Genomic DNA, 233,270 nt, shown 5'->3' on the forward strand with positions numbered 1-233,270 from the left:
TTAGAGTTGAGCAGATGCAGGGGGACACCTGATTTGAAAGAACCAGACCCTTCTGCTCCTCTAAGAGAGTGGCCCTGAAGCCATTGCCTAGAGCTAGAGGGGAAGGGGTGCCTACCCCAGCCTAAAGTGATCAAGAGATGCTGGGCTGATCCCATCCACTAGCCTTGTGAATAGGGCAGGAATGAGCGAGCCGTTAAAGGGAAAGTTGCAGAAAAGATTATACAGAAGGAAGAAAATGTGAGAGAGAAAAACTTCAAAATAATCCCTCCTTGATTTTGTTTCATATAAGATGGGACAGAGAGAAACTTGGAGGGGCTTTCAAGATGCTTCTGTTCTGGCCTGGAATCCCTGCTCTGCTTGTTTCTTGGCCTGACTTACTTGGAAGGGCTGATGCTAGGAGTCATGCAAATGTTGCCAGAATAATTGGTGAAGCTCATCAGGTTATATCCATAGCAAAATCTATGCTGGAATAAGGGGGAAAGTACTATTTGAACCAGTGTTTCTCAACCTTGGCCACTTGAAGATGTGTGGCTGGCTGGAAAATTCTAGGAGTTGAAGTCCACACATCTTCAAGCGGCCAAGGTTGAGAAACACTGACTTGAACGTTGCTACATCTCAGACCGCTTGTAGTACAGGGTGGAAACGGTGAAGGCAATCTCATGAAGTCATGGCAGAAGAAAGGTTGCCAGGGCACTTTTATGCCTTCTGTTGCTGTTGTTATTGTGCCTTTGAGTGAGTGTTGACTCCTGGCGACTGCCTGGACTAGTCCCTGAAGTTTTCTTGGCAAGGTTTTTCAGAAGTGGTTTGCCCTTGCCTCCTTCCTAGGGCTGAGAAAAGTGACTGGCCCAGGGTCACCCAGCTGGCTTCATGCCTACGGCGGGACTAGAACTCACAGTCTCCTGGTTTTTAGCCGGGTGCCTTAACCACTACACCAGACTGGCTGTCTTCTATGCCATAGTTAGATGCAAATGAGGAGAGACTCATAGGCTACTTTTCAAAGCAAATAAAGTCAGACTGGGGGGGGTGTGTTTCTATCCCATTATGAAACTGATAGAAGGGAAGACAAAATCAGTTAGTTTTAATCTCCAACCAGATGGCTTGTTAAATTAACTACAAAATGTGCATCCTTACAGCTCAGTTTGAATCTAGTTGCGTAGAGTGGTGGAGTTTCTTTGCCTGCAAATGAAATGGGGCAGGTTGAGAACTAACCCACAATTTTTAAATGTTTATTCTTTGTGGATTTGCACCACTTCTGGCCACAGCCTCCACCTGTGGCCTTGAATCCAGGAGATTTCCAGATCCCAGGCTAGCTGCTTCCTGATGAATGCAACCACATCAAGAGCTAAAAATGGAATTCACTGGATCCAGATGATTTCTGGACATAAAGCCACTCTGTCTTGCTGGGATTAATCTGAGTGTGGATTGTCCCATCCAAATCCTTGCAGTTTTTCAGATGCTAGTTTAGAACGTCCACTGTTTTTTCCCTTGGAGATAACTTTATTTCATCTACATATAGGTAACTTGCCCCAAACAAAAGGATGATCTCTTCCAGCAGTTTCATGTGGATGTTGGACAGAATTTTGTGCTGTCACAAGAACACACATAGGTCCTTTCCATCCAAATCTCTCCAAGCATTGCCCTGTCCATTCTGATAGCAAAAGCGGGTTGCAAAAGTAGGTTAAAAAGTGAGTTGAATGCAGTTTCAAGTTGGAGATCCAATTTGAGCACGATTCACCTGCATCTCCAGATCAAATCAACTTTCTGAATCAGATTGAGTCATATAAATGTGACCATTCTAAACCGTTTCACCTCGGATCAGATCAATGATTCATTTGGGTTGGAGCCAACCAGCATACTCCTGTCAGAAAAGCATATGCTTTGGGGGACGCTCTGCCTAGCTCAGATACTTTATTCTACCTTGACCAGCGAATGGAGGCTGGGATGGGTGGAAATATAATCAGGGTTCTGCTTTATGGCCTTACGGACATGGCAAAGTGAACTCTTGGGGGGAGAAACAGATCTGAAGATTTTCAAAGCTATAGATCAAGTTGGAAATTTAGGGAAAGCACAAACCCACTCAACCTCGCCCAATCGAAAGATCACAAGCGTATCACTTTACTGGAGCAAAACTGGAATGTTCCCAGTGTGGTGGGGAAAATGCCCACTTAAGTAAAAGAACCAAAAGGTTTGCTGATAAATGCAACCAAATATCTTTTATTAGCATGCACAACTACCGAGATCACTTGGCTCCTCGCAAGAAGAGCCCCCAAGCCCCCAAGGTTACAGGTTATATACCCTCTGAAATGATGCGTATAAGTCAAAAGCAGTCTAAATTTTATTTATTTATTTATTTAATAAAATTACATGGCCACCCATCTCAGACGCATTACTCTGGGTGTCTAAGGGTTAAAAACAGAATAAAAATGTATTTAAAAAAAATACAAGACATCATTAACATAAAATAACATAGCAGCTGAGAACACTCGGCTTATGAAACGTAATTTACTGTGGGAATGTAGGATCTGTTAACAACATGGGGTGATCTTGCTGTGGGCTGACCCAGCACCTCTACCCTCTGCTCTTCGAAAGAGATTCCAAGGCTGCCCTTTCTACTCATGTTAGCACGTCCTGATGTAAACAGTGTCCTTTACTGTACCCATATATTGATTCCCTTCACACTACAGAAAAGACAATAACCTGGTTTGTGTGTCGGTCCCTCTGGAGTCGCCAGGCAGTTTCAGTTTGCCTGCTCTAATAGGCACTTCAGAATCATATATGTCAGGATAGAATATGATTTGTCCCCCCGCAAACCGGGTAGTAAGGAAAGCTACAGAAATGGCTTAAAGGTAAGTTATAGACTAAATCGTGGCAAGGCTTGCAGTTAAAGCTGTGTCCCTAAAACCCGGTGGTTCAGGATGGCTCACAGACTGTGACATCCGATCTGGTCTTGCCCTTGAAGCCAATATCCAACGGGCTTCTTCGGATGCTGCGAGAAGAAAAACTCTTTTAAGCCACCCTTATCTGCAGGACCGTGAAAATCCCCAGGCAACACGAGATGCCTGGACGAAGCGGGCTCGTTTCCAGAAAATGAGAGAGGAGAGAAACTCCACTAGTTTCTTTCGGTTGGTCTGTTTTGAAGATGACACCTTGAGGTGCCTTAGAAATGCTCTGCTAGCAGTTGTGAGTAGTAGGGGCTGTCCCCAGTAAGATGAGTAAGAAGAATAGAAATGCTCTAACCAAGATAGGGGAATTCACAAGCTTTTGGCAGACCTACTAATACCCTGGGTCTGTCCTGACATTCTGGTCACAAGAGTCAGAGCAGGATGACAACGGCCAGGACGGGATCAGCACAAGCCTTCGGGCTGCTCCTCTGCGTCCCCTTCTCGTGGCACATACAGGGATGGTCTGCAGTTCCTCTGGTTGAAACTGGCAGGAAGCCACCGAACAGGCTGCGCAAGAGGAGCGCCTCCTCCAGTGAGGGCTTCACCATCTGAAAGTCTCTCTTCCTGGCTTTTTCTGCACTCAAGGTTTGTGGTCTCCGTGAGGTTAGTTGTCCCCCACCCCCACCCTGCCGAACTGGCCAGAAGCTCTCCGCGGATGCCTAAAAATGCACATTCTCCAAGCATGCTTCACAAGCACGGGCTTGTCCCTGGGAGTGCTGCAGTTAAGAGCGCGCCTGGGAAATGTGGCAGCGGGCGTAGTTTAAGAACCAGCCCTTGGTTTCTATCATTGCTCCCCACAGCAGAGGAAGTGCTGTGCAGGCCAGCCTTGGCCCAGTGATCTTGCACCCCTTCTTGCAGCCGGAAGGAAGACGCACCCTCATCATCTGCGGCTGCCAGCCCTTAGGTGCCTTAATGCTTCCTCTCTTGAACTATGTGCATGAGGCACTGTTGTACCAAATGGGTCCCAGGCGAGAAGGATGATGTACAATGCTCCCTATACTGGTAGTTTTTCATTGGGCATGTACATCCAGCAACCAGAATAGGCTGGCTCTCAGCACCTTCTGTGGGTAGCCCTAAGTCTAGGAATGGAAACCTGGTCTCGGGTGGTTTATGGCTAGAGCTGATGCGTTGCTATGTAGTCATAAGAGAGCCAGATTATCTGAGAAATGGTCCATGCTGGACCACTGCAGGCAAGCTTTGATTGTTAGCACAGTTAAATCTAGCTGCTCAATGTGCTGGAACATCTAGATCAGGGACAACAAAAGATAACTCTGGATGCAGTTGTAGACATCCAAATGACCTGCCAATTGACCCTCCCATCCCATCTCCTCAAATTTGTTGGGTGAATGAATAAAGTTTGGGTAAAGAGCAGTGGGGGTATGCATAGAAAGGTGATCTCTGTTTAGTTTTAATTTATCTTGATATTATCTTATTTTAAATTAATTTAATTTAAATCTCTAGATTTAATGGCTAAAGATTGTTGAATTCTAAGCATAAGTGTTTGCTACAGGGTCCAGTTGTTGGGATTTGGGGGGGGGGGGAGGGTCTACTTCTTCCTTTTTTTAAGCCAAAGTAGACCTTGCTGAAGTTCCTTCCATTCAACTGCTAGATAATAGCTAAGGGAAGTAGGCACAAACGTTTTGATTTTAATCACACTCATACGTATCTATATTTTTGAGGTATTTTCAATCCAGCAAGTCTGGATGAGCTCTCAACACTTGTTCATTGGCAATCGCGGGTTGTTTGTTTTCTCCTTCCAAGACGAATTACCTGATGAGCACACCCAGGAAGAGGCTATCACTTAATGGTGATGCCCTGACTTTGCCAGAAGAAAGTCGATGGTTCCTACCCTGGCATTTCCGAAAAGTTTGTACATGATGTTGACTCCCTAAGTCCTGGAAGAGATGGTACAGTTCTGAAAAATGTAGGAATGGATTTCAAAAATATTCATGACGACTTGCTGGCAGCAAAAGGAATATTCTGTATCCCTTTGCTTCCATCTACTGTTCATCTGAGGTTTTGCGGTGTAGATCTGGTAGCTCTAGAGCAGTATTTTTCAATCTTGGGAACTTTAAGATGTGTGGACTTCATGGCTGGCTGGGCAATTCTGGGAGTTGAAGTCCACACATCTTAAAGTTCCCAAGGTTGAAAAATGTAGTAGTAGTAGAACTTAATATTATTTTTGCACAAGGGGCTAATTCTGGGAGTTGAAGTCCACCCATCTTAAAGTTCCCAAGGTTGGGAAACACTGCTCTAGAGAGTAATGGACAGGTAACCTTTGGGCTGGATGTGATCTGCAGGTGTCCCCACCCAACCTGCAGGACCTCCGGCGGGTCCCTTCTTCTCAGAGCCACCACTCCATAGAGCAGTGTTGTCCAAACTTGGCCGCTTTAAGATGAGTGGACTTCAACTCCCAGAATTCCCCAGCCAGCTTGAGCGAAAAGCCCAAGAGGAAGACGTGAATGCAGTGATGTTTTGAGAGATTTCCTCTGTAGAGAAGTCCAAAGGGATAGCTCTCAGCCTCCTTCTGCAATGCCTTCCTTCATGGAGAAGGTGAGGTGACATCCTTACTATCTCCCTCCAACCTGGTAGAAGAATATCCTTCTCTGCCAAGGGAGGACTGGAGTTAGTATGGGTGGGGTTTCAGGTTTGAGAGGTTATTTTGTGGTATGGAGGATTTTCTCTCCCCATCCCCTTTCCCCCACGACATCATTCAAACCGTTGAGGGTATGGGGAGCAGAATCTGACCCTTTGGTTGGATTTAGTTTTTAAACCACACTGAGCTAGACAGGCAGAAGATTCCTACATTCTCCAAAGCTTCTTCATGGCCAGAAACTTTAATCACAAGGCTGGTGAAACTTTGTTGAGTCTATCAGGTGAAGCCTGTTTTTCTCAGGAGACATCTGAGATGTCCTTTTACTTGCTATTGTGAAATTTGGGGATCCCTGTTTACCTTCTGCTGCACTCTGCACTAACCCTAATTATTTTCAAAAGGTTGAATGTCTTCCTCTCTGGCCCAATTCTCCTAAGCCATTTCCAAGGAGAACAAGTTCTTCGACCAAGGGATCTCTCTTTTAACCGTGAATTTCTTGTTTCTGAAAGCGGTTGAGAAAAGAACTCCAGATCCTGATGTGAACAGGCTGCTCAGTAGTTGGTGTAGGATCTGTCCGATAAAACCAACAGCTACATCTGATTACTGGGTCTCCTGTGGCATCACAGCCTACTGCAATCTTCAGCCCTGGAGAGGTGAAGCAACCGGATCTGTCGTTTTCCTGAGTGGATATTCAGTTCTGGCCCATTGTTTTTCAACCTCAAAGCAAGGAAAGAGGGGAGAATTTAAGAAATGTATGCTGGCTGCTGTCCCTTTGGAGATCCTCAAGATAAAGTGGATTCCACTGGAAAGGTCTTTCAGGAAGAAAGGTGCGGTGGTCAGTTATGATGTGACCCATCCGTGGCCTTGATCAATAGGTAGGACCACATCATCATCTGAGTCAATGTCTCTCAACCTCAGCCACTTTAAGATGTGTGGACTCCAACTCCCAGAATTCCCCAGCAAGCATGCTTTAATCTGTGTGGACCTCGACGCCCAGAATTCTGTTTATTTGCGGTTAGTTTCCTGGAGACTCTGGTTCATCCGTTGCACCAAATCGTGGCTTGTTTTACAGCCTGTTGAATAAGCCAACCTCAAGTGCACTGCCTCCCTTGAACTAACCAGTCCCTATGCTATAAACCTGTTTAACAATTCCCATACTCAGCTGGGTGTCCCTGTAGATATGCAGAGCAGGAAGGTCTAAATCAAAAGCAACTCTTCCTTTCTAGCAGTGTACAATATTAAAACCTTTTGTGTTGCACAGGCCAGGACTTGCAGATGTCATCATGTCGCAATAAATTGCTTTTTCAGAGAATGTTGCTTCGTCTTATTTACTCTTGTGAGAAGGAAATCAAATTCTCCGCCCCAGGTCAGCAGGAAGCCAAAGTTTCCCATTGGTCTCACCCTCCCATTCTTTATCTTAACAGCAATCAAGGCCTCGGGCTAAATTATAGTAAGAATGGGCTCACCTCAAAAGATTCAGCGGTCGCAGAAAGAATCAAGGGCCCTCCACCCTAGCCCAAAATTAAATAAGGAAAGACCTGGCAGGAAGGGCCAGCATTCCTTACACCCAGAAGTCGAGTCAGGAAAGATTTCTTCCGAAGAGACCTGCACTCCAGTCAGGCAATAGCCGAGAAGCAGGCGCAGGAGACCGCAGCTCAGCGGCGTGCCTGACCCGGTCGGCCCATCGCTCCCCGGCCAGTCCAGCGGCCAGCGCCCCTCCTGGAATCCCGGCTGATTGCCTTCCCTAAGGAATCCTATGGGGCGGCTTCCCTGCGTTTTTAAGATTTTTAATTAATTTTTTTTAATTTTTAAAAAGGTTTTAAGTTTTAAAAGGTTTTAAGGGTCTTCCCTATAAAAGCCCCGAGGCGGCCGCCCCGACAGCTGCTGGTCTGGTGCATCGGGCGCTCGGAAATAAAGCTTCCCCTCTCCTTCAGGCAGCCGCCCGCGCATTTATTCCCGGCTCGGAGACGAACCTTGAGTTTTTGCATTCCGACGATCTCGAAGAGCGCTGGCAGATGTTATTTGGGGATGTTATTTCGATCCGGCTGGGGCCCTTGATAAAGCTGGCTTGCCTAGATCGTTCTACGCGTGGCATAAATAATTCTACACGTGCCGTACTTAAAAAAAACTCTGCACGTGCCCGGAGCCACGTTATCTCAGAGAGGCTGCCCTGTGGTTCCCGCAGCGTTGTAGGGCCTCAACAGCACCATAACAAGAATGACGTTCAGCGGCACGGTAGGGTGAATAGGAAAAACTCTGCACGTGCTCAGAGGCGTTAACACGCCAAGATCCGGCAACTGTACGCCGCCTCCCTGCCGCGCCCTCCGAGTTCGGTCCTTCTTTCGTAGCATCGGGGGCGGAGCCTAGCCCGATGACGCCACCAGCACCTCCCACAGACAGAGCCGCCTTCAGCCCCGCCCACGAGGCCGTCGCCTAGGTGATCAACAAAGCGCGAGGCCGCGGGCCCTCGGGAGGCGCGGCTCCCCAGGGCCCTCCCCGCGCGGCAAGAGCGCGCATGCGCCTTCCGGAGCGCGATGGAGGGCTCCGCCTACCCCGGGGAGGAGGAGGAGGAGGAGCCGCCCTACGCCAGCGGCGCGCACTCGTGCTCCTCCCTCATCCGCCTCGAGCAGGAGGCCAAGCGCAGGAAGCGGGCGCGGCAGCAGCAGCGCCGGCTCTACACCATCATGCCAGGTGAGGGCCCCTGGCCGCCCCCTCCCCCGCCGCTTGGAAGGGGCCGCGGGAGTGACGTCACCGCGGGCGGGGGAGGAGGGTCGGTCAGCTGGCTCCGCCCCCTCGGGCCTGTCTCCCCCCGCCTTAGGAAGCGCTCTTTGAAGGTGTGTGGGCGTGGCTGGTGCCTTCCACGCTTCTTGGACTGTAGCACCCATCATCCCTGTCCTCTGGGGGATGACGCACACCTCTACCCCCGTGGGCTGGTCCTACCTTACAGGGTTGTTAGGAGAATGGCGGGGGGGAGGGAAGTTCTCGTGAAAGCTGGAGGAGTAAATCCATTTCCATGTATGGTCCTAGAGGTATCGAAATGATGATGATGATGATCATCTCACCTTTATGTATGTATGTATGTATGTATGTACACATACCAGTGTTTCTCAGACCTGGCAACTTTAAGACAGGTGGACTTCAACTCCCAGAATTCCTGGCTGGGGAATTCTGGGAGTTGAAACCCGCATGTCTTAAAGTTGCCAAGTTTGAGAAAGACTGATACATACAGTTGTGCTCCTAGGCTTACATTTACACACCCCTTCCTTGTGCTCTTCTGTGATGCCTAGGAGTTCTGGGCTTCCTTTATACAGGTCCTGCATTTTTAATATCAGTGGCGTCGACCCAGAGCTGTGATGCCCTGCCTGTGGATTTGCCATGTCCAAAATGGAGTTTTGGAAGAAGGAGAAATTGCCCCCCCCTTAATCAGTCCCACCCATGGGGATCCCAGCCCTAAAGTCCTGTTCTTTCTCAGTCGGTTTCAACTCAGCTACCAGATCTGTAGCTGGAAATAACAAAATCCCTCACTTCGCTTTTATTTCACTCCATGCCCCTCCTTGGAGCATGCACAGCAAAAATAAAACTCTGTATATTTTCATTTGTGGTACAGAAGCCGTTTCTGACGAGATGTTTCTGTCCTTCCCCCCTAATGTTCTTTTCAGAAACTCATGTCACTTATTTATACTTACATTTTGCTTTGGGAGAGGGGTTCAAGAGGGTTGCTCACACAGTCCTGCCAAGTATGTTGAGCTGAGAGAGTGTGTCCAATTATCAGAAGTTACTCATTTGCATGTATAAATTGGGCGTCTGACGTAGCTGCATCTTGGGTATCAGTTACGCAGCACTTGGGTGCACTAAAGGGTCCTGTCCTTGAAGAATTGTCTTATAATTCAGTCCTGTTAGCCATCAGCTCACTTGCCGGATGAAAGCAGAGGACCTCAATACGCCTCCTCCTGGTTCTGCAGCTTGAAAATGGACTGTGGGAAGCAGTCCAAAATCCATACCTTTTATTGTATTAGGACTGACCAAAATAGAACAAAAGAATCTGCAACCTGCCAAATTCTTCAAAATGGCTCATTTATCTTACGAAAAGTTCTGGAGAACACAAACGTTTGTGCACTCTTGAACTATTTGGTTGGTCCTGATCAGTGATTTTGGATTTTTCCGTCATCGATCACCGTGGCTTATCATTGATTTTGTTACGAGCTAACGCCTCCTAGAAGGAAGTTGGGATGAAAAGTTCTTTTCTGTACCTGTCTATAACATAGCTGGGCTTTGCACCCAATACAGTTGTAGGCATTGTTGTTATTAGATAATAATTGTGCATGTTTAACAGAAATGGATGCACAATGTTAGAAATGAAAAGTGCCTTTTAGAGGAGTCTGCACAGTTCTACAAGCTCCTCTGTCCACATACATCTCTATTAATCTCACGTATTTACAGACAGCCTCACATAATAAGGTTGTAGAGAGTTCTAAGAATGGTTAGTCTGCTCTACCCAAGCAATGAACTATAGCAATGAACATGTCTTTATAAACTACCATAAACATTTGAAACCTGGTTTTCAAAACGTTGTTGTTGTTGTTCAGTCGTTAAGTCGTGTCCGACTCTTTGTGACCCCATGAACCATATTGCGCCAGGCCTTCCTGTCCTTCACTGCCTCCCTGAGTTTGCTCAGTTTCATGCTCATTGCTTCAGTGATGCTATCTAACCATCTCATCCTCTGCCGTCCTCTTCTCCTTTTGCCTTCAATCTTTCCCAGCATCAGGGTCTTCTCCAAAGAGATCTCTCTTCGCATTAGGTGACCAAAATATCTGAGCTTGAGCTTCATTATCGATCCTTCCAATGAGCAATCAGGGTTGATTTCCTTTAAGATTGACTGGTTTGACCTCCTAGCAGTCCAGGGGACTCTCAAGAGTCTTCTCCAGCACCACAGTTCAAAGGCATCAATTCTTCGGCACTCGGCCTTTTTTATGGTCCAGCTCTAATCTGATATTCTCCATGCACATTAATCTGCAGTTTCCACCGTGGTCCTCAGCTAGTGTAGCTATTTCGGTAATAACCGGAGATTATAGGAGTTGTTCAAGGCATCTGGGTGGTGAATAACAATAACTAGGGCTGGGATCTTCAGGCAGACTTCACTGGACAAGCTCATACTTCAGCAGAACAGCTGAATCTGGCAGGTTCAGCTCCATGTTCAGTTTCTAGCATGTCCACAATGGAAATTCTGGCTCGGGTGGAGCAGTGCTCTGACCCAGGAGAGAACCGTTTCCAATGACATTTTTGTCAAATCCTGGATAAAACGTCATGCTGAAGAATTGAAAGATCTTTAAAGAGATGGGAACATCTAGCATTTGAAGGATGCTTAGATTTTTATTTTTAGGGACAAGTTTCTATATTTATTATAAAGACTCACATAAAAAGGGGACCACAGAAACCCAAGTGGAGGCTGGGTTCACGCATTCTGTTCAGTCATAGTTTGATTGGTTTACTGTGTTTATACAACAGCATAGATTTGTTTTTTGTTTTTTTTAATGAACCACATTTTCTGGTTCTCGTGAAACACTGAAATGTTCACACAGGCTGAGTTCATACAAATGCTAGGCTAAAATATGCTTGGCTTGTTTGTGATTCGGTTATTATTTATTCAGTGTGTGTGCTGCCTGAGTCCCAACCATTTTTTTGTAAAGGATGTCATTTTTCATTTACTCTGTAAATTACAGGTAACAGACTCATGGACGAGACCAAGGTGGGAATTCCATCTGTGAAAGTACATTTCTGCCGTTTCACTTTCTTTTGCATTACTGCTGCTCTTTAAATTTCAGAGTAGGCTTCCACCGGTGAGGTCACTGTCCTGTAAATCACGGACATTATTTTCTTTCTTCCCTTATGATTTTACACTGATTTGTAGGGAGGCAGAGTAGTGACGAAGATGTGCTGGACCTGGCTGAATACACAAAGAACCTACCGTGGTGGCGCAAACTATTCGCGCCAAGTTCAACTTCCAGCGAGGAGAAGTACAACGTGGTCACCCAGCTGGCAATTGGAGGCGTCACGGGATGGTGAGGCTGTTCTGTGTGCTGGTTGTGCTTGGATTGGATGGTGGGTGAGGGGAGGGTGTGATGGGTCAAGCAGCGCCATAGTCCTTGGGTTTCAAACATTCACTTTTTTACAGACAGACCCCTTGGTAATGCTTTAAGCCATGAGTTGGTTGTTCTTCTTTTGTTTTGTTTTTGACTCCTGCCCACTGCCTGGACTAGTCCCTGCAGCTTTCTTGGCGAGGTTTTTCAGATGCGGTTTGCCCTGGCCTCCTCCTTCCTAGGGCTGAGAGAGGAGGACTGGCCCAAGCTGGCTTCGTGCCTAAGGTGGGATTAGAACTCATGGTTTCCTGGTTTCTAGCCGGGTGCCTTAACCATTACACCAGATTGTCTCTCATGTAGCCTTGTTTTACTTGACACCCCCTCTTTTGATTGGCAGGTGCACTGGCTTCATCTTCCAGAAGGTTGGCAAACTGGCAGCGACTGCAGTGGGAGGTGGCTTCTTTCTGCTTCAGGTTGGTTCATGTTCGCCATGGGCTTGGGAGTGGTCAGCAGCCCAAGGGGGAATCTCATCTGTCTTCAGCAAGAGCTCCACACTCATGTTTTATCTCACAGATTTTAGTTTAATGGGGCCCTTAGGTCTCTTGCTTTTTGACTTGGCCGTGTAGCACATTCCGATCTGACACACTCAGACACACACATGCCCTTGTAACACAGAACCTTTTTAGACTATGGGCATATTCCGGTCAGGGGCAGCATCAAACTGCTGGGTCTCATCAGATGCCTTGCTGCTACCAGTGGGACATCTTTGCTTGTAGAGATCAGGAACGGGGAACCTTGACCATTCCCTGTAGTCCAATAACATTAGAAGAGTTTGGGTCTTTCATACCCCTACCAATTTTGTAGTTTGATTGGGTATGGATGATGGCATCCTTTGGGGCTGCCAGAGGAGCAAAACAAAACCCCCACCCTTACCAGCACTGGCAAGGCAGGCCACAGCACATAAATAGAGAGCAAACCCCAGCCCATTTTAGCCCTGAAGATGTTACCTAGCTGGGTAATGAAACGTTTGCAAGAAAAGAACCAAGCTCAGAGAACCCCAAGGACTCCACATTTGAGATCCTGTTCTGCAGTAGTTCTGCTCCTTCCTGAGCAGGAAGTTCCAGTTGGTATTGGGGGAAAAGAGGTCGAGCCCTTCAGCACACCAGCGGGCGGTGCCCCAGGGCTAAGTCCTCTCCTTCGTCCTGTTTAATTAATATCTTCCCCACTCGAGTAGATCACCTGTCAGTTTGGGGTTAGATCATCAATATACTGAAGATATTTCTCTTCCATAGAAAGATTTTAATTAGGACAGCAAGAGGTAGTATTTTTACGCTGGGCTGTTTTTAGGTCTGTATATCATAAGCCATCTAGAGTCGTAGGAGTAGACAAGACTCTGCTTGTAAATAAATGAAAATAGGAACGGAGCTGAAATTCCATGAGCTATGAATCCCACAGGGTGACCTAACCAGTCATTGTCTCTCTGCCGAAGATGTTCTTTACAGGATTGATAGCAGGGTAGAATGGGAAGAGGGAGACTTCTACAGGCTGCCATAAATTTCAAGGAAAAGTTGACTGAAATAAAAGTAATATATGAAGGAGCTGAAATTACATGGGTACTGTTTTCTTCCATATGGAGGTGCAGGGAGCTGCATTATTATAACTCTGATTTAGATCCTGCCTGGATACTACTTGTCATAGATGCTAAGATGCAGGATTTCAATAAAAATAAAACCCAAACAAGCCTATTTATCTCTCAGCTGGGAGTTCCTTTTTTTTTTTTAATTTATTTTTAACATTCTTGTGTATAACGTGGGCTCTGTGGTTTCCAGTGTAGAAAATAGTCACAGCATCAACAGCCACTTAAGATTAACAGTTAAAACAAAACTAGCTTCTGTTTTGAAGATCAACCTCATAGGAACAGCTCTTCTATTTTAAATTTGGCATGCATCCATGCATATAGGCACAGGGATCTTCTTTGCAACCCCAGTGGCTTCTATAATCTTGGTTCAACCTTCTCTGCAGATCTTTCCAACTGCTAAGAGCAAATTAGTGATTCACTGGCTCAGTGGGCCCTTCATCTTTGGAAACTAGGCAGTTGCTAAACCTTGCTGGCTGGGTGCAAGCCCTGGCTGCATTTGTTTCACTTGTGCTGGCTTTTTCCAAAAATAGCTTTTAGGACTTCTAAAAGTTCGTTGTGTTGGATTGCCATTTTTCCTGTTAGTGAGTAGCATAAGGAAATGGGCCTTGAACTAGTCCTATGCCTTCTGTACAGGAGCCCAGTTGAACAGTAGTTACCCTGGACCTCGTATGCTTTTCTTTGTCAGTCAGGGGGGAAATGAGCAGATTGTCCAGGAAGACCTGGTTTTATATGCAGGCTCTTGCTTCATGAAACCTTTCCCTGCTCCAGCTTGCAAACCACACAGGATACATCAAAATTGACTGGAAGATGGTTGAGCGAGATGTAAGCAAAGCCAAGAAGCACCTGAAGTTTTCTGGTAGCACCTCCAGCAAGCTGGCCCCAGAAATGAAGAACCAAATGGATGAGGTGAGACTGCTGGCCAAGCATGTTAAAAGATGTGTCTGGGGGGCTGATTGCTAGGGTGCGAGTAGGAAAAATAGAATAATTATGCAATAGAGCAGGAGAGACAAAGAATTTGGGTTGGCAATCCACAGTTCTCCCAGGACTGTCTTTTACTTCCTAGCTAAGCATCTCAGCTGCACAATTGTTAAAAATCCCTGGCACAATTTTCTCTAGCCTAAAGGCAAGACACCCAGATATGTCAGTGAAAGTCCTCAAATAAGTTTAACAGAGTTTCAAAAACTCTCCTTCCCGGATCTGTGTGCATATGGCTGCACCACTGTACTATTAAAGCAACTTTGACAGATCTCTGGACAGCCACAATGCATGTCTGCTAGATTGCACTTGGTCTGATAGATCACAATCTGAGGAATCCATTAGATTAGGTAACTGCCATTAATCTTGCTCAATAAAGTTACCCTTTGTGTGCTTTTGGGATCTTTACTCCACCTGTTCCATAAGTCTTCCATGGGCTGATCCATCAGTTATTAGACATTGCTCACACACATTAAAGTTCGACTTACTTAGCCACAGATTTTGGAGTAAACCACAAATGGTTGGTTGTGCAGAAACTGCTCAATTGTAAATCACAATTTGTGAACCAGAATAGCCAGGTTCACCCAACATGCTAAATGCGAGCCAAAGAAATCTCATTGCAGCTTACCTAAAGGCTCCCAGCTGCAAAGGAGCTAGGCATTTTCTAAGTTGGACGTTTCTGAACAGCAGGAGAGCTTTCCTGAGCGCTGCCTCTGGGCCCTTCTGGGCCAATGGCTCGCTTTGCTCAGTGTGTCATTTTGTCTCACTGCTGTTCCAAAGGAATACTGATTTGGGGGGACTTTTAATAGCTCTGGCAGCAGAAGTAAGGAGAGCCCAAGCCCAGCCACCATAAGCTTTTCCTTTCTCAATCCAGGCAATCTCTTTTCTGAAGAAGAACGTTCTCCTGTCCGGAGGCTTTGTCGGTGGGTTCCTGCTCGGCATGGCTTCCTAGGAACGCTGCCCGTTCTGCCTTCCCATATGCTGGTGTTCCGGCCATCTCCTGCTTGGTCTCCTCCACTGCCTGATTCGTCTGCTAAAGCCTTCTGCCTCCTGACTTGCCATTCTCTTTACACCTGCCAAATGGCCTCCAGAAATACCACAGCTAGCCTTTTTTCCCTCCACTGATTCCGCCTCTTTCACTTAATACAGCAGGAAAGTTGGATTCATCTGAAGGATGTATTCTATCCCTGCCTGAAGTGGCAGGCTTTGTAGAACTTCCCTCCCCTCCCATACATTTTTTTTCTCTGTTATTGGCATAACCTCCACAGAATACTATGGAAGGACCCAGAGTATCTGCCTTTCGTGTGCATCTTCTCGTTGTGCATCCAGAGTACCGCCTGCACTTCCAAGCAGAACAAGAAAACAGCTCAACAGGGCGGGACAAGAGCATGTCCTGAAATGCAGGAACTGGCATCCAAAATTGCCCTCCGTCCTAAAAACACCAGTGCCTGAGAGAAACAGCCTCTTGGTCTTGTCGAAGCTGCTATTTATACCACAGGATTACTGGAATAATCTGTGGAAACTCTGACTGCTGCGTGGGATTCTCTGTAGTCCACTTGGTCTGACCAGAGGCCTGGAAAAGCTGGCAGTGCTGGCTCTCAAGGAAAACGTCTTTCGTTGCAGCCCTACAGGGACAGTCGAAGTAAAGCTTGGTTCTCCGCGGAGGAACGGCTGCAGGATCAGAGTCTGGAGTCGGTGCCAGTTTTAGATAAATTCAAGCCTTGGTAGCAACTGCCAGTGAATCATGGGAATGGAATTATAGGGACGGCCTCATCTGAACTCCTCGGCGGTGGGGTGGAGGGCGAAGGGGGAGCTGGGTAGGTCTGCTTATCCCCGGGCTCTGAGTAGGAGGATTAACTTGGGCCCAGAATAAAGGGAGCAAAATTCTGGGCTGCATTGCCTGAAGTTTGTTTCCCTTGATAGGAATTAGATATTGAGCAGAAAGCTGCAACGCTTTGTGTGCATTTTCTCCTGAAGTTCTTGCCATCTTATCTCTGGGATAACAGCATTAGCTTGTAGAGCTGTGTTTTGTTTTGTTTTTAAAGTACCTATAAACGCATACGTTCTTGGATAGCAGAAACTTTCTTGATCTGGAACCTCTTTCATTGGTCGTAGGTAGAACGCTGTGCCATGAAAGCTTACACAGTCCTAAGAGTGTTTCTAGGAATGTATGGGACTTGTGTGTTTCGCCTTGCAAAACTCCACCCTCATGGGACTATCGGAGGAAAGCAGCTAGTTTGATACTCTGACAAAATGGAGGCTCCAGACTTTGAAAGCCGACTTGCTTTCACAACAAATCGCCGATCCCCTGACCTGTAAAGAAACAAGGCAACAGGAAAACTGCATTCTTAGTGCAGACCAATAGCATTCCCCAGATTGGTGGGCTTCAGCCTTACTGATGGGGTAATGGGAAATCTGGACAGTCACGTCTGAAGGATCTTGGGTTAGGGAAAGCTGACGGCACGAGCAGTCGCTGTTGCTGTTCAGCAGCCTTCTCTTTGTGTGGATGGGAAACTGCTGGGTCTGTTGCCAAGAGTTGTGAAAGAAAGGGAAGCTCTAACTGATCTCTGTCAGAGTTGGGTTCATTAATTGTAAAGCTGAGAAAACCTCTACTTTTGGTGGACTACCAAGAAGTCATTGGGAGGCACCTGCTCGGCATCAACTGACAGATATTTTTTCCCTTTCTCATGCAAGTTGAGCAATCGGGAACTTAGTTGCCTTGGAATTCCAGCTCAGTTTGTTCATTGTTGTTGCTGAGAGTAAAACTTTCCCTTGCTGAGTAGAAACAGCCTCTGTCGTTCGGTTTTGAAATCAGTTGGTGAAAGAACTTATCTTAAGTATTTAGTTGCTGCTTGTGCTGCCCTTCGGTTTCTAAAAGCCACAAAACCAGAAGGCGAGGCCATGAATACTTTTAGTCGGTTTTGGGTGATGATTCTATTAGCTTCCAAATCTAGGGGGGAAAATGCTTCTGCTGCAGTATATTTAGCTGAGCTACTGATTCATCTTAACCAAGTATCGTCATCTCTGACTGGCAGTGGCTCGTCATGGTCTTGATTACGGTGTTTCTCAAACCTGGCAACTTTTCAGACAGGTGGACTTCAACTCCCAGAATTCCCCAGCCAGCATTTTATTCCCAGTATAAAAACAAAAGCATGCTATGAAACATATTGATTTTTAAAAGAATTGACTGCTAGTGGAAGGCTTAAGTCTCTGAAGAAGCAGAGTTGATAGAGAAAAGCACTATACCGCTTTTGTCTCCTATGTTTCTGTGAAGGTTCACTGTATCTGTGAACAACAGGCTGTGGCCCTTTGAGCAGTGCTACAGTGCAATTCTAGCAGCCCCACCACACATGGATAATGGGGAAAGATGTTCAGAGCCTTAGAACTGCATCATCTATGACAGCGTTTCTCAAACTTGGCAATTTTTAAGACATGTGGCCTTCAACTTCCAGAATTCCTCACCCAGCATGCTGGGTGGGGAATTCTGGGAGTCGAAGTCCACATGTCTTAAAGTTACCAAGTTTGAGAAACACTGGTCTTGAACAGTGGCCTTTTCTAGTAGCTGAGCAGTTTAGGGGTCTAATGTGGGGCTGTATGTATTCATATCATGTGCTCTTGTCATTTCTGCTCCCCAAAGGAAATTGATGGTCACTGTAATCCTTGGGCAGTAGGATTCTGAGCTCTTGCAAGACAGGTTTTAACAATCTCAGAAGGGTCCTTGGAACTTCAGTTAATCTCATTGAGCCAAAGGCCTGTTTCAAGGGGTTTATTATCTACTAGGAGATGCCTAAAATACTTTCCATGCTAAGAAGTATTTAAACACAAGAGGGAGCTTGAATAAGCCAACTGACCTATTTGGAAACAAAAGAGAATAATATCATCCTTTGGGGAAAAAGCAGAATGAGTGCAGGAAAAAAATAATCTTTGAAAAGCATTTAAATAGAAGACATTCAACTGACAAATCTTTTATGCAGCACTTTGGGTTCAGTCTTCAGAATATGCAGGAGTATGAACATCCCACTTGTCTGCAACATCTTAAAACAGATGCATCTTTTTCCCAGAGTCACGCAGCTACTACTGTATGATGAACAGGCACAGTCGCTTTATGGCGTTGCAATCGGGTGCCGTATATATATACCCTGAGGCACCTTTGGAAATTGAATTTGAAACGTGATAGAAATTAGGTCACTTTTAATTTAACTGGATGGGTCACAGTTGCAAAACTGAATTCAAATCCTATCAGCTCTTGGAATACTATGGTTCTAGGTTTTTATACAGTATTCAAATGTTTTGAAGTGAGAATTAAAAGTAAATGGTTTTTTGGAGTCTCTCTTTTATTTATTAAATCTATATGCCATCAAATCTTTTCCTCATAATGGAAAATCTCTTGCAAGTGTGAGGTTAATGTACTCTTCCAGTTAAGCCTAGAAGAATTGAAACATGGAAAAGGGCTATGATTGTAATTATTCAAAATGATTAGTCTGATGAGGCCATTGATGTTTAGTGAATAGTGGGCAACCTGATGCTTTCCACATGTTTTGCTGACTAGTTTATATGATCAAAGATTTTTGGAATTACTGCCAAGAGTTTTGGAATTACTGCCTCCCAAGCAATTGGAAGGCATCAGATTGACTACTCTGATTTGTTCTACTAAATAATGGGTCTCTCGTATTTCATATACAGATTTCTTTCCTATAATTTGCAACACACACACACACACACACACTTTTATTAAGACTAGACTATATCTGTAACAGTGTTCTACCACGGATAACTCTTTTCCCGAACCTGGAAAATACCAGTCAACTCAGACCGTTGGTCTCTCCATCTCAGTATTATCTATCTGTGGCCTTTTAGCAAACGTTGAACTGTAACTCCCATGATTCTGGCCGTGCTAGTTAGGACATATGCCTATATCTGGTTTATACTGGGCTGACAACAGGATTACAGGATGTCATACTAGAGCATTTTCAGTTTTATTTGGAAAGGCTAGAGGATAAGCTCAGAGCCTCACATCTCAAAAACAGGCACTCTCCTGCTGAGCTATAGACCCTCCCTGCCATCTTATAACCATTCTGAAAACCTTGAGCATCTTATTGCAAGAAAGTTGCAGACGTAAAATACATATTTGCTTTGTGGTTTGACCTAGGCTACTGAATGTGCTCATGACGGTCATCGGATTTGAATAAGGGATTCTCGCGGCAAGAATTCAGACTTTGCCAACTATGCTAATAGCCCTTCTCTGTGGCCTTCTAGACTTTGCTATGAAATGAGAAAGTTGCTTTGTCCTACCTTCAGCATAATCCTATCCGTGGCCAAGAAAAGAAGTTTGTTCTCTCGGACCCTAGATACTAAGATAACATGATCGTATCCTTATATGGATCACATATCTATTGAATAGCAGCAGGGCCTTTTAAGAGAATCTTAACACAGATTGTTCCACTAGCTTTGCTAATGGCTGCTTATGATGTGAACACTAGTTGTCTTGACATGATTTCAATACTGAGGAGGTACTAGATATAGAATAGCAAGAGTAGTAAAGAGTGCTCAAAATCCCTTGGGAAACATTTAACTAAGTCTAAATTGGGGGTGGGGGTGAAGAGGAAAGGGGCGCTACACTCACATCCCCATTCCATTCAGAAATGGAGTTTCATCCACATGAATAGCAAAACATCGGATTTTAAAAACACCACTTGCAACTCTGGCTTTCCACAAAGTGTCTATTGCTTTACAAAGAGGGAAAGGAGGTCACAGCACATGATGTAGCTATCCCTGAAATCAGCTGCTTCTACCACAGCATTACATAAATCAGTATTGTGCAATTGGATTTGACTGCTACTGAATCAAAGTCCAAAGAACCAGTGGTTGATCTTACTTCGCCAATGAGGAAACTGAGGCACATCAGGTAACCTGCTGCTGAGCTAAAAAGCTGCCTCTGTGGGCTTTAGTTGCCAACCTTCTATGCCTACGTAGCGGAAAAGGACAACTTCTGAACAGAGTGAGAAACAATGACTTTGCAAGAGTAGTTTTTGCAGTTTAACAAAGGACTAGCTTACGTACCACACAACGAGATTGTCTGAAACCTGATGTCCAGCAAAAAGGCTGGATTTCACCTTCCAGTAGAATATTGCTATTCTGGACAATAGAACAGATGACACGGAACATTCACAAACCAAGTTATTCTACTCCGATCTACTTTACAATAAGGCTACAGCAGTAACATAGTTTGACAGCAAAAGTGCTAGGAGCTCTACTCTTTGACAGACTGGCTGTTGTCTTCTGGTTTCCGTGAGTGTCTGGAAGAGGAGCTGGCTTGCATCTTGGGAGTACCTCTCCAATGCAAGGAGAACAAATGAGGTATAGCGCGGTAGCTACGTAGACGGCAGGTAAGGCTGCTCTCCCCTCCCAGAGAACGGGCTTCCTCAGGGCTGTAGGGTGTGAGATCAATTGGAATCTGATACCTGCTTCTCTTTCTCCTCCACCTTAAAGCCTGAACAAGAGAGGGATATGCCCTTGGGATACTGGGCACAACACCGTCTCATCTCCTGGAAGACAGCTTCACACTTAGATTCCAAGTAGTTGTTTGCTGAAATTAAAGAAGAGAGCAAATGGTGAACAGGCTGCAGAATGGAAGGTGGGCAGGCCGAGCCCCCTTTAAAATAAGCATATAACCAGAAACCAAAGCACTCCACATAATCTCCATAAAAGTTGTAAGATCTCCAGAAGTTGTAATCAAATTGTGATTTTTCAACAGGGCAAGAAGAAAAAAAAATTAAGTACATGACTACAGTATAATATTAATATATTTTTAATTTTAATTCAATGCAAATGTAATGTCAATGAAATCAAATTGTCTTGTCCCTGCTATGTATTTGATCTATACCTGCTGCAGCTAAGACTCTTTCCATTTAAGAATGTGGCCCCTAGAATACTACTCCTGCTTTAAAAGGAGGACCCCTTGCTTTCGTTTGCACAAACAGAGCTCTTTGCTCTTCCTCTTCTGAGCTTAGAGAAACAAAATCTTTAATCTACAGAAATTAAGGAAACAAGACTTCAAATTTCCCCTAGTTTTTTTTTTCCAATCTTGGATGTCTTAGAAAAGCACCTGATCACTTTCAAGTACAATAAAACCAGGGCTTCCCGTGTAAGTCATGGCCGACTGAAGATGTCTCTGTGAACAAGCAGAGATAACGACTGTGGTGAAGAACACAAGACTGGCGATTAGATCGGTCCTTCGAATATCTCCAGAGAAGAAGAGATTGGGAGATCACCCACGAGTGCTCTGAATGGCAGCTCCTCGCGAGGAGACCATAAAAGGGCGGTCTCCCACAGGTTAGAGCACCAGAAGCCAAGGGAGACAACACCTTTGATCTCCGCAGCAGCAGAGCCTTTCATAAGGACACTAAGCCAGCGGAACTCACTTTCTAATCACATTTGGAGATGTTCAATTTAACTGCTTAAATTGATGGATATTAGAGACCTTCTAAAGGGCGAGCTTAATTTAACACCTGGTGAGTTTTACCTTCTTCAGATTTAAGAAATTTTAAACAGAGGCTTAAGAATTTAAAATAATATACAATTGGCAAAAAGCTAAAAAAAAATGGGGGGGGTTGATTTAAGAAAATTTTAAGCAGATTGGAAGACCAGAGAGATTTGGAATATTGGTTATTTTTGCTGTAAGGTTTGAAAAACAAACCTATAATTAAATAATAGACTCGTGGGAAATTACTGAAATGGAGTTGAACCCATATTAAGAACTGAGGCTTGATGAAGGTTGCAAATGGACACTAGAGGGAACTAAAGGACCAGGCAGAAAAGAGTTAAAATGGCTAAACTGGCTATACCCTTTCTTAAAGAGTTTTTTGAAACAAGGACTGAAATATTCATAACTAATATCTCAGAAAGGATGGATAAACTTTTAGAAGACGATGAGAAAAACTTTAAAAAACTTTTACCTGACGTAGACATTACAGAGTTTGAAGGCATGGAAGAAAACAAAACTCAGATTATCAAAATGGGAATGCAAAAGACAAATCAAGGAAGGGATCTGGACATGGAACAGCCGCGACAAGAAATCCTGGACGATGCCTAAAGGTCAAGATTGTGCAGAGCGAAAAGAAGGAATATAGTGCTCGACTATCTTACCAGGGATAAACTATTTGTCTGATACTTCTGGTAACTCCCAGTGGGCTTTTTTCTGAACTAGGATTGAAAAGATGATGATTTCTGGATTGCGTATAGATAAAAGTTAGGCTATGGGAGGAGTTTATTTGTAGCTTTAAAGGGGGGTGAAAAGTTAGTATATTAGCTTATGCTCATTGTGATGAAGGTTGGAAACCGCTTTTTCATGACTTTGCTGCCTTTTTTTCTTTTCTCTTCTGCTTTTTTTTTCCTCTTTTTTCTGCACCCTCTGAACTTTTGTTTTTTTCCTTCTAGTTTAGTTTATATTAGTTTTTACTATGTTTATTAAAAACTTCAATAAAATTATTAACAAAATTTCAAGTACAATAAAACCTGAGTGTAACTGGCCTCCTTTTAAAGGAAGGCAGCTGATGGGACCTGCAGCCTTGCTTTGCCCTCATTTAATGGATCGATATCCTTTTCACTGAGAATTTTTTCATCCAGTCGAGGGTTTACTTTAAAAGACTCCCATGTGCGTCAATTATACATATACAAATGCTGCAAACTGATGTAAATTCAGATGAAACATACACTCCGTCCCTACAAAATACTTGATTCGTTCAAATTTTAGCGATGATATACAATACTTGATGTTAGGATGGAGACTTTCATTACAGGCTATCATTTAAGTTGGCATTTACTAAAAATTAATGAAGAGCCAGGATAGCAGCAAAACAAAATATTTCAGGACATCGTGGCAATGTCCTTTGGCACAGTGAGACTTTTTTCTCTCCATTTTTTTTAATTAAACAGTTCAGTTTGTCTTACTGCAAGGAAGTAGTTTTAAGGTGTTTTAAGGTGTGTGTTTGTTGTTTTAATTACACTAAGATCTCTTGTTTCAGGCAAAGTACGAATAAGCCTCCTCTCAGACTTTTCCAGTGAGCTATTTCTTCATCTAATAACAAGCCCAATTCAAACAGAATGCTAAGAGGAAAATTCCCCTTGCAGCTGAATCAGGATGCAGCTCTACCAGTTGCCTTTTGGCAACTCAAAGCAAAGAAGAGGCGGTTGCTCACAGAGCATCAGAAACTCACCCAAATATAGATCAGATCAGAGGCCTGTAGCATTTTGTTCTCCTGAAGAGCTTCAGCATTATTAAAATACAGTAGGTCATCAAGGAAAGAGTGCAAGGTGGAAAGACACAGCAAAAACAACTTCCTCCACTAGTTTAGGATGAACACAGATAGCTAAACTTGGAAGGAAATCTTATTTATCCCAGAAGCAATTACGTCCAGCCCTACCAGCTCAGCAAGCTCTAAGGGCTGCAAATGGATTGCTGGGAGCTCATGTACAGTCCATGGATAGCCCGTCTTGATCTAAATCATTTCTACTAAGTATGAGTTTTATCATTAGACTTCTCTGTCCTCCACCTTTTTTTTAAATTAGTATTATTATTAGTATTAGTATTTTGGTTATGTTTAACCTGTATTTTCTAAAAAAAAAATGCTTTGAAGAGCAGGGAAAAGGTATCTATTTACTTAACAGTAATTCAAATACTGTACAACAAAACCAAGAGAAGCCGCTTACCTTGCAAACATTTCTGGATTTCACAGGCATATTTCTTACAGGGATCTTTTGCAGCCATAACCAGAGAACTAAAACAAAAATCAGAAAGGAAAATATTATCCTGGTAAAACAGAGGGCCAAAGTTCCTAAGGCCCTATCCAAAAGAAGCTTCATCCTCCCCATTCCAGAATTTGGTAGGATAGGATCCAGCCAGTCAAGGATTTTCTTCATCCTGTTTAAGTCCATTTTCTTGGCCAATGAAAAGGGTGCCCTGTCAAACTCCCACTTTCCACCTGAGAGAACTGGCGCGGCCCAGATGAGTTCTGCCTTCCCCAGAGCTTGCCAAGCAAGAGATAACATTGGATGGAGAAAGTTCTAGAAGGATTACAATGTGCTAAGCCTGGTTTACTTAAACCCAGTTTGCCAAAAAGGTCTCTGATGGAGTCATGCCACAGAGCCATAAACCACCATTACAATAATTAACTTCATATCATAGACTAAGTCAGAACCAAACAAACTGCTATGGCTTAGCATGATGAGTAAACCCAACCAGAGAGAGCTGATCTCTCCTTGAGTGGGTCCTGGGATTTGCCGACTGATAAGCTACAGGCTCCATCCTAAATTTTGGAATGACACTTAGAAAGACACTTTGGTACCTCAGACAGCCTTCCCTTATTACAAACACCGTAAAACAAAGTTGTTGCATAACTAATGCACTTAAAGGATGAAAACTAATGCGCTTAAAGGACTGCATGTGTTAAAGAAACAATGTTCCCTGGGAACTCGAATAAGAATGATAGTTCCTTGTACATGAACAGTGAAACCTAAGGAAGGAAGGAAGGAAGGAAGGAAGGAAGGAAGGAAGGAAGGAAGGAAGGAAGGAAGGAAGGAAGGAAGGAAGGAAGGAAGGAAGGAAGGAAGGAAGGAAGGAAGGAAGGGAGGGAGGGAGGGAGGGAGGGAGGGAGGGAGGGAGGGAGGGAGGGAGGGAGGGAGGGAGGGAGGGAGGGAGGGAGGGAGGGAGGGAGGGAGGGAGGGAGGACCCCTAACATACTGTTTTCTGAAGACTAGATTCTCCCCTCTGAGTCACTGGCCTTGTAAAAACATGTAGGAAACAACGTAACCCCTGGTGATGCTGCCAGAAATTAGTAAGATGGAAAACCAAACACACAACATCCTTGGTTGTTAAAAGAGCACAGTATTTTTCAAGGCAGTTTGTTCAGGAAGAAGGTATGACCTGCCTGACTGGCTCAGGCCCAGGCCTTCTGTCTTGGCCTCCCCCACGCCCCCATGCTTCCGGAAGCTCCACGAGCAGGAGGGCTAGGGCCATTGCTTGTTACTCGACTCTTACTCATGGTATTCTGACCAGCTTTCCAGCGGGGTAGGGGCAGGTCCAGTCTGCCTACCTAAAACTGCCCCTCTGATTTCAACTGGCCATGGTACTCTTCTTGACTGCCTGTCCTAAGCTCTTGGGTGATGCTGTTGTGGGCTGTTAAGAGAGTTGCTCGCCATGCTCTGCCTCAGGGGCAGCGGCATTTTTAGTGCTAGGAGTTAACACATAAAAAACAAACAGGACACCATCCTAGAGTTGCAGCTCCTGAAAGACAAAAACCAGCATGAAAGAACCACCATGAGTAAAATAAAGCGAAAAATAAAAATATGAACGCAAGGAAGGTGGGGGGGGGAGGAACGAGAGGAGAAAGAATCTCACCAGATCTAATTGCTTATCAGGAGTTTCAACAGCAGCTCTTCCACTCCCATGATCTGCAAGGACCCAAAGAAGCGTTTATTGCATCCCAGCACATGGTGGATCATCAGGGCCAGATTTCCACAAATGCTCTACCGAGCAAGGTTTCGTTCGGTGGATGCAACCTACCATTAGGTGGTGTTCAATGCCCCAGATGCGGGAGTTACTGTCCCGGTATTGCTGCCCCTCTGAAAGCTGCCACATGTGGGGCAGCTGAGAAGCAGGAAGGCGGCTGGGGCGCACTGCTTCACCCAGGGGGACAGGGATTCTTCTGATCCGGGCTTTCAGCGTCCCTCCTTCCTAGAGGAGGGAGAAGCACAAAACAGGGGGATGACAGGCTCAGGCCAAAATCAGTCTCATCAGCCTGGGCGGAGGGGGGAAGTCCCGGGAGCGTTCTCGCTTACCTCTTCTGGTGCCACCAGCCATGTTGCCTGGTTCTCATCGCAATAGACGCCCATCCGTCGTACCCAGAGGCGGACGGGTGGGACTTGGGCGTCGCTACCTTCCTCGCCTTCTGCCATGCCCTGCTATCTTGCTAGGAAGGCCCGCCCTTGGTTCCCATTTCTACACGTCCACCTTTACCTCTGAGCAAAGATACGGAATTAACTGTTAGTCCTGCAAAGAACCGGCGCTGGGGAGGGAGGCCAGGTGGCATGCAGCATCCCAGCACTGTGAAAGGCATGTTAAAAAAAAAAAAAAGGCAAGGAAAAAGGGGCAAATTTAAGAAATATATGCCAGCCACTGTTCCTTAAGACACCCTCAAGGTAGAGTGGATTCCACTAGAAAGGTCTTTCAGGAAGAAAGGTGCTGTGGTCATTTATGATGTGACCCATCAGTGGCCTTGATCAATAGATAGGACCGCATCATCATCCAAGTCAATGTTTCTCAACCACAGCAACCTTACGATATGTGGACTTCAACTCCCAGAATTCCCCAGCCAGCTGGGAGCTGAAGTCCACACATCTCAAAGTTGCTGAGGTTGAGAAACAGCAATCCAAGTGAACTAGTGGTCTGTAGTCTGAATGGGGCCTCCAGATCACTTCATAGTTAACTTCCTCATCCAACATTGCTCCAACTTGCCTTCCCATCCATTACTTCTTTCTCCTTCTCTTCTTTCAGTTGATCTCCCCACAACCATTTTCTAGACCTTTCTAGGAGGATAAAACAAAAGAGTTCTACAAAATCTGAAATCAAGAGTAGGTACAACTGATGATTTTGGGCAATATACTCTCTGCTGCTATTACTTTAAGTGCTGAGTAAAGTAGATATATGGAACTAGGGACAGCAGGGGGGACAAAATCTCTTTCTCTCAAAAGGAGCATTATTTTGCCACTTTGGGGCAAAACTGAGCTGCTGAAGAGTTGGCAAAGCTCAGCAAAATGAAGTTTATTTAGGATCCTAATTGCATTAGTCACATGGATGTCCCATAGCTCTTTCAGTATAAGGACAAACTTTTGAACTTAGCCCCTCTTTTTGGCAAATTTAAAAAAACCAAGATGCAGAAAAGCAAATTGTACTTTAAATGAAATTCTTTTTAGCATTCTGGTTTCATATACAGGACAGATCAGGAAAAAAATTTCAGTAGTGTAAGCATAGGGGTAAGAAAAGTTATTAAAGGAATATATATTTATTTCTAAAGTACTTTTTAATCTAACACACTATTGTTGGACTGAACAGCTAAAAACAGGGGTGTTCTAACCTGCTAGAGGGAAGAAACACACATCAAAAGATTTTGTGCAGCAACAGAAAAGAAGGCCATGTGGTTAACCACTTTGGTGGCAAACTTCTGAAAAAATACTTTGCATTTGATCACTGCCAAGGAATACAGAGCAGGCCAAGGTACAAGGTGCTCTTCTGGGCCTCAGCATTCCTCCAGAACCTCTTGGGATCAAATGACTAAACATGCCAAATGGATCAAGAGCCGTTCAAATTACACAGCCTAAGAGCAAATCCACACTACACAAGAAATTTCCCCAAAGAAAGGTGTACTCCATATAAGATGCCCCCATTTCTCACATACTCACACACACACACACACACACACACACACACCTCTTCAGCAAGGCTGGCCTGCACTCAGATACCAGCAGAGTCAACGTATTTCTGCAAATTCAAAAAGCCAGCAGTTACTTAGAAGAAAAAGGACCCATGCATGTATTTTGGCAGCACTCGGTGCCCTAATGACAAAGGGCACCTCTCACCATGGAGCTACATTTGAGGGTGACTCAGAGGGGAGAAGTTTGCCTATGCTTTTTTTTTTAAACCTATCCCAAGCTGCACCTGGGTTCTTTCAAGAAGTCTCCTATCCACACAGTAAGAATCAAGAGCACTATCCCTGTATCGCTGCAACATCCCCCTCGTGTTCTATTAATACCATTAATTCTGACGCAAGCAATTTGCTTAGAAAACAAAGAACATTCGCTGAAGCCTAATAGGTTTCCTATTTGTGCACAGCAAAGGAGCAGTAGGAAAATATGACCAGCGGAGTAGCTGTGCTATTCCAACCTGATGAATTGTTCTGTAATACTGCCTACCACCTCCAGATCTGGAGACAGCAGTTCATTTTCCCCCAGCTTTTTTCTTCTTAACTGCTGAATCTGGCTTGACATGGAACACAAGAAGGCTGAGCACAGAGATGGTAGCAGAACTGAATCAAAAGGCGGATCTGTCATAAGCAGCATGATTAAGTCATACATCATGGCTGCAACATGCGTAACCCAGAGCCACCACTCTACAGGCTTAGCAAGCCTCCTGTGAGCATGATGTCTGTTTCCAAGTAGCTGTTCTAAAGTTCAGCTTTAGAATGCCAAGATTCTTGCAGCCTCCTAACCGTTTCTCTGGTCCTGAGAGTATTTACTACTTTTTCTTGCCATCAGTGAGAATTGGAAAAAAAAAAATGAAAATTACAAATAGAAGATATCTTTACAAGAAAAAGAACAAGGCAGAGATCTGAGGTAGTGGAAGAAGTCAACAACTCCAAACTGCACCAAAAGGTGGAGTCTGTAGCTCCTGTGCTATTACATTTTATAAGTCAAATCAGAACCATGGGTTTTCTTTTTGCAGCCCTCTCTCTTTTTTGCAATTCTGCAAAGTTGGTATCAGGCCAGAAAAAAGTGCAACATTCCAGAGCTGCTATTCCTTGTCCTGAGTTCCTTGAGTTTTGGACAAGAAAAAAGATCACTTTGTGCCTCTGAGCTATGGATGCAACCAGCAATTGCAATTCCCTTCGGATTTTGGAAGCCAGAGGGAACGAGGTTCCACACATTCCCACATTTCAACAGAAACCCAAGAGACAAAACCTTTCCCGTCACCGTATCTTCATCTTAAGATGAAACTACACCTGCTGGGCTTGGTTTCCTGTTTATCATACACAGATAAAGAGGAAAGGGGATGGCAGACCTAGCTGGTCCAGCAGCAGTCTAGAGACAGTGGTGTTCACATAACACACGTACATCCAGCTAGTTAAAGGCCCAGCGATTCTATCCCCCAACGTTGGTTAGTATTAACACTGGTTGGGTTTCTTTTGTGTGTGACTTAACCTACTGACCAAACCCAGGCACTTTGGTTAGGTTCAAGTTGAACGTACAGAATGCTGCCAACCTAGAGAGCAGGTTCCTCTACTAATCAGATTCCGTGTGCCATGTGAACACAACCATGGGGGTCCTCCCTTAGTCCCCCTCGCCTCTTTCTCCAGATCCTGGCTCCCAGCCCCTGACTAAATTCATCGGAGCTCTTCCCCTCTAAAAAAAAAAAAGGGCCTGGACTTGATTAGCCCGTCAGGCAGAAACTCAACAGGTTCGACCTCCCCTATCAGAGAAGGGGCTCTGCCTGTTGAACTGCCGCCTGCCACTGTAGCCTTGGAGAGCTTCTCTCAGCCCAGGGCCTTCGTCCTTTCCGCTGCCCCCCAAGTACATCCCGGGGGCGTCGCCATGGCGACGCACAGACCAGCCCTCTTTCCCACGTAGGGGCTGAACCAACTGCCTTCCTTTCCAGGCAGACCGGCCCGCTTTCCCCTTCGTCAGCCACACACACACACCCTCCCCAGGCTGAAGGGTAACCAAAGCACGTCGGGCGGCCCAGCGGACGCCCCTCTGCCCCCTCGGCCACGGACACGTCTCCCTCGCCCCACGGCCGGACGTACACAGGTCGCGCTGCCCAACTCCCCCGCCCCCGGCCGGAACCGACCTGGTACAGTGGCGCCGGCGGAACCCAGGAACGCTTCAGTCGAGGCCCGGCCGGGCACTTCCGTGGAGTCGGACCGGAAGTCGGCGTTGTCCGGGAAACGCAGGCCTAGGCAGGAGGACTGCTGGTCCCGGGCGGGGCGCCGCGCCGGGGAAGGCCGATGCGCGGACTTGTCGTCCGTTCGCTTCTCGTGCCGGGCGGTCGGTGGGAGGACCGAAGCCACCCGGGATGGCGGTGCAGGCGGCGCACTTGGAGGCGGACGCCTTCCTGGTGTGCTTGAACCACGCGCTGAGCACCGAGAAGGAGGAAGTCATGGGGCTCTGCATCGGAGAGGTACGGCCGTCGGGGCCGGGGCGGGGAGCTAAAGCGGAGGGGGCAGTGACCCTCCCCACGCCGGCTGCCAGCACCCACTTTCGTACGCCGAGCCGTAAGCCGAGCCAGCTCAGCCGCAGAAAAGGGCCGAGCGCCGCGAGTTATGCCCGGGCGACGTCGTTGCCTGACTGGGGCCTAGCGGGGGGCGAGCCCGGCCTTGATCCGGGATCTGTTAGCTGCGCTGTCCTGGCGCTGAAAGGAACGAGCAGGCCGACGTTTATTTATGTGCTTGTTTTAGTACTATTATTATTACATATTAATCCTGCCTTTAATAATATTTAATTATTAAATATTTAATTAATTGATAGCTAATAATATTTATGTTTACCGTTATATAATTATATACACACATATACACATTATTTTTAACATTTTAAATGTTTAATAAAATACTTAATAAGTATTATTCAATATTATTTAATATTTAAATACTGTGTCAGAGAGTGGGAATGGATAGGAAAAAAGCAAGCACGTGTACACAGCGAATGAGTGAATATAGTGCTGTTTTTACTATACGAGTGTATTGCAACATGTATTTGCAAGATTCATCCTTCCATAAACTGGAATGTGAACATCAAGCAAGATTGGTTTCATATTCTGGTATCCTGAACACAGTAGCTGCGTCCATACATTTACAGGGAAATGTCGGCATTTTTTAAAAGGATCACAGAGAGATAAGATGGTGACAGGTAAGTTGATAGCTTGTAGGGATCTCATTAACCTGATGCAGAGGCTTAGCATATCATACAAGTACAGCCAGTGAGATGTATCTTGTGTTGTATTGGGCCATCAGTGATTTTTTTTTTTGTTACCTGCAGGTTGACACAAGCCGAATTGTTCACATTCACTCAGTGATCATTCTACGCAGGTCAGATAAAAGAAAAGACCGTGTGGAAATTTCTCCTGAGCAGCTCTCAGCTGCTTCAACAGAAGCAGAGATATCTTTTTACCAAGTTTATGGATTAATAACTTTCAGGTAGTTGCAAAGCAGACATATATTTGTGATCTAGAAAAGAGACTTCTAGACTTGATTTCCTTTTCTATACTGGAAGAGGAGTTTACACTGAAGTGTGTTTACTTTGGTTAATTTCAGCATTTGTTCATTATGAACTTCCTTGCTTGTTTAAATGTGAGGAAAGATTTATTCCAGGGATTTATTAAATTACTGTTTTGATGAAGCTGCAAGAAATTTAAATGTGTTATTTTAGTGCTGTTGCACCACAGCATCAAAAGTATACTTACTGTCTTATATATGTTTCTGGTAGTTTTTTTGAAAACCCTTAACTAACACACAGATTGGCTGAATTAACAGGACGGCCCATGAGAGTTGTAGGCTGGTACCATTCTCATCCTCACATAACAGTTTGGCCGTCACATGTAGGTAAGACAGTATGTTCTGTAATTAAGAGTAAAGTTCCCAAACTGTGGGTAGATAACCATCTTTTGGAAGGGTATGTTCAGATGGTTGAAGCTACTTTCTTTCCACATCTTCCCAAGATTTAGGATTTGAACAAGTTAAATGCTCTAATGAGGACCTTTGCTGACTTGGGTAAGATTTGGAAGGAGTCAGTTACATAGGCTGTGCTTTATACTGAACCTGATAATTAGCTCTAATTAAATAAGCTATACTTGACTGGCAGAAAATTTCCAGTAGTGAGAATTGAATCTTTGGCGTTCTGCTAAGCTATGGTTCTGTCCAATCTGATCTGGGAAGATTGAAGTACAGAAATACCTCATTTAAGCTAAACTGTGCGTAACTCTTCTAATATGCATGCATTGATCCAGCACTGATTCTCACATATAGCAAAATAGTTTTGTATTTTCAGCTATTTGGAAAGTCTCATTTATTGAAGTCTTGTCTAGAATTGATTACATTGTCTTTTGGGAGGTGATGCACATACTGCTTTAAGAGACATACATATACCGAAAAGGAATCAGTGTTTTTCAAGGTTTTGAAGATAGGAGTACAACTGGACAAGCAACTGGTTTCTAGGATTCTACGGCTGACTGTCATCTTGTTTTCACTAGCTTTTATGCTCACCTTGATTTTAGTTTTCAGATGTCCTTCATTGGATAGTTTCTTTCCTGAAGCTTTCTGCTGTTTCTGGAGAAAAGGAACACTTCTTTGTCTTGATCATCTGATGTTGATAGTCCTGTGACCGCCATTACAGGAGAGATGTTTGAAATCTTAACTTTGCCCCTGCTTTGTTGTTGATTATCTACAGATGTTCGCACACAAGCAATGTATCAGATGATGGACCAAGGTTTTGTGGGGCTCATCTTCTCTTGTTTCATTGAAGATAAAAACACAAAGGTAAATAGAACACAAATAAATGATACTCACTCCTGTAGTAGGACAGGTGTCTTGCTATCTGACCTCATTCTGGAATGAGCATTTGGCTGTGCTTATAGTCAGCATGGCTAGAAGCTGTTTGTTTAAATATAGTGCCACTCCTGTGCTTTTAATTTCAGCATTATCTGTAAGGGCATTGGTTTAAAAATTGTGCTAAAAAGTAGATCCCCTGCATATTTTTTCTTTCCTTGCTTGTTATTGCAATCCTGATATGTAAATTGGATGTGTCAGTGACCCAGTACAGAATCATGAAGTTAGAAAAATGCACAAGCTCGACTAAACAGGAATGGTAATTTTACAATGATCTGTTCAACTGTTTGGCTTTCTTCCCTTCTAAGCATATGTCCAGAGATCCAGAGTTCCTAGAAAGAACAAAATGGATTGTGTAAATTACCAGTGGATTTCAGTGAAGATTGATGAAAAGTGAAAGATACTTTAAAGATGTGTTGAGAGAAGGCAATGATTCATAAGGCGTGTCTCTTGAGTATTTAATTGAAGGTCAAAGTTAATGTCTCTGAGCTTCTGGGTTAACTGTAGCTGTAGATGAAATCAGTCAATGCTGACGAGAGAGTTTGCCTGTGAGTGTGATGTGTTTCTAATACAGTATAACTGTGAGCATTAGGAAAGAAATAAATGACAGGGACCTTTGGTCCAAACTAAACAGAGTGTGAAATATGTGGTCACATCTCAAGTATCTGGTTTCATTCTTGCTAGAAAGCCATGAGGGGAGTATCTGATCAGGATGCAGACTGAATGATATGAGACTAAACCCTATCCAACCATAATATACCCCTAAACAGTCCCCCCCCCCCCCCAGAAAAAGAGCTTTTCTTTGTCAGTAGTGGAAAACTGGATTGGGTGGATTTGAAGTAAGAAGCTACATCGTGCATATATGGGGGAGGGTGTGTGTGGAGGGAGTCACTAACATGCTTCATACTGTCAACTTTTATCTTTTATTTGACACAGACAGGCCGGGTCTTGTATACCTGTTTCCAGTCCATTCAAGCCCAGAAGAGCTCAGAGTAAGGATTTTGTTGAACATCAGTTCAGCAAACTTAAACCTCTATCTCCATTTTCTACTAATTTCAGTTTTAGTAATTATTCAGTGCATGTAATTGTGTTACCTCTATAGTCAACTATGTGGTGAGAAAAGAAACTCATAGTCATCACTTAAAAGACTTTCTTTACAATACCCTACTTTTCCAGTTACTGATTGCCTTATCCAAGTCTGCTAATACTCTGTGGCAGCTGTTTTGCTTTGTATTTTATATTATGAAGCCAGGCTTCCTGCTGCATTACATAACATAGTAATAAAATGGTCTACTGCATACTCACATGCTACATGGAATAGGTATACTTTATTGACTTTAAGAGCTGTTTAAATTGCCTGCCTTTGGCTGAAAAGGACTTCTGTAGGACCATGTATTGCCTTGAAGCAGGGGCAGAAACAGGAGGGCACATTGGTGTACCTTTTCTGTTTTTATTTGAATTGTTTAGAGAAGATGGGATGGAGTGGGAGGATCTGGGAGAGGGTTGAGGGAGAAAGTAAGGCAGATAGAGAGATAAAAACAGCAAAATAAATGTGGACAACAGATGAGACATGTAGCCATAAGTGGGCAGCAAGAGAGCCGAAAGCTGGGATGAAAAGAGGGCATAGTGGGTCAGAGGCTTTACGCTTTGCACTTTTGCTCTAAGAGATCAAATACGAAAAGAATCAAGAAAGTGGGGGAAGAGAACAGGGGGAAAATGCAAAGTCAGAAACAGGCCATATTTATAAAAATCTTGTAAGAACATGTTAGTTCAGTAAAAGAAGGGGCAGCATGTTATTCTCTTAGCTGAGCAGATTGAGGGCCCAGCTTTTTGCTTGCTTATTTCAATAAGTGGTGTAACTATCAGTGGGATAATCATGAACATGCTGTGCACTCACGTTCCTGCTAACCATGATTAATAAACATGGTGTGGGAAATGTTCAGCACTGAAAAAAAATCTGCACACAAGCACACAAGCCTGTACATTCACATAGGCAATGTGTGCGCCGAAGTAGCACACCACTTCCATCTGGGTCTCTATCCCGCTCTATGAATTGTCAGTCCTTTCGGTACCATCAAATATGAAAAGACAGGTACACAAATGGTTAAGTGATGCTTTGGGAGAGTATATCAAATCTATACATATAAAATACTTTTTTTCTAAATTGTGTTTTAAGAGTACAACTTTAAGCAGTGCAGCAGTACTCAAACTGCAAGATAAAAGAATTATTTTTGTTTTATATACAAGTGCTTAGAAAACCTTAAATTTAATTAAATTCAGTTGAGGTATGTGGTTTAGTGGTTAAGGTGTTGGACTAGGACCAGGGAAACCCAAGTCCATCCTCAGCCACAGAAGCTCATTGGGCTGTGTCGGTTAGTTAATCTCTTTTAGGCCAACGTATCTCAGAGAGTTCTTTTTATGGGGGGAAAAATGAACAAAAGGTGGGACAAACTGACAAATAAATAAATATCATACAGGACATCTAACCGTAGCACCCTAGATACAGTGACACTAAATTAAGTCTTATCGAACATGATAAAATTTGTTTTCTAGCCACCATGGATAGAATTGCAAGAATTAGGTTGATGATATGTACATGTTTCCTTTTATAGGTACGAAAGGATTGAAATTCCTATCCATGTTGTTCCTCACAATACCATTGGGAAAGTGTGCCTCGAGTCAGCTGTGGAACTGCCAAAAATCTTGTGTCAAGAAGAGCAGGATGCATACAGAAAAATCCACAGGTAACAGCTTCCTTTTCCTCTTTCCTTTTTAAATCATATGGGTGGGGTGGATGGTCTGCATGCAGCCTTCTAATATCCCCTGCACACCTCCCAAAGCATCAGAGATTCCATTGCCAACTTTAGATAGCAGATGTGGGCACAGACACATCAAAATAAAGGTGGAAATGGATGTGCAAGGGCCCTGAGAGGTGAAAAGCCACCATACCCAGCCTCAGCTTTCGCCCATCAGGTAAACAACAACATTGGAAAGCTCCCTCTGGACTGCCAGGCAGTTAGGACCCTGAGTTGCTACCCCCACCCAGGAAACATTGCTTGCCCCTGTAGTAGGGTGATCAGTTTGCCATTGGTAGTCTTTCAGGTTATCTCTGAGCCCATTTCAGGCATTGCAAAGAAAACATGAGGGCTAAAATGCATAGGGTGATGGGACCATGAGCACTATTCTTTTCTCTCTTGCATGCACATCCCACCCTTCATTTGGCTGGCTCCCTTGCAATGGAGTACGTGTATTCCAGACACCACACTTACATTCACTGGAACGTGAGTACAGCTCTCCTGCCTGACTGCTAGGAAGGAGTGGGATGCACAAGAAGGACATACACCCACAGGGTATCCTTGTCACCCTGTTTCCTTTAGTCCTCATGCTTGCTTTGGAATGCCTGAAGGGGGCTTTGCAGTCCACTGTATTTAATACGGATTGCCTACAGCAGTGTTTCTCAACCTTAGCAACTTTAAAATGTGTGGACTTCAGCTCTCAGAATTCCCTAGCCAGCACTTCTGGGAGGTGAAATCCACACATCCTAAAGTTGCTGAGAAATACTGGCCTACAGAGGGACTTCCAGGAGAGGTATGGCAAACTGAAGATGGCTCTGCGAATGTGGAGCCAACAACCACGGCAAAGACCAAGGAACTAGTGAGTAGGCTGGTTCCTTGGAACCTTTCTGGCTAAAGAGAGATGAGGATTGCCCACGTGTGCTCTGGACAGCTGCTTCTCACGAGGAGACCACAGGACAACAGTTTTCTGTGGGTTGAACGGCCAGGAGATGGTGGGATTAGTCATCTTGCTCGCAACCACTGCAGAGACTTTTAAAGGGCACTAAGTTTGCAAACCTCACCTTCAGTTACTTTTGGAAATTGCTCATTAATTACTTCTAAGCTATTAGGGACCTTCAGACCAACAAGGTGGAAGACACCAGGTGAGTCTGCCTTCAATCCTGAATGAAAGAAAATTTTAATCGTAAGCTTAAGAATTTAAAGAATCTGAAATAAAAAGCAAAAAGCTAAATAAGGATTTGGACTTATAAAGTTATAAACAGACTAAGGATCCAGATAAAATTGGAATATGGAAACTTTTACATTTTGGAAGATTTTAAGATTTTGGAATTAATTATAAAGAACAAACAGCTTTCGTGGGAAACAGATTCTGTTTTGGTTTTTACAAGACAAAACAAACCTAAGCAATTTCATGATTTCAAAAACCAGACACTAGAGGGGACTAAGGTTTTTAGGTAAAGATTTACAAGCCTGCAAAGTGCTGCAAAATGTTTTAACAGTGAAAATACTGAAGGAGACCTTTGAAGGACGGAATCAGAAAATACTAGCCACAATATCAACAATGTCAGTAATGATGTCTGCATCTATGGATAGGCTATGTTCAAAAGATGTTATTGAATAAATGATAGATGTAGAACAAATTTTAGCTGACAAGATAGAGATGGTATCGAAAGTGAATTTACAACTGACAGGCCAAGAGAATGACTTAGAAAAGGATGTTTCACTGGATCTACAAAAGAAACTGGCTGAGGCTTTAAAATTTGAAAGGGAAATACAAATGACAAATCAAGAGAGTCATCTGGATAATTTTTTTCCTACTGGATTTACAAAAGAGGCTTGTTAAAGTCTTGAAGAACTGTGTGATGGGACCAAGAAGAAATGAAGAGAAATCAAACCCTACAACAATATTTGAATGAACTGAAGATTAAGACTGTTAGAAGTAAAATGAAGGAATATAAAGCTGGTTTATTTGATGAAGGTTAAAACAAGTTTATTTTTTTGATGAACATTGAAAGTCGCTTTATATATTTCTTTTTCTTTATTATATTCCTATTTTTCTCTTTCTATTCTCTCTTTAAGTTTAGTTTGTATTAGATTTTACTATTATAATCAAAATTCATAGTAGATAGATAGACAGACAGACAGACATAGATAGATAGAAACACTGACCTACAGAATAGGGGCTTTTGATATTTAAATCAAACTTCTAGGTAGAGAGCCGTTACCTTAGTGACCAAGTACCAGTTGCTAAGGAGCAGGTGTGAAAGGATGGGCTTCTCTGTACGTTTGGTTGCTCAGCGGGGAAGAAGATGCTTGGTTAGATGCATCTTGCTTTGGTTAATCTAGCAGGGCTCCTATGGTGACTTGGTGAGTGAAGCCTTTGAAAACCAGTCTGGATTATATTATGATCCTGGTTGGAAGCCAGATTGCTTACTGTAGTCACTGTGATAACAGCGTAACAGTGAGTTGGGGAGCAATGTCAAGCAATTCAGTAACTAGGCAAGAAGGTAGGGAAGACCATGAGAAAGACTTTGGGCTCCTTTTATCTGTTTCATTTCCTCTCTCTCTGTCACACCCACACACACATGTACACACCAATAGGAGTCCCTTCTAATTAGGCCAAAAACATAGCTGTGATTTTTGAGGATTGGTATGAGTGTTTCAGTGATACAGGTGTATCTTCTTTTGCCTTGTTTAGCCTCACTCATCTGGATTCTATAACCAAGATTCACAATGGCTCAGGTACGTCTTTCCAGAATCCAGAATCTGGGGTGCTGCTTATGGCTCAGGGATCAAAAAGATGGTATTGGGCTTCAGGGTCTTTAAACATCCATCAACATGATGTTTTAACTGTACTAGTGGGAAGGAGCGTATTTAATATTTCTGGGGTTGAGAGGTGGCGTTACCCAGATTGTATGGGGCTGAAACGTCATCAGCCCTTTCCGTACAATTTTCTCGAGGTATCTTTGGACTCCTCCTGCACACTCATAGTGGCCTCCTCCTTTTCTTGCCAGTCTTCACGAAGAACCTCTGCAGCCAGATGTCTGCCATCAGCGGGCCCCTGCTGCAGTGGCTGGAGGACCGTTTGGAGCAAAACAAACAGCGGATGCACGAACTACAGCGGGAGAAAGAAGAGCTCTTAGAGGAACTGGCTGCCCTGGAATGAGGCAGGCGAAGCCTTCCGAGATAAGAAGCAAAGTGCCTGCTCTACGTTCCTAGGTCTGGCCCCATCTTGTCTTGCTGCTTCTCCTGCCCCTTCTTCCATCTTGCAGCCATCCCTGTGCTGCATGGCATTTTGGGGGGGGTGGGGTGAGGATTTAATTGAGCAGGACAGCAGATACTGTGGAGGAAAGAAAATTAACTTTTTTACATGGTGGACTTCATTTTTTTTTTTTTTTTTAATGAAACAGGCCTTGAAGTCATCAAGGTGAGATAATACAAGCACAGCAGCTTATTGTCCTCACTGTATTTAGTAGCAGCTAATTCTTAGTTATCTGTGGATGAACCATACTGGTGGTCTACAGAGGCACGTGCTATCTCTTTTGCCTCATTCTTGCTCCTATTAAGTTTCTGACTGCAGAACCAGGATTTGGCATGTCTCTCTCTTTTCAAATGGAATAAAGTCAAAGAAATGACTTGATGCCTTCTGAATGTTGTTGTTTTGCCTCCCATGTTGTCTGCCTAACAGAAAGCTCCATTCCATATAAAGAAAAAAGTATTACAACAATGCAGAAGACTCAGTGATTCTAACTGGTATTTTATAACCAAATTTAATTAATTAATCTTCGAAAATCTCAGCTGAATGAGATCATGCTAGAAGATTTTCCTTCCAGGGCATTCTGTACCTGGAGATCTCGATGGTCATAGCTGAGTTAATTTTGATTTTCAGAAAGAGCTTCAGTTTTCAAACTGAAAAGGAAAAGTGAGGAATCTGCATAGGATAAAACTGCTTGTTCTATTTGTTGCCAGCATCCAACAGTGGTGCACAAATAATAGCTTTTCCTGTCCTCTGCTTCTTCCCACCTCCAACATCTGTAGATGGTGTTACTATCTCATATCACATGGTTGGGTTCCTTCTGTGCATGGTCTCTCTCTGGGGTCTCCACCAATCAAACCGTTTTGATACATTTTCATAACATTTTATACTGTACCTTGTAAAAATCAGGACTACAAAAATATGTTTCTTTGGGGTAATTGTCATGGGTCTCTAAACCTTACCAAAATTGACTATTTGCACCCATATAGCTCCTCCTTTTAATAGAAGTGATTAAACAAACCAGAAGGACCCCTGTTCTTGGCTTGTCTAAGCTTTAAACTGGGATCCCTTGCTGTTTCTGTAAGCAAGCCAAAATTGGGAGTACAAACAAGCTGTGCATTGAGATTCTGCCTTAGGAGAGTAAACTAATGAACCTGGTTCAACCATAATTCTAAACAGACTAAGGACAGAGATAAACCCCCATATTATGTTTATGGGCCCTGACAAGGGAAGAAACAAAACAGGAGTTTATAACATCTGGGTGCGTTGGTTGTTACTTGCTGTAGGATGAGGAAGAACATATCCAGCATGGGATTAGCGGTGGCCATTGCTCAAAGTGCTGCTGTTCTGAAAAATGCAAGGACTTTGACCATGTTTCAGAGAAAGCCGAACAAGGAGACACAGGAATTGGGCAGGAGCTGGTTCTTTGCTGGCTGTGTCTCGCTCCCTCTACCTACTTTTTGTCCGTTGCCTTCAGACTGAAAGTCTTGGATGTCTCACTGACATCTGACTCGCTCGTTTGGCAGCAGTATTTTCTTCTCCCATTTCATCCTCAACCTGCTTGTGCTGCAGAATACTTAGTCTTGAAGTCACTCTGCAGTGGTTTAAGCAGCTGGTTTAACCTTCCCCCATGACTCCCCTCTTCATGAGGATCAGAGCCAGGCCTTGACGGGCCTTGAAGCATCTCAAAAGAGCTGCCGCCGCTGCAATTTCTCACAGCACTTTTCTCTAACAAAGCAGCTGCATTTGCGAGTCCCTATCGGTGATTATCCCACACAAAGGGAATCCAGCCCTGGCTGGATTTCCATCTTACCTTTATCTCCGTCCTAACTCACAAGATCAATGCAGCAACTTTAGGCCTGCCTACCAGATGAGATTCCTGAAGGTTACTCATCTCCAGGGGATAGATGTAGTCGCTCTTTTTCTTTCCCTGATGCAGTTGTCAAGAAAATAGCTTCAGTGAGGGATGGAGGAAGGGAAGTGGCAGCTGATGGTATTTTTCACAGATTGTGAACTCAAAGATGTGCTGAGTGGGGGTTGATCTGCCTGCAGAACTGAGTAAAAGCTTCAGCTGATACTTGCTTAATCAAACAGCATAAATGTGACCCAGCATCGAAGAACAGTAGCTGCAATTTGTTCCCAACCATGTTCTAACACCCTCAGATCTAGTTCAGCCCAGAAATCAACTTGCCCAATTTAGACTGGCACATGAACAATGAGCAAAAGTGCTCTAGAACATATGTTTGGAGGTCAAATCAATTGCAATGCTGCCATGATGAGTTACAAGCCAGGCTGCAGAATGCAATAGAATGGGGGACAGGGGGAAAAAAAATCCATGAATTGAACATGCCCCATTTCACCAGATTTCTTTGCAGTTCTGCAAAACTTCTCTCTCCAACTTGCTGATGCCCCTTCTTGTACGGGTCGACAAAAATGCAAACTGTTGAATTTTTGCTGTTCCTGCTTTTACTGGAACAATCGGTCCAGGCACCTTTTTGGCCAACAAGTTGTTCGGTTAGGATAACTAGGGGAAGAACTGTTTTCCCACGCATGCCATTGGCATCAGCTGGCAGGGTCAGAGAGGATTTTGAATTCCATTTGTTTCCTCTGCCTTCCTGGATAATGTTTACAGCAGGCTCGCTGAGTTCATGGCTCCCTGGCAGCTGGCCGGCCTATTTATAAACTCCTGGGGAGGTTGGGGGAAATGTGATTCACGAGCATAAAGCACCATGCTGGACAAAGGGGCGCATTCCTCGTGATATAAAGCTTAGCTTACACCTGCCATTTCTGAACATGAATAGGGGGTGGGGAGCGCGAGAGCCACAGGATCAGTGGGCTTTTTGTGAAGCACATCTTATTGCTTTGCCCTTTGAAAAAATGCTTGTAAAACTTTGGAAGTTTTAATCATGTTATCATCCACAGAGAAAATGAGCTATCAAGAGTCATAACTATAAGAATAAACGTTTTATAAAAAGGTCCACCCGTGGTCTTCATTCTAATTAGTGCTTCTCTTTTCTCTGGAACGAATTAAGTTTGAAAGACTACTATGTCCATTTTTACTACGCTACAATAAGTTACCTAAAAGCCATTAAATCTTTTTAGCTTGGATGTAACGGTTTTACAAGAAAGGCCTTTTAAAGGTGACAATAAGAAGTATTGTGCACTCTGCCCCAAAGTCCTGTTCTAAGGGCCTCATTGCTCAGAAAGATTATTCAACATTCTGTCCTGCTGTTCTGCATTCGCATCATGTCTTCTACTGGTAAACTCTGGATCATCAGTAGAGAACATAAGAATGTAACAACAGTGGTGCTGGGATTAAACAACAGACCAAAATGTCCCACAGTGGCCAACCAGATGGTGGTTTCAAGTGTCCCTGTGTTTATTTTGTACACAGATTTTAATTGCATCATTACAGCCTGCACTGTACATTTCGTTGTCCTTTGACTTCTACTGATTTATCATTTTTACTAGCTTCTATTCCCACAAAACTTTAATGTCAAAATAAATGCACTAAGGCTGACTGATTCGTTTATGTAAAGCATTTATACTCTACCCTTACATTCATTCTTTTAAAGCATTTATATTCCACCTTTCCCTGGGGAACTCCAGAAAGTGCACCTGAGTCCCTCTCCTCAACAACAGCCCTGTGAGGTAGGTTGTGCAGAGAGAGGAAGGGGAGAGAGCGAGGAAAGGCAGCTGGCCCAAAGTCACCGAGGGAGTTCCATGATCAACTGCAGCTTTAAACCCTGGATCTTCCAGGTCCAATCGCTCCACCGCCCGACTTCTATGACTGCCAAATCAGTACAACATTGTTCCTAGGACAGGCTTCCCCTACTTCGCCCGCACAGGAGAATAAATCCTTAAATAACGCCGCCCCCCCCCGGGGATCACGCCGAGCGCGACTCTCCCCCCTGGTTAAAATGAACGGAGCTCAGAAGGCCAGGCAGAGATGCGCGGAGTCGTCTGCCGTCGATTTTTGCCGCCCGGCTTTAAAGCCAGCCTCTCCCGGCGGGTCTCCCGAGAGCGGCTCGGGGGTCTCTAGGATCCGGCGGCCGCCCGCCGCGGGGGCTGGAGGGGGCGGACCTCGGGGCGGGCGGGACCCGCGCCTCGGCAGCCGCCGCGCACCCCTTCGGCCAACTTCGCCGCTGGAGCCGGGCAGGGCGAGGCGCCGGTCTCCTTGCTCGCGCGCTTCCCACCGCCGGCTCCTCTCCGCCTTTCCGCGCCGCGGCGGTCGGGCTGCGCCGGGGGCTGCCGCCGAGGGCGCCTTCCGGGCAGGCGGGTCGTGAGAATGTCGGCGGCCGAGGAAGGCGGTTTGCTGGTGCGCCCTTTCAAGCTCATCGCGCTGCTCTGCGCCTTCCTGGCGCTGGCCCTGGACGTGGCGGCACTCCTGAGCCCCGCCTGGGTCACGTCGGAACGCTACTCGCTCTCCCTCTGGAAAGAGTGTAGGCAACTCCCGGGCGGTTGGCAATGCTTCTCCACCCTCCGAACCGGTAAGCGGTGCCCGGGGACGGAAGGCTGCGGCTGGGAGGATGCGCGCGCCAAAGTCCGGGTCGTTGGAGGCGCTCGGCTGCTCGGGGGGTTGTTAAAGTTTGGCGCAGCATCGTGTGTGAAACTTCAGCCCATGAAAGCCGATGTCCTTCTTCGGGTCTGTCTTCTTTTTCGAAAAGTTAAGGACAGGACTCCCCTTAAAAAGTGTGATAGACTAGGATATTACAAGCTGGATCCTAAGCAATAGTTTGCTTAACCGCAGCTTTGTGATTTAGCCACAGTTGGCCAGGTTCACACATTGCCCCGGCCATAAACCTCAGCTTGCAAACCACAGGGGCCAGATCCACTTGGCATGCTAAGCCATAATCAAGGAAAGTACACAGTGGTTTAATTTGATCAGTGAACCCTGCTAAGTTCAGATGGACAACTGTTGCTCAATCAATCAATCAATCAATCAATCAATCAATCATTCATACTTTTGTCTGCATAGACAACATTTTAATGGCAGATATGGGCACCAGAAACATCCTAATAGAAAACGAACTAACCACCCCAATTTCTCCTGTGGTTTTTCTAGCTGGACCAATTCTGGCGGTGGGATTTTGACTGGTTTATAACTTTGCCCCAACTCCAAGATTTCATTTTTTTCAAATGACGTCCAGTTACATGCCTTTAGGATCAATGATGCTGCTTCGTATGTTTAGACTCTGTATTTAATAGTACTTCTACCTCCCCCCCCTTTTTTTTTATATGGTAATTTGCATTCTTTGGTTGGGGTTTTTCCTTTGCAGCATCTCCTCCTTCTCATTTTCCTGGCTGAGCCCTGAGACCTCGATGGCAGACAGAAACTTACTGGTACTGGGATCCTTCACATAGATATGGGGGGAAGATTTTGTCTGGCAAGATTTCTATCTTTAACAGCTGCTGTTAAAAGTGCAGAGTCTCCATCAGAAAGTGGGAGAAAGCGAACCCTCACCTGATCTTGGGTTCCAGGCCTGAATATTATGAGACCCCTGTATCGTTTCCATAGTTGGAAAGCCACGTACACTGATTTTCTCTAAGAACACATGTAGTTCCCACCTTCCTCCAAAGATTTGGAGTAGCACGTGTGACTCTCCCCATTTCCCCTTCCTGACTGATCCTGGCAACAATCCAGTAAGATAGGCAAGAACATTCCTTCTCCATGACTTTTTCCTCCAGCAAACAGGAGTTCTTAAAGCTAAAAGGATATTTTATTCTCTGTGTGGAGTCAGTTCACCATTGTTGATTCACTGGATGTGTCACCCAACACATCTGGATGACAATGGAATTGCCTTCATGTCTAGTTTGTGGGCTTCCTGAATCTGGGCAAGAAACAAGATGCTGGTTAGGCTGTAGATCTGACCTCCAGACTTGTTCTTGGAGTCTTCTGGTTGTGGCTAAAAGGAAACTCCGTGTATAGAAATAATCTACCTCTGTATGTCAGGATGTGAAGTGAATACATAAGGGAAAACATCCTTTACCACTTGAGAGCTTCCTAGAAGCAAAATTGGTGGAGAAGAAACAAGATTGGTAGAGGTGGACCTTTGGTTTCATCCAGCAGGGCTTTTGGGATAGGGACCTGTTTCCTTGCACTGGTCAACCCTAACCACACATCCTGAGAGCTGCAGTCCAACCATCTTTGAGGCGCTATGGTTCCCCACCCCATGGAAGTCCTGTGTAGAAGAGGGAAGGGAAGGAACCCCACTCTTTCAAACATAGTATTAATTTGGAACATTTTTTTTTAAGCATCTGGTTCTTTGGCCATGAAAATTCTATGTGCAGTCGATTAAAAGAAGACACTCCAAAAATAACCTCCAAGGAGTTGGGGAAATTCAAGTTGTGCTCTCAGTCCTTATTTGCTGGGAGCTTGTTCCCTAGTTGGTCATTGGACAAATCAGGTCAAAGGGACCTCAAGTGGAAGAGAAGGCTCTGCCAGGAATGGAAATAAATCTTGGTTTACAAGCTGTTAAACAAACTTCTGTTGCAACCATATCCAAGGATGGTAACTCTTGATTCTTGGAACACTGAATGTTTCTTCTTCTCTGTCCCAGATGAGCTGCTCCTACATTAAAAAAAAATATTCCAAGAAACTGGAGAGGACTGAAAGGCAGGGAAAACACAGCAGAGATGTTTTGCCTCCCTCTTCTTCTAAGGACCTTCAAAACAGCATCTGTTCTTCCCTCCTTATATCCTCTGTATAATCCCAGACCAGGGAGAAATTGGTTGGAGACATCCCACTCATGCAAACTGGGGTTTGGCTTTGATTTCAGAGATAGTTTGAACTCAGCCACTGTGGTTTATAAGACGTGCCTTATAGCTTAGCAAGTTGTGCAAACTCAGGCGATTGTGACTAATTCAGGAAACATGCTTAAACTGTCACTTAGCGTGTATCAGGCAAAGAGTGGACTAAAGTTACTGAATAAAACATCTAAAGAGGGTTTTGAACCTGTCTCCATTTATAATTCAGAGTTGTAGCCTCTCCCCTAACCAGCTCTTGAAGGTTCATCCAACTTCCCTAGGAAGTAGGCAACCAAGTGACCAATTTGTAGAATTGTCCAAACAGCCTGCAAGGGTACCCCCTTCTTCAGCACACTGCAGTTATCTAGCCTTAGAAAAGATGAGTGATGATTGCTGGAGGTAGATCTCCTGGAAAAATGTGCATCTTTAACACAAACCCTTGCTACAACATAGCCTTTAAAGGCAGAGTCAGGAATTCAGTCCTTGAAAGCTGAGTGTAAACATGTGATACATTACCTCCATTGTGGCACACTTGTTCGGCATCATCTTGTAGCATCTAAGTGACTATGGCTGATCTTTTAAAAGCTAAGCAGGGTTCAGCTGGTGGGTTTGTAGATGGGAGACATGAGGAAATGCCACAGCTGTAAGTTAGAATGGTAAGTTGGAAATGTTTCTCAGAAGAAGGCAATGGCAAAGCATTTGCATATTATTTTCAGAAAAACTACATTAATGTATATAGGAGTCAAGCTTGATTCAGGGAGCATTTGCTTTAACTAGCAGGTTCTCACTTACTATAATCCTTCAGTACAAGTTTTTGGTCTACATAACAACTCCAGTGCAAGTTTCTAGAGTAAAAGTTTGAGCCAAAACACACAGGCAAACATCTCGAACAAGAGAACAAGGGTTGGCACTCCCGTCTGTAAATTCTGTTTTCTTGGAAGAAAACCAGGAGACACAGTACAAGCAGGAGGGCAAGCACTAGGGGCCTGCTGCAAACTTTTATTTTTCTTTCTTTGCCGCAGTTCAAGCGTGCAAATTTGAAAGTGGGGCGGGGGAAGTGTGCCAATTTGTCTTGCATGGAGGCGGCTGTTGTTTAGGCTTGAGATGGGAGCAACAGATGTTTGAGATTGGCTACCCCCCCACCTCCACCCCATGCTTAAACTGGTGATTTATCTCTAGCCCATTGGCCGGCCACCTGCTTTGCTTCCCAAATCTTCTGCTACGTCCTCACATGCTTGGAGTAAGGCACAGAAGACCTTTTATTCAAAGAATGCAACTGGCGTTAGGTAATGTATCTCTCACAATAACCAGAAATGCTCGGATTTAATCCAGTGACTTCACTGTAGCTGGCAATTATTGAACAAATCTGGCCGATAGGAGATTGCAGATGGAGCAAGATGGATGTTCTGGTTGGAAAGGATAGAATGATTGTAGAACTTAAAAAGAAACATGGGAAATTAAGAAAGGACCCTTTCTAATCAATAAATCCCCAATTCATTTTTATCCATTTTCAGCAAAAAGCCCATAAAAGGTTTCCAGTGTTTTATAAAAGTAATTGTTATTCCCAGGTCTCATCCAAAGTTAATGCTTGGAAGTCCTTCTGTTTGAGGAGCATGAGAGAGGAGGCAGAATTTTTTGCAAAGAGGAGAGTAGCCAAGGATTGAAACAGGAAAGGCCATTGATAGTGAGGAATCCGAATATACAGACTGTTCCTTCTTCCTTTGCTTTATCACCTTGAATTTAAAATCAACAGGAGGTGGAGCCAAATTGTGATTTGATTTTCTTCAGTTCTGTGCCCTTACAGGAAGCATCTGTTTAGATGAAGTCTTTTCCAGCCTAGCTACCGCTCCTTTGAGACAAAGGAGTCCCTGTTCTTTCAATCACTTGCAAACCAGTGAGAAACTTCCTTCGCTTATTCCACAGTTAGCAACAGTGACCCTTCCTATGGATCTTGGATCGGCTTGTGAGTGACGTGTTCAGTGAGGCATACAGTTGGCTGGTAGAGCACCGAGACAACCGCTCCCCAGTTGAGAAGGACCAGAAGAGTTAGCTTTGGTGACCCAGTGATTCCCTGGAACTTTTAACACTTCTTTTAAATAGGAAGGTCCGAGGCAAAGGGTCCTGGGAACCGTCTCTTATTTTATTTTATTTTATTTTATTTTATTTTATTTTATTTTATTTTATTTTATTTTATTTATTTATTTAATAGACTTGTCCCCGCCCATCTCCCCACAACGGGGGACTCTGGGCGGCTTACTCTTACTTGAAAGGCGGATGGGAGCAAGATCTCCCCGTCTGATTCCAAGGGCAGCCCATTTGGGACCAGTGTGGGACAGAGAGATTTTCACATGAGCATCCAACAGATGACAGCTATTTCCAAATTCTAGAACCAGGGGAAGTTCAGGCCAGCCAGGTCCTGTTTTTACTGATTTCAAAAGTGGGCTTTAGCAGAATGCTGGAAGGAAGAGTTTGGCAGCAGTGCTGGACAGAAAGATTGTAAACATGGTCTTCTCTTCCTTCATGGCGTGCGAGTGCCCTTAAACCTTCTGTTTCTTGCATAATCTGGGTTCAGTTAAAGGCTGATGATCACAGCTGGGGAATAAGTCCTTTTGTTATGAAATGTGACTATGAAAGGGATAGTAATTCCAGACGGTTCAGTTGGTGCATCGCGCATGCTGAAACAGATCTAGAATAATTTCCAGTTGGTGATGCACTCATTCTTTCTCCCTGGCTCAGTTTGGAACGTTGTTTATATTCATTTGCCCCAGATTCTGCCTCTCTTTTGCCTGGATTCTTATTCCAAGGAAATTCTGGCAAACTGTGGAAAGAAGAGGCTTTAAAGCTGGGTGGACAACCTTACTCCTCTGTGTCTATTTATTGATTCATTTAGGCTCCTGAGGATCGTTTCAGCCACACAACAGAAGCCTCCCCGAGAGTCAATGCTGCCATTCTAATCTGCAAAAAACACTGCTGAAAATAATTGTTTTGCTGCTGAATTTCAGCAGCCCAGTTCTGGAGGGTTCTGGGAGCTTCATAAATAGGGCTAGAAGGTTCGTGTGACTTGCACATCTACACACACACACACACACGCACACCGTCACCCTCTGCCTTATTGCTGGCCAAATCTTAATAGATTCCAGGATTGGTAGGTGACCAGTGCCAAGCACTGGGTTAATCTGTTTTCTCCCATTCTGTGGTCTCTGTAAATCACTCCGCCCCACCAGCTACCCCATGCAAAGGACATGGCTGGTTGGAATCCTCAACAGGATCATTTTACATTACAATATTTTGTGGAAAGTTCTTTTCCTTTCTCCTTTATTAACACTTCTTCAATTCTAGTCCCCGAGAGGTTTTCAGACTGGTTGGGTCCCTTGTTCGAGGTCTGAATGAAATGAGGTGTAAACAGCAAACTTGAGTGAGATCAGACTCAGATTTCTTCATATCGGATTCTGTCATCGAGGAAAGAATATTCCATATATTCAACAGGGTAGGTAGAAGCAGAGGGAGTCCCCAAGTCTTTGGAATTATCCTATTCTGACCCTTGATAGTGCCTTCAAGGCTTGGTTCTGGGAGGAAAACATCTAAAGATGAGCTTTTAATCTCAGGAAACAAAACTTGTAAGAAGAGATCTGAGATACTGGTCTTCTCATTCTCCTGGCAGTTTGTTGCCCTTATGGGAAGTGCTTCAGGACTATGTTCGGGACAATCTAGGGATGTTTGAAAGATCTTCTCCAGAGGAAACAAAGAGATGCATTGGCACCCAGTTGCTTTATGGCAGTGTTGTCCAAACTTGGCCACTTTAAGATGAGCGGACTTCAACTCCCAGAATTCCCCAGCCAGCCATGCTGGCTAGGGAATTCTGGGAGTTGAAGTCCACTCATCTTAAAGTGGCCAAGTTTGGACAACACTGCTTTATGGTATTAGAGCCTCACCATTTGGCAGCATCATCAGCACCTGAAACAACAATTTTGAAAAAGGCCCTCCAAATAGCATCCGTCTTCAAACCCTTTCCATAAGCAGTTCTTAAAGAAGAAAAAGTTTATTTTTAAAAAATAGGGGATTCAAAACTTCAAAGCTTGTTGGGGTGGGGGTGGGGAATATTGCATCTCTGTTAATCATTTGAATTTCAATGTATTGGTCTCCTGTTTATCGGAGCCTTTGTTTTCAATAATATTTAGCATTGAAAGAGTTTTGCCAATCAAGAATGGCTACTGACTCCAAAGCTGGCAGTTTTCAAGGTTACTTTCATTTACAAACTTCTGGCCTATAATTATTTCCAATATTGCAATGCGTTCCCTGAACTTTTGGCCTTGTTCCTGGGCTCCAAATAGGATGTCTTAATAAGACTAAGGTAAATAGCTGTAGTCCTGTTTACGTGCCCTTACAAAATTAAATCCAGGGTTCCACAACTTGTGGGCAGACCCAAAATGTACAATGCGGTGTTAAAGATCCCCCCCATAAGTAAGCACATTACGTTCAATAGGATGCAGTGCAAGGTTCCAGCCTTTGCTGAGAAATTTAGGTGGCCTGGTGTCGTTTGAGATGCGTCCAGATTCCTTGAAGGCATGTAGATGTGGCGTTCGTTATTTAATTGATTTCTGTAAGTTCTGCGTAGCTCAGTTCCAAGAAAGCATGGAACAACTTGCGGGAATATCAAAGTAAAACGAGAAAATTCAAGGAAGGAAACAAAAATAACTCAGTCCCCAAAACAACATTTGCTGACTGCAGTTACTGACTGTGACTCAGGTTTTTTCTTCAGATGGTATTTTTCTGCCTTCTCTTTTCCAGACTGGCAAGTCACTACCCTGGTGCTAATTCTGACAGCTGCCACTATCGCTTTGCTGTCATTCCTCATGTCTCTGATTTCCGTCTGCCTGGGGACCTATAAGTACTATTATCGGGTTGTGGCGGTTCTTTTCTTTGCTGCAGGTAGGTCTTCTCTTTCCCTAGGCCCCAGCTTGGGTAAATAGGGATGAACTGGCCAGTGGTTTTAATAACATTTGTTTCTCCTGTTGTTCTGTTGATCCAGTGGTTCTCCAAATCTGCGCCTTGATTCTCTACCCCATCAAGTTCATTGATAGTAGCCTGCTCAGAAGCTACCATGAGTTCAACTGGGGATACGGCCTGGGTTGGGGTTCTGCCATCTTTATGCTGGGAGCAGCCATCCTTTACTGCCTACGCATTGATGCCTATGAAGACGCTTATTATTAAGACAACATGAAAAAATGCTGCTGGATTATCAGATTGGGAAGGCCAGATCGGTAAACAGAGAGCTACAGAATGGGAAGGACGATTGGCATTCTTGGCACACCCAAGCATTATGGATGGACACTTTGGCCAGCATCTTGCCAAGAGGAGAAGAAAGTGAAGACCTTCAGCGGGACGCTCTTCCATCATCACGAGGACCTATCACTGCGAGCCAGCCCTACCACAACTTGCTTAAGATCTTTCATGTATTTTTTTAAAAAATATGTTTCATTACTTTAATCTTCTGTGTAAGAAAGGTTGTCTTTATTTTATCTTTGAGGAGGCCACTCCTACAGGGAAGAGCAGCCTGGTTTAGCTTTTATTTAGTGGTGTCCTATGCACACTTTGAATTCAAATATGGGGAGTTGTATGGATTCAAAGCGTTCTATAAATGCACGGATGCTAAATCTCCTTGATGCTGAGAAGCCCGAAACATAGAAAACGTAAGAGTTTATGGGCTGCCAATGAATAAAACCATGGAAGAAACAAGATGGGTATCTTATATATTTCTTTATTACACACACTACACACACACACACACACACACACACACACACACAAAGCTTTGAACAGCTGTACCACAGTGAAGAGTACTTCTGGAAGAAGATCAGACTTGGGGATTATCCTAGGAAGCTGGACAGATCAGGAGGATTGAACTGAAATCAGAGTCTCTACAGCAATGTTTCTCAACCTTGGCCACTTGAAGGCGTGTGGACTTCAACTCCCAGAATTCCCCAGCCAGCATGGCTGGCTGGGGAATTCTGGGAGTTGAAGTCCACACGCCTTCAAGTGGCCAGGGTTGAGAAATACTGCTCTACTGCAATGGTTTTTAAACTGGGGGTAATTCGGGCATATGCTGGGGGTAATGAAGCAATTTATAATTGCTTGTTGGTGAGCCCAGGATAAAGTTGGGGACTGTCCCTTCTGAGACGCTTGTTTTAAAAAGTCTGTTTTTTGTGGGGGGGGGGGTCATTTTTGAAGTCCAGGAAAAGGGGTAATTGGGCCAAACCATTTAAGAACCACTAGTTTACTATGCTAAGAAAGGTGGGCGAATCTCTGTCTCTCCCGGCAGCGCTGCCAGACTGAACATCCAGTTCGTTTTCTTCCCTCTCTGCCCTCCTGGGTGCAAACATGCAACACAGATCCCCCCCGCCCCCTGTTCAGGCAGTCAGAAGAATGAGCAATAAATGCAGAAGGACAGGGCCTTTTTCCAACAGCTCCCGTGTGTGCGTGTGCGTGCGCATGACCAGCTCTGGTCAAACCCAGAGCTCTTTTCTAGTCACGTTTGCAGAGGCTTCACAGCCTGCTGACGATGTGGGATGGTGTTGACATCCTGCCCACTCTGCCTTTGTTGCCCGAGAGCGAGCTGCTGACCCGAGAACTTTATAGATTCCCTTACAACGGTTTCTGCTTGAGGAGTTGTGTACGGCGGTGCTATCCAAGAGACACTTTGGGACTCACAACTGGGGTTACACTAAGCAGCCTGAGTCACCTTGGCAGGGTTGGCTTGATCTATTTTGTAGTGAGAGAAGGAAGACGATTTGTGTCTAAAGCTGGGTAGGGAATTCTGGGAGTTGAAGTCCACCCATCTTAAAGTTGCCAAGGTTGAGAAACACTGATCTAAAAGACCTTAATTCTATCACTGCTAACAAGATGGCTTGTTACCATTGTCCTAGGATTCCATAATAGTCCACATGATTCTCCAAAGGAATGACCGATGGGTGGAATTCTTTGCCTAAAAAAGTCCCGCTAAGAAAAACATACTTGGGTCTCTATATTCATGACTATAGATGATGAAGCTCTGAGGAATGCCACGTTTGAACAGAGCTGGGCTCTGTGTTCTGGCGGGAGGAATGCCATGGTAATGACTGTGGTGACTGGGCTGGCAGCTTCTGAAGAACAGCTTGTTCAGATGAACAAATATTTACTTTTATCGGATCCGTTGGGGAAAGGAGAAAAGAAGGTGGGCTCAAACAGCAGAGCAGTCTTCAGCTGTCCTCTCCTGGCCGAACTTAGCGGACAACCTCGTGTGGGGAAAAAAGGACCGGGATGTTGCATCACGAGCTACCTAAACTCTTATAAATCTAACAAATTACTTGATTGAAGGGCGAATACGTTTTCCCCTGTTTTGTTTTGTTTTTTTTAATCTGCGCTCAGTCGTTACCGACTCTGCAGTGACTGCTTGGACGAGTCCTTGCAGTTTTCAAGGCAATTGTTTCAGAAGTGGTTTGCCAGAGCCTCCTTCCTAGGGCAGAGCCCAGCTGGCGAGCGCAGGAAGCGGGGTTTCCGTTGCTTCACGCCCTTTTTGGGCGCGCGTGGTTTTTCACGCTTACCAGCAACTGCTCCCGACTCCTTTTTTGCAAGGCGCCGCCAGCATTTTTCCTCCCACCAGAGTGAGAGTCCCCATTTATCTACTCACATGAGTTTTCGAACTGTTGGGTTTACAGGAACTGGGGAGGAAACAGGAGCTCACCCTGCTAATGCAAAGGCTGGACTCGAACCGCTGAAGCGTCGACCATTTCTGGCCGGCAACTTTCAGCATCATTAAGCCGCTGCGCCACCGCGTCTGTTTTATTTACTTTTCCTTATTGGAATCTTCTGATGTTCTTTTAATCCAATGCTAGGCTTGGAAGTTTTATAGCTTGCCAAATCAAAAGTGTCCGGCAAGCTAACCCCAAAGCGGTTCCAGAAACTGCCTTTATTTTCTTTTGAGAGGAATTACTAAGGATCGCTTTAATTCTTAGAAACTGGAGTACCAAGGAATAGCAGGGGGAGCAGCATTTTTAAAAAATAAAAATGATCCAGACAAATACTACCACAAAAATAGTCTAGACCAGGGTTTCCCAACCTTGGTAACTTTAAGACGTGTGGACTTCAACTCCCAGAATCCATGGCTGGCTAGGGAATTTTGGGAGTTGAAGTCCACACATCTGAAACTTACCAGTGTTGGGAAACACTGATCTAGATAATTAAACACAGTATACATAAATCAATAGTATTGTTGATAAACGTGGCTGTCTTGGCAGATCTATTGTTTACATGAGTCAAAGTAAATAGTTTCATTTTTAGCAACAGTTTGCAAAGCCCTCTAGAGGTTTTTAAGCAAAACTCCATTTTTTTCCTGTTTTTACTAGAAGCCCTTTAGATTCTTTTTTTCTTTTTCTTTTATGACTACAGAGCAACACAGTAGAATGAAGGGCTCCGTTTTTCTAGGTATCGTGTTAAGTAAAAACATGCAGAACACCAGAGTCCCTGTTTGCAGATTTACAGCAAACTCTCCGGGAAATGGAAGAGAGGAAAGGAAAACAAGAACATTGAGCCCTTAAGTTGTTTCAATGGAAGAGAATATGTAGCTCAGGGTTCAACTGTGGAATCCTTGGGGTTCTCTGAGCTTGGTTGTTTTCTTGCAAACGTTTCATGACCCGGCTAGGTCACGTCTTCAGTGCTAGAAGGGAGTGGGGTTTGCTCTCTGATGGGTTGGGTGGGGGGGTTGTTTTGTTTTATTTTTTATTTTTCCTTTCTGGTAGTTCCTTGATTAGGGTATTGTTTGTTTATATATTTATTATTTATTTATCATATTTATTTAGCCACGCATCTCACACAGGGTGACTCTGGACGGCGTACAACCATTAAAAAAAATAAATACATAAAAACAACGACATATAAGAAACTGTAAAAACACACAAAACAGGAGGGGATAAAATTAAGAAGGGAGCCATCGTAACATCTCCCCGGTCCCCTGGGAGCCCCAGGCCTGACCCCATAGCCAGGTCTGGAGGGACTTGCAGAAAGTTAAGAGGGATGGGGCTAATCTCACTTCCAGGAAGAGGAGATTCCACGAAGTGGGTGCCACGGCAGAGAAGGCCACCTCCCGGGACCCACCAAATGGATTTCTGTAGCAGACGGGATCCGCAGCGTGCCTTCTCTGCCAGGTCTGATGGGACGGGCAGATGTAACTGGGGAGGGGCAGGTACCCAAATACAGTGGTACCTCGGGTCATGAACGCTTCTGTTCACGACCAATTCGGGTCACGAACAGCACCGTTTGCAAAATTTTGCTTCCGTTCGCAAACGCCGGATCGGGTGACGAGCAGGATCCGCGGCCATTTTCCTTCCCGTGACACGTGGTCGTGGCTTCCTGTAGAGAGGGGGACTCTCCCTCCAAGTAATAACCGCCTCCCCACCCGCCTTCCTGTCCTCCACGCCAGAAGTCGCGTCGAGCAAGGTTAGTGTTCTCTCTCTTCGTACTGTACTTTGTGTCATATTTTTGTGGTTTAAAAAAAAAAATACATATGGTTCAGAACAGATTGACCATAATTACATTGAACCTTATGGGAAAATTTGATTCGGGTCACAACCAAAATTGGTTGGCGACCAAATTCGGAGGGGTCAGAACGGATTAACCGTATTTACATTGAACCTTATGGGAAAATTTGATTCGGGTCGCGACCAGAGTCACAGAACGAATTAAGTTCGTGAACCAAGGTACCACTGTAGCTCCCATCCTGTTGTTTTTTTAGGAAGATCATTGAAGTTTGTCTACTCTAGCAGGCCGTGGCGTTTGGGATGATACCATATTACTCCTTCCCCATGCCATGTTTACTGCTTGATTGTATGTCTGGTGATAATCTTGGTATCAATCTCTGCATACCTGGGTGATGATTGCTGGTGAGGAGCTGTCCTGGCCTTTGTTTCCTTTTTATTGTCCTTTTGAATAGGGTGTAGGTGCTGTTTATCTCTATGGGCCTGTACATCTGTACCTGTACGCAAGGACTCCTAAGTCGTTTGCTCACAAAATAACAGCGTGGTTAAGATGCCTCAGCAATGAACAGATCTGAAGCAAGCCATGATCGCTGCCTCCCACAGAGGTGGGTATGGCTAACCTACTTCCCGAACAGGACTGTTTGCAAAACTGAAAATTCACCAGTGAATTTCAAGTGGCGGACAAACATCTATTAATCTGGGTGGCTGCTTATTATTTCCTGCTTTTCAGGCAGCATACATTGCACATCAATTGTGGGGGAGCAAGAGCGAAAGAGGGCGACCCCTCCCTTCTACATGTTTGTGAGATTTTCCCATGCCCCTGGCTGGATGCTGTATCATGCACGATGCTCCCCGTATGGGGTACAAAACCCGAACTAAGCTCTTCCATCCATTTTCTTTCTTAAACGTTAAGATTTCTTTTTGAGATCGTTCTGACGGGTTGAAGCATAAGATGGTGGGAAGCAGCAATGTTGGAACAGATATCCATGCTCCGGGCCTTAAGGTGTTCCTGTTGGAGATGTTCTAAATCCTGATTGGGGAGCACCCTGGTTTGGATTATGAAACACAGGGCAACACCTCACCCGGGCTATCGGACAGTCTGTAGGTTGTGGTTGTGAACCTTTCTGCTCCTTCGGATTGGGGTGGGGTGGCAAAGTTGTAAATGCAATGGATGAGGCTTACCTGGAGGCTCACGGCAAAGCTCTACCTCTTGATGACATTACTCTGCAAGACCCCTTTTACATGCCTGCACTGGATACCACGACAAGGTGGAGCGTGCCCAGTGACATTATTGTGCATGCTCAGATCCTTGCTTGGAGGCAAAAAACAGGTCAGATAGCCTGGCTGTTTTCTGCTGGTAATTGCCAATTACCGGATAAGAACAGACCAGTTGCAGCTGCTGGCCTGTTATTTGCCGACGAATAAAGCACCATTTTAAAAATGTTGTTTGCTTTTCCTTCTTTTCTTTCCATTTTCTGGGAATTATGTCAATTGACTTCACTGGCTACAGTGCAGGCACCCGTGCTTGTTCCATGCCCAAGCTTCATTGTGGCCTTCTCCCATCCTGAGGTTCTTCCAGATGTGTTGGGCCGTGTGTTTGAGCCATACTCAAAATTCAACCAGCATAGCCCTCAGTCCTGATGGCTGGGAATTCTAGGTCCTGTAGTCCCAAATCCTTTGAAAGTCTCCAGGTTGGAGAAAGGTGCTCTCTGGATGGTGGTTGGAAGATTAAAGAAAAAAAGAGCGCCATGAATGATAGAACAAGGCTACCTGGGGCTTTGACCCAAAGCGTTCCAGATGGAACACTTGCTTGCTACCATGCTTTTTTCTCTTCAAGGAAAAGGTGAATGCTGAACTTCTGGACAAAGGTGGATTTTTATTTCAGCAATGGGGAAAGACAGAGTTCAAAATAAGCTATTGCCTATTAACAGATAAGGGTATTTTAATTTGAATATCCATGACCTCATGAGATTAGACTTGTTGGCCAGGTTCAAAACAACTATTGCAGTATGCTAGGTTGACTAGGGGTCATCAGCATTTACAGAGCACTACTGCAAAACTGATTATCTATTTGCTAAGCTCAGATCCCAGATTTCATGCTGGGAAGATCTGATGCTCTTCAGAAGCTTCTCTTCCCAGACCATCAGATGATGCCCTACAAAATCTTAAACTGCTCATTCTGATCTTCATTTTCAAAGCAATCACCCTCCAACTGGAAACTACCGTAGAACCTACTAAGAGAATATGAAGTGTAGGAAGAAGTCCACACAATGCTGCCATCATGTGGCACAGCGTCATCAGTCAAACAAGACCTTCATGGACTGTGTGTGAGTGGCACGAGCCCCAAGCTCACCAGCCACAGTTGAGCTAAAGTATCTTGCAAACACAGCCCAAGGGTTAGTTTGTGGCTCAGAGGTCAGTGCAGCTTAGAAAAATAAAATAGATTGAGTAAGCCAAGTCGAAGGTAATCATGCAGCAAGCATGACGCATGAACACAATTTGTGTAAGAATCTAGAGATACCTGCAGAACCTGCTGCAAAATTTCATCACATTGTAAATGTACATGGCCAATGATAATAATGATGATGATATTTATATCCTGCCTTCTCCCATCCTGTGCCATACGTGTGTTTTTCTAAGAAGCTCCTCTCAATAGCAGTTCTTCCCCTCCCTCCCTTCCATTGGAATGTTATACACCTTTAATCCAATTGCCTTCCATAGCAACAGAGCCTCCATTTCTCATTGCTGGAACACAAGGTACTTCTCATGTTGTAGGAGAGCTCTGTTGGCCTATGGTGGCAAAAAAATCAGAAGGAGTCCTTCTCAACAACCAAATTTTATTAAAAGGCTAAGATTTTACAAGCTGCAACTCATTTCATCAGAAACAGAGAGTGGCTAGCCCAGCGTTTCTCAACCTTGTCAACTTTAAGATGCGTGGACTTCAACTCCCAGAATTCCCCAGCCAGCTGGCTGGGGAATTCTGGAAGTTGAAGTCCACACATCTTATAGTTGACAAGGTTGAGAAATGCTGAGTTACACTGATGCGCTTCTGAGTGCTCCCTCTTTGGGGCACATTCCATCTAAGATGAAATTTTAGGTGGTTGGAGACATGACTTGAAGAGAAATCAACCCGTGTCTGAATTTCTCTGGATTCTGGAAGGAAGGGCTGTACAACAGGGATTGCATTAAGGTTCCATAGCAGTTCAAAGTAAGAGCACAGATGATGATTATGTTGATGATGATGATAATTTTATCCTGCCTAGATATATGATATATAGAATAGGTAGGTAGGTAGGTAGGTAGATAGATAGATAGATAGATAGATAGATAGATAGATAGATAGATAGATAGATAGATAGATAGATATAGATAACTCAACCCTTTAGGCTGAAAATGGAAAAAAATGAACTGGTGATTTATGGATTTGCTAATTTAAAGGGGTTGGCTAGGGGAAGAAGAGAATAATGATGTGATTTTAATGAGGGAGGATAAGTTTGTTGTAACTACTGTAAAGAAGATTGGAAGTCACTTCTTTATAGAGCTTTTATTTTATTTTATTTTCTATTTCTATTATTTCTTTTCACACTGCCTTACTTTTTCAATTCACATGACTCTTTTTCTTTTCTTTAATCTTATTTTATACCATGTCATGTTTATCTTTTCTCTCTGAAATTTTTTTAAAATAAAAATAATTTTAAAAAATGCATGTACAGTATCTCTTCCTCTTCCGCTGGAAAAGCTGTCACTGCAGTTTATCTGCCATCCAACAGAAAGTCCAGGCGAATCATTTGTCGTTTGCACTTTGCAACTTCCTCTCACTCGGTGCCGATGCAATCACCTGGAAAACAATCAAATGCTCTATTTGCACAGTATTTCTCACCTTACTTGGGCGGATATGTACGATAGAGCAGGAGGAGAGCCATGTTAGTCTATGGCAATGTTTCTCAACCTTGGCAACTTTAAGACGTGTGGACTTCAACTCCCAGAATTCCCCAGCCAGCCATGCTGGCTGGGGAATTCTGGGAGTTGGAGTCCACACGTCTTAAAGTTGCCAAGGTTGAGAAACCCTGGCCTTTGGTAGCAAAAAGTCAGGAGTCTAGTAGCAATTTTTCCCCCTGTTTCTGTGCCTATGAGTTAGGGCTCAACAGCTTGGACTAGTCCCCCAAGTTTCCTTGGCAAGATTTCGGAAATGGTTTGCCATTGCCTCCTTCTTCCTAGGGCTGAGAGAGGGACTGGCTCAAAGCCACCCAGCTGGCTTTTTCCCTAAGGAAAAACACACCTTCTCCTGGTTTCTAGCCTGGCGCCCTAACCACTCCACCAAACCCGCTTTCCGGCTAACCCATTTGATGAAAAGCCCTAAATTTTCACGAGCTGCAGCCAGCCTCCTTCCCCAGATGCCCAGAGCTGCCAGGACGCGGATGTCTCAACCGCGGTAACTTTTAAGAATCGAGGACTTCAACTCCCAGCATCCCCCAGCCAGCCAGCATGCTGGGGGTTGAGTCCTGGGAGTTGAAGTCCGCCCCTCTTAAAGCCGCCGCAGCTGAGAAACCCGGCTCGGCTGATGGCCGACGCTGGAGCCCATCTCCGGGTTTCTCAGTCACGGAGCCCCAAACGGTGGTCCATCCGCTCCGTGCGCCTGAGCGACGGCGCTGCAGCTGACGCCTCGGAATAAAAGGCGCGGGGGGGGGGAATAAAAATTGCTACAGAGCCTGGATGCAAAATAAGCCTAGAGCCGGGGAGCGCTGGAGGGGGGCTCTCGGACGCCGTTTGGGCTGGGGGCATTTCTTGGAGAGCTCCACCCAGCTCGGGAGCGGCGCGCCGCGGCCGTTCTCCGAGGCGGGGCTGGCCGCAGCCAAAGCCGCGGGGGTTCCCCGGTGCACGCCTCCCCTGCAAGTGTTAACCGGGCCGCGGCGCTTCCCCCGCCCCCTTCCCGCGGCGCTTCCCCGCCCTGCCTTCCTCCCGTCCTCGCGTCTTCCGCCCCGACTCGCCGCTCGCCCGGCCGGCCGCCCGCTCGCTCGCTCGCTCGCCGGGCCATGGCGCTGACGCGCGCCGAGCGCTGCCTGGCGCAGCTGCTGCGCTGCCTGTCGCGCGCCTTCCTGCTGCTGCTGAGCCTGGCGATGCGCGTCTCCTACTGGCTGCGCTGGGAGGCCGAGGGCGCCCGCGGCTCGCGCCCTCGGCGCGCCGTCCCGCCGCCCGATCGGGCGCTGCTGCTGCTCTCCGGCGCGGAGCTGGCGCGGCTCGTCCGCCGCAGGGAGGTAAGGAAGCGGGGGCAGCCGGGGCCCGGCCAGGCGCGCGCGCCTCGTCGGTGTATTCCCTTGCACGCCCGCCCGTATGAAGAGCGTGCCCTCCAGGGAAAGTCAAAGGGAAAGTTTTTCCATACAGCGAAAGAAAAAGAAGAGAAAAGATGCAAGGGAAGGAAAAGATAAAAAAGAGGCGCGTCTTTAGTCGTCCGTTTCTACCCCTTGGGAAGGTGTTCCAAGAGCCCCGCTCCGCCCCCCCGTTCCCCGCTCCTGTTTGATCCCAACAGCAATCCCGGGAGGTGGGTTTGGGCTGGGGGAGAATAACCTGCCCAGGGTGATCCCATCCTGTCCTTGGATTTGACCCGTGCAGGCGGGATCCTCTCCTGCTTCCTATTTACTGTGTTCCCCGTAGGTGGAAAGAGCTTATCTGAGCAGCTCTTTGCAGTCTGGTGTACAGAGGCCCTGTAGTTGGACTACAGCTCCCATCGGTTGGCAAGCACATTTAGTGGCGATGGGAGAGGCGATCCAGCAGGGTTTCGAGTAATGTGTGTTTGTCCAGCCCGGATATCTCACCAAGCAGTGATCCCACTTGAAATGTCTGCCACTTCTGAACCACCCTGTAAAGTTTTGGGATGCCTGGAAAATGGTGGAAGTTGGGAATGGTACAGAGAGCTTGTCTGATCACACTGAATGATATTCTCTGCCTCCCGGTCTGCATCTGGAATCAGTGGGTGGGGGCCTACATTAAGGCCAAATCCATGAGGATAAATATAACCAGGGCTTATATCTTTCATTCTAAAAAATCTCCCTTCCCCTCCGCCTACATACAAATCCCTAATCTGGGATTAAGGAGCAAACATCCCAGTTTCTGTAAATTAGAGATTTGCCAGTCCTGAAGAGATGACTAAGCAGGTCTCAAAAATGTCTTTAGGAAATCCTGCCATAAAATTCACTCTTCTAGATGCATGCAGTTTTTTTCCTGGTAAGGGAAGTCAGGCTATTTGGACCCTGGCGATCTCTTTTTTCTAAAACTAGAATTTTTGCCCTTAGGGGGATTGCATTACCTGTTTATTGAAGCCCTGTCTTCCATGTATTGATCCTCCTCTCTACAGCAGCCTTCTGTCACCTGAAATACTCTCTTTTTAAAATTATATTTATTGAAAATTGTCATATAATACTTAATAACAAACCAAAAGAAAACAGAAACAAAACAGAAAAGAAAAGAAAAGAAAAAGTAAACCAAAGTTAAGAAACATTCAGATGACTTCCAACCTTCTTTTCAACAGATAATTACATTCTTATTGTCCCTCCTCCCTCTTCAGTATTTTACAAGTCCCTTCACCCCTTCATTTAGTCCCCATCTTTCTTAGTCTTCAAATCCATAAATCATCCATGCATTTCTTTTCTTCTTTCAGCAAAAAGTCCATAGGAGGCTTCCGATCTTTCAAAAAAGTTTTTGTTTTTGTTCTCTGACCAAACAGGTCAGTTTTGCCATTTCTGCAAATGACCTGAAATACTCTCTAGACTTTGGTGCACTAAGAAATGAAGGCCATACATCGGAAGAGTGACCTAAAGCAAAGGAGTCGATTCCCTTGCCTTGGGCTCCTAAACCTTTTCCTCTAAAACTTCAGTGCTCCTCTTGCCTCACCACTGGGCTGAAAAATCTGATTTTGCGTAACTGTCAGAAGGGAAAGGGAGCAGTGAAATTGCAATAACAAACAACACTCTCCTAGGCTAAACTGATTTCCTCACTCTGCATGGGAAAAACAGGGAATTTCAGGTCCCTGAAATTAGTAGAAAGTACTCCTAAGTCCCTTCTGATAAGAACGCCAAGCTTGAAAAGCTTAGCTTTCTTACAGAAAATATCTGAGCTCGGGGCAGGGGGAAAAACCCTGTGTTCTAAAAATAAGATAGCCCTATTCTAATCCTGCTGAAGTCTGGTTTCTGAAAATTAAATCTCAGGGCCAAAGAATTTAAAATGTTCTCTTTTTCTAGCTCTGGAAAGCATTAGAAGGAGGGTAATAAGGCATGGGAATTCAATCTTCTGTTCCTCTTCGCCCGTCACACACACTTTAAAATAAATACTCTGCCCCTTATAGGTTTTATTTTACCATTGATAGGGGCAGAAGGGGAACCCTGTTGGGTTTAACGTCCCTTATTCCACCACGATCCAAGAGCAAAAGTTTTGAGCTACCTGATTTGTGTGCACAGGTTTGTAAACATCATACTGAGGTCTTCTGAAATTGCTCAGTCAGAATTCCAAAGAGGTTTCATGGGCACATTCCTTGCCACCTCCCACCCCTGTGTATCCAGTTCCTTGTTTCTTTTGTAACTGAACACTTTATTTATCGTTTGTTTATCTATCGAACACTTCAAAACTATAAACAACCACAAAAGAGAACCTGAAAAAGAATTAAAAAATGGTCCCTTGCTAAGATGGGCCTGATCTCCCTAGAGATTTGTGTGTAGCCACGCTACCTAAATATTGACTCCTGCTAATTTAATTTGAGAGCCTTCTGGTGTCCCTCTCAAGATCATTTTACATCATCTGGGTTAAAGGGAATAAACTGGGGTTTAAATCCTCTTTAAACATGCTGAAAGGTCTCACCTCTTACCCCTAACAGTATTGCACTGATTTATTTAGCAGAGTTTTTCCAGCAGTTTCTTATCTCACGCCCAAAGAGCAGGAGAGCTTTTACTCAAGCTAGGTTTGATGTGTGGCCCTAAGAAGGAAAATTGAATGGTGCCCCTAAGGAGGAGCATCTTTGTCCCAATCTGTAATGGTATGCCTGTGCAATTGCAGGTGTCATTTGGCAGGGCCTATCGCTGTTGTATTGTGTATCATTATATACAAAGAATGTCCAATATTGGAGTTTAGATTTATTTTTCCATGATCGTTTTTATGGTAGGGTAGGTTGTTGGTCTTTGGCCATAAATAAACTAAACTTTCAACTTACAGGAAGCCCACTAGCAGGGAGCAGTGGAACAATAATCCATTCTCATGGTTCTTTTCCCCCAGTAGCTGGGTTTTTACAGATATGTTGCTTGTAATCCTGGGAGATCCATACAGCCATGATTTCTCCCACACATTGATAGATATGGGCCAGTACCAGTTTGAGGCCTATGAGCAACATATGGGCAATGCCAACTGTGCTTTGCAATATCTGAGTCAGGCTGTTAATTGTTTAGTGCTAAAGTTCAACTCTTTAATCATGTTTCAGCTGAACTGCCTTTATTTAGTTATGCGCAGCCGGTGGCTTCAAAGGATCGTGTAACTTAGCTATCTGTAAAAATAGCACAGGCTATGTAGGACGGTTTATAGATTAATTGATTAACTGACTTGAGTTTCGGTCCACTAATTTATATTTATTTATATTTATTTAAAATTTCACATTTGTCATCAGCCATCTCCCTGGAAGTGACTCTGGGCGATTTACAGGCAAAGAATAAATATTAATTAAAATACAATATACCAATAGTCCTATGAATCATAAATATCTTCCAAGGTTGATGGTTCCTGTAGGCTCTGAGCTGGCTTACAGAGTGCCAAACATAGGGTTGAGAACATCACATCACTTCAGTCAGCATACAACCCCAATGCCATTCCAGGGGTAAACTAAACTCTCACATCCCCCAAAGCCTTCCCAAAGAGCCAGCCTTTATTTTTATTATTTATTTTATCAACAGTATTTCATTGGTTTCCAAGCCGCCTCTCCTGCCAGGGCAGGTCACAGACAACAATGTAATAAACCCATTTAAAAAACAGGAAAGAAAAAGAAAAATCTGGAATAGGGGTATCAGGATAACAGCTCACCCTGGAGAAGCTTCAACCACAGATCCAAATATCAATCAAACTTGAAACAGGGTCCCAACTCCCCTGCTTGACAGTCTGCTGAAGAATCAAAAATTCTGAAAGCAAGGATGAGGCCATATGGATTTTGGGGGGAGGCTCTTCCAGAGGCCAGGGGTGGCCTTAGAGAAGGCCCTTCTCTGAGGCCCCATAAGATGACCTTGTTTTATCATTGAGACCTTTACAGCCCTTTGGAAGCCCCAAAGATGGGGAGGACCAGAAATCTGGGGTAAGTTCTTCCACAAAAAGGGGGCAATCACTGAGAAGGCTTCTCCCCGAGTCCCTCTGGGTGGCATTCACTCAAGGAAAGGACCCTCAGCAAACCCTTTCTTCCTTATCTCACTGGATGGGCAGATTCAGCTTAGAGTAGGCAATCATAGATATCCAGGCCTTGAGCTATGAAGAACTTGTAAGGGAGTAGGTGTACCTTGAATTGTACCAAGACGCCAACTAGTAGCCAGCACAGCTCCCAAAGTAGAATTGTCACATGGGCAAATATTGATATCCCAATAGCTGTATGAGTAGCTGCAGGCTGAGCAACTGAAGCTTCCTCATGGTCTTCAAAGGCAGCCCCTTGTAGAGCAAATTGGGTCAGTCCAAACTGGATGTGGACTAGGCTACTGTTGAATGTTGATTGGCAGAGCATTATCATATGCCTGGCCTCCCTTTTTGGGCTAAATATAAAGTATGAGGTTTCCTTAGAGATCTCCTTTGACCAGGAATATATCTTTCCTAACTTTGTATTCCATCTTCTTCCAGGGAGCTGAGGTGCTATATGTAGGATGGGAGAACCAGAAGGGGTCTTCTTTAGAGACTGAAGACTAGCTTTCTGGTGCCTATGATAGACAGTAAGGATGCTTGCTGTAAAACCCAGCCTGGAAAGAATTTATTTCATCAAAATGCATTTCTGTCCCTCCCAGGTGAAGTGTGTCGATCTTCTTGAAACATACATTGAGAGGATCAAGCAAGTGAACCCACTCATCAATGCTGTTGTTAAGGACAGGTAAGCCAGCAAAACTTCAACTTTCTGTCCAACAGGTTCTTGGCTTCTGTCTGGGAGAACAGAGCAGCCAGGTGTGACCTCCTGGCTGAAGCCCTTCCCCTGTTCTAAATTCTTGCTGTGCCTTGAGAATTCTTCCTCCCCAACTTTCTATTCCCATGCTGGGATTGGCTACACAGGCCTAGCAAAAGTAATTCTTCTGTAGCTGTTCTCATTCCAAGCAGAGTCATTCTTAAACGACTTTCTTACCATTTTACCGATCTTGTACACCCTGTACTCAAGCTAAAAAGATAGGAGCTGCGGATGGGAAAGATGAGGGTGGGAAAAGACACAATGTTCAGTTGAGCAGCTGGCCCAAGATAGGATCATCCTGTTCACCATCTTTTACCTGAAACATCTCACAGTCAAAACAGACTTGCTTTTGAATAAAGCTATATTTCCCACAAATGTCCTCACTGGCTTAATCTATTTTCAGAAGCCCTGTTTGTACATAAAGTAGGGCTACGATATCTGGGTTGCAAAATTCCACAGTCCATTAGGGAGCAGCAAAAAAAAAAGAGCGAGAGAACAGTGTGCAGCCCTCCGACGGTCATTCAGATTTTTTCAGCCCAGATTTGGTAGGCAAACAATGACTAAAAAGCTGATTTCATTGTGACATAGGCTAAAAAGGAACAAAGGTTCAGTTCGGTGCTCCCTGCTTCAGATTGCAAAGTTCTCTTCTCCTGTATCTTCTGAATTCTGTTAAAATGGGAAGTGCTTAAGATGAAATAGGCGCCTGGTATCTCCCATATAACAGAGGCAGTTTGGTGTAATGGTTAAGGCATCAGGCTAGAAACCAGGACGCCGTAAGCACAAAGCCCTCTTTCTCAGCCCTAGGAAGGAGGGAGCGGCAAACCACTTCTGAAATGTATTCACGTTATTTATCTGTATTTCAAATTTGGACACTGCCCATCTCACGAGAAAGTGACTCTGGTCAAGAAAACCGCAGGGGCTTCTCCAGGCAGTTACCAGGAGCCAACACTGACTTGAAGGCCTGCATGCATGCATAAATGAATAAATAAATAAATAAAAATCTCATATACATTCATGATAACTCATAATTGTTTGGTTGAGTAAGTTCTAAAGCTACGCACCATCTAATTACCTTTTTCAGCAGAGGGCAAGCACTGTGTGTGGATCGGTCAATCCATGGGAGAGCAAGTGGAAAGGGGCTTGGGTTTGCCTGTCTGATCTGGGAAGCCTGCTAGGGGTTTTGACCCCCTAGCACAAGGGCTTGGCATTCTTGCCAATGGTGAAGCAGGGCAGTATTTGTTCTTTCCTGTTTTTCTTTTCTTTTTCTCATGCCTCCTCCAACACTGTAGCCCCAAAGTAGAACTTCAGCTAGTGAGAACTTCAGCAGGCATCATCAGGGGACTGCATCGGGGTTAGCCAGAGCAGTGATGGGCACTGCTTATTTAGCACCCCCAGTAGCCCCTGGAAAGAGTGAGTCTGGTATTGTGTGGATTTTTAAAATTTTGTAGGGTTTGGGGGGGTTCAGGAGCCAAAAAGGCCCCCCTGCTATAGCCAGTAAAATCAGTCAACGTAACCGGATTCCCAGATTTTTTTTTTTAAATCCATGCAGAGGTCAGCATTTTGTCTTTTTAAGTGGGGCTTTCATTATTTCTTGCCAGCAAAAAACAGTCCAACAGCAGCTGGCTGTAGCTGGTCGGCTTTTAGAAGATAACTGGTCATTAAACACCCCCCCCCGGGCCTGTTTTTTGCTGGCAAGCAAGATCAAGCACATTCATGGTGCCTGAACATGTCCCATGATGTTGCTATGCAAACCCCACCCCACAGCAGCGTCATGACCCAGATATCTAAAGGAGGGGCTTGCCTAGTGATGTCACTGTGGGGGTGGGACTTGCCATTCCTTGCCCCACGTTGCTGCAGAACGCCTCTCTAAGGAGCTTGTCTTGCTGCTTTAGGTCCCCAGATGCCAGACAGGCAACATTCTGGCCCCGCCAACTCCAGGGATATCAGAGTAACCATACTTGCAAGCTGCTTATGAAATCCCTGGGTTGAAAAATATAGCCTGCTCCTCAACTAGAGACATCTGTTTTTTCCTCCCTGCTCTTTCCCTACCTATCTGATCAGGTTTGAGGCTGCCCTGCAGGAGGCCCAAGCCATTGATCAGCTGTTGTCCGAGGGACAGGAAGATGAAGAGTCACTTCAGAAAAAATTCCCCTTGCTGGGCGTTCCTGTCACCATCAAAGAAGCCTTTTCATTACACGGTGAGTAGCTGGATTTTGGTGGTTTCCTTCCACTGTTTTTCGACTTCAGTCTTTAGCCTAGAGCAGTGTTGTCCAAAGTTGGCCACTTTAAGACGAGCGGACTTCAACTCCCAGAATTCCCCAGCCAGCATGGCTGGCTGGGGAATTCTGGGAGTTGAAGTCCGCTCGTCTTAAAGTGGCCAACTTTGGACAACACTGGCCTAGAGGAACCATGGGGAGAGCATCAAAACAATCAAAATGGTGGCTGCCGCATGCATTGCGCGCATGAAACACGTAGAAAAGATGCAGGGCTTTGATTCGATGTTCATGTCCACCATCTGGACTCTGGACCATCTCCCACAGTTGTTCCTGCCTAACCTGTCCTTCTTCATTGTTTTTTTTTCCTTTGACCATTAACATGCCTCTCTCCCTTTCAAAGACGCGTAGGAGGCATCCAGCACGATATAAATAGTGTCTGCCTGCCTTGCTAACATTTCTGTACTGTTCCACGGCTCAGAGCAACGTACACAGCAAAAGAAAAAACCCAGAGGATTAGAAACCACACGACAATAAGAAACAATATTCATAATTGCAGTAGCATTGGCCAACAGGTGTACGTACCAATTTTTGTGGGTGTTATTTGAGTATCTTTATGTTTCGTAAAACAAAAATTTAATTAAAAAAAGGAAAATTTAAAACATTAAAAGTACAAACTAAAAATACAAACCGAAAAGGAAAAGGGAAAAAAATCTATCTTATATTTTATACTTATCAATAGTCACTGATTTCCCAGTGAATTCACTACTATAATATGAACCACACAAGATGTTATTGTAGGATATCACAGAATCTCTGCCATGCTAACACACATTGTTGCATCCTTTGATTAATAGAAAATACTGCCTTTTCCAAAACAGATAGATCATAATGTAAAAATGAAAAAACATTCCTTAAAAAGGGAAAACTTTTTACGTCGGCTGTGATACACGGGTCGTAAGTGGAGGGTGTCAAGAGCTCTGTGCTGATAACATGACTGACAGCTCCCCAGGAGCGCTTGAGAATCCTGAGTCTAACGTTCTGCAGGCAGATCTTTCTAAATCAGTGTTTTTCAAACTTGGCAACTTTCAAATGTGTGAACTTCAACTCCCAGAATTCCATGCTGGCTGGGGAATTCTGGGAGTTGAAGTCCATACATTTAAAAGTTGCCAAGTTTGAAAAACACTGTTCTAAATCAACCATGTTTCCATTCTTATTGCTGGCTTGTGTGTGTGTGTGAGAGTGAGTGATTGTGCCTGTTCCTCTTAGATCATGCACAAACAGTGTCTTCCTTTGTAGCCTCCTTCTGAGCAAGCCAGCTATGCCAAAAGAATGCGTTGGGAAGATCAAGAAAAATTCCACCAAATCTCCAACATGTCTTCCTCTTTACATTCTCTCTCTTTTACACAAAGACAGACAGGGAGATTCTCTTTGTGGAACGGAAGGAAAATTTCCAGTTCTAGAATTTAGAAGGTCAAGAAAGGGGGGAAGGAAGGCAACAACTTAGAAAGTACTTGTATTTTAGAATTTCTCTTTCTGGGTTGACAATTTCGCTGGTTTGGATTAGCAGCAGAAGAGGTGGTCGATTGCTTCAAATAGTAATACGAAGAGGAGGTCAGAAATGGTTTCCTAACATGAGAAGGTCCACAAAAGAGAGGAAAGGATTTTGCTTGTTATTGGGTAATTGTGCCGCACTGAAGTGTGAAGCCATGTTGCTGTTTGAACAACGGTCTCCCTGTTTTTAGCTTTTCAGGTTTCCTTGTTTGTCGGTTTTTGGGCCGTGGGAAACTCTGACCTCTTTCAAGCCTTTGTTTCTGCACCTTCATAGGAATGCCCAATACCTCTGGACTGGTCAGCCGGCGCAATGTGATCTCCGTGTCGGATGCTGTCGTGGTATCTCGGTTAAAGCAAGCAGGCGCTATTCCTCTGGGGGTGACCAACTGCAGCGAGCTGTGTATGTGGTTTGAGTCAAGCAACTGTGTGTATGGCCGATCGAACAACCCCTATAACCTTGACTGCATTGTAGGAGGCAGCTCAGGTGAGTGGGTTATGGATAACCACATTCTTGATGAACTGGATGAAACTGGACATCTTAACCCCCCAAGTCAATAAAAGAACTTTGAGCAGAAAGTCACCGCTGAATATGAAGTTGCTGGAAAGCATGGGGCTTCTTCAGCTGGTTTTGAGAGAGGTCTGGTTCGCACAACATGCCACACCAGTCATTTAAGTCAATGTTTCTCAACCTTGGCAACTTAAGACGTTTGGACCAACTCCCAGAATCCATGGCTGGCTGAGGAATGCTAGGAGTTGAAGTCCACACATCTTCAAGTTGCCACGGTTGAGAAATAAGTTGCCAAGGTTGAGAAAATGCTGGGAGTTGAAGTCCACACATCTTCAAGTTGCCAAGGTTGAAAAACTTATAGTGCTAAACTATAATCAGATTTGTTTGGTTTTCTCTGAGTGGGCTGTGCAAACCCAACACTGGAGTTGATCCAGTAAGTTCCACCACTAAAACAAATCGTGGCTGAATGTAATGCAGGAACCCACTCAATAAAGTGGGTTGCGTTAGGGAGTTGGCAGCCACCTAAATCAGTATCTCTCAAACTTGGCAACTTGAAGACGTGTGGACTTCAACTCCCACAATTCTGCAGCCAGCCATGGATTCTAGGAGTTGAAGTCCACACGTCTTAAGTTGCCAAGGTTGAGAAACATTGACTTAAATGACTTTGTTTGATTAGGGAAAGGACAACAACTATTTGACTGGAAAGCACAATTTGACTGGAAATCCCTTATGGACTTTTTGCTGAAGCAAGAAAAAAATGAACTTGTGATTTTTCTTTTTAGATTTTTTATCCCACCTTTATTATTTTTATAAATAACTCAAGGCAGCGAACATACCTGATACTCCTCCCTCCTCCTATTTTCCCCACAAGAACAACCCTGTGAGGTGAGTTGGGCTGTGAGAAAGGGACTGGCCCAAAGTCACCCAGCTGGCTTTCAAGGCCAGACTGGAACTCACCATCTCCTGCTTTCTAGCCTGGTGTCTTCACCACTAGACCAAACTTGCTCTAAAAACATGCAGATCCAGCTGAGTTATGCAGGTTTTACACACACCCGGCTTGTGAATTTATTCAGGTCAGGGTTTCTTTCCTGCGCGTGTATATGCGCAAAACACTGACCTAAGTGAATTTATTATATTCATACACACGAATTTATATACACACATACACATTTATTATTAATATTTTTCATTTATTATTGACTGATTGATTGATTTATGGATTTGATAATTAGAAATGGTAGGGAATGGAAAGAAAGCAATTATGTGGTAACCTTAGGGTAAAATATAAATGTACTTGTAACTGCTTTTAAGAAGATCAGAAGCTGCTTCTTTATAACTTACTTTTCCTTTTCCTTTTCCCTTTTCCTTGTCCTTGTCCTTGTCCTTGTCCTTGTCCTTGTCCTTGTCCTTGTCCTTGTCCTTGTCCTTGTCCTTGTCCTGTCCTGTCCTTTCCCTATTTCTTTCTTTGCAATTTTTTCCAAATACTAATACTTTTCTTTACTTTCCTTACTTTTTTATTTCAAAATGTATATTGTTTTAATTCTTTAAAAAAATTCTTTAATAAAAATTGTGTGTGTGTGTGTGTATCTGTGTGTGTATCTGTGTGTGTGTGTGTGTGTCTGTCTGTCTGTCTACCTACCTACCTACCTATGAGAGAGGAACCCTGACCTAAATGAATTCACAAGCCAGGTGTGCATCTGTATAACCTGTATAACTCAGCTGGGCACTGGATCTGCTTGTGTTGGCAGGTAAATCATAGACCGGGGGAGGAACACAGGCTTTGAAGGAAGCTGTTGCCACCGCAGAGTGGTTTATCTGCTCTTTTCAGAACAGATTCTGCAGGCCGGTCCATTAGCCTGATCTGCCCTTACTGCAGTGCCAATCTGGCCTTTGTCTTCCGCAGGAGGTGAAGGTTCCATCTTAGCAGCCGCTGGTTCTGTGATTGGGATCGGCTCAGACATCGGGGGCAGCATCCGCATGCCCGCTTTCTTCAATGGCATCTTTGGGCACAAGCCCAGCACAGGTACTGCCTGGTCTTTCCCCCCAGAAGCAGTTCTAACTTGTCACTACAAGAGCCAGTGACAAGCTTTTACCGTGTTTGAAAATGGGATGATAACACCCCACGCACATGAAAAGCATCCGTGATGGTGTAATAAAGAAACTACATATACATTACAGGGATTAAAATAAACTAAAGAAAGGGAGGCAAAAAGAAACGAAGCAAAAATATGATACTAATATAAAATTAATTCAATCCTTGACCTTAGGAAGCAATCTAGGCCCCGTGGAAGCAAATTGCTCCATTTGTAGAGTGTGAAAGACGTGTCAAAAATTGATGAAGAGTCAGTTACGGGCAATGGATATCTGGACACGATTATCTTTTAAGGAGCACCTTAACTTAATTTAAACACACTTCTCCTTAACGGTCAAAATTATTCCTGTCGTGGGCAGAAGATTGATTGAATTTTGCTTGATCATTGGCCATTGAGGGGAGAACATTTTGCTTTCCTTTCTTTAAACAATCAAAACAAGAACAACTAGTTTATTTATTTTGTAGATGTTGGAATTGTAATGATTTGTTAAAAGAATGTTTGGGTGTTTTAATACACGTAAACCGCTATGAGTCCAATGGTAGTTGGCCGTATAAAAAGGTAATGAAGGAAAAAATAATGGAAACCTCATGTGAGTGTAGGGTTGGGTGGGGCTTTGTGTTTGCAGGTGAAAAAAAGCTTTGGTGTATGGAGGGGCATATGACCGCTGTCTGTGACTCCTGAAAATAGAAGAGAATGGTGTCTTTTCCAAGGATTGCACAATTGCATTTGATCTAAGGAGTTGCAATGAAGGAGAAAAGCAGGCACTGAAGGAAGTAAAAGATATGGAGGAATCACAAATGCCGATGAAAAAGTTTTTCTTTGGCGTTTTGGAAAATGTGTTGCTTTTTCAAGGGCACCGTGAAAACAGAAACAGCATGAAAAAGGGCACTAAAACGACTTGCAACATGCTTATAACAATCCTTGCGGGCATTCAAAATAATTCAGTAAAAGTCTAGAGGAAAATAGCCTCAAGTTATAGAAACCGGCAAAGAAATTATGTATTAAAAATTTTCTTTTTTCCGTTCATTGAATCCAAGTCTTACAGACCAGAATGTTGCTAGAACGAGCATGAGAATTATTGGTAAGGAAGATTCACGTGCTTAAAGTACGTGACATACGCTTATCTGTATTGCAAGCAAAAAAGAGACAGAGAGGCTCCCAACGAAGATTAAAAAAGTAAATAACAAAACCACAGAGTTGCACCTTTGATTAAATAGCTGCACCCAGGATTAAACAGCTGCATTTCATTTAAGGAGTTGCAGACAGATGCTGGGAGCAGGTGCCCGCAGGTCTGAAGGCATTTGAATCGAACTATTGCACAGCCTTAAGAAACTTCTTCTACTTCTTAAATTAGTCTGTTGCAATCCTTGATCTATAACAATAGCTCAGTATGGTGCATGGCTTTTAATAGGCAAGAGCAATTGATTTTTGCCCCCCAAACTTTTAGTATTTATTTACCTCTGTTTGCAATTACATCTTTCCTTGTCTTCAATATTTTTTTTTAAGAGGGAGGGGTAGAATAACAATTTCCATAAATCTGATGTCTTCTTAGTGTAGGCCAGCGTTTCTCAACCTTGGCCACCTGAAGATGTGCGGACTTCAACTCCCAGAATTCTATGCTGGCTGGGGAATTCTGGGAGTTGAAGTCCGCACATCTTCAAGTTGCCAAGGTTGAAAAACACTGGTGTAGGCAGTAGTTCTGAATCTTGTAACTGTTTCCTGTTAAGGATTATTGACTCATAATGTGCCTTGTGCTTTGCAGAAAGGTCGTATTAAAAGTGCAACCCATCCCTACATGGGTATTCACAATCTAATAGGCACGATACAAGAGGAAAAAGGAATGTGGAGGGAAGAGAAAAGCACATTTCAGTGCAGGTGTACCTTCCCATTCTGTGGTTTGTTTTATTCTCATCATGATATTTATTCCTGAGAGGCAATAAATGGTGCCCTGCAGTTTCACAATAATCAAAATTGTAGCATTTCTGGCAAGAATTGAGTTGGACCAAGAGACAAACTTTTGGAAAAGCTATTTATATTGTGTACGTGATAGTATTAAGTATCCTCCTTTATTAAATGCCCCTTCATGGCTCTTTTTGAGTTTCAGGTCAATACATATGTTAGTATGACTCTAGGGAAAAACACATCAATTAAAAATGTAACCGTAATGCTGAATTGTACTCCAGAAACACGGGATTTGACATTTTATGAATATCTTTGGTTTTTTTAAGCCTGCAGTTCAGCAAAAGGCTATATAAATTGAGTACATGAGTAAATATATAAAAGGAATTATCTTACATCAGTGAAAAGAAAATAGATGAAAAGGAATTTCCACTCCTGATGTTACGGAGGGTTTTAAAAATGTATTCTTTATCCTTTTTTTGAAATGTCCCTATATTATATAAATGTTCAGATGGAGCAATCCATTTCTGTATTGGTCTAGAATTACTGAAAGCTTTGAAAAGATTGTGCTAATTCTGTATTAAAATAATATGGACGTTTTTTATTTCTTTACTTTTTGCTCGTTTTAATCACTATGACATAGAGTTTTAATTGCATTATCACTGTTGGATGACGATGATGATGATGATGATGATGATGATGATTTGCATATTCTGTTTTGCTTGCTGTATCTCACCAAATGTAAAAAAAAAAAGCAACAGCTAATGTCAGCCCAGGAGAATATGGTTTGCCATACAGAACTAAACTCAGTGCTTCTGTGGGTTTCTGTAGGTGTGGTGCCCAACAATGGCCAATTCCCTGATGCTGTGGGTCCCCGGACCGACTTCCTGTGCACGGGACCCATGTGTCGTTATGCTGAAGACCTAGAACTCATGTTGAGAGTCATGGCTGGAACAAACATTTCCAAGTAGGTGACTTCTGTTGATTTGTACTGCCTCAAAGAGACCCAGCCTTGTGTCGAAAAACATATTGTAGTTGGCATTTCGCATCAGTGTCGCAGCTATTTTGTCACCTTGCTTGAAATCTTCAGGACAAGGATGATGTTCCTACTAGTTTTAGAGCCTTAGCTGTCATTGATTATATTATCAAGGAGCTGGACTAACCTAAAGCCAAGGGTACAGATTTCAGTTGGGCTCTTCTAAGGTAGGATAGGTCCCCTTGTTCTTCACTGCTGCCTTTTTATCTTATTCCTTCATCTTCAGACTGAAGCTGGATGACGAGGTATCCTTGCAGAATATAAAGTTTTATTCTATGGAACACGATGGAGGATCCGTTTTCATCTTCCCAGTTGAGAAAGAGATTCTTCAAGCTCATCGGAAAGTAAGAAGATGCTGCTCTTGGTTGCTCCCAAACTTAAGTGCTGTTGTGGAAATTGGGTAGCAGTTTAGGTCAATGGCAATGTAGTGAGCCGAGGTGAATTTCATCTGTGAGTTCTCTCTGGTAGCCCAGTAGACCTGGACTGTGTCTTGTGGAGAATCGTAAGAGGGCCTGTAGCTCAACATGCTGAATCACCAGTTTTGTATGCAGAAGGTCCCAGTTCAGGTCCAGGCATCTCTGAAAGGAGAGGAGAGACAGTTGGGCTGACACCTGGAAAGTCACTGTAACTCAAGAAAGAATATACTATGCTAGAAGATTAAGACTTGGTGACCTGGTTTAAGATAGTTCCTAATGAAAGGTTCGTTTGAGATAAAATGCAGTGCTACTGGGGCATAATGTCTGCGGGTCTGACTTGGATCTTGTGACTGTGGCCTTGCCAGAACAAAGTTGGATGCAATATTTGAACTAAAGGGATGTTTGCTTAATATTCTCCTGAGTTCTGGGACTCGGATGTCCTGGAGCACACTGGTTTAACTGGAGTTGCACTGGAAACATCAGGTGCATTTTCTTCTCTCCGTCACCATTAGGGCTAGTTCACAGATGCGTACCTTTTGTTCAGTGGAGAAAAATGCTTGGGGAGAAAAAAAGAGTAAGAGACTTGTAGACAGAGTATGTACATATTTGTATATACATATTCTGTCTTGTCAAGTTAGAATCTCCAAATAGAAGAGGTTGTGAAGTTCAAGACTGCCCCATACAGACAGAACCACAAATACATGATTCACATATGTGCATATATGAATCTGTGGGAGGTGACAAACACTACTAGTCTCTTCTGTCTCTAATATAGGGATGGGCAACCTGAGTGCAATTGCTGAAAGCAATTTTCTGCCATTTTGAGTTGGGAAACACATGGAAACTGAAGCATGAGACGTAATATAGGCCTCTTAGGGTTCAAAGGAAAGAGAGTTGGATGGCGATAGGAGGTGGGAAAATCAGAGTTCAGAACTAGCCTCAACCATGAAAGCTCGTTGGGTGATTTTGGCCCAATCCCTCATTCTCCACCAAAGTTACTTTACAGAATTGTTATTGTGGGTATGTATGGGTACGATTGGAAGGGTTTGCTGCCCTGAACTCCTGGAAGAAAGGTGGGATATATATCTAAGAATTAAATAAAGTAAGAAAAATATCAAACTCACCCCAGCAACTGCAAGGGGTGGGGGTGGGGAGCAGGAAGAAAAGAGGAGAATGAAAATCCTGATCCTGCCCCCCATATATTATATTGTATTGCATTATATTATATTCTTATACACACACATAGGTAGTCCTCGACTTATGGCCATTCATTGAGCAACCATTCAGAGTTACAACAGTGCTGAAAAAATGGACTTATGACTGGTCCTCATGCTTATGGCTGTCACAGCATCCCTGCAATCACGTGATTGATTTGGGCCCTTGGCAACTGTTGTGCATTTATGACAGTTGCAGCGTCCCGTGGTCACATGATTGCCATTTGCGACTTCCCAGCCGGCTTCTGACAAGCAAAGTCAATGGGGAAACCAGCAGGGAAGGTTGCAAATCGTGGTCATGTGATGTTTTGCTTAACGACCATGGTGATTCGCTTAATGCCACAGCAAAAAGGTTGTAAAATTGGGTGCAGTCATGTGATGCCTCACTTAACAACCGCACCACTTAACAATGAATTTTCCAATCCCTGTTGTCGTTGTTAGTCAAGGACTACCTGTTTAGCACACTGTGGCCTGTAATCACCGCAATAATGCTGGTTCTACCTTGGCCACTTCTGTCCTGATGGAATTTTCGTAATTCTGGGTTGCTCTCCCATGGCTGTAAAATCTTTGGAATTTTTCTTCTTTCAGGTTGCTGGGTCATCCTTTAGTCAGCAGACCTTCCACTCCTTCAGTAAATAGTGTAAAAAGTTGAGACAGAAGCTGATGGCTCTTTTTTGTTCCTTATTCTCTTTGCTGTGCTGAAGGTGGTAACGCACTTAAAGACTGACCTGGGGGTTGAGGTTGAGAGTGTGGCCATCCGGAAAATGAAGTATTCCTTCCAAATTTGGTCAGTCATGATGTCTTCCAAGAGTAGTGATGGTCAGGTATGTAAAATGCAAATCTTCCCTTTTTCCCAAGAGCAGAAATCTAGTGGGGACAGCAGAAAATTCTTATCTGTTTCCGGTCCTCATGGTTTAGAAGGAGGCCCCGAAGTCAGAGTTGATTTTTTAGGCTTTTTAAAGATATTTTTGGCCTTCTGGAACCATGTCCCACTCAGACTGTTGCAGAACCGCAGCTCTCCAAAAATAACAAACTAAAATATGGGGCAAAATATTGGAAATTAGTCATCTTATACAAAATGTGGGTTTCTAGGCACTGTGCATGAGTCAAAAGGCGAGCACAGCATTCTCCTGCAAATGACATCAGGAAGGTATTCACGGGGGAGGACAAAAGAGCGATCCGTTGTATTTTCACGCCATCATGCTCTGCAAGAACTCATGGCAGTGTACAATTAAAATCAGGAATCAATAGAACAATAAATCAATAAATCGACACAATATAAGGAAGAAAACAACTCTGAAGACTAATTTTGTTAGGCATCCAGTCGCCAGATCTCAGCCCCCAAACATCTTTCTGAATAGCTCCACTTTCAGTGTCTTCCTGAACTTCAGGAGGGAGAGTGCTACCTGGGTCTCCATGGGAGGCTCTTTCAAAGGGTGGGTGCTGCTCCTAAGAAACACGTATTTTTCTTCCTTCTCCAAATGGCTCATGGGAGAAGAATCCTCAGTACCCCACAGGGGATGTGTGCACATGATAGGTTCCATTCGAAGCAAATGCTTCTGCAGCTACTCAAGTCTCAAGTCATGTAGGGTTCTACAGATAAAAACCAGCACTTAGACTTCTACCTAGACGCCTACTGGCAGCCAATGTGGAGGCTCCAAGAAAAGTGTTATTTGTACATAGCAGCTCTCACCTGCTAACATGCAAGCTGTAGTATATTGTCATAATTGCAGCTTCCAGGTAGTCTTCTGAGTAGATTTCCTAATCTTTCTGAGGTTTACTGGAATGTGCTCCACAAAGAACTCAGCCTAGCGTTCTATGGTCCTTTTTAGGCAATTGGTAGTTAATTGTCCTCTGAAAAGTGAGACCAGAGGTCGGATACAGCTGCAACTTTCCATAAAATGCTATTAAGAATGGGGAGATCAGCCAGAAGGAGGAGCTGTCCCAGAGATCTCTCCATCTCAGTTTCTTTGTCCATGTTGTCTATAGGAAAATCAAACCTTCACTGATTTGCTTGGAGACCACGGGAAGCCAGTGTGGCCATCATGGGAGCTGGTGAAATGGATGATAAGAAAATCTTCTCATACGCTACCAGCCATTGGTAAGAACTCAAGACCTGAGAGAGTTCTTAATATTTGTACCTTGCTGTTTCTACTTTTTAAATCTGAAGATTTGCCCTGGGCAAGGTGGACCAGGAGGCTTCCAAGATCCTTTCCATCTCTTAAGATTCTATGATCCTAAGTCAAGTTCTTCTACTCAGTTGTACAATGGTGGGAATTGCACACCCAAGATGTGTAGCACCGTTGGTTTAAAAATGTGCAAACAACCTAACCCTCAACATGTTTTTCTCCCCAGCACTAGGAATGACAGAGAAGTTCACAAACTACAACTCCAAGGTAACTGCTAAGCTAGCAAGCATGGCACAGAGCCTGCGAGCAGAGATGGTGGAATTATTAGGAGAGGATGGTGTCTTCTTATACCCTTCACACCCTGTCCTAGCTCCCAAGCATCATATGCCCCTGGGGATGCCCTTCAATTTTGCCTACACAGGTAAGAAGCTCCCATTCTTGCTTGAATTATTACTGTGGATGTAACACTGTTTGGGAACGCCGCCACTGATAGATAGAAGAGGACAATTTGAAGACATACAAGTCTTATGTTATCATGGGGAAACAGAGGAAGGGGTGGAAATGGATGCCCAGAAGCAAGTACCATTGCAACAGTAGGCATTCTGATGTAATTAAACCTGAATGAACAAAGGGTGTGGGAACTCTGGTTGCTCCAGACACTTGGAAACTGATGTGGAAGAAGAGCTTTCTAATTAAAGCAGCTATGTCCTGTTTCAAGGTTCTGTGTGAGCCTAAAACTAAAGAGGCTGCTTTAAGAAGTAGGCTCATTCAAGCAAGTCCTTTTTTTTTAGGCTGCGCAGAATCCTGGAAAAGGAAGTGGCTGTTTTAATGACAACCTATCCTCCTGGGAGGTCCGAAGCTCTGCTTAGTGAACTGTGTCCAAAGTGGCTGTAGATGTAGCAGCTGTTAGGGCTCCAGGGAGGACCTGAGTGTTTCAACAGTGCCTCCTCTACAGACTGTCTCCAATCCAAGAGGGTTTCTGATAGCAAAGTGGGTAGACACACTGGTTCCCTTCAGCCTTTGGGCTGTTGCAGATGGGAGCTGGGCCAAAATATTTGGGGTTGCCTAAGAGTTACTGCACATGCGGCATGAAACTTGATTTCTTTGCAAGTATACACTTCTCCTGGGCTTCCACGTACATCCAGAGGAAATGCAGTCTAATGTATAATGCAGTCCCACAGCTCTGCTGCTGTATTCATTGGGGTCCCGTGGAGAAAAGAACTAGCCTGGCTAGAAATTATATCTTCAGTACTAATCGTGTAAGAGTATTGGCAGTTTCTGAGCGAGCAGGAAGGATGGTTCAGAAGGTATCTTAGAATTTATCAGAAACTTCACCCAGGTGAGCGCGATTGAAGCCCTCTTTTCTTCTTTTTCTTTGTTCCCATCTGGGTTTGTTATTTCTGCCATCTTATTTTTTGTTTTCTGTTGTTTCAATGTTTTTAACCATTTGTAAACCACCCAGAGTCACTGGGAGTTGGGCAGCATACACATTTAATCTGTCGTCGCCGTTATTATTATTATTGTTTGTACCAGGGCAGAACTCAACCCTCTTGCAACACTGCCCTCTTAGAAGAGACTTAGATTTCCTCTGATCTCTAGCAGTCCTCAGGTCTTTCATGCTGGATGCTGGTTTATACAGTATTCCTTGCATTCCTGCTTTAGATAAGTCCAACAAGGAAGGCTGGAATCTTCCAGCTGTCTGTATCATGACATCATGTCTAAACAGCGATAGCGAGCTTTTTTGCTCTAAAACCACATTGATCTCATAATCCTGGAAAATCCCTTTGGAAGTTTCAGTTGTTCTGACTGATTTCTCTTCAAATGCTTTGTTCTGGTTTTACGGAGAAGTGCTTCTAACCTCTGACCTCTCTGCTGTCTGTTTTCTTTTAGCCATCTTCAATATTCTGGGCTTACCAGTGACCCAGTGTCCTCTCGGCCTGAGCAAGGATGGACTCCCTTTAGGCATCCAGGTGGTGTCAGGACCCCAGAATGACCACTTGACCTTGGCCGTGGCACGATACTTGGAGAAGGCATTTGGAGGCTGGGTTCCCCCTGGCCCATCCTAACACGTGTTTCCTGGGACCTGGAGGCAAAAGAAGCAGAACGCTCCCCCATCTGTGAAATCTAGGGCTAGGTGTGTGTGCCTGAAGTTTCGAAGGGCCGTGTCACCTTTCCTCACCCATGCAACCCAAGGGAATACATATGGGGTAATGAACTTGTCCACCAAGTTAGGTAATTTCTCCCATGCAAGCGAAGCTAAAAGAATGAAGGAGTCAGCTGGCTCTCTTCTCTTTGACTTCCTTGCTAGATTTAGGGGAGGATGGTGTCTCAGGGAAGGCAAGGCTGAGAGCAACCCTGATGGGAGTTGTGAAATGGTCCTTTTTCCCCTTTCGTATGCTGTTTTTGACAACAGCATTGGTAGAGTAGGATTGGTGTCCCCTGCTTCTACTATTTTCTGCTGCTTAGAAATCAGTTTAGACCAAGAGGGATTTTATGGAATTGCATTCTTCTGCTAGAAAGAATAGGAGAAACCAAGGTTCCCAAGTCCCTCTCGGTTTGCACAGAGAATGAGAAACAGCCCTGGGACCAGACAGCTTGGCTTTGCTTCATCTTTTCATGGACTTCTGCTCAAGCGAGGGTTGAGATTGATGGGAGCTGCCCCGGCAGGTACCAAGCCCACTGAAAGACACATATTGATAGGCTCAAGAAAACTTCTGGTGGAGTCTGATGTGTCTCAGTGCTTCTGCCAATGCACTTCCTGTTCTGTCGCTATGGGATGGGGGTCTTTAGAATGGTGAGTCCGAGCCATGCTTTGTGTTGGCGAAATGACTTTTTCCTGTTGATGCTTGATCCTTACTGCATTGCACCCACCACCCTCTGGATTGGGCTGCCTGCAGTGGAAAACTACGGCCTGTCAGTCAGTTCTCACGGGCCCAATAAAATGAAATATGTGTTGCTGTCCTGATACGTCAATAGAATGTAATGTATTGTCTGGCACTGGAGATCTGTAGTCTTGCTGATTTTTATTCGTTTCTAACCCCTGGCACCTTTGAACAGAATCTCATGCTATTACCTGTCATGCACGAAGTGGCCAAAATGTGCTCATGGATGAAGATGTATGTGCCCGTTCTCAGCTCTAGACCTGCATGAGAGTGTCCAGATGCATTTCCAAGACCATGTCACCCAGATGAAATGCCATCCAAACACTGACCTTTGAGCATTTCACACCAGGGGAGGCAACCTTCACAGGCGGGTTGGCCCATTTGGGATTTTGAGAGCGCTGTCACAAAATGACGGCCAGGGTGGGCACGGCCAGCCGTCGACCGCCTGCTTTCCAGAAGCCAAGCTGCTGATGTTGGTCACTTTGCCAGCAATTGTAACTGACCCCCTGCACTACGTCTTCTGCCATCGCTGCTGATTTTTATGGCTTTTTTTTTCTAGGCAGGTGAGCACAGTCCAGATAAAACCATAGGGTAGAGCCAGCCATTTTTAGTTTTTAAGAATTCCTAAGAGGGCCATGATTATAAATACGTAGTGTGATGCTTCATAGCATGTCAGTTTGCTCTTTTTAAAATATTTTTAAATTAGAGTCAAGTGGAGTATCCCCTGACCAAAGGATGCATTGCCAAATTTTCCAACTGTGAGAACAATTCTGCTAGGCGTGGTGCTATGACCTCCATATTATGGATGGAAAATGGAAAATAATGGCTTGCTTGCATTTACAGGGGGGCTGTAGCAAAATGAATTTGCTTGGGACTTGTAGATGAGTTTCCACCTTGTTTTATTTTGGCTGTGTTTTGTTTCCATGGAGAAGCAAGCATGGAAGGATGCAGAATCTGGCTGGCTTTTAAGGTGCTATGGAGCATCATTAATCCTCTCGTGCTTTTAAATATTAATAGACTCTAATGAAGCTGAATTGCCAACCATATGAAATACACTCAGCTCTTGCAGTCCTGTTACACACATTCCATGTTTACGGTGATTCATAGAAGATACATTCCTTTGCTAAAGCCTCAGGTCACTTCATACAAAAGGTTGAACACAACAAGTCTCCCTGAGGGAGACCAAAAGGAATATCCGCAAAGTTCTTTCAAATGATTGATTGATTGGTTTAACCATGTTTAAAGCCTGCCTTCATCCTAGCACGCTCTGGGAAAAAAGAAGCACAGACAAGAATTAAGTTAGCAGTAAAAAGCAATAACAAAGAACAGTAGCTGAAACTTCTGTGATAGCCACCCCATCTAGGGCCTGTGGTGGGCAGAGGGAATGGCCTGGAGGGAGAGAAGGAAGAGCCGCTACCAAGCCAACAGTCAGATAAAAGAATCCCATGTTTGGTGCAGAACTGTAACCTGAGAAAACGTCTCAGACCAGACCCTCCCTAGCTCTCATGAAGATAAAGGGGGGGGGGAGTGCATTCAGACTTGCAAGATTCTGTTACTATATCTTTATAATAAACATAATATTGGCCTGCATGACTTTGGTTTCCTAATCTGGTCTGCCTTGAAGGGCTGACAGGCCAAAGGTGTGTTGGAATACTACTGACTTCACCTGCTTGCAAAGTGCAAGAAGGCTGGGGCCAAACACACCTCCAGAGGGTCCACGTTGGTAGGAATGATGAGAGGGTCAGTCCATTATCCTCTCCCAATACTGCAAAGCCAGACACAGCATCCTGCCATCTTTAAGCTCATTCCCTGAACACCCTACACAGTCCAAAAAGTGACTTACAGATCAGCAGAAGACACTAGTCACGAGAAGTAAGTCAAGCACTAGAACAGCAATACCTCTGACCAAAAGAATGGGATGGGCTGATCTCAAGTTTAATGGATGCTCTTTCAGGAAGGGAAGGGCAGAGCACGTTCTGCAGCTGTGCTTCCTTGGCCCGTAGAGGAAACCAGTGGATTTCCTTGCTGTGACATTCTTCGTGTGATGCAGAACCCTCATGCCACGTTCTAGATGCTGGCAGAGAGTCTCCCTTCAACTCTCAAAGTTTCACAGTAACTCCAGTTGGAGCCAAGTGTTTTTTTTTCCCTAGTGGAATGTGTTTCTTGATGTATGTGTCATTCCCAGGGAGAACCAGGTCCTTTCTGACCTGTTGGACTCCAAGGGTTTTATCCCATGAATCTGCCTTCCCCAGTCAAGAAGCTTCCATTAGTGTGGGATCAAAATTCCCATAATTCCCCCTGATGGTCCTGCGACAATAAGGGTAGTAGTCCAATCCATCCAGAGTGTACGAGTACATTACCCAGGGTGGGCTTGTATAGTTCATGAGAAGGTGATGAGAAAGTGACTGAAACTTTTGAGTGCTGGAAACAGGCCAAGCCCCCCCCAAAAGATGAAAATAGTTTCACCGAAATGAAAGACACCCCCCCCCACAAAAAAAGGACACATAATTACATTTGCTTAAAATGAAATAGGTGAAGTCTTCTTTGGCTCCTGGTGACTTCATGAACGCATCCGTGCAGTTCCTATATGTATTTATATTACCAGTGTATCTAAACAGCTTACAACAGTAGGAGAGTAGAGTGCCATTGCCTCCTTCCAAAATGTTTTTGGACTCCCAGGTTAGCCAGTCACCTTGGGATTTCCTCTAGGTCTCTCATCCAAGACCTAAACAAGCTAATCATGCTGAGCTCCTGAGCCCAGACAAGTTCAACCAACTCCTGCCATCTGCTGAGACAACACGTATGCCTATAGGCACCAGTTCAGAACGCATGCAATAATCTAAAGAGAAACAGTACAATCTCACACAAAGAGACATGGGTATTTATTCAGCCTGTTAACCAGATGATTGGCAGCTTCAAAGGGCCTGCTCTCTTTTGAACTGGACTTCAACCAGACCGTCTTGAATCAGAAGAGCCTTTAAACGGGACAGTTGACTGTAAAGTAGGGTTCGTGGTCACTCTGTCAGGGCTTCTGAGGCTGGTGGGCATATTCAGAATCTTGCGAGCTTGAGAGACATTTCGTGCACTTGCATGGAACGGCTATTGTGGTGGAACATTGCTTAAGCATGACATATGCTCAGGAATGAAGCTGTGGCTTTGCTTGCAATATCTGGAGAAAACCTCTCTGTTCTAGAAGCTCAACACTCTAAGGCTTCCTTTGGACTTGGAACCAGCAGACTTATGGTGAAGTTTGGAGCGAGTTTTCTTAGATATTCCCCAGGAATTGGCTTTCCAACCCCAGCACTGGGCACACTCCCAAAAAACCCTGCCCTGTTGCATGTTGAGTCCTAAAGAGTTCAACTAGTATTTCACATAAATTACTGGCACGCAGAGTAACTCCTCTGGTGGAATTGATTGGTGCATTCTTGTGCCTTCATTTTTTTTCCTGCTGGTGACTTAGAAGTGATTCCCGGAAATAAATGAAAATAGAACCAAGACAATGGCTGTTGTGCTATGGACTGTATTTTTGCTTCTTCTGGATCACTCTTTCCAGGAAGGTAAGTCTGATTGCTTCATTCAGCCAGAAAACCTGGCCAGGTTGCTTGGAAAAGGACTCCATTCTGTCTTCATAGCACCTAATCCAAACTGGTGGTTTAGCTAGTTCCCCAATCTGCTGATTTCCAGGTGTTTTGGACTACACTTCCCACCAAGTTCAGCCAGCTTTTTCCCGAAACTTTTGTGAGTGGAGAAAGAGGATTTACTTCTATATCCAATGCATTCATTCCAGTTCCAGAAACAAGGAGAGGATAATATCCTGCAAAGCGGCGGGCAGTGCAGTGGGTGGAGTAGACGGAGTAAGGAGACCGTTTGCTCTAACGCAGTGTTTTTCAAACTTTAAGATGTGTGGACTTGGACTTGTTTTCTGGCTGAATGAACTTGGCAACTTTAAGATGTGTGGACTTCAACTCCCAGAATGCTGGCTGAGGAATTCTGGGAGTTCAAGTCCACACTTCTTAAAGTTGCCTAGTTTGAAAAACATTGTCCTAACATCTTTCAAGATTTGAAAGATCTACTTGATGACATTTAAGTATTTTATTTGTAAGGAAAAAGAGAGGAATAGCTTGTGCTTGTGAATAGAATGCTGAACAACTTCAGGTCTGAGATGTGCTTGTAACTCAGCATGGAAGGATTTGAAAACTCTAATTTCTCAGGAGGGTCTTTCTGAAATAACAAGGATTCAGCCTAAACTCTTCACCCTCCTCTACAATATGAAGGTGTTCTTGTTTTAGTGCTAAGTATCATGCGCCATTCAGAGGGATGGAACTGCTATTGCCTCAATTTTTCCTATTTAGAGAGGGGGTGGTTGGGGTAATGTTAAGCATTGTTTTTTTTAAAAAAAAAATCATACCACACACTTTCCTTGGTTGTTGAATTAGTCTGTTTTCTGGGGTTGTGTAACATGCTGAGTCATAAACTAATTGAAGCGATTGAGATTTCCCAGCACAGGAAGCTGAAAACAACTAATTAAAGTTAAAACTAAGCAAGGTTTGCACGTTCTATGAATGCAGATGCAAGATCTTTACCTGGCCTGGCTAAGTGTGTTGTGAAAACCTTAAAGAATGTTGGCAGTGTTGTTGAGAGGGGATTCCTAGGCAGGCTACCAAAAGAACCTCAGAACCATGTATGATCTCCAGATTGACGGTTACTCAGTGTTTCTACACTAACTTTCCTCAAATTAATGTTCTTCAGAAAGGTTGACTTACAGTTAGTGTCATTCCTAGCAATGTGACCAGAGGTTGTGCTTGGTAGGGTTGATGGAATTTGTAGTCCAACATTCTGGAGAGCACCAGGAGAGACTATTAATAGCATCTCTTCAAAGTTTCCAGCAGGATCTTCTTGCCCTAATCCTTCTTGTAGATGTCAAAGGTTGATCCCAGGATCTTCTGCATAGAAAGAGGGTGTTTTTTCTCTACCCTGAATGGACAAGTAATGAAAACTGGAAAAAATAATTCTGAAAGGATCATGCAGAGCCATTTTATTCTTTTTAAATAACACTTTTGTACTGAAGTCCCATCTTCCATTGGCATCATATTCACATGCAACAAATTCAGGACAGCAGAAGTTTAAAACGGTGAAGATTCCGCTCCAATCCTGTGACATGAATTCCTTGTGTTTTTGTACATGAAAACAGCAAATGGGCTGGGGATCCCTTCTTCTTCCAAAGTTCTTAATTATTTCTTTCATTCTAAGGGAATCTGCTTCTTCCACCATGGAATGTGATGCTAATTTCGGAGAATTTTTATCCCCGCCTAATATGGCAGCCAACCCCAAATATTACTGACAGTATTCGGTATGAAGTGGAGAGAAGTAACAGGTACAGAATTATCTCTCTTTTTTTTTCAGCCTTGGAGGACTGTGCCGGTCCAGATGTACTTGGTCTATCAACTCATCCTCCATGACTTTGTCTGTTGGCCATGCTGGATGGATTTGATAGGAGTTGAAGTCCAGCAATATCTCGTGGATAGCAGATTCTTCACTCCTACTTTATCTGAATACATAAAGCTTCCTTCTATAGACCAGTGATCCCATCAGCCCAATTTGGTCAACTGGGAAAGCTTAAAAATTGAATGAATGAAATTAGCATGTCTCTTTGTTATGTCAATAGCAGATGAATATAATCAAGATCCATCTTTTTTGTTCTCTGTACAGCAGATAAATGCTTGTGTTTTTGTTCAGCAGCTCTAGGCTGTATGTACATAATATTTAACCCTTTCTCTGCCTCCCCCCCCCCCAAAAAAAACAAAAAACATCTTCATGGAAGTTACTAAATTTCAGTGCCTGGTTTGATATGCTGCACTGAGATATAACCAATGACTTTCTCATTTGTTGCTGTCAAGATAAAATGAGGAGGCACCTTTGTATAGGTTGGGTTGAGTTCCCTGAGGAAAGTCAAGATATAAATATAGTATAATAAAAATAATGACTGAATCCTGACCTCCAGGCTTCTCTGGAGTGGAAAAAAAATGGTAATCCCATTGTACTTTATGTCTTCTGCTTCTAGTAACCGATCTTCTCCTATGTGGATCAAAGAGGTATCATGCAAAGGAAATAATCAGAAAGAGACTCAGAGTTGCCAGCTTCACCTGCCCCAGCTTTTCAGCACCTACCATGCCAGGGTGAGAGCCCGGGATGGATCCATACTTTCTGAATGGGCCAAGTCAAATGGGTTGCAACTCTACAAAGACAGTAAGAAACTGTTTTCATTGAGGATTCAAGCAAAGACATAGAGGGGGGAAGAGAATGTGTATGATGGTTCATGGGCCACATCCGTACAACATGCTTAACCTGGGTGTGGGAAGGCTGGAATAGGCAAGGAAAGAAGCAGGGGGCCTGGGACCAGACAGGTCCATTTCTATAAAAATACTCAGATGTCAATCATTCCTGACACAGAGTAATGAGTAGCATGCACAGGTAGCTGAAAGACATCAGAGCTGAACTTTGAGACCGCGATCTGCATGGGTTGGGTCTACAGCTTCTGGAATCTGTAATAAAACTAGCTGATCAAGAGCTTCGTCCTTGAATTTCTGCCTGCTAGTAATCTGGGTGAAGCCTGACGGATTACTTAGGTAACCAATTTCTGGGTTTGTGCTACACACCAAATCCTAAACTTATTGGATGGGCTGGGTTTGCACAACTTGCTAAGCCACAAAACCTTACCCCAAGTTAACACTAACCAAGTTTTGCGAGCATGTGGGTTCATCTGCCAGATCCGTCACTAACCTCATCAAGCCTGTTGTGGAAACAGAATGGGGAAAGTGGATTGGGAAACTTCTTTTAGCCTGTTCAACTCTTTCTCTTATAAAACTGTTTCTGTGAAGAGGAATGATAAAGGATTAAAGACAAAACAAAGGAAGCATTTATTCATTCTTTGTATAAATCACATGGTCTAAAGACCACCATTACCTCTGGCCTAAAGGGAGTTTCCATATTAGTTTGAGATGGACAGATGTGACTTCCATCACAAGTTAACAAGGGGGATCAGGAAGGCTTGGACTTCCTAACTACCCCTTGCAATCTCAGTCCTAATTGAGCCTCCCCTCCCACTCTGGGTTTAAAACAGACCCAGACACATTTAATGCAACTTGACTCCCCCAACCACATTGAACAGAGCAAGCAGCTTAGCATTGATGTTCAAAAGATGGATGGTGATGGATGAAGATAAATCCTGCTAACTGCATCTTTCTATATCTTCTTCCTGCTTCATAGCTATTATCGGTCCCCTCGTTCTTTCTCTGACTATCACAGAACATACTCTTAGTGTGTCGATTTCTTTGCCCCCGACTCCATTGAAGGAAAAGGACTCTTCTGTGATCTTGTCTCTTCTGAAAGTTCTGCTCACCCTCCAGGGAGAAGATGGAAGCACCCAAAAAGCAATGGTGTGTAAAGATACATTACATCAAATCAACCCACCTGGAGTTGTTGCTGGACATTGTTCCCATTGCCTTGAGTCAGCAGCTCTTCTGCTCCCAAGCAATGAAGATGCTGAGTTATTTCATTTATTTATTCCTTAGAGGTATATACTGCCTTTTGTCCAAGAGCCCAAGATGATGTACATAGGACTCCCTCCTCCAGTTTTTCCCTGGAGTGACAGCTCAGTAGCGTAGGTTGGGCCAAGAGATAGCAATTGGCCCAAAATCATCCTCTGAACTTTGTGGATCCAGGTGAAGTTGAACCTGGTTCTCTGCAGTCCTAGTCCAACACCTTAACCATCATCCTATTCTGGGTCTCCAGTCTTAGGGGCTTTTAGCTTTTGAAATCAGCACTCTGAGCCATCCTTCTTTAGTCTGGTGCCTTCTTGGTATGTTTTATTGCAAACTCCATCACCTTTTACCAGTATGATGGCTGAAGCCAATGGCAATTGCAGTTCAGCATATCTAAAGCACTCCTTAATGAAAATCTCATTTGCCCGAGAAGAGAAAAATCACTAATGCAGTACTTGCTGATAGTTAAACCGTGCATAAAACTGCATGTTTATGTCTTTCTAATGAAGCAGAAATATTTAATTGTGTACAGACCATCCTACCTCAGGATTTCTAGTAAGAAATTGAAACGAGAAGTAGTGCTGATCTCTTGTTGAGTGTTATTTCTAAATTTGGATGGCCATGTTGACATCTATTTCTCCCCAAGATGGCTAATGAACTTGGAAGAGACTTTTGGAATGCGAATTTGGAATACGCGATGAGTTTGGAGCACATCTTTCACAACATGAAGCCAAATACCAATTACTGTGTTGAAGCAGAAGTGATCAACCACCCAGCCAAGAAGGCTGTAGAATGTATGCTAATGCCAGGAAGCCCAACAAGTAAGAATGGTTGAGTCTCTCCTATTTGATGTCTTTTCCTGAATTCTCTTCCTGAAGTGTAAATCAGTTGGGTCAATAAATTATGGACTCTTGTTTGATGGAGAAAAGTGCAAGTCATGTTCTCCTGAGATAGATTCCCATAATGCAAATGCATCACATTATTCTAATAGGACAGGGCATTGTTTCTGAACTTGTTTGCAATATTTGAAATCAGTGGTTTGCCAGTTGCACCCCTGAAGTTTCTGCTATTTGAAAGATTGGGGCATGAGTTAGTAACAATAATAAAATCATACAAATGTAACTACCCCAAAAGTGTTCTCCAAATGAAGACTAGATGGTTCATGCTGAACTGAAATTCCCAGAATTATTGGTGCAAGGGCCAGATGTAGCTGGCCTACAGGTTTTTTGGGGGAAAAGTCTCTTGTCCTCAATTCTGGGATAAGATGCTACAGAAATATGTTTCTTCTTCTCAATGTTCTTCATCCCTTTATGCTCTTTTGTTTTCTCCATTTTTCAGGTAACTATTGGACAGTTTTTGTTATTAGCTTTGTTACTCTGTTTGGGGTCATCCTATTGTCTGTGGTTGGGAGAACCTTCCTTAAGCCCTACCTTCACCTAAGTTCTAAGGGAATGGACTTCCCCAAGTCACTGGTGAGTGAAGGGTGATTGTTTTGTTCAATCCAAGCATTAGCCGATGAGCACTGTATATGAAGTGCCTGTATGACAGTTCTTGTATTTAATACCTCAAGACAGGCCTTGGCATCTAAAGCTCTTTTGAAGACACTAGTGGCAAACAATGGTATTATAACAGGAGGACCTTGGGAAAGAAGTCCAGGGTTCCAATTTTCTCAGGAGAGAAAAACCTCTCCCATACCCATTCTCCATGGTGTACTGGTATGTGAGATGGGGTGAAGAGATGCTGCCTAGGGAACTGTCAGATAAGAAAGGGCTTAGCCCACAGCTGCATAATGGGAAGAGAAAGAGGCTCAGAAGGGACTCTTCCTAGCTTCTCAGGCTGTAAAAGAGATGGCAGGAGATTTGTATTTTCAGATTTGTAAGATTCTGTTAATGTAGCCTTACAATAAAGTAAAATTAGCTCAACTGGTTGTGTTTCCTGTCTAGTCTACCTGGGAAGGCTGACATCAATCTTGCAAGTCTGAAAGTACAAATCTGCCATCTCCTTTACAGCCTGAGAAGCTGGGGAGGCTCCCTTCTGAGCTTCTTTCTCCACCCATTATGCAGCTGTGGGCTATGTCCTCTCTTATCTGACCGTTCCCTTTGCAGCACCTTTTTGCTGTCTCTCAAGGTTTTTCTCACATACCATTACAACAGGCAGTACCTCGAAGAACAGTATACCTAAAGAAGGACTTTAGATGAAATAATTAATGTCCAGCCAGGTCTATTTGGTAGCAAGTTGCTTTGTATTCCCCCTAACTGATTGCTCATCTCTTTTTCTACCACAGATATTTCTACATGAGACTTGTGTTTCAAGATGTGTCTTTCATTTAGAAGCTGGTCCCAGCATTTCTCTGTTAGTGGTGGCATGGCCCAATAATCATAGCTTTCCAACAGAACAAGAAAAATGCCAGATAGAATTCATTCCAGGCGGTTCCTATGCCCAGAGTTTGAGTCCTTACTGCACCAATGGCTTTTTTCAAGGCAACCCAAGCAACAAGGATGCCTCCCTTTCATCACTCTCTCTTGTGGAGACCTCCTCAGTAATAGGGCTGGTGAAAGATAAAGACCCAACAGATAAGTGCTGCAGAATTGTTCCTCAGCACCTGGAATCTTCTCATCTCCCATCTCCTTTGTCAGCAAGATTTCATTTCCACAGTTTAGGAACAGGCCACTGGAAACTCAAATGCAAAGTTGACCTCAAAGATGGGCTGGCAGAATGGCCATCTGCATCAAGTTCTGACATTCTCCTCAGTTCTTTGATGTTGCAGTCTACTCCAGACATACAAAGCCTCCCATACAACCCAAAGGCTTGCGTCACAGTGGAAAATTACCACACCTATCTAGAAATTGCAACTGAAGATGACAAAAAGTTGTTTGTCTGTGAAGAACACAGTAGGTTCTCTAACATCAGGGAACATCCAACGGGCCCCAATCTGGAAGTGAAGAGATCAGAGATGATAACTTTCCCTGGTTATGACTTCCGCCCACCCATTCCTTCTTGTGATTTATAGTTCTAAGTTTTATTTAAATAAATATTTCAATGTTTTTATAAACTGCTTCTCTCAGCCAATGCCTTTGCATAATGGTGTATCTCAAAATATATAGTTGTTTATGGTGATACATGAAAAGGGCTCGAGAAATCTGCTATAGCTAAGTCATAGGCAGCCTTGGTTGAAAGGCAACAGTGAAGAAAGAAGGTGTCAAGACTCACTGAGATACCTGCTCTACAGCAGAAGGGAATACATCTACTGGAGCTTTGTAGCAATATGGCCACTACCAAGAAGGCTTGGTTTCCTCTGCTCATCAGACTGATGACCATGGGTACCAGATTGGGGAAGTCTGCTGAAGGCTCCTGTCTGAAGATGAGTGGGGTCAATGTTCAGGTGGTAGCATGGGGATTTTGCATACAGCTTGGCATGCAGAAAGATAATGTGTAATGTGTAATGATCTGTGGGAATGACCTTGGGAGATGGGAGGAAGAGCTGCAGCCTAGGCAACAGTCAGATGATGTGATGGACTGGAATGGAGGAAGGGGGGTGAAAACGGTGCTCTCATCTCCAGAGCAACGCTCTGGAGATAAGCAGAGAAAGCTGGCGCATCCCTAAACATTCCAGAAGATAGTAGAGAGTTGTGCCTGGGAACTACTGGTCAGTCTGAAAAGATTCTGTAAATAAGCGCTAGCTAATAAACCTTGCTGATTGAACCTACATGGACTCCAGGAGTTCCTTGGGCTAGGCCTGACAGATAAGAGGCAGCTTAGCCCGCAGAAGGAATAGGGGTGTGGCAAACATCTCAGAAGGGACCCTCCCTAGTTTCTTGGGCTGGAAAGGTGAAGGGGAAGAGATGTACTTTCAGACTTGCAAGATTCTGTTAATATAACCTTACAATCAAGTTTGAGGTAGTACTTCTGCGTGTTCTTGTTTGGACTACCTTGCAAGGCTTGCAAGTCTGAAAGTACATCTCTCCCCCCTCACCTTTACAGTCCAGTGAACTAGGAAGGGTCTTTTCTGAGATGTTTGCCACACCCCATTCCTTCTGTGGGCTCAGCTGACTCTTATCCAGTCATTGCCTAGTCTGCAGCTCTTCCCCCTGTCTCCCAATGTCATTCCCACAGACCATTACAAATGAAGCACTGATTTGTCCTTGCTGATAAACACACAACAACTATGGAATTATTCCCCTTGCAGAGTCAATCAAATCTACCTCTTCCTATTTTAGAGGAGACTGAAAAAGTATTATACATTCAGAAATCTTTGTGCAATAGAGCACTCTGTTGTTTTTTGTATAGACTCTGAGGTGTGGGTGCTTGGCTCCTCCCCCCCCCCCCGCCCCTTATAGATTCATTGTGCTTGTATCCTCAAAGCTCCATTAGGAGTTTTTTGATAAAGTGAGATCTAAACAAATGTATCAAGTGCTCAAGTGGTTGCTGGTTGAGGAAGAACATTGGACAACCACACTTCCACCTCTCTGCCCTTCCGTACCTTTTTGGTGCCCCTTTTGCCTTGAACTAGCCAAAGTGGTAGGACTCGATTAAATACCTTTAATCTGAAGATGGCTGACATCCAGTAAACAGGAACAAATTGAACACAGGGCAGAGATCGATGTGATTATGGGCAAGGGAGCTCAAGCAACGATGGGGCACTCCAGCACACTAGGTGAAGATGGATGAGGGTTTGAGATCATCTGTCTTTCTGCATTTCTCACTGATGAGCCAGAGATGAATGGCTGGAAAGAAATGAGACTTTCAACACCTGAGGATGACAAATGAGTTTCAGAAGAACTGCCACAACTTCTTTGAACAAATTCAAGCACCCCTTTGTCTAGTTTCCTGCCATTAGAAAAAGTATAGAAGAGAACTGCTACCACAGTAGAACTTTGAGGTAGATGTTTGGGGTTCACTACTGAATGAAGCAGAGTTGGAATCTTATACAGGGAAATAGAGATGTGTTGTCTTCTAAAGAGGCCCCAGCCCATTTAACCATGAGATCCAAGGTCTCAGTGATCTAATTCCACTGTAGCTGGAAGTGTGTGGGGAGCTGAGCAAGAGATGGCAGATGTTACTTTTGGATAAGCCAGCCACAGTATGGCTCTTCCAATATTGTTTGTTCATTATGTAATCAAACATTTTGGAATATGTCTAAATATGTACTTTCCGGCCCTAATTAGAAACGGGGCTTCACTCCACCAGTAATAAAAGGAATATGGCATGTAAACAATGGCCTTTATTGATCATTGGTGACCTTTTCCTCTTGGTATTATTCCAGTCAGTTGTTTTTCCTGCTCCTAATGGTAATAGCTTTATGCCTTTTCTTAATGCATTAGTTTGGTTGGAATAAAAGAAAAGGATTTTTTCCCCCCAGATAAATGATGACAAACAGCCGGATAAATAGTTGAATTGTTAAAGATTAAAGATTCATTGAATAGCTGAGTGATAACCTCACACTGCTGCATAAGCTTTGCTTTTCTGATAGTAGGAAGAATGTGATTCTTGAGTAGGTGGGGCCCACCCAACCCGTCAACATCTGTATATCCAGCCAATCAGCATGGGTCTAAGCCACTGCAGAATATCCGTTAGAATTTTCGGTAGGAAAGAAAATTCAAGATCTAATTTGTAAACCCGGGATCCCAATTTAAGGATTTCATACAACTTGGTGGAGGTTTTGTTTTCTTAAAATGATGCTATAGAGCAGTGTTTCTCCACCTTGACCACTTGAAGATGTGTGGACTTCAACTCCCAGAATTCCCCAGCCAGCATGGCTGGCTGGGGAATTCTGGGAGTTGAAGTCCACACATGTTCAAGTGGCCAAGGTTGAGAAACACTGCTGCATAGCAAAATGAAGGTTTAATGTTTGGAGAAAGTGGCCTGTAAATGTCACAGTAGGAAGTGGGAGAAGGTTGGTGGTGTTATGCTGTAGTGGTGGACTTCCTAGTGCATGGATTTGACCATCTACTTTGCCCCCCACCCCCACCCCCAGAATCCTGAAACCAGGAAAAAAATATGGGCTTGGATGCAAAGGTCAGAGTTAGATTATCCAGGGCAGAGTCATGCCCTACCGAAAGGGTTATGGATTAGGAATTCTACAACCCTAACCCTAGTACCCTAGCTTCTTTTAGAGCTGTAGAATGTGAAGAAGGTTAAACTAATACAACATTTTTGAATCAACCGTCAACAGCAAAGATCCAGCAGTCAAAAAATATACTGCAGACCAGCGTTTGGTAATGCAATGAAGGTCTTAGGAATAATATTTAAATGCTGTGATGCGTCTATACCAATGAAGTTCAAAATCGTTCAGGCAATGTTTTTTCCTGTCACATTCTATGGATATGAAAGCTGAACTTTGAAGAAACAAGATAGAATGAGCGTTTGAACTTTGGTGCTAGAGAAGACTTTTAAGGATACCGTGAGCAGCCAGGAAAACAAACACATGAATCATAGGACTGATCTTCTGTAATTCTCACTGGAAGCACTAATGACCAGGCTCTGTCATATTTTCGACATATAATGTGGAGGAAGAGACAGAGAGCAGCAAAGTGGATGGGTTAAGTTATGAGAGCTATGCGTGCACCGTTAAGAGGCTTAAAAGGCCATGCTAAAGACAGACCATTTTGAACAGAACCTATCCAAGTGGTCATTAACACCAACTTGATGGTTCTTCATCAATCAATCAACAGGAGGCAGCAAGGGCAATTAATTTACATCTTCTGGAAGAGAATAAGGGTGAGAAACTGAGTCCTGCTCACAGTCCAACTATAACAGTGGACATTTTTGTGATATCTGGAGTATAAACTATTGCAACAAACCCTTCTTACACCTTATGTGTTGTTTCACAACTCTACCTGTTGTGGAATCGAAGGACTCTTGATTCCAACAAAGCTTTATTAAGAAGTGGGAGTGAAGTAGATCACTAAGGGGGAGATATTTGCCACCAGAAGCATGCTTCTCCTGTTTTATGGAAGGGGCAGATGGTGTTTGTAGAGAAATAGTATGTAAAAAGGAAATGCTGATTAACAACTCATACCTAAAGAAAGCTTGCATCCATTTTACTTTCAATCCCATTCAGTCCAGGCCAAAATCAATGTCAATTTCAACAAGCGTTTGACGTCAATTTACTGTTTCTGTTCCAGGTTTGTCTGGATTGAAATAAACAATGGTGAACTCTCCAGTCCAGACCAAATATTTATTAAGGGCTACCTGTTCAAGCGATGATACAAAAGAAGCATAAAAGGGGAGGGCAAAAATGATGCACCAGGATGACAAAATGTGTAATAACGCTTGTTGGTTTGACATTGAAGTGGATGGATGGCTTGGACAATGAGAATCATTTGCAAGTTGATGATAACGTATTGATCTTGCAGAGATAGATGGATGGAGAAGGTATAAAAGAAGTTCCCTTCTGCTTGTGATTCTCATGATTGGTCCAAGCTGCAAAGGGATAAAAGAGAAACAGAGATGCATCCCCAGATGGTGTTTGTCCTCTTAATGCTTTCAGCAGGCTGCTGTATGAATGCTTATCCAGTTTATCCAGATATTGATGGCATGCAAGGTAAGGACTGTTGCTAATCATGAATCAGAATTATGATTATTTCATATTAGCTTTCAGGTGCATAAGATGTAAGAAGAGCCCTGCTGGATCAGGTCTTCTCCAACATGGGAATGGTGGGGTTTGTTCTTCCAACACATCTGGAGGATGATAGGCAGGGGAAGGCTGGCCTTGTACACTCTTTGGATTGCTACAGTGGCCATGAATTTGGGAAGCCTGTAAGCTAGGCTATATATTCAACAATTTTCATTGTTTCCAAGCAACTGGCCTTCAGTACATCACATTGGTTTTGTACAACAAAGTCCCATGTAAGAGGAATAAAACCAGCCTCTAGGCTTTGTCTACTTCAGCTATAAAGTTACCTAATGTAATGATCTATCATTAAAATCCATGGATGAATAGCAGCCATAGGGAAGCATACTTCTGGCCTTCAAGTGACTCCAGGCAGTCCCACTGGAGGACCCGAAGTTCTTGCATTCTAAAAGAAAGGAAGACATTACTTGGCCCAAAGAGAACTGATGGCCTTTATAATGGTTCTGGCACTCAGCATGAAATTTACTTTGGATTCTTCCAAATGGAGAAAATTGGCTTAAATTTATACCAGGGTTCTTGGTCTTCCATGGAACTGAAGTCAGACTTGGGTTGATATTATCAGAAAGACATCATTTCTTGACGATATCATAAGCCCAAAGTAGAGAATTCAGAATTTGGGTCCTTAGCTTCTGTTTTTCATTAGAATGTTGTCCATTTTGTATACTGGTCTGTCTACTTCCTCTTAAGATATTTTTAGAGTTGGAAACCATCCCCCCCCCCTTCTGCTCAGATTTTGTGCCTACAGATTTTAACTTGGTGGACAACACAATGGGCTTTGTACCTGATGATGTACCTGCTATTGGGCTTCGTCAGCCTCGGAATATGAATTCAGCTCGCTCTGTTCTGGAAGAAGAAATTAATCAGATCCAGAAAGGTGGATGGTGGAATGGTTAGTGAAGCTGAATGGTTTACCATCCTTTCCTCTCCTGTCCTCTCCACCTTCATTGGGACAATGCAAGTAAAGCGTCAGACAAGATTGCTTCTTAATCTCAGTCCTCATTGCATTTCCGCCTTTAGTATCTAGTTTAGAATGTTTTTCTAAATTAACTAAGCACATCCTTACTGCATAATTCATTTTCTCTCTTCTGGGGAAAAATCAGGAGGTATTTCCATACTGGATATAAGTAGTTCTTCATTTGCCAATGTCCTACTGCACCATAATGAACAATTATGTCGTACTTCCACTGCTGCTCAAAATTGTTCACATTCTTATAGTAAATCTTACAACAACTGAAAAAGATGAGCCAACCTATGAAAGAAATGGGGTTTGCTTGGTTTTGCTTTGATTTACTCAATGGGATCTGAACTGATGCCTAGGATTGTTCTCCTCTTCCCTCCTTCTTCCCTTTTCTTCTCAATTTTTTTGAAATCAGTTATAAATCTGACAACCTCCCTCCCCCAATTTACTCTGCTACATTCTTACATATAATGTTGAGGCTAAATATGACAACTGCATGATTATTAATGAAGTACCCAATTCAGTCCGCTTCTGTTAACAGAAGTCAGTCCATCCGTTTAAAATATAGATCATTAATAGTGTTTTGCTGGGCCATTCCTAATGGCACAGGGCAGGATTGCTCGTCTGTTCATCTTAGTTTTCCGAGACTTTAGTTGCTAATAAGAATGGCATTTCATGAACCCTTCTTGACAAATAGTACTTGTTCAGATGCAGGCTTAACCAAGATTAACTGATCCACAGATTTCCAAAACCTGTATTAGCGCAACAGTAGAGGGCCAACTCAAAAGGTCACCCAAATGTGCTTAGTTCCAGAAACTCCCAATCACTGTATCAGGCAACTTAAAAAATGAGATGAAGTCAGGAATCCAGAGGCTTAAGATAGAAAGTGGAAAGAGACCGCAGGCATTCATATTCACATTTATTTGGTGATTTGACCAAGTCAAGTGACAGGTGCATAGATCATAAAATGTTCCAGGAATATTGTCTCCTTGTCTTTCTCCTCCTTTGTCTTGCAAAATAACCATGCAACATTTCAATGGCGCAAACCTTCATTTTCCCTCTTTCTGCTTTGCTGTTTGTGGAGGAAATTATTTCTAGATCTCTTTGTGTCTTTGTAGGAGGAAAGGAATCATCTCAGGATGACACCCCTGCAAATCTGGTGAGTGTTCTAGGCAATCTGTTCAATTTGTTGTGGGTAAAAAGGACTAATTTACATACTGCACGCCTACGCTCAGACCAGGCCATGGTCTGAGGCTACTGAAGATGACTGAACTTGTCCAATTCATTTTTCTTCATTTCCTCACTCATACATTCATTTCCCCGGTCTTGTTTTCATTTGGGTTTTTTTTTTAATTTAAAAATGCATTTTCATCTGTATAGATTTTGGTGCACATTTCTCCAAGCATGTGTTTTTTCACCTGCAAGATTGCCCAGTGTTCATGAGTTTTACAGATAATTCCCCCCTCCCCGTGCCTTGTACCCATATTTTCACAAAGATGTACCTTTCGTTGATGGAATACATTGCAAAATTCAGAGTAGTGCACATTCTGAAGGATGTTTGTTCCAGGTTTAGCAGGGTCATTCTTCCCCAATAAGCCCTTGGTCATTGTTGTAATGTTATTTTTTAGATTGAAGACGTCAAGGCAATTCTATGGAAATTGGCAGCTGCAGATAAACTCCGGACCCAAGCTTTTGTCAAAGCAGATCAGTCTCCTCAGAAACCCAACAAGAGAGGTGAGCTCTCTTTGGACCTCAATCTCAATCTCCTTTGAGTTGAGTTCAACCACTGGTGACTTCATAGACACCTCATTGCTCTTTTGCAGGATGTTTTTTCCAACTTCCCAGGTTAGTCTCCAGCTCTTGGACTCCCTGGTAGTCTCCCATCCAAGTATTAACCAGTCCTGACCCTGCTTAACTTTCTGAGATCAGCAAAAATTAGCTTGGTTCTTATTCCTCTTGGAGGAACTCTGTTGCCCATATAGAACAGGGATGGGCAATCCACAGCTATTGGCCCCCAGGTCACCCCCCTGCTGCTTATTTGCAGCCCCTAAAGGATCCTGATATTGCAGTACAAACCAAACATTTGCTTTGGGGAGGTTCTATTTCAATTTAAACCTTAAGGGTGAAAAGGATGTGCCACACCCTTGTGAGGTGAAACATACATATTTCCTTTCTTAAAACATGCCCCAAACAATCACATACAGCTGCCAACTATTTATTGCTCCTGAAGTAGGACTAGATACATGGGTGTGGGGGGGGGGGCATATGATGACACGTACATCATGCCATCAACATGCAAAAGATGGGACTGATATACGTGGATCAGATGTCATGGCTGCATTACATAATTGCACCATTTGCCCAATGACATCATGATGCATGTATTATCATCCTGATGTCATTGTAGCTTGACATGGACCCTGCTGAATGGACAACTTTTTGCCCACAGTTAGCAATTTTGGTGGAAGGAGGTGACTGCATGGGAAACACATTTCACACATGGATGAGGGTGAGATCGGGGGAAATTTAGGGATGTTGATTGCTTTGAGTTACATCTCCCCATAGGAGAGCTTCCTCTAATCTAATACCATCCAGATGTGTGGACTCCAGTCCCCCTAATTCCCAACCTGCCAGAGTGGAAGCTAGCTAGCATCAAGGAGAGCTCATAGTGGTGCAATTCTAATAGCATCAGACCGGAAGAAGCCTTCCAAAGGACGAAAAACACAGACTGTTCCTTGCCATTAATTGTTTTTTTCTTCTTTTTCTTTTTCAGCTTGTTTCTGGAAGTATTGCGTCACCAACTGAAGCTGGGAAACGGTTATTCCACATCTGCGCAAGCTGCATCCCCACCCCGAATTCTCTCCAAGAGAACATCTCCAGATCAAGCCTGCTCAGGATGTGGGTTTTCACTTTTACAGCCACTCATCACTTCACTTAGACAAACATGTTATGTTGGTCATGATTAAACACTTTGCACTGCGTTGTAAATAAAATACTTCTGATCTCTGTGATGGCCTTCTGCTGGAGAGCAATTTGTAAAACAGGTACTGCTGTAGTCCATCTTGTAAAAAAGAGGTGGCAGATATCTTAAGCATGTTCCCACTGAAATCAAGAACCCAATCTTGCCCAGAAATCAGAAGGTAGCACCTTTTCAGAACAGATTTTATTAAAAGGCATACATTTTTGTGACCTACAGCTCACTTCATCAGATGCAGAAGCTCCATGCATCTGATGAAGCTTATAGATCCTCTGCATCTGATGAAGGGAGCTGTCACTCATGAAAGCTTATCTTTCAACAAAATTTATTCATCTGAAAAGCTGCTACTGGACTCCTTCTGATTTGTGGCTACCGTAGCTTAACATGGCTCTCCTCTTGGAAGCATACCCATTCGATTTTAATGAACATGCTTGGAACCACAGGCTAAAGCTTTGTTCTCATGAACAGCATGAGACAGGATTTAATTTTGGATTGTGAGAAAAACAAAGTTCAGCAGCCCTCCTGACAGATTTATGAAGCTCAACAAACTGGGAGGAGAATGCTAGTCTTTTCTCCTTCCTGCTCTTCCAGTTTTGTAAATATTGGGGTGAGGTCATTTTAAATATGTTAGCCTGAGTTTTTTTTTTTAGATGAGACCTATTCAGAATGAAGTGGGGACAAGGCTGAGTTTTAGCCTTATTTTGGTTTGGGATTTATCAAACCCCATTTGCATCAAATAACCAAGCAATCTTTATGACACCGAGCCTCAAAAGAGTTCCATTATTTCTGGAAGGTGTTTTATGTTGGATCCCTGCATCGTTTGCATACAAGGTATGCGCTTAAGACCTAGAGAACCAGCTAGACCATTTTAGCTGAGTTTTTCTTTGATGGAAGAAACACTTGGAGCCTGTGTGTTTCTTTTACATATTAGTACCTGCCATATACAACATCCAAGTGAGCAGTGCAGGTTGTATATAAAATAAAGTTTATTATCATTACAGTAATACAAAGTAAACAGACACATCTATTTTCTTTTTTTTTAAAGCCCAGGATTTTCCTTTCTTTGCTGCAGAGGAAGTTGAAAAGCTCTTATAGATATTGTGACGTAGTGTTTTGTGACTCCTAATGCATCTCTCACATAAGAAACTCAGAAAAATGATTAGGTCTTTCCAAGGCATTTGCTCTTCAGTCATACTCAATTTCCCAATTTCCCTCAATTTATGAATACTTCTATCTCTGCTTTTATTATTCATGTACAGTATCTTGTTATGTTACCTATTTGTATGCTGGACAACTTCAACTTGCAAGACGCTTGTCCCCCGAGAGAGGCCGCAAGGTACAGCCTTGACACCAAGGAGCCGGGACATCGTTGTTGCAAAATGGTAAACAGGGTTGTAACAGTCTCTAAAGTCCCAACCAGGCAAGCAAAAACTAGCTTGTTAAATAAACCACAGGATTTGCATATTATGCTAAGATAAAAACAAACATACCCTATGATGGTTTAGGACAGTGTTTCTCAACCTTGGCCACTTGAAAATGTGTGGACTTCAACTCCCAGAATTTGGAGTTGAGAGTTGAAATTCGCACATCTTCAAGCGGTCACGGTTGAGAAACACTCGTTTAGGATAATGTACAGACCAGATTAATGGGAGTATTGCTGTCAGTCACCCCAGGGATACATAGATCTGCTTCCACCTCCAGCTCAGGGTATCCTTCTTACACATGTCACTGTCCCCTATTACAGACAGTCCTCATTTAGTGACTGCCTCTTTTAGTGACTGTTCTCAGTTACGACAATGATGAAAAAGTAACTTTATGACCAGCCCTCACATTTATGACCTTTGCCGGTCTATGAAGCAAAAGAAAGCTGAAGTCAGATCATATGCACAGTCATGGTTTCGGGTAACAACCTCTTCACTTAACAACCAAATTGCTGGTCCCAATTGTGGTCACTAAATAAGGACTACTGGTATTTAAAATGAGGGTGGGCTATTTGCTAATCCCAAGTTCCAATGACCCTGGATCCTTTTTCTTTTACAGTGTTCCCCCAGCATCGCCTCCATCCACATCTCTGGATTTCACGGGCACGACTGCGGAAAATCAGGGGCAAAATGGGCCCACTTTCTCATACAAGCCCTAGAATAGATTTAATGCAGTTGAAAGGAGAAAGAAGAAATGAACACCCAATTTTTTTTTATAAAAAGAGTCACTCCTCAGCCCCCTCTGCACCACCATCTCACCTATTGGGGCCCTTGTTCCTTCTCCCCCCAAATCCTTCAGGATAGTCTCCCCAGACTAAAGGCTCCCTGCTCTGGTCTTGAAAAAGAGCATTTCGCCCAACTGCAGTAGCTTCTCTGAGCCCTTTGGCTTCACTCTGCATTGCTGAGCAAAGCCAGTGAGCCTCGAGTTTGCATTTGTGAAGCGAGGATGCCTCGGGCCAGGTGGGCTTGATCTCGGGCGGTTTCAACCTGCCGTGACTTTCAGCAGCGCCGAGTCTGAGATCTCCCGCTTGGCAGTTTCCTTCCTTCCTGCCTTCCTTCTCAGCTCTTGATTTCCTTTTCGGAAGCCTACAAACCTGCCCTACCAATACATTCTCACAAGTTAAAGCAGGCAAACCACACCCACCTAAGAGCTAAGGAGGGCTGGTTCCACCACAGCTGCTTTCTATTTACTTTTACCAGCTCTTCCTCCTAAGAGCAGAGAAGGGCTGGGAGATTAACACAAGCCAACCCTTGAAAAGGGTTCAGGCAGAGGTGGGGAACTTACAGCCCTAGGGTGCGAGGCAGCCCTTGCCCTGATTTTAAGAGCTTTCTGCAAGCAATTCATTCAGATCTGCAAAAAGAACTTTCTGAGTCTTCTCTACAGTAGCTGCATGCTGCTGATCAGAAAGAGAACAAGAAAGGGCAGGAAGACCAAGGGAGGAGAGACTAGCTTGCCCAACCCTTTTGGACTATAGCCTCACCCACTGCTTGCTTCAGCCCTGGCCAGGAGAAGGACAAGGGTCCTCAACAGGGCAGGGTCTGCTCAACCCTCAGTGTTCCAAGTGCATCACGTGCAGACGTTTTTCAGAGCTTCTTCTCGTCAACCAGAGAGGGCACCTTTGGTGTTCAAGAGCGGCAAAAACAAGGATGGTGCTCAGGCTATTCACAGCCCCCAACCTAGAAGTCTGGGTGGGAAAAATACCGTTCCCAGGCACAGAGGCACCTAATGTTCCTCAATAGGGCAGTGTTTTATCAGCCAATATTTCTTAGTATCGGAAGTGTTGAAGAACTGCCTTGTTGCCCTGGCATCTCTTGTGTGTTGCTGGCTGGACAGAGCCTAGGACTCACCATGTTGGGGGATCAAATTTAGCTACTTTTGCTCCATGAAAAGGGGTGCAGGCGGAAGAAGAAACACCAAAGAAGAATCCAATATATACAGTCAACTCATGGGCGAAAGATTTGGCAGAAGAAGCTGAGTAGAATGATTCTCCCCCTAAAAAATACAAAGGATTTTTTTTTAAGGACTAGTATGTTAAGAGTGTCCAGTTTGGGGTCAGTATTGCACACCCAACTCCCTGGCAGACATTTGCAGGCACCAACTTCCAGAACCTGGTCTTTAGCTCATCTTCTTAGCCACGCTGGCATAGGTGCGCTCGATCTCCTCATCAGCTGGACAAGTGTGGCTGAATTCATTCCGGGCATAAGCATTGTGCAGATAGCGCCACAGTGCCGTCATCTCCAAGGGGATCTCAAAGTTGCGATACTTCTTTGCAGCAATCTAGAAAGTGGGGAAGAACCCATGAAGAGAAAGATGCCAGTGAGAAAATGAGCAGATCACTTCCAACATATTTTTGAAGTTTAACACATAAAGTTGATAATAAAGCTTAAAGTTATACCATTCTGGATATATGTTTTTCATTTGTCCATTTCTTTCAAAAAGGCAACTGCCAAACATTAAAATAAAGATGGGGGAGACTGCATTCACCACAATTGTGGATGAGAAAGGAAGATGGAACTTGGGCTGTAACTCATCTGAGAAAGTGGAATGAGGGCCATCAAAGACCAAGAAACATTCACCTTGATGATGTTGAGTTTTGGAAGCAGGTTGCAGTCTGCTAAGGTCATCCAGTTTCCATCCAAGAACCTCCGCTCAGAAACCAGAATGTCTTCTGCACAATTTTGGTCAATTTCTTCTGGCAGAGGGGTTCTTAAGTAATCATCCAAGCGTTGGAACTCTTTCAGCAAAGCTTTTTCCAAATCTGAAGCCCAAGAAGATGACATGGAAACCAATGAACCATTTGTTCACCTCTAGTGGATTAGCAAAACAGGCAAAGACATTTGGAAGATATCTTTTTTTTAAAAAATGCCTGCATGAGAAAAACATGTATATGTTCCCCCCTACTTACTTTTATTTGCTTCTTTATGAGGGTTCTTGATGTATGCAGAGAACTTGGCAAAAATGTCTCTGCCCACATCCATGGACTCCTTGTTTTTGGGAGTGAGCTGTGGGTACCTTAACAAGAAATGCAAGGTTAATTTAGATAGGTTTTCTACCACTCCAATGCAGAACACAACATGTTTGCTTTAAAATCACTCATTTGGAAAGAATTGTCTCAGTGAGCAGTGAGACAGGGTTTTAAAACAGAGAGCGTTATGATGATGCAACTGGGATCAAAAACCTGAATATCCAGAGCCCCAGAGAGGTAAGAAATAAGAATGTCCTTCTCTACCATAACAAAATAAGAGAACTCCTAACTCTTGTCAGAAGCAATTTATTCTAAGACAGCATTTCCCAACCATGAGTCCATGGATGTGATTGGACTACAATTATCATAAGGCCAAATCACCATGACCAGGGAGCAGGGAGATGGGAACTGTGGGATCCCACAAAACTGTAGGGTCAAAGAGAGGAATTCTGTAGCTGTTCACGCACCTAGGACCATAGAAATATTCAATTTAAGGGGATAGAGCCTAGCAAATTAAAAAAAAAACAGCTCCTGGAAGGGGTCAGGGCGACATCCAGAGATACTTAGCAGGGAAAAAACTGAATGCTTAATACAGTGTTGTCCAAACTTGGCCACTTTAAGATGAGTGGACTTCAACTCCCAGAATGGCTGGCTGGGGAATTCTGGGAGTTGAAGTCCACTCATCTTAAAGTGGCCAAGTTTGGACAACACTGGCTTAATACAAAAAGAGCAGGACTGTCTAGTTTTAAGCTGTGCCAAAAAAAGGCATTTCAGCCACTGTAGCTTGGATGGCGAATGGCATCAGAAATCTCCTTATCAGCTCTGGGGATTATTAAAGGTGCAGGTCTCCCTCTGCACCTGGGCAGAAAATTGGCACCTGGAGGCCAACAGTAACAGTAGAAGAACGAAGGAGATGGGAACAAGGTTCAAGTGTTCAGTGTTCCAGCTAAGCAAAAAAGAGACAAATAGGTAAATACACGCAATTAACATTTTTGACCGCTAGAGAGCAATGTTACCATGCCATCTACTTTCCTTATGGACCTTTTAGTGCCTTTCTGGTGAGTTTCTGCAATGGAACTGAGATTTGGAGCATTAAAAAAGAACGTGATTCTCCTGGTATAATCTATGGCAGTTTTATCATAGGGGATATGAAGGAGAGATGATAGTGCCTGCCCAAAAGGTAGATGCTTAGCTAGGATAATGATGGCAATGGTGTTTTCTGAAGAAATCCACATATCTTAAAGCTGCTAAGGTTGAGAAACACTGCTTTGATGGCTGTGCGATGTGTGAATACAGCTAGCCGAAGTATGACCCTGAGACGATCAGACGTGAAGGTTGCATTCATACAATATGATTTGACTGATGGTTTAAGAGCTTGTGGCTGCATTCATACAATGTTGTAAGCTTACTCCTTCCCCTCCACAAATTGTGTGAACCACCAAGTTGCATTCAGTGAATAGCAGGAAGCCAGAAAACAGCTTACAATTCAGAAACTGTCTATGTCTGATGACATGAATCACCTTAAGATGGTTCAGTGCAACCCAAAAAGGTAAGATGCCTTACACCTTCCTGCCATCTAAGTCTTTCCAGGTCCTGACACCTGTTGCTTTTCTCTGAGCATGCTAAGATTTCATGCCTGAATTTGTCCTATGAAACAAATCTTCTCCCTGCACCCTTTCTATAAGCCTGCACCCTTGACCCCATGGAATGTGCCAAATATCAGAGGATTATATAGTTTAGTGAGTTTTCTGCCACCTTTACTGTCTTGCTATCTCTCTCTCACACACACAAACACCCCCCCCCCCATGTGATAGATTGCAAGGAAGGCTCTCCTTTGGCGCTCTTGTCCTTTAAAGAGCCTCCTGTTTACTGCAGCTGCAGTCAGACAATTCAGACCGTGCTTGCCAACAATGAGCGCATCTTGGCCTCCCTCCGAACCTTTGGAGCTGTTTCTTTTGGCTCAGTGACTAGTTTTCAATCCTTAAAAAAAAGGGGGGGGGAGGGGAGGGGACTTTTCTGGACATCTCTGCCTCTGCGGCCCTACAAAGAAACACAGAGCTATCCATGTAGCCACCATTGTGACCTTTCCTGTGGCATCTTTGCTTCCCTGCAAGAAAGCTCACCCATCTTTCTCTTCTTCCTAGCCCTTCCATTCATCCTCTGTCTGATATTCAACTTCCTCTTATTGTTTTTAATCTCTCTGGCCACCACATTTCCTCCCTGATCCTGGTGGGAAACAGATGGCTCTTACAAGCTGTCCCTCTCTCATCGAGGGCTATCAGATCGCAGCCTCTCTGCCAGAGGTCATCTCTGCAATATGCATCTTCATCTTTTTGGTCCTTCCATGTAAGCAGAGTTCAGATGGCCGAGTTTTCAGGCAGAGCTTAAACGTCATCTCCTCTGAGCAAAGCAGACCTCTCTCCAGGGCTTTGAATGTGCCTGGCTTTATTTAGATTTAGCCTTGCTTGGAACCTAACTTTGAACATGAAAAACCCAAAAGGGCCTTTTCTTCACAACAGTGTCTGCTTCCCAGTAATGCACATCTGAAGTAGGGTGATAGAGACAGGGAAGGGGTGACCTTTTCAAAGAAATCTGTAGCAGGGAGTAAGAAATTGAATGCACACTGGAGATTGGGAATGAAAATACTTAGGTGGCAAGAGTGTCTGCTCCAGAAAGTCCTCAATCTTCAGAAAATCCGTTTTCAGCTCCTTGTTGAACACTAAGAATGGAGGATTGATGCCTGGGGCCAAATCCTTCAGCTCATCAGGTTTCCTAAACAGTAATTACAACAGAGAGGAAGAAAAAAAAATCACGATGCTCCTGGCCTTGATTTTATCCCCCCACCTCACATGCCTTCTTTTTTTCGCTAGATCATCCTTCCTCTTTTGTGGTTTAACTCCTAAGAATATGTAGAGATCCACCTGCAAAGGGTGGATAAAGATCTCAATCGTCAATCTTGAAAAATAGCCAGTTTGTACTAGGTTTGCCTATGTTTTGGTGCACACTTGTACAAATACATCTACAACTGTGTCTGTATTTCCCAGACATACTGCATTTTTTATCCATCTTTTTACAAACATGGGCATCTTTGTGCAGACTTTTTCTTAGCATATCTTGCAGGGTTTCGTAAAAGGGCACATCGCAAATAATAAGCCATTTTCAGATTGTAGATCGGTTTGAGTATGAGACATTAGTTCCGTTCACAATTGAAGGCAAATGCATGAAATGTCTTCTCCGTTCCTCTTACCTTGTCATATCCACAGTTGTGACATTAAATCTGACACCTTTCAGCCATAACACCATAAAGAGGCTTTGACAGAAGGGGCAGTTTCCAATATTCTCCCCATCCAAGCCAGCCTGCCATAGAAACAATGCAAAGTAAGAAAGCAATATATTTGTTTGGGGTGACACTTTCACCCCTGATAAGCAAGTACAATGGGTGAGGATTGTCTAGCTTTCCAGATGCTGGGTCTCCCCTCTCCACGCAGAGGTTAAGCCCCTGCAATTTCAGGCTAGCATTTCTTTTCTGTTTTAATGAACTCAGCAGAGGAATGACACCTGGAGGACACTGCAGCTCCCTCTTCTGTTGAGAATGCTTGGATGTTTGAAACACCGAAAAACCCCAAACCTTCCTGCAGACGTTTCTTCACTAGGCTAGGTAACATCATCAATGCATGGGGGAGTAGAGTTTGCTGTCGTTTATACATGACCACTTGTCCAACCAGCCTTAATTAACTTGATGGAGAGGTGGCGTTTTCTTTAAAAAGGGCAAAAAAACCAAGCAAACTCATCTTCATTCCCTGCTGTGCCTTGAGAGCATCCTACAGATGATGTTACCTAACCTAGCAATGGAGGAAGAGGAACAAGCTCAAAGAACATCAAGAACCCAACAATTCAATCCTGAGTTCCATATTTTCTCCACAATGACAAAACAAAACCCAGATGGGAATTAAAGTACCAGTGGGACCCCATATTGCACACTTCCTTGGTCATTCTGTCAGCCCCTCTAGGTAGACCAGATCAAGAAACAGACATCACGTAGGTCTAAAACTACTTTTATTAGAATGGCTAAAGTAACAGAATCTGGCCAGTCTGAATGTGCTTCCCCTCCTCCCTCTTTTATCTTCATTAAGGAGGCACCTGTCTTGGGCATTTTTCTAAATCTCTTTCTTCATATGGGTTTAAGCCATGTTTAGCTGTTTGTTGCCTTGATAATGGATCTTCTCTCTCTCCTTTAAGGCCATTTTCTTTATCAGTGTTTCTCAACCTTGGCAGCTTTAAGCTGCGTGGACTTCAACTCCCAGAATTCCCCAGCCAGTCGTGCTGGCTGGGGAATTCTGGGAGTTGAAGTCCACGCAGCTTAAAGTCACCAAGTTTGAGAAACACTGCTCTATATTTTCTACATATTTGTTGCTGCGTTTCAGGGATGGTAGCAGTAAGAACATCCATGGGCTGACTTGAACCTACTTCTGAGGTTTGGGAGCAAAAATTATGGCAATGTGGAAGGGACTGAAGCTTCATGCTGGCAACTATTTTCTAGCACACAGGGTAGGCTGAAGGATTTCGGAGCTAATGGAGTCACACTGGTAGATGGGAGTTGGCTCACTGCAGAACAGAGCATCGTTCTCCAGCATCATTTCTGTTCCCAGAAATACCTTGGGCCCTGTAAAAAAACAAACAAACCCTGGTCCTGAGAATCCACCCACCTTCCCAGAAACAGAAATCAGATCAACTGTGGGAGCAGGGACCATCTTAGGTATTAGAAAAAAATAGCAAGAGGCAACCCCACCAGTTTCCTGATCCATAAGTAGTTGCTTTGTGATAGTCACACCCATGATGGCAGCCGTTTTATGAATCAGGAAGCCCTCCCCACTCCAAACAGGGCAGCTACTGTGTGACGGTCCCTCCACCCAACAATTCCCAGCCCTCCAAATAACCCCACAGCACCAGAAGATTGTGAAGCTTGGAATGGTGAAGATCAATGGAAGAGGAGAAATGATGGTTGTGTCCTTCACAATGGAAGCACTCCACACAGCCATAAAAAGACTCACTCAGGAGTACATGAAATCTGGGTCTGAAATGACCCAGTTGTACCCTTGAAGGTGAGATCTGGATTAGGGACTTCTCACTCCTCTCTTGCTCCTGCATTGCCTCTCCTTCAGAGGGTTGGGCCAGTCCTGTTTCAGGCCAACCCCTAGTGCCCGAAAAGATCTTTCCTAGCTGGAAGCAAACATGATTGTTTTGTGTTGTTTTCAAAGCAAATAGCACACTGTTTCCGTTTCCTTAGGTGCGGGCTGGATCAGGGGTGAAAGCAATACCGAAAACTCCCAATGTGGCTTGCCAGCCTATTGTAGCCATCTTCATCTTCACAAAGATGTGAAGAAAGGTCTGTGATTGTGAGTTGTTCAGGAAATGAGATAAAGGATTGCTGAGCACAGGCAGTCCTCCCAGTTGGACGTAACACAGCGTGTTGGTGGTGTTGGCTTACAGCAAAGGAGGGCGGGTGGGGGGGGGAACCCCAGAAGGAAAGGTGGGGAAGGAAATACACGAATGTTTTCCCTAAGAGTCATTGGAGACTTTCTTCATTCTTTTTCCTTTCTATTCCTTTTGATTAAATCTTTATAAGGAAGCGGTAGCTTAGCTAATCAGAATTTTCCATGAATATCCTCTTAAACTCTGAAAATACGACATGGCTTCTCACAAGTTTGCTTATTTCCCTTCCTCTTCCCTAAGTAATAGATGCCTGTTTTAAGGAAAAAGAGAGATTCTCTCCCTGAATAATGTCCTAGTTTATAGTGTTAGCCGCTTAAATACAGGAAGGGTTCAAGTTTACTGTTTTTGTTGCAGAATTGCAAATTGGTCCACCAGCTAGAGCTGAGTGCAAAATTGCAGAAAATGAAAGAGAATCAAGGCTATTGCACAAATGAGGAACCATAGATAGTTCACCCGTTGCATGAGGCCTTTGTTTGCTGAATGATCTTTTTTTTTTAATCAATCACATTCAACTCAATGTTCAAACATGTGAAAGCATAACACCTGGTTTACAAGCCATAGTTTGGGTTCACACAAAATGCCAAGCCAAAACAGTATGGTCTAGTGCAGTGTTTCTCAACCATGGCAACTTGAAGATGGGTGGACTTCAACTCCCAGAATTCCCCAGCCAGCCATGCTGGCTAGGGAATTCTGGGAGTTGAAGTCCACCCATCTTCAAGTTGCCAAGGTTGAGAAACTGCATCAATTTTCTGAACTGGTTGCTCTTTAGATTTGTTGAGACCAAGCTAGGAAGGTCTGTCCCTGCCACTACAGAAAACTGCATATATATTTCAGTGCAGTTTTTGATTAACAGAAATTTGCCATTGCTACTTACAAATACAGTCACTCCCTGCCCAAAACTCTGATCTAGAAAAAAAGGAAGAGGCTGGAGTTGAAGGTAGTTCTAGTCCAAGACAACCGAAGTCATCAATAAGGTGAAAGGTGAATTGTATTATAGCCACAGCTATAGAAAGAATGAATATGTCTTTAAAAATAAGAGAAAGGATGGGATCTTTTCTAAGTACCCCGCCCAACATTATTGAAATACCACCACATTTATGGTTGCATCCGTTTTTATGGATATGAATTCATTTCATCAGAACCGTACTAGTGCATGGGGTATGGTATTTGCACATAGTTGTTTGGGGAGGGAGAAAGGAAAAGGAAGAATAACAAATGAACATTAGAGAGAGAATTACTTCTTGTTAATCACTAACTCAGGCACAGTTGTCCTGTGAGTCGGTTAACATGCGGAGAAAGAAAACCCCACCTCTGTTTTTCCCCCTCTGTAAGAGGATAGTGTTCAGTTTGCTTGTGAATTCTAACTCAGTTCAAGTTCTTGTGTCAGCGTTCAAGATGACTACAGTGACACAGTAGTGCAGGAACACTGTTCAGTATAAAGTGTGAGCTCTGGCTAGATCTCACAGGACTTTCCATCCTACCTCCTCATCTCACCCATGCTACTTCTACCTTTCTGAAGTAGTAAGAATCAATTCCAGTGAGATCTCTAGGGGTCTTCACCCAACATCTGTTGATGTCCAAAGAAGGGTTTTGATCAGCAACTTGAACATTTGTTCAGCTCTAAACAAGAGGCCCACGTTCTTAAGCAGGGTTTTTGATGGCCACATCCAAGCACTTAATCAAACAATTGGCGAAATAAAGCTCATTAGAAAACAAATGCCCAGAAACCTTAATTTAATCCATCAACATAGTAGTATAGTTACATAATTTTAGACTCTAGACTTAAAGGTCTTAGCCACCCACAGTCATGGACATTACGTTTATGATTTCCTGTTGTGGTCTGCCAGTCCGGTGATATTCTGCCCCACAACCTCCTCATTCTGCTGAACAAGGCCCCTGACATCTGCCCCACAGTCCTACCCTTGCAATGAATAGGAACTGACCTTTACAAACAGTTCAATCTCTGGTTCCTTTAGGGGATTACGAAGCCAACTTGCCATCCTCTCTTTAGCTGGCCACCAACTGTTGCTGAGAACTTTCTTCCACCACCGTCTGTTTACCACCAGCCTTCACCACCAACGCAGTGGGGAATTTTTCAGGGCAGGGCCTGTCTAGGAGAGATGGTGGCCCTGCGTGGCTCAAAGCCCATCGGTTGGAAGTGGTTTTGCTTTTCCTCTCTTCTTTCAGGAGGCTAAGCCAGAAGTTGTGGCGAGGTGCAGAGTAACCTGCTACAAGCAAGAGGGGGATCTCTGTAAAGACCTCCCATCCATGACTCAGCAACACGGTTTATCAGAAAGCCACATAGCACGTTCTTCTCTGGTATATCAAAAAAGCCAGATGTCTAATTCTCAGAGAAACAACCCAGAATAAGTCCTTCGCTGGACTGCCACTCCACAGCTGCCAGAATTTCTATAACAGGAAGTGAGCCGGGAAGCATCTCATACCTCAGTAGATAGAGAGGTCACTAACTTAACATATTCCTGCCGTAGGAGAACTCCTCTACCCTGGGACATCCTACATTTTACTTACAAACCCGATGAACTTTTATGTAGCCAAATGGCACTGTCCATATACCAAAGGAATTATGTAACAGACCTGGGGCAATTCCTAACTTTTCAGAAATGAAGAATATAATTTGGGGGTGGAGACCTCTTTTGAGATGAGCTGCTAAATGATCCCATTTCCCAACCAACTCTAACCGGGGAAAGGAGAAGATTGACTGTTGAACTAGAAGTAGTGGAATGGTGTTTCCAGGAAGAGAGCACGATTGGGTATCTTTCTGAATAAAGGTACTCCATTCTACAGCACTTGGTTACTAATGGCACATACACAATTCGATGGATGCATGGATGGGTGGCTGGCTGGCTGGCTGGGTGGGCAGCTGGGTAGGTAGGTAGGTAGGTAGGTAAATAGATGGATGGGTAGGTAGATAGATAGGTTGGTACATAGGTGGGTGGGTGGGTGGGCGGGTAGGTGGATGGATGGATGGATGGATGGATGGATGGATGGATGGATGGATGGATGGATGGATGGTTGGATGGATGGATGGATGGATGGATGGATGGATGGAGACAGATGACAGACAGGCAGACAGACAGACAGATAAACAGACCTGAGGGAAGGGGGGATGGAATGGATCCTGAAAGAGAGTATAGCTTGCTGACTGGCTGACGTTCTCTGTACCGCTTGTCAACTCACTAACTCAGTTTACTGCACCATGTGTACATGTGTGCAGGCGCGTGTTTTAAAACTCAAATACAACGAAATCTTTCCCTTTCCTTTGAAAAGGCAGAGCTCCGCTTCCGAAACAATTTAATAAAGCACACACATTGGAGGAAATCACCCTGCTGCTGTTGTTTTTTCCTTTTCCAAAGCAAACCACGAGGAAAAGCTGGCGATATCTGTCCCTTTACATTGCATTTGGAGATAAGAGCCTTCTTTCACAGCTCTGCTTAAAGAGCAGCACTGGCTCTCTTCTGGAAACATTGGCCCCTTGTTTTTCTGTCCTTGTTGACCTCAGTTTCTTCACCCAGCAGAGTCTCTGGGAGGGAGCTGAGATGGCTAAACTGACTTCTTGGATCAGAGAAAAGACATTATGAAAGTTTATTGCTGACTGGAAACCCCTTTTGCGTGAAACGGGAAAAAATGAACTTATGATTTATGGTTTCGATGGTTAGACAGGATAGATTATAGAAAGAAGAGAGTTCTGTTGTAGCCATAGAGTAGGAGGTAAATTTATCATTGTACTTATAATTGCTGTAAAGAAGATCGGAAGCTACTTCTTTGTCTCTCTCTTTTTTTCTTTTCTATTTTTCTTTTACTTTTTTTTCTTTCTTGCACTTCTAGCTTTCTTTCTGATTTCTTTCTTTTTCTTACTTTATATTAGTTTGTATTCGTTTTTCTCTTCCTTTTAAATTTTTTAAATAAAATTATATTTTGAAAAACAGAGTCTGTGGGAGGGGGCAGATCAGACAGTATCTTCAGCTATAGTGCATTGGCCCAAAATATTTATTTGCTGCTGAAAACTTCAACTTTTTAAAAGTATGTCAGCCAGAAGCATTAGTTTGCTGAAGCATCTAGAAAATGCCCTTAAATATGGACAAAAGTTCTCTTCTACCAAATCTGTCCTTTGAACTTTCAAACTATGTATCCCTTTGCACATTTTTAAAGATCTGACATATAGCGTACTGTGAGAAATTGAAACGGCAGTTTCACAAATAGAAAATACTCAAGATTCTTGGGGATTGATGGAATGTAGATATTTGATTCTAACGAAGCCTCATTGAAACAACACCCCATACAGTTCAACCCTATACATATTTACAAAGAAATACGTTCTGCTATTCTGATGCTCAGACGGACGGACAGACGGATGGATGGACAGGTGGACAGACAGGCGTCTGTCCGTCTATCCATCTGTCCGTCCGTCTGTCCGTCCATTCGTCCATCCATCCATTTGTCCATCCGTCTGTCTGTTTGACCATCCGTCTGTCCGTCCGTCCATCCATCCGTCTGAGCATCAGAATAGCAGAATGTATTTCTTTGTAAATATGTATAGGGTTGAACTGTATGCTGTGCTCTTTCAATCAGGCTTTGTTAGAATCAAATATCTATATTCCATCAATCCCCAAGAATCCTGAGTATTTTCTATTTGTGAAACTGCCATTTCAATTTCTCACAATATGGACGGACAGACGGATGGATGGGCGGGCGGGTGGACAGTTGCTATTGTGGAGTCTTTCCACTTTAAATCATTCCTTTTCGCAGGCATATCTCTATTTTTCATTTAATTTCTTGGATGATCATTGTGCAATACAATCATTTAAATGAAAATGTAAATGTTGAATGGATAGATGCTCTACTGCAGGCCTCTATGGCTTTCAGATGTTGCTGAACTTCAACTTCCAGGGGGATCTTGGAAATTATATTTCAGCAGCATGCTTTTCTGTGCTCAGTTGGAAATACAAAAGTGGCATCATTAGGAAATAGAAGCAAGTTTGATTAAGGAATACCCAAAGAGTGATGTTACCATATATGTGAATAGAAATGATCTAATTAATGTGATAAATGCTGTTGCTTAAAAGAGGGTAAAGAATAAACAGTTAATTAAAATAACAGTTGCAGGAAGAAATTGGGTTTCAGCTAAATGAGCTTTTACTACTAAGCAAGAAAGAAATAGGATTTTGCTGGGAGTGATGAGCATTTCTGGAGTTTTAATGGAAAGAGCATTGCTAATTTAAGTGCTGCATGGGGGAGGCGATGCTTCAAGAACTCGGAATAGTTTTAATATAGAAGCAATGGAAAATACACATCTGGACCCAGCTGGACATCTTCATCCTCAGAAAAGGACCAGGCTGACAATGCATTTTGGGTACCTGTTATGGCTATCCTGGAGCAAGAGGCATTATGCACAGTTATACCTGTCTTTGTCACTGTGAGGCTGGACAACTGCAACTTGCTCTACACGGAGCTGCCCTTGAAGGTCATCTGGAAGTTTCAACTGGGGCAGCATATAGTGGCCAAGTAATTATGGTTCACTAATATAGCATTTCTACTATGGGAGCTGCACTGAGTGCCCGTTGGCTTCTGGGTGCCATTAAAGTTGCTGCTTGTCCCTGTAAAACAGGGGTTCCCAACTTGGGGTGCTCACACCTTCCGGGGGTGTGAGATGGAATTTCAGGCAGCGTGACAATTTTATGCACTGAGTTAAAAGCTTATTTTTTAGAATTCAGTTTGTTCACCCGCATTAGAAATTAGACTTCTTCATCTTCAAATGTGATATTCCTTTTGTAGGGGGGGTGAACTTTAATCAAACATTTCCTAGGGGTGTGGGGCATAGAAAAGGTTGGGAACCGCTTCATGTTCCAGGACTGGGCTATCTTTGAGAATCTGCGTGTCTGATAAGAATGGGGAGAGGAGTCTTGTTAAGGGTCTCCTCACTAAGAGAACACAATCTAAGGAGACCTCCTGGATGCGCTTTCTCAGTGATGGTCTCTCTTCAATGGAACAACTTTCCTCTGGATATCTCAACTGTCTCTTCTCAGCTGGGCCTCCAAAGAGCTGGAAAGACAGCTGTTCAGGAAAGTGTGGATCAATCCACCACAGCTGGGTGGCACTGTCAGCGGATATGATCAATATAATTGTTGTGTTTTGTTGTTTTTAACCCATGTTACCGCTGATATGCTACTCAAAACCTTTGAGAATGGAATGGCTTGGAGGCTATAGAAAATACTTGCATACATATTAAATTAAATTAAAATAAAATAAAAGTGCATTTGCTATTTCATATGCTGAGAAACCCAGCACCAGCCTGAAAGGCCAGATGCAGTCCCCATCACTTCCAACTCCAAAGAGTTGGACCTGTTCCCGGTCCTTGAGAATGAGATGGCAACCGATGAGGATCCAGAAGCTAGCCAGGCAAAGAAGGGGAGAAGCGCCATTTTTCAGACTTCATGTCCAACCTCAATTTTTGTGTGCCATTAAAAAGAAGGGTAAGTGGGGGGGGGGGGAGAGAGAGAATTAGAGAGAAGATGGTTTTGCCTAGTATACTAAACTAGGCTGGAAAAGGATTGGATACTAGGTGGTTCGTTGTGTTGTAGGAGATCCAGGCAATGCCTTAGCAGGCCAAGCCATCACATTAAACCATAGTATGATTTATTTCTTTGGGCAATGCATGGTATGTGAACATAGGAATTGTGGTTTGTTAACTTGAACTCAGTCAGAAAGAAAAAGTGTATACCTCCATGGAACGCCGAGCATTATTTTGATTTTTAATCTGGGGCATGAGGATATCTAAAGCCAGCAGAGGTTTACTGGATCTCTTTTAGTTAGCTAGCCACACACAGCCATGCACACACACACACACACACACACACACACACACTGCTAGCCACGTAGAGAACCAGCTCATTGTTAATGGACAATAGGAGTGTTTACGTTCCAGCAGCAGAAGGAGATGAGAGATGCCAACAAATTGCTCTGGAGTCTGGGCTACACCAAGGCTGACTATACAATGCAATGCCTGGATCTTGGCTGATGGGGTGGCTTTGGCTTGTGGGAACAGTGGTGAGCTTGTCCTGTTTCCCAGCGTTACTGGAGGCAGCTCCTGAGTTTTCAGGTAAGCTGGTGCGATGAGCTAAGACCGGGACGAAGGAGGGTCCTGCTTTAGCGCTGGCAGTCTCTATCTTCTGACTGGCAGTGGCTGAGGATGAGAGATGACAAGCTCTAACTCCAGTCCTTAAACTTCTCTTATTCCTGCAGGGAAAACTGAGGAGATCAAAAGAAAGCAAGGTCATTCTGAGAGGGGACGACAAATAAAGGACTGGGTGTGCATTTGGGGGTGTCAACTCCAAACTTTAAAATAAGCAAGGGAAAAATTTGGTTGTCCCTTGACTTGAACTCACACGACCCTAATAGAAATATTTCTTTCCTATTTTAGAATTGCTTGCCAACAATGTTTGCATTGCTTCTATGTGTTGATCTGTCTCTGCATTATATTGTCAGATCTAGGGTTGCTCACTATAAATTGGAAACAGTATTTGTAGGACTCAAACCATGCCCACAACTAAGGCTGTGTTACTAAATCGGTAGAAACAGCAGCAGCTTAAAAAATGACCTTCCTGCAGTGAAAAATGCAAAGCTGTGCTAGGGTCTGTCAAGTAGTGACATCTTCACTGCAAATATTCAGTGCTGTCCAATTCTTTTTTTACTTGGTGACTTTAAGCCAAAGCCCACAATATTTAATAGTAAAATTGTGCTGGAATAGTCTTGATGAAATCCCACCTGATGCTGGTAGTTTCTGTAGAACATCATGAAAATTCACATTGGCCTGTATGATCGAAGCCTTCAGAACTTACCATATTGTAGAACAGGGAATAATGGGAATGTCAGTGAGTGTTTTTGGCTAGAAAAGCTGTCTCAGCTTTCCTAAATATCAGTCCTCCTGATGGTTTGGGACTTGAGTTCTAGACTCTACAGTCCTAGCTACCCTTATGTCCAGTGTTTCTCAACCTTGGCAACTTTAAGATGTGTGGACTTCAACTCCCAGAGGACTTCAACTCCCAGAAACTCCCCTTGCTGGCTGGGGAATTCTGGAAGTTGAAGTCCACACATCTTAAAGTTGCCAAGGTTGAGAAACACTGCTTATGTCTAATGTCAAGCGCAAGTAAGATTTTCAAGGTTTGTGATGTCGATTCCCTTCCTCTTTCACAAGGTTATTTGCGGAAGATTCTGAAGAATCACACAATCCATGCCTGTGATGGGGAACAGCTAACAATCCTTTGTCCCCACAAGACCTCCATTAGCATACTTTCTGCTTTTTATGGGCGCAGGGTACCCAGTCCAAACCTCTGTCCAGCCTCAGGAGACCTCTTCTTGGAAAGCATTGATTGTTCATCTGCCACAACCCATCAGGTAAGAGGCTCCCCCATGCAGAAGAATATTTTCTGTACTACATACCTAAGCGTTGGTACTGTTTTGGTCTTTCCTTTTTTTAAAAAAAGCCACAGCCTTTTCACAATTTTACTGATGATTTAATCTTGTAAGTCAAGAAGGAAAAATCAGGGAATCTGCTGCCAACCAGCTTGCACCATGGAAATTTGGTGGTAGAACATTTCGCAAATGTTCCTCGGCCAAATTTCCACCTTGCCATCTCTGAAGGTACTATGATGTTGTCCTGGCACCTTCTCTGATGGCCTAGCCACACATATACATGAAATTGTTCTCCCCTCCTATATGATCTATGCTATAAGATCCTTAATGTATAGTTTGGAAATTACAGTAGTGAAAATGAAAGTCAATGCAGAACAGACATGACCAGAATGACGGGTATTTTCTGAATCCAAAGCCAGACTTCCCCCATCCTGGAGCCCTTTCCAATACCCATCATTCCTGGATGCACTGGGCATGGATGATGGGGGCTGAAGTCCAATATATTGGAGAGCAGCAAGTTAGGGAATGCCTCCCTAATGGGGTTGACTTGTTAATTATGGTTCGTCTAAACTAATCAACTTCCTACCCTATCTTTAAACTCTTTTTTCCTTTTAAGCGTGGAATCATTAAGCAAATAAACCAATCAACAGAATTGAAGGGAGCATCAGAAAAACACTGCTGCTCTTGAGAGTCTTCCATGCCGCCGGACCCTCAGCATGTGTGAGGGCAAAGGAAGAGCAACAGAGAATGAGGAAGGGCTGTTCTGCCATAAGCATTTGCAACATGGGGCACCTCAGGGAGAATGCAACCCTGCCAGCCTCAGCTGGAAACCCCATTTGGGCTACCTATCTCTCAGTGCAACAGCTAGGGTGTTGTCAGGCAGCGCATCCCCTGATTTGACTGTTGAGTTGTGTGAACCAAGGAGAGAGAGCAAATTCCCAGCTAGGAGGTTTTGGGGAAGGATATCTTGCCATCTAGTGGCTAGCAAAGCGATGCATTTGGGAACTGGGATTTCTCCTGCAGGTAGTTTGAAAGTTCCCGGAAGGAATGTGCTGGAAAAGTATTTTCCTGTCTTTTCCACAAAGAGCAGAACTAGACTTTTTATTTTTTATGAAGAAGAAGAAGAAGAAGAAGAAGAAGAAGAAGAAGAAGAAGAAGAAGAAGAAGAAGAAGAAGAAGAAGAAGAAGAAGAAGAAGAAGAAGACACATAGAAAGTGCTTTAACAACAAAGTGAACTTCAAGAAAAAAATGTTAATATGTCATTATAACAGTAAACAATTACAATTCTATATATACATATCGAATGCAAATATTATTTAAGTACATATATATTTCTAACACATTTATATGACTATCATTTTTTTTTTTTACCTACTCTATTTGGTATAAATGAATCCCATTTTCCATTATATTTGCCCATACCAAGTCTATAGGCAATTTGCTTGTAAGTAGCAAGTGCAATCAGGTCTTCAATCCATTGAGTAAATGGGGCCATACATTTATCTTTCCAGTGCTGCAATATTGGTCTTTTGGCCATAGGAAGGGCATGGAGAATCCATTTACGTTGTCTAGTTGTCAAGTTCCTTGACCTAGGTATATAGTTCAAAAGAATATTATCCTCTGAAAATTTTAGCTTGTGTCTCAAAGAGCCAAATTAGACTTAGGGCACACCCAGACAGCCGGTTTAATGTGCTTTCCCCACAGTCTATGAAATGGCACAAATGTTTGCTGGTGTAATTTGCTCTGGATATGTAGCTGCTAATGAGGCCAACAAATGATATTATCCTAAGCAATTAAACCACTGATGGCTATCCCTGCTGGGGGGGAAACATCCACTAACTGATCCCTCTACGACAGGCTGGAGGAGCAGGTGAGTTTGGGCAGATGTCAGAACCTTCAAATGTAAGTCCTGCATGAGCAACCTGCTTGCCAGACCTTCGTAGCAACAAATGTCCCCCAAGGTAGACCACATGGTAAGTGTTGCGGTGCTCCACAAAACACCCTTCATGCCTTGGTGTTTGTTCCTGCAAGAGTCTGAAGGGCACATCACTTTAGATCTTTGGTTTTCGAGTTTCTCCAGAAACTTTGGAACTACTTTTCCTCTCTTGGGGTCATGTCAATCCAGCAGCACAAGCCCAGATGGCTGGGAAGTGAAGTTAGCAGCAACTGGAGAGAAGGGGGCATACACAGAGCCACCAAAAGCAGCCAATAGGAGTTAGGCACACCCCAGCCCTTGTCACAACTTTGCCTCAGCTGCTGCCGAAGTGACGCAAAGCATGCATGGCACCAAGGTTATGGCAGGAGAAGATGGAAAACATTATTTCTGCACCAGACCAGAAAAATGCAAAGCTAGCTGGGCTTGGCTATGGACAATGAGATGGAGGCATCAATTGGAGAATGTTTTGATGTACCTTTAGGATATCTTTGCATTTAACTCGTGGAGTTCTTTTTTTTTTTTTTTTAATGCAATTAGCAGCTGTGGGGAAGATTGATCAGAGCAACTAATCATTCAGCTGTTTCCTGCTTGCTTTGGTCTTGTACATAAAAGTCTCATCTGAAGCGGTTACTTGATCTGCAGGGAAATTGGAGACTTTCAGTCCCTCGTTGCATTGTATTTGCAAGTGATCTTTCTCTACTTTGCTTAAAACTGACTAGGAATTTCAAGACCCAGGCTGGGAAGAAACAAAGTGGAGACATGAAGCCCGCTTTTTCTATCCTGGCCTTCACCAGAATTTCCATCCAGTTGGCCATAAGTTAACTGGGAAAGATGAAGCTTATAGTCATAAAATTCTAGAGAATGCTGGGCTGGGGAAAACTGGTTTATGCACTTCTGGGGACTAGTTAGGGTCTTTCTAAATAAGACTGGGCTACACTTACTGCTTGTCTTTTTCCACCAGAAAATGATGGATGAGTGTCAAGACCATCGATGGTGCCATTTCCTTGTCCACAGCCGGGTGTTTGGGCCTGATCCATGCCCAGAGACACACAAATACTTGGTGGTTTCCTACAAATGCAGACCTGGTGAGTGAATTCAGCAAGGCATTAATGCAGAAAAGGACCAGACTTGTAGAATCAACCCTATGGTCTTCTGGAGAGCTGAAGGAGGCCATCCAGAGCTGCTATAACATCATTGGTGGAGGCCTGGCTGAAAATTTCAGTCTACCTGGAGGGCTTTGGGGATGGGGGCAGTGAAAGCTGGTGATGGGGATAAGAGACTTCCCAGAGGAAAGCTGAATAATTGTATCTACTTTAGGATTCCTCAGAGATTCTTCAACAGTCCATTTGTTCACATAACAAGAAGTGGCCTGCCCATGTTTGCATATCACTAGGTTTATCTGATCACCTCTTGAATTTCAGCTGAAAGCATGACACCTGAAATTAGCAGAGGTGATTTTGAAGCCATGATTGAAGCTTTATCTGGAGGCACCTATAGATGAAAACAAAACCAGTTGACTAAAATCTTTGAGACTAAATCATACTAAGCTGTAGTTTGACTAACTGTGGTTATTGAATTACTGAACAAACCACAGTTGTCTGGGTCTGTGCAATACATTACCCAGCATTTACAACCATTAATGGCTAGGCTAAGCCCAAAAGAATTCATTTTCAGGTTTAGCATGTTGTTGAACTCATTCTGAGAGTCAGACTTATACTGATAGTCCCTTATCTCAAGTATGGCCTTAATCAAAGGAAGAGAGATTTTAAAACATGATGTTTTAAAATATTATGGGGGAGGGAGAGGGCAGGGACTATGAGGAATGACTGTGTTTCTTTCCCAGCCAATTATCGTCTCAAGACTGTGTGTGAAAATGACAAGATGAGACTACAGTGTCGGAGCAACTCGGTTCTAGCTATTTATTCTTCAATCTATGGACGACCTTTGCGAGGGAAGTTGGAATGTAGTTCTATGAATGGGACAGGACCTGAAATAGGTACATGGAAAGTTAGCATCTGCTAAGACAATCCTAAGCATTTCTGCACTTTATGAGGTTAGGGGCATGTCATCAGGGTTTAGCACCAGTTTGAAGGGAGCGCCGGACCTCTGTATTTCCATCATGGCAGCTGGTTGGAGAAGTTTCCCCCTTGCAGCTAACCCTCCCTCCCCCACAACCTCACAGGTCCTGAAAGGGGCATGCCAATTTGTTGGTTTTGTAGTTGCCTCTAAGCAGCCCAGCCCAAGCAAACAAAGGTGAAATTGATCCGAGTTCTGTCAGTTTGTTGCAGGGTGGTGTGTTCAACCCTTGGGGCTGAAGTGGAGATGAGGTGACCTTTGTTGTTGCAGACCCAGTTGCAATGGGTTTCAGCCTACTGAAACGCTGAGGTGGCCTTCAAACTGCTTCTGAAGTTTGGAGAGGGAAAGTGGTGGTGTAGAACTGTTGCATGGGAAAGAGATCCAGTTCTAGTGTCACCTCCTTCAGACACCCAACCCTGGTTCATCTTCCCTTTTGGATAACTCATGGATGAAGCTAGTTCTGAGCTGGGGCTCCATTACTAGGCACGAGTCAGCAATTGGTATAGCTGGGCAACTGCCAAGAGGCACACTCCAGCAAGGGCTGATGCCAACCTCTAATGTCCTTGACCTGCAGCTCCTTTTGTTGCCTGTTGTTGCCTGCTCGACTCTGGCCCTTTGCCCCACTACTCAGTTATAGTACTGTCTATCCCTCCAGCAGAAACCAATACTGGCATGAAATTTGCTCTCCACATGGCCAACCCCTATTCTCCCTTCATTGCATATTTTAGTTGAAAGCTGGAAAAGAGAGATGTGAAGCTCAAAAACAGTACACTTCATGATGACACTGTTGTGAGAGTAAAATTTAAAGCATTTGGACACTGTCCAGGAATGCTTTCTAGAGCAGGTCCCCCCCCCCCCCCGACAGCTGGGTTCTGCAGTGTTCCCAGAGAGATTAAGGACAAAAAAGAGAAAAATGCATCCAGGGGGATCCATGGTTAGAAAGGGTGGATTTGTTCTCCTGCAAAAAACCCCCACATCTCCCATTTTGTGGGTTCTGTTTTATTTTTTAAAACTAACAGTTTCCATGGCCTAAAAAGCTTGAAAGCCCCTTCTCTGGGGCACCAAGGATAGTGAACTGGTTCTCTCCGGATATTTGAAACTCCAGATCCCATAAGCCTTGTGACCATTGGCCATGGGGACTGGATCTCCTGAGCATCGTGGTCTAAAATATCTGGACCATCTCTTGATGAACAGCTTTCTTTGCTTATCTGAGCAGGATGGAACAGATTCACCCATGCAATGCTGGCATTTTACAAATGACGAATTTAAGCCATTTCCAGCCTTACACCAGGCTGACCTCTAACTCTTGTCTGGGGAATAGGGTGATTCAGCTCTAACAAAACTGGTGGTCACCCATTTGAGAAAGGCTGTGGTAGGCAGTCAATCTTTGGGGGCTGTTTGGAAAGTTCACAACTGAGCCAACATCCAGAATCTGCCAGTCCTCCAATCCCCCCCAGGACTGACTGTGTTGTGTTATGTGTGTGATTTGTAGAATGCATAGCTCCTGATGCCTTGAGAAGAGTGTCCCAGAGGTGCCACAGGAAGGAGAATTGCACCATTGCTGCTAACAAGGCTACATTTGGAGACCCTTGCTTCCCTGGGGTGAAGAAACAATTGAGAGTGTCTTATACCTGCGGTAAGCAGAATAACAAAATAACCCGAAGACATCTGCATTTGAGGTGGGAAGGACAAGGAACAGACAAACTAGGTGATCAACAGTCCAGTTCTCCATTCCAAATTAGACAGGTTTGGGGCTTTGGGATATATACATATTTGGCATATATATATATATATATATATATACATACATACATACATACATACATACACACACACACACACATACATACATACACACACACACATACACACACACACACACGCCAAATACACACACACACACACGCCAAATACACACACACACACACACACAGTGGCTTTCCTGTTTTTTTTTTCCAGTGCCAAGGAAGTTGCTAGAAGAGGCGACCCGTGACTCTCGGGAAGATCCCTTCTCAATCTCGGATTACACACACGGTAAATATTCTGCCTTTATTTTAATCCACAAGGAAGAAAAGAAAGAAAAAGAAAGAGACAGCCAAAAATAGAAAGAAAGAAAGAAAGAAAGAAAGAAAGAAAGAAAGAAAGAAAGAAAGAAAGAAAGAAAGAAGGAAGGAAGGAAGGAAGGAAGGAAGGAAGGAAGGAAGGAAGGAAGGAAGGAAGGAAGGAAGGAAGGAAGGAAGGAAGGAAGGAAGGAAGGAAAGAGAGAGAGAGAGAGAGAAAGAGCTTCTGATTTTCTTTTTTAAGAAGTTATAAGTATAAATTTACCTCTTACTCTAGGGTTATAACATAACTTTCATTTTTTCTACAATCTATGTTTTTCTAATCATCAAAACCATATATCGTAAATTCATTTTTTTCTGTTTCATGCAAAAAGTCTATAAGGGATTTCCAGTCAGCAGTAAACTTTAATAATGTCTTTTCTCTGATCAACAATGTCAGTTTGGCCATCCTCTGAGTCATCAGTCATTTCTCCTCCCTCTGCAGCCCTCGACCGCAGAAACTAGGGCCCCAGAGAAAGGCATCGCTTTTGATTGCCAAAATGTCAGCCATCCCCACATGGGAGGTGTGGCCTTCAAAAGACGCACGAGCCAGTGAGTTTGTGCTTCTCCAGCTTAAACTGACGTGGCCCGAGAAAAGGAACGTTCTTCTCTTGCTTCTGGAAGTGTCATCAGTAAGACCATCCTATCCCCTTATTTGCTACAGGTGGCTGGTACACCGGGCCCAGGCTGTCCAGGCGGCTACGAGAAAACCTGATGATATTTACTAGCTCTCTGGAAACATTAGCCCATATCTGGGGTACGTGTGATCATCCTTGCCCCTACAGGAGTGGATGGTGTGGCAGGAGGTTGGAAAAGACAACTGTGCTTAGGACGGAAGTGATTGTAATATGGCAAAGAACAAATAATTTCCCCAGTATTTTATGATGAAGCCCCCTGTGGGATGGAGGGTAGAGCTGTATAAATCTTCCCATTTCCATTTCTTCTTGCTTCTGATTTTTTACCCATCATGTTACAATTTTTTCTCCCTGTCAAACTTGGTTTCAAAGTTTGCACTAAGATCTATATTTGGTTTTCTGCCAGTTTCCTCTGAACATACATCTTTTTTCATTTTCAAATGTGTCTAATGCACAGTGTGGCAAATTGTTTCTGCCATTCATTCATTCATTCATTCATTCATTCATTCATTCATTCATTCATTCATTCATTAGATTTATATCCCACTTTCCATACAGGAGGTCAAGGTGATGTATATAGTGCTTCCTCCTCCTATTTTGCCCCAAAACATTAAAGGCATTTTGTACATCAGCCTTGTTTGTTCAGACTTTGCCCTGATATGTTCGTGTTGTTGTGTTTTAGAAAAAGAAAGGGTTGCATTGCAAAATTTGTAGAAGTGAAAATTTCAAAAGGATAACAGTTTGGTTGGTGTAAATTTGACACCTGGTGACTTCATGGACAAATCCAGGTTGTTTCCTCAGGAATAATATGGAACTGGTTTACCCCAAACTACCCCTGGAACAACAACAATAAACTTGTGTGCTGCCCAACTCTCGACAACTCTGGGCAGCTCACAACAATTTTTGTTGATTTCTCAATCTAGTCTATTGGTTTGAAAAATCCAAATCAGATACATTTGTGTTCAAGGCAAAAATCCTTGATAAAACACAAGCTGCTTAGCGGCTTTGGAGGGAGGTCTAGAACCCAGGGTTTTTCAAACTGTGTTCCATAGAACTCTGGGGTTCCATGAGAATTTGATGGGGTTCTGCAACAGACTAGATGCAAAAATAAAAAAGTTCACTCGAATACAATTTTCTATCCCTAGAAATTTACCTTTTGCTCCAGGATTCTGGGATTATTATTTTTTTTTAATTTCATTTTTAACTAACAGGTTCCTTGCAGCCTGAAAAAGTTTGAAAACTCCTGACCTAGACGAAGAATATTGTGGAGGAGAAATAAAGATATATTTCTCCATCTGATAAGGAAGAGAGTTTATAAAATATTTTAAATATGAATGGTGTACTAAAGAATCTCATGTTTTGCTGCTTTGGGTCCAAATGGTGGGTGTATCTTTTTTGGTTCAGGGCCTGCAAAAAAGGGAGGCTCTTAAGCTAAGCTAAACTGAAGGTTCCTCCCTCTTTTTTGAAAGTTTTAGTACAAAGCTGAGAATGCCAGGTGTGTGGAAGGTAGTTGCTCAGATGCTGGGAACAGTTTCTGTGAATGCAGCAAGAAATATAGTTGAGATGATCTTTTGGCAAGAAGGAGTTGAAAATTAGAGTTGTGCTCTCTCTGCTGCTGAAAGCAAAACCAAATTAAATTTTGTGTGATGGTGAAAATTCAACTGTTAAGCTGGGATCAATGTTTTGGGTCCGTTTGCAGCAGGAAGCTCAAAGGCAAAGGATAAGATGATCCCTAATATTCTTCAGGTGACAAGACTCCTAGATGAATTTTACACATGACATTTAGTGTCAGGACAACTTTCTTCATCCCATCTGAGATCAGGGAGCTAGCTGAGGGGTCTCAAGGAAAATAATCTCATCTCCAGTATCTGTGAGCTCTGGTCGTTGTCTCACCCTTCCCAATGGTAGGGCCAGGCATGATTTTCATACTACATTTTCATAATCCTTCAGTCCCCTACTGGGACTCCTCCATCTCTCTCCAACCACTGAGAATTTAGAGCAAGTTTATATACAGCCTCGAGACGAGAAAGTTATTTAACTTTTTGTCTTCAGGATTTATGGATTGAAGGTTTGTGTAAGGTTGTGGTTCATATCACATCCAAAGCCACGCTATGTTGGGTGAACATTAGTGGAGAATAAACAGGCTAATTATACTTAATTTTCATTAAATGTAAGAGAAATTAAATTTAAAAAAAAAAATTTTCTCCTGGCCTCACCAGTTACTTTTTGGACTGCAGGCCATGGCAGGCCACTCTAAAGCCAAGTACAGCCCTCTGCCTGGACAAACACTGCACATTCCTGACAATTGTGATTGATTCAATAAACCAGGGTTGAACAGGCTATGGCTTGTTGTGGTTTGTGAATTCAGACTAAATGTATTGAGCATCATCTTCTCTCTTCACAGGTGTTCCTGAGAAGGCGGGCTTTTATTTCCTATGTGGGGTATCTGGAGGGCTGGTGTTTCTCCTCCTCTTCTTTGTCCCCAAAACAACCTTCTTACATGACCTCAAAGAGGTCTTCAAAAAGGCAGACTTGACTGACACCTTACAGCTGGAGACAACCAAGTTGCGAGATGACCAGGATGAAGAAAATCGGGAGGACAGCTCATCTGAGACCTCTTTCTGCCATCTTACCCGCAATTACCGGAACACCAACATCTTTGGACCAGAACTGACCGCAGCTTTGGAGGGGGCAATTGATCAAAGAGGCCACGAAGGAGATGAGATTTGGATCCCCAAGGAATCCAGCCCATATGCCATCCACAAAATTAAGTCAGCCACCAAATGAGAAGAACCAACATTGGAAGCTGGGCAGAAAGCTGCAGTGGGTCAATATGTGAACTTCAGGGTTCATGAGGATGGAGGATAGTTTGTTACACCACCCATCCTGAAAGGCTTGCCAGGGGAGGGAGGATACAGCAGGGATGGGGTACCTGCTGTATCCCGTAGGCATCCTGCAGACCCAGGGGCTCCTTTGGCCATGATTACTGAAAACTGATGGCACCATTTCTTGCCATTTTGAGATGGGAATCAGATGGGCATATTACAGTGAGAAACTGAAGACCTCAGGCCCTTGGCGAGCCATGTGAATGATGAGGCTCCAATTACTTTGGGACTATTTCTTCCTTTGCCCCTCAAAATTAAATGCACCCCATGTTCATCCTTGGGGTAGATTGTTAATAATGTAACATTAAGAGATTCAAGTAAAGGTAGTTTTCTATCTGGAAGTTATTAGGTTGCTGAGTGGGAAACTCTGTGAATTAACTCCTTCCAAATGAGGTCAACCAGGTAGGGAAACCTTGACTTCCAGATGTAGTGTCTTTAAATCTTGAAATTATGCTGATGAAAAAAACCCTGGAAGTTGACTGCCACTCATCAGGAGTTACCAAGGTTGGGGGAAGTCTAGAGTGGTTCTTACAGATTCTCTCGCTTATTTTGCTGAGGGAGCCCCGGATGTCTGCCTCAAAACCTTACTCTGATAGCCCCAGGGATGGGTGATTTGAACACACCTTTTAGGCATTCAGAGGCCCGTAGTTCTTGTATTCTGTATATGGCACTAATGCTGTTTGTGTGTATTACATTTCTTGCATTCATAACCTGACCTAAAACCATAATGTGAGGATTCACATAAAAATAACACATGAATTGATGTTTAAGCTGTGTGCTTTCACAACTAGAAGGGTTTTTAGAGGCATTGTTGTTTGTGGCACACAATTCTGAGTTCAGAACTTGGGCAAATTCACAATGGAGTCGGTTTAGTTCTGCTTACCCTGGGCATATCATAGTTTATTAAATTAACCAGCTAATTGTGGTTTATTCAATTAGACCCAGGTTAAGCAAGCCATGGATTAACACAGCAGTAGTCCTTTTTGTTACTCAGGCCAATCACTGTTACATAAAATATAATGTAAAAGTATGATTTTAGAAATCAGAAAGTGGGCCGAACGCTGCCATTTCTGAAAAATTGTTCTTCCAATTGTATTTTAAATATCATTTGCCAGCTCTGCTTATAATGCAAGCCAATTGCATCAGTTCCCATTTGACAGGGCTGAGGGTTCAAAGGACTCTATAAAGTAGACATGAAAATACAAGGTTTTACCCAAAATATGAACCTGGACCCCATGGATTTTAGTGTGCAGTGCTATTAAAATTGGTAACTTCAAATTTAGTGATGTTGTCAGTGTAACACTCAGGCAAAGACCACCTAGTGTTCTCCAAGTATCTCAGATGACTGCTCCCAGTTTCCTTTTTTTTTTTTTTTTTCCGGTCACTGACCATGGTGATGGAAGCAGGTGGAACCTGCTGTCAAAATATCTAGGACACTAAATGAACATTGCTAGGCTACTGTTCCTTTCAACATGGTCTGTGAAACATCTGAATGGGCAGCAAATGGTCCTCCAGATGGTGCTGTCTTCATCACTTTATATAGCCTATGATTTGGATTGATGGAGTTCAGTTTGAAGACATCTGGAAGGCCACGCGTGCCATGCTGATTTTAGGAAACCATCCTGATAAGAAGTAAGGAAATGCGCTAAACTCCAAAAATTGAGAGAATTCTACAAATGTATTTGCAAAGGATATAATAACATTTGCACTGTTTCTCTTCCACTTAATTTCAGTGGAGTGAAATCTATTTAATGGACCCATTGGGGAGAGGGAGAGTCCATTACTGCCAAATGTTCATTAAATTACAAAGTGTTGGTGATGATTTATGTCATCTGAATCCATTGGTGTCATTTATATAATGTCATTATGCAAATGAAAATAGCTGCAATTGATGTAAAATTCATGTAAATTAACAGGTTTTGGATGCAAGGACTCATCTGTCACTTCCGTGAAGAGATGTTCAGATGGAAATCTGCATCTGAAGTCCACTAAAAGAGGTATCTTAAATCAAGATTTCACTGTGCGTTTTTTTTCACCACCTGTTTTTGCTCCTTATGACTGTTAGTGGTTTACTTGAACAGCTGGTCCTAGGTCTCTTCCCTTGTATAGTTAATATGTGGAGAATGCACATGTGATTTCTGTGTATATGTGGCTTTTCAAATGGAGGGGCATCATATGTATGCAACTGGTGGAAATGTTGGTGCCCCAAAAGAGATGTGGTAGGTGGGCACTGGCTTCACCCCCAAACTTCTGAAGGAGTCTTGTATACCCTACAAATGTCTTCGTTGTTGCCGTCCTCACCATGCCCAGAGCTCAAGAGTTCTTCATCAAATGACCAGCCAACCAATTACTGAATTGCAATTCAGCATCCAGAGTATCTCCTGGTTTCCCCTCAAACCCTTCTGTGAGGCCAAAATGGTCCTTCTGCACTGTAGCTCAGCGTTAATCACCTTACTTATACCCCACCCCACCTCACCCATCTCAAGGAGGACAACAGGAACATGGTGGCAAACCTGGGCTGCTACAAATACTACATGTGGGTGGGGGGGCCCTGCATTAATCAGGTCAAGGATAACTTCTAGCCCTCCTTCTAACCTGTCTCTTTCAGCATCCCTGACATTAAGATGCTGATGAGGTTGGGAGGAATTTAGAAACCATCAGAGGGTCACTGGTCCTCCCTTTTGAACAAATTAATCAGTGAATCTAACTTTCCCCAACTAAATGGGACTTCCAGCCTTAGAATAAAAGATGTGTACATTTGCAACCAATTGCAGGAGATTGAATCTGAATGAATCTGAATCTCAAAATACTCCATCTGCTTGAAAATCTCTGCCATGACTCCTATTTCTTCTTCTCTATGAATACAACTGACACTTGGGACTGCTTGCTACCAACCCCTCCCTCCCACTTTATGTCCAGCTGGTTCCAGGAGATTTCATCACACTTAGTCAATCTTTTAAGACATTTAGATAATGTATTTATCAAGCTTGCAAGGAGTAAAAAGTACAACATTCAGAAATATAAAAAAGTCTCTCTTATGCATTTCTGGATACTGTACAAGGGCAAGAATTAGAATTCAAAAGTAGATGTATACCCTGCATTTCAAATTTGCATCACCATGCATCAAGGAATTAAAAAAAAAAAACAGATTTCTGTCCATCTTGCAACTGGCTTATGGCAAGACCAACTAGTATAAATACAGAGCTAGCTGGATTTTAATATAGGTAGGAGACTTAGGTGACCTTGGCTGTACATAAGCTCCTCAAGGAAAACAAGATGTTTAAATCCACCTAGGTGTACAAGGAATGAAAATGAATTTCTAAGGGTTAAGAGAAGGTGTAGGGAAACTTAACATACCTAAAAAGTATTAGAGAAGCAAAGCACTGGCATCTTCTAGCGAAAGGAAAGATTTTGGTTCTTTTACAAACAGGTTGTTAATGTCAATATTGCATTATCTAGGGCAGTGTTTCTCAACCTTGGCAACTTGAAGATGTGTGGACCTACTCCCAGAATTCCCCAGCCAACTGGCTGGGGAATTCTGGGAGTTGAAATCCACACAACTTCAAGTTGCCAAGGTTGAGAAACCCTGGTCTAAGGGCAACCCTAACCATGTAGACTTGCGAATCCAGTGGAGTTCAGTAGGATCAGATCTTTAATAAACCTGGTTAGAGTGGTTCAAAAATGACTTCTGGAGGACAAACAAGAGGTTCTGAAGCAGTTCTCTACATGGAAACCAAAGTGCAAAGTCTCATGCTAGCATGAATTTGCCAGCTGAAACACAACCATAATCAAATTCAGGTTACACAATGATGAACTTCTTCATTTCCCTGTCTTTTTTTCCTGAGCAGTCCTATGCAACAATGTACAAGGTTTAATGACATTTCATCGTTTTCTTTTCTTCTTGGTCACATACCCATACAATAGTTTCTCTCTGATACCTCCTGAGAAAAAGCCAGGAATATCTTTCAATTCACCTTGGATCATTTGACAAAAGGCAGATTATGTCTCCTTGACATTCAGGGGCACATGAATGTGCCTGGCCAAAATATATTTGTAGGATTCATCAACACAATCCATTAAAGTGCTTCTTTAAAGTCTGTGGTGGGAAATCACAATCCATGGTTTAAGAACATCCTCTCCTTCTTACGATGCAGGGGAGATATAGTTAGAAGAAAAGGATTTCAGGATTTCAAAATACCCTCAGATAGCCAAAAGTATTTTGCTTTTCAAACACTGGAAGGGAAAGAAAAGTAGGGTTTTTTTGGGGGGGGCACATTCATTTGGCTGTTGTGAGCTCTGATACATTCACACCTTGCAGCAATTACTCAAAATGCCAATCAGCTACCCAACTCATCCTCTCCTCCCTCCACACCTCCAAACTTCTGATATTATTAGTTATAGCATTTTGGGCAAGGTTTGGGTCAAGAAGGCTTTCCTTTTTTGGTTAAAAAGTCTAATGGGGAAATGGAAGAAGTAGTAGAAGCCTATGAAGGCTCACCAAAATTGGCATTTGTCTGTTGAAAGTTTGTTCATCGCTTCCTCCCCCAGCTAAGACCCCAAGAATTCATGAACAGACAGCTAAGAAGGTAGTTCACTGTATCAAATTCTAACCAATGTTCTAGGTCACAGAGACAATTCAGACCTAGTTACTGCCCAAGGATATTTTATCTGTCCTGAAGATGAAACTTCATCTAACATCTTGGAAGTCACATGGCAGTCTTGCTTGTCTACAAAAAAAGTTTCAAATTTGGCCTTGAGGTTGAAACAGAGAAAACCGACAGTGACATCTTATAAATGAAAAAGAAAATTCAAATCCCATACATGTGTACTTAGAAGGAAGTCTCCCTGTGTTTGGTGAAGCCTATTTGCAGATAAATGAGTCCAGGATGATAAGTTTAGCTCTTTAGATTCATTAGAAAGAACTGATGATATTAGGCGTTACGTTGCCAAACTGAATACTTTTGAACTAATGGGGTCTATAGTTAGGAATTTATACATTCACATTTTGCCAAGCAAATCTGAGCCATCTATCCATCTTCCTCTACCAAATTCATTTAAACACTATTGCAGCCATCCCTTTTGGTTCCTACCTAGAGCAGCAGAATAGTGATGGATCCAGCCACCGAGCCATGAATGAAGAAAAGTTGGCCATCTTCTACCCCAGGCTTCTGCTGTGCATTTGCTCTGGAAGGAATTCAGGGGATTTGGGACTGCAATCACTGGTACATCAGCAAATTCCTGAGTTTTCCTAGGGGTAGACTTTTCTGAACTACACACAGTAATTCCCCCCCAATTCACTTGCTCCTCCTTCTACCTCCTACCTGAATGAAGAGGAAGAAAAACCCTCTCCTTTGCAGTTGGTCAATTGCCCCTTCTTTCCCCTTATGAGAAAGGATAACATTAATAATTTTAATTTTCTTTTTTTCGGAAATATGCCATTTGGATTGCAGGGATCCTGGTGTATGGCAATTAGGAGTTCTTTTCTTCTCCTCCAAAATGCAAAATCCAAACATATTTCATTGGAAGGATCCTTTTGATAGAAGAAGGCTAAATCACTGAGATGAAACAGGAAAGTGTTGACAATCTCCACCCTGGCTCCTGTTTGCTCATTCCAAATTCTGTCTGTGAGTAGGTGGGATACCGAGCAACAAACAATAGACAGAAAATTCTGAGTGGGATCAATGGATCTGATTATATAAATGTTTTTCCTGAGTTACTGATTTCCCTTTTCCACAAAGCAGAGATTCTCCAAAGTAAACAAGGGGTACTACCAATAAACAAGTAAAATGAAAGTAATGTCTTCCATGTCCTTTTTTAAAGGGAGGAACACACATAGTCCTTTCCATCTTCATCATTCCATTGTCACTGTTCCTACCCCAAGCCCCCTTCACTAGTTCTCTTCTGGAGATGGCCATGTTGAGGGAGAGTAAGCAGCTTTCTCTCTCCTAGCGTTCTACAGTTGTTTGGACCACAATGTTTGATGGTAGAATCCAACCTCAACATAACTGAGGGCCCCTGGACACCTACTTAGTTGAAATAATTGGTAATGTTTGTAATCCAGTATTGGTGCTGAGTTGCTCTGTAGCAAAGAATTTAAAAAGCCAGCCATGTTGATAGGACAGATGAAAAGATGGTCTCTTCCATCAGGACCTTACTTTCCAGAATGAGTAGGTCAGTAGCAAAGGGAAAACAGAACAAAGCAAAAAGAGGGGGGGGGATGTTGAGAGAACCTGTCACGATCAGCAAAGCGCGACATTTTTATGATATATATTTTTTCTCAACTTCTGAGCCAGGACGTTAATTACAACCCTGATTGTGCAAATCCATGGCAACGGATTGAGGAATGTGTAATTAAAGCCCAACAAGCAGGGAGCCAAGTGCCTTTCTGAGCAAATTTTGGTTCATCTAAGCAGAAGGGATAGGTGATGATTCCATCCTGGATACAAAAGAGTATTAATAGAAAGACGCGTGGCTGGTTTGAAGGATGATAATGTTTGCAGAAGTATTCCACATAGGAAGGAGAGACACTTTGCAGAGGAACAGAAGGACCAGCATCTCCCTGTTGGCCTTGGCTTGAATAAAACTCATGAAGACATTTTTAGAAACATATTAACAGAAAGTAGAAGAAAAAGGAGGTACCTCAAAGAATGAAGTAGGAGATTAAGAAAAGTCAAAACTCTCGTAACGTTGTTTGGTGTTATTTGTTTGGTGGCAAAACCATTGAGAAATTTCCTCCAGGCTTTTAGAAGGATGAGGATCACCACAGCAGGTTGATGATTCAAAGCAGGCACTCCAAATTGTAGAGGAAAGTCAGGCTAGGCTGGGCTGGGCTGAACCCATAACTCAGAAGATCTGTTCTGTTAGAGTTCATACTCTAGATGACAAAATCACATCTGGCTGATCTCCCTCTACTGGGCTTTGATTCAACCTGGCATTTGTCCAGTAGGACTGTCATGGGGCTCTCCATCCCAGGTGCCATTGAACAGTGCTGACTCAAGTCCCCCCTAGAGATAACTATTATGGACAAGTATCTGGTGGAAAATTGGAGCAGACCCTGCTTCCTGAAAGCTAGGAACTCTCATTTTTCTAGGGGCGGTTACAAAGCCAATACATTTTAGCAGGCTCATGCAAAAGACGACAAAGAACGAGAGGGAGAGAGCTTGCTAAGAACCAGCTCATCTCTGGCCAAAAATAAATAAATAAAAACCACCCGCGTTTGCCAAATTCTGGTGTAATTCTAGGCCTTCGTTGTCATTTACAAGCAAAAGTGTAGCCAGCTCCTTTTAGACTGCAAGCTTAAAAATCACAGTGGGAGCAGGATGTCTGTTGCAACTGTGATACCTCCCCCCACTCCCCCCAGAAAATAGGATTTTACAGGAAAAATAATAAAACATGCATCTGCAATAATGGGCATGTCTAGCCCCTTAAACCAGTGCTTCTCAACCTTGGCAACTTGAAGACGTGTGGACTTCAACTCCCAGAATTCCCCAGCCAGCATGGCTGGCTGGGGAATTCCAGGAGTTGAAGTCCAACATCTTCAAGTTGCCAAGGTTGAGAAATACTGCCCTAAACTCTATAATGGTATTTTGCTGTTTTTTGTTTTTTTAAGAAAATGAAAGAAAGAATGATGGAGCAGCAATGTTAGCTAGCCTCAGTGGGTCTTGGCGTTCCCACATCAGTCCCTATTTTGAGACCACATGTGTGTTGTTACTCTGAACTGTGTTTCTCTCTGCTTAATCATTTGGGGGTCCCCGTACCACAGTGCTCCAGAGATCTGCCCTTCCTTCTAGCTCTCAACGCATCTCCCACCATGTGGAAGCCCAAGGAAAATCTTCAATAGAAACTTCCAAAAACAGCAGCTCAGATCTTCACAAGCCCAAATGGGAGCCCTCTGCACTGCCCAGCTCTCCAGCTGTATAACACATCCAACACCAATGTTATGGATCTAAATTGGTCCAACAGAAGGAAGAAAGAGAATCTCTGTACACTTCAAGCTGGAGGTGGTGGATTTGCACATTGCTTTCCCTTCTCAAATTATTTCTAAAATCCAGCTTTCTGACCAATCTGGCCCAAGAGAAAAATGGTAAGCCCCAATCCTTTGCTTGATAAGCTAAGTTTGATTTGAAGGGGATAAAACAGTCCCTTCTTTGCAGCTGACAGGAGTCTAGACATTGTACATATGATATATTCTATTTCAGTATGGTTTACTGCTTAAGCCCAATTAAGATGAGTACAGTTTTCCATTATGAGTTTTAGCACTTGGGGATATTCCTGAGTTTTCTGTACGGGTCTGCACGCACGTGTGTATGTGCATAAGCATCTATTCTTTTCTTAATTCATAAGGAAAATGCAACACTTCTCAGCCTTGTAATCCCATTGCCCTGTTTTTCTCATCCACCTCTCAGTCAGCTGCACTAACACAACTCCATCTCCATTCTTCCAGACCAGAAGACTAGGGCTTTGTGAAATGTTACACACCATCTTTTGAAAAGCGCATCACATCTATCCCACCTCTTTCTCTCCATCCCTTAACACAGTGTTGTCCAAACTTGGCCACTTTAAGATGAGTGGACTTCAACTCCCAGAATTCCCCAGCCAGCATGGGTGGCTGGGGAATTCTGGGAGTTGAAGTCCACTCATCTTAAAGTGGCCAGGTTTGGACAACACTGCCTTAACAGCATGACCTCATTGGGGCAAGGGACGGTTCTGCAGAGAGAGCAAGTCTATGAGGCATAGCAGAGGCTTGGAATTCTATCCCTTTGGGGAAGAATTGAGGCCCTGGCTCCCTTGTTAGGCAGATAATGCCCCCCCCCAAAAAAACCACAACCCAGACAAAAAAAATTAAGTCCTGATGCAATCCAGCAATAAATTGAATATGCTCAGGCAGGATATGTTGAATTTCATACAAGCGGGTAAGATACAGCAGGATTCATAGAAAACTAAGCTTTGAATACATATATTTCTATATACATTTCTATTAAACAAAGTCACCCTGTTTCACTCTGCATATGTGACAAGCTGCTGTTGGTTCCTCATAGCAAGATGCTAAAGGTTTTACCCTGTTTCATTAGGGGCACTTTTTGGTAACAAGGAAGTTAGAGGCTGCGTCCACAGACCATGCTTAACTGAGTTACGGGAAATAACCCATTCTTTGGGTTTGCACAATACACTGAATCATTAACTAAACTGGGTTTGCACCACACAAAGCCACATCAACCCCCCCACACACACACTTAACCAAGGTTAACACAAACCAAGCTCAGCATGTTATGTGAATGCAACCACTTGGCCTTTAACTGACATGATTCAGCGGGATAACATAATGCACTGTCTTCTAAATGGGTTAGATCAAAACCCCAGAAGCACCACCAAGCAGGAAAGTCAACTGGAGTTTGGGGAATAGGAAGTATGGAGATTCTGAGCAAGCAACACTCAAGGGTCTTGGGCAAAGCTTTGCTAAAGCGTTAATAAAACTGATGTTTGCAGTGAGGACAGTGTTAGGTACAGCTGTTGCCTAACTCTAACGTTCTGCAATTGTAGAACAACTCTTATAAAGAGCATCACGTTTAGGAAGATTAATTTTTAGGCAAAAGAATGCTAAGACCCGTAGGCTATACATCAATATTATATCTACTAAAATGAATGTCATGCTCGTTTAACTGTCATGGATCCAAACCAAAGAACTTTGGAACTGTCATTTTGTGCACCAAATTCAGGATTAAGGGAGATGGGGGAATGACCCATTTTTTTAGTAGTCTCCTGCATCTACAATTTCCAGGGTTGTAACAGGAGTTAACATTCATTTCAACCTATCGAACATTTGCCATGCAACATCTATCCTTTTGAAACTTCCCACAAAAACTTCCTTTGGCAAATCATTTTTGTCCAGTACAGACATGCAAAATTCAAGAGTCTTGAATTTTGTTCTAATATTTGGGGAGTGGGGAAAGGGGCTATGTTCCTTCAAATGTAGAACAGTCATCCTGTGTTAAAATTACGAAGATAGAATAGAAGGGGGCAGGGGCCCTTCAGACAATGCTCACGTCCCCACTAGTGGTTTACAGTGTCTTCTAGAGTCATTCAGTCATTGTTGTGCCAAAATAATAGTAATGAGAACAGGTTTTATTTCACTCAGTGATGGCAGGGTGATGCTATGAAGACCCTTTAAATGACTAGTGGGGAAGTGCCCAACATAACGTTCTTCCACCCAATTTTTAGCTATTGTTTTTAGAGGTTTCTTCCTGTTTCTGCTGTAATTAGACCACTCAACTTATTTTGGTATTTGCTACACAAGAAAGCATCGTGGGCAAATAGCTTTGTATTAATAAGGTCTCGTTTTTGCAGAGGCCTGGGTTGAACTTTGATTCATGCCAGAATAAACTGGGGAAAAAATTATTAATCTGCCAGTGAGCTCAGAATATCTGTCTTGAGCATCAGAAGAAACCAGATACTGGATTTGTTCAAAACACACCCTGGAAATATTGTGTGTGTTGCCCTAATCCTCCAAGTTGTGCTACACTCACAGGATCTGTGAAGAATAGGGACCCGGGAACATAGAAGAAATGCATTAATACACGGATTGGGGGTACCGTATGTGTGTGTCCTACATGCTAATCGCACTGCCCATTAGAGAACAGTACAGGAAGCAGGAAACGCTACATCATTTAATAGCAACCATGCTGGGTATTTCTAGTGATTGTCTTTGCATCTAAACTCTTCAGCTTCTTTGCTTCTGTTGCCTCTAACACACTTGCTGAGGGAGTATAAAATGAGGCCATAAGCAAAGAATAAGAAATGCAAATCATGGAACAATGGAAGAGATCCCGACTCAGCAGGAAGGATTTGGTCTCACCTATTCGTTTGTGCATGCATCAGATTCAGTGGACTAGTTAAAGAAAGCTGATGCCGTAATTAACCAGTTTGTTTTCAAGGTGCTGTGGGACACTGGCGTGAATTCAAATTTGGTTAGGGCAAGAGCAGACCCACTGAAATCAAGGGGACACGTTGGCCATACAATGAACATTCAATAGGTTTTCTTCACCCAACTATGTTGGATTCAACTACTAACAGCCTAAGATGCTTTGTTTTCCAAGGGCCACTTTTATATATTCCAGTGCCCAGCAAAGCCAGGGAACAGGCTGTCCTCATAGGATGACAAAGTGGTTTTCTAAACATGGCTAGCCATTTTTAGCAGAGTTTCATGCCTCCCAACGGAGCCATTAGCATCGTATTTCAACATTTTGCATTTGCAACAAATGAATCTATAAAATAGAGTGTGTCTCTTTTTTCATACATCGTATATTGACATATGCAAAATGCACTGATCTGTTGGCAGGAAGTATTTTTAGACAGGTGGGGAGGGAGATGAGTATATGAATTCTTTTCCAGTATCGATCTATGCAGTTTTCCCCAGTGCAATGTGTTTCTCATGGAGAAACCATGAGCTAAGACAGAGTATGGAAAATGACAGCCTCTGCATGAACAGAAATGCAGATTCCACTAACTCACCTAAGAAGATTTAGAAATTCTTGAATCATAACTTTGCAAAGGAGAAGAAGCTTCATCTGTTTTGCATTCTCTTCAAATAAGATTTAACGCACTAGTGACACCCTGTTAAGCACTTTTCATCCTCCGCGTGGGGGCATCAAGGAATGTCGCACCATTGTGATGCACACTCTGCCCTTTTGTACGTGTGTGACATCATTTTGTCATTTGGACAAAAGCACTGTATCTTATGGGCAACTCTGTTTTCAATCTCATCTCTCTAAGTGACCAACTTTGCCAAAACTCCTAAAGGTTTTGCAACCCAAACTTAAAAAATAATAAAAGTCAGATTGTGTATGTGTGTGTGTGTGTGTGTCTGTTAAAAAAGAAAAAGAAAAGCCACAACAGCTGCATATTATATCCTACAAGCACTTAAAGTACCACATGCCAAAGAAACTGGACAGTTCCAAGTTAGCTTCGTTGCGGAAAAGAAATCAAAATGGGGAATTCCCAATTTGTACACCTGGAAAAGAAGAGAATGAGAGAGAAAGAGAGAGAGAAAGAGAGAGAGATTTTGTTCCTCATGCAATCAGGGAGGAAAGTGTTAGGCCTACGTCTGACACCCACCTGTGATAGCCCTTTCTAGGAACATCCATTGTGCAAGTCTTTTTTTCTAACCCAGGAAAGGAAATAAAATTTCTGTTCCTTCAGAGGGAAGTGTGGGGCAAATTCCACAGGGGATGGGTGTGCTCTTCACTTAAGACACTTTTCTTGAATACAGAGATCTCCCCATCCCACCCTCACCCACCCAGTAAAAACCAGAAAAAGTTTTGGCTTCAGGGAACAAATCAACCCAGATGCTGAAGCTTCAAGGGGAATAGACTCACTCCTAAGGTCAGCTTGGAGGACGATAAGGATGATATACTGCAAAGAGATGACCCTGTTCTTAAAGAAAATCAGGGCTGGATTTTGGAGCTCTGGATTGTCCCATCCACAGCAAACTCGGTCATGACCCTCCGAGCCAAGGGATTGGTGGTCTTGAGAAGTTCAGCTGCAGATGTTCGGATGCCCGAGGCCCCTTTGCCCCCTTTCTTCTGAAGGAGGGCCTTAAAGTCTTCATTTCTGCTTGAGGTTCTGCTTGTGCTGGGAGGGCATTCATTGCTCATAAGCCCTGTGATGTTCTTGGTGGGCATCTGGGAATTTGGCCGGTTGCCAAAAGAGTCGCTGGGCTCCTTCCAACCCAGTAACTTCCGCTTGGATCTGGGAAGAAATAGATGATGAGAAAAACTCTGGGAAGAAATAGAGGAATGACCACTATCACAACCAACACTGGGAGCCAGCTAGAAGCTAGGGAGGAATTTCTAATAGTACACAAACTACAAGCTATATTTACCCATCCATCCATCCATCCATCCATCCATCTATCCATCCATCCATCCATCCATCCATCCATCCATCCATCCATCCATCCATCCATCCTCTGCAAGTGTTCAAAGTGGTGTACACAGTATAGCCTTCTCCATTTTTTCTCCCACAGCAATCGTTTTCTGAGCTAGGTTGGGCTGAGAGAGAGTGACAGGCTCGCAATTATCTAGCGGCCTTTGTCGGCTTAGGCTGAACTTGAACCTAATTTTCTTTGGATCGTCCAATTTTCTACCCATTATACCACACTGGTTCTAGCAAAATGGCAAATGACTTTTCACACATAGCAATCCCAAGCAAGGTTATTGTTCAAAATCAGTACCATAATTTGCTTTCACTTACATGGTTATTGTGTAAATATTGCAAGATTTAGTTGTTATTTTTTTTAAAAAACTGAACAATGATTTGTTTTCTAAAAACGTGATGAAGAGGATCTACCTGAGGGATAAGAGGAAATGTTTTAGTGGAGGTAAGATTATAGATTAATATTAGTATATTACTTTTTCATCAAAAGCATACCTATCTGAAAAGATGGAAAAGTACCATTTAAAACCAGTTACCCTTTTGGTGATTTGCTATTCCATTATTTCCAAAAATTAAAAAGGGGAAATATTCTGGAGAAAACATAGGTCAATGATGTAGATATTACTACACCAGTGTTGTAAAAAACAAGGGAATAAATATAGCACAATTTCATCTAATTCTAGAATTATCCTGTGAGTTTTCAATCTACTCCACTGATGATCCAATATGGCACAATATTATGGAAGTCACTGACCAGCTTAATTTCCTACTAAATGATGCTGGGTCTCATCAGTGTAATCATTCATCAGTTCAAGGTATGGTGCAAATCTCTTGCCCACATTTAATTTAAAAATAGATGTCTCTAGTCCAGTGGCGAATGACAGAGATTTTTCACCCAAATAAACGGGCATTCTCTTGCTGAAATCTCATAACCCTGGGAGAAGACATGGTCGTTTTAAAAGGCCAACTAAAATGGGTGGCAATAATGTAAGAAGCAAGGAAGCCATTGGAGGAGGTGGTGAGCATCTGGCAGCCCTTCAGAGGTTGATGAACATCAAATCCTAGCAGCCCTACTAAGCATGGCTGAAGATGTGGAATGCTGGGAATTACAGTCCAACAACATATAGAGTGCCACCAGTTGTTCATTCATGGAGATCCTAGATTCTAGACTAGAACCAAACCGCAAGGGTTACAAAGATCTGTGGAGGATTGCAAGAGCTGTACCAGAGATGGGATGATACTATCAGAGATGATGGGGCTGGAATTGTCAGTTCCTTTTTTGCAACTTTGGAGGAGGGGGGTGTCATAGCTTTCAAAAAAGTAACATAGGAGCTTAATGGAGGTTGACCATGTTTATGTGATTTCTCCATTTTTCTAAGGGGAAAATGGTTGTAATCTGGCAGTTTGTCACCAGATTTCACACATGTGATTGTGGGGGAGGGTGCTGGAGGCTGCAAAAAGTGAACAGGAGGAGGGTTGTCTGAGGCTCATAGACTGCCAAGTGTGAACAATTGTAAGATCTGCTAGAAGTATCTGCTGCACCTGAGCTGGGTAAGCTCAAAGAGCAACAAACAGGGGCAAAACAAAGATTTACTGAATCCAGATCTTTCTCCCACTCAAGGCAGACTGGCTGGTGGGAGGGGAGGTGGCACCAGGGATGTGGGTTGAGCAAGTGGCACAAAATAGTTCCTCAAGAGTTGTCTCCTGGGTGAACTCCCACCTGTGAATGACAGTAAATAAATCTTCTGTGGTTCGGGTTGTCACAAAGACATCATCGTCTTCCTCGGTTATTGACTCAGCTGTTTTGTCGCTTACAAAGCGTTTCTCTTTGCTCTTCAAACCCACCGAGTTCCCTAAGGAAAAATAAATGAGAATCTTGGAAAAAATAGGTTGCTTCCTACAAGTGAGATTCAGGCAGCAAGTAATACACTAAAAGAAACAGGGTATTTCCCAAACTAGAAAAGTAGACAGGAGCCAGTGATGGGGTATATCTGTGCGTAAAGGAAGGGGGAATAAAATAGGCTCCTTTGTTTGGAAGATACTGGTTTGAGTCTCTTCCCACCATCTTCAGGAAAACCATCCAGTTGACCACAAAATGGCAGAAAACAGTTTTCTTTCTCGCTTTGCTGCTATCTGGGGTTGCCTGGATTTTTGCAACCCAAATCTATAAGCCTTCCACCACCTACACCCTAAGTCTCCGATTAGTCCATGATTACATTAGCATACGTTAGTTGAGTTTCCTTTCCTAGACGTTGACCAGTGCCTAGAATCCCATAGGCAACAAGACCACTGCAGAGAATCCTGGGAGTTAATCCATATGGAAAGTACCCATATTGGGGAAGGCTGTGTTTAGCTGTTGTCTGTTTTGTTTTGTTTTGGTTAAAGTGTTGCTTGAGTCTCACTAGTGTGGTCTGCAAACCCTTTAATATACACTGTCATCCATGGAGAGCACATGTGCTTCCAGACTATTTGAACTTCTACAAACTCTCAAGGAAGGACGCAGTAATCAAAGAGTTACTCCTTAACTGAGCTAAGGTCCCTCCCTCCCTCACCCTGCAGTAGAAAAAGCAAGAATGCTTACCTGAAATGTCTCCCCATGATACATCTGCACCAGTTGGGCTTACATTCATCTCACTGGCAACGGGGGACAGCACTTTGTAGGTGGTCAGTTCTGAGTAGGCAGAATCCTCATCTAGCATGATGACTGGGCTAGGAGGCAACCTCTGATCCCCAGGACAAGACCCTGGGTGGAGCGGGGAAGTCACCAACGGCAAGTAAAGCACACTAGGCTTCTTTGGGACAGGAGGTGGGACTTTAGATTTACGGCCCTCTCCCCCAGGCACCCCCTCGTCTAGAAGCTTGGCCTTCATCTGCTCATCCTCCTCCAAGCTATCCTCAGAGAGCCTCCGTACAGTGGAGAAAAATGTCCCTGTGGTGCCCTGTATGGGAGAAGTTGCCCCCTCAGCAGAGGGGGATTCTGTGGGGCTCCAGGTGCCTGCATCCCATAAATGTTCAGGCCTCCTGGCCACCACATAAATATTCTCTGCAGGGACCAACCCCTGTGGTGTCACTGGAGAAGTTGGAGAGCTCACAGGAGACTCCTCCTGGACTGGTGGAGTTTTATGCAACAGCATTGGTGGCCTTCGGGAGAGGGGTGGTTTTTCTGCCACCGGGGGCCGGATCTTCTTGCCAGGCTCCTCAACCGGCTCAGGACTGTCCAGGTTATCCTCAATCTCAGATCGGCTGATGGAACGCAAGCGGACAGAGCGCAGGTCCAGCTGGGTCACCATTGGCATAACTGGCTGCACTGGGCTCAGCTTTGGACCGATCTTGGCCCCAAAGGTAGAATCTGAGTGGTGTCGGCTTACTTTGGCTTTACTCTTGTGTGAGATCTTCAAGCCTGAGAGATCCAGATGAGTTGGTGGGGCGAACGGCAGGTCGAATGACAGCCGAGACTTGGGGCTTCGTTCCATAGGTGAGACTGGGGGTAGGGAGGACTTCCTCTCAGGCACCAGGGGCCTCGTCCGCCCACTCTGGTGAGGAGCATGACCCAGAACCATGGATGATGGGACAGTTGGAGTTGGAGTTTCTGATTGACTGGAGTAGCCACTGGAGGGAGACATTACCCCTGTCAACCTCCCGGGGGAGGAGGTTTTCAAACTCATGTCGGCACAGAGCTGAGATGGTGTGGTGGCCCGGGAGACAGAAGGAGAAGGGAGGGACTCGGAACTACCACATACCTTGGACAGTTCAATTACAGTCGTCCCAGTAGCAGTGCTGGATCCAGACAAGGAGCAATAAGGATCACCGGAATTCCATTCAGGCACATAACACTGCTGGGCATACGGCACGCTCTCCAATTCCCTTGTTGGATCACCTTGGACTTTGTTATGGACCTGCGCATCAGGCAGCAAACACAGACTTTTGGGTCTCTGGTCCTGGGGCAGTGCCTCATCACTCACCTCTGCTTTGCTCACTTGCCCTTCCTTGATCAAGGAGACACTGCGGGTGGGCGGACAGGGTTTCTTCTTTGCCTTCTTGAGAGAGATGCTCTTGGTCCGCTGTCGGCGTTGCTTTCGGGCCCCCTGCTCCACAGCCAGTGAGATGTTGTCTGTGCTTGTGCTCCCCTCAGAGCTGGCGCTGGGATAACTAAGGCCACAGGTCTCACTGCCCCCAATGTCCACCGAACACAGGGAGGCTGTGTCTGTAGGGACAGACAGCGACCTCTCACGGAACTTGCACAGGATTCTCTCCCTCTCCAGTTGGGAACACTCCTCCTCACTTGAGTTGACAAGGGCACCAGGGGCTTTGGCTTCTCTTGTTCCACATCTTGAGCCTCCTTCAGCCTCTAGGGGGGACTCAGGAGAAGGGCAAAACGTCCCACACTCATTGATCCCAGCCATGCTGTCTTTGCTAATGAAGAAGGAAGAAGGTTGATCTGCTTCTGGAGTGTCCCTGGGTGTGCAAGGAGACAGCTGGGATGCATTCTCTGCTGCCACCTCATTTTGGCTCACAGAAGGGCTCATGTAGCAGAAGGAGGATGTGCTGCAACCAGGAGAAAAGGTGGAGTCCTCTTTGGGGCCATTACACAATGGACTAGCATACATCACCCTGGAGTTCTCAGCACGCCCTGCTTGTATCTGGCAACCTCGCCCCTGTAGGACTCCCCCAAGGTCACTGAATGTCTTTCGTAGCTGTGGCCGGGACTGAGGAGAACGGGCTTGGCGAGTGGAGCTCCTCCCACTGACCACATCTGGGACAAAATTGCAAGAGATCGACTCAGCTATGGTGGCTGGTGGGTTGAGGACGGGTCCATTGCTACTTCCTAGAAGAGAGTCAGAAAGGCAAGGATGACGCTGGGCAGAGAAGCTAGCTTTTGGCTTTGCTACACAGCCTGGCACGATTTAAAGAAACAAGACCCTTCTATTCAGCGTTATAGCTTTGGGGAGGGGTCTCCCTGCAATTTAGCCTAAAACATATATTTTAAAACGACACATGACAGTCACTGACCAGCAAAAACCGAAATAGTGAGGGAGCAACAGCCCCTCCAGTCGGTCACCTGGATCACGTAGAGAGAGGTGCGGGAAACCAATCACTGTCCGTCTTCGGCGCAACAAAGACTTGGGATTCATGGCGGTCTCTGTATTAAACAGGGAGTGCCGTGCACTGGCGTGCCTAGCGAATGGTTGCCCTGTAGCCAAGACAAAGAGACTCAATAGTCCAAGTGGAGACAAGGAAGCCCAGAAGATGACTACAGATAGGAGAAGGAGATGGCCTTAACTGAAGGAGCCCATCACAGATGGTGGGAATGGTGTCCTGAAGCAGAAATGGATTAACCTCTGCATAGGAAAGGGGTGTTGAGCCATATAAAAGGGCAGGAACAGCATTCATTCAGCATGCATTGTAAGACATTTCACCTAATTAATATGCAAACCAGGTTGGGTGCTCATTCAGTTTTCATGCTTCTCTGAATTACACAATTGCTTTCTTATCAAAAACTGTACATGTACAAAAAAGTGAGCTTAGGAAAAACAATACCCCTGCAAAATAATACTGTACACTAGGGCAAAAAGTGTGCCATAAGGTTGATTTCAGAGGAACATGTGTACCTAAATGTGCACAGTTTTTTGTTGAAAAAGGACAAGGTTTTGCATAGTCTGGAAGGAAACACTGGCAAGCTTTAGGGTCAGCGGAATGGAAAGTCCTTGTCCCTGAAAAAATGCAACATGATTATAAAGCAAAGCAGAAAGATTTATCTACAGTATTCATACATGAAGGAATAGGAAAAAAAATTAGTCTGTTAAATAAGGATTATGTTTGCAGCACCCTCAACATGCCAGAATGTGGCCAGACCAGGACAGAAAGAGTTTCTCGCACGTTTCTCAGGCGTGGGGAAAAGAAAAGCAGAGAGACAAGAGATGCTTTGTCATGGCAATCAAATAGTGAAAAAAAGTGGCTATTTTATTGCAACATATAAACAAAGCACCATATGTCCTTGGCTGTCCTCAAATGATTCCATCTCTGTCGGCAATCAGTGCCACAGCCTGAACTTATTTACCTCCCAAATCCTAATTAGCAAGACAACGTAGACTTGGAACAGCTTCTTCTCTCACAATAGTTAATCCAGCTTCACCCCAGCTTGCTTTCCTACACTGAAAGCCATTTTATTTCTTCTGCTGGCCACCCTGAGAATTCTTCCTACAGGGTGAGCTATAAAATGCTAGAAAGGAAGAGGAGCTGAAGGTAGCTTCAAAGGAAGGAAGGAAGGAAGGAAGGAAGGAAGGAAGGAAGGGAGGGAGGGAGGGAGGGAGGGAGGGAGGGAGGGAAGGAAGGAAGGAAGGAAGGAAGGAAGGAAGGAAGGAAGGAAGGAAGGAAGGAAGGAAGGAAGGAAGGAAGGAAGGAAGGAAGGGAAGGAAGGAAGGGAAGGGAAGGGAAGGGGAAGGGGAAGGGGAAGGGAAGGGGAAGGGAAGGGGAAGGGGAAGGGGAAGGGGAAGGGGAAGGGGAAGGGGAAGGGGAAGGGGAAGGGGAAGGGGAAGGGGAAGGGGAAGGGGAAGGGGAAGGGGAAGGGGAGGGAAGGAGGGAGGGAGATCAGACTCCTGATTTTTTTCCCACCATAGACTGACACAACTCTCCTCCTATACTGTTATATAAGGAAGCTGTAAGTAAACCAACTTTACTTCTATCTCTATTTCTACCTCCACTAGATTAGAGGTCCTCAAATGGGACCTTTAAACAGAAATAGTCTCACATGTAAGGCTGGGTTCTCACATCATACTTAAGTCAAAAACAAGGAAGAGTGTGGTTTTGTGCAGTATGTTAACTTGACCATGGATCAATGCTGATTCCTCAAGTCCATAAACTGTATCGACCACACCAGGTCCTGCCACTGTAGGGATTCTGAAACCACCAACAAAATGTTGGGGCTCATCTGTCATTCCTGGTAGGATATCCAGTTTGTTCCAGTGCCCCAGGAAAGCTGGCGGGCATAAAGGAATAATAGTTGAGCAACGGTTGTCGTTGGCTTTTTAATGCAGGTCTAGAGCTAGTACAAATTTGCCTGAAAACATGGTTGATGATTCTGGGTTAGCAGCCCCATGCAAATTGAGCGGACGTAGGTTCTGATGTAAACCCCAAGTGAATGTCTGCAAACAGATTTGATGTTCTATCTGAATGCAGCCAGTGATCATTTGGATATCATTTTCTGCCAAATCTTGAAGCTCGGGTCAGAGAGATGGTTTGCATGTAGGTACCAAGTGTGACAAGAATGGAGGGGACCAAAAAATAAACCCCTCTAAAAATCCCAAACCCTGCTGTGCTGAGTTTGAATTTGTTAGATGTTGATGGTGGCAAGACCACAAATGCAGGATAATGTGAGTGTACAGGTCATTCTTGTTTGACAACCACAATTGGGACCAGCAACTCAGTCATTAAGTGAAGCAGTCATTAAGTGAAACCGCGACTCTGCTTATGATCTTACTTCAGCTTTCCTTTGCTTTATAGACCTGTGAAGGTCATAAATGCAAGGATTGGTTGCAAAGTTACTTTTTCATTACCATTGTAACTGCAAATGGTGGCTAAACAAGGGAGTCACTAAACAAGGACTACCTGTACATGCATACACACAAACAAAATACCCAACACAGGATGGAAGAAACGTTTGAGAAACCCCAATCTAGTAGGGCACGTAGCACATTCTCATCCACAGAAGTCTAGCTGCAATGCTTCAATGCCTTTCGCACATTGCTCTCCCCTGAACCAACATGCTGAGCTCAGAAGCTCTTCTTTGCACTCCCCCCCTCTTGGCTCCACCATTTACTTTTACAAAACTGCCCTTCCGTAGACACACACACATGGTCTAGCCTACCTGAGATGTTGATGGGGACAATGTTTGCTTGGGTTGAACAGGGCTGTTGCAATCTCTTTTCCTCCAGAGCAGGCAGAGGGGATCCGTGGGCCCAGGCCATGTGCTTGTCCGGGGTAGCCGGTAAGCTAAGCGAAGGCTCCAGGACTCTTACCCCCAGGGTTGTGGCTTCATTCTCCTTCACTTGCTGGCTTGTAGGCTGTCAGAAAGTGGTGGGGAGGAGAATCAGCAAAATCCACAGTGGGACTTTACCCACTTCACTGTGCCATTTAGGCTATTGGCTATTTTTGGCTTGGTGGGTTTATAGCTCAGTATGTGAATCCAGACAATGATGGTTTACTTGTTAAACTCTGGTTAAAGAAATGATGGTTTAGCACTCTGTGTGAACTCAGCCAGAGCATGTGTGAGAAAGAGTGAAGAGAGGATTTTGAGACTCACTGAAGTCTGAAAAGAGAGCTTGGTCCAATGCAGATCCACTACCCATGATCTACACCTCTTCATCCCATATTGCAAACCACCTTGTTCAAAATATATTCTGGGCCAGAATGAGTCAAATATGTTGGCTACACCCCAGTGGCTTTCTCCTTTGCACATCTGGCCAATGCAAATTTTCTGGGGACAGATAAGGACATAGCACTGCCCCTGTAGAACATGGCTGGAATCTATAAAGCAGAGATGCAACAATGAATGAATTTGATGGCTGCACTCTTAGACTGAGAGCCAGTTTGGTGTAGCGGTTAAGGTCCTAGACTAGCAATCGGGAGACTGTAAATTCTAGCCCTGCCTTAGGCACAAAACCAGCTGGGTGACTTTGGGCCAGTCCTTCTCTCTCAGCCCTGGGAAGAAGCCAACAGCAAACCACTTCCAAAAATGTGGCCAAGAAAACTATGGACTTGTCCATATAGTTGCTGGGCGTCAACACTAACTCAAAGGCACATGCACACAGACACGCTTGAATTAACAACTTCTGTACTTGAATAGTGCAAAATCTCCAAGACCTGTTGAATTACTACTGTTCAGGCAAAATATGGCTGAATGAAGTTAATGTGTCTCTGCCAGAGGTTGGTCATGTGATGCTTACTAATGCCAGAGTTTCCATCAACCCAACCTATGGCCAAATTTCAGTCGTATGTCCAAGAGCACCAAACTCCTATGAGATTTCAACATTCCCACCTAAGACCTTGTGGTTTCTCAGGTTGGGATCATTGCATTTTAGGATGAATGGAGTTTTTGGTTTGCCTCTTGTCCTAGATAGACCAGAATTTGACAAGGCCACTGATCTTGCTTGAGGCTCCCAATTGTTCCTGTTTGTTGCCTCTTTGCTCCAACCACTTGCAGGTGGCCAACTGGGTCTGGGTGCCTTACAGGCTCTGAGTTAAGGAAACCCCTCCAGTATTTCCCTTAATAAGTTACAAAGCATCAGACTCACCATGAAGACAAACTCCATGCGTTTGGTGGGTGGGGGGCGAGGACTGCACTCAAGATGCCTATCCACCGAAGGAGAGCTGGCATAGCGGAATGTTTGACCACTGATCTTGGCTTCAGAATATGGCTCCTCGTATTCTTCTGGAAGGAAGGAAGGAAGGAAGGAAGGAAGGAAGGAAGGAAGGAAGGAAGGAAGGAAGGAAGGAAGGAAGGAAGGAAGGAAGGAAGGAAGGAAGGAAGGAAGGAAGGAAAGGAAAGGAAAGGAAAGGAAGGTTCAGCTTGCTCACAATCCATTCCTCACCTATGTTATGGGCAAGGGCACTTTCACTTCCCTGTTTGAATGTTTTTCAACCCATAAGATGAGTCACAACCTTTCCAAAGGTCCTTGCTTCTTCCCCATATCTTCTTTTTTTAAGCCATAACCACTTACCTGATGAGGAGCTCTGAAAAATTTGGAATTTTGGAAGTTTGGAATTCTTTATGTCATTTTGTTTGGGTTTTGTAAAGGGATAACTAGCATTGTTTTTTCCCCTCCTTTCCAAAATGTGATATTACAAAACATTGCCTTTTTCCACCTCCCCAAAATGGCAGCCTCTGATAGTAAAAACTCTTAGAAGAATATCCCTAAAATGTTTCAAAAACTTCGGTGGTGGCCAATGGAAAATTCAGGGTGTTGAGATAGATTTGTGAAGGTAAGGCATGTTCCCACAGAAATCAACCTAAGCCAGGTGGAAAAACTCTCCATTGCTCTTTAGACTTTGTGGAGAGGACACAGCTCAGTGGGAAAGCATGGAAGTCCTGGGTTTAAATCAAGGCTTTTTCACTTCAGGAAGATCAGGTCCAACCCCCCAGGAAAAAGCTCTTTCAGCCTCATCCCATCCAAGGTTGGATGGACAAATAGCCCAGATGCTGTAACTACCAGCTTCTTGTTGGGATCTTGGGGTTCTCTGAGCTTAGCTGGTTTTCTGAAGACTTTTCTTTACCAGGTGAGGTAACAACATCCGTTCATGGAAGAGGAGAGTTTGTTTGATGAAGGAAGGAAGAGAGGGAAAACCACACCCCAATCAATATATATAAACAACCAGCAAGCCCTACTCTCTCATGTACTGACAATATTACCAAGCTGGGTAATGAAACATCTTCAGAAAAACAACCAAGCTCAGAGAACACCAGGAATCAACAAGTCAAACCTGAGCTATATATATTCTCTCCTGTTGCCACCAGTTTCTTCTCTGTGCAGGAAATTTCTTCCAACAATATATCTACAGACATAAGTTCCTGTAACTGTACTCAGTTCTAGACCTAGAGGTAGGTTTTTCAGCCAAAGGATTCCAAGGTTAACAGATAAAAGATTCCATTGCATCAGCCACCTTGGATCTATCCTGGTCCTAACTAATCCATTTGCCAGTCAGAACCACAGATGGTCCTTCTCCCTTCCTTTCCATGCCCAACGTGAGCTCTGCGCCTTGGATAGTTTTTCCTTCTCCTCCCTCTCCATCCTTCATCCTTAGGAGTCATCTGCTTCTTCTAAGGGAGATCGATCTCATTTTTGCTCTTTTTAAGGAACTCTGGGTGCCTTTGCACTGAAGAACTGGGTAAAAATGCTTTATGTCAGAGATATACAGTACAACCCTTTTTTCAGGCTCAAGTCTGCATTTGTCCTTTGGGCAAAATTAGATTTAATTTCAAATAAATCAGTACCCATTCAAATGAAAGAAAGCAAACAGGATTACTAAAAACATAATGTGCAATGTAAATTATTTAGCACAACCACTCACAGCATCTCATAAAAATGTACAACCCAGCAGTAACTTCTGAAAAGAGTTCTTCGGTGGTATCCCATGGCTTCAACCCTCCCCTGTGTCCTTAGGCGAGCAGAAAGGTTGGATATATATTTAATCATTATAAATGAAATGAGAAACCATAGCTCAGCCAGCTGTTTCCTAATGTATACCCTTCAAAAGCCTCAGTCAGTGTTAGAGGAATCAGGGATAAGATTTTGAATTTAGGAAGACCAGAGTTTGTTCTTACCCACTGAATTCTGGGTAAATTTGGGTTAGACATTCTGTCAACTCAATTCACTTCACAGTGTCATTGTGAAGGTACAACTAGGGGCGCGCCCACCCCCCAGGAAAAAGCAGGATATAAAGGTACTCCATAAGCAGATAACAATCCTACTGGGTTTTATGGATAAGGAATTAGAAAAGAAATATGGGAAATTAATGTTCCATACAGCATTACAACACGCAGCGAGATTATTGTATGCAAAAAGTTGGAAAAGCAATGAAATACCTACAGTGGAAGACTGGATTATAAAATTCTTTTTTTTATTTCCTCCCCTTTTCTCTTTTTCTTATTTTCTATCTTTGTTTTGCATACTTTAATTGCACTGAAATATAATTAATTAATCAATCAATCAATCAATTAATTAATTAATTTGTATCCTGTGTTTTGATTCCACGCGTGTATATATATATATATATATATATATATATATAAAAATTCCCCTCTCACCCCTCTGGGTGGTCTGTGTCTTCCTCAATCTCGGGTCCTCTACCAGAGGCCTGGGAGTTTGAGGGTTCTGCGCAGGATCTGAGCTGTTCCTAGCCCTGCACTCTTCTGCACAGAGAGCTCCGATGTTGCTCCTGGGGCCACTCTCCCAGCTGAGGAGTCACAGCCCCGAGTGCTCCTACCACCACTGGGAATCTTCGAGAAAGAGCATCTTCCACCCCCATCTACTTTCTTTTCAGTACCTTGTAGCAAGCTCTGGAGATTGAGCTCAGCTTCATGGCGCAGGTCCTCCACACCAACAGGTCGAGCCAAAAATATGTTCACAGGTTGATGCCATAACAGCTTGGGTGGGGTAGGCTTCTTCACATCCAGGTCTAAGTTTGAAGTAGCTGGGGAGAAAAAACAAGAAGAAAGAACAAAGTTTGCATTAGGATTCTAGAGACACAGAGACAACAGAACTCGATCCCCTTTTGAACCACTTAGCTCTTGCTGTTTGCAGTCATTTTTTAGCAACAGACTGAAACATTAACTGTGGAGTCCTTGGCGTTCTCTGAGCTTGGTTGTTTTCTTGCAAATGTTTCATTACCCGGCTAGGTAACATCTTCAGTGCTAGAAGGGAGTGGGGTTTGCTCTCTGTTTATATATTGTGGCACGCCCTGCCAGTGTGGGTGAGGGCGTGGATTTTGTTTTGTTTATTTTATGCATATAAATTTTTATGTATATATTTTTTACTTTTTATGTATATTTTATATACATATTTTATGTATATAAAGTATGTATATACAATTATAAATTATATAAATTATTTTATGTATATAAATTATGAGGAAAAAATAGAACAACCCCCCACCAACACTGGCAGGACATACCACAATATATAAACAGAGAGCAAACCCCACTCCCTTCTAGCAGTGAAGATGTGACCTAGCCAGGTAATGAAATGTTTGCAAGAAAACAACCAAGCTCAGAGAACCCCGAGGACTCCACAGTTCATCCCTGAGCTACACATATTCGCTTCTACTGAAACATTAACCCTATGTGAATCCAGCAAAATCCAAGTTGAATAATCAGTTCTATTTGAAACCACTGATCTGATTTAATTCAACCGTTCAAACTGATCCAATCAATCTGATTCAGTATCAAATCATCAAATTTTATTTGGAAAACACCATACCCACTCCTGGGCAGGACTGTCCAAATCAATTTGTTGGTATCCAACTTAATTTAATTTGTGCTTCATTCAACTTGCTTATGAACTGAATAGAACTGACTATTTGCACAGCTCATTCCCAAACATTGGACAGGTAGTCCCTGGCTTAAGAAATCCCAGTTTAAGGACAAACCATAGTTAAGAATGGAGCCTACTGTAGCAAAATTCAAGTTAAATACACAATGATTTGAGTTAAATACACAATGGTTCAAGTTGATTACACAACACTACTTCTACAGTATTATACAATAATACTGTTCCGGCTTACGTACAAATTCAACTTAAGGACAGACCTTGGGAATGGAACTTGTTCTTAAACTGGGGATTACCTGTATACAACCTCCTATCCCCGTCTTCTCTCCACCCCCTTTAAATTAGTGGATTTTCTGGAACAATATTCTATTGCTTTAGCTCAACCTGAGATCAAGCTTAGTATGCTTGGCTTTTATTCAATAAACAAGACTTTAAAAAAATGACACTACTTCAATGGTTTATTAAACAACTAAAGACTTTTTCTCTCTTTTGTAACAGCGTTACCTCGATAGGATGCATAAACACCTCTGCTGGAAGGATACAGATTGAAATGCTTGAGTAGGAAAAAATAAATACATAGATACATAGATCACCTCCTGAGAGTCAATGGGATAGATAAACGTGCAAAGAATTGCAACCGAAGTGGCTGTAAGAGACTCTCGTCCCCCCCATCTTCCTAAATCTTGTGCTGCATTTCTCCCTTCCTTCCTAAAAATGCTTGTTTTTTGAGTAGGAAGCTGGATTTCCTTTCATATTTCTTTCTCTCCAAAACAATAATTCATCCCTGGTTTCAGTAGGTGGGAAATTAGTCAGACTGGAGTTCTATAGGAGGAAGGAGGCTACTATGGAGTGATCCCTCAGATTCAAGACTGCCTCTGTCCTGATCTGCCTCTGCAGTTCTCCTTTTGGGGGCCTATCCCACCAAGGAGGACACCCATCACAGTCCATTTTCACCAAAGGCACAGTTCACACAAGCTGTGAGACAAGGCTAAAACAATTTTCTATGGTTCATGAGGTTGCGTGAACCATCCAGGGTATTCACCGAACCGCCTATCTGCCATGATGTAGCTGATATCTGGGGTCACAACATGTTCCACATACACAACTAACATTACAATTGCAAATATGGATATTGTCTTTGAGCAGTTCTCCAAGTGTGGTCTGGGGACCCCTGGAGGACCCGAGATCTTTTCAGGGATCCATGAAGTCAAATAAATACATATTTTAAAATGTCTCGGTTTTAATTTCTAATATAGTAAATATTGAGAGATATAACCCACATAAACTAAAGCTCTTTGAGGACCTCGGTCATTTTTAAGATGGTAAAGGGGTCCTAAGATCAAAATATTTGAGAACTGCTGGATTAGAAGTATGTGTGAACCCAGCCAGGGAATACTTCATAAGGATTCTGAGGTTTGGGGGATAAACAAGATACTTTCTGTTATAATTTGTTGGTGGAACTCCATATGCCAGAGGAAAATCCCCCTAATCACCCCTCTTTCAGGACAGTTTTTATGGTCTTTAAATTGCAAACATACTAAAGTGTTTTCCTTGGAAATTATTTATAATTAAGAAATAATCATAGATGTGATAGCTGTTTTAAGACCAGATTGTTTACTAACCTCCAGGTGCCTTGCATTTTTTAAAGTTCAGCAAGGGAGAAGGAACGAAGAGACTGAAAAATGGCTACTGTATTCATTTTAGCACATGAGCTGAAATTCAATTGGTAGCATACAAATCTGATGAATAAATAAATGTGTATCCCAAGGCAAAGGATGCTGCAAAAAGTTAATTACAACTTGGATTTCTCGGTTCCAGTTGCTCAAGTTGATTTGCACGGTATTCGTCTAATTATGCTGCTACTAATTCATTTTAGGCAACAACGCCTCTCTAATAATGGAGGGAGGGGGAAAGTCACAGGAAAATCTAGCAGGGAAAAAAAATACATCTTCACCTTCCTATCTATGGGGGTTCCAAACCAGATCACAGGGAAACCCTAGGATAGCAATTCCATCAAGTAATTAAAGATCTCTAATTGAAACATGGGTTCCTTAGAAAAGTAGAACACACAAGCTTGTTGGCAGGTATGAATGTGTGTATGCGGTGGGTTGAATATTTAAACCTAGCCAGGCTAAAAAATACGCAGAGGTGGAAGAGCACAATTGCTTTCTCCCCCTGAAAAATCAGTGCACAGAAAACAACACTGTAGATCAGCGTTTCTCACCCTCAGCAACTTTAAGATGAGTGGACTTCAATTCCCAGAATTCCCCAGCCAGCATGGCTGGCTGGGGAATTCTGGGAGTTGAAGTCCATTCATCTTAAGGTTGCTGAGGTTGAGAAACACTGCTGTAGAGGCTAAAAGGAAGGAACTGAGCTGAGATCATCAAATTGTAGAGAGTTAACGGAGGGGTCATAAAGCTTTCAGTAAGACAAAGTGTCCTTCAAGTTGGACTCTACTTCTGTGACTACCCAGTCATGTCCATGTAGTTTTCCTGGCAACACTATGGAGCAGTTTGGCACTCTCTTCTTTCAGGATTTTATTTTGGAACTTCCCAGTCTAGCTTTCGGACCCCAAATACCTTTGTGGTCTCTCATCCAAGTGTTCTGGTCTTGCATGGTTTTTTGGAGATCAGCCCAAGCCTTCTGGACTCTGCCAGCTAACTGGGTTCAAGGCAAACACCCAAACCTTGACATCCAGGTTCTTCTCCCTCCACAGAAACACTTTTCATTGAATGGCAAATGGATTGTGCCAAATATGTGGGACATTTGCTTGAGAATCTGATTACAAGGCAGCGGGGTGGGCTAAGCCCCAAAGGCCAAGCTCCATTAACACATATACAGACACACACCCCCCCATGCTCACCCCTCTGAACTTCCCCTCTTCCCTTGGATGCACTGGTGCTCCTGACCAAGGTCTGGACAATTGAATTTCAGCTCATGGCAAGGCACCTGGAGGTTAGTAAACAATCTGGTCTTAAAACAGCTATCACATCTATGATTATTTCTTAATTATAAATAATTTCCAAGGAAAACACTTTAGTATGTTTGCAATTTAAAGACCATAAAAACTGTCCTGAAAAAGGGGTGATTAGGGGGATTTTCCTCTGGCATATGGAGTTCCACCAACAAATTATAACAGAAAGTATCTTGTTTATCCCCCAAACCTCAGAATCCTTATGAAGTATTCCCTGGCTGGGTTCACACATACTTCTAATCCAGCAGTTCTCAAATATTTTGGTCTTAGGACCCCTTTACCATCTTAAAAATGACCGAGGTCATTTTGCCAATGTCCGAAAGTCTCTGGATGTATCCAGAGTGGGGTCCAGGGATATTCTGGGGACCGGAGAGGGCAGGTGACTGGAAGGCATGGCCTCATTCCCTCTCCTCACACTCCCCAAAGCTTAAATTGGACAACAAAATCAATTCCATTTTAGGGGCATTCTAAAGAAGCCAGGCGAGGAAATCCACAGATCAGCACTGCATTTCACAGAGGCAGGAGGGCCATGCCGACAGCACATGTTGTCTGCTTCTTTAAGGTCCCAGAATCACATCTCTTTTTTGATTCTCTCACCAGTCATCTGGAAACTTGGCTGGGGCAACCGTCCTGGGGACGGTTGGGCAGATGGACTCCCCCCCGCCCAGGTCCTCTTTGTCCCTTCCTTCTGCAATCGTCCGTTCATGTTGTTTAGGCGTGAAAGGCAGGTTTTGCCTTCTGCCTCCTCTTCCTTATTTCAGACGATGGGTTGGCTTTCGTGCCAAGACCTGGAGCAACCAGGCAAAAGAGTTGGTCCTAATTGCATACCCTGATGGTGGGAGGAGGGTGTCACTGTGAGCTCTTCAAAGAGCTCAAGGGAAAAAAATCCAAATGTGACTAGCAAAAAACATCCCCACAGAAGCACACTGAAATAACCCAGGAAGCCCCCAAATCACCAAAGAAGGAGAAAGCAAGCCAGATGCAGAAATGAAGCAGAGAGCCAGAAAATCTTCCATTCTCCACAATGCATGCAAGCCAGTGCTGAGTGAAGGATCACAGGACCTGGCTAGCCAGGGAAGAGATACAGCCGCTCTGCATGTGCCTCAACACTGTCAGCCCTACAGCATGGGCATAAAGTCTTCCAAACAAGTTTGCGTTTTACAGCTTTGCAAGCAGACCCTACCTGTGTGTTCCCTGTGTAACCAGTAGATGGCAAAATTAACTATTCAAAGGTGACCTTTCTTAGCAGATTAGCCCTAATTTCTTAGCAAAGTCTCCAGCTTTGACCTGTGGCAGAAGGGTGTCCCAGACAGCCTCATATACAACCACATAATGCAGACTTGCAATCCCCCAAATGTTATTATTTTTTACCATATTGCCATTTTTAATGGACAAAAGAGCTTATTAAAGGCAGAACTGGAGAGTAATTGCATTGTGTTTAATTTTAATTAATGGTCAATGGAGTGAAATCTCTCTCTCTCTCTCTCTCTTTTTTTTGTCCAATTCGTATTAACTATTTTTGGAGTGGTCCTGGGATGTCATTTGAAGGCAAAGCATCCTTCTTGGCCTGGAAAAATCTTTGCATCCATGGCACTCTGCACATGTTCAGGTATACTCCAACCGTTGATTGGTTTCCATTGGAAAATCATTCAAGTTTAGAAATAAATTTATCTAATTGAGTGAATGTGTGCATTCACCTGCAAATTCTGAAGAAAATGGTTTGCCTTTTAAATCCACCCTTCCCCTGAATGTCTTAGGCTTCACTTCCCATCTTCCACAGCTATTGGCCATGATCTTGAGTCTGATGGGAACAGGAGTTCCAGTTATCTGGAGAGTGCCTGGTTGGCATAGCGTGAATTGTGTTGTTGTAACCCTTGCTTTGTATTTGTGGGAAGTATTTGCTTCCAGTTGTTGACTGAATTTTTCTTCCATTTTTTTGAAGAAATTATGTTGTCGTTTATCAAGAACAGAAGCTATATTTGATGTTTCCGTAGAAAAGAGGGTCATAAATAATACACAGCGTTTCCTCCCTCTGTGGGAGAACAGAGACGCCTCTTCGGAAGAAGGCATTTGCCATCTGCCCTTTTTTCTGAGTTCTTCTTTTTCCCAAATTGCAGCTTTTAAACTCCATTGCATTGCTGGCTTGGTTTTAATTGCCTTCATGGATCTGAAAGCCTCCCTTTGAAACATTTTATTTTTAAATAAAGTACCTAGGTTTTTGTTTTTTTAATTCAATTCACAAGCCACTCCACATTGTCAATTCAAAGATTTGCGATGGCTCGATCTAAGAGATGAATTAATTAAAATGTTGCAATGCTACCCTCTTACAATTTAAGGTTGAACTCTAGCAAAGGACCTCATGAAGCTGCTCTCGGACCCAGACTGATTAAAGGTTTCAGGCAAGGATCTCACCCAGCCATTCCTGAAATCAGCCAAGGTCAAGATGTAGGTAGACATCCCCATCAGAGGAGGGGCTGAGCAAAATAGTTTTGGGGGGGCAGCTTCCGGCCACAGACCTGGCTGCCCAGAGCGGCGGGCATCTGAGGAGCTGCTCAAAGACAATTTGCTGCCAGAGATTACGATTTGACTTTTTCTACATCCTACAGACAGAAGCCAACAGGGATCGCTTAATTTCACTTTCCCGCTGCTGACAAGGTAGAACCACCCTCTCCAACACTGCTTTGGGGAGCCTTTGGGCCAATGCAAAGCAGAGGTCACAGTGATCTTGTGATGCCAGCTTTATTCAACACCTCAGTTCTGGCTCAACTGCTGCATATTTGAAACTGTGCTAAAACTACTCTTCTTTCTTTGAAACTGGGTGGAACCTGAGAGGAGTCTTTCCTGGTTTTCAGGAGCTCCTGCTTCACCCTACCTCTCAGCTCCAGGGTTTCAGGTCTTTTAAGGGGAAAGGCGGCTCACCGTTTTTTTCCAGCTCTCCCTTGCAGGAACTATAGAGGTATTTTTGGGCGTATGAGCAGAAAGATGGAAACCACAGCGATGTGAATTGGGAGTGGGTGAGTTGCAAACAATTATTGTACTTCCCTTTTGCACTGAGTGTGGGTGAAAAGATTTTTGTTAATGTAGGGCGTGTAATACGGCCCTTGTTTTTGTTCCTCCTTCCCAGCATTTTGAAATCAGCAGGTTGTCAGCTCCTTTTCTGCCACCCGAGCCAGCTGTCTCATTCTGGCAGATAATCAAGCCTACTGTCACAAGCAACAGTATTCTGAGCAGTGCAGAGCCAAATGTTTCCATTTCCCATAATGCCCTGGTACTGCGCTGACTTAAGGGCATTATGGGAAACTAAAAAATGACTCAGCTGCCTGGTGCTGTGCCAGCCAAATGGTGTAGATCAAAAAGAAAAAAATGGAGGGGGAATTAAGAGTATGCTTCCACTTCAGACCTTGTGGAAGGATTAGAGTCCTAAGATCCACCCAAACTTTAGTCATGGATCCTAGCACAGGCCTCTTCTGGCTGAGCTCCAGCCGTTCCCAAGATATCAGAACAGTATCACTTGCTGGTCTGCCTTAAGTCCTTATTTTTTTCAGCAAATTAGCAGGTATGGTCCTTGGGGACAAAAAACAAACAAACGACCAAAAATCTCACTGGGATTTTTGCACTGAAAGCACTCTATAGGAGAAAAAAGAAAAAAAGAGAGAGAGGATTTCCGGTTGCAAACGGTTTCCTGCTTGTTGTTCATGAAGATATGGTTGGGGTGGAAGGGGGAGGAGAAGGCTGACCCCACAATTGGCCTTTTTTGCTTAAGTTCCAGAAACATAACCGTGTGTGTGTGTGTGTGTGTGTGTGTGTGTGTAAGAGAGAGAGAGGGAGGGAGAGATCCTTGGGGGTTGACAGCACCATGCAAAAATTTAAGCACTGGCATTCATTTGCAGAAAGGGACCAGCAATCCAAATTAAATGTGCACAGGGGGCACTGGAGTTTGACAGTATCTTTTAAGACATCCCCCCCCCCCAAGATTTCTTCCATCTCCAGATGTGTGAACTTCAACTCCCAGACTTCCCCAACTGGCATGCCATTGCTGAGAATTCTGGGAGCTGAAGTCCACACATCTGCAGAGTACTAGATTGAGGAGGAGTACCCCAGAGGACTGCATTACAGTGGGGCAACAATTAACACACCAATTTTAAGTTCACTGTAGAAAAGAACAAGCTGCCACACGTGTCTTATGCATACAAACTACACAGGACCACAATGTCCATCTGAAAATCCAGCTGCACTAAGAAGTCGCAGCGAAATCTAGAAGGGGTACATTTTGGATCCTACCTGCCAGAGTCATTTTGCAACAGGATGATGCTCCTGCGAAGAAACTTAATGCATTTCTAGTCCCTGGAGGTGAACAACCCACCCACTGTCAGTACAGCCATTCAAACCTTTTCCCCAAACTGGTGCCACAAGCCACTTGTGCATCAACATTGCCATAAAACAAAGGAATGCAAAGATTCCTGATTTACTCGTTTCTACCGAAATCCAGGAATCCACCAGCAAGAAGAGCAAAATGATGACTGGGGTGGGGGTGGGGAGATGCAAACGGTGACTACGACCTTTGCATTTCCCACCCTCATCCCTTCCAGAAGAGAATTCTGCGGCTGAGGAAGGAGCCAGGAACGGGAAGGGGTCACCTACACAGCTCCATAACATCATTTCTCGCTCGCTTGCCTGGAGCCAATTCCATCTTATTAATGACGGGCAAGATTCAGCCTTCATTTATCCCACTTGGCAAGGATCTCCAGGGGCCTCTGCACATTCCAGGCAAGGTGCTCAGACCTGATTCCAGAATTACTCATTCGGCCAGTTGGCCAGAATTCCCAGGCCTAAGCAGCAATTGCCCAAGGCGCTTCTCCCAGCACAGAAATGCCACAACAAAGCAGCACCGGTTGACCTCCGGCCTGCCACGCTGCTCTTCAAAGCAACAGTTGGTGACCCGGCCAGAATCCGCTCAAGAACTGATCATGTCCCAGATTGTGGTCTGGAAGGGTGTGCGTTTGTGTGCGTGCTTGACAACTCCTCTATTTTGCAAATAATACCCAGACATTCCCCCCCCCACCTTCCAAATTCTGGAGGTGAACTCTGTCTCCATTTCAGAAAAACCTCAGGAGCACCCAACACCACAATGCCAGGTACGTGGAACAAAGGGGGTTGCGCCAACTTGCAGTCCAGAAGAAAATGTTCTGCCTCTTGCGCCCACTTGCTGTTTGAATTGAGGTTGCTGTGGCAACCTGAGATACTGGAAGACTGCCTCCCCCCCCCTTAAATAATTTGACTTGTTGCCGTGCCAACAGAGGGAGGGAAGCAGAAGCAAAACCCGAATCCGCTTCCCAATTCTCTGGCACACACTGGCGGGTCCAAGAGGGATCTGAACATCCTTCTGCAAACCTAGCCCGAAAATGGTAGCTTCATTTGAAACCCTTAAAAAGTTCAAAGGATGTATGCATTTGAGAATATATATATATATATATATTCACAGATGAGAATACATATATATATATATTCACAGATGAGAAACCAACAGACATAAAAGCATTTTGTTCTGCATGAAGCATTAAAGTCCATCAATGATTGCTGCAAACAGTTCTCCATCCCTGTCCTGTAATCCTTTGCAGATCATTGATGGAAGTGATGTTATTCTAATTTATCAAGAAAGGAGAGGTTTCCTCTGAAGCTCATCCATTCTCCCCGGATGAAATGGCCTCAGAAAGAGCAGAAAAAATTAGTTGCTGCATTCATGCCGTATGCTTCATTTGGTGATATTCCCATCCCCAAACATTTTCTGGGTTCACACAACACTTTCAACCATCAACTAAAGGGGCTTCGCTTGCCTTACACATATACCCGCAGGAACACCTAAGGTTTACATTCACAAAATGTAGCATCTGGCACAAAATGTCCCCGTTAACCTGATACTTCACAGATGTGGGTGTATTCTGATCTGGTGAAAACTAGCTTCCCGCATGCCGGAGAATGTGAAATCCTTACCCAAACACAATGCTACGTTCACCTAAGATATTATGGCCAAAACAAACAAACCAAATTATGTCTTAACGTGATGATTTGGTTCACACAATACATAAGTGACAACCATGGCTGGGTTCCTAAAACATGGTGAATCGGAGAAGACCTAACCTAACTTTCGCTTTTGCCAACCTGATGTGTTAGGCTCTTACCATCCAAAATCCTCAACTCTCAGGGGTATCTGCAGGGTATGGTCAAAAAAGTCAAGATGGTGGTTGTGACGGGGCAATCAAAGCTGTGGAAAGGGGTGGAGAACTAGTGAGATTATTATACGTAGAAAGATGGAAAGAGTCTGAAATACTCACAAGGGAGGAATGGTTGGTGAAGATGACGGAAGTTGCAGAGATGGCAGAACTGATTTGTTTGATTAGGGAAAAGACAATAACTACACTTATCAATGACTAGAAACCCTTTATGGACTTTTCGCTGAAAACGGGAAAAAATGAATTTGTGATTTATGGGTTCAAGGATTAGAAAGGGTAGAATATGGAAAAAAGAGACCCATGATGTAATTTTAGAGAGAAAGGATAAAATATAAATGCATTTATAACTGCTGCAAAGAAGTTTGGAAGCCACTTCTTTATACCTCTTTCCTTTTTCTTTCTTCGTCTTTTTTCTTTCCTCTCTTTCCTATTGACTTATCGCTTTTTTCTTTTCATTACTTTTCTTTTTTCTTTAAACGTGTACTGCTTTTACCTTGTAAAAAACATTTCTAATAAAAATTAATTAAAAAAAGAAAGTAAGTGATGCAGAACTGAATCCTGGTAATCAACAGGCAGTATGAGAATTCTTGCCCGGCCTTGCAGAAATGCTACAAGTTGGACTTTTGTCTTCATTGTGCTCCACATCATTCCAAAAACAGACTCCAAGGTCTTGAACTGAAGATACAAACACCACATCTGGACTGGGGTGTGGTTGGACAGTAGTTCCAGCCAACCTGCTACATATCATTAAATTATATTCCAAACGTTGCATAGTCTTTACAGAGAGGATGATCAAACTTAACAAGGAATAACCTAGGGCAGTGTTTCTCAACCTCAGCCACTTGAAGATGTGTGGATTCCCAGAATTCCCTGACCAGCTGGCTGGGGAATTCTGGGAGTTAGAGTCCACACCTCTTCAGGTGGATGAAATTGAGAAACGCTGTTGTAGGTCATCCATGTCTATGTTAGTGCAATGCACTGATGGACTGCTGTGACCAGAGATTGCCTTCACACAACATGTCTTCATGAGTTTATTGAATGACCCTGTTTCTGGCTTCACATCAACTAAAAGAGGTGGATTACGCAGTGTAGTAAGCCACATACTCCAACCCAATCAAAGCATATAGCACAAATGTATCTTCTAGGTTGCTGGACCTGCTTGACGGGGTAAGCCTCCACCGTCATTTGTGAGCAGCACGTGGAGATCACTTTAAGACGTGTGGACTTCAACTCCCAGAATTCCCCAGACACCAGTTTGAGAAATACCAATCTAATCCAACCCCGTGCTTGCTGCAGGAATCTACTACAAAGTTATTGTTCAGCACAAGAAGGAGAGGAAGTGTCCATCAGCCAAGGCTCCTCCTGCATTGCTCAAGTTAACCTCCACCATGGGGGAGCCTGACGTGGCATATCCAGACCGCCTGGGCCAAGAGCCCCGCAGAAGCTGCCAAATCAAGGGGGAATATGCCTCCTTCTGCGCCAAGCAGGAACGCTCTCGTATCCATAGATACCGAGTGTCTTGTCCACACCAGGTATGAGGAGTCTCAGAATAACCGGATCAAGGCACTGGGGTTCCATCAGGAAGGGAATGGGAGAAATGAAGCTTGAGATAGGACAGCTAGGGAGGCCCAAATCCACATTAGTGTGCAGCTGGGCTATGCTTTCCACAAACTGACAGATGTGAAAGAGGCCCTCCAAACCCAAAGAACTGAGGTAGGGTGAGAAGAATTTGCTCTACGTTCAGCCTATTTTACGCATTTGCCAGGCTGTCCTCTTCCATGAAGAGCACTTATCCAAAAGGAGTGACACGGGCATCTATGAACCCTACAGGACCTTCACCGCCACTCCTCAAGATCTGCCATCTCAGGCCGGTGCCTCCCTTTGGTTAACGACAGAGCCGGCTTTCTGGCTAGGCCAAAGGGCCAACCAGGTTTGAGGTGATGGGAGACACTTCGTCCCTTGTAAGGTTTTCTCTCCCAGCTTTGTGGCTGGCAGGAATGTAGCGGGGCTCAGAGCTTTTGCCATCCCTGCACTGCCGTGCTGGGAAGACTCCTCCGTTTCTGAGCGTGGCTGTCAAGCCTCAGGGCTTATCCTCAGGTAGTGACCAAAAAGAAAAAAGAAAAAGCAAGAGACTTAAAACTAATACAGTTAAAATGCTGCTTCCAAATATTGGGAGTCCATGAGTTTGAGGAGCAGAGGGGGAAAAAATAAGGAATTCATTCCTGCATCATCAGGAACTGAGAGGGCTACGTGCCAGTACAAAAAAGGTCGTAGCAACTTGTTGCAGCCCATTTCCAAAATATTGATGGGGTAGGCTGAAGAGAGCCCCTGGATGAGAGTTCAACCTACCAGCCCAGCACTGAGTGCTTTCTTCCCATGTATTTTTCAGGCACAGTCTAGTCCCTGTTCCTTACCTAATTCTGAAAGATGAGAGTCATGCCTTCCTCCAATGCAGTGACTCCCACCTGATCTGGAGCACAGCCAAGGGCTGTTTTCACCTCCCCTTCCCGGCTTTCATTCAAGCCTTAGAGACGTTCTACTTACTTGCTCTGAGACTCAGCTCAAAGGTTGGCCGGACACCTTTCTCCAAAATGGAGCAAAGGACTCAGCGGAGCAGAAGTTGTAATGGATCCTGGGAGAACGCGGTCCAAAGGGTCTTCTGCTATTAAGGGAGGGGACAGAAGAAGTAAAAGGAATCCACTGGCACAGGGGAACACCTGCAGATGGACTCAGTGTCTTCGACTCTTTGCTCCTTACTCAACTCAAGTTACAGTCCCTTTGTCACGGAGGCAAAGCCAGTAGCCAAGCAGAGAAGTTGAACTCCGCTCTCCAACCTGAAGTCCTTCCAGATGGATGAACTACAACTCCCATTGTACAACCCCCCCTTCCTCAGCCATCAGCTACACCTGTTTAGTGCTCAGGCACCGTGGTTGATCTCACTGCATTACTGCTGCTCTCCTTTCCAGAGGGATCCATTATGACTGGATTTCAAGAATATGAAACCACGGGACTTGCTTCCTGCAGATGCTCAAATATTTGCTCAACAGCATTGGCTGTCGAGCAGGCAAAGCTCCCATCTTGCACCGCTCCGCAATCTGGCTCATGCTATTGTTTGTACTAAAGGATGAAAGATGGGATCTTTCCTGCTCCTGGCCCACTTTTCAACATACTGCTGCTGTCAGAATAAAAACAAGATCTGCTTTCGGATCCAAGCAATGCTTTAATTGTTTTTTCTGGGGGGATCACTCTTGATCACTATATGGGGGGATCACCCCATATAGCACCTACCTTGGTGAGATTAGAAAGATGCCCATAATGGGGTCCCACCACCCTCTTATATGTATTCCATTTGCAATCATTCCCAGTGAAAACATTCTCAGAAAGAGAGCTTATTTGCTTCCAGAAGAAAAACACAAAGGCTTCCATACCACCCCAGTCATTTCTATTCCCTTATCTCAGTTTGAAGACCATCCAGGAGCAACTTCACATCTGCCGACTCAGAATGCTGGAAAAACAAAAGCCAAAATCACTGCTTAGCTGGCCAGGGCAACTGAAACTGAAACTGGCAAGGTTAAGGCCAGCATTGCCTCCATCTGCAATCAAATTCTCCCGAGCTCTTAAATCTAAAACCCACTTCAAAGCTAGTCCATCTCGCATGGCACCGAGCGGGAGTCAATCAGCTTGGGATCACAAGGGTGAGGTGGCAATCTGGTAGCGGTATAAGCACCTCCTTCAAAACTCTCTGAGTTCTGTGGCTGTTTTAAGACAGATATGCACATACATCCCTATAAAAGAAAATCATCTTTCTAAGGCAACATGGACTCTGATGGACTGGCTGGGGAATTCTGGGAGTTGAAGTCCATGCATCTAAAAGTCGCCAAGCTTGAAAAAACACTGTTCTAAATGGTTTGAGACTAAAAGCACCTTTTTAAGGGGGGGAAGGAAATAAAGTGTCAACTGTTGCAGCTTCCACACTTGGGGAAAGACCCCTCCAAAGTTAGGACTGCGACGATCAGCAGATTATTTTTTTTTTAAATGAAGCAGGACGCCTAATCGTTTAAAATACACAAACGTGATTGCAGCATTTTGCATTTCCCATCCATTGACTTGCCCATCAATGGAGCAAAAAAACTTCCACCAATACGTGGAGCAGGAAGAAAAGCGGGGAGAGGACTAACAAGTGAACAACCAGGGCACAACATTTTCTACTTGCTGTTATCTCACCGCCAGACCACAGGCGATATCGGAGATCTGCGATCCCATCTCCCTCTCCCTTATTTTACAGCAAGTGAAATGGCCTCCCATTTTTATCACGGTTACAACACTGGGAGCAGGGGGGTGTTTCCCCCTCCTCCTTTTCTGCTAGTTCCGTGATCTGAATCGCCTGCCAGAGAGTGAAGAAATACAGATGCTGACAATATGCTGTTATTCCTTACACCCTAGGAGGCTGATAGCAGCCTAAGAGAAAGGAACAATGCCTAAACAGGAACCCCTGACACCTCTTTTCAGGGATCTGGTTTTTATTGAAGCTGAAGGTCTGTCTTGCTTGAGCTGGATTTAGGGAATAAAAGGCACGGGCTGATTTCTCCATCCCACATCTGTCTTGGCGATGAAATGGATGACGAGCTGAAACGTTCTTTTTTTAAAAGGCCGTTATTAAATGTAGGTTTTACTTTCCCTCTGTTGCTCCAAGCAGATCATTAAAAAAAATATATCATAAAACGGAAGGTAAGGCAGCCAATGAGCCGAATATACCAAATATCCATCAAAGCATCTCAGTAGAGTTTAAAAAGCTGCTGCTGAACCTTCTTCTTTCAACAACTCAGAAGTCAGCTGTCAGCCCTTTGAGTAGACCGGACTTGACCACCAAAATTATGAATACTAAGACTACTTTTATGATAGGGTTACAATCACAGAACCATGCAGCTCTGAATTGTGCCTCCCCACCCCCCACCCCCGCCTTCATCCTAAAGAGAACTAGGGAGGGTCAAGTCTGAGACGCTTTCTTAAATTACATTTCTGCCCCGGACTCAGATTTCTCTTATCTGACTGTTGCCTTGGCTGCAGACCTTCCTCTGTCCCTCAAGGTTATTCTCACAGCCCATTACAACAGCTCAGAGACCCAAAGCTTTCCTTTATCTACCAGCAGAAAGATAGCAGAGATGGGACTTGCCTGGCTTCCTTGGGCAAAGATTTCCAAAAAGGGGGAGCAACCACCGAGAAGGCTCTCCTTCGCTTTCTCTAAATGAACATGCAGAAGGCGGAAGATTCAATCCCCAAACTCGCCAGCTTTAAAAGGAGTAGGTAAGCGATGTTGGACAGATCTTTGCTGGGACGCCTGGAGAACCGCTGCAGGGTGAAGACATTGTCTCAACTAGTTTGAGCGGCCTCTTAGGTTTTCTTTCCCCAACCTCCTGCATGCAAAATTCAGAATGATCTTTCTTCATCTAACTAACAGGCTTACCCTCCAGCAGCAAAGTCCCAGGATCCTTGCTAGAGAGGCAGTTCCCAGAAACCTTGTGACCAGTGCCCACGATCTTTTTTTTTTTCAAAAAGATCATCCCCACCCCACCCCTCTGGCTAAAGCGTCCACCCATTTCTCATCACGAGCAAACCACACTGTTGCAAATATAGCTTGTGAAATGGGAACTTCAAAGAGGAAGGGGCAATTTTGACAGATAAGAGAGAAGGCTCTAAAAGACAAGGAAGATAGAGGTTACATTTTCTTGCAGTCTCAGAACGAGCAGAAATAAATAAGGCAAAGATCCTTGGAATGGGGATGCTTGGAATGGATCTGTGAAACAAAAGGGAGGAAGGATCTCTCTTAGTTAGAAAAGCTACTGAAGCCCTTGTCATGCAAACCATGGTTTGACAAGCAGGTGGTTGTCAGGACACTGAATTCTGTAAGCAACTTGGGCATGAATGTTACATCAGATGTTCACCAAAGGATGCCTGATCTCTGATATGCAATGCACGGCTTGCATGAGTGTTATTTACTATATGGATACCCCACCTTGGAGCCAAGCCGGGTGCACAGGGGCCCACCAAGGCATTGACCCAACCCAACCCAGCTTAGCCTGAGCAAGATTATTAAGAACCTCAAAGCTTCTATGTCAGTGCAATAATATATTTTGTCAAGTATCACTGCTCTGCAGAGTTTCAGGTAGGGGTTTTCTAGCCTAACTTGAAAATGGTGCGATTCAACCTGAAATCTGCCCACTCAAAAACATTGTTTTACCATGGAATCATCTTCCTAAGATTGCCACAACTTATCTAATTAGGATCACAGCGCTAATATATTCAATTTCATCCTACCAGAGATGGCTGAAGGAAATCTACATAATATTGCTTATTTGCATATTTCCATCCCCTGCTACCTGGCAAAAATAAAATAAAATAAAATAAAAATAAAAATGGAGCTGGGATCCCACACCTGCCCAGACATCTGCCCTCTTCAGCTACATCTATTTTGTTCCTTTTAAGCAGCCATTGGCTTAAAACAAAAGGGTTTGCAGCACAGATATTCCTAGCGTTCATTAATTAATGCTGGAGATGTTTATTTATTTATTCTTAAACTGATTTGTGTCCAGGAGAGAGGAACGTTATTTCAACAATATTCAAAGGGTAAAAGGCAATATTCGATACAGTATTCAAAGGGTAAAGGGCAACCAAAATAAATTACAAGCAGACCAAGATAGCCTCAGTATTTAATATACTGAGTTTTTTTAATGAGTGTCGGGGTAGAGGCAGATATTTCTGCCCCAGCAGAACAGGTCTACTTTAGTGCATTGGTCAAAAACCTGAGGCTCTCCAGGAGCTGGTGAATTTATAACTCCTAGCAGCCCCGCGGTCAAAAGAGGGATTTGGGGAACTGTAGTTCAACAACCCCGCCAGGCTGCATCAAGTCTGCCACAGCTAACTCGATGAAGGAGCTGTTGCCCCATTGCTTTCATGAAAAAGGCAAGCGGGGGGGCTACTTTTGGGCGGCCAGCATCACTAGGCTACAGCTAAGATCCAACGGCAGGAAAAACACCTGGTATGGTTTCCTGAGAAAACAGTGACTTTTCTCTAAGCAGAGAGAGGGGGAAGATACAACTTTCCTTCCCTTCGACAGGACACTCTGTTTAATGCGCAAAAGACACCGCACCCCACCCCGGCCCACAGATCTTTCTGCAGAAGCACGAGGCAAAGAAAGGCATCAAGTCTAGTTTGGTAGCAGAAGCGGGGGTCTTTTGGAGAAGGGGACACGTGTCAGCCCCTCCACCCAAGGTCTGCGTCAGCGTTCAAGATGATCCAGTGGTTTGATCCTTTCCCTTCGAGGCGGTAAAACCCATTAAAATGCAAGCCCAGGAGTACTGGGGAGGGTTGGGGGGAGCAATTCTGATGATTATGCCATTAACCCCAGTGGAAGAGAAAGATTGCACAGACAGCTGATGCAGCGGGAAGAAAATGGGGCTACGCACATTGAAGGGAACAATCTGCTTCCAAAACGGTTAAGGGGTTTTCAAAGGCTCTGGCAGAAGGTATGGACGCACGTACCCAGCCCTTCCCTCACCCGTCTGCACTCCAGCCCCAAAGAGTGTGGGAGAGCTACAGCTTCACTCAGGCACACTGTGTGCAGTTCCAGTGTTCAGCGGGGGCAGGAGGCCAAGGAAACCAGGAGAGGGCTGATGGGTCGACCTAACAGCTTCAGCAAGGCTGCAGAGAAAGGAAAAGTTAAACTTGGTGCTTTAACTATAGCCCACAATACAACCCACAGGTGAAGAGGCCAGCAAACTAGGAATGACAGCACCTCCTCAGTCTATCTCTGCAGAATGGGTCTCTTTGGTACCCAGAAAAAGGGGGAAGATGCTCTTAAAACAGGGTTGCTAAGCAACCCAGCTTCCTGCCCTCAGAATCTTGGCTCAGCCAATAGCAGCACGCTCCAATTACATCATGAGCCTTCTTGGGATGGCCTTACTGGCGTGTGCCTGGCTGGATTCTCTTGGCAAGGAAAGGTGGGCCACTTGGCAAAGCTCAGGGGGTTGTCCTGCAAAACCATTTGCTCCTTCCCGCTCGAAATGAGCCGGGCGGCTGGGTTGGGTTCAGGCATCTATTCGCTCAGAAGCATGAAGGGTATCCCACCCACCCCGAGGCATCGTGTCTCCCCCCTACTTTGAGAGGAAAGATCAGCAAATCAACAGGTTGCTTCTAGGTTCAGCTTATTGGAGATTTTGCTGGAAACATTTCTGGTGGGGGGAGGGGGGGAGAGGTTGATTTCATTTCAAAAATCTTCCACAAATGACCAGACAGGGGGCATCTGTCTTTCTCTCCAGCAGTCTGCAGGGGGAGGTGACCCCCCAACAGCTGTCATCAGCCCAGGTCAATATCCCCCCCACCACAGATGAATAGAAGCAAATAGGGCTTACGATAGAAAAAACAGCTCCCATCTCCTGATTTAAATGCACTTTGTTGCCTATAATAGATTTTTTTTTAATTATTAGCCAGTTGACCAGTATTTCCCTCTACAAATATTTCTCCATCCAAGGACTGGGGTTGAAAATATGTACAGTATATATTTTTGCTATGCTCCTTTGGTCTGAGTACAAGAACCTGTTAGGATTTTCAGCTTTTGTTAAGACCACTGGAGGTGGTCTTCTGTTGTCCTATACTAAGAATAAACTCGTTTCTCCAAGGATCAATCTTCATAGAGCCACAGATAAGAGGGATAACTCAGCCCAAAGCTTGCCCAAAGCAATTCAATCTTTGGAAAGGGTGTGGGGTGGGGGGGAAGGTTAAAGGAAGAAAAACAAAGGAAGGAAAATATCTAAGGACTAAATCTGGAGTATCTTGTGGAGGACGAAGAAACTGATTCGATGGAAGCAATAAAGGAACATCCTTTAAAAGTGTTTTTCAACCTTGGCAACTTTAAGAGGTGTGGACTTCAACTCCCAGAATTCCCCAGCCAGCATGCTGGCTGGGGAATTCTGGGAGTTGAAGTCCACACCTCTTAAAGTTGCCAAGGTTGAAAAACACTGCTTTAAAACAGGCTGGCTACCTGGTTGAAACTCCAAATGGGGCAATCCATTCTACAACATTTTGTAGTGACACTTCAATCTTCAGGCTGAGCAGGCAGAACAAAACATGGAGGCAGTTAGGGGGGTTCTTCCTCATTTCAGAGCCATACCCAGCAATCCCCGTGCAGCTTCTGCTGCAGAAACATTTTAGAAACTCTGGCTGACAAATGCCCCACACTTCATCATGACTCCCAGATCTCTGGGACCAGACCCAAATTGGAGTGTTTTTCTTTTCCTGTGCAGGCAATCGTGATGATCCTCCAACCTCAGCCAGACCAAATGTCCAGCCTCCTATCACTCCTACCCAGGACAGCACGGAACGTGCTTCTGGGAATGGCAGCAGAAGAGTTATTCAACACATCTGGAAGGCAGAGGAGTCTCCATCTGAAAACCTCAGTGTGATTTGCAAGCCCTTTACCTGGACAAACAGCATTTCCCGATGACTAAAAGAAAAAGAGCATGTTTTTCACTTCTGCAAAATCAGACTCTCCAACCAGCCTATCTTTGACGAACAGCTATTGAATTGCACATCCCCCCCGCCGCTTTCTTCCCAACACAACATCTCCCACCCCTGCCTAATGTTTTAGAGAGTTGGCATCAACCCCTTCAGCTATTTGCATCTTTCTTAAAGGTGATGCAAGTTAGAAGCTTGATTCAGAAACGCCCTGCAAAAGGGCATGGCTTCAAGGACCCGAAGGAGAAGGGGCAGGGCCTTCATGCCATCCCGTGGTAAATTCTTAGGAAGTAGCAGTGATTCTTTTTCAAAAGCCAACAAGGTATTTTCAGCTGATCTGTGCACAAATTGCTTGGCTGCTGAGACACAAGAGACCTTCGAGCGCTTCATGAAGCTTCAGGGGCCTTTGGATCTAGCCATCAGGCTCTGCTGATCAGTCCCCACCCACCTCCAACCCAGCTACCTTTGATACATACCAAACACAATTCATGGAAATTGCCTACAAGGAGAGCGGGAGGAAGGAGGCCCAGGGCCCAGGCCAAGAGGTGAGATCAGATGCAGAAAGACAATGCACAGCCAGGCTGGGTGCCTGGCTAAACAGCAGCTGACAAGCCCACCTTCTCTCTCCCCGTAACCCAAGAATCATTGGAAAGCAGCTTGCAGAACGCTCCCACCCATGGAAGCAAAGATCAAAGAACTGGGGGAAAGGCTGATGCATCAAGGCAAGAACATTGCAATTTTCTAGTATAACAGCAGGACACTTAGGTTGAATTTCATTCTTCAGGATTCATGGGAAGGGAGTGAGGAGTACATGGATAGAGCCATACCCTTTTCTTGGAAACAGTATGGAAGTGATCGCCAATGTCTTCTTTTCAACTTCCTGATCAATAGCTTTGTGGATAGACTTCATGGATGTTCTCCCATCCAAGTTCCAACCCAGTTGAATCCTGCTCCGCTTCCAAGCCTATACAACAGCATTTCTCAACCTTGCACTTTAAGATGGGTAGACTTCACCTCCCAGAATTCCCCAGCCAGCCATGCTGGCTGGGGAATTCTGGGAGTTGAAGTCCACCCATCTTAAAGTGGCAAAGGTTGAGAAACATTGCTATACAAAGTTGGCCAGCTATTTCTACCTGCTGCTGAGACCAAAACTCACAGGCAGAACAGTGACTTTGATGGACAATCCTGTGCTCTACTGAGGATTATATTATTTTTGGGGAATCTAGGGGGCATTTGACAGGTGATGCTGAAACAAGCCGGTGGGGAGTCGGAACAAAAGAAAAGGATTATCCACTTTTTCACCAACACCCACGCTTTCCCTCTTGTTATAATACCCATTTTCCTTCTCCCTAGCAGCAGATCTCATTTTTTCTACTAGGAAGGCTCCTTCTGTGGTCCGAAAGTTGTTCACCTTTCGTTTACTGATGTTCTGTCTACCAGTCTGGAGAACACACAAGAGTTACCGCGACAAGCTAAACAAACTGATGTAGAAGAAATGCACACAACACTACATACCGCACATTGTAAACATCTCAGCTATACAGAAACGGAGAATTTGTACTGGGAAAGCATTAATCGGGGTTTTGCAACATAACACAGGTGTACGTTACAAACTCTCTGCCAGACACAGGTATAAAAACACACAATTAACTTCCGGGCTGGAAAAATCCCAGGGTTTTTGTCACAGGCAGATTCTGAAATCCTGAGGCTGTCTCCAAGGAGATTTCAAATAACTTTGGGCTTTGCTCTGCTCTTAACTACAAGCGAAGGGATGGTCTAAGTCCCCACTTCCTTGAGTCTTTGATCATCCACCACTGAAAAGAGTAAATGGGCATTTTCCTAACAGCCCAAACTGGCCCATTCAGAGAATCTTATCTTACTGTATTGCATTGCGTTTTTTCATTGCCTTTATCTTTCTTTGCCAGCTCAAAGCAACCCACACCGAGGAGGATTCTGTCCCAACAACAACCTTGCAAGGTAGCCTGGGCCAAGAGACAGTGCCTCACCCAAAGTCATCCAAGGGGTATTTTGGCTGAGGATGGGCGTAACTCTGGCTTATTCCAGTCCTTTTTCAACACTTTAATCACTGCGCTACACAGCTGTACCTAAGACAATGGTCTGGAACAGGGTATTATTTTTTAAAAATCCAACATGCAGAGTTTTCATCTACTTTTCAAAAAGAATATATATATATTTTAACGTTCATCGAAAGCACCTCCTGTAAAGCGGCTTTCCTCTTCCCCTTCCATACAGGAGGTCATAAATCTTCTAAAAATAATGTTTTCTACAGAACACATGTAGAAAAATCCCTGTGTCTCTTGCTTCAGAACAATTGATTTTAGGCCTCTGCACGTTTCACTTAGGCCATTAAAAAAAATCACATAAACCGGCCCATGGGTTTAAGTCTGGACTGCGCAGATTTAGTAACTTGGAATCTGCCCAGAGGAAAAGTCACACATTTACACTACGCGGTGTAGTATTTAAGTAGAAAAGCAGAGAAATATGTTTTAACTTAACTTTGCATTCAGTCTTTGGGTAGGAAACCTTATAGGAAAAACATCCAGGGGAGCGATTGCTTTTCAGCCTCCAAGCCAACCGTGTGTGTTATGCTGTAATGTGGTTTGTGGGCTTGGGCTTAGTAATGTTGTGTGAACCAAGCCCATGTGATCAATTCAGGAAATCGCAACAGAACTACAGTTTAAGAGGACCCAGGATCCCAACACACTAAGCAGTCTCTTACCTGCTCTGTGCAAAGCAACCAGTAAGGATCCTGCCTTCTCCATAACCACTGACACCACAAGCAGCGACCGATGGTCTCCAGGGTCCAGCAAGGCACGCACACGAGAAACTCCAAGGCTGCAACTATTTCACCACAGCTCGGTCAATGCAACCTACCGCCTTCCAGTCTTGCCTAACAGCCCCAGGGAACTATCTGCCCGAGCAGCCACTCTCCTAGACGGGTGACTCTACCACCTCTGAGCCAGGGAGCCGGGAGGGAGTTGCCCCTTTTGTTCCCTGCTGGAGCCTGCTCAACGCCCTCCCCCACGCTCACCGGCCGCTGGCCGGAGAAAGGAAATCACCAGGACTTGGATGTTTGAGTCAACTCCCGCTTGCTCATTGTCACTGCCTCGTCCCGTCTTCCTTCCTAGCGACAAGACCCTGGGAAGAGGGAGCGGGCGTCGAGGCGGGCACATTCCAAGCTGCCCAGGGCTGGGCCCTGACTTTGACTTCCCAAAACACCATTTGAACCCTGCAAGCATTCTGGGCGAAAGGGGGTGTTACTTGAAGAAGGCAGCAGGGGCTCCTGAGTTCATTTCCACTCACGCTTCCGGAGACCTCCTCCCATCATCCACCCGGGCCATGGGGAGCCAAGAGGTCTGCTTTAGAAGGCAGTTTGGGCTGCCGGGCTGCCAGCTGCGGATTATATCAACCAAGAGCATCTTCTTGACCCAGGCGACTCTGAGCATCCACAGCGAAAACCTGTGAAACCTTGAATCAAGACTGCGCACCATGGATGACCCGCCCGCCTTTTCTCTCCATTGGCAGTGCTCATTACCAGCAGATTTGACTCCAAGGCTCCAAATTGGCAATTATACCCTCGCTGAAAGTGCCATGGGGTATGGTCTAATGCAGGCATCCATGGGGGCCCATAAAGAAGCATTCTTGATATGTAAACTGCTCCCACAGATATGAGAATTTCAGCTTTGGTTCAAATCGTGGCCTTCTGCACACATCCTGACCGTATTGAGACGAGGTCTGAGGATCTTAGCTTAAGCAAACGTGCAACTACTTTAAAAGTTACACCCACCTACCGAAATACATAGGAGGGGGTTCACGTCTTCCCACACTCCCAAGGTTTGTCTTCCTATTTAACCGAAACCAAGGTTAGACTTCTGATACCGGCATTTTACATGCAACAGGTTGCCACCTCTTCGGATGTATACACAGAGGACCAACCGCCGTGCAGAATCCCATCTTCAGCTGCTAATTTCTCCAACTGCAGAATCAGGTAGGAGATGATGGGAAAGGCCTTACTCAAGAATAGAAGGCCATGTTGAGTCAGAGGGATGCTTTGACTCAGGGACCTGATCTGCACATCACACTGAGCTAAGGTTTCTTTAACCACAATGTATTAAACAAACCACAATTGGTGGAATCTGCGTACATTGTTAAGCCATCAACCACGGTTGCAAATATCCATGACCACACACACATATTGAGCTAAGCCATTCTGCGGGTGACTGGTTTGGGGATTTCTATGTTACATGAACTCAGCCGGTATCCATTTTTCCCAAGAAACAATTTAGAGGCTAGCAAGGAGGAGCTACGAGGATTAGCAATTGGTACCCCAATGTTTCCTTCTTCTTCTCTATAACTGTAGCAATCCCCCCTGCATTGGGCAGATTGTGCTGAACACAGAATCAGGGTCTTCTCCACGTGGAACTGATTCAGTGGCTGAAACTTCTCTCTGCAAGAGAGTTTAAATCGTTGCAAAGAAAACACCTCCCTGGAGCAAAGCCATTTCTTAGTAATCGTGCATGGCCCAAGGGCTCTTGGTGAAAGAATGTTTTTTTCTCCTCTCTTTGCAGAAATAAATGTTGAGGTATGTGCCCAAGGCTATAGGTATTTACAAAACAGCAGCAGAGCCACCAAAACAAGGTTTGCCAAAGCCCTTGGCTCTACATATGCAGACATTGTGTTCTCTCTGTCTTTCCTCTCATTCTCTTCCCACTTACCCACGTTTCCCTTTCCGTTTAAGGCCATGCCTTCGGATTGCTGGAAATCCTGCTTCACTGCAACTCCCATCCCCTCGGCTTCCGTGATTTCGCCACAAACGGCTCACAGCCTTTTATGCCTGTTTTCCCAGCCTTGAGGGCTAGAAACTTGACTTTTTTTTAATAGCGCTGAAAATGTCAATTGATATGCCAGATCCTAATTTTGCACTTACTGTTGTAAAACAGACAAACTTCCCTTTCTTCTTGGGAAGCCCCCAAAGTCCTCAGTTGAGAACTATGCATCAGGAGAAATTTGGGGATGGAAGAACAGTAAAAATCGGGGCCCCTCGGGGGTGGGGATGGTGTTAATTGCATTAGTGGGGTTTTTTTTCCCCCTTTTCCCTGTTTCTTAAATGGAGACACAATGTCCCTGGAGTGACGCTGCATTCCAACACAGCATCACTCCAAGGTGGGACTCGGTGTTAGTGAAGCACAACCACACCGGTAAAGCAAAAAAAGGAGAGAGAGAGAGAGAGAGAGAGACGCCATTGCAAGACTGTTTCTGCTCCTCGGTCACCTGCCATCTGCAAACAGTCCTCCCTGCAACGCCCTTCGTTCCCGTCCCATGAATTCGAAGGAGGACAGCCACGTGACTCTGCCAGGGAAGCAGACATGCCATTCCTTGGCACCAGAAGCCAACCTTCGCGCCCCCAAATCAAACCAACCCCAGTCTTCAGGGCCGTACAGTTCCGAAAAAGGTGGTCGAAATTCTTTGGATTTGGAAGGGCGCTGGACTCTCTGTCCTGCTGTGCCAAAGAAACACCTTAGAAGTTGGAAACCAAACTGAAAGGGCTTGCTTTAACCTTCCAGCCATTGATGGTTAAAAAAAAGGGGGGGGGAGGGTGTTGCTGGGATTATCTTTTACATCTTCCTTTCTCGGATTCAACCTGCAAATGCCTTTCCCGGTCTTTGCAGCTCTCTTTTTCCTCTCCCAAACAATGGCTTGAGCTTCACTCCCCCTCACCTGCGCTGCAGGAGGCAGGTAGGAAAACAAACAGCCAGCCCCCCCCAACGCCCCCCCACAGCCAATAAACTGAAGCACCACTTCCGCCATCCTGCTCGTACACCTTGTGATTTGCTGCGTCTGCCCGCTAATTATGGGCTAAAAGCAATCATCTGGGCACCATGGCAACAGCTTGCAGATCTCCCCCCACCCCAATGCCTTTCGGATGAGTTTGGTTTCCCAAAGGGGCTGCTTAAAGGCATCCCCCATCTCAGAGATGAACAAAAAGGAGGGAGGTGGGTGATTGACGGGGGGAGGAGCTCCTAATCCCTCCCCCCAACGATTGGGTGGCTCTGCATTCAGGTGACTGTCAGTTCTGTTTTGTGAATGAATGCCATCATTCGTGCACGCGCCTGCATGACTTAAGATCATCGCAACAGCAATAACAACAGTGCAGACGGAGAGGACTGTTTTTGCCTGCCAATTCCCTCTGACATCATTACTTAGAAATATAGGGAGAGCTTATCTTGGCTGGTATCAAGAAGGGTTAAGTTTAGGATTGGATGGGACTATTGGATTAGTATGGAATGGGAGACCACCAGGAGTTCTCCCAGACGTAGGCTACATTGGAAAGCCACAAGAACGTCGAGGAAGAAGGCAATACCAATCCATTTCCATGTTGTTGCCAAGAAAACTTTGTAGATATAGATTTGCTCCTTAGTTTTTAGAGATCGTTCCATCCAACCCTTTACCAAAGCAGATTTGATTGTTTCAGGAAATCTCAGCAGAAGCCAATCCAGTCTGAGTCTGGATGATGGACTTGCTCATAGTTAATTGACCCATGGTCTACTTCAGTGTTTCTCAATCTTGGCAGCTTTAAGATGTGTGGACTTCAACTCCCAGAATTCCCCAGCCAGCATGCTGGCTGGGGAATTCTGGGAATTGAAGTCCACGCATCTTAAAGTTGCCAAGGTTAGAAACACTGGTCTACTTAATAAACCCCATTTTCTGGGTTTGCCCAGGGCACTTCAAGGAGACCATACCAGCTGAAATCTACCCAACAAGGGGGGTGAAATTGCTAGAAATGCATTATGTGGCCTAGATTCCTCTCTTTTAGTAGAACCCGCCACCTTCCAAAGAAGTCTACTTGTCTACCCAAGAGATCTTGCTGTCTGGTAGTTCTTCATTACATGTCATCGAAATCCTCTTTCTTGTCATTTGAATCAGAGGACTGACCCATCTCCCTTTCTGGAGCCACAGAGAACAAGTTGTGTTCCTCATCTTCTATGATGGCCCTTCTCAAGCCACTCTTCTCCAGCTGAGCATAACTAGCACTTTCAACTTCTGGGCCATTCATTTGTTTCCCATTGCATTGCCCACGCATCTCACTTTGCAGAGACCCAGGGCCATATAGTGGTTACAGTTTAGGACTGGCATCAGGAAGACCCAGGGTTGAGCCCCTCTAGGTGACTTTGGGCCAGTCATTCTCTCTCAGCCCAACTGACCTTACAGAGTTGTTGTTCTGGGGGAAAATAGGAGGAGGGATGGTATATACATAAATGTGATATACGTAAAAGTTCTTACCAATAGAAGAGAATATATGTAGCTCAGGGCTGAACTGTGGAATCCTTGGGGGTCTCTGAGCTTTACCAAGCTCAGAGAACCCCAAGGACTCCATAAAAGTTCTCATGAAGAACTACCAGACAGCGAGATCTCTTGGGTCCCCCTACTTGCCCAAGAAAAGGATATTTGTTTAATTGAAGCAATGGAGAATTGCATTAGAAATTAGTCTTTTTTAGGTATATGATCTTTTTATATAGTTTGAATTTTTAACTGAATTAATGTGGATATTTATATTTTTAACTGCTTCCGGGTTTTACTTTAACTGTGAGTTAAACTGTGTTTAACCCGTGTTAAACATGCATTACTGTGTCAAAACTTAGCACCTACATCTGTACAACATACTAAGCTTATGTCAGCCCTACCCTCTATAGCTTAGTATTGATGTTGGTTAGTTTAATGTGTGCTGTCCAAATTCAGAAACTCGGTTAATTTAGCAACCAGGTTAAGGGTGTTTTGTGGATGGATCCCTCATTTGGCTCCCACGTCGCACAGCTGAATTGTAGTTCACCACCTAGTCAAGCCTGCTAGATTCTCCCCATATATCTTGCCATCAAACCAGTCCTAGCTTCGTATCACAGCATTTGTTTTACAGCTGGGTTTCATTCTGGAGATCTCTCGGCAGGGCTGAAAATCCCACTCAGAGTCAAGGATATTCAACTGGATGAATCAGAATGAAACTCAGTAGAACGCAGCTTCCTCTGTTCCTACTTCAATGCATTTTTTTCCTACACTTATGCATATATTTGCCACCACCTGGCAATTTCAGGATTATTTCATTCATCAAGGAAGTGGACTTGGTTGCTTCTAAAGGACCATAAGACACTCTGCGTTTGCACAACATGCTGATCCGTGGTTTTCTTTGTGAACCCACTCAACACAGGGAACTATAAGCTTACAATATTAACTACATTCACACAACACGTTCAACTTGGTCACTGAATTAAGCTACTTTCTGCCTTCACACAATATATTGAGTCATAAATTAGTCAGGCTGGTTTAGGGCAACATACTAAGCCACGAACCATTCCAAAAAGCCTAACCAAGGTTAAATCTAACAAAGTGTAACACCTTGTAGGAATGCAGCTATCAGAAGGCGACAGCAAACAACTTTTCTACCTTGCCAAGAAAATAGATGAATGTTTCCATGAAGTCATCAGGGGTTGAACTAAACTAGATTTTGATTCCCTAACAACTAGATTTGTACACTGTATGAAACCAGTTTGGTTTTGGCTTAGCCATTGAGATTTATTCAACAAACCACAGTTAAGTCAATCATAGCTTATCTAGATGCAGAAATACAGATGGTAAATATATGTAGGAGAGCAATTGCACTCTGCAGTTACAGTTCTCCCTTTAAAGACAATGGGGTTGTCTTGAGTAAACCATCAGAAGAAGGCTATAAATGGTTGAGAGTTCCAAATAATTTTTATTTAAGGAGCAAAGTCAGACTAAAAGCCCTTCAGGCAACACATCTCAGGCCATGATTTGGGGAAGTCTTACATCTGAGTATTGCTTCCACACACCTCTTTGCTGAAGCAGATATACAGGATCCCACGCTGCACTCTTATCCCAACAAACCACATTACAGTTTAATGGGATACGTGAACCTAGCTAGTGACCAGCTCAATTGTCCAACAAGCTTCATGGATGATTTTTCCAGCCTGCCTCTTACATGCTAACCACTATACCACACTATTCCTCCTGAGACGAAGAGATAATAGATAGATGGAACGATGTTCTCCTGGCAGGAAATCCTCACATTCACTCAGAATAAGCAGCTAGCCTGTGCAGTAACTCTTCCTGGTCCGACAGATTTCAAGATTCAAGATTCCAAAAGATCTGTTTCCGACATATTTCAGCACACGACTTCCAAGCACCAGGGAGTAGCTATATTTATTTCCCCACAACAGCTACTTTCAAACCACCTTGAACAGGGAAGAAATTACAAATGGGGTCAGCAGGTGACCTTGTCTGGGCTTAGAGCTGACTTGGATGGGAGACCTCAAGGAAAAGCCCAGAGCTGTAGACTAACTGGGAAAGTCAAGAGAAAACATTGTGGAGGAAATCAGCCTCCTTTCTGTGCCACGGACAAGAAAACAACATTTTTGGCTGAGTCCATGGAAGCGATCAGGAGCTCATCTTGAAGGAGACTTGTCCTTTTCCTAAAGCGAGGAAGGGATAAGTAAGTCAAAAGTGGCAGAATAAACCCAGTTTGGCTCTCCAGCTTGCCCAGAACTACATTTTCCTTTCTGCAAGGCTGGACGTCCTCAGAAGCAAGGGGTTGAACTCCTATCATACGTATCGCTTTATATTTAACATAGCTAGGATTTAATTGTTCATGTTTCATTTCACTTTATTTATTATGTATAAAAATAAATATATGTTTTATTAAAAATAGTTTTCATAGAGAGACTGCGTGCAGTAAAAGGGGACCTGAACAAGTACGGTATGAAAATAACCACCTTCCTGTAGAAAGCATGATGAAGTCTCAGCCTATTCACACATTCCAGAGCAGAGGGATGGAAGCCCTTCTGCAGATCAGCTCTGCAGGATGTCGGCTTAAAAAAAAACACAATCTGGGGTGCACGATCTGATGTGCATCTTCAGAAAAAAGTCTAACCGTCCAAAAATGCAGGAATAATACAACAACAGATGGGCCATCTTCAGAACACATGTGTTCCCATGCTATGGCTGTGGGGTGTGATTATTTTCTCCCTCCCCCCCTCCAGGCTTTTGAGGGACGAGGAACACTGTTTTGCAGGGCGCTCCAGTCTCTGCTTCTTAGATTGAAACTCCTAGAGCTGCGTTCACACAACATGCTAAGCAAGAAGACGGGTAAACCACAATCGCCCAATGTTCTGGATTTGCACCACACAGCTGACAAAACGAACTCTCCACCTTTTAGGCTAGCAAACCCAGAAATTGCATCCCTGGTCTGCGTTAGAACTGTATCCTGGACCATCCCAGCTGCTATTCCGGAGTTGGCCTGTAGCCCAGGAGGAAAGAGAGGAGCCTGGAAGAGCATCCAGGGAAGAGAGTTTTTCTTCCTTTCCTCTGCATCGCCTCCTCTCTGTAGCTAAGAGCCCTTTTGCCAGCTGGCCCTCAGGCCTCCAAGAGCATCCGTGGAGCGCTTGGGGTGGTCCAGATTCAGCATCCTTCCTCTGACCTTCCTAAGGGCAAAAGCTTTTCAGGGTGGGGAAACGGGTCCAGCCAGCCCCTTCTCTCCTCCGATTCTCACAGCCGGTATCCCATCTGGACATTCACTAGCCGGACAGGTGCTTTGGGGGGGGGGGAGTAGAGCGCCGTGCAAGCGGGCAGGTGCGAACTTACGCCCGCCAATCCCGACTCTGTGCACGCCCGCGACCCTGAACGTGTGAAGCGGCTCCTGAGCTTAACCCCGAGCAAAATCCGTCCCCCGCGCTCCGGCTGAACTTCTGACGCGCGAGAAAGTCTCATCCCTCCGCACCGCGGGCAGAAGGAGGGCCGAGGCGGCCCTTCCCCAACCCGGGGCGGCGGGTAATGGGAGCTGTAGTCCGACGCCTCCCCTCCCCCAAGTCCCGGGAGGCTCGGCGGAGGCTAAAGACGGAGCCCTTTCCCCGCCGGCCCCGACCCTACCTGTTGGCGGCTCCACCACCGCGGCCGGGGAGGAGGAGGAAGGCGAGACGGCGGCGGTCCGCTGGGGTCGCTTCCCGCGCGGCGTCTTCCCCAGCATCACCGGCGGGGAGTTCCCCATCTTGGCGGCGCGCTGCTGCTGTTGCTGCTGCTGCTGCTACTGCGGCGGCGGAAGGCTGTGGCGCATCGCCCAGCCGCCGGCCCGGAGCCTGGCGCGAAGGAGCCTCCGCCTCCGCCTCCGCCGGGGGCCCGCCGCCGCCGCGCTGCTGCCCAGCTCCGAGCCGCCGCCGGAGCCGCCGCCGCCGCCGCCGCATCGCCGTCGCTCCCTGCCCCCGCCCGCGGGCGGGCTGCGAACGAACCGGGGGGGAGGGGATCGCCATCGGCCCCACCCTCCTCGGGAGCGGGCACGCGCAGGACGGCCGGGGACGAGCGCCCGCACCCCGGACCCAGCCTGCCGAAGCCGCCGCCTGACAGAGGCCGCGGAGCACGTGCAGAGCGCCTTCCTCCCCCTTCCCACGCGGCGCTCCTCCGGCGAGCCGAGCGCGGGGACGGAGGGCGGGGGCTGTCCCAGGTGGCCCGTGCCGCTTCCATCCCCGGCCGCCCCAGGCCAGCGAACCGCGCCGGACTCAACGCACCCGCGCAGGCGGCTCGAAATCCCCAAGATTGCCCTGGGTGGGACTCGGGGGAGGGAGGGAGGGAGGGGGAGTCACACTGAAAGAACACACACACACCCTCCATGAACAACAAGGGGAAAGAGTTCTCAAGGGGCCGAGCAGCCTTCTTCACTCCGACGCCTTCCAAGTGGGTGGGACTACAATCCCCATCAGTCCCGGCCAGCATTTACTTCTTTATCTATTTGCTGTTTCTGGCCTTCGGGCTGCTAAATTCTATGGGGCTGAACTCCTCCCTATTGCTCTACCCTAGCAGGAGGTCTCCACTCCTGGCCAGAGAGTTGATGGAGGTCCTTTCTACCTGGAGACCCAGGACCTTCAGTGATCAAAGCTTGCATTCCATTTCTGAATTAAGCAGGAGGAACATTGCAAGCTAATGTTAACTCCAACACTCCTATCTAATGTTCACTCTGTAGTGATGACCCCGTCATTCCCCTTTGATCTGTTTGTCCTAGTGGTTCTTGCAAATGGCTCAGCCAACCCTGCAGCAAGTCATGGCAAGGCTGAAACATCTCCCTGGACCCAGAAACTAAAAGCAAGCCGATGAGCCCAAGAAGCAGTCTTGCAGACCAGCAATCCATAAGGAACCACTTCTCCATGGTGGAACACATTATCCTTGCAGGCAGATGGTGCTGGGTTCAACCTCCAGGCTTCAGGCTTCCAGTGAACAGAAAGAATCAGGATGGTATAATGGTTAAGCTGCTACACCAGTGTTTTTCAATCTTGGCAACTTGAAGACGAGTGGACTTCAACTCCCAGAATTCCCCAGCCAGCCATGTCCACTCGTTGAGTGGTTGAAGTCCACTCATCTTCAAGTTGCCAAGATTGAAAAACACTGCGCTAGACTAAGAATGGGACCCAAGTTTAAGCCTGCCTCCCTCGCAGAAACTCACGGGCTGACTTTGGGGGAATCCCCATTTTTCAGCCCAGCCTACTGAGAATTATGGTTGTGTGAATGAAATTGGAAGAGGGCTCTTACGTATGCAGTGTTAAGCACCTGCAAGAAAGGTGTCTGATACAGTTAATACAGATTTAACAGTAAGGATTATTTTACTGTTTTCATTCCCACTTTTAAGAAGGTGGCAAGCTAAAATTCAGTGGGCTAGTTGGGAAGTTCTGGGATCTGTAGAAAGGGGGGTGGAGGCATGCTTATTGCTCAGCCCTGCCTTATGGGATAATTTAGGATTCCAAAAATGGTCCATGATTGCTGGGGAAGCTGCAGAAAACGCATGGAGGATGTTGTGCAGCTCTGTGGCCATAGGATGCTCAGGTTAGGAGAACCAAAGGCCACAATCATTGTAAGGCAGCTTCATAAAAAGGCAAATATTCTCTTGGACCAAAATCAACAATAAGTGTTCTGGGGTGCTTTTTAAAAATTATTTCCAAGTCTAGCCTAAGTCTTAGACTCAATGGTCTTCCATGCAATGCTGATCAGGTCCAACCCTTATTAGCTTTTGGGCTCAGCCATGGTGGACTAGGCACACTGCTTTTCCTTCAGCCAAGGACTTCATTTCACATACTTTTCATCTCTCAATGAGAGAATGAAATACTATTTAGCACACCTTCCAGGTTTAAAGAACCAAGAAGCAAGTGATGGGGGAAACCATCATTCTCAGCATCTACAAATAACCTTGAAGGACAAATGATCTAATTTGGTAAAAGGAAGCTTTTCATGTTCCTAGATAATGATGAAAGATCAATAATTGGGTGGAAGGTACAACTGAAAAGATCCCCTGATTGGAAATTTATAGGTAGGAGTTTCAGACTGAGCAATATCTACTGATCTGCAAAAATACACCTGCCTCCATTGATTCCGGCTTTCAAATCTGTGATAGCTTCCTATTTCACCAGTCACTAAGATTCATCCATTTCTTCTCTCTGACAGATGAAGGAGGAAATGCTGGTTCTGTGTGGGAGGTAGTATAGAGATTGACACCAGCACAGGCTAGCTGGGAAAAGAAGTAAAAGATGAGGCTAGACACACGAGCCCTTGGGTGGGACAGCGTGGAGAAGCCCATCTTGAGTTTTGGAATACTTATTTCTGAAAAGAGCAGCTCACCTAGGGAAAAAAATGGCAAAGATTTTGTTCCTTGCTAGCAGAAGCCAACCTTCCACCATCATCTGTGTTAAGAAGATGGAGCACCAGAAAACCCTGGGAAGTTGCTATGGAAACAGATGCAAATTGGATCAGTACTTGGCATTCTTTGGCAAAGCAGCTTTCTCATTTCCAGAAGCCTTTTGTGCTGCAAATCCTAGCCCCGGACCAGCCATAGTATCACAACAGCAACGCAAGGTGATACACAGAAGCACAACAGTGTCAAAAACCCACAAGCCAAACCACCAGAGCTTTGCACACCATGCATTTGTGCAAGACCAGCTCATGGGCTGTGGTTGCATTTCTGCCCTCGTAGGACTTACAGGACTGACCTAGACGGCATTTAGCAGCATTCGTGAAATGCTAATTTGAGGTCCTGACATGCTTGGACCCGTCTTTTGTAGAGGCAACATCCATGCCTTGGTGGGTTGAAGATACAAATTCCACTTTGCTCTTACAGCCTCACTCCTTTGTCCAGATCTGCCATCCAGACCCTTCCCATCCTTTAGCCCTTAGGTATACACTTCATAGAGATGTTATCACTGATATCCTACGTGCTAAGTCAAGCTTTCTTTAACCATGGTTTATTGACCTTGTAAGAGGAGAGCAGGGTGAGTCTCTGGTGGCACCTGTTGAGACTAACACATTTTCTTAAATAGTCTAAGCTTTTGTGAACTGCATCTCCATCTATTTCCTTCGTTCCTTCCAATAGTTTGGCACAGATTCTTGAATCAGGTGATTCACACAACAAGCTATAAATCATGGTTTTTATATCCTAATGGCAGGGTCCAAGTAACACTAAGCCTAAAATGAAACCATATTATGGCTTAGTGGGTTGCGTGAACTAGGTGGATAGAAGCAAATATGTGTAGCTCAGGGTTGAACGGTGGAGTCCTTGGGGTTCTCTGAGCTTGGTTGTTTTCTTGCAAACATTTCGTTACCCAGCTAGGTAACATCTTCAGTCTAGACTGAAGTCTAGCGCTAGACTGAAGATGTTACCTAGCTGGGTAACAAAACGTTTGCAAGAAAACAACCAAGCTCAGAGAACCCCAAGGACTCCACAGAACTAGGTGAACATCTGCATTCCTATATGTGAGTTCTTTGGATCATTAATCTGTTGTTCCCATGGGCAATTTTCCACAACGAGGAAATCTTTTCCCGTTGAGCGCCAAACCACCAAGGGTTCCATGGCAGAGTAACTGCTTTGGATGTCAAACTAGCTGGTTCAATTTTTGACATCCCCAGTCAGGAGAGACACCTGTCAGAAACTTTAGAAAGCTATAGCCAGTTTGTGCCTTGGTCCACATCTTAAACTAAGCCATGGTTTGTGGGCTGACTAAACCACACTCACTGGGTTCACACACACTGCTAAGCCAAAACCAACATCCTGATTTCCTTCAAGACTGTGTACCATGGCAGTGGAAAAAAAGTAATGTGGTATAGTGGTTAAAGTGCTGATACAGGTCTGAAGAAACTCAGATTCGGTAAGGAAATTCAGTGGATTGCCAGGCACTCTCTCTCCAGGGCCATTGTTGTAGAGGTAATCTGCAAGGAGGGAGCACTGTCTAGCCCACACTGATCTGCTGGAGGAAAGGTGGACTATAACAGATACAGCAATTACAGAGAGAGTGTTATACTCTGTCCTCCACCACCAACGATCTCCAAACTTCATCGTTCCAGAAAACACATATCACATGAGGGACAGAGATACATGTGCTACAACTGAATTCCTGAGCCTTGCACCATTCATCAGAGCATGCTCAAGTCAAGCTGGATCCAAGCTGGACCAAACCAAGGTCCACAGCACCTATACCCTATGCCCCACTGTGGTCTACCTCATAAGCAGGGCCCAGGATCAATCTCATCTTTTCATGCCACTTCCCCTCCGGCCAGTGATGTTCTGAGCCTGCTTCCATCAGAAGGAAGCCCAAGCGATCACATCTCACTCCCCTTGACCAACTCCTCTTCCAGATCCCTCCTCCATCAGGCATTGACAGATCTCTTCATCCATCTTCCACATCTTCCACCAGTAAATCCTGCAAACAGGCTTGAAAGCTGGGATAGGGTCTGACAACTTAACAGCAGGCTTTGCCCTATCTCAGTGACCTGGCACTGTTTCCTTCTCAATCCGAAACCAAATGTTACAAGAGAGGCTTCAAAAAGTGTACAGTAGAGGAACTTCTGAGGTGACGGTAAAACACAGGAAGGGATGGAAGAAGCTGCTCTTTTCAGTCTGGCCCAAACCTGCTGCCAATCAATTTAATTGGGAGCCTTGAATGGAAGTGTTCTGGCTGAATTTCTCTGATTCCTTTTCATCAACACCATGCATACTTCTATAAAACTGGGTTTATTACTGTTAAGGCAGCAGCACCATTTTGGGGGGGCTCCTGCAGAAGCCTGAAAGAAGAGGCATTGTTTTTATGAACAGCAGAGATGTGCTATGCTGTCACGAGGTCCAGAGCACTTTTTCTGAACCATTTTTTAAGCGTGCACAGCCATCACGCAAACCATCCAGAATCAGAAGTCTAAAGTAATGGCCTCTCTGCATCTCACATCCCCTTCATGAAGAGGAAGAGGAAGAGGACTTTATAAATTAATTTAATGACAAGTTGGGATGTTGCAAAACAATGCCCCAGCCTCAAGCAGAGCCTTCCCAATCTGGATGCCCTCCAGAAGTATGGACTTCAGCTCCCAGAATTCTCAGCAATAGCCATACTGCCTGGGGAATTCTGGGAGGTGAAATTTGGAGGATGTTCAGGTTAAGGACGGCTGCTGATTTTTATTTGCAAGAATCCCCCTGGGCTCAAGTTGGATCCTCTATATCAGTGTTTCTCAACCTTGGGAACTTTAAGATGTGTGGATTTCAACTCCCAGAATTCCCCAGCCAGCATGGCTGGCTGGGGAATTCTGGGAGTTGAAGTCCACACATCTTAAAGTTCCCAAGGTTGAGAAACACTGCTCTATAGAAGCGAATATGTGTAGCTCAGGGTTGAACGGTGGAGTCCTTGGGGTTCTCTGAGCTTGGTTGTTTTCTTGCAAACGTTTCATGACCCAGCTAGGTAACATCTTCAGTGCTAGACTGAGGATGTTACCTAGCCGAGTCATGAAACATTTGCAAGAATACAACCAAGCTCAAAGGACCCCAAGGACTCCACTGCTCTATATGTTCTTAGAAAATAAACATGAGGAGATAGGTGCAGTCCGGTGCTTTGCTGGGAAAAGCACCCACCTGTAAAATGATAGAAGGGAGACAATAGAGGAAATTCTAAAGAGGGAGCTGGGAATTACCAACGGTCCTTGCAGCTGCCATCAGGTTCAGAAAACAAACGCCAGCCCCACCAGGTAGATCAGACTAGAAAATCAACTCCACTAGAAGGCTAAAACTACTTTTATTGAGTTGGTCTATAATAACAGTATCCTGCGAGTCTAATTGTGCCGTTCCTCCTCCCCCTTCGTATGCTCCAGTGAATCAGGGAGGCGTCTGTCTGAGCCACTTCTGAATGTTATCTTGTTGCTCTGGACTTGAAAAAAGTTTCAACCCCTTTTGGCTGGGTAAACGTTCTGGCATATTCCCATCAAGGCCCTCTTCCTTAGTCTCTACACCAGCAAACGAGGTGCCATCCAGGAAGTCTGTCGGCTCTCCGCGATGTTGCTGGGAGAACACTCAGTAAGTACTTCTAATCCTGGATCCAGATCTCCAGAGCTGGGCTGGGTATTTATGAGATGGCCCAAGAGGATTGGTTTATCCCAGTGCAGCTCTTGCTGATCTATACTTCTTGGGGGCTGTTTTCCCTAGCCTCTGGAAGGAGAACATGAGAGGCAAAGCATTTCTCTCCTCCATGCCTTTGCTTCCCATTTTTAGGTCCAATTTTAAAAATAGCCTTCGGGCCACCTGCCCTTTGCAGCCACATTTTCCCCAGATCGCATGAATAAAATCTGCTTCGGCAGATCCGAATCCTAGAGGTCGGTGCCCTCCTATCTTTTAAATACGTAGGAATGCAACTGGAGGCTTTCGCTGAGGTTTTGCATGGAAGCCGCGGTGATCAACGTCCAAAGAATGCAGAGCCGGCGTGCACACCCAGTCCCCAAACCCCACTTCTGCACAGTTGCGGCGGTCCTCTTCCTGACTCCGCATCTCATCTCCTTTGGCAGCATGACCCGTGTTCAATACCTCCTCCCCCTCCCCCCCACCATAACTTCTCAGGATACTGCAAGCTCTTAGAAAACAGGTTTACCGTCAGTCCAAACAAGGTTTTATTTGTCAAAGCTTAAGATTCAAATAGAAGCAAGGAGGAGGGCTGGAAACAGATGGCCCCAGAGAGAGAGAAGGGAAAAAATAGAAGAAAGGAGGGGGGGGGAGCATGTTTTACAGTTTGTACTTGTTAACACCTTCCTTGCCTGTTTGATGCGCACGTTTGCACGCACAGAAGATGTCCCATCGGTGCAGATGCTGGCGTAAGCCTTCCACACAAATCATCTGTTGCATCTCTTATTTTGGCAAGAAACCGCACCTTCTGAGCACCGTTACTTAGAACTTTCTTCTCTCACGGCTATCCTTTTTTTTCCCCCCCCCCCAACAACCCGGGTATTTTGCTCGTGTGCAAATTAAACGCAAACGGCGGGCTCCAATTTCCCTGCGAGTCTTCTCAAACCCTCATCAGCATGGAAAATTTGGCAAGAGCAAATGTTCCCGAACGTAGCCTTCATTTCAGGTATTTTGGACCGTGACTCTCATGACTGCTCTCCTGATTGATTGGGAAGATGGATCCCCAGGCAGACTGGACTGACAGGCATTTCTATTACCAAACCTGCAATGCCTACAGCGATTTTATTCTCCTGCTAAAGCTAAGAGCTATCCGCGATTGGAAAAGGCCAGCATAATGTAATATGCTGTGGTATTCAACTGAGACCATATACTAAGATCATATTTGGAAGGGACCCAATCTTTGGAATGCCACCCCAATGAGAGATACCCAACACCTTCTGTATCAGTGTTTCTCAACCTTGGCCACTTGAAGATGGGTGGACTTCAACTCCCAGAATTCCCCAGCCAGCCATGCTGGCTGGGGAATTCTGGGAGTTGAAGTCCACCCATCTTCAAGTGGCCAAGGTTGAGAAACACTGCTCTATATTGTCCTTTCAGTGCCAGTTAAATTCAAGTTTATATTCCCCATTTTTTAAAACAATCCCTTAATGCTTCTGGGGCACTTTCTAACTTCTTTACTGCGGTTCCTACTCTGTTCCTATTTTATTGCTTCTTTTATCTTGTGTTTTATTGCCCTTTTATCTTCAGCTTGAACATTCAGTCTTTCTTACCCATTGCTTTAACCTAGCATTTCAGTTGTCTGCGTGTTACAGTAAATCGCTTCAAGATTTTTCATGGGAAGCGGCACCGCGATGTTTTCAGCAAACCAGCACTGCTTCCTTTGAATATCTGCAGATTGCCAGGCAAATGAACCTGATGCCAAAGCATCGGATAAAATAACTTAGCCCCAGCCGTCCTGCAAAAGAACCCGACAATGAGAACAAAACAGAACTTAATACTGTATAACCAAGTTCCAGCTTTTGCTTTGCGCACACTTCTCGTAATCCCACACTCTAAGAGTCATCAAGGTCACCTTGAAACCAATGGTGGGAGCAAAGATTTTACCCCCTTTCTTTTTCAGTACAATTCTGTTCCAGAGGAAAATGACTTTTGCTCCAGGTTAGGGAAAAAGAATGGGGTTTCCAGTTGCTCAGGTACAATTTGCAGTCTTAACCCAAACTTTCCAACCAGTTCAGAAGAGAAGGAAAACTCATCATCTTTTGGCTCACAAACCACCAACAGCAACCCTAACCCCAAGCCATCATTTCACTTGAGGTAAGAATAACACCATGAAATAATTTTGCAAAAAGAATGAACCTAAACCCAAAAGGCTGCTTTAGGAAACAAAGGGAAACATTCTTCTGTTCTGATTTAGTCTAAAAGTAAATAAATGTGCAATAAATGTATACAGTACAGACTTACTCCTTTTGTACCATCCAAACTACGGGATGCCAGAACACATTTACACCTCGAAGCTGTCTTTTAAGAATATTGCTATTTCAATAGTCAAACTTTTAAAATTTGCAACAGTCTATTCTGGAACAGAACATGAGAAAAAGCATACACGGGAATGCAAATGCGTGGAGAAACTGTTCGGGTTGATTAGTGGAAATTGTGGAAATTAAAAACGAAGACACTAAGTGACAGCGAAATTGGCAAAATTCCCTCTCTGACACAGGCCAGCCAGTCTGGATGGTGTGATTTTATGATGCTCCCAACCATGTTTTCCTTCTGTCCTTTGCCCTGTTACTTCACTTTGTACTGACTGAACGCAAGCCACCTTGTGTGCACTTGTAAAATGACAAGGGTATACATTTCATTACATAACTATGCAAAGGAAGTTCAGATTTTCACACTCCAGATGCTGAGACCGCAGAATTCTGGGAATTGGAGTCCCAGGATTCTGCAGATTAAGAATTCCAAAAGCCGGAACGTCAAGACATGACAACTCCTGAGCACGTTTTACTGAACATAACATGACATGAAGGTTAGGTTCACACAACCATTAGGCTATTGGTGTAGTGGTTACGGCACCAGGCTAGAAACCGGGAGACTGGGAGTTCGAGTCCTGCCTTAGGCACAAAGCCAGCTGGGTGACCTTGGGCCAGTCGCTCTCCCTCAGCCCTAGAAACCAGGCAATGTCAAACCACTTCCGAAAAACCTTGCCAGGAAAACTGCAGGGACTTGTCCAGGCAGTCTCCGAGAATCAGACATGAATGAATGGATTAAACAATAAAAATGATTGGGTAGTTTGTGATTCAGCCTGTGCTGGGAATTTGGCAACTGTTTTGCCAGGCTGCAGGACCCAGCCATCATGTAAATAATACATGATTATTACTTGGCCACAGCATGTTATGGGAATATGGCCATTATATTTTCACAACCCAGGTTTACAGTTTATTTTTAAACAATTTATTGAAAAGCACATAAAGGGAAAAAATGGCTGGCTGGGGAATTCTGGGAGTTGAAGTCCACACATCTTCAAGCTGCCAACGTTGAGAAACACTGGTTTAGGGTGACATGGGAACCCAGCCAATGTTGAAATTATATTCCTGTCTAGAAGCTCTGTTTGTACAAGCTTTTATGTAGAGGGAGAAGTGCAAACATCTAAAATGCCCAAAAGGTTTCTGTCCCATGGCTGACACTAACTTCCAACTTAACTTTTCACAGAAGGCAGAAAGAGAAAAATTGATATCAACGCTAAAGTAGGGGCTTGGGTTCTGTACACTCCGTATCATTTGCTCTGCTTTTCAGGATTTCAGACAGACGTTTTCTCCAGCCCTACCTGGAGATGCTCTGGATTAAACGTGAGCAATTCTCTTTGCAAAGCTGAACTGCAGAACTGGATCAGAAGATCAGATCACTGCAGCGCTGAGGCAAAGTCATGGCCGCGGAGTCAACCCCTGACCAGGCTCTTCTAGCAACTTGTGCCAACAGAGCTAGCAACTGCTTCATAAAACCCAAGTCATCAATCCCAGGAAAAAGGAGCATGAGAGGAACCAAAGAAAGGAAGAGTCAAGAGGGGGGAAGATACTGATCCGGACATACCTTCTCTTCTAAGGTTTCTTCCCAGCTAGAAAGATTGCAGCTTGGATTCTCAGGCCATGTTGCAAAAATCAAGTCCGTGGATCACCTTGTATCAAATCCCCTTGCCTCCTCCCCTCTCGCAAGCGTAGCCAGCATCAAGGACTCGAAGTAGCAAACACTGGAGAACATGCATAAATATCCTCTCTAGCCCGTGAAGCTCTTGACCGGACAAAGCAGAGCCCTCCCATCTTCACATGATGAAACCAGCCTGCCCTGGGCTCCCTTCTAACTGGCCCTTCACCACCTTGGTCACCCCACCATCTTCCAGGGTGGAGCCACTCAACTCTTGTCTGACCCTGGAGACCAAAGAGACTCCACCTTTGAAAGGGAGACAAGATTTCACCGCTGCAGAAACCCACTCTTAGATTTTAGGCAAGTGATAAGGCAGCGGAGAACATTCAAGGGCAGTTGTGGCGAGGCGATAGATCTTATCGATGGGCTGGGAGGAAAACTGGAATGGTGAGAGCACATGGAGGCTCTCTCACAAGATGGCTGTCACGGCAAGCGTGGCCTAAAGGCGAATGGATGAAGTCTACGCTTTCAAAACATTTACTCGGCTGTGGCTGGTTGCAGACTAACCCCCTGCAGTGTACATTCCTATAGGATTGTGGAGAATATGTTCCTTAACCCTGTTCATTCCCAGTCACTGACTACCACCAAAGTAGTACAATAGAATAAATTTGCAGGCTGTTGCGTGCATTTGTTTTCTGGATTATTGTTGTTACCTTTATAAAGGCAGAACTGAAATACACCCCCGTGATCAGCATACACATTTGCAAGCATGCATGTTAAGCAGCCCTAGGCCTCAGAGAACTGCAACTGATTCTCTTTCCACCTCTGTGTCTTTGCACTCATTTATTTAATTCCTTTTCAACTTGATCCTGAAAACCCAGAGAGGATGCAAAGCTACCTTTAAAAAAACCTAGCTTCTGGCACTGGGGCCAGCCTACAATGGGTATAGACTGTGGCCAAGGCTCTCTTTAATTAATAATCTGTAGTACATGTATACATTGGCAAAATCCAAACACCAAAAGATTGGCTATTGCTTTTAATAAGAACAAGCTACTCCTTTGTCCACACAGGTCCCTTCAGGGTCATCAGCAGTTTTGTTGCTGCAGAGTCCTATTCTTGGATTAAAATTAAGGGGGAACAGCAAAGATTCAGTCCAGATATGATATCACTTCCGAAGAATGTAAGAATTCATTGATTTTTTGCCCTGATAAACCTGAATACACAAAGCTTCTTGCTGAGAGCAGGTTTGAGTGAAATTACTTCCGAGTAAACAGGCAAACAGTGCAACATCCTTCATGATCCCAATGAGTCAATGCTCTCTTTTCCTTCCAGGAGCAGGGTTAAGGACAGATATTGGACTAAGCCATAGTGTATTGATCTGTTGAACAAGCCCTCTTGGCCCGGTTCACATTGAATACTAAGTACAGTTTATAAATCACAACAGTGAAGTTCACACAGCGCACTGCCCTAAATAAACCACTTTATGGCTCCTTTGCAAATGCATCCTTTCCCATTTTTTCCCTTTAATTCCAGGTACTTCTGAAAGGGCTCTTTTCTCTTTCCAACTCCACCTACCATTTTTACTCCTTTCCCTTCCTAGTCCCTGAATTCACCACCATACCCTAAACCAGTGTTTCTCAACCATGGCAACTTGAAGACATGTGGACTTCAGCTCCCAGAATTCCCCAGCCAGCCATGCTGGCTGGGGAATTCTGGGAGTTGAAGTCCATGCATCTTAAGATACCGAGGTTGAGAAACACTGCCCTACAGAAAATAGCCCACATTATCTTGATTCTCCCTTCTCATCTCCTATATCAATCTCGTCGCTCTATGCACCTGATGAAGTTCATGATGCTTATGCCTTTTAATGAAATGTGCTAGTTGGAAAAGGCACTACCAGATTTATGGTGTTTTGCCCCCATAGACAAACACAGCTCTCCTCCTACAACACCTTCTCATCTCCATGCAGTAACATTCGCCTGGAATTGTCAAATTTCTCCAGGAGCTCATAAAAGAAAGAATGTCAGCACACCAGAAAAACATGGTCAGCATCAATTCAAGTCTATCTTCCTCTCCTCTTTTACAGAAGGGTTGGCCCTGTGGAGCTAAACCTAGGAATTCACCACCAACAGATGTGCTGATGGCCACCCATTTAGAAAGGGTTTAAAAGGGGGCCAGGCAAATTCATGGAAGATTACGCTTATCAACAGCAGCTCATCTCTAGTGCGTAGGAGATCCTGAATCGCAGGCTAAAAGGTCAAGTCTCCTTCAATTCCTGCTGTACTCCAGGTAACCTGATGACTACTGTATATCCACGTTGTTTCTTTGGCAACTGTAAAGAAGTTGAAGTTTTCTTCAACTTCCCCAAGAAGCCTCTAGTAGGTCACCCCTGCTTATCTTCCAAACCTTGAGAAACCTTAAGTTGCTGCTGGAGGAGGTCAATCAGTGAAAACTTTCAGAAGAAACTTATGTCAGGAGTTTCAACAGCTGGGAATTGCAGAGAAACTGGTTTGGGCTCCACAGGAGGAGAACCTTGCTTAAAGATCTGAGCGCTTTGTCCCCAGTGACAAAGCGCTCAGAGGGTCAGTGGAATTTAATCAGAGGTGGCTAGTAATTTGTCACGGAGACTGCAGGCACATCTTATATCCCAGAGCCTCTACGAAGCAGGAGGCTGGGCCATATGATCACCTTGATCTTTTCTGGCTTTTATAGGGACTGTTATACTCTTGGTAATGAAGAAAAAAGTGTCCCCTGAGATTCTTTAAAAGGTTAGTTTCAGGTAGTGTTGCCAGTTTTGGTCTGCAAAACTCGGGCCAACTACTGGTGGGGGAATAATCCAGACATCTCTTGCCCTTTGCTATCCCCTAGTGCTCGCCTGGATTTCTGTAGACCAGATAACCCTACTTTAGAAATGGATCCAGCCTCTGCAACCTAGGCCAGGTTGCCTGGGTTTAATAGGAGCTGTTCTAATTATTTGGATGATGTAAGGTTATAAACTGACCCTGTGCCACCCAATCACTGATTCCTCCTGCCTTCTTATCTTTATTTCTTGGAGGGAGAGGACAGTAGAAAGTCATTTAGAGCCTCTTAGGCTGAAGAGCTGAAATGCAGATGTTGAGGTCAAGACCTTTTGAAGCCGCTCTCTTGCAGTGCCACCTGGTGGTGCTTTAGGCAAACCGCAGCTCTGAACTTACCCACCTCCCAACCCCATCTGAGTTGATGATTTTTAACGATTCATTCCATTTATTATTTAAAATTAAACAGGAAGATGGCAAGCAAGGTGCTACCTCTGACTCTACTGGTATCCTTAGAAAATAAAAATGGGTGGCTGCAGCCCTGTGCCGTATAAACTGCAGTGGTAAAAAGTCATCCAAGGGAGAGTGTAATGGTAGGTGAGAAAGACCTTGAGAAATAGGGCGAAGAGATGCTGCCAAGGGAACAGTCAGATAAGAGAGGGCATCGCCCGCAGCTGCATAATGGGTGGAGAAAGAGGCTGTGGTCCAATCTTACTTTCCAAAAGGAGCTGGCATGGAGGTCACTTCTCAAACACCGTCCCAAACAACCACCAACCTGTATATATAACTGAGTCATTCCTACACCTCTACAGAGGCTTGGTTTGCTTAACCTTAGTCTGATGTTCCAGCCACAACTGGCTTTGTTTGCACAAAACGCTAAACCACAAACCACATGGGCAGCTTCACAGGTGTGATGGAATGGAATTATGAAGGCCAAGCTCAGGGAGACAAACATTTTCTTAGCTCGCCAGAACCGCGTGGGAGGAACAAGAGGATGAGACTGGCACCTCCCTGAGGAATTCACACTGTTGTGGCTGGAGGACTTTGGGAACTGGGGTTTTAGTCTGGGAAGATTGATGTCAGGCCTAGCCCAAGGAACTCCAACAGGCACCGCCAATTCAGTCCAGCTATGTTTACTAGCTACAACCTCTAGCAAGAATCTTCCCAGACTAAAACCCCAACTCCCAAAGTCATCCAGCCACAACAGTGTGAATTCCTCAGGGAGGTGCCAATTTCATCCTCTTGTTCCTCCCACGTGGTTCTGGCGAGCTAAGAAAATGTTTATCTCCCTGAGCTTGGCCTTCATAATTCCATTCCATCACAACAGGGCACGTTAGGCCTAACCATAGCAAGCCGCTGCCTTCTAACTCAGCAGCCCATGGCTCCAGGCAGAGAAGAAATGGCCGCTCTTTCCCACCCTCCTGCTCCCTTGCAAACTTGGGCTCTCCCTGGGTGCCCAACCCCCCAGAGGGAACACACAAGGCTGGTGGAAGATGTTCCATCTGTCACTCTTGTCACAACTTGGTGCTCTGAGTAGCCAGGCTGCTTGGCAAGGAGGAGAAGCCACCAGGAGGCTCTGCGGGACATCTCCTAGGAGCCCCTGCAGAGGAGGAGCTGCTCCCTGAACATGCAGGAAAAATATTTTTTATTATAGGTCTCCCTTAATTCCTCCCTGCCATCCTGGGGCACACATGTGAGAGATCTCTAGACCCATGTTGATCTTCTCCTTTGCTCCCTCTGGCCCACAGCAACATATTCGAGATGGCCATTTGGGCATGGAATAATAGCACATCACGCTTTCCATAGCCCATTCTGGCATCTATTTCCAAGAACTGCTTTTCTGCTCAAACCAATCCAATTTAAAACATGATTACAATGAGTGAATGTTGGAAAGAAATGTCTTCTGTATATTCCCTAACAGGTAGTAAGGGGTGCTGCGACGGTTGTAAGTGTGAGAACCAGTTGTAAGTCCCTTTGTTCAGCACTGTTGTAACTTCGAACAGTCACTAAACAAATGGTTGTTAAGTGAGGACAACCTGTACAGTAGTCTCCTTCCAGAATCAGTTATGCTCAAGACAGCCAGTAGGTGGCAGCAGCGGCTTAAACCAGTCCTTGCAATGCGGTATCGCGACTGGATCACCCCTGCAGAATTATTTCCTATAGCGTAATTTTTAATTGTGATTTAATTATGCGTTGAGATTTAATTATTTCCTATGCCATGTGTTTAAAATTATTATTTCATTATTAATTATTATTTCATTATTTCCTATGCGGTGGCTTAATTTTGAATTATTATTTAATTATTACAGTATTTCGTTATTTCCTATACCTACATCATTTGTGCCCTGTCTCACTTGCCATGAGTAATTCAAGCAGGAAAAGAAGAGATTATTTTTGAGGTGAGGCCCAATGCCCTTTTTTATTTTTACTGGGTATTGAGTATTTACAAATATAGATACACAAATACTGAAGAAAGACCTAATTGGAAATAGAATGGGGATCGCTTTATATAAATGTTTGTGTAGCGCTTGGAGTTTTTTATTTCCTGTTTAGTCCCACCCACCCCCGCCATTGGTGCTCTCCTCTTTTGGCTGCTGGAAGAAAATAAAAATAAAATAAGAATAAAGCAGCCGGCAGCCCTTCAAATAATCCCAAAGTTAGCAATACATAGTTATCCAAGGACACACCCAGAAATATACACTGACAGAAATCTGGGTTTGCTCTCTAAACACACTCATACATATACACACTGGTAGCACTTTTATGCCTGTAATAACCACACAACCAGCCAAAATCTTGTGGCTTTTCTTTTTAACCTCTGCACACGGAAACAGCAATGAGAAGGCTTCACCGCTCGGTTTCTGCCTGTGACCAAAATGTTTGAAAAGCACATTCAGGAGAAAAAATGAGCCGGCACCCGCACAGAGATATACGGTTAATGCAGACACGTTCCTCACCTGCATCCCCAAGCCCAGGGCTTCCCCTCAGGAAGGCTTAACTACACCACGGCTTCTGGAAGCCACCGGCCAGCCCAGATGTGTTGCTTGGGCCGGTCCAAGATGCGTCTTTGGAGGAACACCTGCTCCGATCTGGACAGCAAACCTGGAATTTCCAACTACGAGCCGCAGAGCGCAGGGCGCTAATTCACTCAGGAAAATGTGCCTATGCGCACACATAATGCCCCTTCTCTGGGCAAGCACACTCAGCTCATTCAGTCGGGCTTAGGGCCAGGGGGAGTCCAACCTCTCCACTGAAACTCACTTGGTGCCAGCCCAGCACCGGCCTCTCTGTGGGTCTGTGCAGGGCCCTCGCTGACTGTCTGGGGGCCTGCCAACAGCCCCGCGTGCTTGGTACTTTTGGGCAACGTTGCCAGGAAGAGTGGGGATGGGGGAGGCATCTAAGAATAAGTCTCCTTGGATCGCGATGTGGCAGAGCTCAATCGAGCCGTTGTGTTGCTGGAGAAAGCTTGGCCAGAGAGCTCCATCTGTAGAGATACCAAGCAGAAGAGCGATTCTAACAGAGCCTGAGAACAGTTTCGAAGAGATTGTCAGGGCGGGGGGACCCTCTGGAATTTAAACACTTGAAGGATTGTAAGGTGGCTGCGATTCAGAGCGCCTGCGCGTTCTGGTGGATGGCACGCATCCAGCTTTGAGAAGAGCCTGCTTTTAGAACTTCCAAGGTGATTCCGCTTCAGACGTGGTTTCGCTCATTTGCTGTGGTATTATCTTTCCACTCATACCAGTGTGGCGGCGGGAGAGATTGGATTTGCTCTCATGTTACGGAGGTCAAATGATACTACAGTTGGGGCATCGTTTGGGGGCATCTCAAATTAATTTCTTGGAGGATCATGTCTTGGGTCCTGCATGCCATTTCTTTCATGATGGGGTCTATGGTTGTGATCAGCAGCCTTTTCAGGCACTGGGAATTACAACAGGAATCTTTCAAGGATGCTGGTGCGTGACAGCTGGGTAGCAAAAGGAGAGAAAAGAAGGAGGAGCCAGAATTGGAACAACCACCCCTAAAATCTTGCACCATCTTAAAGACATGAGATCTTAGAGGACACATTGAAATGTTGGCTTCTTCTTAATTTGTTTTTAAATTGAAATGTAGGGGGCTGTAGGTGTCAGTTCAAGATGCTTTGGCACCAATGGGGGTCATATTCCAACCCCTGACTTATTTTTATAAACATCTAAATAAAATACCAAGGCTCAGAAGACACCGTGTTCTAGATCGCCTTGTTCTTGATCTAGAAGACACCTTGTTCTAGATCAGCTGACTGGGGAATTCTGAGAGTTGAAGTCCACACAGCTTAACATTGCTAAGGTTGAGAAACACTGTTCTAGAGTCATTCTATACCACCATGGCCACATTTAAAGGTCCATGAGTCGTAGGAGTTATTCAAAGGTCCTTGAAGAAACAGACATGAAAATGGGAGCTATAAAAAATTCTGGTCTGTCTGCTCTACCTCATTTAAAATTTCTCTTATGTGTTTGCCCCATTATCACCCCAAAGCATTGTGGGAAATGTCAGTGTTGGTCCCAGCTGTAAGGAATTAGCCTGAGGTGCCATCTTAATTTCCCAGAATGCCAGTGCCCCAAAGTGACCCTTTACTGGGGCATTTTGAGAATGGGGACTTGGCTATACAAACTGATCTCACAGCTGTTGCTACCTGCAAACCTATCAGGGAGCCCAGTGTCATGATAGGTGGGAATGACCTTGGGAGACAGGAGGAAGAGCTGCAGACTGGACAACCGTCATGTAAAAGGTATCTCAGCCCACAGAAGAAGAGGCATGAGAAGCATTTCAGAAGGGACCCTCCCTAGTTTTCCGGAGAGTAAAAGGAGAGGAGGGGAGAAATACTTTCAGACTTGCAAGAGTCTGTTCATGTCACCTTACAACAGAGAGAGAGCTAGGATTCAGTGTTGTGCTTCTTGGCTGGACTACCTCACAGGGCTAACCCCTAGTGACATGGGGGCGGAGGAGGCAAGACAGCAATTTCTTGATGTCTTTCTTAAGCCTGACGCCAGCCCTTCTCCTCTCAATCCTCAGCCCTAGCCATTCGGCATCCTAGCCAATCCCTAAGCTGAGAGTGGTTGTGTAAACTATTTGCACACACCCTGGGTGGCATAAGTCAGAACCAAAATACAACAGAAGAGGCCACCCATGGAGTGGGCTTTTTTTTTTTTTTCCCCAAGATGATCCTGGCACTCAGCCCTTGCAATTCCTCTCAAACAGGGTGAGCCAATTTTTACCATACCTCCTTCCTTTCTTTCATCTCCTTTGGCAGTGTTGCCAACTCTCTGCTGTTCTTTCATATCACCAGGAATGTGGAAAGATGGAAGAAAAGGTGGAGCTTCTTTCTAAACAGCAGCAGGGGGAAGGGGAAAGCGGGGGATCCAATTTCGGCGAGCCGTTCCAGATCACATCTCCTGCAGAAGGATTATGGATTTTTAAAGCTTGGTGTAACTGCTGGCACCAACCTGTTATTTCACTCCTGCAGAGGGCAAGGCGCTTTGAGGAACCACGACGCGTCTTTCCCGAGTTGCTTGCAATCAAAAAATTCAAGGAACTAGTGAATCGGGAGGGTCACCGGGGCTGGGTTAAAGAGGGAAATAGTATATGTAGGGGTCTGTTTTTCCAAACTAAATATACAGTACTTTAGGCTCAGTTTACAGACAAGTTTGAATGAACAGTCTTGCCCAACTCTGTGCCTCCCAGGTGAACTTGGACCATGACTCCAAGAATCCCCAAACACTGCTGGCTGAGCAAGTCTAGGAGAAGTAGTCCTAATCTGGCCAGAAGCATCAGGTTGGGCAAATCTACTTCAGAGTGTAGGAACTATTTAGGCCATGGGTCAACAGGCACATTTGGACTTCTCTTGAAATGAAGGTTCCAAGAGAATCCATTCAACCTGAGATCCTGCCCAAGGAAGAAGATCTCCATTTCCTCCTCCCCTGATATGCAAAAGCTGAATATGTCAAGTTGTCGTCTTCTTCAACAGTTCAAATCATACCCCTGGTCAATGGTTGACATACATGATTGATCTCTGTCATGATAATTTGCAAGTGCAGATCCAAGTGTGGGTTGCTGAAGAGGCACCAACATTGAACACATTTGCAGAAATGCAGAGAAGACAAAGACAAAGGAGCAGGAGGAAAAGAAGGGAAATTCGGAGATGACTTAGTGCTGTTGCCTTCACAAGCTAAGAAGAAATTGCGTTACTGGTTTCTGCTTGGACTGGGGCAAGGAGCTGCAAATGGTGGACACTAATCTAGACTGGGACTCCCAGGTGACCACCCAATTCTCTCCAGTCCTAACTATATTTGGAATCTCCTGGCTTCATTCAACCGTCTGAACTTCAACTGTGTCCTCTTAGATTAGATCTATAGGCTGAATTTCCTAAACTTCAGTTTGGGTCCCGAGATACCAGCAGAGACACACTTGCCTATGGAAGGTCCAGCAGATGACCTCCTTTTTGCAAATTTACCTCTGCTTGGTTGCCTCCATCCATACCACACCCACAGAGGTGCATCTCATGGAAAGACTTCACAGCCATCCAGAAACAGCCAGGAGTGTGGAGAAGAGGCATTCCACCGCTTACTTGCCTAGAGATAGAGAAGTTGGGCAGGTGAGGAGAAGATGGTTCCCAGCCACTCACAGAAAGGAGGAAGGCAAAAAGCAGACAGGAAGATGCCAGCAAGGAAGGGTGGAAATGTCACTCATCCTCTACCTCAGTGTTGTCCAAACCTGGCCACTTTAAGATGAGTGGACTTCAACTCCCAGAATTCCCCAGCAAGTGGCCAAGTTTGGACAACATTGCTCTACCTGGTAGTGACCATGGAAAGGGTAATCAATGTAATAATAAAATAATGTTACTTTCTCAACTGACTGTGTACAAGTTATGCAGAGAGATGTGGAGACCTGAGAAGGAAGAAGGAAAACATTGAGAAAAGAGACCACTTTATTCAGTTTTTCTCTCTTTTTTTCCTCTTAATGTTTTCATTTTCTCTCAAATTTCCCAACCTCCTGCATTTTTTTTTCACTTTTCCTTTCTTTCAAGGCATTTGCATTTCTATTTCTACCTTTTTTTTTTTCAAGTCCCCAAGCCCTCTCCTCCCGGTCCTTTCCCCATGAGGACTAGAAACGTTAAAAAAAAAATCAGGCACTTCACTGATTTGGGCTGTGTGCAGGACAGCGATGGAGGAATAACATTCCATCAGATGAAGACAAAGCGAACACGTCCCGGATAGCCTGCTCAGATGATTGCACCATTTTCTGTAAAGCGGTTTGTGAGCCAAGGAGAGAAAACAGCAGCTGAAGCTTCAGGCCAGAGTGTGCGCTTCGAGGGAAAGGAAACTGTTCCGCAAGAGGCATTTCTTTCGAGCACCCAGCATCCCTGCCTTGGCTGCTTCAGTGCCAAGCGTGCTTTCTCTCTGCCAAAACCTACACCCTGGGCTGCCCTCTGGATCGCAGCCTGAAATCTGGAAGTGATTTTCTTCCTCCGCGCAGCCTGGCCGGCTTGGAAGTTAGGGAAGCCTCAGGCCCCACAAATTCCCCTCGTTTGGAAGCCGTTTCTAAACCGGACTCTTGTTTTCTTTCTGATCAAATACGCCCCACCCTGCTTGGAGACCCTGTGTTTCCACCCCGTGTTTATCTAGCAAGATGGTCTCCTGCAGAAAGAAAAGTGCCGAATGAGAAACCTTCTCAAGATGTATTGTCGGAGGCTTTCACGGCCGGCATACGATGGCTGGTGTGGGTCTTCCGGGCTGTGTGGCCGTGTTCTGGAAGTTTGGGTTCCTAACGTTTCGCCAGCACCTGTGACCGGCATCTTCAGAGGACAGGAGCACAGAGAGAACCGCTCCTGTCTGTGCTCCTGCACTCTGAAGATGGCGGTCACAGGTGCTGGCGAAACGTTAGGAAACAAAACTTCCAGAACACGGCCACACAGCCCAGAAGACCCACACCAGCCTTCTCAAGATGATTGGGATTCAGAACAGACACTCTTGGTTTCATTCTTCCCAGGGAAATCCTATAAGACAGGGTTCCTCAACCTTGGCAACTTTAAGATGGGTGGACTTCAACTCCCAGAATTCCTCAGCCAGCAAGTCCTCAGCCAGAAGTCCACCCATCTTAAAGTCGCCAAGGTTGAGGAACGCTTCTATAAGATCATTTTTCCCCCAAATTCAGTACCGTCCAGACTTTACTGGGACTACAACTCCCAGCACTGTCCATCCATCTGGAAAGTTGCTCCCAACCCCTCATAAAAGAAGACCCCATCTATTTGCAGTTAGAGGACTCCGATCCCTCTTCACTGTGGTTACCAAGGAAAAACTTCTAAGCTTAACAAATTATGGGCTGATGTCCAAGTTCTAGGAATGGAGGTGTTTCAAAAAACTTTTAACAAAATCCAGAGCAGGATGGAAAGAAACAGGGAGAGACTCCTTGTCCAGGTAGCCCATTATTGTCTTCATCTGAATTGTTCATATTTCTCAGGCTGGGCACTCTCTTTCCATATGGATTTCAAGTTCCAGAATTCCCCAGCCAGTACGGTCAATGCTGAGAATCCTGGGAGTTGAATCGATGTCTTTGGACGTTCCCCAGGTTAGAAAACACTTGTCTATGTTATCCACTACCTGCTCATTTTAGTGGAGATGGTTCAGCCTGAACCTGGGACAAACTGAAGTTTTATTTCTTTGTTCAATTGATATTTCACCTTTCCTTCAGGAGCTCAAGACAGCTTACATGGGTATCTCCCCTCATCTTAGCCTCACAACAACTACCCCATGAAGTAGGCTGAGATGAGAATCTGAGGTCCATAATTACCCACTGAATTTCCATGACTGTGAATGGATGTGAATTTGGGTCTCTGCAGTCACAGCCCAAGATCTTAGATACTCAGCCACACCGGCTCTGATAGAAAGATGGGAAACGTGTTTTGTTTGCATTTAAACATGCCCTTATCTAATCTTACACCTTTGAATCAATCATCATTCAAAATTGGCATTTTGCAGAACTGTTGCAATGCGGTTTGCCAGTTAAACACATGAAATCCAAAACAACATGAATGAAAGTCTATCTATGACTAAATGCCTATCTTCATGAACATAATGAACTTCAATGGACCACATCTTCCAAACCTGGTGGATATTGAAAAATACATATAAAAATGCATACGCATGGAGAGGCATGCCAACTATGGGCAGAAGGATACATCCAGGAGGAATGGTATAAACGAGGGATCTGTAAAACATCTCTTCTGGAAACGGACCACTTCAGGGAAAACCAACATGTTCCTTTTTTTTTCTCCCAAACCATGTTGATCCAGCAATTCCAGAGGCGGTCCAACAAACCCTGCAGCCATCTCTAAACAGCCTGAATTTGCTCTCCCAGCTGGATCCCAAGAGAAGCCATGCTCTCTTGCTCTCCCTCTCTCTCCAACTGTTATTTCACCTGGGGACTCCCTGAACAGGAAAGCAGGCAAATCTGTGCTCCAGAACAAGCAATCGACACAAGGTGGCTGAGGTCACCCAAGAGACCAAGGAAACTACTATCTGACCCTACAGTGTGAGCATTTCTTCTTCTTTTTAAAGGCAGCGTGATCTGCAACTTCAGCATGTTTGGGGACCTTGCAAACGTTTGGTTTGGCCAAGGCCTTTAAGCAGTGGGAAACCTATTTCTGGAACACTGTATTCATTTCCGCTTTTGGGGGGAACACACTGTCCTTTGGACAAGGACCAGCCAAGTCTGATCCAAGGGGCAGCACCTCCTCTTTCCTTGTGGAATGTCAAGGACAGAGCTCCAATCTCTCCAGCAAGGGACGGCTCTTCTTTGCTTCAGCTCCACATGGATCCACGTGGCTCACTCAATTTGCATGTCAGAGGGTCCGCGTCAAGCCAACTTTGTCTGATCTAGGAGGCAAACAGGCTCAGACCTGGCACTTGTATGGGAGATCCCCATAACCCCCCAGGATTCTAGGTTAGACTGGGAAGCCAAACGAAAACCAGATTATGTCCATGGCAAACATTTCTACACTACCTTGTTACCTTGGGACCATCTTCTCCAAGCAGACCCGGCCCACCACATTTAATCAAGTGGAGGAAGATGCTGTGAGTGGCCATTCCTACAGAGATGTGTGGCATTCTCAGTGGCAACCCCCTCTCTTTGGAACAGCTGATCTCCTGAGGTCAGGCTAACCCCAATCCTTTTATCCTTTAGAAGCCATCCTGTCCCAGGCAAAACCCATTTGGGGAGTGAGTTGTCAACGGAGGACCAAGTAGGCTCTATTTCATTCTCTATTTCCATTGTCTTGATGTTATGGATGCTTTCAATGTAAGCTGGCGGTAAGTCATTCCAATTGGCTTCATACAGATAATTGTATTTAATATATAAATACCACATGGATGTGTCTATATAAGACACCAGCAGCTAAGCTTGACCCAAAGATGAGCTTATTTTTACTTTTCTGGACCAGCAGCCATAATCACTGATGGCACCAAGCAGGAGAAGGGCAGATAGAGAGACATTCACATTTTTAATATTTCCCATAATGCCACAGAGGTTACTTTGGGGAATGATGGGTAATCACACTGGCAAGCAGCATGCACACCCGGGCACTTCATGTGGTTGAGAGAATGGGATCAAGTGCATAAGGGTCCACCTGGAATTCAAAACAGGAGCTCAGGTGAAGCTTCTCACAACCTGGTGCCCTCCGTGTGGGTACAGACGACAACTTCCATGATCCTCTCGCCAGAATGTTGGCTAGGCATTCTGGGAATTGCAGTCCCAACACATCTTGGGGGTTACCAGCTAGGGGAAAGACGCTCTACCGCTACTGTTAAGTGTGTCTCAGTGTTCCTGCTGCCAAGTTGCAATCCTGAAGGATTTGCTATAAACTGGAGTATCAGCAGCTACCTTTCTCCAGGTCAAACTGTTTGCCATCTTTAACTGAACGGCCCAGGACTAAGTTGAAACTAGGACATTCTGCGAGCAACAATGTGCTATTAATAAATATTTGCTTCATGCACACCCCTGTTCATTCAGGTGTTCTTGGATCCAGGCCTCCAAAAGTTCATTGAGAGAGGAATAAGAGGCCGATTGAAATTGTAGCCTAGGTCATTAATTACAGCCCAGCTCTACAAACTTGAAAGGATTTTATTTCCACTGCACTGTATTCTCAGGAAGTTGTCCACAAGTTGTCTAACAAGAGCACTTCATTTCCTCAATGCAATCTCCGTGGACTGTACCGGAAGCAAACCACAGACTCTCAAAATAAGTCCCCCTTCCCATTTCCAACTCTGTGTGTCATACCGACGGCAATGGCTCGGTAGGACTGGGAAGGAAACTCTGTACACACTCAGAAACCCCAAGCCTTCTTTCCGATGATTAAACCTCAGATTGGTTCCTTTAAAATGGACTTGGATGGGAGGGTCAGACACGCCCACCAGATATCATTACAGGAGGAAGGAGGGGAATATTAGATGAGACAAACAATACCCAAAAGAAGAAACTATTTCCATTTCATGTCAAAAGAGCTGCCTGGGAAAACAATCATTAAAACACACACACACGTTTCCCTCTCAAAAGTGATGCTGCCTTCTAAGATTAATCACAATCAAGCAAGGATTAATTGCCAAGTTGAGATGTGTTAAGGTTGAGAAGGAAGAGGTGATGGGCCTTTGGCTCTGATGGCTTTTCTCAGAATGTAAATCAGTGTTCCTCAAACTTGGCCACTTGAAGATGTGTGGACTTCAACTCACAGACTGGCTGGGGAATTCTGGGAGTTGAAGTCCACACATCTTCAAGTAGCCAAGTTTGAGGAACACTGCTGTAAATGGACCTGTTCAGTACCACTGAACTGTCCGCCTTCAGTGGTACTGACTGAGATTTACGGTAGTTAAATGGGAGTTGAAGTCCACATTGGGAGTTAACTGGGAGTTGAAGTCCACACATCTGGGAGTTGAAGTCCACACATCTTCAAGTGGCCAAGTTTGAGGAACACTGCTGAATATGGACCTGTGAACTGTCCGCCTTCAGTGGTACTGACTGAGATTTACAGTAACCTGGAGGCAGCTACAGGGAAAGTAGGGGGGTGGATCAGGAAGGGGAGGGGTGCTGGCCCTGGAGGGTGGGGGCTGCAATTCCAATCTGGCTGCAGGAAGCTGCCTGGTGATGTGGTGGAAGGAATCTTTTGAGGTTTTTTTGGAGGGTGTTGTGGGGGGCAGAGAGCCGGTTTGGCGTAGGAGTTAAGGCACCAGGCTAGAACTGGAAGACCGTGAGTTCTAGTCCCGCCTAGGCACAAAGCCAGTGGGGTGACCCTGGGCCAGGCACTTTCTCTCAGCCCTAGGAAGGAGGCAATGGCAAGCCACTTCTGAAAAACCTTGCCAAGAAAACTGCAGGGACTTGTCCAGGCAGTCTCTGAGAATCAGACGCGATTGAACAGATTAAAAAAAGGGGGGGATGGAAGACATTCACCTCCCCAAGGACGTTCCTTTCCACTCCTTAATGTATAAAGCAAAGCAAAGCAATGGTCCTTCAAATCTGTCCGTCTGGCCCAGCTCTTTCCTTGGGTGCCATTCCTTCTTGACTAAAGATGGCCATCTTCTCCAAAAGCTATTCTTCACTCTACAGCAGAAAACACAGCTGCTGCCTATGAGCCCAATTCAAGGAATTGACATTAACTACAAATACAGAGACTGTACGTCTTTTTATATATATATAGGACAGTCCTTTATTTCAGAAAGCTGTCCTTTGGGTTTATTTATTCTTCAAAAACCCACTTTTGCCCTTTATTTTGGTCGTTTAACTCTGACCGTACAAAGGGCACCGCTTCGTGCACAGTCTTTCACCTTCATGTGAAAACTCTGGCAATCGAATGGTCTTTTTAAAATAAATGTACATATACTCTTTGATTTTAGATATTTTGTATCAGAATACGCATGTTGGTAAAGTTTTTCTTGGTTTTGCTCTTGAATTTCCCTTGGTAAACCAAAGTTCTAAAGACAAACAATTCAACTTTTTTATCTTTACGAACCTCTTTCAGATTTGCCCCTTTTTCAGGTTTGTCCTTTATTTTTTTCCAAGAAAGTATGATCACCGTATCTATATACCCCCAACTTCTTATGACCTATAGTCTCGACTACGTCTCCCAATATCACCTGCCTGTAAGCTACGATCCACTGTTGGTCTGATTTGCAGCCTGAAAGACCAGAGACTTCTCCATGGTGGCAGCCCATTTCTGGAGCTTCCTGCCTGGGGAAATACAGCGGTTCCTGCCCCCAACTGTCTCATTTTCAACAAAAACGAAAGGTGTATTTGTTCACTCAGGCCTCTGCTGAGTAGCAACTGCTTCGGGGTCACTCTGCTTTTTAAATGGATACGCTCGTACTTTTATTGGTTTATGCCAAACTATTTTAGTGTTGAGCGCTGCGTTGACTGTTTTTATTGGACTTGGTTTTATTATTCTTTTTTCTACAACTTGGAGGGGGAAGGAAAAAGACGATAAAGATGAAACAACAACAGCAATAATAAACAGATTGGCATTTTGTTGGCTCGCTGTGTGCTGTGGAACTATCAGCAAGAGATCAGAGATTCATTCGCTACAGAGAAGGCACTTTCCTGCAATTCAGATGGATGTTTGCCCCAGTTCACAGGTAGGTATTCAAGGTTACTTAGCCTCTAAACATGCAGGTGGACAGGTCAGATCAGGATGACAATGTTACTGGGAGGTGAATTAAACATCTCTCCCCACCCCCAGCTCAGAGGCCTGCTTGCGCTCGGGTCCCAGGGCTGAAATTCAGCAGCAAAACAGCTGCATTTTGGCACCATAATCCTCCCCACTCCCCAAAATTAAGAGTGAAAACAGGGACAGGGGTCTTGTGAGAAGCAGACGACGTCCATTCCTACCTAAAGGAGTTTTTATGCCAGCCCAAACAGTCCTTTTTCTTTTTAAACATGCCTTGTACAGATGGTTTATGGGGATGGTCTGCTTCTGAGACTGTTTGAAAAGAAGATAATATGTCCTTTAATCGAGGCATGTTGCAGTCACCAGCAGCATTGGAAGATCTTGAGGTCAGGAGCAGTTTCTCCTATTTTGAATACCCACGCTGAGAATATGTTTAAAGAAACCTATACCTGGAGAGTGCTTCTCCTATTACCAAATATAAAACAGCAACCGTTTGGATTACTTTCATCAATAAGGGTTCGGATTTTCCAGAAAGCCCCAGCACCTGCCACTGAAGACAAAAGCTATGCCTCAGCCAGTGAAATGCTGTTTAATTCTTAGTGACTTACAAAGGAGAGAATTTGGCGCAAACGGCTTTCTCCCACCAAAACCAACTGGGATTTGATTGGATCCTGGAGCCTTTTTCTCATCAGTCCCGTTACGCTGCTTGACATTATTCCCATTTTACAGATGAAACCCCTCCAGCCCAGCTTCCTGTCTCCACATGTTTGGCTTCAGAGTTTTGCAGAGGGACATGCACGCAGACTCTGGGGAATAATAAAGAGTTCATTGACTCCTATTTCCTGTCGCTCTTTCCCACCCTCCAGCGGTTTAAAGTTTCAATTCTCCGCCAGTTTGGAACGGTTCTTCTCCAAGGCTACAGTCCAAACCCAGGAAGTATCTGTACTCCACCCTGTGGCTCCTTCCTGCGTGCCGAATTCAATCCTAAATGATGTTCTGGGTTTAGGTTTCATTTATTCTCCCACTCCTAATTCCCTGTATCTGGAACTCTAGCCGATGAATCATCCCCACATTTCTCACATCCCAAAGTCACTACAAAAGGAGAAGAAGGATCCAACTGCAACAGGAGACTATGGCCCCTTAGATGCACAGCTTCCGTCTGAGATAGGACATTTAACTCTTTATTTCCCTGACTTATTGGTAGCATCAGAGGGCTGAATCCAAATGATGCAGAAGAGCATCAAACTAAGACCAAGGAGCTCCCTTTAAATTCTCCCTTGGAAGTGAAACTCAGTAGATGACCTCAGCCTGCCTAAATATATCCTAGTACAAAGCAAAATCCTTTGAACAGGTATTACTGTCATCCACAAGTTACCAAGAATGTAGGCTTCCTCAACCTGGTGTGCTCCAGATGTGATACGCAGTAGGTTCTATGTTGTGACCAGATGGGAGCCATAGTTCAACACATCTGGAGTTCAACCAGGTTGGAGAAAGTTGCAACAGCCAGACCTGTATTGCAACTAGGACACAGTTTTCACAGCAAAAGTTCTGCCAGAACTTTATTCCTATTTTACAGATGGCAACTGAGACCGAGAGAAGGACTCCACCAGGGATCATAATGCGAATCTATGACAGGGGCCTTCTGAATTAGGGGTGGACAACATTTATGGGGTTGGGGACTGCCGCTCAACCTTCCAAACATCTCTCTAGGAAGCCATCCAGCAATGTGGTGATGTCACTGGAACAACCAGGACACTCTTTTTCCAGCCCAGTATATTAGTTAGGATTTTAAGGGTGGAAAGCATGAAAATGCAAACTCGTCTGATTCCCCTTAAAACCTTCCCAGCTCAAAACCGCCCTTTCCAAGGTCATGGTGGAAAATTGGGGGATATTAAGGATGAGAAGGGAAAGACAACATCTGCCTTCTTGAGAACTCCTTCACCCTTAACCTTGAAAACTTTGGAGAAGAACCACAAAATGTCACGGCTCTCAGTGTGTTCTCAGAGTGCCGGACGCCATAATATGGCCCACAGATTAATCCCATTCCTTTCCTAAAGCCATCCACTATTCTTCATTGCTTGCTTTCTTCAGAGACGAAATAGCCAGCTGTCTATTGTAAACTTCCACCAATATTCAAGTTGAACATTCTGTATGGATCCGTTTCTTATTTATCATGGATTGTTGCAAGATACTTGATCATCGCCAACCTATGAAAGATAGGCTGAAGGCAAATGAACCCTCCTCTCTCTTTTGAAATGCATGAGTCAGGGACCAAACACTCTAGTTGAAATTGTAGCATTGCTTTATATGTCTGTGAACTTTCAGAGATTTCTGGGTTGACTAGTTTGAAGCCAATTCAAAGAGCGGGATGCAACGTTCTATCTTTCTGCCAATTTATCATTTGTGTACAGTGAGGGTAACATACATTACGCACTTAAAAAAAAAAAAGATTAATTGGACTGTGGCTCAAGTATGAGGCTCTGGTTTTTATTTGTAAAAGACCCAAAAATTTGGCATCCTCATATTAAAGGGCTGTCTAGATCGACGTGAATCATCCTTAGAGATCTTTGCTCATTACTGGGGAATATGAAGTCGATGAACATCAACAACGGGGCCTACCCACAAATCTTCTAGTTCTTCCTTCGCCTGTTCTGAAACAGATTCTGAAATAAAAATTCTTCTTTCTGCTCTTTATTATTTTTCCCTGCTTCTTCCTGTTTTATGCTGGTTTTTGTGTTTTAAGAGATGTCACTTGAGACCTGTGGCAGTGTTTCTCAACCTTGGCAACTTTAAGAGGCACGGACTTCAACTCCCAGAATTCCCCAGCCAGCAAGCTGGCTGGGGAATTCTGGGACTTGAAGTCCGCGCCTCTTAAAGTTGCTAAGGTTGAGAAACACTGCCTTATGGTGTACTGTTTGGATTTTTCTCTGAAATCTGCCCTGTCAGCTGCTCACTTGGAAGGAGAAAGGGAACTATGTCAAGAGAGAAGGAAATACTAACCACTAGGGCTGAACGTCTTGTCTCCAAATAAACAGCCCCCCCCCAAAGGGTTATGTTTGGCCAGACTAACATTAAGTTTGGACAGAGGAAGGCCCATCTGTACCCCAGCCCCAAACGTCTCGGCAGCTTCTTGTCCCAAACACATCGCTTTCCTTCTGCCCCACTGATGGGGCTGATCAAAGTGCAGGGCTGCCTGGAGCAGAGGAACTCACAGCGGGGCAGTGTCAAAAGCAATCCAAGCTCCAAGGTTTGAACGGGACGGTCTGCAACCAGAGGCACCTTTTATATTTCTTTAGTTCCTTGGCTGAGAAATCCTGAAGCTTCTTGACCTGCTGTGTCAAGTCCGCAGCGCAAAGAACCTTGTAAGAAATCGACAGCTGACGAGAAGAAAGCAGGTATCCACCAGTTAGAAATAAAAGAAGCATAACGAGGGTTCTGGGGGGTGAAATCCAGCCTCTCTGGAGGCCAACAGGTTGCAACCCGCTCAGCTAGCCCATCCCTTGCTGAAAGCAGTCCACCGGGCAACAGAGAGCCGCGCAACACCCTTTCCTTCACGCCTTCCCCACCACGCATCACAGCATCATCTCTGTTACTCTCCTCTGAACCTGCTTCAGTTAGAACGCAGAGTCCCAGACTCCCCATACCGCATGACTGGGGCACCAGAACCCAGCCAACCCGGGTTCCCACCCCGGGAAGCCGTAATACTCTCCACGCGATGTGGTCACAGAGGCAAAGTCCGGCTCTACCTCCCCAGAAGTGGCAGGGGTTTTGACCAAGCAAAAGGGGCTCTTCCCAGCCCCAAGAGGGGTGGGTGGGTGGGCGTCTTTCCAGAGGCATTCAAGGCCGCACACAGGCGCATCAACACTGAATTAAGCCCCAGCATTTGCCTTGCTTCGTTGCCCTGGTCTCAAGACACTGTTCAGGATACTGGGGGGCAGAGCCATCCTTGCAGCCCAAAGGAACGCCGGCTTGCAAGAGGGATGCCTCCCCCCCTAATCGGGCGAGTCCTCCCCTTCTCCTCCAGCCCCCAGAACCTGGATGGACAGCTTCCCAGGCACTTCTCACCCCCCCCCCCCGCCCCCAGGAGACTGCCAAAAACGGAAGGGAAGAAAGCAAAGCAACGCGAAAGCAACGGCTCCCACCGCTGAAGCCTCGAAATGGCAAAGGGGAAAGCCTCTGAGCGTGAGCAAAGTTTTTTCCCCTGTTCTTCCTCACGAAAGAGCCAACCTAGGGAGTTGCAGAAACTCTCTTGGGTGACGGCTTGGGACTGCGGAGAGACCCCTGAAGCCCACCGCCTTTCCTTTGCGTTAACCCCTTCCTCCGCGCTCGCCGGGAGGGGTTGCCAGCTCGCTCGCTCTTCCCCGCCCCTCCTCCCCCGGCGCCCCCCCCGCTCCATCTCGCCTTACCTGGCTCCGGAGAAGCCCCGGGGCGGAGCAGGCCACGCACGCGGCGGAGGCGCCCCCGCAGGCGGTGGGCGCGGCGGGAGAGCTCCAGCAGGCGGCCTTCCAGGTCGCCCAGCAGCGCCGCCGAGTGGCCGCACAGGTCGGCCAGCTGGCGGAGCAGGGCCAGCGTCGTCAGGCCGCACACCTCGTGGAGCTGGGCCAGCGGCAGCGCGGCCAGGCGCGGGGCCGCGGCCGCGGAAGGGAGCAGCCGGCGGGGCTCCACCGTGCGCTTCCAGAAAGGCATCGCGCCGCCTTGCCGAGGAGGGCTCCGCCGTCGCGGCTCGAGGGCCGGCGGGTGCCAGGTTCCGCGCGGCCGCAGGCGGGGCGGAAAGCCGGGGGGGGGGCGCCCCGTCGGTCGTCGGCCCGAGCGCGCCCCGCGCCTTCTCAGAGCCGCCCAGAAGCGCCTCGCCTCGCCTCGCCTCGCCGCGCCGGAGGGGCCCGAGGGGAACGGCCCGGGGAATCTTCGAGGGCTCCCTGGCCAAGCGGGCGACCGTCGGCGATCCTGGGCGATCGCGAGGGTGCTGTTCCTTCCCAGCCTTCCAAGACCGCGCCTTCGTCTCTCTCTGGCCCGCCGGCGGAGCTGGAGGGGGGAATCGTCCAGGGCGCTGCCAGCCCAGCCTTTCGAGGAGCCGAGTCGCAGAAGACAGCTCCCTTGGCGGCGCAGTTGGACGGGGCGGCTCTGCCGTTGGGATCGCGGCTCCGTGAGGGGTGCAGCTCCAGCGCCCGACGGAGATCAGCCGGAATGGACCGCTTTGGGGAAGGAAACGGACGCGCAAAAGAGCTACACACACGAAAAACCCGCCTCTCCCTGGCTGGCCGTCAAACGCACTCGGGAGCGAGGCATTGAAAAGGGACGTTTCAGTCTATTTCTTCTCCTCTTTTTTAACCCGGCGTGCGAGGTTTCCGATGCTGGTCTACCAAACAGGGCTGTCGTGAGGATTGAGTGGAAAAGAAGGGGATCGCGCTGGGGAGAAGGTTGGGATCGTCGCTTAAGGAACAAACATGAGTAGAGGCAGCTGAAAACAAGGACTTTAAACAAAAATCTGGACGCCGGCATGAGAGGCAGACCGCAGCACACTTTTTGTACGTGCTCAGAGTTACTTTTCGAATTTCTCAGCTCCGTGATTCCCCTCGGGATGCGCAACAAGCGGGTGGGGTCTTCTGCACTGCGCACCCCAATGGAGCGCGAGAACAAAATAAGTTTAATCTTACGATGCTATTATGTTAACGCAGCATTTTCCAACCTGGGCATAGGGCGTGTCGTCTCTCATTTGGGGACATTATTACCTGATCATTTCTGCTGGATCTGATCGCTTTAAGGCAACCCCCGCCCCCTTGCCCCCGGCTTTAAATAGGATGCCTGAAAGTCCTCTCTGAGTCGAGCTCAAGTCTCTTTTCTCCATAGTTTTCTTGGCACGATACGAATTCCTTAAGGCTCCAGAAACCTCGTGCCCAATGACAGAGTTGGAACATGGGCTAGATCTTGCACGGGTTGCAAAAAGTAGAAAAAAGTAAAATTCTAAAGATGGGGTTATCGTGACACCTGCTGGCCATGGTGTAAACAGCATCACCACGGGCCTAGCTGGCCTATGGACATTTCAAAATTCAAGGCCAACTCAAAGTCACAGAAGATGCCCGAGACTTTACATATCACTGTTTCCATTTGGAGTGCCACACACGATCTCTGTTGATTTCAATGTATGTTGAGTCTGAAAGTCTAAAGCAGTGTTTCTCAACCTTGGCAACTTTAAGATGAGTGGACTTCAACTCCCAGAATGGGAGGCTGGGGAATTCTGGGGAATGCTGGCTGGGGAATTCTGGGAGTTGAAGTCCACTCATCTTAAAGTTGCCAAGGTTGAGAAACACTGTCTAAAGTAACAAATGCCAAACACAAATGATTGTATTTACTTCAATGGGTTCAACTGGTGGAAACAGCTGGAGACCTTGTGTGGGCTCAGAAGCTAAGCAGAGTTGGTTTGGGACGTGTAGAAAGAATATCAGGGCTGTAGGAAACAGGAAAACACTTAAGCATGGCTGCCAAGAAAATTACATCCAGTCACCAGGAACCAAATCCGAAGAAGGCTTTATTGGATTGGACTATTATTTAATCAGAATGTAATAATGATTCTTCATTATTAATTAGTTATACCACTCAGAGTCACTTTTTTGTGGGATGGGTGGCCACGTACATTTGATTGATTAATAAATAAATAAATTAGCAAGTGAAGCCGAGAGTTCTGTGGGGTCAGACCAAAGTCCTTTGTAACTTCTTTCGCACAGGTCGCCGGTGGGAACCCTGCAGGGGCTGGATTCACACATTGCTCTAAGACACAGTTTGCACTGCTAAATGACAATGAGCATCTGTAAAGCTCTGAGTGATGACTTTCACTCAGCAATAACTTTGCTGTGGGGTGAGCTTCTACCCTGAGAGCAATAACTTCTCAACAAGGTTTGAGGAATTTAACAAGAATAATGCAGACACACTGCCTCTGCACGTGGAAGCTTGCTATAACCCTCATGACTGATTTCTATTGGTGGATTAACGGTCTTCTGTGGATTTATGGAGTTCCCTTTTAAATCTATCTAAGCTAGCAATAGTCACCACATCTGGGACTGGATTCTAGACATCCAGTCTGTTACAAGGATGGGTACATTTCCATTTCTGTGGATTAAGCAGAAATCTGAGCTATAAGAGTAATGGGATTTTTCAGTGGGGAAGTGCTCTCGTTCAGGATTCCACCCATGTCCTGCTTCAGGAAAACCCACCCCTGACTTTTGGTCCCCACGTTCATGTCACCTTCAGTCACCATCAGGGATTCTGTGTTCTCCAAGGAAAGCATTTTTTACTATTTTTTTTTATAGCTCACAAGCATTGATCTAGTGTCAGACAAATGGGAACCGCTGCAAAGATGAGCGGTGATGTTCATCTGGGCCTGGAAGTCAAATCTTTGGAGGAGAGATAGAAGACGGGAGCCTGTTTCACCTTGAGAAGGAGGAGGGATACGACGGCCTCTTCAAGTATCTGTTGTGGGTCACCCAGGAGAAATCCAATAAAAGTTCTCTATTGTCCCAAACTACAGAACACAGAATAACCATTGCAAGTTATAGGAAAGCAAAGTCAGTGAAGTGTTAGGAAAAAGTAACAGTACAAACAATTGGACCAGTGTTTCTCAACCTTGGCAACTTTAAGATGCGTGGACTTCAACTCCCAGAATTCCCCAGCCAGCCATGCTGGCTGGGGAATTCTGGGAATTGAAGTCCACGCATCTTAAAAGTTGCCAAGGCTGAGAAACACTGGATTGGACTATAGACCCAATTCCTTACAGCAGTGACAAGCTTTCCCCTTAGATCTGCTCAAACAGGCTGGTTGGATAGATCTTTCTCTGACATGCTTTAATTTGGCTTCTTCCTGAGCCGAGCTTTAAATTCAGTACCCAAAATGGCCCTTCTAACCCCACAATTTTACAGTTCCTTCCATAGCTATCAACTATTTTTATCTCCTGAATTCTTGCATTGCTCAGCTACAGAGAGCAAAACACACTGAAGTTCCCCAAAACAGTTTTCTTTTTGACGACCCAGGGCAAAACAAGCAATTTTCCTGTTTAGAAAGCGATCGGTGCTGATACACCAGCTGGATCCCAGCTTGGAACTTCATCTTCTGCTGTGGTTTCTATTGATTTCCTTTCATTAGCACGCAGGAGGAGAAAAAATGTCACTCAGCAGCAATCAATCAATGCCAGTTCCGTTTGGGATGACAAATGCCTTTTCTCACTTTAACTTGGTCGATCAAGCTGGTAAAGCACCTAGACTATGCAGGTATTTTAAAAAACATGCCAAGGGCATATCTAAGGGGCTGGCCTGTCGCCATACATGTTCTTCGGGGTCCTCCTTGAGGACTGCTAGCGCATCTCAAACAATACCAGTTTCAATGGCTATCTGCTCATGCCAATTCTGGATCCCGTGGCATTGAAGTTCCAGTAACTTTCACGAATGTCAGAATATTCACATTTTAAAATGTCATGCAGGCAGTCCTCGCTTAATGACCACAATTGGGACCGGCATCTCCATCATTGAGTGAAGCGGTCATTAAGTGAGACTCCCACATGACTGCTTCGCTCAATGACTGCAGTCTGGGCACTCCCAGTTGCATTTGTTAAGCGATCCCCTGGGTCGTTAAGTGGGTGGAGCGAAAGAGCTCCTCCCAGAGAGCAGCCCTTTCACTCTCAAAAGTTCCTGCAGCCCGCTGAAGGGTTTCCCCTCCCCTCTGTGCATGGAGGGGAAATCCTTCACGGGGCTGCAGGAATGGACCTCAGATCTTCAGGATTTGAGCTCCATTCTTGCAGGTCACTGATGGATTTCAGTTCCCCTCCACTTGCAACCTTCCTTGCTGGCTTCCTCACTGACTTTCTGGGGAAGCCGGCAGAGAAGATTGCAAATGGCGATCACACGATTGCAGGGCGCTTGGCAACCAGTCATAAATGTGGCCACATGACTGCGGAGGGGGGCGTCGTGATGTTTTATGATGGCTGGAAGTGCTTTACGGGCCACAAAGGATCCTTTCCAAGGCCATCATAACTTTGAACCGTTGTTAAACAAGTGGTCATTAAGTGAGGACTACCTGTACTTAGGAATATGCCTAGGAGCAAATCAGCTTCTTTCTCTGTCTTGCATGGAGATGTGGTGTTGCTGCTGTTGTTGTGGCAGAAACAACCCTTCTCCATCATCTGCTCCTTGACCTGCTTTCAACAAGAGATGGTGAGGATTTCTGCATGCAAAGGACGTAACCCATCTATTGAGCATTCTCTTAACAGTCCACATCTTGCTTCCGACCTTGAGCTTTCAGGAATCTCTCCTTTCGGGAGTCTCCCCAGCAACACTGACCATTTTCGAAAGCAGCAGTGAGACCTTGTGTCCAATTCTTGCACAGGTTCCCTTTCTGTAGCCAAGGGCACAACAGTGCATGCGTAGAGTTGAAATATTTCTCAACTTCCCTTCTGTGGTTAATATACTGATTGACACTCCATCCTTTCCCCAAGAATTGTAGGATGGTGTATAGAGTTATCTAATTTTGTTACTGATATTTATTACTATCCCAACAATCTTCTAAGGCAGAATTGGTCTGAGAGAGACAGATTAACCTAAAGTCACCCATGGGACAAACTGGGTCTTGAGCCCAGATAATGATGCAGGTAAGTGCTTCCCATCTTGGACTTAGCAGTTTTCCAGGGATACCATTTACGTTTCACTCCAGTTTCCATGATCCCAACCTTTACAACTGCTTCTATGCTCCTGAAGTTAGAGCAAACAAATGACTATTTTCTCACCCTAAGGATGAGAGCTATGAATATGTATTTTAATCTTACTTAAGGCATCATGTGGGAAGGGAAGGGAAGGGAAGGGAAGGGAAGGGAAGGGAAGGGAAGGGAAGGGAAGGGAAGGGAAGGGAAGGGAAGGGAAGGGAAGGGAAGGGAAGGGAAAAGAGGTAGGGAGAAAGGGAAGGAAGAAAATAAAGCAATTTGAAGAAGCGGTTGAAGACCAGATGCAGCTACCCCATCACCTGTTATTCTGAACTATCATTTGGGACTATCTCAGCTGCAGAGCCTTGCAATTCAGCCCTCCAATCCACCCCTAATCTTTCCCTGCCAATATTTATAGTTCTCAAAGATTACATTCTCTTGGGGAAGGTTGGTGTGGACATCCAAGCATAAACATCCTCAATATCTATGGTTTTTTACATCCTGAACGTAGTAAAGAAACTTTCTCGTTCCATTGCTGCTTGTCTTTGGAGAACTTAGTTGGTCTTTTTAAAAAAATAAGAACTGTTGTGGATAGTGGTGATATTAAGGATCTTGTTGCAGAAAATATAAATTGTGATCAAGCTTTTTACACAACTGGCCAGCAGAGGGAGTGAGACACCAATACACTGGCAGCCTGTGTATATATGTGTGTATCTGTGTATGTACATTTGTATAAATATACATACACACATATATAAACACACAGACACACACATAAACAAACAGCCCTGGTAGAAATTCTGACTTTTGCCCTTAAGAAGAGCAAGTTGGAAACAACATTTTTCTCCTGCAGGACAATCTCAAGCTACAAGAACAATGACACTTTCTTTGTTACTTTTCCTCATCTTTTATTTATTCTCCTCATTCTTTCCCCAGTGATATCTGAATTTCAACACAAAGTGTCCCAAAATTGGGGGGGGAAATGGTGCAAGCTGACCTGGGTCCCAATCTCAGATCCAGGTCATGATGGGCCTATTTCTTCATTAAAGGGGTAGACAGATCAAAGCAACGCTCCCTCATAGAAGGACAAGAATTGCCTCCTCTTGCTTGTTTCCAGCATCTGAGGACAAAGATATACTATTCCTAAAGATGGGGATTCTATGCTTGGTTCCAGTGATGAACAGACATTGATACAAGGAACAGAAGAATTAAATGACAAGAAGCAAGGATGGGAGGGGAAGAGTTAGGACATGATGTATCTGTGCACTGAGTATTTGAGACAGTGTTTCTCAACCTCCTCAACTTTAAGACGGATGGACTTCAACTCCCAGAATTCTGGGAATTGAAGTCCATCCGTCTTAAAGTTGAAGAGGTTGGGAAACACTGATCTGAGAGATGTTATTATGAAAATGAAAAAGGAATGACATCTCTTTGCTAAGAGGAATCCTATGGTACGGTGGTGGTGGTGGTGGTGGTGAAGAGGAGGAAGAGGATTGCTGTGTTGTATGACTGGACCAAAAAGCATCTTGGCTTCAGACTCATGAGCCTTGTCATGCCACAGGATCAGTTGGTAGAACATGCTGATCTGGAACAGAAGACTTGGCCAGATCAACTACAGGCTTTGGGCTTTGATTTCAGATTAAGCACAGGCAATCCTCCCCATTTCAATGGAATGCACTTGCAGGATGGCTCTTTCAAGCAGCAGCGGTGTCCGCTGGGTAAGTCAAAAAAGTCAAGATGGGGCCATGAGGTTGCCATCGAAGCTTTGCCTGCTCTTCCTGTATGTTGTGTGTGTGATGAAACACAGGCAGAGCTTCTGTGGCAACCTTGTGGCTCACATTTTGACTTGTTTGACCATACCCTGTGTTCACCCCTGTCAAGCAAGTAATACAACTTTGGAGTCAGAAAGCCACCCTGAGCTTTGGAATGGTAGCTCAATTGGTCCCGCTCCAAAACTGGACAAGACCAGAACGACAACAACAACAAAAAAATTGTGAGGTGGGGGGGGGATCCTACTTTATTCATTTCAGTTTAACTGAACCCAGTTAATCATAAATGCTGTTGATACAACCGTTGCCCACATATTCAATAACTTTCCTCCTTCTTTGATATTAATTCAGGAGGCAACCTTATGGTGCCCTAGATGTTTTGAAATTCAGTTTCCATCAGCCCACTGTCAACTCCACAGGTAGACCAGGCCAAAAATCAACTCCACTAGAAGGCTAAAACTACTTTTATTGAGTTAGTCTATAGCAGTGTTGTCCAAACTTGGCCACTTTAAGATGAGTGGACTTCAACTCCCAGAATTCCCCAGCCAGCCATGGCTGGCTGGGGAATTCTGGGAGTTGAAGTCCACTCATCTTAAAGTGGCCAAGTTTGGACAACACTGGTCTATTGTAACAGGATCCTGCAAGTCTAATCGTGCTGTATCTCCTCCCCCTTCTTATACTCCAGTGAATTAGGGAGGCGTCTGCCTGATCCACTTCTGAATGTTGTTTTATCTATCTATCTATCTATCTATCTATCTATCTATCTATCTATCCATCTATCTATCTATCAAAGTTATCACTGCCCATCTCATTGAAACGGCTCTGGGCGGTTTACAGCAGAGAGAAAATTCATTGAAATACAATATAAAACAGTCCTAATAATAAATAAATAGCTTCCAAGAAAGATGGGGAGTTGGCAGATAATTCCAGGGAGCATCATCAGGGGGCTAGCCACCCCCAGGGATGGGTACAGCCCATATGATCCCATGCACACTGGCAGAGCCAGGTCTTTAAACCTTTTCAGAAAGCTGGGAGGGTGGGGGGAGAATATTCCAAAGGGCGGGGGGCAACGGCAGAGAAGGCTCGCCTCCTGTTATCTTGTTTCCCAGGGCTTAAAAAATGCTTGCCAATGGCAAAAGATGGGGGGAATTATATTTAGATGGAGGTGGAGGTGGAGTCAAAAAAGTCAAGGTGGTGGCTTCAACTTTGGCGGTTGAAACTCTACTCCATTTTGTGTGCGTGACACACACCACGCACACAAAACCAGGGCAGGGCTTCGATTGTGCAGTGGTGGCCCCCATCTTGACTTTTTTGAAATTGGCCCCAATATAATCTGGCCCGAGGGCAGAACCTAAACGGGGGACTCTCTTGCCAAAGAACTGTGATTTTTAAGTATGTCTGGCTGGTTTTCTTGCGTCCATGGGAAGAGGAGGAGAGCAGTTCTGCTGATGGCAACTGGAGAAAATAAAATCTGGTTCTTTCTGTCTGTCTGTCTTTCTGGCAGCATTAGCACCGCCTGATCTGTCTTCCTGGATATGGTGGGGGCTGCACTATTCTCCCAATATAGAAGGATTTGATGGTTATCTTTCAAACTGAATAGGACTCTGTCAATCCTCATTAGCGTTCAGTAATGAGAGATTATGCAAACTCCTGACTTCCCTAACAGAAAAAGGGTAATTTTCTTTTATTTTCTTGGCTTTTTATTACACACACACACACACCCGCCACTGCTTTCTGGCAATGGGTTTTTTAAAAAAATGTTATTGTTTCTGCAATCTATTCTGATTCTATTACTGGCTGCTAATTATCTTCCCTGCATTGATCATTTCCAAAGTCTAATGAATTCTACCCAACATAGCATACCAAACAAATCAAATCCCTTTTCAACTGACACATCCATGTAGGGCTAGTTTTCTACCTGTGCTGGTTTGGGGGGGGTTGGCCCAAAATAAGGAGGTGATTTTTATTTTATTTTATTGTATTGTATTTTATTTTATTTTATTTTATTTTTTATTTTATTTATCCTCAGTCTAGATTTCATCTCTGTGTTTACTGGTGGTTTCTCATCCAAGTCTTAACCAGTTCTGATTCTGCTTAGTTTTTGTGATTGGCCAAGGTCGACGAGGCACTCATTATCTTGGCTGAATTAATCATTTCCAAAGCTTGATGAATCCTACCCAGCATTGCTGTAAAACAATTTGATGAGCAAATTCCATCAAAGGAGTCGCAACACATCAGACCTTAAAAAAAAAAAAAAACAGAGATGAGAGGAAGAGAAAGAGAGACTCTGATAGTTTGACTTTCAAATTTTGGCCATTATCCTTCATGCAGATCAGACTTAGATATCCTTAGAAGCCCCATCTTCAGCTGCTCTTTGTTATTCTGACTTCTCCTCCACATCAACCCTGCAAAGTTGATTCAAGTGTAGAATACCTGGCCCGAGCATACATTTTCTAGATCTGTCAGATGGGAAGATGGGAACTGTAGTCCAACATCTCTGGGCAGGGCCACATGGAAAAGGCTACGCTGTCTACCTTCTCTGCAAGCCTCTCTACATGAACAGATAACATTTTGTAGAGAGTAGGGAAGATGATCTTGATGGAGTTATGGAGTTGTTGCCTAGGCAAAAGGTGCTGAAACATTTTCTAAGTCCAGAGCAGTGTTTCTCAACCTTGGTGACTTTAAGATGTGTGGACTTCAACTCCCAGAATTCCCCAGCCAGCCATGCTGGCTGGGGAATTCTGGGAGTTGAAGTCCACACATCTTAAAGTTGCCAAGGTTGAGAAACACTGGCTTAGAGCAACAAGATAATATTCAGAAGTGGCTCAGGGAGACACCTCCCTCAGGGGTCTAACAAGGAGGAGGAAGCACAGCACAATCAGGATTATAGCCAGACTCAGTCAAAGTAGTTTTCACCTTCTTGTGGAGTTGATTTCTGGTCTACCTAGCGGGCCTGACCCATCTATGGAGTTTGCCTTGCTGCTGCTCAATGATTAAGTAAGTAGCAAGTACTGTTATAAATATTCTAAATGCTTCTTTTTTCTCCAAGAGGTCCTATTACGGGATTGGCCATCCTATTCTTCTACCTGTGGCTGAACTTTGGGAGATGTTGAAATCTCACAAGTTTGTGAGACAGGCCTTGCACATTTTCACACCGTGTCCCTGTCTTCTGAGATGTCAACATCTCATGATGCTGAGGTTCCTCAGGACTAAACGAGATTGCCAATCTTCTACAGGAGCAACGAAAAAATCTGTGCTCTTATGGCCCGCTTTTTCCATGCCAAAGGACACTCTGATAACAACATGATTATTATCATCAATATAATCACCTCTACTCATTGACAGAGAAAGCTAAGTCTTATTTGCTTTAGCTCTACGCCTGGGCTCAGGGGAGTCTTTTGAATCAATATTATGAATGTTTCCTCCTGATATAAGATGGTGGTAAAAGTTTAATGCTAATATTAAAATTAATAACCTGCCCATTTATGTGCTTCACCAATTTGATTACAACACACTGGCATTATGGGGGGCTGGTGACTGAAATACTGCTGGGAGTCTTTTTTATATATGGAAATAAAAAGGGGGGACTGAAAATATTTCAATGGCAGACTGGCCTCTCCGAAAGATCTGTGGAATTCTCTTACACAGCCTTGCCTTTTCTTGCTTCTTGGCCACTCTCTGGTCAGAAGGAACCATCTTTGAGCACAAGAGACACAACACTGGCTCTGTGTTGGTCAAGAGATGTATCCCTTAGAGGAAAGAAATCTTCTGGGGGCTACATTTGGTGACGCATGAGGCTGCAACAGAAGACAGGGCCAGAACCAAAAGTCAGCCAAGATAGATATCTACTTATCTCCGGGCCTGTTCTCACCACACACACATCACTGGATCAATGGAAAACTATGTTGTGGAAACACCAAAAACAGGATTAGTTAACCCAGGCCACCAATCCCCAAAGAGTTCAATTTAGGCACATGGTAAAACAGGCTCAGTCCAGTCACTCATCCCATGGGGACCTCTTAAGTGAGTCAGTTGACCACTTTGCTTACCTGGTCCTCCCAGAAAAAAAAATGGAAGAAACAGTCCTCTCCACAGAAAACGCGGAACATGGCAGCATAGAAGACACTTTCTAGAATTGATTGGCTGCAGTGGCCAAGCTACACACCTACTTATTGTTGAACTTTTCAGCTGTTGTGAGCAGTCAAGAAGCTTTCATGATTGCAGCAAGATATACATCTGATTAATACAGAAACGAGGCAATGGTGTTGCCTGCCAGTCCATGAGAAATGGGTTGTGGATGGTACAAAGTGTGGCCACTACTATCCAAGAGCAAAGGTTTATGGGGAATCATGAAAGAATGGGCAGGATCTCTGTTCCCCAAATGAGGGCTTTGGGTCCAGGTAGTGTGATGGTGGGCAGTCCGAACCATGGCTAAGGAGGTTTGACTTAGCTGATAGCTGTCAGGGTCATCCACAGGGGATGGTCAAAAAGTCAAGATTTCAACAGAGTACTAGTATTTCTTATGGTGTCTGTTTCCTGACCTCAAAGACAAGACTGGATGGGAACATTGACAATCAACTGACATCCCTCGACTCACTTTTTTTTTTTCTAAAAAATCCAGCATAGGGGAGGAAAAAAGGCACTTCAATTATTCCTTCCCAGTAAAAAAAAACAGGCCAGCCATAAGAAGCTGAAGCTGGTCTGTTCTTGGCTGTTAATTAGCAATTCCTGGCAGAAAACTAGCCAGCTGGCCTGTTTTTTGCTGGCAAGCAAGGAACAACATGCACTTTCATAACATCTGGCATGTGCAGTGCTGTCACCGTGCAAGGCCTGCCCTGCCCCAGTATCATTAGGTGGGCACGTAAAGGAGGGTCTTGTGCAGCAATGACCTGGCAGGGTGGGGTTTGCAGACATCCCTGGAAGAAACTGTCTTCTAAATCACTTGGACCGAAGCCCTGCAAAGTTTATATGCTGTTGCACGTCTCTCAAATGAAGCTCAGAGGGCAATCGGTGAAGGGGTTGCAACTGGTGGCTAACGTGAGACTCCAAAGAGACCTTGTTCCCCATCTGTGCTGCAATTTTCCGTCGTGATAAAAACAGCTTCTCAGAATCTCCCCTTTGCCTTCATGAGAATCGTGTCCTCGGGCCCAAATAGCAAAAGAGATGCTTCTAAACGTTGCAGGAGGGAAGGTGAGAAATAGATCCCCCCCCACACACACACACACAATCTCCTGGGAGTCCAGTATTTATCCCTGCTGAGAGAATGACTGATATTTCTGTGTTTGATTTTTCTTTAAAAAAGGCTAAATGCGAGGTATAAATAAAGCAGTTAATGTCACGGCTAATCCAAGCGATAAAAAAGCAGTGTGGAAGTAGGACTCCTTATCTCAGCCCACCTTTGTTCACGAACCTTTGTCCCATGGGCACAGAGGGGGAGAAGGGTTGGAAAATCCTCCAGATGAAGAAGTCATCCAAAAAGATCTAAGGCAGTTGAGAAAAACCACTTTCCAACTTGCTGTCCTGCCCTTTCTCCTTCAACTCACTTCTTGCACTGCAGACATCAGCCTGCTGTGTTCCCCATTCCTCATCAAGCGTTGGTAAAAAGGGATCAAACAGTGACAAAAGCATGGTTGGAAGCAAAGGACTATTTCCTCCTTGACAGCTAATCCCCTCAGACTCTTTCAAGGGTTTCTCCGTAGAAAGTTTTCACAAGGAAAGGGAAAGAATGGTCTTAAAAGGGAATATCTCCTGATACTTATTTTAATCGTTTGTCCGATTCCACTGCTTTACTCTTAAACTAATTAATATTCATCTGAAAGAGATTTCGCTTTATTTCTCACACTGTTCCATTTCACTGCTGGGTCAAACATTATATTCGAGATGGTTAGGTTCTGAATTTATTCTGTTGTGCTGTATTTATTTCTGTCAGCCTGGCCAGGTAAACCAGTTCTGGAAATAGACACCACGAGGAAAACTCTATTTTGTTGAAATAGGCTACGATAACCAAATCTTGAAAGCCTGGCAGAGTTTTCCCTTCCTTTCCTCTTATACCAAAGAGAGTCAAGGTGGGGCACTCTTGAACTTCTTCTTCACTCCTTCCTGTTCTCCTGAGACAAGTTCATGTTTTCCTGCAGACTGCTACATATTTTCCCCAAGGCCATCTCTGTGCTGCTCTACAATTCCCGATAGATTTGTGGGCAAGTTTTGAGGCAAGGGGGTTATATCAAGGAGGGAAAGAGTTAAACATTCCTGGGGCCTGGAAAAAGGAAGAGACATTACTGGGGCTCAAACAGACATAATGCAGCTATTGGGGAATGTTATTTTGATCTCTCTTGGGGTATTTCCTCATTGCATTTTATTGCAGCATCTAGCATTTTTTGGGCTGATAGAAAGCCTGTCTTCATTACTGATTTATTGCCACAGCGCTGGTTGGATGATGTCCATGACAAGCTTGGCTCCTGGTGACTATCTGAACAAGTCTATATACTTTTTCTGGCAGCAATATGGAAGTCATTTCCTACTGATTTCTGGGATTTGTTTTATGACCCAGAGATTTGCAGATAGGAAGGACAAACCAGGTCTGACCCTCCCTAGTTTTTTCTCAGAGCAGTCAATATCGATTGAAATGGCTTGGATCATCCAGACAAACATTCCAGAAAGACTTCATCAAAGTCCCTGTCCTTTCCCTGGGCAGGTAGGAATAAATACACTTGTGTCACCAAGTCACTTGACATTATTGCAAAAAGCATTGAGGTTTTCAAGGACAATTTTTGAAGCCCGTTATTGGGTGAAAGAAGAAAATAGTTCAGAGGAGAACCGATATATAAATAGGGATAATGAAGTCCTTGCATTTATAAATAGAAAGGACTCCGGAAGGGCTTTTTTTAAAAAATGGAGATGGGACTGAGGGGGAAGGTAACAGAGCACTTAACTCTTTTCTTGACTGTCAGTGTTTCGCTCAACATTGCCCTCCCATGCTGTTAGCCCTTCAAGATAGTCCACACAAGTAGCATAACAATGAATCCTAGCTCTGTCTTTAATGTAAGGTGACATTCACAGAATCTTGCAAGTCTGAAAGTATTTCTCCCCTCCTCTCCTTTTACTTTCCAGAAAACTAGGGAGGGTCCCTTCTGAAATGCTTCCCACACTTCCTCTCCTTCTGTGGACTGAGACATCTTTTACATGCCGGTTGCCCCATCTGCAGCTCTCCCTCTTGTCTCCCTCTTGCTTATATAGAAGTAGATTTTGATCTTCCTCTTGGCAGTTGTACATACAATTCTAATCAAACTTCTCTAAGATTTCAACATAATTCCCTTCTTTCTATAACCTGTTCTTTCTAATCTTCAAAACCATAAGTCACAAGTCATTTTCTTTTTATGCAAATAGTCCATAAGGGGTTTCCAGTCATTGATGAAGGTCAATAATGACCTTTCTCTCATCAAAGAAGTCCGTTTGGCCATCTCAGCAAGTTCTGTCAATTTCACCAACCATTTCTCCATGGTGGGTAATTCCGAATCTTTCCATCTTTGTGCACACAATAATCTCAACACAGCTATCATATATTGAAATAATCTTCCATGGCTCTTTTCTAACTCTTTATCCATCAGTCCTAAAAGGAAAAGTTCTGGCTTCAATTGAATATTAATCTTTAAAATCCCCTGTATCAAAGCATCTTTTCCTGGGACCATTTGGCAGTTTTAAGATGTTGCAAAGGGGTGCTCCATGTCTGCTCCTGCACATTCCACAACACTTCACGAGAGTGACTCCAGCTCTTTATATGATAAAAAAAGGAACCATAAATCACTCGTAGAGTTGGATTCAGGAATGATTTAACCTACAGGTCTATAGCAGGGCAGCTCCCCAGCTTTTCCAAAACTCTTCCCAACTGGCCAGACACAGGGAACATCTTGAGACATACTTGACTTTTTATGATAAGCAGATTACACAGTTATTCCAGGGAATGCTAAAGCAGAGAATCAACTTCTGCAGAAACCCCAGCAGCATTGTGAATGGGCCGAGTCGTTTTGTGGTGAAACTAAAGAAAAATCCAAGAGCTCTAATCACATGCACATTTTCAAAAGTGTATCCTTTTTTAGTCTGGGGAAATGCAGATGCTAGCGAAACTTCCCAGTAATATTCCTTCAGCTCTAGACTGGTTGGCCATGAAAAACCCAAGTCTTCTACCAGCAGACTCTCTGGTGAAATTCTCTTACATCCTGAGGTCTAAATTCAAGTCGTCTCCAATGTGCACAATTCTGCTTTATTTCTGACGACCCAACATAAAAATATATGTTTTCTGTTCCATTTCTCTGTCCTCTTTTGTGGTCTCCCAACCCTGTTTCAATGCATAGGAATAACAACTTGGAGATCAGCCTTAAGGACAAGGCACTTCTTTCCTGCATGCCTTGAGGAGATAATGCTAGCAGTAGGCTATAGTTACATTATATTAGTAAGGGAACATAATTCTTGAAATGAACAAATACCGTGCTCCTCAGAAAAGTGGCTTTGGCAGCCCAGTTAGGGAATAACTATCACCAGTGAAGTGGATTGTGAAATCCATCAGTGCCACAACCCAGGGCAATTGTCTGGATGATACCACTCCATCCCTTCCTAGTAGCCCAAGGACAGAATTTCTCTAACAGCCAAGAGATGGGAAGGCTGTCTGGGCACCCATGACTGCTGAAGGTTTTCTGTAGGCAAAGGGGCTGGTAAAAGAATGAACCGTTAAGTCAGAACAGCTACATTCCCTCTGGTGAGGTTGGTTTTCCCCAACAGATTTAACCACATCAGTTAAGGACCGAGCAGAGCATTCCATTGGGTTAATTTTATTTGTGGCTTTACTTATCATGTGAACTCTCTCCATTTGCTTAAGTCAGGATTCAATACATTGTGCAAATCCAGAAATGGGTTAATGTTGTTACTAAGTTAGACATGGTGCAAAAACCCAATCACTGCAAAACGTATGGACTATGTCCAAAGATATGGACTATGGCTGAAGGTCTTCTCCTTCTTCCTCCTTTCATTGCTTGGTCAAATCCTAATCCAAAGATAGTGGTAAACAAGAAGAAATAGGTAACAATAAAGCAAGGAAGGTTCAGGTTTGAGCAGCAAGCCCTTCCTTCTACGTGATAGATCTCACCACATTGCCAATCTCTACCACCAGCCTGGTAGTTTTTCCTTACAAAATCTGTGTGGAATAGTTGGAATCAGAGGAAGCAATTTGCCCAAAGTCTATTTGCTTTATCCACCTGTGGTCCTTTTTCAGTTAAGCCTTCTGAATGATGGCATTTGTTCTATTGTCACAGCAGTACACAGACAATTCTTAAAAAAAAAAAAAAAATCAACAACTCCAAGCAGAGTCAGGCCTGGTTAGGTTTTGGATGGGAGGCTAGCTGGAGACATGGACATCAGTAGAATAACCCAAAGGAAGGCAATGGCCATCCATTTCTAGCTTGTTGCCATGAAAACTACATGGACATGTTCAAATAGTCAACAGGAATTGAGCTGGACTTTCTCGAGGCTGTTTTTCCCTTTTGGCTCAGATATTATTCTGTTAAGTATTATATTTGTACTATATTTTCTATTCTGGCTTTAATTTATTTGTTATATATATTTTATACATTATTGTAAGCAGAATACAATAATGTATAAAATATATAGAAGAATATATTGAAGAACCAGACCCAAACAGATGCCATATTCTGTACTATTTTTATTTGATGGAACAAAATCTAGTCATCTTCATCATCACCATCAATATTCCTTATCCTAGCTGGCACCTGCTGGTCAGAGGTCTTATGCTGAAACCTTTGGGCAAGGGTCCTGTGCAAATCATTCTTTTTTTCTTCCATCTGCTATCTGATTTTTTTTACAGGCTACATTGTGGACTGAATCCTCCTGAGATCTCCTGCATGCAACGCTGGTCTATGGAATCACAGCTGCCAACATTCATTGCTCTACATTCAGTAACTGGAGAAAGATGGACTCATTCACTGCAGAGGCCTTCTATGATAAGGCAAAGAAGATCACCCTGAAGATTCACGACTTACAAGCGTTATCTACTACCTGTTGGCAAGTCTGAGCCCCCTTCCCTTTGTGATCAACCATTTCTTGGTGCTCTGGTTTTAAAAGAGAAATCTTCCCTTCAAAGCCATTCCTAGGGGAATTAAAATTCATCCCCTCCCAAGAAAATGACAGAGTTTTAATCAAGCCTAGGGCTTTCTAGGTCCTGGCGGCAGGCTTTTTTCCCTGAACTGTGATTGCCAAACCCGTTATAAAATGCAAAGTCAATATTTTCATTCAACCCACCTGTAATAGCTTGGCAAATATCCCATTATCAATGGGACAAATGTCTCCTGCTCTGTAATTCCGTTCATTATTGGCAGTGCCATCACGTCCAGCCAGGGCTCACTCAGCCATCTCTAATTTTGCCTTCGTTTCCTATTGGGTCCAAAGAACTCTGTGAAGCTCTGGAGTCAGGAAGCGTTTGCATCAATGTCCAGTGAAATACCAGATGCTATTGAGGTGCAGCTACAACACCTTCCAGCTAAAGGGTCCATGCGCTCAAAACGGTGAAGAACCAGACCCAAACAGATGCCATGGACATTCCTGACCAGATTCAGTTACCAGGAATTAGGAACATAAGAACTGCTTCCTTTGGCTCCATATTGTCAATGTGGACTGCAAGTAATTCTCCAGTATTTCAGTGAGGATTTTTCCAACCCTAACTGGAGATGCTGGGAACTGGACATGCAACCTACTGCATACAAAGGAGATCTTTTACTTCTAAGCTATAGATTCTACTTAGAGAGCCGGTCTGGTGTAGAGGTTAAGGCAGCAGGCTAGAAACCAGGAGACCGTGAGTTCTAGTCCTGCCTTAGGTACAAAGTCAGCTGGGTGACCTTGGGCCAGTCCCTCTCTCTCAGCCCTAGGAAGAAGGAGGCAAGGGCAAACCACTGCCAAAAATACTGCCAAAAAACCTGTGGGGACTGGTCCAGGGAGTTGCCAGGAGTCAAGACTGACTTGAAGGCACCCTCCCCCCCCCCCCCCCCCGCAAAAAGGAGACTGGAAGTTTGGAAGCAGAGATTCTTGTGGCAGGGACCAGGGCCAGCTTTTAAGCCACAGGCATTTTTACTGCCTGAG

At 44.4% G+C, this 233,270-nt stretch overlaps 9 protein-coding genes across 14 annotated transcripts; 6 read left to right on the forward strand and 3 right to left on the reverse strand.

Annotated features, from left to right (window-relative positions):
* The first annotated feature begins 8,054 nt into the window (after positions 1–8,054).
* On the forward strand, positions 8,055–18,551 carry FUNDC2 (FUN14 domain containing 2). Its single transcript, XM_007433344.3, has 5 exons — positions 8,055–8,226; positions 11,444–11,594; positions 12,010–12,085; positions 14,020–14,157; positions 15,101–18,551. Exons 1-5 carry the CDS (start codon positions 8,070–8,072, stop codon positions 15,176–15,178), a joined length of 600 nt encoding a protein of 199 aa, XP_007433406.1. The 5' UTR covers positions 8,055–8,069; the 3' UTR covers positions 15,179–18,551.
* A 6,766-nt stretch (positions 18,552–25,317) lies between these two features.
* On the reverse strand, positions 25,318–29,686 carry MTCP1 (mature T cell proliferation 1). The gene is made up of 4 exons (XM_007433336.4): positions 26,062–29,686; positions 25,787–25,957; positions 25,622–25,674; positions 25,318–25,507 (listed from the first exon to the last, which is right to left on the reverse strand). Exons 1-3 carry the CDS (start codon positions 26,176–26,178, stop codon positions 25,627–25,629), a joined length of 336 nt encoding a protein of 111 aa, XP_007433398.1. The 5' UTR covers positions 26,179–29,686; the 3' UTR covers positions 25,318–25,507; positions 25,622–25,626.
* A 333-nt stretch (positions 29,687–30,019) lies between these two features.
* On the forward strand, positions 30,020–39,024 carry BRCC3 (BRCA1/BRCA2-containing complex subunit 3). Its single transcript, XM_007433341.4, has 8 exons — positions 30,020–30,172; positions 31,030–31,149; positions 31,505–31,592; positions 32,437–32,525; positions 33,531–33,586; positions 35,207–35,338; positions 38,088–38,131; positions 38,404–39,024. The coding sequence occupies exons 1-8, from the start codon at positions 30,068–30,070 to the stop codon at positions 38,553–38,555; spliced, it is 786 nt and encodes a 261-aa protein (XP_007433403.1). The 5' UTR covers positions 30,020–30,067; the 3' UTR covers positions 38,556–39,024.
* A 3,588-nt stretch (positions 39,025–42,612) lies between these two features.
* On the forward strand, positions 42,613–51,130 carry LOC103053756 (transmembrane protein 47-like). Its single transcript, XM_088151656.1, has 3 exons — positions 42,613–43,135; positions 50,181–50,321; positions 50,422–51,130. Exons 1-3 carry the CDS (start codon positions 42,934–42,936, stop codon positions 50,601–50,603), a joined length of 525 nt encoding a protein of 174 aa, XP_088007782.1. The 5' UTR covers positions 42,613–42,933; the 3' UTR covers positions 50,604–51,130.
* An 8,804-nt stretch (positions 51,131–59,934) lies between these two features.
* FAAH2 (fatty acid amide hydrolase 2) lies at positions 59,935–81,090 on the forward strand. The gene is made up of 11 exons (XM_088151578.1): positions 59,935–60,156; positions 64,912–64,994; positions 67,125–67,261; positions 69,105–69,314; positions 71,242–71,361; positions 74,162–74,297; positions 74,593–74,710; positions 76,701–76,820; positions 77,986–78,097; positions 78,352–78,546; positions 80,016–81,090. The coding sequence occupies exons 1-11, from the start codon at positions 59,935–59,937 to the stop codon at positions 80,189–80,191; spliced, it is 1,629 nt and encodes a 542-aa protein (XP_088007704.1). The 3' UTR covers positions 80,192–81,090.
* A 2,485-nt stretch (positions 81,091–83,575) lies between these two features.
* On the forward strand, positions 83,576–91,595 carry LOC103059302 (interferon upsilon receptor 1-like). Its single transcript, XM_025162974.2, has 7 exons — positions 83,576–84,564; positions 86,258–86,381; positions 87,069–87,253; positions 88,274–88,443; positions 89,195–89,369; positions 89,887–90,020; positions 90,833–91,595. The coding sequence occupies exons 1-7, from the start codon at positions 84,507–84,509 to the stop codon at positions 91,556–91,558; spliced, it is 1,572 nt and encodes a 523-aa protein (XP_025018742.2). The 5' UTR covers positions 83,576–84,506; the 3' UTR covers positions 91,559–91,595.
* Positions 91,596–101,084: 9,489 nt separating this feature from the next.
* CLIC2 (CLIC family member 2) lies at positions 101,085–112,470 on the reverse strand. Its single transcript, XM_007422650.3, has 6 exons — positions 112,000–112,470; positions 107,811–107,920; positions 107,210–107,335; positions 104,504–104,610; positions 104,175–104,356; positions 101,085–103,875 (listed from the first exon to the last, which is right to left on the reverse strand). The coding sequence occupies exons 1-6, from the start codon at positions 112,054–112,056 to the stop codon at positions 103,714–103,716; spliced, it is 744 nt and encodes a 247-aa protein (XP_007422712.1). The 5' UTR covers positions 112,057–112,470; the 3' UTR covers positions 101,085–103,713.
* Positions 112,471–116,961: 4,491 nt separating this feature from the next.
* LOC103058827 (protein eva-1 homolog C-like) lies at positions 116,962–130,649 on the forward strand. Of its 2 annotated transcripts, XM_007422649.3 has the most exons (8): positions 116,964–117,173; positions 118,269–118,468; positions 121,384–121,507; positions 122,266–122,418; positions 123,991–124,134; positions 124,458–124,532; positions 125,262–125,354; positions 127,637–130,646. In XM_007422649.3, exons 1-8 carry the CDS (start codon positions 117,074–117,076, stop codon positions 128,017–128,019), a joined length of 1,272 nt encoding a protein of 423 aa, XP_007422711.1. In that variant the 5' UTR covers positions 116,964–117,073; the 3' UTR covers positions 128,020–130,646. The 2 variants fall into 2 exon arrangements, with proteins under 2 accessions (XP_025018740.1, XP_007422711.1); XM_025162972.2 differs by lacking the exon at positions 125,262–125,354 and having other exon boundaries at positions 116,962–117,173; positions 127,637–130,649.
* A 7,555-nt stretch (positions 130,650–138,204) lies between these two features.
* Positions 138,205–215,789, reverse strand: NHSL2 (NHS like 2). Of its 5 annotated transcripts, none has more exons than XM_088151515.1 (8): positions 215,087–215,789; positions 153,087–153,233; positions 150,338–150,471; positions 148,912–149,107; positions 146,107–146,238; positions 143,629–145,872; positions 142,768–142,900; positions 138,205–140,861 (listed from the first exon to the last, which is right to left on the reverse strand). In XM_088151515.1, exons 1-8 carry the CDS (start codon positions 215,364–215,366, stop codon positions 140,558–140,560), a joined length of 3,570 nt encoding a protein of 1,189 aa, XP_088007641.1. In that variant the 5' UTR covers positions 215,367–215,789; the 3' UTR covers positions 138,205–140,557. The 5 variants fall into 5 exon arrangements, with proteins under 5 accessions (XP_088007641.1, XP_088007640.1, XP_088007643.1 ...); XM_088151514.1 differs by having other exon boundaries at positions 150,338–150,474; XM_088151517.1 differs by lacking the exon at positions 215,087–215,789 and adding an exon at positions 183,758–184,044 and having other exon boundaries at positions 150,338–150,474.
* Positions 215,790–233,270: the final 17,481 nt, after the last annotated feature.

This window comes from Python bivittatus, unplaced genomic scaffold (genome assembly GCF_059951505.1).
Source record: "Python bivittatus isolate LINGU-HERP-01145 unplaced genomic scaffold, Pbiv_v1 ctg000670_np1212, whole genome shotgun sequence".
NCBI classification, from domain to species: Eukaryota; Metazoa; Chordata; class Lepidosauria; order Squamata; family Pythonidae; genus Python; species Python bivittatus.

Coding starts and splice junctions, on each gene's coding strand:
- FUNDC2 (XM_007433344.3), top strand. CDS start 8,070: ATGGAGGGCTCCGCCTACCCCGGGGAGGAGGAGGAGGAGGAGCCGCCC. Junction 11,595..12,009: donor ATTGGAGGCGTCACGGGATG/GTGAGGCTGTTC, acceptor TTTGATTGGCAG/GTGCACTGGCTTCATCTTCC. Junction 12,086..14,019: donor GTGGCTTCTTTCTGCTTCAG/GTTGGTTCATGT, acceptor TCCCTGCTCCAG/CTTGCAAACCACACAGGATA.
- LOC103059302 (XM_025162974.2), top strand. CDS start 84,507: ATGGCTGTTGTGCTATGGACTGTATTTTTGCTTCTTCTGGATCACTCT. Junction 88,444..89,194: donor GAAGCACCCAAAAAGCAATG/GTGTGTAAAGAT, acceptor TTTCTCCCCAAG/ATGGCTAATGAACTTGGAAG. Junction 90,021..90,832: donor TGGACTTCCCCAAGTCACTG/GTGAGTGAAGGG, acceptor TTTCTACCACAG/ATATTTCTACATGAGACTTG.
- CLIC2 (XM_007422650.3), bottom strand. CDS start 112,056: ATGGCAAGTTGGCTTCGTAATCCCCTAAAGGAACCAGAGATTGAACTG. Junction 107,921..111,999: donor AGATTGAACTGTTTGTAAAG/GTCAGTTCCTAT, acceptor TTTCTATGGCAG/GCTGGCTTGGATGGGGAGAA. Junction 103,876..104,174: donor CAAAACTCAACATCATCAAG/GTGAATGTTTCT, acceptor CCCACTTTCTAG/ATTGCTGCAAAGAAGTATCG.
- MTCP1 (XM_007433336.4), bottom strand. CDS start 26,178: ATGGCAGAAGGCGAGGAAGGTAGCGACGCCCAAGTCCCACCCGTCCGC. Junction 25,958..26,061: donor GGCTGGTGGCACCAGAAGAG/GTAAGCGAGAAC, acceptor TCCCTCCTCTAG/GAAGGAGGGACGCTGAAAGC. Junction 25,675..25,786: donor GCATTGAACACCACCTAATG/GTAGGTTGCATC, acceptor GGGTCCTTGCAG/ATCATGGGAGTGGAAGAGCT.
- LOC103058827 (XM_007422649.3), top strand. CDS start 117,074: ATGCCTGGATCTTGGCTGATGGGGTGGCTTTGGCTTGTGGGAACAGTG. Junction 118,469..121,383: donor CATCTGCCACAACCCATCAG/GTAAGAGGCTCC, acceptor TTTTTCCACCAG/AAAATGATGGATGAGTGTCA. Junction 124,533..125,261: donor AATCTCGGATTACACACACG/GTAAATATTCTG, acceptor TATTTGCTACAG/GTGGCTGGTACACCGGGCCC.
- FAAH2 (XM_088151578.1), top strand. CDS start 59,935: ATGGCGCTGACGCGCGCCGAGCGCTGCCTGGCGCAGCTGCTGCGCTGC. Junction 74,711..76,700: donor TTCTTCAAGCTCATCGGAAA/GTAAGAAGATGC, acceptor GCTGTGCTGAAG/GTGGTAACGCACTTAAAGAC. Junction 78,547..80,015: donor CTTCAATTTTGCCTACACAG/GTAAGAAGCTCC, acceptor GTTTTCTTTTAG/CCATCTTCAATATTCTGGGC.
- NHSL2 (XM_088151514.1), bottom strand. CDS start 215,366: ATGCCTTTCTGGAAGCGCACGGTGGAGCCCCGCCGGCTGCTCCCTTCC. Junction 149,108..150,337: donor GCATGGAGTTTGTCTTCATG/GTGAGTCTGATG, acceptor ACTTTCTGACAG/CCTACAAGCCAGCAAGTGAA. Junction 146,239..148,911: donor TGTCCCCATCAACATCTCAG/GTAGGCTAGACC, acceptor TCTTGGCTACAG/GGCAACCATTCGCTAGGCAC.
- BRCC3 (XM_007433341.4), top strand. CDS start 30,068: ATGGCGGTGCAGGCGGCGCACTTGGAGGCGGACGCCTTCCTGGTGTGC. Junction 32,526..33,530: donor TTGAAGATAAAAACACAAAG/GTAAATAGAACA, acceptor TATTTGACACAG/ACAGGCCGGGTCTTGTATAC. Junction 38,132..38,403: donor CAAGATTCACAATGGCTCAG/GTACGTCTTTCC, acceptor TTTTCTTGCCAG/TCTTCACGAAGAACCTCTGC.
- LOC103053756 (XM_088151656.1), top strand. CDS start 42,934: ATGTCGGCGGCCGAGGAAGGCGGTTTGCTGGTGCGCCCTTTCAAGCTC. Junction 43,136..50,180: donor CTTCTCCACCCTCCGAACCG/GTAAGCGGTGCC, acceptor TCTCTTTTCCAG/ACTGGCAAGTCACTACCCTG. Junction 50,322..50,421: donor GGTTCTTTTCTTTGCTGCAG/GTAGGTCTTCTC, acceptor CTGTTGATCCAG/TGGTTCTCCAAATCTGCGCC.